Here is a 288,358-nt window from a genome sequence, read left to right on the forward strand (position 1 = left end):
CATAGGGGTAAAATGCAGTTTTTGCCTTTATTTCATAAACCAAAGCAGTAAGAGGAAATCTGATATGGGATAAAAGTGTTTATAAGGTAAAGTTCTATCAGCCCTGAAATTTTCAGATGAATCTAATAATCCATTGTTGGGTTGCTGCCACTAAATTTGTAATTTTAGGGAAATTTGGCAGTTTTTGGTTATTATCTTGAATAGTATTAATGATAAAGATAAACTGTAAACAGCAAATATGTTCAGCAAAGTTGGATCTACAAATGAGTTTATATGACCAAAATTTTCAATTGACCCCTTAAAGAGTTATTGCCCTTTAAGGACAATTTTACACAATTTGTTTATCATGTTTTTTTTACTTTAAAAAATCTTCTTCTCTAAAACTACTGAATCTTCAAGTCAACTGCAGTTTATAATCACCTTTTAAAAACAAACTTCGAAATCTCACACCAAACACCTTTTTTTTTTGAAGTAAGTATGACAAAAAACTGCATTTTCAAACACTTATTATTATACATTAAACCAAAAAAACAAACTACGATGAAATTGGACACTTAAATTTTTAAACGAAAGATAAATGCTAAAATAATCAAGGTGAGCGATTCAGGCTCTTGAGAGCCTCTTGTTATACTTCACATTAAAACATTTTTGTCCTGATATGTATGTAATATTTGCCACTGTACGTTTGATACCAATCCATCCATTTGTCCATCTTTTAGCGACTGAAATATTCACATAAATCTTACAATAATTATATGTATTTAAAGGTTATGAAAACTTGCAAATACAAATTGCTCAAAATGTTTTCAGCCATCTCACAAAGGTTAGACTATGTCAAAAAATATCTACCAAAATAAGTTGTTGTATGGTATCTAAAATCATATTGTAATTGTACATTGTTGTAACTTGCAAATTGTAAGATATCCTATGACAATGAGAATAGTGTCAAGGGTATTCTTAGTAAATGTTAGCTTTTTTTTTTTATATAGATTGAATTCAAAATTGATACTCAGCTATGTCTAAAGGTACAAGAGAACCATTTTCAAAATCAGATACTCGACCATGTTTCAAATACAGTCATATAGTCACTTCAGTCCTGGTATCTATGATGAGTTTGTTTATGTAAACACTGGTTTATTTATGCAGCAGCGTTTTGTAGAATTTGATACATTTGTGCACCACATTTATATGACTCTCTAAATGACAGAATAACCTGTTAGTTTTCATGACAATAAGACATTCATCTCCACTGCAGATTTTCTACTGTTGTATTCTCAGGTTGTATAATTTGTGTTACATTTCTGACATTTGAATAAGTAATGAAATGCATCTTCATTGTTATTGTAAAATGAATGTAAAGAAAAATTATTGTTTATACACATGTATTTATATTTCTCATAGATTTGTATGATAACCACACATTTTATACATAAAAAAAGCAAACATTGATGTGTTTATTTTTCTGTTGCCATTTTAACTGATCACTTTGAAATAATTTACCTTATTTGTGACCATAATCACATTAATACTCTTTTCCTCCTTTGAGTTGCTTACAATTAGTATTGTTTAGAAGCTTGAGGTGATAAGGAGTAAGATCAAACTGATTGTCTCATAGAATAATGTGCTTGAATGAATAGCATACAGGCAAACGTGTAAATAAAGGTGATACTAATGTACTTAGAAAACTGACCTTACAGTTTTGATTTAGGTTTCAAAATGCAGAGATACTACCATAGCAGGAAAAAAGAAGGTGACAGAGACAGGTTTTGGCTTAAAACAGATGACCTTTATAGCAGGTTTGACGGTATTTCCCTGCAGTTTGTTACCTTGTGTTCTTACTAGTCCCCTACTGACGAATAGTAAGTCCGTCAAATTAATTTTCCACACATTTTTTTCTTCGTGTTTGAAGATATTGATTTGATATTTGGTATACTGTTTTATCATGACAAGTTGCAGTCAAGTTTGAATTTTGTTCTGGTCTTATAACTTATGCAGAGTTATGGTCCTTGGACCTTCTGTGATCATCTGTATAATAGATATTCCATAACAATCAAACAACTCTTGACGGTGTCCCTGATATCTATGAAGGGATGATTTCAACTTTGCCACTTAGAACTCTTGGTTTAATTGCTTTCTTACAAGCAGCAACCCTCTATAAAGGAAATCATGATGATAAATGCAAGCTTTGGAATATTGAAGCAACTGGGAGGTATACAATGTATCTTTCAAAGGCATTACAATGCTGGAATGTTGCTCTTAGAAATAAAAGTTCACTGTTGAGGGAACAAACATCTCTTTTGTTGAAAATTTTCTCAACACTTGTCATTTTCGTCGAGCCTGCAACTTTTGTTGCAGAAAGCTCGACATAGGGATAGTGATCCGGCGGCGGCGTTAGCTAACTTCTTAAAAGCTTTATATTTTAGAAGGTGGAAGACCTGGATGCTTCATACTTTGTATATAGATGCCTCATGTTACGAAGTTTCCGTCAGTCACATGTCCAATGTCCTTGACCTCATTTTCATGGTTCAGTGACCACTTGGAAAAAAAGTTCAAATTTTTTGTAATGTTGAATTCTCTCTTATTATAAGTAATAGGATAACTATATTTGATGTGTGTACCTTGCAAGGTCCTCATGTCTGTCAGACAGTTTTCACTTGACCTCGACCTCATTTTATGGATCAGTGAACAAGGTTAAGTTTTGGTGGTCAAGTCCATATCTCAGATACTATAATCAATAGGGCTAGTATATTCAGTGTATGGAAGGACTGTAAGGTGTACATGTCCAACTGGCAGGTGTCATCTGACCTTGACCTCATTTTCATGGTTCAGTGGTTATAGTTAAATTTTTGTGTTTTGGTCTGTTTTTCTCATACTATATGCAATAGGTCTACTATATTTGTTGTACGAAATGATTGTAAGGTGTACATGTCTAGCGGGCAGATGTTATGTGACCTTGACCTCATTTTCATGGTTCAGTGGTCAAAGTTAAGTTTTTGTGTTTTGGTCTTTTTATCTAATACTGTATGCCATAGGTCAACTATATTTGGCATACCTGTCAACTGACCCGTATTCTGCGGGTGTGACCCGAGATTTTCACAATTCTGAGGGATCACCCGGAACACCCGCCGGATCATTGAAATAACCCGGGAATTCCGAAAATGACCCGATTTCACCCGTATTTCTTAGCCTTGAGATTGATTTCATAAGTAATATTCCTTTGAAATACCGGCAAATTCGTAATTCTTCCATGAACAGGAAGTTCATCTAGCTATGTAAACTGTCAAATTAAGTGACCTATTAAGTGCATGGCTTCACTTGACAGCTTTGGTGTCAAACACACTGTTAATTAACACCAATTACCTTTAGCTTTTATAGGTCGTAAATAAATTGCACCATTGGTTTACAAACTGAACTAGAGTTACTTCCCCTTATTTGTCACCATTCAAAATTATTCCTTATATTTACGTTTTATGGGTGAAAAAGATTAAATCATAAAAATATAAAATTCAAATACATATTGAAAAATAACTTTTCATTATCTTTATACCTTTATACAATTTTTTAAAAAAAGTTGAAAATTATTTTTTACATTTATACTTCCTTTAACTGTATTACTATATTTTATCATAGTCTAATTTCCTAGTTAATGAAAAATATTATGTTAAAGGCTACACAGTCAATAGTCTCAAACATTAAAGAATTACATTAAATTCTAGTGTTTGATGATTGTAGTAATTTTTGTCAAAAAGTAAAGCACATAAGACTGAGTTACACAAATTTATAAAAATCTTTAAAAGTGCAATGAAATAATATTTAATAAGATTTAAAATGACTTAACAAAGTGAACATGCATTAATGTTTTGGTATCTTTGATATACATTATAAGAAAATGTACCATAAATACTGAAATTCAGCTCGAAAAAGTTCGTACGCGTTATGACCTGAGATTTGATTCTTCAATGCAGGTCATGACCTGCATTTTCATCGTCACAGTTTGAGAGGTATGAATGCTTCCTTAATAAGTTTTAGATAAGTAATCCCTAATGTAAAACTTTTTATTTTTAAAAATCTTGAATTCATTGAAATCTGCGACATCACTGAAATTAATTAAACATAGAAACAATTTCGAAATGTACAATTAATAGAAAAATAAACAACAGGGTTTAGTTTCACAAAAAACTAACGATTAAGATTGATCGTAAGTCATGAATAATTCAGTATACTTACAATTGATCGTAAGTCATGAATAATTCAGTATACTTACAATTGATCGTAAGTCATGAATAATTCAGTATACTTACAATTGATCTTAGTCGTAAGGTTTTTTGTGAAACCGACTCCAGAATACCACATATTAGAGGGAATTCACAATTGAAAAGGAAAAGGGATCTAGTCTGTAATAAGGTTGTGTATGAGAAATTCTTACTTGAATACTTTTAAATCTTCATAAAGTAACAAATATCATCAGATTATTACAGGAGTGCACACACTGAAATGATTTGCCTGCTTTACTTAACATGATTGAACTTATGTCGAAAATCTGTAATAAGAAGGTTTTACTACAAATATTGAATAAATCTAGCATTACTGATAAAAGTAGATGTAGTGAAGGTCAACCGAACCTGCCAGACAGACATGTACACCTTTGAATCATACTGAACACAGAAAGTTAACCGATCGATTATAGTATCTGAGAAACAGAGCGTAACCACCATGCAATAATTCCACATGAGAAACAAACAAAAGTATGAAAAAATGCCCAACACTAACATTTGTTCAATGAACCATGAAAATGAGATCAAGGTCACTTGAGCCCTTTTAGACTGACGTTTATACATTAAAATCATTCCATTTACCAAATAATGTTATAGTTTTTGCTGAACAGATAAAGCCATAAAACTCACAATTGACAAATGAGACATGTACGATCGTTTCATATTCAAAATATAATTATGACTATAAAGTCTGACAAATAGACCAATTCAGAAAAAACAAATATAACACTGACAAATGAACCCTGAAAATGAGGTCAATATGAATAAGAAGATGAGGTATGAGTTACAATGAGACAACTCTCCATCCAAGTACAATGTATAAAGGTTAACAAGTTATATGAAATCTGCCAGACAAACATTTACATTTTACAATCATTCCATAGTTGCATTGTTGCTTACAGTATCTGAGCTACGGACTTAGCCACAAACATTTTACCCGTCCTGTATCACTGATCCATGAAATAAGGTCGATGTCTGGTCAACCCTATCTGTCAGACATATAGACATTGCAATGAACTAAATATAGGCATCATGTTACCCATAATAAGCCAATATTTTATATGACAAAAAAGTAAGTAAATTCCAAGCAGTCGCTCTATCTGTTATTTATCAAAATACATGCCTTTGATCAGGAGGGTGGTTACCTGACATTATGTCAGGTGGTGACAGGGGTTTGATGGACCACGAAGCTCTACGGTATTTGGGTTTTAACTTCTGTATTCTTGTAATTAACAGACACTTTTTAACAATACTTTAACAGTAAGCTATACTTTTAAATTGTAAAATAATATTTAAGGTAGGTTGTTTTCTATCTGGGTTAAAACACTGAGATTTTAAGGGTCAAAACCAGAACCCCACCCCACTTCATTAGTAGGCAATCATTCTTAACTGAATCGTAAAGATAACCTGCCAATCGGAGGCGGTTATGTATCCAATATGTAAACTGAACAGCCGAACTAACCAAAGAGCTGTCGTAATGGATGTAAACTTGACAGGAATAAGTCGTCCAGTTAGTTATGTTTGGTGTGAAATCTTGACCACATCCATATGACCTGTAAGGTTTGTTTTTATTTATAGAACGTCAGGTTCAATCGAAAATTAAAATTCACATATTTAAATAATTCTATTCGTAATGTGGGATATTAGAGTTGTTGTACAAAACCATGTTTACAAAGAATTTGGTTAAAATGTTGTTTTGCCAATTTCTTAGAAAGTTCGCTCAAACTTTACACCTAAAGGGACATGATATGCAAATTCAAATGCATGTTCACCGATTTGACTCAATTTTCTTAAATACAATTCTTATATTTGATTTATAACATACTAAAACATATATCAAAATTCTTAAAAGTCTAAGATAAACAATTTACTACCAAATACTGCCTACAGTAAAATAAGTATAGATAGTGAAAACGTGCAAATTTTCTAGGTCTGTTTGATTTCAGATTATAGATTAAAAACTATGTTAATAATTTATCTGTATATTAAGAATGATTTTTTTTTTATCGAATCAGTAAACCAAATGATTTACGCTTGTTTTACTATCAAAGTTGACATTCGTATCTTTTGATAGCTGACACGTCAAATGTATGTGTAACCCATCTCTATTCTAAGGGGTTAAATTGCAGGTCACATGATTGTTTCAATCTGGTCAAATAATTCACTTATAAGTAAATAATTCATCAGCGATGCCTTTTTTTTTTCTTATTTTGATAAAACTTAACTTTTAATAATGAATCATTATGATGGAACTTTTTTTATCTCGTAGCAAATGCCCTCTTATAATTGATATTCTACAACACTTACGTTTGTGGAGTTTCTGTCTTGTTATGAAAAGGTTAAACTTTTATAAATCTTAACAGTGTTCGAACCAAGAATTACAATCATTGATACAAATCATAATAAAGTAATCAATATGATATTTATAAATGATTGAAATATTTTTTCGAACCTACCAGTTAAAATCACAAACACGATAGCTGTGAATTCATTTATTTTCGTGGATATTTAATTTCGTGGCTTTGCTAAAGTTTACATACAACCTTAAAGACAAGTTGTTGAACATCAAATTTGTGGTTCACATGAAAACTTGAAATCCACGAACGTTGGTATCCAACGTATAATACTAAATCCAAAGGCGATAAAAAAAAATACAAAACAAAGAGAAATATTACAACCAAATGCAGTCAAATTCAACTATAAAGAATGTAAAACTAGAGATGATTGAAGCATAACAAATTAAATAATAGGAAACAAGAGGGCTGATATTATTCTAAAGAGACGATGAGAGTCAGATAAGAAAAATACAATACTTATTAGTTATTATCTCTTTTAATTCATTAGAAAAAATACTTTAAATATACTAGACTGTAAGATAATGTTGATATTTTAACACTTCAATGATTACTATGATTACAAGTGAACAGATTTTGATATAATCTGTTAATTAGCCATATATTTGTTAATTTTATGTATTTACAATAGTAAATAAAGGATTGTCACAGTTATCACCCTTTATTTCGTCTCATTGAATATTTTTTGTGCATACAAAATTTAAGACATTTTATAGCTAACTGAACATAATAAGGATAAAGAACATGAAAACAGTGATATGCAAATGAAAACAAAAAAAGTTGGCTATTCATACAGGTTTATATTGCAAATTGTAAAATGTAAAAAGACCGGTGAAGTATGAAGTTTTCATTGCAATAAAAGGCATAGGTATTCATTTATAGTGTTGTACTCATACCTAATGAAGGTTAACAGAAGGGACAAGTACCAACCTTTCCCAGACAATGGTAGACAGTGGCGTCCTCCCCTATGGACTGTGGTATCCACAGCCCTGAATGAGTAAAACACCGAATGAGTAAAACACCTGTATTGTCATAGCCATTTTGAATGTCTGTCATATTGATATTTCTCATGTGGATGGGAAACAGTCGTATACAGAGGACTCACTGGGAGAATGGTTATAGGGTTAGATAGGGTTAGGGGGAACGTGGTTAGGGGGGAATGGGTATAGGGTTAGGGGGAATGGGTATAGTATAGGGTTAGGGGGAATGGGTATAGTATAGGGTTCGGGGAAATGGGTATAGGGTTAGGGGGAATGGTTATAGGGTTAGGGGATTAGGGTTAGAGTAAGGGTTAGGGGAAATGGGTATAGGGTTAGGGGGAATGGTTATAGGGTTAGGGGTTAGGGTTAGGGTTAGGGGATTAGGGTTAGAGTAAGGGTTAGGGGGAATGGGTATAGGGTTACGGGTATGACGGTTACGGGTATGACGGTTGCGAGTGTGTGTGAGAGTCATCGAGTGAGAGACAGACTGAGTGCGTGTGAAAGTGTGTCAGAGAGAGACGGAGTGTGTAAGAGAGATGAAGTGAATGAGAGGGAAAGTGAGAGAGAAAATAATTACTTTTGGTAACGTAATTACTTTTGGTAAAAAAAGCAATTCTTCATGTAATCGATTACATTTAAAAGTAATCGTGCCGGGTAAAACATGCAAAGCAGGTAACGTTTATTGTATTGATGCAATCGACCTCGATTATTTTAAAGAAAAGACGATTCCCTCATTTTTCTATTTTTTGCTTTTACGGAGGAAATAATTTACTCTATCATCCACTCCGCTATGTGTTAAATATAATGTATACTTATTGACTGGGTATATAATTTTGTTCTGTCCCTTGTTTGCATTTTTAAATGAATCAAAAATATATTGACTGTGTACATATAATGTATACTTATTGACTGGGTATATAATTTTGTTCTGTCCCTTGTTTGCATTTTTAAATGAATAAAAAATATATCGACTGTGTACAGCTAATTCACCCTATTAAAACGTTTCCTTGAAAGCAAAGAATACTCAAATACTTAAGAAATTAGAAGTTAGAATGATACATTGACATTGAATTCCTTTACAAAATCTAATCACACACTTTTAGTTACCCGCGTTAAACTAATAGCCAAAAAGTATGAATTGAAATTACAGAAAGACCTTTACTGTTTGTTGTCAGAAATCCTGACTCCTTTTTGAAATACATGTTATCCTTCATCCTTCTAAACATCACTTACACTCAAATGCCAAAGAGGAAAATACTCTCTATTGTCACGGTGTGCAATCCATGTCATTCAATGACCTCAACTGGTCGTTTTTCTCATGTCTGTGATGTATGAATTAATTTTGTTGAAGGTAATCTTAGGCCGTGTTCACATTTACCTAAACTCGGTGTTGTGTTAGTGTAACTCACACGTAAACTAAACACAATTACGTTCCCATTGATAAAACCAGTCTATAGTCAATGTAGGCCTTGTGTGGGTTAAGTGTACACAAAACTAGGCATTTAGAACATTTATTTTACCATGTATATTTAAGGAAGAAACGATATTTATAACAATTATTGATAAAGTTCTTTACAGAAATATGTTTCTAAACTTGATATATTAATTTGTAATAAAAAAAACCTTAAGGTAGTAGCTTTATTAACCCCTTATCAAGACTCAAAGTATCATCATTGCCGAACACATAATTCATTTGAAAAGCAGGGGGTCCAGGGGCGGGTTTCCGCGGGTTGGAACCACCTTTTTGGGGGGATAACCAATGCATTTGAATCGGGACGTATAGTTGGAACCCACCTTTTGTCGTGGGTTGGGACACCCCCTTTTATAAACGGCTGGATCCGCCCCTGAAAAGGTCTTCCCGAATCGACTGGACGTACATTGAAATATTTGCCACTGGCCTTTACAAAATCTAATCACACACTTTAAGTTATACCCGCGTTAAACTAATAGCCAAAAAGTATGAATTGAAATTACAGAAAGACCTCTACTGTTTGTTGTCAAAAATCCTGACTCCTTTTTGAAATACATGTTATCCTTCATCCTTCTAAACATCACTTACACTCAAATTACAATAAGGAAAATACTCTCTATTGTCAACCACACGGTGTGCAATCCATGTCATTCAATGACCTCAACTGGTCGTTTTTCTCATGTCTGTGATGTATGAATCAATTTTGTTGAAGGTAATCTTAGGCCGTGTTCACATTTACCCAAACTCGGTGTTGTGTTAGTGTAACTCACACGTAAACTAAACACAATTATGTTCCCATTAATAAAACTCAATGTTTACATGTAGTGTAAATTATGTTTTGTCTACATGCAGTCGATAGTCAATGTAGGCCTTGTGTGGGTTAAGTGTACACAAAACTAGGCATTTAGAACATTAATTTTACCATGTATATTTAAGGAAGAAATGATATTTTAACAATTATTAATAAAGTTCTTTACAGAAATATTTTTCTAAACTTTATATATTAATTTGTAATACAAAAACCTTAAGGTAGCTTTATTAACCCCTTATCAAGACTCAAAGTATCATTATTGCCGAACACATAACTCATTTGAAAAGCAGGGGGGATCCAGGGGGCGGGTCATATAGTTGGAACCCACCTTTTGACGTGGGTTGGGACACCCCCTTTTAAAAACGGCTGGATCCGCCCCTGGAAAGGTCTTCCCGAATCGACTGGACGTTTATTGAAATATTTGCCACTGGTCTTTACTCAAACAACGATTCACTCATAAATGCAATACTAAAAAAGTGTGAGGTAAATTTTATTGTTTGTCTTGTATCTCAGATCCATTCAAATACACTCCATTTTTTCTCGTGTATCTAGCCACCAGTTTATCATGTGGTTCATAGTTCTTGTTATCAAACCCGTATTTAATTTCTTCGATCTGTGTAATAATTCCTGATGAGAAATCTGATGTTCCAAAACAAATATGTTAATGTCTTCTTTAATAATTGCATTACACTCACTCATCTACCAACTAGTGACCGAGATTTGTTAAATGCTGTATATACTCCATGACATGAAGAACAAAGTAAATTATGTTATGGGAGGCATGAACCTTTAGTTAGGAAACAATTCATCTGCTGGATCTACTCGTTTTCTTCATGTTATGATATTGTAATTATTGTATTTATGTTGGCCTGATTTGTGTTGTGTGGCCTGATAGTTGTTTACAGAATAATCTTAGAACTGTGCAGTTTAGAAATCACTAGAACAATTACAGAATGATTGGAATTTTCCAGAATGATCCTAATAAAAGATGCGTTATATAAACTTCTACATTTTACTAGAAACTTCTGTTGTAACTTTCTAGGATGTTCCATTATAGACTGTTCTAGAATCTTCCATGACAACTATATATATACAGACACTAAAGTTAAACTCACTCTTGGATTTGGACTTAGACATCGATAGACATTAATATTCATAGCATTTGGATTGACATTTTTATTCTGCAAACAACATCATACTGGATTGTGACCTTAGAAGTCAACGTAATATTCAGATTGGATTCCGAAAGATTTCCGGATACAGATAAAGATAAAAGATTGGACTCATATTTTGACAGTTAAGTTGACAGTAATATTTGTGTAATACTTCTTGTAAACTTTTGTATAATAAATATTGTTCAATTTTATTATTGATTTGTGTCTTTTGTTAGCTACAATTTAAAGGTAATTTCTGGCCGTAACAGAAATTGGGGGCTCGTCCGGGATTTCTGTTACGGCCAGAAATTACCTTTAAATTGTAGCCAACAAAAGACACAAATCAATAATAAAATTGAACAATATTTATTATACAAAAGTTTACAAGAAGTATTACACAAATATTACTGTCAACTTAACTGTCAAAATATGAGTCCAATCTTTTATCTTTATCTGTATCCGGAAATCTTTCGGAATCCAATCTGAATATTACGTTCACTTCTAAGGTCACAATCCAGTATGATGTTGTTTGCAGAATAAAAATGTCAATCCAAATGCTATGAATATTAATGTCTATCGATGTCTAAGTTCAAATCCAAGAGTGAGTTTAACTTTAGTGTCTGTATATATATAGTTGTCATGGAAGATTCTAGAACAGTCTATAATGGAACATCCTAGAAAGTTACAACAGAAGTTTCTAGTAAAATGTAGAAGTTTATATAACGCATCTTTTATTAGGATCATTCTGGAAAATTCCAATCATTCTGTAATTGTTCCAGTGATTTCTAAACTGCACAGTTCTAAGATTATTCTGTAAACAACTATCAGGCCACACAACACAAATCAGGCCAACATAAATACAATAATTACAATATCATAACATTCAAACAACTTATTTTTTTTCTCTGGTAGATAATAATCATTTTTAGGTATTGGATGACCTCCTGGTAAAAAAAAGGCAATTGTTCTGTGTAACGGTCATCATTCTAAACCCTTTTCTATATACGACTCTGCTTTTTCAATATCACAGTGACAAACACTTTCATTATCAGCTGCTAACAGATAAAGGTCTGAATTTATATCCTCTACATTCTTTATATTTGAAGAGATCTCGACCTTACGTGTTGGGATATGTCTTTTATCTGCAGGATTGAAGGATTCCATGCTCCCGTCGTCCATTTTTATTAAAGATCTCATAAATGTCCAACATTTTGTTCCATCAACAACTGTGAAAATATCTTCAATATTTATATCCGGTTTCTTGTTCAACATTTTGGCCTAGACTAAGTCCCAACACATATCTACAGTTATAAATGCATCTGCTGTTGCATACTCTTTCTGTTCTTTGCCAGCTTCCAAGTTTCCATATTTTATATATTTACTTTCGAACAATATTCTAAATAATCTGAGTTTGGCACTGTTATTCTTATTACGACAGGTGTGTAATCCTCTGACTCTTTTAATGACATTTTTTAAATCTACAAATCCTGTAAATACATTGTGTGCTAGTCCATAATCAAGGTAAATTTTGTGTCATCTTTATACACAGCATCTCTCACTTTTAGTATGCTTATATCTGCAATTGGGTAAAAATCCATTGGATACAAACGAATCAATGCACTGTGTCTACTTTGTATTGTTAGTTGTGACAAAGCAACATGAAACCTCCTACCACTTAAACATTTTCGAGTTTGCATTCTTGTCAAAATTTATAAAACTTTTGTAATATTTAACTGTGACTATAAAACATATTTTGTTTTGTTTTATGATAGTTTAGACATTTCAGTTTCTTTAGGTTTAAAGTAATTACCATGTCAGAACTAACAAGTTATCACTAAACCGACTGTGTTCATTGTAGTTTTAGCTCATAAACTCATAAATATACAAAAGTTTCAGTATTTTACATATTTTCTCATGGGTGCATAATTCTAAGCAAATAATACACAGATACATTACAAATCTCTTCTAGTATGTCATATTGATTAGATCAACACTATTGTCATAAATTGTGTGTAAATGAAACATGGTCATCGTAATAAAACAAAATAGCATCAGTTCTGCAAACTTCATACGTTTCAGATTCATCACCCATCAACTGCTTGTTTATGGAAAATATATTCAAACACATCATTGCCATATATAACAACTCGTTTTTCGTAAGACCTACACTACAGAACACACTGAAATTTGGTATCATTATTTAAGAAAACATGCTATACGTGTGATGCATTTTCACACTCATTGCTCATCAACGTCCTGTTCATCAGATACATAAAGTGCAAGTAGCACTTGTGAGCAAAATCTCATACTATAAATTGTTCTTTCTGACTTGTGATGTTCTGTTCTGTTCCCTTCTTTGCTGTCTTTTTTTTTACTGGTTTAGTTTGATTTTTATTTGTTCTTTTCCAAAGCTCATTATGTTTTTGAAATCATGGACACTTGATGTTTAAAAGTTTAGAAAAAAAGGTTCTTAGAGAATTTATCAGAAACGAAGTAAAGTCCACATAAGCATTCGGCAATCCTCGGTAGAATCCTCTACTCTCGTTAGATGAAGATACTGAATCGACCGAGATGTGACGAATGTCCACATAAGCTGTCAATCTGAATTTTACGACATCCAATATGTTGGTATTTGAAATCAATGAAGAATCTAAATTATCTTTTGTCTGAATGTCGTCGTCTGTTCAATAAACATCACAAAATTTATAGCTTTGCAGTACGTTTTATTTTTGTTTAATGCAAGTGAGGCCGTAAAACGTCTAGATTATATGATTTCCTTCCTGGTAAATATAAGTTACCTCCGGTCATAAATACTTGTTCGATTATGTCAGTACGAATCAGGACAGATAATCATACTCATAACCTTTAGAGACTGGAGTAAAACATATAATTGTGTGTCTAGGACTAAATTAAAAACATGTTTTGCTCATGTCAAGGGCTTGCGTGTTTCTGGTCATGAGCCAATAGGAAAATGTATGCCAAAGACTGCAAATATAAATTTTATTTTCAAATTGAAGAACTACAATCTTTATCTAAGGAATTGCGAACTCAAATGTTAGAAATTGAGCTACTCGGCCTATTTGAGAAATATGTTATTTCCAGTATGACCTGTGACCCATTCAAAGCCTATTTGTCGCTATTGTTGTATTGGAGGATTTTAAAATGCAAACACTTCATAAAAGTTGACAACATACTATGTTGTGCAATTTACACGTTAAGTGTACCGACCGTGCGAGGGCTGTATAGCCAGTCAAGGTCGTTAAAAACTTCCATCCCCATCGTGAAGTTTACATCATATACATTTACAATGTTTGGTTTTAAAGTAAATGAAAAGTCCACTTTGGCACTCAATATGTCTTCAATTATTTCTAACTACCTCGGAAATCTTACCACTCAAAATGTCTCTAAAGATGCTTAAACAACGTCGATAAAAGGAAGATTGTGAACGCATCGTAAATAAAATACAGGTCAACCACGGACTAGGAAACGTATGACAAATATTCAGGTTTATTGATTAAATTACATAACATCAAATTAGAAAAACAAGATGGAGTTTCTTACTTAATGAACTAATCCCCGAACTTAATCGTGCATTAAAGTTCCGGAATCTTTCAGATACAATATTACGATTTGTACGCTTTTCTGGGTTTTTTACTGAATTAAACAGAATTGAGCAAATTAAATGGAATACTTGATAGTTCGAACGTAACGCTTGGTATCATTCTTGAATATGATGTATGTCTTAAATGTATAGATCCGATAGAGTTGTCTAATTACGCTGCCCGAATCTGACAAGTGCACGTTACGTTGTAGTGGTCTTATGAGCCGGTGGGGATATGCACTATAACCCGGAATACAAATCTGGGAAATACATCACGATTTCCATAAATTTTAGGTTAAGCTAATGGATACAATTTCTTGTTATTGACGACAGATGTATGACATTAACGCTAAACTGTTCTTGTCCGTAAATTAGGCTTAAATTTTCATCGACTGCACAATTTTCAATCTCAAGAAATTGCCCCTACGACAAAAGATTGTTCAAATCTGTATTATGTTGCTATAAATCACGACCGCATAAGATTGGTCATTTGTTGGACCATTAGACATTCGGCAGAGAGCAATCAATAAAAATTACAATTCTGTTTTATTGGGTTATATAATTAACGACATCAGGAATTTTGCTCATTTCGTTCCTTTTAAATTAACATTTTATTCATTTACGTTTTATTATATAGACGACATTGATGGAGTTTTATGTTTTCAATGTTCAGCTGCAAATATTAAAAAAGCAGTTAATGAAACAGAAAGTATAAATGATTATTAATCGAAATGTAGAATTTAATGTCACTAATCATGAAATGAAAAATGCCTTAAAGAGTTACTAATACGCGTGTTACTTCATATTAACTCAAAACGCGATGGTTATATTGCGAACAGTTTAGGTTGAAAAATAAATTTTACAATATAAGGATAATACCTGAACAAACACACAGTCATTTGAAACTAAGATATGTTTTGAATCTTCAACTGCCTCAAAAACATCGGAAAACTGAAACTTCCAGCAACTGAATAGCAAGAAGACATGAAATCGTCACAAGGCTTCATAGGAATAATAGAATGAACGCTTTACAAGGCTACATAAGAATACAGAATGAACGCTTTACAAGGCTACACAAGAATAAAGAATGAACGCTTTACAAGGCTACATAAGAATAAAGAATGAACGCTTTACAAGGCTACACAAAAATAACAGAATGAGCGCTTTACAAGGCTTCATAAGAATAATAGAATGAACGCTTTACAAGGCTATATAAGAATAAAAGAATGAACGTTTTACAAGGCTACATAAGAATAAAGAATGAACGCTTTACAAGGCTACACAAGAATAAAAGAATGAACGCTTTACAAGGCTTCATCAGAATAATAGAATGAATGCTTTACAAGGCTACATAAGAATAAAAGAATGAACGATTTACAAGGCTACACAAGAATAACAGAATGAAATTTTTACAGCGTTTCATTAGAATAATAGAATTAACGTTTTACAAGGCTTCATAAGAATAATAAGATGAAACCTTTACAAGGATACATTAGAATAATAGAATGAACGCTTTACAAGGCTACATAAGAATAATAGAATGAACGCTTTACAAGGATACGTAAGAATAAAAGAATGAACGCTTTACAAGGATACATAAGGATAATAGAATAAAATCTTTACAAGGATACATAAGAATAATAAGATGAAACCTTTACAAGGATACGTAAGAATAAAAGAATGAACGCTTTACAAGGATACATAAGGATAATAGAATGAAACCTTTACAAGGATACGTAAGAATAAAAGAATGAACGCTTTACAAGGATACATAAGGATAATAGAATAAAATCTTTACAAGGATACATAAGAATAATAAGATGAAACCTTTACAAGGATACGTAAGAATTAAAGAATGAACGCTTTACAAGGATACATAAGGATAATAGAATGAAACCTTTACAAGGATACGTAAAAATAAAAGAATTAACGCTATACAAGGATACATAAAGATAATAGAATAAAATCTTTACAAGGCTACATAAGAATAATAGAATGAAATCTTTACAAGGCTACATAAGAATAATAAGATAAAATCTTTACAATAATATTATGAAATCTTTACAAGGATACACAAGATTAATAGAATGAAATCTTTGCAAGGTTACATAAGGATAATAGAATGAAATCTTTACAAGGCTACATAAGGATAATAGAATGGTATCTTTACAAGGCTACATAAGGATAATAAGATAAAATATTTTACAATAATATTATGAAATCTTTATAAGGATACACAAGATTAATAGAATGAAACCTTTGCAAGGTTACATAAGGATAATAGAATGAAATCTTTACAAGGCTACATAAGGATAATAGAATGAAATCTTTACAAGGCTACATAAGGATAATAGAATGAAATCTTTACAAGGCTACATAAGGATAATAGAATGAAATCTTTGCAAGGCTACATAAGGATAATAGAATGAAATCTTTACAAGGTTACATAAGGATAATACGATAAAATCTTTACAAGGATACGTAAGAATAATATTATGAAATCTTTATAAGGATACACAAGATTGATAGAATGAAACCTTTGCAAGGATACATAAGGATAATAGAATGAAATCTTTACAAGGCTACATAAGGATAATAGAATGAAATCTTCACAATAATATTATGAAATCTTTACAAGGATACACAAGATTAATAGAATGAAATCTTTACAAGGCTACATAAGGATAATAGAATGAAATCTTTACAAGGCTACATAAGGGTAATATAATGAAGTCTTTACAAGGCTACATAAGGATAATAGAATGAAATCTTTACAAGGCTACATAAGAATAATAAGATATAATCTTTACAATAATATTATGAAATCTTTACAAGGATACACAAGATTAATAGAATGAAATCTTTACAAGGATACATAAGATTAATAGAATGAAATCTTTACAAGGCTACATAAGGATAATAGAATGAAATCTTTACAAGGCTACATAAGGGTAATATAATGAAGTCTTTACAAGGCTACATAAGGATAATAAGATAAAATCTTTACAATAATATTATGAAATCTTTACAAGGATACACAAGATTAATAGAATGAAACCTTTGCAAGGTTACATAAGGATAATAGAATGAAATCTTTACAAGGCTACATAAGGATAATAGAATGAAATCTTTACAAGGCTACATAAGGGTAATATAATGAAGTCTTTACAAGGCTACATAAGGATAATAAGATAAAATCTTTACAATAATATTATGAAATCTTTACAAGGATACACAAGATTAATAGAATGAAACCTTTGCAAGGTTACATAAGGATAATAGAATGAAATCTTTACAAGGCTACATAAGGATAATAGAATGAAATCTTTACAAGGCTACATAAGGGTAATATAATGAAGTCTTTACAAGGCTACATAAGGATAATAAGATAAAATCTTTACAATAATATTATGAAATCTTTACAAGGATACACAAGATTAATAGAATGAAATCTTTACAAGGCTACATAAGGATAATAGAATGAAATCTTTGCAAGGCTACATAAGGATAATAGAATGAAATCTTTACAAGGTTACATAAGGATAATACGATAAAATCTTTACAAGGATACGTAAGAATAATATTATGAAATCTTTAGAAGGATACATAAGATTAATAGAATGAAACCTTTACAAGGATACATGGAGAAAAAACTCAGAAGACAATATTTCAAAAAGCTTTTATTAATAATAAGCAGGATACTATTCCTCTACATGCCGGTGTAGCTTGTTTGTGTACTATTTATCTCACATTACTTAACTCATATATATTAAAACATATTTTTTTTAATTATCAAATATCTTTAAATATTGTTCCTCAGTTTTAAATTTAAGAAAAAGTAAAATCACAAAACTACTAAACTCAGAGGATGGAAAATTTAAAACGAATAGTCCAAAGGCGAAAGATAAAATTAAAATCTCACATGCATCAAACGAATGGACAACAAATGTTATGTTCCTGACTTTGTACATGCGTTTTCTTATGTAGAAAATGATGAAGAAAAACCTGGTTTTAAAGCTAGCAAAATCTCCCACTTTTATAAAACCGTTTATAACTCTATATTATAATTTTCTTACAGTCCAATTTTTACCAATGTTTTAAATTCTATATAATAGTGAGACATGACGTTCCGAAAATAATGTAATCATAGTGTGTATCTCATTTATCTTTCAATTATGTAAATTTTGGCTACAAATTGTGAAAATATATTTATCAACAGTAAAAACTAACACCAATGGCATACAACAACATGAGACTGCAACCTACCAACCGCTGACATGTTTAAATCCGCCTTATCATGTATGTATGTTCCTGTCACAAGTCAGGAGCCTGTAATTCAGTGGTTGTCGTTTGTTGATGTGTTACTTATTAGTTTTTCGTTCATTTTTTGTACATAAATTAAGCCGTTAGTTTTCTTGTTTGAATTGTTTCACATTTGCTATTTCCAGTGCTTTATATCTTTTAACTGTGCATGCTTCTGCAGACAACAAAGATTTCCTGTCAATTCAACAAACAATTGCAGTTATTTAAATGTATCGTTTGTAAATACGATGACATAACATATAATAAATACAATAATTATACTGTAAATAGGAATTATTATTGGCAGACAACGTACAAAATGGCTACCAAATATATATGCAATTAGCCGACTTAACAGGCTCATTAACTAATGTAAATGGATTTTTAAAATATTTGGAACAAAACCCTGGTGTGTCTTCCATTTGTCATACAATGTTTTCAATGGATACTTAATACATGTTAATATATAATCAAACTTGCTTGCAAACAGTGAATGTTTAAACAATATTGAATGAACACATTTTTTTGGCAAATATTGTTCGAGACCCATACGTAAGACGAATTGAAAACTAAATATAAATTTGACAAAACCATTACTTCGGTTTCCGGTCCAGCAAAATTGTATCCGATATTAGACAGGGACAGCAAGTCGCTGATTATATTGTGATCAAATAGCCTTAGCATAAAGATATGATTTAAGTAAACAAAGAAAGTTCTGGAATTGTTTTTTTGATTTAGTTCCATTGTGGCAAAATTCTACAGTACACGAAATTAGGCGATATTTCGGATTTTGATGAAATTTTCAATACGCAGTTAGAAAGAACTACTCTTGAGATAAAATCAAATATCTGTAAGAAAGAACTGTATAAATGTAAGGGTCGTAGTATTCGTGTTTGCTGTCTCAATCACTTAAGTAGGAATGATGTATTAAAATAAATGGAAAAATACAATTTCGTGCTTTTTGACATAATTTCCTCTCGCCGCAACATAGCATGAGTGTGTTGATGCAGAATTTAACAATCCAGAACCTCTCGTTTCATCTTAAATAAAAAAAAATGCTTGTTTCAATAGAATTGGTGACTCGTCGCTTTAAGATTTAAGACTACGAACCTTTTCTTATTTGGATTTCTAGACAACAAATAAGTATGTCTAAACATCTCGAGAGGAATCACAGGCACTTGTCTCAGAAAAACATTTTTTATGTACTTTAATGTTCTATTAAAGTATATAAGAAATTTTTTTCTGAGACAAGTGCCTGTGTTAGGAATGAATGAAAAACGAAAAAAGACTTAAAAGCAGATGATCTTCATAAAAATAGATAGAGTTCAATGAAATTGTCTCAAATAGGCACAAAATGTTGTAGACAATCATCATGGCTACTTGATGAGATACTACCAATGTATAGTACAGTGGAGATCACTTTTAACCCCTCATTAGAACTGTCAGAATAATCTGTCATAGAACTGTTCTAAACTGTCCTAGAACAGTTCTACACAGTTCTACCTAGAACTGTTCTAAGTAGAACTGTCAGGGTTTAACTTAGTTCTAGGGTAGAACTGTCAGGTTTAGTTCTAGGGTAGAACTGTCTAAAACTGTTTTCTTGGGTAGAACTTTCTAAAACTGTTCTAGGGTAAAACTGTCTAAAACTGTTCAGGTAGAACTGTCCAAATCAGTTCTAGCCGTAGAACTGTGAGCAGAACTGGATAGAACTGACTGAATCAATTCCAGCCGTAAAACTGACTGAATCAATTCCAGCCGTAGAACTGACAAAACAGTTCCAATCGTATAACTGTTCTAGTCGTAGAACTGTTCTAGTCATAGAACTGTTCTAGCAGTAAAACGTTTCTAGTCGTAGAACTGTCTAAAACCGTTCTAGGGTAGAACTGTAAGGATCAGTTCTAAGTCAGTTCTAGGTAGAACTAAACAAATCTTTTCTAGGTTAGAACTGTTCTAGCTAGAGCTGTCTAAAAGGTGTCAGAATGACAGTTAGAAACATACTGTGCTAGAACAGTACTGACATATTCTAACAGATTTGATGAAAGGTTAGAAGTGATCTCCACTGTACGTCACATCCTGTTTCATGTTAAAATGGGATACTAATAATCTCGTTGAATTTTACAGTTGCAGGAAATTAACCCTTAAATTTATTTCAGATTTTTTAATGTGAGGAATAATCATAAAGTTTAGTCTTTTTTTTTTATTTAAAAAATATTTTTGGATCATACGGTTTCCTAGTAATTATTGATTGAAAAAAGAAAGTTGAGAGAAATGACCTGGTATACTTCCAGAACTTCCAGAGAAGTTGACCTTCTTATATATGTAATAAAACGGGGGAGGATAAAACTGTGTTTTTTTAAATTGAACCAAATGTTAATTATACACAAATATTTGAAAAGTGTCAATAAATAATAATGAACAGTGTAGAATTACCTCTTTAGAATAGATGTTAAATTTGTACCAAATTTTCTTCATATGTGTTTGGCATTTAATTCCTTTCACCATTCACTATAGTTTCTTTATCTCTAAAAATATCTATAATTCATATGATAAATTCTTAATTTTGTCAAAACCATATTACAATGATGCAGGAAGAATATGCTTTTCACAACGTAATTAGATTCTAAGTAAGCGAAGAGTGCTCAAATACCATGTAAGTGGCGGTTTATTGTTTCATTTTATTTCTGTTCTAAATATACTGTTCCTATGGAACTTCTCGATTACAACTACCTTCATAATTGTACTAGTTTGTTTGGAAATCTGAATTCATCATTCGCCTATTGTTATGGAGTTAAAGTGTGGCTATTTTCAGGCTCCGGCAATGACGTTTTTGATGAATCAATTATAAAACACTTTTAAAGAAACAAATAGGTAAAAAGCTGCAAGAAAATTATATTACTACCACATAATACTGAGCACGTCGCATCCGGTTTCGTGTTTAAATAGGACAATAATAGTATCCTTGCATTTTACAGTTGCAGAAATTTTAATGTGTGTGGAAACTAGTCTTTTTTTATTTGGATTTCCTATAAAAAATATTTGATTTTTAATGATAGGTGATCATGACTTTGAGTTTCAGAACTTCAAGAGAAGTTTGCTTTCTTATATATTCAATGAAACGAGGGAAGAATAAAACTGTATTTCTTTAATCGAAACAAATGTAAATTATACACATTGTTTTAAAATTGCCCAGATAACAGATATCAAAATGTGAAATGGTACTTATTACCCCTTAAGAATATATGTTAAAAAAATGTTTTGTTCTGTAATTCATGACTTATTTTTACAATTTTTGTTTGGCATTTAGTTTCTTTCCCAATTCACTATAGTGTCTTTATCTCTGAAATAAATATCTATAATTCAAATAAAAAATTATGAATTTTGTTAAAAGCATATTACAATGATGCAACAAGAAGATGCTTTACTCAACGTAATTAGATCCTACGTAAAAGATGGACGAAAGATTCCAGAGGGACAGTCAAACTCATAAATCGAAAATAAACTGACAACGCCATGGCTAAAAATGAAAAGGACAAACAGACAAACAATAGTACACATGACACAACATAGAAAACTAAAGAATAAACAACACGAACCCCATCAAAAATTAGGGGTGATCTCGGGTGCTCCGGAAAGGTAAGCAGATCCTGCTCCACATGTGTCACCCGTCGTGTTGTATATGAGATAACAAATCCGGTAAATAGTCTAATTCGGTAGGTCACATTCATGAAAGGGAAGGGGATTGTAGTTACAACGTACGGAACATATCCGATATCATTTAGGAAATGGTTATTCCATAACGGTCAACCAACTCGTGATGCCGTCCGTAAAATTTAAGAAGAGATGATTTTAACTTCACCATTTGGAACTCTTCAGTTAATAGCTTCCTTGTGAGCAACAACTCTCTAAATAAGCGAAGAGTGCTCAAATACCATGTAAGTGGCGGTTTATTGTTTTATTTTATGTCTGTTTTAAATATACTGTTCATTAAGGACTTCTCGATTACAACTACCTTCATTATTAAACTAGTTTGTCTGGAAATCTAAATTCATCATTCGCCTATTGTTATTGAGATATAGTGTTGCTATTTTAGTTTCTGGCAATGAAGTTTTTAATGAGTCAATTATAAAACACTTTTAAAGAAACAAATAGGTAAAAAGCTGCATGAATAAGTGTTTTTAAAACGACATTAGCATTAATTCATTGCTACAAACTGAAAATTGTCATCAATATACTATACTGGCAAGTATTTACAAACATATTATCTTTGACTTCATATATTTTAGGAAGAAAAAGGTAGCATACTCATATTTGCAGGGTATAGAAGTCATGTTCGAATAAACTACTTGGACGAGGACTGGAACATGTCTCGACATAATAAGATATGATGATTAATCAGTGGATTATTCGCAGCTTGAAGATTGGTAAATACGAGTTGTTTTTTTTTTATTTGGATTTCCAGACATCAAATAAGTATGTCTAAACCTCTCATTACAGGGATTCGTAAAAAAGACAAAACCTCAAAACCAGATACTCGTCATAAAAATATAATACTACCAAACTATACTAAGTACGTCACATCCGGTTTCATGTTACAATAGGATAATAAAAGTCCCCTTGTATTTTACAGTTGCAGAAATTTTAAAGTTTAAAGAAACTAGTCTTTTCTTATTTGGAGTTCCTAAATAAATATTTTATTTTAAATGATAGTTGATCATGACTTTGTTTACTTTCAGATCTTCAAGAGAAGTTTGCTTTCTTATTTATACAATGAAACGAGAGAAGAACAAAATTGTATTTCTTTAATCGAAATATTTCTGAATTATACACATTATTTTAAAAGTGCCAATATAACAAAGATCAAAAGTTATAATGGTACTTATTATCCCTTACGAATATATGTTAAAAGAATATTTTGTTCTGTAATTCGTGACAATTTTCACCCCTTTTCTATGGCATTTAATTCCTATCACCATTCACTATCGTGTCTTTCCTGAAAAAATATCAATAATTCAAATGATAAATTCTAAATTTTGTCAAAAGCATATTACGATGATGCAACAAGAAGATGCTTTTCTCAACATAACTTGATTTTAAGTTAGCGAAGAGTGCTCAAATACCATGTATGTGGCGGTTAATTGTTTTGTTTATTTCTGTTCTAAATATATTGTTTATTTGGGACTTCTCGATTACAACTACATTCATAATTAAACTAGTTTGTCTAGAAATCTAAATTCATCATTCGCATATTGTTATAGAGATATAGTGTAGCTATTTCAGGCTCCGGCAATGAAGTTTTATATGAAACAATTATAAATCATTTTTAAAGAATCAAATTGTTTAAAAAAAATGCATGAAAAGTATAACTAAAGTGTTTTTAAAAAAAGGCAATAGAATTAATTCATTGCTACCAATTGAAAATTGTCATCAATATACTATAATTGCAAGTATTTGCAAACATATTATATTTCACTTCATATATTTTAGGAAGAAATGATAGCATATCCATATTTGCAGTGTATAGAAGTTATGTTCGAATAAACTACTTGGACGAGGACTGGAAAATGTCTCGACATAATAAGATATGATGATTAATCAGTGGATTATTCGCAGCTTGAAGATTGGTAAATACGAATCTTTTCTTTTTATTGGGTTTCCAGACATCAAATAAGTATATCTAAACATCTCATTACAGGAATGCGTAAAAAAGACAAAAACTCAAGAGCAGATACCCTTCATAAAAACAAAATACTACCAAACTATACTGAGTACGTCACATCCGGTTTCGTGTTAAAATAGGATAATAAAAATCCCCTTGCATTTTACAGTTGCAGAAATGTTAAAGTGTAAAGAAACTAGTCTTTTTTTCTTATTTGGAGTTACTATAAAAATATTTGATCTAACTGATAGTTTATCATGACTTTGTTTACTTTCAGAACTTCAAGAGAAGTTCGCTCTCTTATATATACGATGAAACGAGAGAAGAATAAAGCTGTATTTTTTTAATCGAGACAAATGTAAATTATAGACATTGTTTTAAAATTCCCAAGATAACAGAGATCAAAAGGTGAAATGGTACTTATTACCCCTTAAGAATATATGTTAAAAGATTGTTTTATTCTGTAATTCATGACAAATGTCAACCATCTTTGTTTGGCTATCAATTCCTATCCCAATTCATTATAGTGTCTCTATCTCTGAAAAATATATCTATAATTCAAATGAAAAATTCTAAATTTTGTCAAAACCATATTACGATGATGCAACAAGAAGATGCTTTTCTCGACATACTAGTAATTAGATTCTAAGTAAGCGAAGAATACTCAAGTACCATGTAAGTGGCGGTTTATTGTTTTATTTTATTTCTGTTCTAAATATATTGCTCATTTTGGGACTTTTCGATTACAACTCCCTTCATTAGTAAACTAGTTTGTCTTGAAATCTAAATTCATTATTCGCCTATTAATTGTTATAGAGATATAGTGTAGCTATTTTAGTCTACCGCAATGAAGTTTTCAATGAATCAATTATAAAACACTTTTAAAAAAACAAATTGGCAAAAAGCTGCATGAAAAGTACAACTAACGTGTTTTGAAAAAAAATATTAGAATCAATTCATTGCTACAAAGTGAAACTTGTCATTGATATACTAGTACTATAATGGCAAGTATTTACAAATATATTATATTTAACTGCATATATTTTAGGAAGAAAGGGATAGCATACTCATAATTTGGAGGATAAAGAAGGTATGTTCTCTTGAACTGTTTGGACGAAGCATGGACAAATGTCTCTAAGGTATAAAATTTGCAATATTTAAATATATAGAACATTAATTGTGTACTCCTTTAATTTTGAAAGAAAGCAAAAGTGTCTTAATTTTTAAAATCAAATTGTCGAGCTTATATGTTAAAATTTCAAAAAGAACGTGTTTCCACAAGGGACCAAATGAAGTATCGAGTAAACTATATATCACCGTACAGCCTATAAGAATGAGTTAAACACATACCACATAGCATTGCTTGATCAGTGATTGTAGACTTGTATAAACAGCCAGAGAAAGCATAATATTGTGCAATGCCAAAATATAATTATCATAATTTGTCTTCTTGTACTATATGTATGTTGGCTTTTTAGTATTATTTGTTTTTAACAGTTATTTAGTTTTTGTGTTACTGTCACTTTTAAAATTATGTCAGCTTAATATAAAAATGTAGAATGATATTGTCCCACTAACCGTTCTGTTAACTGTTTACCTTCTATAACTTGTTATCATCAAAGTAATCATGAGTAATATTATGGTTTCAATAGTATTCACTTGACTTTAATATCGTTTCAAAGGATATTGGTACATATCTTCGACGTTCTTGAATCAGAATAGTTCCCCTATCATTATCATCTGCAGCCCCAGTGACATATTACAATTCAGGCTGATTTATTTTCCAAATTCTCTTTTATAACTGGTGTAGAACTCCTCCTAGCACTTTCGTATTAGAGAACAGATTTTCATGACACAATTGTCGTTATCACATGATTACGGTTTAGCGGAACGCGTCTTTACGTGCATTGGATTTCTTGTAATTTGATTCGTTTTTTAACCATTTTAATTCAAATGTAATCATATAAACTCTCGATGGATAGGTTTCTCTTTGGCTGTTGGTTATTTCATTATATTCACGAAATCGCTTAGGTCTTCCTTCACAAGTTACTTTGTAGCCGATCCATCATCCAAGATGGCCGCCAGCAGGGGACTTAGTTTAACAAAGGACCCTACGGGAAATACATACAAATGTCTTCTTTTAGAGAACCACAGAATGGAATGAAACCAAACATAGAATGAATGTGTCTTATGAGAAACTGACCAAGTGTTGCTACTCTGTAGGTGGTCCTTCATCCAAGATGGCTGCCAGCGGGGGACTTAGTTTAACATAGGACCCTATGGGTAATGCATACAATAGTCTGCTTATAGAGAACCACAGAGTGGAATGAAACTATCGTAAAGTGGTTTTACTAAAACTGCATATGTAATAAGAAAAACGTCTAACCAGTTATCAAAGGTACCAGGATTATAATTTAGTACGCCAGACGCACGTTTCTTCTACATAAGACTCATCAGTGACGCTCATATCAAAATATTTATAAAAACAAACAAGTATGACGTTGACGAGCATTGAGGATCCAAAATTCCAAAAAGTTGTGCCAAATACTAAACTGAATGAATTTGTATTGATGACTGAAGTACAAGATAACGTCATAATTAAACGACGTTGGATATACAATAAAGCCGCGTTACGTAAACGTTCTCTTCTGTGTGTGATTTCCAACAGAAACAAAACATAGCATGAACGTTCTTATGAGGTGCTTATCATCCAAGATCGACGCCAGCGAGGGACTTAGTTTTAAATAGGATCCTATGGGAAATACATACACATGTCTTCTTTTAGAGAACCACAGAATGGAATGCAATATTAAACCAAATTTGGCCTCTATGATTATTTTAGTATCTGTTATGATTTTTATCTTTTTTATATGGTTTCAAAAACCAAAGTAGAGTCAGGTGAGCGACACAGGCTCTTTCAAGAGAGCCTCTAGTTTTAAAAAGTGCCAATATAACAGAGATTTTAAGGTGAAATGGTACCTACTACCCCTTAAGAATATATGTTAAAAGATTGTTTTGTTCTGTAATTCATGACCAATTTTTACCATTTTTCTATGGTATTTAATTCCTTTCACCATTCTTTATCGTGTCTTTATCTCTGAAAAAAATATCTATAATTCAATCAAAAAATTCTTAATTTTGTCAAAAGTATATTACGATGATGCAACAAAGAGATGTTTTTCTCAACATAATTAGATTCTAGGTAAGCGAAGAGTGCTCAAATATCATGTAAGTGGCGGTTTATTATTTTATTTTATTTCTGTTCTAAATATACTGTTCATTTGGGACTTCTCGATTACAACTACCTTCATGATTATCCTAGTTTGTCTGGAAATCTAAATTCATCATTCGACTATTGTTATAGAGAAAAAGTGTAGCTATTTCAGGCTCCGGCAATGAAGCTTTTGGTGAATCAATTATAAAACACTTTTAAAGAAACAAATGTGTAAAAAAACTGCATGAAAAGTATAACTAAAATGCTTAAAAAAAAACCATTAGAAATATTCATTGCTACAAACTGAAAATTGTCAACGATATTCAATAATAGCAAGTTTTTACAATTATATTATATTTCACTTCATATATTCGAAGAAGAAAATGATAGCATACTCATATTTGCAGCGTATAGAAATTGTGTTTGATTAAACTACTTGGACGAGGACTGGAAAATGTCTCGACATAATAAGGTATGATAATTAATCAGTGGATAATTCGTAACTAGAAGATTGGTAAATACGAATCTTTTTTCTTTTTTTTTTTTTTGATTTCCAGATAACAAATAAATTGTCTAAACATCTCATTACAGGGATGCGTAAAAAACTCAAAAACTCAAAAGCAGATACTCTTCATAACAATATAATACTTCCAAACTATACTGAGTACGTCACATCCAGTTTCATCTTAACAGGACAATAATAGGCCCCTTTCATTTTACAGTAGCAGAATTGTTAAAGTATTAAGAAACTAGTCTTTGTTTTATTTGGAGTTCCTATAGAAAATATTTGATTTTTAATGATAGTTGATCACGACTTTGTTTACTTTAAGAACTTCAAGAAAAGTTTACTTTCTTACATAGACAATGAAACGGGGGAAGAAAAAAACTGTATGTCTTAAATCGAACCAAATGTAAATTATACATATTTTTTTTAAAGTGCCAATATAACAAAGATCAACAGTTAAAATGGTACTTATAACCCCTTAAGCATGTATGTTAAAATATTGTTTTGTTCTGTAATTCATGACAAATGTTTGCCATATTTGTTTGGCATTTAATTCCTTTCCCAATTCACTATTGTGTCTTTATCTATAATTCAAATGAAAAATTCTAAATTTTGTCAAAACCATATTACGATGATGCAACAAGAAGATGCTTTTTCTCAACATAATTGATTCTAAGTAAGCGAAGAGTGCTCAAATACCATGTAAGTGGTGGTTTATTGTTTTATTTTATTTCTGTTATCGATATACTTTTCATTTGGGACTTCTCGATTACAACTTTCTTCATTATTGAACTGGTTTGTCTGGAAATCTAAATTCATCATTCGCCTATTGTTATAGAGATAAAGTGTAGCTATTTTCAGGTTCAGGCAATGAAGTTTTCAATGAATCAATTATAAAACAATTTTAAAGAAACAAATTGATAAAAAGCTGCATGAAAAGTATAACTAAAGCGTTTTAAAAAAAACACATATAAGAATTAATTCATTGCTACAAACTGAAAATTGTCATCGGTATTCCTTACTTCTATAATGTCAAGTATATACAGATATATTCTTTATTTTACATCCTATCAGTAGGAAGAAAATGGTAGCATACTCATATTTGCAGGGTATAGAAGTTATGTTCGAATAATGAACTACTTGGACGAGGACTGGAAAATGTCTCGACATAATAAAATAAGATGATTAATCAGTAGATTATTCGTAGCTTGAGGATTGGTAAATACGAGTCTTTTCTTTTAATTTGGATTTCCAGCCATCAAATAAGTATGTTTAAACATATACTCATTACAGGGATGCGTAAAATAGACAAAAAATCACAAGCAGATACTCTTCATCAAAGTATACTACTAAATAATACTGAGTACGTCACATCCGGTTTCGTGTTTAAATAGGTCAGTAATAGCCACTTGCATTTTACAGTTGCAGAAATTTAAAGCGTAAAAAAACTAGTCTTTTTGTTATTTGAAGTTCACATACAATTATTTGATTTTAAATGATAAGTGGTCATGACTTTGAGTCTCAGAACTTCAAGAGAAGAATGCTTTTTTATATGTACAATGAAACGGGGAAGAATAAAACTGTATTTCTTTAATCGAAACAAATGTAATTATACATATTATTTTAAAATTGCCAGGATAACAGAGATCAAAAGGTGAAATGGTACTTAGTACTCCTTAAGAATATATGTTAAAGGATTGTTTTGTTTTGTAATTCATGATAATTTTGTACCATTTTTCTATGGCATTTAATTCCTTTCACCATTCACTATCGTGTCTTTATCTCTGAAAAATATATATACAATTCAATTGAAAATTTCTTAATTTTGTCAAAACCATATTGCAACAAGAATATGCTTTTCTCAACATAATTACATTCTAAGCAAGCGAAGAGTGCGCAAATACCATGTAAGTGGCGGTTTATTGTGTTATTTTATTTCTGTTCTCTATATACTGTTCATTTGGGACTTCTCGATTACAACTACCGTCATGATTAAACTTGTTTGTCTTGAAATCTAAATTCACCATTTGCCTATTGTTATAGAGATAAAGATTAGCTATTTTCAGACAGGCAATGAAGTTTTCAATGAATCAGTTATAAACACTTTTAAAGAAACAAATTGATAAAAAAAAACTGCATGAACAGTATAACTAAAGAGTTTTAAAAATGACATTAGAATCAATTCATTGCTTCAAACTGAAAATTGTCATTGATATACAATAAAGGAGAGTATTAACAAATAAATTGTAATAACTTCACATTTCTTAGGAAAAAAGGGATATCAAACTCATAATTTGTAGGGTAAAGAAGGTATGTTAGCTTATAATTTAGGAAGAAATGGATAGCATACTCATAATTTGCAGGGTAAAGAAGGTATGTTCGCTCGAAAAATTTGGACGAGGGAATGGGCAAATGTCTCGAAATTACAAGATATGATGATAATGCAATATTTAAATATGTACACATGGAAAAAGTATTGCAACACCAAATTGAAATTCAAATTAAAAAAACACTCTTTATTTTTTTGTGATATAATTTGTTAAAATTGAGCTAGTTAAACACTATTTAAATCTCACCTGAGTTTTATCAATAAATATCGACTCGATAAATTCTTATTTGCTCATGCAGCAACTGTGCTCGTAAACAATAAAACAGATGTTTTTATCCTCATTGTTTTCAACACTTTAAATAATCAAGTTTATAAAGTTATGTGATTGACACCCTGTAATTGGTCATCCACAACTCTTAACTGCAGCAAGATGGCAGATTATCATCATAAGAGAAGCAGGTATATCACTGTGACAATTGCACGTATTGTTGGTCATCACCATTCCACTATAAGTCGTTTTGAGATTAAAAATCAGACACAAACGATGTTAAAGACCTTCCGAGATCAAGGAGACCCCTATCATCTGCTAGGGAAAATCAAGCATAATGAAGGTTGGTCAGAAGGAAACCCATTGCAAACAAATCAATCATAAAAAGAAAGTGGTGGCCATACATAAGCCTTTAAACAAGAACTATTCGAGATCGACTCATTGCTACTGGGTATCGTGCGATTAGACCATTTCGGGGGCCTTTGCTTATGATCAGACACACAGTTGCCCGTATCCAATGTAGCGCAGAGCTCGCAAAAGTTAGGAATTAGCATCGTGGAGGAAAATCCATTGTTCCAATGGATTTATGTTTATCTTTCTTGGCTTGATCATACCCCGGATTTGAACCATATCGAGCATATATGGGACACTATTGGGCGTCAAGTGCGCGAATAGTTATCAAAGTTACCAGGATTATAATTTTATATTTACGCCAGACGCGCGTTTCGTCTACATAAGACTCATCAGTGACGCTCATATCAAAATATTTATAAAGCCAAGCAAGTACAAAGTTGAAGAGCATTGAGGATCCATAATTCCAAAAAGTAATCTATGCCTGGGATAAGAAAATCCTCAGTTTTTCGAAAAATTCAAAGTTTTCTAAACAGGAAATTTATAAAAATGACCACATTATTGATATCCATGTCAACACCGAAGTGTTGGCTTCTGGGCTGGTGATACCCTCGGGGACGAAACGTCCACCAGCAGTGGCATCGACCCAGTGGTGTAAATAGTTATCAAAGGTACCAGGATTATAATTTTATATTTACGCCAGATGCGTTTTCGTCAACGAAAGGACACCCAAGTTCAAACACGTCATGAATTAAACAGTGCCCTTCGTCAGGAATGGTTGCTGCTACCTTTACAACAAATTAGTCGACTTATGGCAGGAATCAGAAGCGTTCAAAGACGGTTATCCGTTTAAATGTAGTCTGCGCACACAGTACTAATTCTTTGGCGTATATCGATAAACCATGATGTGAACAATCATCTTAAGATTGATTTTGAAATGTCTGACATTGTAAAGTTCGCTTACAGTAAAAGTTGTAAAATGCATGTTTTGGTACAAAAACACTTCATTTTGTTATCCAAAATTGTGGTTAGATAAAACTTTTTTTTTCATACATTTTTGTTCGTTTTAATGCCACTATGTTTGAATATTATTTTACAAATATTTTATCCTATTCCATCCAAAATAAGAGGATGATTTTTCAAGTTTTAAAAAATCAAGGTTTTGCAATACTTTTTTTCATGTGTATATATAAAATTATTTGTGTACTTCTTTAACTTTGAAAGAAAGCAAACGTGTTTTAATTTTAAAAAGAAATTGTCGAGCTCATCTTTTAAAATTTCAAAAAGAACGTGTTTCCGTATTGATCTGATAGAGTGAGGCAAAGATAGACATTTTTGTCATAAGAAGATGTGGTTTGATTGTCAATGACACACCATTCCACAAGGGACCAACTGAAGCATGGAGTAACCTATATGTCACGTACGGCCTATTAGAATGAGTAAAACACCTACCGCATAGTATTGCTTGATCAGTGATTGTAGACTTGTATAAAAAGTCAGAGAAAAGCATAATCTTGTGCAATGCCAAACTATTCTTATCGAAATTTGCCTTCTTGTACTATATGTATGTTGGCTTTTTGCAAACAGTGTATTAGTATTATTTATTATTTGTTTTTTAACAGTTATTTTATTTTTTTTTTTGTACTAGTGTCAGTTTTAAAATTATGTCAGCTTATATGAAGATATCACAATAACTGTTCTTTTACCTGTTTACCTTCTAGAAATAAAGACCTTGTTATCATCACTATTATCATGAGCATAGTATTATGGTTTCAATATTATTCACTTCACTTTAACATCGTTTCAAAGGCCATTGGTACATATCTTAGACGTTCTTGAAGTCAGAATACTTCCCCTATCATTATCATCTATAGCCCCAGTGACATATTAAAATTCAGGCTGATTGATTTTCCTATTTCTCTTTTATAACTGGTGTAAAACACCTCCTAGCACTTTAGTATTAGAGAACAGATTTTCATGACAAAATTGTCGTTATCACATGATTACGGTTTAGTGGAACGAGTCTGCACGTGCATTGGATTTCTTGTAATTTGATCATTTTAACTAAATGTAATCATATAAATTCCCGATAGATAGGTTTCCCTTTGGCTGTTGGCTATATTATAATTTTCACAAAATCGCTTAGCTCTTCACAATTTTAGGTTCTTAAGGCTTATTGCCTTATCGCCCTTATGATTCAAATATTTGACATTGAACGTTCCTCATGAAGGTAAATCAAGAAAAGCAGCACAGGTATAAAGTGTCATTTCCACTTTTTTTTGGTAAAATGATTTTTGGTTCAGTAGAAGTTGTGTCCCTTTACCTGTAAAATTATATGTCAAATATTGATAAAAAATAAATGTTTTATGATCTTTTATATTATAACTGTTTCAAATAAACTACCGTTTATGTGTGAATGAATGATAAATGGATGTTTTAATCTATTTTTTTAAGTAAAGATGACGAGTCCCTAGCGTTGGATATTTATACAGTGTGGAGGCTGTACCTATGAAATGCTACACTGCTCAAATGTCAAATCTACTTTTGGAATTAAAAATACGTATTGTGGATTAATTAATACAGTAAAGTTATCAAATGAATTACATTTGTCTCATCCATATTTGCAGTAGACTGAATCTATAGAGAAATTGCGTGGCAATTACTTATTTTTTTCAAAAAAAACAAAGGTTCATATCTGATTTTATGAATATTTTGTCAGGATCAATTAACAACCTTTGTCTTCTTTTTCCAAAAAGGTAAAAAAAAAAGAATGAAACGTCCATTGTGTATCTACACACATCTGTCATATGACCGCACGTGAACATAATGACGAATATTCGATAGAATCTTCGAATGTTACATATTTTATGAGTACATTTTTTAAGAAGATTCTCGCAAGATTGTATGATTGGGTTTTTTTTTTTTGTCATTTAAGGGCCTTTTGATGTAAAATCCCGTTTTTACATTTTCGCGACGATTTATATTCGCGTTTATTTTTCAACTCGCGAAAGACGCGAAAATTAGTTGGTTTGCAGTATTACCTTTATTGTTAAGTCTATTATATTCATTTGAAGTGGCAAAGTAGTTGTACAGGCGTCGCATTATTGTGTTATTGTGCTATTGTGACCTGTTGGTATTCTTGCTTTTTTTATTATTTTTTGTCTGCTTTGTCTTTATGCTGGTTTTTTACTTGTTTATTTGTTTAGTGATTAAGATTATAACTCAACGACGGCTGTACCACTTTTTTTACTTTTCACCTATTATGTCTGTTTACTTTGTTCACACATCGTTATCTATATGATAGAATTGTATGCGACTGTCATACAAGTTAGAGGTTTAGCTAACTATAACACCATGATTAACTCATCATTTTCTACAAAAGAAATGCCTGTATTCCATCCGTTTAATATGTTAACGTTTTAGCTTTGGATCTTGCCATTTGAATAGGAACTTTCAGTTTTGAAATTTGCTCGGAGTCTGGTATTTTTATGCCTCATTTATAGGTATTATGTTTTCTGGTTTGTGTGTCCGTTCGTTCGTTCGTCCGTCCGTTCGTTCGTCCGTCCGTCCGTCCGTAGTCCCTCTTCAGGTTAAAGTTTTTGGTCAAGGTAGTTTTTGATGAAGTTTAAGTCCAGTCAACTTGAAATCTGCTTACCCTTCCGGAGCACCTGACATAACCCCTAGTTTTTGATGGGGTTCGTGTTGCTTATTCTTTAGTTTTCTATGTTGTGTCATGTGTACTATTGTTTGTCTGTTTGTCTTTTTGAGTTTGACTGTTCCTTTGGTATCTTTCGTACCTCTTTTAGTACACATGTTCCCTGAGATATGATCTTTCTTATTTTGTTCCCTGAGATATGATCTTTCTTATTTTAATGCCAAATTAGAGATTTTGTCCCATTTTCATGGTCCACTGAAGATATAATGTGATAGTGCGGATGGGGCATCCGTGTACTATGGACACATTCTTGTTTTCCAATTTGTTTTCAAGTTTTCTTTTTTCAGTTAGCTAATTTTGGAAAATTCCGTAATTCCGTAATTTCGAACTCTTTACAAAATAAACTAATCATAGATACCAGGACTAAATTTAATATATACGCCAGACGCGCGTTTCATCTACAAAAGACTCATCAGTGACGCTCGAATCCAAAAAAGTTTTAAAAAAGTCAAATAACTGTATTAATCTACTGAAACGAAAGTTAAGACTTCTATTTTCTAAAATGTAAATGACATATTTTGCGAGTTTATCATTCTAATATAGAAAATTAACAATCAAAACACTCTCATTGGATTGGGAAAATGTTCAAAAGCCAGAAAATAGAAACCCACCTTTTCTTTGATCCTTTAGTTACTTATATATACGCTTATAACAATATCAAATACAAACAATGATTAATTTCCGTGCTATTTTTATTCATGGGAACACCTTTAATATGAAATTATAAACATAACATCGCGTTTATATTACAAAATATGTTTACGATTTTATCAGCTGTTACCATGCTTGCATCAGGTTATTCAGATCAGTTAATCCAATGGTCAATGCGTTTATAGGGTAAAGAATATAAACCCAGCTTGACGAAAAGTTACTGAACATGGTTGATTGATTGATTGGCGGCTGTTTAACGCCCAACGGCAAAACTTCATATGCATGACGATGACATGTTAACGAGATATGACTATAACCCTGCTTTGTGGTAGCTATGAAGACATATCACTCTAAAGTATATGCCTGCAAATCTTCATATTCTCAAAAAACCAAACATATATATCAAAAGAAAACTCTGTGGTATTTCCTGGGTGTAATTATCTAGCGGTGTAAAAGCGGAGAAACAAAGAGTTATACATCATTACTTATATACATCATTTTAGGTGTATAAAATCTGTTTCACAGGCTTTCGAACCCTTTGTTTCCAAATTTAGAGAATGTCGAGCCATAGTGAAAATGATTTAGAATGCCAACCTCTTTGTTTCATTGTTTCGACAACACTGAATTATAACAAAAATCCCAGTAAGACTCATACTGACACCGAGACGACTAATCTTGCTCTGTTCTTCCCATACCCCAGGCAGACACACTGAGATGAACGGTTCTTTACACTTTCTGAAAATTTCATTGGAGTTTTTTTTTTTGTTGTTGTTTTACTTTTTGTTTCTAAAGAAAGAGTAGAAAAAGGACCGACCCAAGCCAAATACAATCGTTTAAAAAATAACAAAAGTATAAACACTCAGATCTTTTTTATGATGATAGCCTCGTTTTGTGGTGTTTGCTCTCTCCGTTTGATGTGTATTAGTGTTGGTGTAATGACTAGCAATCGTATATATATGTAACACTCAGAAACGTGTCCTTCCCCCAAACGTGTCCACATCGACGTCACTGAACTGTAAAAACATGTCTAGTTGTCAATGGGCGCCAAAGCGTGTTATTTGTATAAACGCTCAAACGTGTCCATTTAAGAGATAACTGTATTGTATTTGAAGCTTTAAGGACGTCCATCGGTAGTTTTACTGTCGTAAATTTAGTTTACCTGGCGACGCGTAGCGGAGACAGGTAAACGGGTATTTGCGACAGTAAAACTACCCATGGACGTCCTAAAAGCTTCAAATACAATACAGTTATCTCTATTCAAATGCAAAACAAGTTCATAATTAAATTTCAATCATTATTTCAGTGTAAAATCTTCATTAAAGAAAATTCCGCGAAAATATGTTATCTTCTTTGGTCCCTACACTAGGTGACGTCATAGGTATGCTTCCGGCGTCAAACATAAACACCGGGCGTTTTCTGGCTTCTGTGCCGCTTCAGAATGTAATAAAATTTGATAAAAAGAGGATTTTTTGGTGCAACATGTGAGTTTTAGGGCTTATTATTGTAGAAATTACACATGTCAATACATTCAGCAATTCAAAATGTCGGCTACCTTAGTTACAGGCAAGGAGATAGAGAATTTTACGCTAACTGTCATCCAATCAGAACCATTAATACAAACTAATTGCATTAGAATTTTTAATAAACCCCCAATCGTGTCCAATCCCCCAAACGTGTCCATACCAAGCTTTTTATTTTACTCGAACTATCATTCGTGTTCATATTATAAAAACGTAGGTTATGTGTGTGGTTTTTTTTATTATTATCATTGTATACTCATTTTACGATCTTTTACTATTTCATTAAAAGATCAAAATAAATTACTTAAATTCTTTTTCGATGCGCATTAAAATTGTTTGTAGCATTTCACTCTTTATAATGTGCCATACGTTGTATTTTGGAAGGCAACATTTTTTTTATTTGAAACGGCCTCTATATTACATAACAGACATTGAAGTAGTTTCTTACTGAAGTCATAAACAAATCGGTCTTTACTCGCATTTATTTTTCTTTAGATTAAAATCCAAACTAGTGGTCATCCCAAATAACCGTAAAAATTAATGACCAATTTTAAATTCCTGGTTTGATAACTTAACCTATCTACAGTATATATCGTTAATATGATATCGTTCAAATAACGAATGGAAAATTTGGCACTGGACGTTATTTCTCTTGTTCGTGTGTCTTTAGTGACGCTCGTAACCTAAAATTTATTAAAAATTAGAACTGAAAGCCCACCGTGCAATATTCTGATTAATATAAAAGGCATCATCGGAGTTTATTAGTATAAAATAATTTACATAGTAAACGATTTATTCAACTGTACTAGAATTATTTGTATGTTCGCTTTAAATGAGCATGATATACTTGCAACTGGACAATAAGCAAATTAAGTCAAAAGTTAATGCATATGTACATATTAAATTTTCAGTAATGATAATCATTGAAAACCGTCATTTAACAAATTAATGCTAATAAATTACCACTTCATCAACTGTGTCCCCCATCATAGAACTGCCGTGACCGTTATTGATGTCGCGTTTAGGACATGTATTAGCGCCAGACGTTCTGGCGTTTAAAAGTGGACACGTTTGGGCGAATAACAATAGTATCGGGCACATTTGGGGGTTCTGAAATCGGACACGTTTGGGGAATATTGAATATTATGGACACGTTTGGGGAGAATAGACACGTTTGGGGGAATCGGACACGTTTGGGGGGAAGGACACGTTTGGGAGTGTTACACATATATTCTATATATTCTGTAATAAGTGACACAAGTTTTAACTTATTTACTACAAAAGGCATACATGTATTGAAGTATTGATATAAAACTTAGCATACTGCTAGCTGAGATTTGGTGGCCATACAACATCAAGTTTAAAGTTTACAAATGCTATTATTATTTGGGACCTTTAGCGACAGCATTAAGATTAATTAGGAACTTTTGGGTGGAAATAAAAAAATATGAAATCGTGTTAATTAACACATTAATGCTATCTGTTAGATAGCGATATTGTCTGTTTCACAATGTTACAAATTGATTCTTTAATCAATATGAAAAGTTGGTCTTGAGATGGTTTCCTTGGGGCATTTTTATATGTTCCGGAACAAAGCGGAAATCTTAAATCACGTGACAGTACCCATAAAACACTTCCTATTGAATTATATGGACACGTGCTAAAATTTGATTATCATGCTCAATGACAGATTTTATTCGATCCTATTCAAATAATATCCGCAGCTCAATTGATAATGTTATTAAGCGAAGGAATGAATATTTGGTCTGGTTTTATCATTATGTTTAACGAGTTTCATTTACAGATCCATAACCTATAACGCGTTTACAGCGCTAGGAACAACTGGGATACAATAGCGTGTTCCCCCATAAAAAGTTGGCAATTGCCCATTTTACCTAGCATTCGAACGTATGAACAGTTATGTACATTAAGGCATTTTCATAAAACGTCTGAGCATCAATATTTTACATCCATTACATACCCAGAACATGGTAGATTTAATGATTTGTGAAATGAAAAGACCCCTCAGAAAAAAGTTGAATTTCTAAAGTTAAGGGCATACGATACAGAAAAGATCTATCATTAATTGTTCCTTAAAATTTTGACACAAAGTCAATTTTGATATGAAGTTTGGAAACACTTAAAGAAAATTATTCTTTCTTGACTTACTTTTTGAGGTATTTCAGTTTGAAATTTGCATTGTTCATGAAAACGCAAAATTGTATTTTTCTATACCTTTCCGAAAAAAAAAGCACAAATTTCACACGGAAAAAGATATCTTTTAGTAAGTTTAAAATGGTATTGGTTAAAGCGAATTTGAAATAACCCTCTTTTTTTTAATGGTTGGGATCGTATTCCTCTTTTCTAGCATTATATTCTTATTGCAACATTGTCGTTCAGTTATTCCCGTTTTACATCAAAACTCTGAAGGAACTACTGTCATGTACGAATTTAGTGATGATAGGATAGTACTGACTGTTCTTTTGCCTAAAATGTTATGGTTATTTCTGCATTATCTTAAACACATTGTAGAAATTAAATGATTTGGAATGGGTTTGTGTTGTTCAGTGTTTATGTTTTCTATGTTGGGTTTTGTTTATTATTGTCGGTTTGTCTTTTTTTCTTTTTAAGCCAAGACGTTGTCATTTTATTTACACTTATGAGTTTAAATGTCCCTCGGGTATCTTTCGATAAAGAAAGCTACAGCACAATTCTGCCCAATAGCACACATGTGTTACGCCATAATGCTATAAATCGAAACCGCAAATGAAAGTAGTTTACTTTTTTGAGAAATTGCATGCAGTTATGAATAATGTGTCGATTTTCCTATAACTGTTGGAGGGGTTGGATCAAGTCTGCTAGAAAACTTTATAAACTGTTTTCAATGTCATCATGATTGGAATACTTCTTCTTTGTACATAAACGGCAAGAATATACTATTTCAAGATAAAAGTGTAGATACTCGATCAAGTAGAATAATTGATTTTGAGAAAATATTGATACCCTAGCTATTAAACATGAAGTAGTTGTAAAATCGGGATTGACAAGACAGGTACGAGATAATCCATTTAATATTTATGGTGTTTTGTCTCCTGAGAAAAAATATCTGATTTAATACTGTAGTAAAAGTTCTTGTCAATGCATCTGAGGGAATTATTTGTAATGCTACCAATAAACTAATCATAGATACCAGGACTAAATTTGTGAACGTCCGCCAGACTCGCGTTTCGTCTGCAACAGATTCATCAGTGAAGCTCTTATAAAAAAAATAAAAAGGGCCAATTAAATTTCGAAGTTGAAGAGATTGAGGACTCAGCATTCCGAAATGTTTTGTCAAATACACACCACATGACATATTTCTCCAGTAGAATATCCTTATTATTTCGAAAAATTGACGACCCAAAATTCAAAAAGTTTTAGCCGAATATAGCTTAATGAATCTGTTCTTGGCATGAATTTTATAGATATGACAACATCGATCTTCATTGATATTCAGTGCCAATCTGTCTAAAAATCAGACAATGGTAAACATTTGACAAACAAAAACCCAATGAAGGTGACATTAATGTATGTTCAAATTGAATATTCGTGCACGAATATAACATTCGTTTCCTTTTCCTGTTCTGGTAATTCATGATATAATTTGGTTCAAAGGCAGTAGAAATTAACGATTAAGGGGTGCTAACTCTGAAATTTGCTATTATTCTAATCAAAAGTTGTCAAGAGATTTCTCGAATTATCAGACACGTAAAAAAAAATACCTTCCATTTCTAACTTAGGATAAAGTTAACGTTAAAATAGGATGGTTTGGTTGATGGGTTTTTTCGGCGTAGATTTGATTTTATTCTACATTGCCTCATTCTTACAAAGACTGACACTTCGTAGAGGACTACTGGATTGATGATACCCTCGAATACAGGCATCATACTGCAAGGGGGTGCATATGGCTTTGTTTGTTCTAGTTATACATATCGGAGACTTTTAGGTAGTGAATGTTAATGTTAATGTTTGTCACACTGACAAGAAAAGATACAATACTGATGCATAAACACTCGTCATGAAAAGAAGTTATTCATACGAAAGGATACCTACCAATTTTTGAAGGTGTTAATGCAACACCTAGATGAATTTACAAATCTAATGGAAATTTGGAAATAAAATTGTTGAGATACGTTTAATAGGATTTCATGACTGAACACCAATCAAAGAACCCACAAGTGATGATCCACAGGCAAATTGTGGTAAATGAAATATAAAATTAAAGTTATAAATGTATCAGACAAAAATCATGCACTCCATGCGTGGTCCGCTCTGATTGTCTTAATCTCGGATTACTGGACACTTAACGAAAAGACCATAAAAGATGCGTATCCAATCCCGAGGATTGGTGATAACTTGGATGCTTTTTATGGATCTCAGTGGTTCTTATCACAGGACTTCGATGTCTCTAATTATGAAAAAAATGAAACCAAGTTCCATAGAAACGACTGTCTTTTCAACCCAAAGCGCCGGACGTTATCAGTATAGTCCAATGACATTGGGACTATGTAAAAATGTGGAATTAAAGTTCCTGAAAATAATCGAAGCCTCAGATACCGCACTTCAGTAGCATATACAGTGTTATGTCTTGACAATATATTTAATTTAATATGACATCATTTGATGACAATCTTAAGAACGTTGTGTAGATAACTTTATTATTGTCATCGTATTAATTCAGTAACCTTTGGAAATGAAGTGCAAAAGGTGGTATAGAAATGGCATTGCTTGTTTGTTTTTGAAAGTGTTTGCTGTGTTTTAATAAAACCGTACCTGGAATCTCAACGGCAAGAGTCAGTATATTAGTGAGCGCGAGAGTGTAAATTTAGTGTTTTAAAACCTAGTACAGAAGATCAGATGTTTCAGTATTTACAAATGTGAATGACAGTATATGAATGCATGTGCATATTGTTAAACACGTTTTATGTTATAAAATAATGATAACATTGAAACTTACATAATAGATTTTACATAGTTTCGTTAACAATTATGTCATAGTCACCAGCCAACCTTATAAAATGAATCCGCTACATATACTCTTCGGATTCAAAAAAGTACCTGAATTTAGTTTTATAAGAATGAAACTGAATCTTTAATGAAATGCATTGGAAAGTATTTTAAAATCCCAAAATTTAATATAGTATGAGCTGCCTTAAAGTCCATGATTTAATATTGGAAATGGCAAATTGCGTTCCTTTTTATATATATATATAAGTTCGCAAATGGTGAATTGTGTACCTTTACCGGCAATTTTTTTTTCGTTTATTGGGCCCCACGTGTGAGTAACTGGCATAAGCTATTCGAATTTTTTGGTTTCTGATAAAGTGAATTTAGAAATGTGCATCAAAGTAAGGCTTTGGAAGATTTATAGCTGTAATACCACCTTTGTTTTTCAAAAATTAGCCTTTGGAAAATTTGCGCTTTTCAGAAACTTGCAGAATGTATCTTAGTTTCAAGTTAAGAAATACAAGGCATGAGTAAAGTTTTATCCTGTCCAGTATTAGAAAAACTGTTACATAACATTCCATTGCATATAAGATAAGATATAAAATATTTCATTGCACTACTGATTTCGACGGTAGAAATTGTTTTATGTAAAAACTATGCAAAAATTTAATAGTGCTCACTGCCATATAAATAACAAGGAAAAATAAAAGACAACAAAATTCAATTAGACTTGCTACGTATCTGTAAAGACAAGCAAGGTATAAAAGGAAAATGTTAACCAAAAGCATGCTCCATTTTCATTGAACATTCATCGAGTCTTAATATTTAATATGAAACTTAAAACTTTCGTACATTGAAAGTTTAACTTTTTGCCTATATTTCAAACACATAAAAATAGTATCGCACGCACTGCTTTTTTAAACTTGAAACACATTATAACATTTTAAGATAGTTTAGTGTAATGCCACTCGGATAATTATCTTCAAAAGTATCACAAGAGTGGGTAGCAGTAACTAATAAAAAGTCATATTTACGTGCAACGATGTAACTTACGAGCATAAATTTCATTCCCATAGACATTTGTTATGCACTAAAATGTAGGCCTGGCTATCGAGTTTCTGCTTCTTGTCTAGTAAGTCTGATTATGTAATTAGGCGGATATTCTAACGTATGATAAGATGTCCGAAATGGGAAAATACGACAATGATCAATCATTTAAAAGAACATATATCAATTATAAAAGGTACAGTTGCAATTTGAAACATATGTTGGAACTTTAATTTACTCTTTTTTATTATTAGCATATCTTAATGACAAATGTTTTATTAATATTTAAACGTAAAGAGGTTAAGGTCGTTACTAATAAAATGAATTGTTGTCTCATTTTTTTTTCCTATATCGAAAGAATATTGGTTGTGTCTATTTTAAAGAAAAACAGCTGATTTTAGAAAACATGTTTCATCAATATACGGTACGTTAAAATCCACAGATAATGAGGACAATACTTGTGGAGGTTCAAATGGATATAGGAGGTGTGGAGCCTGATAGATTGTATATGTACTTGCATGTCTATTGTCAATACTGAATGGTGACCTTTACATGTCATTGGGTTTCTAAGTCATTGACAAATACTCCACATACACATTTATAATTCCTTACTCCAATGATAATTATGAAGAAATTAACAGGGGTGGGATCTCAAAATATTCGGCAGTCCAACTCCGACATATATTTGACTTATTTAGTTTTCACGTGTTCTTGGTGAATGTAACCCCAACACATGTCCAGCTGGTTGTTTCCACCAAAAAAGTTATCCTTTCAATCCTATTTTAATTTTGGACATTATTCCTATAATTAAAAGGATGTAGTTGATTGTTTTTCGTCACTTCTGTTGCTGATTTCTACATTGTACCTGTTGAGTACTCACTGTACATACGTAGATTGAGATGAACATGACACCCCTGCAAATGTACAAAGAAACATGTAAATAAAGACGTTTATGTGAAATTCGAATGATATCGAGCTTAAATGAAATGTAAGGATAGATATATATATAAAAGCAACAGTAGTATTACGCCGATCGAAATTCACAAATTGATTGAGAGAAAACAAATCTGGATTAAAACCGAGGAAACACAACTATAAGAGGAAAACAAAGGAACAACAGAAACACTGAAGTACAACAAAAACAAACATCAACATATACAGGAACTATAAGATAACAACTGTAATCTTCCTGACTTGAAACAGGACATTTTAGGAAAACAAATGATGGATTAAACCTGGTTTTCATTGCTAGCCAAACCTCCTGCAATGTTAAAAAATATCGCTAAAATGAAAACATAACTACGTGACAGGATTACAGCACACTGTCGAATGTGCATCACTTAAATGCTGAAACCAATACAAATACAACAAAATGCAACAAAATAAAACAAACATTATCGTTCCTACTGACACCTCAACTCTAATTGAAAGTTCAAATTTCGATTGAATTAGTGAAGGTTGTTACCAATGATCATCAATCAATCAAAATATAAAAAAGTTGATATTTTTGATTTTGATAATACAAAAAGATGAAAACATGTTTTTTATTATTTAAAATTCAGAGAAAGACAACAGACTATCGACACAACTATCTCCAAAGCATAGAAAGAACATATAATAACACAGCAAGGGGATATCAAGGATCCATAAAGGGGGTCGTAATTCCACAAAAGCGTAATAGATATTGCCGAGACAAGCGAGCCGAACAAAAAGTTGGTCAATATTATGCTTAAAAATTATAGAGTGAGAAAAATGAGTTTAATAGGTTTTTTTGCCTAACGTTCTTCTTTGTCCTATTCTGAATCCATCACTGCACACGTAGCATCGGAGAAACTAAATATATATAACGGTAGGCTGATAGTATTACGAATCCAAACGATATATGAATCTTAAAAAAAGTACCTAAGTCATAAAGTCATAATGTAATTAAGTACATGTATCGTATACCTCAACTAATTATTTTATGTATTCGCCCATTGATACCACAAAAGTATCAACCAAGGACCATTTTATTATGTCTCCAGGTTTTTATTTTTTGCAAAGTATTAACTTTTGTGTAAAATAATGGTTTTTGTCATCCAAAATTCAATATATATTGTTCTAATTAACCATTAAAATTCCTCCGTCTATCTGTCGAAAATTTACGACTATACAAATCAGGCCTACATTCTAATACAACATTGGTCAATGGAACAATATTGTGTTTTGAAACAATGAAAAACGAAATCATTATTACAAATGGTTTATCTTCCTACCCATCAGAACTTTAAAGTATATCAGATAACAACGTACTCCTTCTACAGTATTTTATCTTTTTGTTTTGATCTGTCAAATAATTCTAACTTAAACTGCTTTGTTTCTTATCTCTTACCTATGTCATTCAGGTAGGTAGATCGAGTTTCTGCTAATTCAATTACCTGTGTTAGTAATTGATTATAGACAAAGAATACTAACACTAACTACCCTTCCCATTCAATTGAATTTGTGTAGATTTTCGTGAGTGTGTGTTACAAAACAATATTTTTTCAATTACCAACAACCTGTTTGACACGACATTTTCACAGACATGTTTTTTGAATGTATATAAATCAATTAACTTCTTACACCTGACTAACTCAGTCAAAAATATATTTGGTCAGGTGAAACATTGTGGTTTGATGACACACACGAAGAAGTACCAAGAGACCACTTATAATCAGAACTCAGAAATCTACATCTTAAGGTCATATGAGTGGTTTTTGTTTATAAAACGTCCAACAAACGCCCTTATTTGGGTTAACAGATATTTTTACAGGCATTATACCATACAAAATCTTGTAACTGCTATAAGAAATTGGACCTGTGTTTCCTTTCGCTACATAAAACATTCATTTCCACACGAAAGAATAATAATTAAATCATTGATTCAATTACATTTAAACCTTTTCATAGAGAAATCTATTATTTTGACTACCTGGCAATTCAATACAATATGTTTATATAAGGACAAACTAATATTTGAAATTTCATACGAAAGCAATTTTCAGGGTAGAAAGAAAACAATCTGTGGTTATAATATAATACGCCAATTATAACTGGTATCACGTGACATCAGATTGGCAGTTTTGGTGAGATATTTGTCATATACATGTGTCACAAAAGTCAGCGAAAAAATGTTAATCTAGATAAAATTATTTGATTTCTAGATAGGAAGGTACACTCCGTTTTAAAGAACTATGTTTGACCTTAAACGACTTAATTGATTTTAAACAGGTGAAAGAAGATCGACATGCAACTAAAGGAATACCTGATATTTCAAATAAAACGCAATAAGTACTAGAATCACCTATCTAAATCAACTTAGATTACTTTAAACTTGAAGAACATAAAAACGCTTGATAAAGTTAGTAAATATGACTCTTAGTTATTATTTAGCGAAGAATGAAATACGCGAAAGCAAAAAGTACTTAAAACAAGCGACGACATAACATTTGAAAATGGACAAATCGTCCAGAATTTAGATAAATTATGAATTAAGTCTACATAAAGTCTGACAGGGCCAAGTAATCAATCGACGAACACAGTCTTAAGAGTCAAATTTCTAATTTATAAAGGTACGATTTTCTGAACATCAATTTATCTCGATGATTTGATTTCTAAATAGAATCTGTTTAAGTTTGATAAAATTCTATTGTGATAATTTGCAAAACAGTACAATATTTTTAAAACAATATCATTACTATGTAGGAACTTGGTTTGTGAGATGTTATAAGTTTGTCTCGCATTGTGGAATTCATGTATATTCTTAAAGTGAGCACATTGGAAACATATATATGATTTGCAATGGTTTTTAGTGGTGTTAGGGCTGTAATAATTGACAAAATCATATAAGGTATATAATGTGTATCCTTGTTTCTTCTTGATATAATTTCTGCCGTAAAAAAAATACATTTTTAAATACATATATTATGAAAGCTATGAAATTATCAATTTGTAAAATGTACTTAATTGTATCCTACCATTAACAAGACATCCAGCCTGAGTTTTTCGATGAATTAAGGGAAATATAGAAGTCAATAATCTGGTTGTTTTGAACATGCAATTCTTAAAGTTTAGTGTTGTTTCAAGACAAATATGAACCTCATAATAATCGACAGGAGAAAATGCCACCACTCATATCACACACACACACTAACATGTCATGTTCTTATTCACTGCTACTATAGTTAACAGCAGATATGTAGGTCTGTTAACACAATTTGAAATCGGAATATGGGGAAAAAGTGTAACGCAAAATACAAACCACCCACATTTTTGTATTAGATGCACTCTTAAAATAACATTATTTTAATTCATGTCGTATAAGGAAAAGAAACAAACGGGATGATACAAACGAGAACCAATCAATAGAAAGTTCAAGCTATGTAGTGAAGAAGAGATTTTCTTATAATAATAGAATTTATTTGTGCATTTTGTTGTTGAAAAGATAGGACAATAATGTGGGATATGATAACATAACAATCCTATGAAATACAAGGGAAGAATATATACAAGGAACTGAGCTTGCGTTATTGTTCTTCAGCTCACGTAAGAAACCGGTTAAACCTGTTCGAAAAATCCGAGACAAAAATATATGATGAATAATAATGATTTTGAATGGATCCTTATACTTTGAATAGTGCACTTTGTTTTCAATTGAGACTACTTCGCATAGTCAATGGTATGCACAAATTTATCCTGTAGAAAACAATGATTATTTGTTTTACTGTCTATTTTCCTGCAAGAATTGCTATCATGACGCGCTTAGATGATGCAGACAACCTTTGCGCAAAGCTTCGAAAATTAATGGATCGCGTGAAAATACTATGCCGATTAACAACAGCAACACTGACCGTCAGGCTATTAAAACGCATATCGAATGTATTCAACAAAATACCAAATTTAAGATTTCTTTTTCATTAAAGAAAATTCTAACGAAACCTTTAATGAATGTTTTCATTTTAGCTGATAATAAATAAAGGAATTACTGAATTACAATAAAGGGAGATAATTGAATTAATTCCGCAAATATATATGTAGGGCTAATTTCCTGAGTGATTATATATAAGGATGAGATCATACGGTGAAATATGAATTATAATGTATCGCTCTTTAGGAAAATATTATAGTAAAAAAATCTTAGATTTTCTCAATTTACAGTAAATAGACTTGAGTATTGAATCAGAATGAAACATTATCTTGTTTCAGTACATTGCAAGTTGAAATCGTGCAGCTCAGGTCCTCTGAAGTTCCGACTGGGCTTGACCAGACGTATATATTAGATAAAAATACATAGTTAGCATGTTGATACCAAGATGAATAGACGGAAATATGCATTTAATTGAGAAATGATCGATTTAATCACAAATGTATATGTAGGTAATTGAATTATTGCGTCATCAGATCTGAAAATAATCATTCCTTTTCAATTACGCTTTATATAACATGCGGACAGTGTCAATTTCTGTAAAACCATGTGCCCTTTTACGACTCTATGAGAAATGTTATTTCTCTAAAACCATGTGCCCTTTTACGACATTGAGAAATGTTATCAGCTGGTCTGCAGACATGATCCTATTGATATGCTTAAAATACGGAATAAAAGCAGGTTCCATCAATTGTTCTCAATACGTGTAAAACCATTTTTTATTATGATTACTCAAAGAAAAGGGTGTTTAAAACGTTACATCACGACAAATACAACGCTGATAAATGAAGCTTATTATTATTCCACTCTCGTAATTAGTAGTCAATGGTGATGTAAAATGTTCATATCTCCCTTGTATCGCTTTAACAATGTAGATTTCATTAATTCCACAACGTATTGTCTTGTCTAAGATACAAGAATTTAAACATAAAACTAACTAAGATGTGAAGGTAATTGTATTACTTCCCATAAATATGTCTCTGAAACCTAACAAAAAACGACAGAAATGGTCGTTGGTGATTACATCATCGCGGATGTATACAATCTAAAGGTGTAATTAACCACTGGTTGATAATTAAAGAAAGATGACTATGTCGTGTCTTAGCTAAGGCTTTGTATTGTTTGCTTTAAAGTTTAATGGAAAACTGTAGACAAATATTTCAGGAGTCTTGGTGGAATAGTGCAATCTTATAGAACTGTTTAATAAGTTTACATAGCAATTGTAGACATTGTAGGTAAACTATGGTGATGCGGTTAAATTATGAACGGCTAAAAATAATCTTAATTATCTTACCTCCTATACATTTCATGAAATATAATTGGTTAAAAGCGTCCGCGTGGAGACCGTGTATATTTCATATTAGGTTAGTAGGGAGGCGGGGCTTATTTCATACACGGTTAGTAATGGTGTTACGTCCCTAAATATATTCCATATTAGGTAAGAAGGGAGGCTGGGCTTATTTCATACACGGTTAGTAGTGGTGTTACGTCCCTTTATAAAAACACAAAACGGTACTGAGAAATCTTAAAGGTTTCAACAGACGAAGAAATTGATGATTCAGATGGAAATAAACTCATAAAACACATTTAAACCTAACAAGTTGATATTGTTGGCATCTGTTTTTGTAGGATCAATGGAAGTAGTTTCTTAATGCTAACAGTATTGAAGATGTGCTTATTTTGATAGGTCACTAGACTAAATTTCACACGTTAAGATAGTCGGTAAGATAAATTCGACCCCATATATACCGTATTAGGTCACTAGCACACTATACAACTAATAATATCAGCAGTAAGCCTTGGAATATCTTTAAATCCGGCGAACCTTCTTGGGAAGCACTTCTATTTGAGGTAGACGTAACATGCCATAAAAGGGCATTCTAAACAATCGTATGCAAGCAAAAGCCTTTTCTACTTGTACAAATGTTTAAGGGATTACGCATTGATGTCATAGCTAAGGTTGTATTCTTTTACATTTATTTACATCTTTTTGAGGGTTTGCCATAATTTGATCGTAAAATGATTAAGGGGCAGGTCTATCGTTGGTAAACTTATGGTTACATATTAAAGATTACCTTGTGTAGAACATATGTTGTTTTTGGTGCTTTTGCATTCCTATCTTGATAAATTTGTCGTCAGAAATGTTGTAGAAATACTCTAAGTTCAACAATAGATGAATTGCAGTGAGTTTTTACATGACATTTAGGTCTCAGGTGTATGTGTATCAAAGTGAACCTGAAATCAAGGATACCTCAGTGTCATATGGTCAGCTACATAATGGAATTTGGTATTCTTTAGACAACTTTTCTTAAACCAACAAACGAACAAAGAAACAAATAAACCAAACAATTTCCAATGCAAATGTCACGAATTAGTGCTATGTTTTGAAATCCAAATTGAGAGTAGGAATGACATGCCTTCTCTATCATAAATTTTGGCACTGCACACGAGGAAGGGAATGTAAGGTACTGAAGGATGAAATTGGAAACCTACTCTAATCTTGACGACAACTATTCGTTACTTTCTTTCAACTGAAGTAGAAATACTGCTTGTACTTAACCAGTTGAGAATATGATTTCTAAAATTTGATTCAGATGCCCGCGATTTCGTGGGAGTCTTATAAAGATATCATTTGAACAAACATATGTTGATGATCATTTCGTATAAACCATACCAATTAAAATAATGCATCTCCATTTGTGGAAGTGGCACTTTTAAATTATAGATCTATGTGATAACCGAGAGTAAGACTTGTTGATCTTTATTTTAAGATCTGTAAAACATCTTAAAAAGCAAGCAAAATTGGTGTTATTGTGTGAAATTCAATTCTCCATTCTAAAAGACAACCCTAAAAGAATATTGAGATTAATTCGCTGCAGACATCAATCTAACAAATTATACTGGTATTATAGTAGAAAACGGAGACCTAAGGACGGCCTTTCAAGTCTGATTAACACATAATTGCATCGTATATCAACAGCAATACCCATTCGTTTTCGTCAACTGTTGAATACAATTAAATTGAAAACCGGAAAATACAAAACAAAAGGTATCCATGATTGTATAATTCCCTAATAATTACCCCTGGGTCTACATAGGCTCGCTGACAAATTGTAGAAAATGAAGACATATTGGATTAGAATTAAGTTGCGATATATCCTTTTGCTGACAAACTGAACCGTAAGTCTTTGTAAATCTGATCTGGTTCGTATCAAGGAAGTTCTGATGAAGGATGCGATGACAACCAAATAAGGAATAATTCTTCTGATAATTGGAAATCATTAATAATTTAATTTGAAACTGGATTGTAGAAATGTCATACAGAAATTTGTACTTTAACACTATCAAATACTCTTATTTGAAATAAAAGTGTTTTACTTCTCCAAAAAAGATGGTTTAATGAACAGTCGCGTTTTAAAGAAAGAAAAATATGGATTTTAAGATAACTATAGCTTTAACCATGCAGGTTTAGTAATTTGCTTATAGATTGAAAAGAGGGATGATCAATCCCAAGTTGAAATTGTTGTACTCATGATCATGAATGTGGTCAAATCCAATAGTTAATGAAGACTACCGGAATTCAAATGTTGACGAATCTTAAAAGATATAAAATAATTGACAATAATTTTACATCATATCATAGCAATATATAGAAAATGCAGTTGAAGACAATTGTTTCTCTATATTTCAAATAATTCGCACGTTCTGTAAAACTAAAGACCTTTTTAACATTCATAACAGAAATGAAGTTGCTATAGAAGAAACACGACCCATTATCATTATGTTATTATATGCTATAGTATTAATAACGATATAATATTGCCATTGTTTGCATTATTTTCCTGCTTTTGCAATTTTCGTTTTAAAGCACGATTCATTCATTTTACCAATTTGGTAAGAAAGAAATTGTGCAAAATTATTTCATTGTCGTTAAAAGATCGCTTAGCTGATAGCATTCTATAATCCATATTGTAAGCAAAAACATGCGGTGTAAACCGTAACATCATAGTACAATCTTAACAAAGCGTTCCTCAGGCGAAACACTGATAGTGACACACTGCTCTGCGGAAGTTCGTATGTCACCGGACAATCACAAGAGATCACACGAGATGTTATCACATGCCCACTAGAACTTTCATTTCCATCGTCTTAATTGAAGTATTAATAATTTGTTATTGTCAATAAGATGTATGATGTGTTTAGAAGTTTAATATAAAAGGAAGAAAAACAGTTTAAAAATGGGATCGATATGAAGAAAGTTTAGTAATAAAAAATGGATACCAAAATAGTCATGTATTTCCGGTCCGTACGTTGTCGAGTGCATGTACATGTTGTGAGAGGCCTTTTTGCAATACTTGACCAAATAATTCCTCTTGATTGATATTACCGGAATTACCGCTAGAAATACTCTATCTTAACTTAATTTTTGAGATGTGTTCCACGTCTTTGTGAATCAAACCAATATATGAAGTTAAAAAAAACAGTATTAGCGAATTACAAATAGAAAGACAAATAAAGAAAAAAATCGTTGGCTCTATATATCTGGCTGTAGAAGAGGCAAAATGGTCATGCAGATGTAGTTTTCTCTTCACTTTGAATATAGTATACCTTTCCCCGGGTGTTTATGGTGGGGTAAAATTTGTGATGTAGAATATTGCAACGACAACGGATCTTGAATGCAATTGAATTTAGGTGCGCATTTACGACTGAAACAGTCACTTATTTTTAAATTCTTGCAAACGTTTTATCAATCTTTAAACGGAAGACTAAACTTTCTAGTAGAAATTATCTAAATGCGATCATATATCTCCCTGCTGCAAATTTTTCCAAGAAAACATTTAGTTTTCTGATATTGCTTCACGTTGAGTTTAAATGTGTCTATATGTAAGTCCAGGACAAACAATGGCAGTGGATCACATTAAATATTATAGAATTCTCTGTGTGACATGTTATATTTAATGGTCAAACAACATGAACAATAATTAGCAAAACGAATTAAAAAATATAATATCACGGAGTCATCTTGCAACTCGTATTCTCAATGTTTGATTTCCATAACCTGATAGAACATTCCTTGTACATTCAGCCCAACAAAGGTTTCTTGCAAATGTAATATAAATTGGATATTCGTAATAATCGGAGTTCCAATGATCAAAATGTCATTTTGTCTTTGAACATTACGAGAGATCTGACGATATTAAAGAGATTTGTAATGTGAAAACCTTGTAATTTTTAAATTATTTGGATATCGTTTAATTGTTAAATGAATTGAAAATTTATGAAATTACTGCATTCATGTGTGTATGCACATAGTTGCATATTGGTATTTTGCTTTGAAGATTTGCTCCCTGTGGCTTTTTGTGTTTGCTCGTTACAATTGTGTGATGAAATTGAATTATGTCAGCTACAGAATCACTTTTAATATCAGTCTATTATACATTTGTAAAATAAATTACTTTACTAACACTCTTAAAACAAATTATGATTAAAATATTATTAGGAATATGGTATATTTTTTAGTGATTTTTTTAAAAACTTTATTCGTTTCTTGATACATGTATTATTCTTTTTGGCGACTTTTTGTTCAAGGTTATTGTTGTTTTTTTCTGAAATTGTTTAACATCTCACAGTGGTATACTACTGTCATCTAAAGTTATCATCGAGTCAACCCTTATTTTATCGATTTTGTTTTTACGTTGTGTCATAGATCAAATTTATTCGTTCAGTGTATGTTAACTTGTATTAATATGTCCTTTGATTGAGTTAAGCCATTTCAATTGATATTTTATAGTGTGTCGTTATATGATGTGATGTTACACTATTGTTTTAGATAAGGGTGAAGGTTGGTACATATTAAAAGGTTTAAACCCGCTGCATTTGTTTACACTTGTCCTAAGTCAGGAATCTGATGTTCAGTAGTTGTCGTTTGTTGATGTGGTTCATAAGTTTCTCGTTTTTATTTTATAGTTAAGACCATTAGTAATTCCGTAAAAATGGTTTTACACTAGTTATTTTTGGGGCCCTTTGTAGGTTGCTGTTCGATGTGAGCCAAGGCTCCGTGTTGAAGACCGTACTTTGACCTATAATGTTGTTGTTTTTACAAATTGTGATTTTGATGGAGAGTTGTCTCATTGACACTCATACAACATCTTCTTAGATCTACATGGTGTATGTTACAATCTAGTAAAAACCGAACCTCGTACTATACTCCGTCATTTTGATGTCGCACGGTTTTAAATTTTAACCATATTGACAATTTTGAATTCTTATTAATCTTACAGCTGAAATTCTTCAAATCATCAAATTAAGCGTTTCCTCTTATCTTCTGATTATCGAGAGAAAAAAACAGGAAAAAAGTCGAAACATTTAGATAGATTAAATCGTTTTATTGCGAGATTGGTTTCCTCGTTATCATAATGCGTGATGTAAACTTTTTACAGAATACAGCTTCCTCTAAAACCTGATATTATGAATATGTGCAATATCTATCCATATGTGTCGTATCATTTCTTTATGATAGGTGGACCTGACGTTAATCAGCACGTGAACGTGTAAGATAACCCGGATGTGCAACATGCTCAGTAATCATCTTGTTAATCGAGGCAAGATAACGTGCTTCCACACAAAAGTGTGATAACGATGATACAATATATACAGTGACGCCAATTTAAGTCAGTTAGGGTCAAATCACCAGCGAGAGTAAACGTTTTGCCGTTGCATGTCTGCGGTTGAATTTTGAACAACTTTAAAAGGCGGCAATGCAAATAAAAAATATAAGTTGCACAACTAGTATATAATTCGGATCAGATCAGTATTCATTAATTAAATCCTAACTTATATATTATAATTTGCATCCGCGTTCGATAATATCTTATGTAAAAAATAAAGCGATATATTAAAGTAAATCGAATACACCAAAGACAATTTAGAAATAGTCAAAGAATATTGCATAAAAACAGACGAAAAGACAAACAATGCTGAAAACAATATAAAAAAACTTTCCAAAACATCGCATGTAAAGTCATGTGTTGCGGAGGGGATAAACTGCTGTTCCAGCTAAAGGCAACAGAAGTGTTTTTCTTAAAAATTAAAGTGTTTTTTTTCAGTTAGTCTTTTACACAATTGAAGTATCAGTGGTCATATTTGCAGCCACCGTATTGCATCCATCAATCCAAGTCTAATTAGTCCGAATTATAATACAAAAAAAAAAAAAAAACCCAATAATTGGCTATGTAAAACCCATGTTCGGTCATCAAACGAATGACGTTATAGATTCACAAAGGTGCTGGGCTAAAAAAGCAACATAACGACAAGAAAAAGATATCTATAGTCTTCGATGACAAGCCAGGTTTATATCTATGTAGTGCTCTTAATCGGACGTTTCTAGCATAAACAAAAACATTTTGTTTTAGAAGCTATAAAACAGACCTACTATCAAAATGAACAAAATAAAAGGAAAGCCCGACAACAACTGCGAACAAATCTTGGAATTATTTAACAATTTGACTGCTTGCCACTGGCTTCAGTGGAATGACAACATGTTTTAAAGAAAAACGCACAACTTAAGAGATGCATTCATGGGTACATAATGTTTGTACTATTTATCAGAAGAATTAGAAAAAAACAATTTACACATGCAAATGTGTCAACATTCTCACGAAATGACGAGATCTCAATTAAGACGAGATGACAAACATGGCGGACAACGATGTTTCTCTAATTGGATATGCAGAAGCATCATAAGATGACTTGTGTATTGGGTAATACAAGGTGACAGGTATATCACTTTGCAGAATGCAGTAATTCATTTCATGATCGACGCATTGGATTATGTTAGACGTGAAAACATTCCTTGCCAGCAAAAAAGTATTTCATTATCGAACTGATGATAAGGGCTGTCCTTCAAACTATTTGAAAAATGATAACATGGATCAAATTTCCTCTACAAGCAGCTAATAACATGACAGGCAATGCAAAGTAAGGGATTCGAAGTCATGCATGACTGATTTGATGGAAATAAACATGTTTTTGTTTAGCAAACGAAATGATGGAATAAAATATACAATACGATGCTAAAATATAATCGTTGTTTAAAAGAGCACTAGGTACGAGATAGATAAAAAAAATTTAAGTATGATTTTGTTTTGTTCAATCATTAATGAAAGTGAAAGAGTGAAATGCTAATTCGTGTTTAGCCACTAGTATGTGTTTTTCCTTCAAATAAGGCTAAGAGACTTTGATAATGAATTATTCACTTGCAAGTGAAAAATTCGACCTCATGCAGTGAATCTGTCTTTATGTGATCTTTAATTTAACCCCTTAGCTAGATATAGATAACGCATGCATTTTGCGTGTTCGGTTATTTAGGGGAAATAATGTCAACATTGAAAGTGACACAATCTGATTCAATCCACTTAAATCATTCGTATACAGGTAAAAATCAATGATTAAGATATATTCTAAATCTATAATATGAAACTAAACAGACAGACCATGAAAATTAAATTGCACAAGTCCACTTTCTATTTATATCTATATTTATGTTTATATCGCTTATGTGACCATCGGAGGTCAACTCGATAGTTAATAAGATGGCGTCAAGAATAAAGTACACACAAAACGAAGATAAATGTTATCAAGCTCTTGCCCCGTATATTGTTTATTTTAGAATTTTATAATTTGGATAAATGTTTTACATGGTTATGAATCAAATATGAGAATTTAAGTCAAACCGGTGAACAAGAATTTGACATCTTGTCCCCTTTCAAAACGTTTAGTAGATCTTCTTCTTTTTCTCTTAGAGTCTGTTACCTTGGTTTCCCAGATAGGCAAAAGTATGTATATTAGTAACAACAAAAATATGTATTAGTAACAAAAATGCCAACAAATTTGCCAAACAACGAAGCACCGCAACGTACCTTAATGAAACAAGATTAACAAGAAATCATAAAGAATTTTAAACAACAACGCACCACTTACTTAATTGAGATATAATAGGTCAATACCAAAAGGTATTTGTGTTTCAACAAAATGAGTTACTACATGTACACCCTAAGCTGACTATGAAATGTTGTCTGCTCAGTCTTTGGTTGGGTTGTTGTCTCTTTGACACATTCTCCATTTCCATTCTCAATTTTATAATGCTCTAATATACATTCCCGTGATTTTGTATCTATTTGGCAAAAACGTTATACGTGGTGTTACCATAATTTATATAACCATAATATATAATTTTCTTAATCAGGATTGACCTATCGAATAAAGCAAATAAAAGTCACTTGCAAAGTTATTTAAGTGATATTTATTCAATTGACAAGAGTCACAAGACCCTCGAAAGGTACTGTAGCAAGAACGTGATAAAAATACATGTGTTTACATGATAGAATATTGTTCATCATTGTGCCAATTGCTGTAGGATGATTTGAGAATAAAAAGGCATTATGGGAAAGACCTTTCACTAGAAAAAAGACAATGATAAACGAAGGAAATCGTTGAAACCAAACATAAATGTTGAAAGGGTCGTATAACGTGTTAGTCTGATGAACGTTTTAATTGCTTATTTCCATATGGAACTAAATTGACGACAGCGCGTGCCATGTCATAATCACGTGGTTACGGCGGGTTGTCATGATGTAATGGATATATGCATCGGACTGATGATTTTATGCCTTTCCAAATCCCGTTTCACTCATCGGAACAAAAAATTTACGGTTATTTAAATGATCCTGCAATTTCATATCAGTGAGTCAACACGTTTTGGAATATTAGAACCAATCAAGACACTGTTTTCATTAGCTAGATGGTGGAAAGTATCATGATTTAATGCCAAAACTGTCGTACATATTTAACACAAATTTCCATCAATATGAACCCCATGCCTTCTATATCCATAAATTCTACATCCAATGCATTAGGTTTTGATAGTGAAAAATACTCATATTTTCTCACTACAATAATCAAAGTTTGTATTTCTGAATTGAGTTAATCAAGAAAAAAAGCTTTCTCAATTTGTACCAAACGACATGCAATATATCTCTTTAGATACATTATTAAAGCTTCTAACAAAAACCAATGAAAGATGCTCAGATAAGTAGGGATTTCTGTTATTAGTAATATTGTCTGACTTATCACAAAGATGGAAGAAGACCACTGTAAACAGTAAATAATTAAATAAATATGATTCTATCGGGTCTGAACGGGGTGTCTATACAGTTCTATTATTCCCTATTCCTTTTTTTATATACTATATCCTTTTGAACTCGATCTGTTCTTCATATTTCAGCACCTGTTAATCTCATTTTTTTTTTTATTATAAGGTTCAATTTTCTCTATATTCTTTATTATTTGGCTCATTATTCTCCCAGTTGTTAACCCAATCATAACTTCATAAGTATGGAAGAGATATAAATAAAAGAAAATGCTTATCAAATAGAATCAACAAGAATTAAAAAGTTCTTAATCTTTTGTATTCAATCTTTTAGAGATTGGCTCCATTTAAAGTTACTGCAATCATTTTTGGCAAAAGTAAAATGTCTTTAATGAAAAGCAGAACAGCAATCATCATATACTTGTTCAGTAACATTTTTCAACAGGCTTATAATTATCATTATGAATATGCAGATAGGCTTTGGTAAAGAATATAAGTAAGTCGTGTAAATAAGACCAACATATTATGTGTATGCTGGTCATGAATAAAAGCAACAGTAGAATACCGGTGTTCAAAAGTCATAAATAGATTGAGAGAAAAATAATCCGGGTTACAAACAAAAAACAAGAGAAACGCATCAACTATAAGATGAAAACAAGTAAACAGGAACACTGAAGCGCAACAAAATCAAACGCAAACATTCATAGAAACAAACTATCTGATAACAACTGCCATTTTGCTGACCTGGTACTTAACATTTTGAACCTGGTTTAATGGCTAGCCAAACCTCCCGCTTATAAGACAGATCTGTTGAGTTGTTTATTTATAATATACGCTATTGTTCTGACTTTTTGTTGATGACCTGTGGTAAAAATAATGCATTACAAATTAACGCCTTTAATGAATTACCTTCAGCGGGAATTCTTTCTCCTAAAATATTTGAAATCCAAAAATATGCAAATACATAGAAACGTTCGGAGCAAATTGAGCCTTCAAAGAATAGTATTTTGGGTGTTATATCAAAGTATGTGGATTTTTTTTTCTGAGACAAGTGCCTGTTTATTTTAGATTAAAGCATTCTCGATGAGGGTAGTTCAAGATAATCTATTATAGACATTTGTCTTATGGTATTTATGTCGTTTCTTTCTATCCCATCTATTATTTATATACATTCTGCCTGACATGCATTTACAAAATAGTAGCAGACGTGTAAAATAATATTATTCGATTATCACAACATTATATCCTTAGGCAGCAACCATTTGATTTTCTGGGGGGGGGGGGGGGGGGCTATGGTTTTTTTTTCTGGACAAATTTTTTTTTTCGCCTGCGGCGAAAAACAATCTATTTTTTTCGCGACAAGTCGAAAGCAATTTTTTTATTTCAATTTTAGCATTACATATAGTGGCAGCTAAGGGTGAAACAAACAATTTTTTTTCTCAGAATCAAAAACAAATTATTTTTTTTTTCCAAAAACTGGAAACAAACTTTTTTTCCAAAAAAAACCATAGCCCCCCACCCCCCCCAGAATATCAAATGGTTGCTGCCTTATACGAACCTGTATATCTTCCGATATTTGTCATTTCCCACCTATAGGTCACATGGTTTCACGAAGCAGACGACAAACGTCAAGGAAACACGTTTTTTTTGACAGACCGTTCTTGTCGCCTGTCAAGCTAAAGCAGACGTCCACCCAAAAACAATGCAAAACAAATTGAATTCTCAGTCAATTCTATTGATTTGGTTTAGACTATGACAGGTTGAATGAGGTTAATCCTATATTGAAATTATACTGTCATTTATACCATCTTGTACTTTTTTTTATTTAATTTGCCTTGGTGTTATATATTTTACATTCATCAAATTTACTGTTATACATCTACAGTCGTAAGAAAAATAATCTCAAATTACCATGCAAGAATGCAGAAGATAGAATACCTATCATTTTTGACACAGGGCAAGAACATGCAAAGCTTTATTTTCCTTTAAATAATATTTCTTACACAAAAACTAGCATTTAATATGTAACCATGCATGATAATTTTTGTTGTTTTAATATGCTGCAACAAAGTACATGGGTGGTCATGTACAAAATGCAGTTGGCACTGACTTTCGGTGTAAAAAAGAGAAAACTGATATTGACAGGGCAGGTGTTGGGTAGTAATCGAATCCTCCTTATTTCTCTGGCATTCCTGACATTCGTATTGTTGGATTTGATGTATTGTTGCGATATTTATCATCGTTCGTTGTGCTGAAATCATTTTTGACTGGCATTACACTTTATGAGGAAAAACAAAAGATCATGCCGATATCCTAACTGCCGTTTGCTTGAAAAGTCAAGAAGTGCAAAGGAGGAATAAAACCAGGTTCATCAGATCAGTTTTAAGCACAACCCGATTACTTACAAAAGATTAACAAAAGACACAAAGTATACTCGTGTTCACTGGACTCCTTTCAAAAACCCACTATGAATAATGTATAAATATATCCAAAAAAAATATATGAATATAAAAAAGAAGATGTGGTACGATTGCCAATGAGACAACTCTCCACAAGAGACAAAAATGACACAGAAATTAACAACTGTAGGTCACCGTACGGCCTTCAACAATGAGCAAAGCCCCTTAAAACACTGTTTAATCCACCATTTTCTACATATGAAAATGCCTGCATGTACCAAGTCATATGACAGTTGTTATCCATTCGTTTAATGTGTTTGAGCTTTTGATTTTGCCATTTGATTAGGGACTTTCCGTTTTGAATTTTCCTTGGAGTTTGGTATTTGTATTTATTTTACTTTTTTTTCCTAGACTAACATATGGAATATGCATGCTTGACCTATAGGGTTGTCTCGTGCCATTCCAAGAATAAAAAAGAAATTATTCCCTAATTGTATTTCAGCACTTATTATGTAAATAATGGAAGCGTCTAATTGAATCTATTGGTAAAATCTAATTTAAAAAGAAAAGATCCGAGGCAATAATATTACACCGAGATAAGATTTAATCCACAATAAACCACTTGGAAGAATGAATGTCCTTTTGTCTCAAAATAAGGATTAGCCATTGGAACAAATAAGTAAGACATAAAAAAACAAATTCTTGTTATTGACATTTTGAAAATGATGAGTTTTCCCCTTTTCTGATCTGCTTAGACGAAAATTTGCCAGTGCGTTTCACGGTTGTGTCTGATTATTGACCAGGACTGATAAACCTTCTTCTTCCTATATGTTACTGCCTTTTAAATATATATCCTGTTCGATCAGTTTATGGAAAATCGCAGCAATATGTCACACGAGACTTTAGTGGCACAAATGGTTTGATCCAGACTGATAACAGACTGTCTTCACAATGTAATAAGGATTTCAAATCTGGCCCATCATTACTTGTAATGTGTTTGTTTTAAATTTAATTTGTAATTTTGACAAAAAATATGATTCATCTGTCTCTTTGACGCTGTACCTAAATAAAAAATCAGCGTTTATTTCACTATATGTTTTTTTTATGTAGACTGCATGCGTTCTGATGTCCATGCAGTTTACTTTAAGTAAAAGACATATATACATTGAGAGCGTAAGAAACGAAGACAATGATATAGTGTATGTGGTCAACGCTTTATATCCATTGTGCAAATTTTCAACTGCATTCACATTCGATCGTTACCCATAGGACTAACATGTAAAAGTCACAAAATTGCTAAGTTTTGGTATGCGCTTCCGCGGTTTTAAGTTTCGTGCTGCAGTGTAAATATTTTTAAGCAATTACTTGTATAGATGTGTAAATAACTTTAAAATAAAGGGATATCATTTATATGCTAGCAATGTTTGATTATTGGATAAAATCACTCCGGTTTCCGTAAAGCAGCTTTCATGTGTCCTGAAATTAGCCTGCTTTTCATGGTTAATGTTTGTTTGTACTAAATGATAAAAGTATGAAATCACAAGCGTTTCATAAAATAATAACAAATGATTAATACCTGAATACATGTTTCATATATACCTATTAACTCGTTGTATGGTATCAAATGGTACCAATTCATCTAGAAACTAGTTGAATAAGCCTGAGGAAATTTAGGAAATTTTGTTAATTTAAAAATAATATTGTTACAAAATAATATATGGTTGTTTGAAGATCAATTATGATTTCATCTAATATGTTCTCCGCCTGATTGTCCGGAGCTGACGATGAATTTCACCCAGGGGTTCACAGATATATATGTATAGGTATATTGTCAAAATGATACTTCCATGTTGAGTTAGAGAGAAAGAGAGAAATTGGAATTATGTCATTGATTTTTTTCCATTGATCATCAAAATCCCCTTTGTTTTCTTATGAGGAATATATAAATGCCCTGTTACGTCTATGTTTAAGAATTATGACGTTATATATAGTCGATTTCCTTGTATGTAGCATGTTATAGTATAAGTTATGCAACAAGTTGACACAAAAGACCTTCTTTTGTCATTTCTTATACTCTTAAAAACAAATGCTGCTTATTGGTATATTTCGGGCCTTTTATATAGCTGACTATGCGGTATGGGCTTTGCTAATTGTTGACGGCCGTACAGTGACCTATATAATTGTTGATTTCTGGGTCATTTGGTCTCTTGTAGAGATTTATCTCAATGGCAATCATACCACATCTTCTTTTTTATATGTTAAGACACCAATTGTGGGTCTTTCAGAACAGGACAGTCAGTCATGTAGATAGATTCAGTACTCAGTTTTAAAGCATTATAAAGCGATTAGAAAACATGTCTAAGGCTATCACAATATATCAGTTCACTGTATTAAGATATATATGAGGATCCTTTGTCGTGAGAAAATGAGCCATTATTTCATTGTATGCATGGTTCATTTAGAGTTTATATAAATAGTGGGTTCAGGATGATAAAGTTTTGTCAATAAATATGTTTTATTTTCTTTGGGTTTAAGATTACCTACATAGGAGTCTGATGTTTTTATTTTATTCTTTACGGCATAAAGGTTTTTGCAATACACCATATCGCTAATCCTGGCTGACCCGGCCGCTTGAACTTTTGACGCACACAACAATCACTTTTCCATTGTGGCGTCAGATATTTTGCTTTATAACGTCAAAATTTAACGGGAACCTGTGTGATTACCAGTAATGGCGGACAAATAGCGATAAGGTGTATTGTATTATCATACTGTGGATTCATTTATTTTCGTGGGTACATGATCGTGGATATCTAATTTCGTATTTTATCGAATTCTTCATACAAGCCAATAAAAAATTTGTCATTCGTTGAACATGATTCTAATTTTGCGGTTCAAATGTAGCCACGAAATCCACGAAAATTGGTTTCAAACGAATAATAATTAATCAACAGTACTATATCACAAGAGAATCGAATATTACATCACGTGTGTAGATACTTTTTATGACACAAACACAATGAAAAGACAAATCATCTCTGTTATTTTACCATTGCCTGTTTAAATAATTAAAAACATTATCCATCAAATCAGTAACAGCATCAAACCGTCAAAAAGGCATGAATTAACGACTTAATCCGGACATTAATCATACTTTCTCGGACCAATAATCAGTACTTTTCATCGGCTACTTTCGCCACTTTCTTTCTCCCATAAAGAACTTCTTCCGTGATATGTATTTTCCAATAAAACCTGAAGTAAAATGGGCATGATTAATTAGCCCAAATGTTACTAATCATGTGTTTGGCTGCAGAGCATGCAGACACACCATGTCAAATCCGACATTTATATTGGTATGCCGTTCCGCCTGTCCATTTAATTAATGTAAATGATGTGGTCAGAAGATTTGGCTCTTTTATTTCTATCAGATTCCAAGATATAACGGCAGAAGTCAGAGTCATTCACGTTTGTAATTTATTATCAGCATTGAAGTGATTATACGTGTTAACGGTCAGAGTACCTTGTACTTCTGTTATGTTTCTTACACTTTATAGATAGTAATGGTCAGAGTTCTACATGTTGGTCATCAATCACCAGGAAAAAGTTTAAAGTTGCTTATTTATTGCCATACTTTCTTAAAATAGATATTGTGTAACTTGAAATATGTCAGCATATAAGTAAGTGTACTTTGCCACCAAAATAGTCATCATAAGCTTTAAATTAAATGTCAATTACTTTCCATTTTAGGTACTTGGTCAATATACAGCTGAATCAGAGAATGTACAATGATACATGGGCCAAATTGAAATCATTACAGAGCAATGGAATTTTCTTAAATGATGTTATTGGTCTAATAAATTTATTTTTGATATATCATTTAGCATTGTTATTATGAAACCTGTGTGAAATTGGATAATTTCAAGGAAATTAAAAACTATCCATAAAAATCACATTTTCCCAACTATATATATCTTTCTTTTTACGAAAAGGATACGTATCTGTTACCTAGATTCGACCATTTTTTTAATGAAGCAAAATATGTTGTACGATTGATGAAAATAAAGCTTTACAAATTTTTTGGACACGAAGAACTCACCAACCTAAACATTTGAAAGCGTTGGGAGTTTAATAACCAAAAGGGACCTAGAAAATCTAAGGTCAAAAAATGTAAGGTCAACTTAACTTGAGAGAGTTAGACATTTTGTTTCTTGATAATTTCATAATTTAGCAACTAAAAGTATATAAGGAAAAAGGAAACTAATTTTAAATCCAATTATCAATTTACAATTGTATCATTTTCAAATTTAATTTAGATTTGCATGTAAAAGTGCATTTAACCGTATTAAAACATCACAAAAGCCACATTTAGTTCTAGCCGAAATGTCAACCAAGAATTGGTACCAAATGTAACTTATACAGAAGGTTTTTCATGCAACAAGTTTCTGTTACATATTTCTGGCAGGAATATGATTCATAAGATTAATCGAATACATGCAACAATCTTTTTTATATTCATTAGAAATCGAGCACTTGCAAAAACATTTCTTGTTTTCATAAGAAAGCTCGCTTAATCAAATATTGGGCTTTTTAATCTGCAAGATAAAAGAAAAATAACCTTTTATTAAATGATATACTATCTTTCATGACATTCCATTTACGGAGATTGCACTTGTAGGATAAAACTAATAACCAAACAGTTTAAAAAATGACCAAAAATGACAGGTCCGTCATTAAGAAAAGCATTTGTCCAGACATATTCTACATTACGCCATCGACTTTGGAACAGTATTAAAGATTTGTGATCGTGCTGGCTTTATACACTGAAAATCTAAATTAGTCAATTTGACTAATTTAATTAGTCATTTTGACTGTCCTCTAGATGACAATGCACTTTAATCATTTTGACTATGCTCTTAGTCGTTTGACTAGATGGTTAGTCACATTTGACTGAGTAGGGTGGTCATTATGACTATGTTAGGAAGTCAAAATGACTATATGTCATACTCGTTATGACGAATTGGATTGTTCAATTGACTATGCACATTTGTCAGTTTGACAATTGAATGCAGTCCATATGACTGATTGAAATAGTCGGAAGTGACCATGTTGGTTAGTCAACATGATTACTGTGAATAGTCACGACTGTTAGACTGTTATTTTTATTTGTGTTGTGTTTTTTGTTCTACCTTTTAATTTGTGTGCGTTTCATTCCGTTTCGTTTTGTTATGGTTCATTTCTTCTGTTATTCTACTTTTTGTTGTTTCTCTTCCATAGGATTGACAAATACATCTGGAATATAATATCATTAAAAATACCACAGAAGCAATACTAACAATGACAATAGTATAGGACCACAAAGTGCTCAATGTTGTAACTATTACTCATGCAGTGACATATATTAAAGTCTAAAAATCAAATAAAGAAAATAAATTTATTATAAACTCATTGTTAATTTGAAGTGTTTATTTCAGATATTTTGTCGGTATCAACTCTGCATGTGTCAGTGGGGTATTCTCTATGGTAAAAAATCTCTCAGCTGTGCTCATACAAATAGCAATGTCTTCATTTGCTGAAAAATATAATTATATCATTTTAGAAGCTAAAATATAACAATAACCAAGTATATCAGTCATGTTAAAAGTTTAAAGAAAAAACTAATTTTAAAATCTTTGATCTAGTGATTTAATCACTCATCTTATACCATAAATTTGTAATGTAAGCACCGGGATCTTGACAGCCACCCATCCTATATCACAACATTGTAACATTGTAATGTACGCACCAGGATCTTGACAGCCACCTATCTTATACCAGAACATTTTAATGTAAGCACCAGAATCTTGACAGCCACCCATCTTATACCACAACATTGTAATGTAAGCACCGGGATCTTGCCAGCCACCCATCTTATACCACAACATTGTAATGTAAGCACCGGGATCTTGCCAGCCACCCATCATATACCACAACATTGTGATATAAGCACCGGGATCTTGACAGCCACCCATCTTATAACACAACATTGTAATATAAGCACCAGGATCTTGACAGCCACCCATCTTATAACACACCATTGTAATGTAAGCACCAGGATCTTGACAGCCACCCATCCTATATCACAGCATTGTAGTGTAAGCACCAGGATCTTGACAGCCACCCTGAGTTTTTAATTCATTGTCGTGAATATCGATTACAGTGTTTATTTTTAACAGTTTTTGCTCAGGTGAAAAAAGATATCGCTATATACTCTTTTCAATCGACAATACGTTGTATGTGTATCAAAATTGATATCCCGTATACATATCCCCCCTTTTTTATTGTCGTTACGTCAACATGTACCGATATAACTTTCATTTAAACACTTCTTTTTCTTAAATTCAATTTTTGTAAGTTAGAATTAAAACAAATATACATCATACTTACTTTAAACAATTGGTTTATTTGACAAAATAACAGTTTCCATGCCTTCTGGTTTGTTTACATCTTCACAATCTATGGAACAAAGGGAACGCGAAAGAGTGCGCGTGAAAACCGATACTCTACACCACGTGGTGCTGTGACCACTAACATAGTCAACTGACCATGCAGGTAGTCATAATGACTTGATGGGTAGTCATATATGCTTTTGACTACCTTTCGGCTGATATTTGACTAACTGAATAGTCATCGTGACTAATTTAGATTTTCAGTGTAATGTTTCCTCACAGAAGTTAAATCAGGCTGTCAAATAAAGACATGAAATATTTGTGACAAGACCAAAGACCAAATCGGTATGATATGGATTCTGGAGAGAGATCGCGCTTGATCATTGTTTTATTGGACGAAATTCTCTCAGTTTAATTTTCTCCGAACCATTTACCATTATAAATCATTTTTATATAATTTCATATCGAGGAAATGGCCATCGCAGACCATTTTACCCATCACTTTTACAAATTATTGTCTGGTAAATGGATCTGCGTTATTGCAAAAACTTTGACTTATGTCGTTATGGAGTTGACTTTTTACGACTACCAGAAAATTGCAAAACTCGTAAACTGTCATGCGATATTTCTAACAAGTGAAATTAACTTACAAATGTATATTTATCATTGGGTTGGTCGTTATTCTGATTTCCATCCGTGCTTTCAAGAAAAACGGAATAATTCATGACATGATTTGTCCCTAATGTTTCTTTAGCATGCTCAGAAAAAAACAGAAAAAGTTTTAAATATCTTTCGGAGTAAAGTGCATAAGATATAAGACGACCAGTGAAATATACAGCGGACGAACCAAACGAGAAGAAGAACCAGCAACACATTTCGAGTATAATGAGGGATATATTTTCCGGTGAAAGCTTTCAAACAAAAATTATATATATATATATATATATATATATATATATTAAAGTTATGAACAAAATGTCAGAGTAGAGCTTTATTTAACGTCGGTTTATTTGAAACAATAAAGTATAGATATTGTGCATACGGTCTTCAATAATAAATCAAAGGGAATCTTTCCGAGTCTAAAATGAATTGTTATCTGATTCAACACCATCAAAACAACAGAAAGATCTTGAGTTAAAAATGTTCTCCAAATTTATAAAAATGGACAAAAACGCATAAATATCATGAACAGTAATCATGCATGCCTTGACGACATTTCTAAAGACGGACAGACGATGCACATCACTGAAAGAATATATTGCAAATCGCAAAACGAACAATAGAAAATCCAAGAAAGCATAAGTATAACAGAATAACAGAGAACAAGCTATATATATATACGGCAAAGTACTCCTAGTCTGTTAAAACTAATTCATACATTGTTGTGGTATCAGTTGTTGTATTTCTAAAAAGATTTTATACAGCAAATCACATAAAAAGTATCAGAGAAACACAACCCATTTCTTGTGCTGGTCGTACAAATACCATTTAAAAAATACACATAAAATTCATGTGGCCATCTCCAACTATTGCATAGTCGAGGTAATGAAATGGTAACACAAAAAACTACGCAGCAAAAATTGGAACTCTTTAACAGAAAACTCTAGGCAATCTTAAGTGGGTGGCGCCTTTTACGTTTACTGTAAGTCTTTGAAATCAAAACACTCAATGTTATAGACATATTAATTGAAGTGATGTCTTCATAGTTCCTTAGGTCTGTGTAATGTCGTTCTGATATCGCAATAATGTCATTTTTTAGCATAGGATCAATACATAGTAGATATACTAGAGTAAATTGATGATCATGGTTTAATGACAGGCTTTTTAGATAGACTAGACCTTGTCAATTATAAAATGAAATCGAAATCAATAGATAATGAACAGTTAACATGAAATCTATTAAGGTTTAAATTAAAATTCTATCCAAATGCACGCTTAGAAAGATTTCAAGCCCCTTAAGTCAGAAACTACTTTAGAGTTGAAAACCGTGATGGTAACGTGATTGACTGCTCTGTCACCAGTAACAAGAGTTCATGCAATTAAAATGATTTAGGTCAGGTTTCTTGTTGTTGCTTTTTTTTTTAAGTCGGTAGAAAATCTGTCTGTATACAGACAGTAGTTAAAAAACATGCAATGATTTTTCAAATAGTTAAAACGACACAGTTTCTTCTTGTAGAATAACCTTAACGACTCCCGAAGTTTTAAAAGCTTCAACAAGAAGTCATACATGTATACATATATCATTTGAATATGTGCAATGCAATGAGCAAATTAAAAAAAATAAAATTAAACAATGACTGAGGCTTTTAATGTTTGTTTCTTTTGACTTAGCTATACATATATAGTCTTTTCGGATTTGATGTCTTTGTAAATGGTAATTTGTAAACCATATTGTCATAGCATAATTTGAAATAACTTTTGTTTAAATGATATATAAGATGCTATAACTGAACTTTTGTCTTTTTCTCGTTTAACCGCTAAATAAATTTTCAAATTTAGTTGTGTTTTTTTGAGGTTTTCTCTTTGGCTGTGTGCTCCCACTTCTTTATAAGGATTAAGACCGGATTCGTTAAGCCTGTATATCGATAGATTCGAAAAGATTCCACCTTATAGCTTTATACTGCCAATCAATCACACGTTAAATAGATTGTCCCGGAAAATCTTGTATCAATAAGGTATTCCGATAAAATATCAAAAATGATATCATTTTACAATTAATCATAAAATAGTTTGTTTATATTAGATGAACAAAGTCTCGATCAAGGGAATGTGATATCGCTTTTAATCCTGATCAAAGATGAAATCGTATTCAATTATCGGAATTTTCTTTTAAAGAAACTATTTTCAAACTGTTTAATGGCAACCATTTGACCAGACGGCACATTTGTTTTCGCTGAAAACTGTTGACTTTCCGGTAACTGTCCATTATTTGTTGTTAAATTACACTTTTCGTATGTCTGACTTGACAGAAAACGAGACAACGTCGAATAAAAACCCAGATAAATATTTTCAATAAATCGTGTCAAAATACCAACTTTTGTATTGAATTTCGCCTGATTGATTTTATAGCATGTCTAGTTGTACTTTATAGTAGAAGTGTTAATGTGGTTGAAATAACAGTTAAATAATAAAACACAAACACCATATACTTGTTTTTAAAATGGATTTAATCTACAACCTTTAGAACTATGCCTCGTTCTATACGATTCAATAGTTTCTATTCAACAGCTGTATATATAGGTTATAAAGGATACACAATATAAAAATAAGAAGATGTGGTATATGGTGGCCAATGAGATAACTCTCCACAAGTTCATTTTAGCCGTTATTCGTATATATGTCTGTATGTACGTATACTTTTATTACCATATTGACCAAGAAAATCAACCTAAAATGTTGGAGTATTTCTGAGTGTTCCTTTATCTCAAAAGGCACACGTCAAAGAGAAACTGACAATGCCATGACAGAAAAATATAAAACAATTCTATTGAGAAAACTAACAGCTTGATTCATAACAAAACAATTTACGAAAACAAATATAACATATAACAGGCATCAACCAACAACAAGTCAACTAATAAACTATAGACTCTCGACTTGGGCCAGGCACATAAAGAATGTGGCGGGGTTGAACATGTTTGTGAGCTCTCAACACTCCCTGAATCTTGGACGGTGATGTTACAAGCACAACATAAAAGACACTGACATAAGCCTTCATAGAATCTCAAAATTTCGTTTGTCTGATTAGTCGTATGCATTCAAAGACGTCAACAGAACCGAACGGATATCATCGTATTTGTTTTCCATTGCTTTTCTCTTCGCTTAGTCAGACGATGGTCATGCCAATATTTTCTTCCTTATAAATCAAAGACTGGTAATGACAACGGTTATTTCATTTCCAGTATTTATTCAAATTATATTTTTTTTGTGAACTATACTTTGTTATCGTTTAAACTGGACGTGCACGAAACACAATGGTGCAGATTAAGTAACATGAAATTAGTTAGCAAAGTATTTAAAAAGATTTGAAAAGAATTAACTCTCCTGTCTGAGTAGCCATGTCCGGTTGTTTTTACACATGTTATTCTTTTTCGAAGGGATTTGTTACAGACAGAGTTTTTATCCAAAGCATCATTGATCATTAATCACTCTTAGCCAGCTGTTCAAAGACTTTTGTCAATAAAGATCGACTTTGTCTTCAGCAGCTTGTCTGAAATTTAATTCCCCGTAGTTATTTAAGGAAAACATCGGGATTTCTTTTGGTATTTGGAGAAAGTCTCAAATAAAAGTTTACTAATCCCATTTATACACCAATCAGGAAAGTATTAAGTACTATCCATCATGTAATCGCACTCTCCTTAGTAAAAACAGTAAAGCTTTACTGATGACAGAGATTACATCGAGTTGTCTGATCTTGAATGTGATAACACGCCGTAAAGTGGCGCTTCATCAGATAATACCGTCAAATCGGCAATAAACGTTACCTAAGGAATGTAAATGCACCAAAGGTACATGGAACAATTTGTTAAACAGACATATTTTGAATTTGTCACCACATCTGTCTTAATTTGAAGCTATATGTATATATGTGACATGCGTTTTAATTGTTGCAATCTTCTCGGCAATCTGTTAAAAGGCGAAGATCTAGACTACAACATAGGTTATGCTTGTAAGAGAAACAAAAAAAAGTTAATGTATTTACTGGTTGTTATGTTTTTGTTTGCTGTTTCTTTTTGCGTATTTCCTATATCGTACTTTATTTATATTAACCCAGATTCAAAACATAAAAAAACCAACCGTTTCTATTTTAGCTATGTTTGATTGTTAATATGACATACCAGAGCGTTACAATGGTGTAGACAGCATGAAAATTGATAATTCTGATGTGTTTAGCACATGCAGGTTACGCAATATTTCGCTTCAGAAATACGAGCTTTTTGCAATCCAGCTTTTCTTTCACGCAGATTTAAACTTGGTTTCTTTTAATTTACATCTGTTCACATCTCATGACAATTCTAAAAAAAAAATATGCGATGTCATTTTTGGTTACCATTTTTGTACCTTGGTATTCTCCCGTGTATTAACACGTATTTTGGTTTTTGAATTTTCACTATATGAGCTTTCCTGAATGAAACACAGAGCACTCGGATCGAAGCTTGATATCCACCGGCACAGAATGGCATGATAACTGGAAGTGTTCACATAAAAAAGTGATATCAAATTAAAAATGAAACATGAGGCATGAGGCAACATGTAAGGAAACAATAAGATAAAAACCTTTAAAAATGGTGTTAAACTTTGCATACTACTGGTATAGCACTAAACGTGCTCGTTGGTACGGAAGTGTACGTTGGTAACTACATCGAATATAGGCCGAAGGTCGAATGAAATAAACTATGGTCAAAACATCAGACCATGGAAGTATTCTATAGTATTCCCAAGGAATTGTATATTTATTTTCTTTGAAGTCGGTCGCGTTTTCATTCCTTTTAAATATACAATTCCTTGAGTATTCCATGATAATATTTATTGATAAATGATGAGTAAAAAGATTTTACTATTATCTTTACTGCATGTTAACCTGTATTACTACAATGGTGCAAAAGAAATGTTTTGTTTTGGCGAAACTGCAAATTATCGCATGCATTGTAGAAAATGTAATTAGAAACTTCATGTCACATTACGCAATACTTATATAGATATATATACATATAGGGAAAGATATGATCTATGCTTCTGACAAATAATGGATGCCCCATCAAATTCTCTCTTTGTTATCGTTTATCTCCAAATTGTTATAATTCCCTCTGGAGTCACGTTGCAAAGAAATTACTTTCAATTAAAGAACAATGAAATTTTGATGAGAAATAATTATGTGTCCCTTTCATGTATGTTAACACACTTTTCAATCTCTATAAATGCAAACGTCTTTTAAATGTGTTACTGAATTCTTGCTTGTGATTAAGATAGTTTATATATTCGTTTATTTTTCTATTCGATACTTATATATAATTCCATTTTATATTTCCGAACATATGGATACGCTCGAATCAAAATAGTCACTGAAGGGAGACACAATCATCCGGTTTCTTTCTACATTTTTAATTATTTGTACAAAATCTGTGGTCTGCATTAAAATGCCACACATTGTTTTGCTTGAAAGAATATCAGAAGTTTGACTAAACGGTTATTACTCTCCAACTCATACTAATATAGTCAGTGATTCTACTCTCCAACACATACTAATATAGTCAGTGATTCTACTCTCCAACACATACAAATATAGTCAGTGATTCTATTCTCCAACACATACTAATATAGTCAGTGATTCTACTTTCCAACACATACTAATATAGTCAGTGATTCTATTCTCCAACACATACTAATATAGTCAGTGATTCTACTCTCCAACACATACTAATATAGTCAGTGATTCTATTCTCCAACACATACTAATATAGTCAGTGATTCTACTCTCCAACACATACTAATATAGTCGGTGATTCTACTCTCCAACACATACTAATATAGTCAATGATTCTACTCTCCAACACATACTAATATAATCAGTGATTCTACTCTCCAACACATACTAATATAGTCAGTGATTCTATTCTCCAACACATACTAATATAGTCAGTGATTCTATTCTCCAACACATACTAATATAGTCAGTGATTCTATTCTCCAACACATACTAATATAGTCAGTGATTCTACTCTCCAACACATACTAATAAAGTCAGTGACTCTACTCTCCAACACATACTAATATAGTCAGTGATTCTACTCTCCAACACATACTAATATAGTCAGTGATTCTATTCTCCAACACATACTAATATAGTCAGTGATTCTACTTTCCAACACATACTAATAAAGTCAGTGATTCTACTCTCCAACACATACTAATATAGTCAGTGATTCTACTCTCCAACACATACTAATATAGTCAGTGATTCTATTCTCCAACACATACTAATATAGTCAGTGATTCTACTCTCCAACACATACTAATAAAGTCAGTGATTCTACTCTCCAACACATACTAATATAGTCAGTGATTCTACTCTCCAACACATACTAATATAGTCAGTGATTCTACTCTCCAACACATACTAATATAGTCAGTGATTCTACTCTCCAACACATACTAATATAGTCAGTGATTCTATTCTCCAACACATACTAATATAGTCAGTGATTCTACTCTCCAACACATACTAATATAGTCAGTGACTCTACTCTCCAACACATACTAATATAGTCAGTGACTCTACTCTCCAACTCATACTAATATAGTCAGTGATTCTACTCTCCAACACATACTAATATAGTCAGTGATTCTACTCTCCAACACATACTAATATAGTCAGTGATCTACTCTCCAACACATACTAATATAGTCAGTGATTCTATTCTCCAACACATACTAATATAGTCGGTGATTCTACTCTCCAACACATACTAATATAGTCAGTGATTCTACTTTCCAACACATACTAATATAGTCAGTGATTCTACTCTCCAACACATACTAATATAGTCAGTGATTCTACTTTCCAACACATACAAATATAGTCAGTGATTCTACTCTCCAACACATACTTATATAGTCAGTGATTCTACTCTCCAACACATACTAATATAGTCAGTGATTCTACTCTCCAACACATACTAATATAGTCAGTGATTCTACTTTCCAACACATACTAATATAGTCAGTGATTCTACTCTCCAACACATACTAATATAGTCAGTGATTCTACTTTCCAACACATACAAATATAGTCAGTGATTCTACTCTCCAACACATACTAATATAGTCAGTGATTCTACTCTCCAACACATACTAATATAGTCAGTGATTCTATTCTCCAACACATACTAATATAGTCAGTGATTCTACTCTCCAACACATACTAATATAGTCAGTGATTTTACTCTCCAAAACATACTAATATAGTCAGTGATTCTGTATTGACATTGGCTGGTTACATATACATCATACTTCCATTCGGATACTTGGGGTCCTGATGCATGGGGTCATTCGTGACGTTTCTGTCGATTCTTTCATTTGCTTATGTCATTTTTCTCTATTCTTTAACTTGTTGCAAATTCAGACCCGTTCTCAATTCTTTATATTTTATGGACTCCCTTTATTCTCTATGTTTTATTCAGTTACCTCTTTTATTTTAATATTTTATGTTGCCCATTTTTACGAAGTATTGGGCAAAAGCATGTATTTCTATTCGATAAAGATCATCTTGACCATCATACAAGTAACAACCCTCAGTTGCCAGATCTGTGTAGCCTTTTAGAATCGCTTAGGTTAAAACTAAAGAAATGTTCAGTTTTGAAAGTTAACATTCAATTGCTAATTATAAAGCTCCTAATGTTTTTTGGGGGGTATCACTATGTGTCATTCTTTAACTAGCTTCAAATTTGACATCTTTACATTTCGGGAGCTGCAGCTCTTGATAATTTTGAATGTCAAATATAAATCCAGAATTAGCGTTTTTAATTCCTAGGATTTAGTATGTTCGATATTGATAATCAACAGACGAGTCTTTCGCCGTCTAAAAATGGAAAAAACATATTTTTGTTCGCCATTATTTCATCATGTTTATAGTCAATGTTAAGAATACTATGTCAGATAAAATTTTATTTGAAACTACCAGATTGTCTAGAATTGTATAAAATTATGATTAATTTGTAACAATTTTTAATGTTTATTTCTTTAAGATTTGTATTTAGAAATGATCGATGCGTCTGGAATATTTACAAAAAAATATATAACATGAATGAATGATGAGCTCCCAAAACAGCAGGAACAGAGTCTAAATTACTTTAATTTGCATACAACTTAAGTGTCATGCTAACATTCAGAATATATTAAAGTTTATTAAAAGGGAAATCAAGAGAAACGTAGATGTTGACAAAGGAAAGATGAGGATGAAGAAATATGCGCGCGCGCCAATACTATAAAATGGTCGTTATAATCCGCGACCAGACAGGTCATAAGGGTGATCAGTTTTGGTGTCTGATTTTTTGTTTTGACAAGGTTTTAAGATGTTTCTTTCAAAGATGACCAGTTATCAACAGATGCCCACTGATCGATTTTAAATGACCATTGGTCATTCATCAATGACATGTTGAAAAATTGTTAAATTGTCCGTGAAATCCCACACCAGGTGATATAGAAATCTGTAACAGGCGACTGCTAATAAGCTAAAAATACGTTTAAATGAAGGGAGTTTGTAGAATCAATTAACATACTCGTAAAATGACCACAAACAGATGAATAGTAGGTTTTTTTTGCGATAATTGGGTTAGGTGTTAGCAATGGCATTAAGCACCCAGTTATGTTAAGTCATCGCGGTTTATATTTTTCGTTAATGTCAAAGCCAGGGATTTAATTTTAAAAACAATATTACATAAATCCTGAAATTCATAGTTTTAAATACATTAAAACGAAACTAAAACAAATGTGTAGTGTATGTTCACAAAATTTGATTTTCTATATATATCATACAATGTCAAAATCTAAATTTAAGCATTTTCTTTTGCGAAGTATTCTTATTTTAACCGATTATCGTTTCAGTATGGTTTGATGTTTGCTAATTAACATTTGACTGAATTTTCTTAAACTAAAGGTCAAGTATCACCGATCTTACTCTCTTCTGACCAATGGTCATCGGTTCGGCCAATGGTCAGTTTACACTTCATTACTCAGTGACCCTGCATAAGTCCAAGTTGTAATTCATCGTGGATTATAACAAGGAATTGTAATAATAGAAAAGCGTCATAAACCCTAAGTGGGTATTAATGTTTTGTTCGCAGATTTAAAGAACCGTAAAACAAACATTCTATTCTTCGATGTGAAAATTAAAGATTTAAATACCGTATGTCTGTCTGTCTTGTCTATCTGGCTGTTTTAAAAACACCAAGATATTTGCACTTTTACACTTATTGCTTTTCGATTAAAATAGTGTTTTGTATGCATGGGTTAAAATGTTTATCTATGGATTAAAATGGCGTTTTGCATACCCACGGGTTCGTTCTGTATGAGTATTAATCTGTTTGTCTAGGTGATGCACTATTGCTGCACTTGAAAAGAATCCGCGTCAATATAATAAAAATGAGGTATCATTTATCTTAGCATTCCCAAGAGTAATTTGTTCGTTCATTACTATGTATATATGCACAACTATTGTCTAGCAAGTTTATCATGTTATGTAAACAGGTTTCTAACTTATTATGTAATATCCAGTAACCCTTTCAGAGGATATAAAGAAAGTAGAAATCGGTTTTAAAATGATAAATTGACCGTTGGTTTTCCTGTTTGAATGGGTTTACACTAGTAATGTTTGGGGCACTTTACAGCTTGATGTTCAGTGTGAGTCAAGGCTCCGTGTTGTAGACCGTACCTTGACCTATAATGGTTAACTTTACACATCGTGACTTGGATGAAGAGTTGTCTCCTTGACACTAACGTCACATCTTCTTATAACCATATACATAAAAGAGACGACAACTATAACAAAAATGAAAACAACGAAAGATCTATATAGGTAACCTAAATACTAAATTACTATAGAGATCACTGCAATCTAAGACTATAGGACAATAGGCATGAACACTCTTAAACAGCACAAAACAAGACGCGTCAATAGTATTTAAACAATGTATTGTCACTTTTTAGAGATTTACTCCTGTAAAGGCTGTATGAGTAGTCTAGAGATCTGGGCACAGTACATGTGTTGCTGTCTCGATGTCCCATATGATGAGTTCGAAACCCGGCGAGGGAAGTATAAACATTTGCTTCCTCAAATTTGCATATTTAACATTAGAGAGAAATTATGTATACATAAAGAGTGTTTATGTGTATGTATTATCCACAAGCTTACATGGGTCGTATCTGAATTTACGAGCTCTTGCGAAAACATCACTCCTGTTATATAATAAGTTTTTTTAAATGTTCAGCCTAACTTCCAAAGCAAATCTTCGTATCTATTAAACTCGGAATTCAGTACAGGTTTTGAGTAAGTTTTAGTAAAAAAAAAATCTAACTTTATATTTTACCAGTGATACATAGATTATGTTCACACGATTCGATAGCGACACGGTTATAGCGAACGCATTTGGATAAATAACCATCGCAAAATGGGACTATATATACAGGATCGTCTTTGTCCAAGAAAAATAAGGAAACGTAACAATGGGGAATTAAAAATGTTTCCTTTTGCCGTAAATTGTACATCAGAACCTGCATGGAACCGCAGTTGCATGTATACATATGCATGCATGTTGATGCACCATGAACTTGTAATGCTATATGTACCCATATAAGGTTGATATAAGCACCCATGCGTCCATGCTAGATACTATGAACAATAATAGCGTCAAACCAAGATATGATCAGATATGGCTAATGCAAAAAGATAGATTTCCATAATTTAGGAGGTGGCCTGGCAGCAATTTTGTACTTATGTATTCTATGGTATGTTTTGGTCAAGTACAGGCAGAATGACATCTTGATGTAAATATATTTTTTTTTATATTAGAGTATAAATAATTCAATTGTTGAAAAGTGTTTATAATATTAATACATGTTTGGGTCAAGTATAGGCAGAATGACATCTTGATATGAATATTTTTTTTATATATGTATTAGAGTATAAATAATTCAATTGTTGAGAAGTGCTTGTAATCTTACATGTTTGGGTCATAGGCAAGTGACAAATAGCATCTAAAGGCGTCTTAATTTTGTGTCCAATAATGGAACCCTTTGTTCAATATACTATATGAAATCTATATTAATCCATACTTTAAAAGTAAAGTCTGGACAATAGAAACTATAGAAAGTGTTTCCATGGATTTCTGAGACATTTGCAGAAGAATGTCCTCCTTAACTATAAAATACTTAATAAAATACCACATTAGATGTTTTTATCAATATTGGTGTTATAGAAAATATTGAATGCAGCAATTTAAATGTCCACGGCCATTGCCAATATCCGCTTCACCAATAAAAAGGTAATCTTGTTTAACGCCCGGATGACCTTTCTGTAAACCTTGCTACACGCCAAATAGAAGAAAAGATGCAGAAGGCGGCTTCATGAATATCTATTGGAACAGATCAACACTTTACTAAGTTTGTTTAAATATTCTGGTATTCTCGACAGTTCAATAAAACCAAAATTAGGAACAATACTTACAATCGGTCTGAAAATTATAAAGCAACTTATTCGACTAATATTTAAGGACAGTGACACTACATGTGTTAAACGTATAAGAAAATTACTCCTGTTCGATCAACTACCCATCACTGTATATGCCGTGGAGCAGTATCTGCTTACCATTACGGAGCACTTGAGATCACCCACCACTCCGTTTCGGTATAGGGTTCGTGTTGTTCCGTCTTTGGTCTTATATGTAGAGTTTTGTAGATTGTTGTTTGTCTTTTCGTCGCTTTCGGGTTTTTTTTTGGTCATAGTTGTGTTTCCGTCTTTTGTCATCTATATAGAGTTTTGAAGATTGTTTTTTTTTTTGTCTTTTTGTCGACTTTTTTATTTGTTATAGTTTTGTTTCCGTTCTTTGTCTCCTATGTATTTTTTTGAAGATTGTTTTTTTGGCTTTCCGTCGCTTTCGTTTTTTTGTTGTCATAGTTTTGTTTCCGTCTTTTGTCTTCTGTGTAGCGTTTGGAAGATTGTTTTTTGTCTATCGTCGCTTTCGTTTTTTTGTTGTCATAGTTTTGTTTCCGTCTTTTGTATTCTATGTAGAGTTTTGAAGATTGGTTTTTTTTTGTCTATCGTCGCTTTCGTTTTTTGTTGTTGTCATAGTTTTGTTTCCGTCTTTCATCTTCTATGTAATGTTTTGTAGATTGTTGTTTGTTGTTTGTCTTTTCGTCGCTTTCGTTGTCTTTTTTTTATTTTTATACGCCCGTCAAAATTATGACGGGACGTATTATGGTATACAAATGTCCTGTGTCCGTCCGTCTGTCTGTCCGTCTATCCGTCTGCCGTCTGTCTGTCCTTATACGCCCGTCAAAATTTTGACGGGACGTATTATGGTATACAAATGTCCTGTGTCCGTCCGTCCGTCTGTCCGTCTGTCCATATGTCCGTTTGTCCGTCTGTCCGTCAGTCTGTCCGGCGTAAACATGTCGCACCGTAACTTGAAAACGACTTATCCAAATTTCATGAAGCTTAATATAGTTGTTTTTTATAATGGTCAAATGATCTGTATCCTTTTTGGTGAAAATAAGATTTAAACTTTTTGAGTTACGGCACTTTGTAACTAAAACAGGGGTATGTTTTTTTTCACATGTCGCACCGTATCTCAAAAACAATTCTTGATTATTGCTTAAAACTTTACACACTTCTTAGTTATATTAATCTTTATATCTGTATACTTGTTGGTGATGATTCAAAATTTATTTTTGAGTTATTGAGTATTTTGTAAAAAAGGGGGAGGGGGTTTTTACATGTCGTGCTGTATCTCAAAAACAATTTATGATTATTGCTTAAAACTTTACACACTTCTTTGTTATATTAATATAAAGATCTGTATACTTTTTGGTTTAATTCAAAACTTTATTTTAGTGATATTTAGTTTTTTGTAAAAAAAAAAAACAGGGTTGGAGGGGGGGGAGGGGTTCACATGTCCCGCCGTGTCTCAAAAACAATAAATGGTTATTGCCTAAAACTTTCTCAGAAACTATTGATGATTATTGCATAAAACTTCCACACAAGACGTAGGGCGTATCATGCGCTCATGGCGCAGCTGTTTATTTTGCCATGGTATCTTTGGGTCCCGCACTGAAAAGATTTATGAGAGATAATATTTTATACACATGTAATCACAGTACATACAATGCATATTTATAGAATATAAAATGATTATTCTTTTCAGTAATAAAATAAAAGCAGATTTTGGCAGTGTAAAAGTAAAATTTGTTCACCATTAAATCAAAATAGAAATTTATTGTCATACGACATGCATATATACTTAAAAATATTGACCAAAAAAAAAATCAGAATGGACAGAGACATACAATACAACTTAATAATATATATGTCTATGACATGACTGAACAAATCAGCTAGTATATCCGTATGTTACTGGCATAAGAGCCGGGGGCAAGGGGGCAATTTACCCCTCACTTTTGGGACAATAATATAAATGAAAAGTACAAGCTCCAGCTCCGGTACCGGGGAGTTAATACTCTTAGTATTAGAACCTGATTTATATACTCTGACATGGTTAGATTGATAGACGTCTTTATCATATATAAAAAGACCAACAATCAAATCTAATACTGTCAACTAACTAATTTTCGCGAGTAGAAAAATAACTCGAATATTAAAAGTCGCGAAAATGTCCTTATCTGCTTTTGAAAGTTGCCGTGAGGTTGGCAAAAGAGAACTAAACGCGAGAATAGGTTGGTTTATAGTAACTTCTGGGTCCCCTAGAAATGCCAATTCTGCGCAGGTGTGGTAAAAATATAAAAATTGGCGCAATGGTATATGATGGTAACTACAAATATACGGAGATGATGGTATAAAATGGCCTTGACTATTTTTACGGCTCACAACAAATAGCCGAAATACCTATCCAAAATGATTGTCAACGCGATTTTATAACATCATCTTCGTATGTTACCTTCTTATATTTGTACCATTGCACTTGTTTCTGGTAAAAAAAATATCAACATACAACATTTGGGACTATTATACCAATATAATAGTACAATTTAGTATTATATAGCTTTGATATAGGGGGATTAAGAGACAGTTCAGCGACTTCTTATTGATTTGGATGAAAATAAAAATTAACACCACAAAATGTTGTTCTGTTTTATTTTATTAATGCGGTGTTCTCTGTTCGCGTTAACAAAAAAGGGAGCTTTCAAAGAGGTCCGCGTTTACATTCTATAATTGTATGCAACGGTGCCGCATGTCAACGTTTGAAATGATATTTAACTCATTAAACTTGATTTTTTTAATAAGTTGGTAGTCTCGAATATACATAATTATAATATACCTTTATAGGTGCGACATTAGTAAAATGTGAAGAAACAAAATAAACTAATAGAACTGCGGGAAAATATATTGAAAATGTTAAAATGTAAGTATATGATTTTAACGTTTTAATAAATAAACTATGGAAATTCAAATAAACCTTTGTAAAATAAATAAGCTTGTAAACTTTTATTGTTCACGTATGAATAAGTCAAAATAGGAAAAATATAATTCGCCAATACATTTTTCGTGGGCGGAGTTAAATCAAATACGCTGTTGATCTGAAGCAATCAATTCATTATTCGGAAGGAAATGCTATACTGCATTGCTACAGTTCAAAATCACAAATTTTGAAGTTTTGTGGATTAATCAACGTAAATTGCACTAATCAATTAACATATTGTGTCAAGATTAAAGGATTATAAGAATACAGCGGAACCCGTTTGATCCCAGTGGAAGTGTTTTTACAGATTATTCGAATACGCGTACACAAATCAAATATATAAGTTAATGTTCTATTACATGTGTAACAAAAGTGGTACTTTCCTTTATTATTTTGTGAAAATAAAAAACTAAACTTATTTTCACCTGTCCGATAACGGGAAAGTTTTTACCTTAGAACTACTTGCGCATGCGTTAATGCTATTTTTGCAGACAGAAAAGTGAAACACTGGCCAAAACATGGCGAAGCCATGTCGCTTCGTAGGATTTATATTTCGAGGCCTTGTGTATTATTTGTGGTTTATATCATCTTATATTTCTTGTGAAAAAGGTAAGTGTATTGCTGGACATAAACAGCTATTTTGTAAACGCGGCACACATTATAAACAGACGATAACAGTACACACATATTCAGTGACAGTGTGTCAATAATTCTAACTTACACAAACAAAATTTAATATTTATCCACTATTTTCTTGTTTCTAATAACTTATTTTCTTATTTTTGTGTATGATATTGGCTTGTTGTTGTCTCCATTGATTTTTGAAGCTTTTGTTTTGCTTGAGAAACAGTTGACATCATTGATTTTGTATTTCAGAAACTTGGTAAAGAATGTGTATTTACTCAGTATTTTTTAAATCACCCATGCGAACAAAATCAGCAGTCTCTCATGATTTATTATGACATCAGATATATCAATTTATATTTCTCCATTTCATGTATTTTTTAAATCTGTATAATGTATTCTTTTTGTTCTTTTGTGAATATCAAAGTAATTTTTGGATAAATTAAAAACTTCAAAAGAAGAGACACCCTTTACAAATTTCATTTTAATTAAAATTTTATCTTATAATGATTTTTGGGGTTGGAAATGTATACTTTTTGATTTTTTTGTTGCTGTGTGTTTACTGAAATTAAAAATTGTCAGAAAAAAATATTTCCCCTGGCAGACAGTTTTGTATTGTAAAATAAATTAGAAATTTATCAGAACTAATCAGTGCTTCAAGGGATAAATTCAAATAAAATTACCAATTATATCAGATTTATGGCTTAAAGGATGATTCACAATTGTGTCAAATTCTTTTTCATCATACAATAATCTGATGATATTTCATTGTTATCTGTTTTGGCTATTTTGTCCAAGTATGTAATAGGCAAGAAAAAAACAATTATAAAATAAACATGTTTAATCTAATTCAAATAAACAAATAGATATGTAAATTGCAGATTGGTTAATGATTTTGATAATGATTAACAAAAAAAAATATTCTTGACTGTCAGAAGTGTTGATATAGTTTTAGAGGACAAATAATACTGAAAATAATTTTCAAAACATATAGAAGTGGGTCCTGGATGAAAAAAAAAAGAAAAATAGTATTGCCTTCATATAGCATATTTAGCCTTAGTTATTTATTTGCAAAATAGGGTGAAATACGTTTTTTTGTTTTTAAACTCCAACTAAAATGAAGACAAAAAAGCGAACATCATGAACAAATTTCCTTGGAAAATGTAAATTATTGCGTTTGGATAAGGTCTGTGTATGTATCATTTACATTTGAACAAGACCATTTCAATTTAAAGATGTAATTACATCGTTTCGCACTGTGTGCAATCTCAAGAGTACAATGCATTTTAATTACCACAATTATTTCTTCCAGTGGACCAAACAATTATGGTCGCAAACAAGTTCGTTTTTTCAGCCACATTATTTCGCTTAGATTGATCAATACAATGAGGTTCAGGCCTGTACCAAATCACCAAGACGTAAATTAATATGACCACTTTGATATTTAGTTTAAAGAAGATGACTTTATTGTTGCTATTACTGTGATCAATGAAATGAAATGTAAACTAAATAATTTTATAAAACAGGATTTTAACTTTTTGAACCAATCTGTCATGTTGACTTACAAAAAAAACTGAAGCTTGATTTCAATCATCATGTCTGCTTTTAAAGTAAAATGAAACTAAAACTGTACTGACATCTAAATGTATTACATGTATCATAGCCAGAAAATATGAAAGTTGATATGAGTAGAAAGAAAAACTTGCATGCAAGTCTGTATTCTTAAAGTTGTGTCTTATTTTCTATTTTAAGTTTAAGATCATGACTTTAAGATGGCAAGTTTTTGGTTTGTAGTGCCTTAGCTGATATTTTTTGTTTATCAAAATAAATTTTCTGTCAGTTGAGTTTTCATGTTTTCAACCAATATTTCTATTCTTATTTGATCGTATTTTGACAGGTATTTTATTTCACTTTTGTCCATAAACCGATACAAATTTTGTGTGTATTTGCCAACATTTGGCCATACTCAGGGTTTAAGCTAGGATTTTGAGGGCTTTAGTCACTTTTGCGTGCCATGAAAATCAACCTTTTTTTTGTGTAACAGCAAGGAACCAAGGATGTATGTTACTAGCTTCATCTTTGACTTTGTCAGATTTTAAAGGACTTTTAGGCATGACTGGCAGTCAGTATTGTATGATTTGACTGTATTGGTCCTTATTATGAAAGATTCTGACATGGGATGTGGAAACTTAGTTCACAATTTCTATTCAGTTTGTTCCAGAGGACATTCCTGAACAACACAAGTTGGATTCAATTTTTTTAAACAAGGAATCACAGTAGGAATTAACTTGCAATGATTTTATCACTGCATAATCATTATCCTTATAGAACGTCTACATAGATGTCTGGAAATCATTTCTATTAGGTTGGGACTGTATAAAATCCTTTTTGGAACGAGTATAACGACTGAAAGGAGGTTGTAAACAAATCAAGAATGGATAACGTTTGCTACTTTCGGTTTTAAAATGAAACGAAAACGGGAAGTGACACGTGGATATTAAATTCAAAACGAGTCCGGATTCATCAGGAAATTATCATTTTTCGGTTTTAATTCCTTTAGTTAGAGATATATATTTGTCTCTCTCGTTTAATTGCTTCTAAATGATTTCGTATTTTACGTTTTTTTATCAGGGTCTATAAATAGTTAAAGGACTACTTTCACGCATGCGTAGCACAAAGTACAGGAAGCACCTGTTTAACTCGTGAAGACAATTTGAACGTTTTGAATAAAGTTTTATATAATATTTTTAAATGGAAATGACTATGTCGAAAGTTTTTGATGGCAATTTATATCAATCATGTCAATTGTGACGAAAATGCGTTCAAATGACGAATCTACGACAAACGAACTTCAAATTGTGATCTTTTGAGAAATAATGAAATTCAAATGCGAACTGTCCGGGAGTATAAACAAATTGTTTCGATCAAATGACGTAACTATACTCCTGGTTGTTGAAATGCCAACTGACTGATTTTCCTGGGGAAATAATTATAATGGTCAATTATGATTTATTAATAATTAACGGATTAGTGACCCATCGGATGGCGAAAGGCAGATTAGTTGTAATCACAACTTGTAACACCTGTTGAAAATGTTAATTACCTGGGGGTCATAAACTTGTCAAAAACATAAAGACAGGTAGATTTATAGAATTTTAATGAGAAAATATTTTTACACTTTCTAAATTTAAGTGACGAAATTGATTTGAAAAACTTTCGTCAATGCGAAAACCCTTTCGTAAATTACGAAAGTGACGAGCGCTAGCAAAATCACTGGCCATACTGTAGCTTCTTGCTGTAGTTTCTTGTTAAACGTTTTTTTTAAAACAGTTGGATAACTTTATTGAATTTTTGTTTTCATAAATTAAATATTCAAATTATGTAGAAAGCTGCAAGATGAAGTTAACCTGACAGTAAATTCTTTTTTTACTGTATCACTTTTGTCTATTCTCACACTTCTTTCCTTTAACGATTTATATGCACATATTGGCCTGATATACTTGATTTAATGACACTTTACTACATCATAGGATAAAGTAGATGGATGGTCAACAGTTGGCTCAACTTCTTTGTCCTTCAGACTGGAGGTTTGACCTTTGTCAAAAGAGGTCACCATGTTGTAGTGGACCACAAAGACATTAACAGATAATTTTCTCTATGGGACTGGTCATTGTAAAAATTCAATTGTGGTCAGTTTTGTGACGAATTATTCTATTTTTCTGTCAACACAACTGATACTTTAGTTAGGTTGGGGTTCAGACTAATTATTTTCTCATTTTTGTGGTCTGTGTATCTCGGTTTTTAAAAGATTTGAAGATAAGGCAAAGGAAGAGGATTTTCCCAGCTTCCTGAACCTACTAAAACTTTACTGCTTACCCTAGTCCATACCATAAGTATTTCAGTCCAAGTAAGGATCAAGTCAACGAGCATTTCAAAATATTAAAAACATTTTTTTTTTTGTATAAATCCTCTTGAATTTTTTGTAAACAAATCACCCTAGTTATACATATGTGTAAAAGAAAGTGAAAAAAAATTCTTAAACAATTTATTGTTGGTTAAAATCAAAGTAAAATCCTGAAGATTAATATCTTTTTCTTTGTTATACATACAAAATGTTTCCAGTATCATTGATTAAATTTTTGCCAACAAAAATGTTTCCTTGTGGGATGAAAATTGACCAGACTTTCATTTTGACTACATACAATCATTTGATATAAATTTACAGGATCAAATACACAGCTTAATCTTAAATCTCCTTCTACCCAAATTCAATACACTTTTCAATCCTATCTTTTTATCTCGTTCTTTCAGTAAAACTTTTCTTAAGAAGGCTTGATAGCAGATAAAGATTTATAAGGCCCAAGGACAATTATATTTTAATCTTTTTCATAGCTATATTTTACCTGTAGCGGTCAAGTAATCTGAGTGGCCATTAGGCTGGACATTTGGACATTGTTGTCAGTTTAATTGAATGGTTGGACATTGAAAGGCTGCTATTGAAATTCAAGCCGATAATTTAAATTTCAAAGCCTTTGCTATTGAACTGTTTCACTTGTTGACTTGGTAAACATGCATTAAGGGTGCGTGGCTGTGTTCAATTTTGATCTCGAATGGGCTTGATCCAGTAAATTGCAGTCTTTTCATATATGGCAATCATAAAGAAGCAAAGAAAACTTAAAATATTAAACTTTTTTTTTATCATTTTATGAATTTTTAAAGATTTTAAAAGTACATGTACATGTATTTGTCAAATTTCTATTATAGTGTTTACACTAAATTACAATTTAAACGGAAAAAAATAAGAATATTTTTACGATAAGTAGAAAATATTACAACACATGTATCTTATATAAGAAATGGTTTGCCATTTACAAGTCTTGGGTTTGAATTTGAAAACTCATCATGGTACAAAAACATGTATCATCCTGCTATGAAATTTTATTTAGAACTTTCACCATGGAAAAACACTTTGTAAGGAAGAAATTAATGAGCTTAAAACAGTAAGAATAAATTGATAAGCAGTTAAACATCTTGAAAATAAATTAGATAATAGGTAGTAAAATAAAAATGCTTTGAAGATTTAAGTTGTCTAAATAATAAAACATGTATCTTGCAAATAACCATCATAAAATAACTTGGTAATAGTCCCAGGATCATACAACTACAAGTGTAATAGTCCCCCGTTACTAGTTAGCTATTGTAAAACTATAAGAGCATCTGTTTCGGGTTCTTGATTCCCTGATATTTTTAAGGTCTTTCCTCTCCGCGAGGAAAGACCTTATTGTTTTTCTCCTGTTTTTTTTTTTTTTTTTTTTTTTTTTTTTTTTTTTTCATCCAGCATTTGTTTGACATGGCCTCCCCTCGTTTCTATTGGAGTTATCAAGACCAAATATGGACCATCGGTAGACCTCATCATGAAGTATTACCAGATGAGGCTGTGTAGGATTTCATCATCCCCTTTAGAAGTTATCTCCCTTTTATTGTTTTTTTTCGACATGGCCCCCCCTCGTTGTTTTTTAAGATATCATGACCTTATTTGGACAATAGTTAGATCTCATCATGATGTGTTACCATATGAGGCTGCTAAGGATTTCATCATTCCCTATGAGAGTTATGTCCCCTTGAAGCAATTTCTTTCTTTTACATTTTTCTCAAAAAGTATTCAAGATAGAATCGATTTGAAAACGGCAACATGTACAGGACCAGATGGCAATGTTAATTAACATATACAATCATTTTGTTGTTAACCCTTATAAGGAGTTATTTCCCTTGAAAAAATATAAACAATTTTTGAAAAATTGTATCTCGAGAACCGGAAGTCGTAAAGACTTGGGACCTACACCAATAATCTTAAGTTCATGTGACCTTTAATTTGCATCCAAGGTCAAAGGTCACCGAGTGCAAAAAAAAATTACTCTGCAATTTCAAGCTTTCATATTAAGAAAACGATAAGAGTTTGCTGCATACTTACAGCGTATAAAATGTTCCTCTCGACGAGCTCTACATTTTATACACTGACCTCAAAAGAGTCCGACTGTCTGTTCAAAAGTTACGACGGGATGATTCTTAAAAGTATAGTATTGTGTGTATATCTTTTTAAAGGTAACAAATATCAACCTACTATAAACTGCAAAGATGATCAGTAGTTCAAGACCTTCAATTTGAGGTCAATGTCAGGTCATGATGAAATTTCACCTTGACCTTCACATTTTACTATGACCTTGACCTTGTAATATTTGAAAGGTCAAGTGGTCCTGAGTTGAATGGTGATAGTCCCATGTCTCTACGACTTCCTGTTCTCAAGTTTTGTATTGCATCATATATTTGATGATTAATTGTGACCTTGGTAAACTTTGAAATTGTCCCAATTCTTTTTCTATAATGTTGTCCTTCAACTGTAGATCATTTATCATTTAACAGATTTGAGATATCTATTGTCGTTTTAGAGATAATGCAGTTTGAAGTTTTTCGAGCGGAGGCATGTATTTCTGAATCATCAAGAGCTTACCACTTAAAATGTTTAAGAAATTGAAGAGGTTGACATAGTTATATGTTTGACCAAATACCAAAAACATTCCATGGAAAAAAACACCAAAAAATCAATTTGAAATTTTCAAGTTTTGCATTGACTTTGTAAGTTTCATAACTTCTATTTATATAATTGATATTGCATCATTATTTGCACTTTGTCAAATGGGGTCATCTGATATATCAAATTGAAGGTCTTAATAAACTCTACTTAAAAATGAAAATTTTAAACCCCCTTTTCATCCCAGGGGGACGGGTGGGGTCATTTAGTGCAAACATTTAAATTTCTCAGATGGTAAGGTTGTCGCATATCAAATGAAAGAACATAAAGCGTACATTTCAAATTTCAAATTGACGTCTCCCAAAAATGGGTTGGATGGGGTCATTGAGTGCAAAAAATAAATGTTCTTTTAAGGTAGGGTTGTTGTATATCAAATGAAAGGTCATGATGTGTACATTTGAAATATATAATTTCTCGACCTCCAAAAAATTTGTTGGATAGGGTTATTAAGTGCAAAAATCAAACTTTCAAGAACATGGTGTTGTCGCATATCAAACGAAAGCTCATCTACTCTGTTCCATATATCATAATTCCGATATCAAAAATGTAGACGGATGAGGTCATTAAGTGTAAAAAGCGAAAAGTTTCAGAAGGTATCAAACGAAAGGTCGTACAAAGTACAATACGAAAACATCACTTTTACAGGAAAGACCTTTCAATTGTTTTACAAACAATTGAGATACTAGTTAAATCTAGTAATTGTTGATGCATGTACATGTTTATATTTGGGTAATAATGATGAGGTTTATAGGCCAGATCCAATTAAATTTGATAATTTCACAATTTGGTAGAGCTCTCTCCAATTTTTGTTTTTTGATGAATTTTCTATTTTTCTTTACATGTAGTTATATCGATCATGTGTTATTTCAATATGCTTAATTTTTTTGGCCGGACCAAAATATTATTTGCCTGGTAAATATGAAAATCATGTATATAAATTATAAAAAAATGTCTGTTTATATAATCATTTGTACAGACAATTGTCAATACTTATCAATATTTTAGTTTCATTAAAAACACATAAATACTTCAACAATATAATATTGAGAATTGAATTGAAACTTCTTGCATATGAGTTCTGACATAATTAATTTAAATTTAGACTGTTTTGTATTTTCCAAAAATTAAGGGGGGGGGGGTCTAAATTCCTGTTTCCTGTGAAGTATTATAGAGATTAGTGTTGTAGATTACAGTTGTCAACCATACTTTGATAACAGCCATAAAATTATACCAATGGACCATTATATGTAGTGGTCAAGTATTTACACTATTAGAGTTTATTGTCCAATAATAATGGGATTAGAATTGATAAGACTAACTTGATTATTAGTTTATAACTATAAAATGTGATGTGAATTTAGATGGTAATGATCTCATAAATGTCTAGGGCTACCTGTCATATCAAAATTGACCACTGTCCATTAGAATTCAGTCCACACTTCATATAATTGGGAAGCTAGGCAAATATTTGTTACAGATAATTATATAATATCTCATTTACTCCCTATTTCAAAATATTTGGGTGTTAGTCAACATTTAAAGGTCATTATACAATTATTTACATTCTTAAAATATTCAGTTTTAATTGAGTTTTATTAAAGTAGACAAGAATAAATGTGAAGTGCAGCATTGCAAACCTGAAAAAATTGCACCTTAAAACAAAGACGTCATCATAAATATATTGTTTCATGGTACAAAGAAAATAAAAAAAAGTTCGGAACAAATTTAATGTTAATTTTGATTGATTAAAATTAGTAATGAAGAATTGCATAAAAACTTCAAACGAACAGAAATAAATACAACAAAGCTCAATCCGTCAAACAGTAGGAAGTGACATATGGCCAGGGAATTGTGTCGGCCCATTACAGGTATCGATGATGTTAGAATCGGCCTGCGGCACAGGTACGTTTTCACCTTTGTCTGCCCAGGTGAAGATTTCAGGTGTAAATGAGGTGTGAAGACATTGATCTATCGTGTGGAAGATACATTATTGTGTACCTGTTTGTTGCTGACCACAATTGTTTGGTCGTCCCTAGGATAACTTTACGATTTGTCAGATCAATTAAATTCCTCGGACATTAGAGGTGATCTGGACATTTTTGAGCGAGGGAATTATGATCCATGGTGATAGTGGTTGTTTGTTTTCATTTTATTCTATGTTTGATTGGTTGACGAAGGAGTGATTTTTTTCTTCCGTCTTTAATTACTAATGATAAAAAGACTAATTGTTTTTATTTTAATGTGACACAGTACAAGAATGTTTACATATCTTTAAAAGTACATTTATGTGTGATTACTTTGTGACACCTATATGCGTCAGACTGAACTTCATATTTGACAAAATGATCTTTTTCTGCTGTGACTCAAAACTGATCTTTGCCTTTTTCAACCAAAATTTCAGTTTGTACTTGAAAGCATTAAAACAATAAATCTAAAAATATTATTTTTGTCTCCTATATGATTGAATGTGTCAACACTTCTCACCCTGGTGTTGACACACATGTTATAGTCATTAATTTGATTGTTGACACCTGACTATACCCAGGACACCTCAACATTCCAAGTATTAATTGATATGGAGGTTTATCTTTCATTAAGGGTGGTAATTAATTTATGTATGTAAGTTATTGACCCTCATCAGTTTAATGGCTATGACCCATGTCAGATTCTTGATAATGATTTTGTTTGTTTTTGTATGTTCTCTAGAGTTTATTTTCAACGGTATTACGCAATATTAATATGTTAAAGGTTTCAGCTAATGTTATGCCTATAGTCTTACATAATGCCACATAACTAGCATGCATCCTTCAAAGACACCTCAATTTGTTTCTGGTTATTCCTGTTATAGGGAATATTGTTAATTAAAATAGCAATTTTACTTGAAAAGAGAAATTCAATATCGACAGTTTATTAACCTAGAAGTTGTAACACTATCCAATATAATAATTACAAGAGAATGATTATCTAATTTTATGCGTTTGATCTAGCTTGTAGGTTCCCTTAATATTGGGTTTAAAACAACAATAACCTTATTCGCCTTTCTTTGATATGGGCGGTAATTAATTTGGTAAACTATATATATTTAATTCAGTTCATCTACTATGCATAAAGTTGATCCCTCTTGAATATAGATTTATGGAGTAATTTTTTTTGAACCGCAGATCAAAGAATTTGTAGAATTTCGCATTGATCGTCTCCACACTTTTTTGAGAGCATTACTCAATAGCGTCACGCTTCAATGACTTCCTGTTTGAAGTTGCACAATTTGGAAAGTTGATCAATTAATTCGGAACCTCTCAAGCATATTAACTATTTTAATACAGCTACAAACTGCAACTAATATAATTTTCCAGTCCAGAGAAGTGCGTAGGGGAGTCGATCATGGCTGATTGACATGTTCTATATTTGTACTTTGTAAAGTTGCCTCCAGCGAAGTGTTTACAGTGCTTTGCATTCCTAGTTTGTAATTATGTGGATGGACTTAGAATTACCAAAGACAAGTTTGAATTAGGTTGTACATCATCATCCAAGGTCATACAAGGTTATAGTCCTTGGACGACTGTATCAATGGTTACTTGTCCATTTCCCTTCATCTGGCTACTTTATTTCTCATTCTTCCAAATATAAAGTTTATAAGTCTAAATGCAAAGGATTTGTTTATTTATATATCTCGACTTCAAAGGATAAATATTCTAGTAAAACAAAATGTTTTATATTTCAAAATGGCGACTTGACAACCGAGTGTTGTCAGCTTCTTTTATCTTCACATTCTAGCATGCAATAGTATTTAGCTTAAGTGCTTACATGGCAAACCATCACTTGATAACAGTGCACTTTTATACTGTTTCAGGATGAAAATTATAATTGGAGATCAATTACCGCTTTGTAGTTCCCTTAGTGGAAATCCTTGACAAGGATTCTAATATTTTGAATGACATTTCAGTGACATTGGAAGAGGATTTTCATATTGACTAACTGTTAAAAACCTATTCATTATGTCTTTGAGTGTTTTGAAGTCCTGCAGAGCATTGCAGTGTTGTAATCTTTAAATTTGCAGGTTTTAGGTTGATGTGGTTGTAGTTGAAATAAATGTTATAGACACGAAATGAATTAGTGTACCTATTGGGGCGCTGAAAACTTGTTTTAGGTATTTTATATAAGGTACAGTGTTTCAACATTTGAATGATCATGTAATAGTTGGTAAAAAGTGCAACCTTTGTATTTGTCCCCTTATATATAATGCTGTATCAAACAAAATTCTTTAAAAGATGTAAGTTTTTGTATCTTCAATTTTTGATATCACTGAGTTCTTTTATTTCTGCTAAAATATATATGAACTAGTTTGAAACACTGAAAGCTAAATCTTATATAGGAACATTTTCTGATTCTTTCAGTTAATATAGCATTAAACATGTACCTCCTTGGCTCAAATCTATCTTGCGATACCTTTTGAACATTAGCATACTTATCTAGAGATTACCACCAACCGCATAAGAGGGTTTTTAGCTCTTATTTCATCATGTCTCTTTAGTTAGTGTTACATGAAGCTCTGGGATCTTGTTATTTTATCAAGTTGAACTTTTAACGATAAAGCCAATTTGCTTTAATTCGAAATTTATCTTTCGTATTTTACATGTGGTGCAAAATGATCCCACATTTGAGATGATAGCATCTTAAAACAATTAGAACACTTGTAGCATGGGAGTTATATCACTCTACTAATAGTATTGTTTATTGTCAAGTTATGAAAATTAATGAGATTTTATAGCCATTTTACTGCAGTAAAAGCATTTAAATCTGTATCTGATGCACTTAGTTATCTGTGATGAGAATTTATTTAGATACATGATGCTCATGATGTTAATGCTTCTTTGTGGGCATACATGTATTTTCTGAGATTTATGTTTATTTTCCTCATCCTGAAAGCAAGACATTAATCCTTGCATTCTTGATGGAAAATTCCTTTTTATAGATAATCCAAAGTACATGCATTTAATGCTGGGATTTTCTGGCTGATTGACATTTAAAACTTCTGGGTTTTCCTGTAATGTGATATTATGTCATACTGTGCCTAGACTTCTGTATTACCATTTTAATGGCATACTGTAAAACATGGTATGGTATGATGGTATGGTATGTGTTATGGTATGATGGTATGGTACGAATACCATCATACCATGGTATGGTATGATGGTATGGTACAAATTCCTATACCATGGTACGAATTCCTATACCATGGTACAAATTATTATACCATGGTATAACTTGATAGAATGAAGCATGGTATGGTTTTTTGAAGTAGGAAATTTTGAAAAATTAATTTAGGCAATATGAACTATGATTTTGTTTTAATTTGTTGACATTATATATATGTTTTATTTATTAAAATAATATTTTATGAAATAGATGTAGACAAACCAGATAGACTATCACTTACATGTATAAAGCTGTGAACAGAAAACAAGAGAAAACTCAATTTAAACATCTCAGATAACAAGATAAGATAGATATAATTTCCTGTTCTGACACATTATAAATGGCTGTCAATTATTCTTTGAAATTTTGGGAAGTACTGCATATCTTTTGATGATAATCTAGATAATGTAGTTAAAGTTTTATTGCATAACCTTCTATTAATGGTCAACTTTGCCATAGGTTCTAATTTCTCAATGATATTAATGAACGATGTAGTATCCTTTATATATGTAGACTGATTTTGAACTATAAGTATAAGAAAATGATCAACATAATGACCTATAACATGCCAAGAAATCCTCGCTAAAAATTCCGGTCGACCCCCTACGGCAGTCATTAGTAGCTAAAGATTTGATTTCATTGAAGAAATTAATTTATGACCTTCATGTACGTGTCGCTTAGAACACAGCCATATACCAAATGGTCAATATTAATCATCCATGTAATTTGCTCTATGGGGTGTTTGCAGAATTTCAACGGAGGCAATTTCTTGGCATGGGAGAAAGGAAGAAAGACCAATCACAATTTGTCCTATATTTGTTTTTCTCTTTTTTAATTACATAAAAAAATAACCCTTTCAAATATAGAGTTCATAAGATACAAATATTCCCTGTGGACCCCCCCCCCCCCCCCTTTTATTTGTGCTCTCTATTTTCAACCCTCGAATTAAGCTTTCGAATCTAATTAAAATTAAAACCTTGCTTTCTAACCAATCTATTCATGTACCGGACCGGCAACTTTCTTTATTTAATACGAAAAGCCTTTATTTAATACGAAAATCTACAGTGCCGTTATACAGATGCATGTTGTTTGCTTGGAGTCTCCACCCGAAAGGAAAGAAATAGTCTAACTCCAAGATATTATATTCCTGCATCACGTGATTTGTACCATGTGGAGCTTACATTTGAATAAATACCGAATATGGAAAGTGAAACTACAATTCAAAACATAAAGTCGGAAGGCACAAATAAGAAAAAGAAATTTTTTTTTTTGGCAAAAGGTGCAGGTAAATTCTCTCCGTGTTCAAAATATACATGAAATATTTGCCACTGCCCCTTTTCTGTTCTATGAATTCTAACCCTGAGTTTTCTATCTGTTACTCCATGCCAAGAAATCCTCGCTAAAAATTCCGGTCGACCCCCTACGGCAGTCATTAGTAGCTAAAGATTTGATTTCATTGAAGAAATTAATTTATGACCTTCATGTACGTGTCGCTTAGAACACAGCCATATACCAAATGGTCAATATTAATCATCCATGTAATTTGCTCTATGGGGTGTTTGCAGAATTTCAACGGAGGCAATTTCTTGGCATGGAGGGGGGGGGGGGGGGGCGGGGCAATACCTTTTTGTGTTAACCTGTTTTTGCTTTTGTGTTTTTAACTGTTATTTGAGACAAAATTAAACTGTTAACTGTTTTCAACTCACTGGCTGTCATCTGTTCTGTTAAAATTTGAAATGTTGTTTACTGTTTATATGAAAATGGGATTCCTGTAATTTGTTACTAGACACTTAAAGTGTTTTTGGACATAATTTGTCCCTGAGAACTGATCTTACATGTACCTGTAGTTTACAAGAATTTTAAGATTCACGCTAATCACATTAAATTTGCTATCCATTTCTTTCTTTACGGTGCTTGCTCAAAGGAGTGACATAAACAGCATATATGTAACTGCCTTTGAGTATAGTAAATCCTTCATAAAATTTAGAATGGAAATGAGGAATGTGTCAAAGAAACAACAACCCGACCAGAGAGTAGAAAACAGTCCAAGGTAAACAAAAAAAGTCGCTTACACAGTGAAAAAATCTTGCACCAGGAGGCAAGCTGAAGCTGGCTCCTAAGGGAGCAATAATTTAACTTCAAAAAGGGGGTGGGGTTAGAAGTTATATGGACGTTTTCTGAACAAAAATGTGTACTAGTTCATATAAAATAAACGTGACAATACACTCCAAAACATATAAATGAACCAAAATTTTTAAAAAACAAGACTAGAGAACAGGTTCCAGACTTGTTACAGGTGCAACAAATGTGGCAGTGTTAAGCATGTTTTGTGAGATCTCAACCCTCGCCCTATACCTCTAACCAATGTAGTTCATTACTGTCTCCTATCTATAGTTTATCCCAAAGTTAACAGGAGTGGCCACTCCTCAACCAGCTAAATCCCTGTTTTATTTAAAAGTCATCCAAACCCACCCAAGCATATACATATATATGCTCATTAGCATTGATAATGTTTTTTGAAATGATCATAGATTTTAAAATTGAACCAATGAATATTTTGTTTACATTGTTTTTCAACCAAAATTCTTGTTCCTGTTTCTCATTGAAAAAAAAAGTTTGTTTTGGAAAAGGTCAAAAAAGAAAGAAAGAAAACAGATATTTAATAAAATCCTGTTTAAGAATAGGTTTATTAACTTTTCAAAATTTCCTCTTTTGAAAAACCATACCATGCTTCATACCATAGCATAATAATTTGTACCATGGTATAGTAATTTGTACCATACCATCATACCATACCATGGTACCATTCATGTATACCATGGTATGATGGTATTCGTACCATACCGTCATACCATACCACATACCATACCATCGTACCATACCATGTTTTACAGTATGCCCATTTTAATGAAGTATATCACACTAGTGGAATAGAAAATAATTTTGTTTTTTTTGCTTGTTTTCAATAAGAGATCTATTAAAACAGTACGAGATTTAGTCGGGCTGTGGGATGTTTTCTCATGTCAATACGAAGGTTTACTAATGTATTTTGTGGTATATTAAAAAAAGAAGTGAAATGAGGTAAAAAACTCCAGGATTTCTACATTTCCTGATGTACATGCTCTCTGAGGTTCTTATAAAAATGTGTGCTCACATAATCATATTGGACCTAAATGATTGATATTCACACCAATATGCAGTTTTATGCACCAATATGCACAGGGCCATAATGCAGTGCATTGCACTAATTTTTGCTGTAAGATTCTGTCAATAGTTATGTGTTTTCTTCAAAGATTAAGGAGCCCCCCTGTAAGTTTAAGAAGGATTTTAAGAGCATTAGAATCTGTTGCCTTCGTAAATATGAAATCTCCCTTTGCTCTACAATTAAAACCCAATCCTTTCAATCAGCCCCCATCCGTTCTGACAGGGGTTTCATTATCTTTCATGTTGACCGGTACATTCCTATTTGTAGATGGTACTTTTCAATGTATTCAATGAACATCTCATATAAAAATTCCTGAATTCAGGCGGTACTTATCAGTAGCATAGGAGGGTAAAAGTACCGGGTACCGCCTCCTAATGAATGGGCCTGCTTTCACTCAGTCCCAATCCTTTAAAAATGTCCAGGGAAAACACAACAGTTTATTTTTGTCCAATAACAATCCAGTGTCCAATGTTGTCAATATGCCAGGTTATTTAACCAGCTGTTTGTTAATAAATTGTGTATTCTGTACAGGTAGGAAGTACTATGTCATGAGAAGTGGTGTCATATCTCTCCCCGGGCTACACATGATGGATGGTCAATCATTAATTATAAAAAAATAATGATGGTGTTGTTCCTCTAAATCTGTATTTTGGTTTATATTTTGGAAGATGAATAATTTGATATTGTAGCTGAGACATAGCTTTTTTAGGTACATTCTATTTCTGTTTAAATTGAGAAGATTTTTCTTGTGTATGTACAACTAACCCCGGCTGTACAGTTAACCCAAACAGCATGTAAATACATGTGCAATCTAGTAGGAATTAAGTAAAGCCATGGCAAATTGAGCTGAACCTATATCTAACACTGGTCTTCTAAGAGCCCAACTACCTTCAATGAATATTCTTCTTGTAGGTCGTTGCAGCCTATTTTTAAACTAAAACTGTCTCTGTCTTCTGTATGTCCTGTTGCTTTGAAAAGTGCTTGTTTTTTGCCCATTATCTTTCAGAGCGAATTGTTTTGTCAAATGTACTTTTATGGTATTGTGAAAGCAATGATATGATTATTGTTTTTCTTGTTGTATTAATAATCTTTCACTAATCCATCACCCACATTACATTTTAATGAAAATTCTCCCTGCCCAACGGGTCATGCAACATTTAATTAAATAGATATCAATAATCAAACATTGACTTAATCAGTCTGTATACTGATAACACTAGAAGCAACGCTGATCACCTGTGGTCGTTAGACATACCTGCGACAATACCCCTGTGCCCAGGTATCTACCCTCGCCAAATACTTCTATTATAAACCAAACAAACATGTTCGTCATTGGTACTGGTTCAAGTCGAAAAGAGAGAATTTATCTTACTTGGGGAACATTTGTTTTTGACAAGGGTCGTAAGGTGGAGATAATCCCTTCCGTTTATTTACAAACTGCTTAAGAAAAAATTGAAAGGATTGTTTCATTGAATTTTAGTAATGGCTAAAATTTAGAATTTTAAAGACGTGTTCCGCCTTCTTCGACAGGGCTTCAATACTTTTGTTGACTTAATATTTTTCTGAGTTCAGAATTTCAATGAAATTTTAATATTGAAATAAAGTAAACTTTAACAAACATATTATTTTGCCCGCGTGTTCAATTGTTATTCCATTTTTGAGGTAAAATGGAGACAGATTTTCTCGCTTTTCATTTTATTGATATGGATTTTTTATCGTAATGGGAAATGTTTTTTCTTGTCTAGAAGATCGCTTACTGACCCGTTTTCTCATTGAATTTCAATTGCATGTTTATATTCACCTTTAGTGAGAAATCTTTGAAATCAATAGTCTTTTGCCAATATACAGAAATTGAAGTAGGAATTATCAATAAAAATATTGTATATTTTAGTCAAGATGAAATGAAAATACTTAAATTGAATGTGTTGAAGTCATACAATATTATAAATAAGTCATCTTCTGAGTGAGAGTAGTGCAGTTTATCAAAAAAATATTTTAGAAATTTGTCATTCCAAACAATATCATTATGAAACTGCCTTAAAGTAACATGGAGAAATATTATCTTTGTATGTCTGGATTTCTTGTCTCTTAATATTGAAACTAAAGAAGTACTCTAGTACAGTGGCCTCTGAGTACCTGATTTGTTTTTGGTCAAGATATCTGACATTGTTCTGAAGTAAAATTTTGAACTTTCAAGTCTGATTTCATGGTTTACCTCCTGTCATGGTAGATTCAGTTTGTAGCGTGTGTCAGGAAGTCAAAGGCTTAACTATTGATTTTTGTCATGTCTCTTTTTTCCCATTTATAACCAGTGACAATTTCAACCAAATAATTAAATTCTAGAATTTAACAAATTACTTAGGCTTGATGTTTGGATAGGTTTCTCATCAGTCATTTCAAGAATTCAAATTGAAGGCATTATTTTGTACTTGCAAATTGAATTGATTTTCTTTCAAAAATATTTTTGCTCTATAAAGTTGTAAACTTAATACATTATCAAGTGTACTTATAAATATAGCTCTGGAACTCACAAATTCTGATTTCATGTTTTATTGGCATTTTTGAGCTCATTATTCAAGATTTCAAGTTGAAGTCAAAAATTTTATTGACTATTTTTAACGAAATACTGGCCTTTCATTGCAAGCATGTTTGAGCAAAAAGTCAGTTTGATAAATCATTTCTATTTAAGGATGGGGAATAAGTAAAAGATTGTTTTTGGTTTAATATATATCCGAGAAAAACAGGATTAATCAGCTATTTTTGTTTTCAATGTTGATCAATTTGAAAAAGTAGAAAAAAATGAAGGAAATTTGCTTTTGGCTTTTTGATCACAAACTAATTAGATAGATTGATATGATAAATCTTCTTGTTTACAAAATAATTTAGTGTTTTCCCTCGGAGAATAATGGTGAACTCCACTCGGCAAGTGAAAAGTAAGTCACAATAGGACATCATTTACTGTTTGTCGTATTCCAAGATTGAATACTCTGTCCATAATATAATGAAGGGTTTCAAGCATTGGTACATAAATAATAGATTACTACGATCGGAAATATAATCAAGTATGGATTAGCGTTCATTAATCACATGACTCTGATTTAGTTGGGCAGGAACATAGTATTATAACAGGAGATTGAGTTGTCAAACCCAGCACTCTGGTGATGGTCATCCTTAAAAGCTTTTCCACCAAGATCGTATTTTAGAACAAAATAATTGTCTGGATAAAGAATTTACTGTGTTAAAAGAGATGTTGGACATTGTACTGGACACTATTGATGGCAGATAAATCTTGTCTCCTATCGATTTCTCTCATTTTGATGTGAGAAAAAGACGGGAAATATTTTTTTTTTGCAATTTACATCTTTGACCAGGAAATAAGTTAATCAGAATGAATTAAGTAAGAAGTGGAAGCATTTATATTATTTTTTAAAAGACATTTGTTATGTGAAAGCAACACTTATAAAATAACCATTAACCTTATTAAGCTTGGACCAGCTTATGTACTAGAGCGTCCGAGACATTAACCTCATAATTTAGCTTGGGCCAGTACTGGAGTAAGTCCTTGACATTAACCTCATAATTTAGCTTGGACCTGAGTACTGGACTGAGTCTTTGACATTAACCTTGTAATTTAACTTAGACAAGTACTGGACCGAGTCCTTGATATTAACCTTGTAATTTAGCTTAGACAAGTACTGGACCGAGTCCTTGACATTAACTTTGTAATTTAGCTTAGACAAGTACTGGACTGAGTCCTTGACATTAACCTTGTAATTTAGCTTAGACAAGTACTGGACCGAGTCCTTGACATTAACCTTGTAATTTAGCTTAGACAAGTACTGGACTGAGTCCTTGACATTAACCTGACAAATCAGCCTATCCTGACATATCATTTACAAATCCACATCTGTCTTAAATTATATTGTTATGTCCTAATGTATTCTACACAAATTGCTCTGAAACAAGACAACAGCATTCAATGTTCTGTATAAAATCCAACAAAACATCATTAAAACAGTCTGTTAAATGATGCTTTCTATGTAAATAGTGCACAGAAAATCATTTTCAAATAATTATTGTTTGCCAATTCTCTTCAAATTACAAGCATCATTGAACAAGAATACTTTGATGATAGTACTCCTACAGTAGCTGTTGATCACATTATTGGGACATGAACATTTAGAAAGACAATATGAAGTTATACAACCATACAATAAACTATATTGGAAATACAATTACGTTTTTTTATCTTCTGGATTTTTTAATAGTCTTGGGAGTGATGATGTGACATGAGCGTTTATTTGTTTATTTTGTACCAGCAAAATACCTTAACTTAGGTTTTATAAATGGATCTTGTTTATAGAGGGAGAGAAACATTTTATCAATGATTTGATGTTCTATTTATAGAAATAGCAGCCATTTTGGTTGTGACATCAGTGTTGTAATGGTGGTTCATCTTGTTTTCTTTTTAATACAGAAAATAACTTTACACAGAATTTGAAATACCTTCAAAGTTCTTATTTATAAAAAAAATCCTTGTAAAAGATCTAGGAGTAGGCTATCATGAGAGACTCTGTTCAATTTTGTGACTCAGTTTTCCAAAATAGATAACACATACATCCACATGTCACCTGTAATATTTCATTTCAACGCTATTGATTTCTTAAAAATTCAAAAATTATTTAATTCATTCACTTAATTCAAGAAATCAGCAGGCTCTAGAAAAATTGATCTGTTCAAAATTTGTGTAGAACCCCAGGAAATTCCTTATGATCCAAAACAAAATTTTAAATGTCTTGGATTGTCAGACAGAAAATTTAGTGAAACGCTTCACTCAAGCTTAAATTAAATTCAACCATGCATAATAATTTGAGAAAAAAAAGACTTATTAGATTTCTATTTGAAAATTTTGTGACATTTAATACCTTAGATGAATGATCATGTAGACTTTTTATCAAGGTCAGATTTTCATGGTTAAACCATTTGTATTTTGACATGAAACTAGATTTAAGAATTCATAAAAAAAGATGATTTTCAGAATAAGAAAATGTGATATGGATTGGTAGTAATTTTATTTCACAATTCTAAGAATTTTTTAAGCCATTAGCAATAATCCTAGAATATAATTTGTGCATTTGTATGTTTCTCAGATTAGAAGACATCAAAAATCAGATGATAAATAACTGTAGAACATCTTTAAGTCTTCCTCAATTTATCGAGGACAATATTGTACTTCTATATATAGCGAAGACACTTTTCAAAGATATTTCTTTTCAATGGGCTTTTCTGATTCAACCTTTTTGTACTTTTTTGACCATGAACATGTATTTAACTGAACTTAAGATGGTTTCCAAATTCTCATGTAGAAATACGTGAGCAGATTGCTTAATAAAATCGTGATTTTTATAGAAATATTACCCTTTGCTATTTTCATCATGTAAAGGTTGTATCTTAATGGATTGGAGTTAAAGTAAACATACAATATTACATAATGCTGGGTGATTACAGATGATATTTTATAACAAGGTATAAAAATCTCTTCATTCTCTCCTTCACAACTGATCATTAAGTAATATTTAACACCTTTTTGTGACATTCTTTTATTACATCAGTATTTTTTATATACCTCAAAATAGTGCTAAGTATACTTGATTTGATCATTTTATGGGGGTATAGTGTGAAGCAGAGGCCATTTATATGTTAGTGACAGAACAAATTGACAAGATTGAAATTTACGATCTAACGATGATGGCAAAATACAAGTATTTTATTGTTTAAGGGAGGTATTTTATTGTAGAAACATATAGAAAATTTATGATGCTCTTCTGAGAGTGGGATAAGTAATACATTCATTTTATAATCATTATTTGAAGAGTTTTTAGTGGGAAAACTTCAGAACTGATTGTTTTCTCTCCCACAGTGATTTGCAGAAGTAATGATATTGTATGAATGAAAAGTGTTTTATTTTTGCAGAAGTTTAGATTTTTCTATTTTTAGGGATAAATTTGTTTGTAAGATTATGATTTTTTGTGTTTGAGTTGTCCCCATTTCTAATCAATTTAAAGAATATATAAATAAAAGGAATTGCGAAATCAGCAACAAAAATAATAAAAGTTATAGATACTTATGGCTGTATAAATGTATAAATGTTACTTACTTTGATTTTGGTGTTGAAACTAAAAAATAAGGTAACGGGGAAAAAAAGGCAGTATATTTGATATGCATTAGAATGTTAGAAGCTAGAAAACCAAATAAAACCATCAAACCTTTGTTCATTTACTAAATCATAATCATCATAATGTCCAGATCAACCATACTAATCAAGTTGAGATGAATTTACTAAGAAACTGGTACCTAGTTTCTCTGGTTACCTTACATTGGTCCCGAATTTCCATTTCAGTTACCATTCCGTGGATTAATCCTGTGAAAGGTAACATTCTTTGGGGTGGCAAGAATTCCAGCTGCTTACATTATAGTTTAGCTATATTTGAATTATGAATTACTATTGAAATTTAATCACAGATGCAAATGTTGAAACCTGCAAAAGTAGAAATCGAATTGATTTAATCCACAATTTGAACTTTAAGTAAAATACAGAATTTTATCAAAAAAAAAAGAAAAAAAGAAGAAATGAAAAAAAAAAAAAAATAAGTCATGAGAAAAGAGTGACTGACAGTTTTCTTCCAGGCAACACACATAACCTACAAAATCTGATGAATTTCTATGGTAATTTAAAACATGCTGCATTTTATTTTTGCCATATATTGCATACATTGTTCCTGAAAAGTCTGCATCCATTGACAGCTTAAATTATACGATACTACTAGTCTGCATCCTTGGGAAGCTTGTTTTATATGATTTACTGCTTTTTCAATAGAATCAAGAAGGGTTTATATTTCTTATTATATTCATACTCTATACCATTATACGATGTTGATTAATATTAAACAAATTTCAAATTATTTTATGGGGATCTGTGAATATCCAATAATTTGTGACAATTGTTCATCAATGTTGGTAACTTTGTCTGACATTTGTATTATCTCTCTCTGGTGTATTTCTCTTATAAAGTTACTTATCTGGTCAAACAAGGGATAAATTGAACTGTCAAATCCACGGAAATATCATTCCAGTATAAACATGATCATTTCCGATAAAATTAAAGTGATAATTTCCTGCCTGGGAAGAAATTGAACATTGTCTCGGAAAACCCCAAATAAATTGGATTTAATTCCACTAGCAAATTTGTTGTATATAGTGTTGCCCGGCAGAAGTGTTTGCTATTAGCTGTAATAGTGACAAACTTCACTTAGCAAATATTACAAAAGTGCTTTATTGGTAAATCTTAGCTGAACATTTTTCCAACAATTAGATTTTTTTCCATCTACAAGTAATGACTACCGCTGGGACTTGACATCAAAGACAGGTTGTCGTGGAAATTGTTTGTATTCCATCTTTTTCTCCGCAATTTCTTGGAAACAATTTCATTATTAAATGGTGTAGACCTTTTAACGTAAATATTTGTGATTGACCTCTTGGATTCTTGGATTCATACTTGCCATTTTGTAATGGAATTAAAAAATATAAAATGACATCACCCTTTTATAGTATTTTTTGTCACGTAGAATATTAGCTGATTTTCTTTTGATATTTTTCTATCTAATGATTTAAGAACTTTCCACACATTTCAAGTACATAAAATAGATGCTTAACACTAGAACATTAGGTACACTAAACTATGGTTTTATTTGATATTATTGTATGATAAGAAATCGTCCTTAATTGAACTAAGTCAAATGAAAATAAACTGTTTGCTGATGAATTCCTCTCCTTTTTTGGCATTTAATTACCAGTCAATATTACCATCTTAATTTTGTTTCCCAAAAAGCAGGGGTTATGTTCAAAGGACCAGTTACATTTTCATACATGATACATGGATCTGAAATATTAGAGTATTATCTGAATATCAGCATTTGCTAAAACATCAGCCACTGTTTCAAAAAAAGATTCAAGACATTGACCTATAGATGTCACCTATGTCATTGAAAACAAAAAAGATTACTTAACCCAGACAAGATATTTCTTTATAAAAGGTTTGCTTTTAGACAGGACATGTAAAATATTACAAAATACAACAAAACACCCATGTCAGTGACCCTACAATTAATTGGGAGTTTTATGAGCCAGAAAGGAAGTAGGATATTTTTTATTGTATGATAATGTGAAGCCTCAAGTCTATATTGTGTTGATAATTAGGTGATAAAAAATCTACATCAGTAGTCTTAATTTCAAGATAAAATGTTATCAGATAAAATCTTGAAATTTTACTCTGAGAAAATCTGCTATTGTCTGCACCTAACTTTGAAAATTAACAATGTAAAATTAAACATGGTTATAACCTGCATATATTTGTAATTTATACAATTGATTGATCGGTTTTTACCAAAGATCCATAAGGCAAATATTTCATACATATTCAAGATGAGAATAAATTAAGTTATAAGGTTTTGCAATGAAAGTCAACACTGTATAAAAGGTTTGAAGTTTGGTCTACCACTAGAAAAGGTGGTTAATTGGATATGGCCTTGTATAACCTGTGATCAGTACACCCTGTAAAGATTATTGTGGCTTCTGTTTCATCAGGCTTTTCACTTTCCAAATGTGGATAAAAACATATATGAAAATAAAAGCGTATAGATACTAATTAACACATATGAGCAAAGTCCACATTCATATGCCTAAAAACAAACAAAATGATGGAAAATATGTCATTAAAATATAGAATAAGTATTTAGAAGATATGATATTAATTGTTTATTTGTATGTTTCAGTGGTATTGTTGGATTCTACAAAAACTTCTAGATTAGGATGGACTACACAGAGAAATGGACCAACAGATCAGTCAAATTATGGGGTATGCTTTTATTCATTGAGGTCACAAAGCGAGAGAACGAAGTGATGAATTTGATGTGAACAGGTCTCATTGGCATGTTGTAATCTTCTTTAATAGCAGGCATGAGCTCATGGATTTCCTTTCCTAGATATCAATTTGGTTTATGGTATACAACACAGTTACATGGTTTCAGTGTCCAATTTATTTTTACGTTGTTCTTGGAAAATTTAGAAAATTTGTGAAAAGATGGACAAAAACAGTAGGAACCCAACTTAATGTTTCAAGTTTAGTCTACTAGACTCTTATATAAAAGTTGTTATATCTGTCTATCAAATTATGGTTCCTAGCTTTTTGTTGTTTTGGATATCAGTGCTCATTGGTTAGCAACCTTGTGTCTTTTGCTGTTAGATTTCACTCCCACTGCAATTACACTTGATGAGTAAACCTGACAAGAACAGTAAGGACCATTAGGTTTAATCTCTAGTTGTCTTGTCACATATATTACATAACAACGAGGACAATACAAAACAATATTTCTATATTTTTCTCAGATGATGACTAATATTTCCCACAGGAGTTTTTGTCAACACGAGTTTATCTGTTGAAAAGTATGGATTTGTTCCATTGACAGGTTTTGTCACATGCCTGACACAACATTGCTGTTAGACTGATCTCTGACAGACTGCAGTCCTGTTAACTACTATTTTGAGATAAAGATGATGAAAATTTTAATCAAATAGAAAAATAATTTCTGAAAGAAACACACTTTACTACTGAAAACTATGGTTTGGGAATAAAAAATATGGAAACCTAATTAAGACAGCGATCTTTGTTGACAGGGTCATGTGTCCTTTCCAAGCTTGATTAGACAGAAAAATGTTTTCTCTCCCTCAGGGAGTACATAGACTTCATTATTATGGTAACTAAGGAAGTCAGTGCTTCCATAGTAACAAGAAACTTCCAAGTGAATGTTCTAATTCTTAAGCAGAAGGTTACTAAAAGATAGATTCTGATCTTTTTTCTAAAATTTCTGTCTTCAAAGTTATATTTTTTCCTAATTATTTACTTGGTTAACAATGGATATTTTCTCATGTTAATTTTGTAAGAAAAAAATGCCATTAATATAAATAAAAGTTTGTATGACAACAGCACTGAAAATAAGTGCTCCAGGTTGTACCAAAATTTTACAAAACAAAGAATGTTAAATAAAAACTTGCTGAACCAACCACTAAGTTTTGTGTTTGTTAAGTTCCCTCAAAAAATAATTTTATTTTCAGAAAGCAAAACGTATTGCTGGTATGATTTTCATAACAATCTTAAATCTACTAAAATATATATAGAAATTATAAAAAGAAGCATTCTTGATCATGAGTAACATAAAAAAAAAACATATCCCTTGATTTCAGTCAAGATCTCTCTGCATGTCATTTTGTCACAAACTTATCTTGAGGGGTTTCCAGTGCATATATGAAATTAAATAAAATCTATGCAATAATTTTAATTTTTTGAAACATTAAAGATTTTACGATATCTCCTGGGAAAAATGAAGCTTGAAGATATTGACAGATTAAGAGAACTGAAGTATGCTGTGTAAAATATTAACATTGGAATGCAATGCACTTTAATTCACTTGATATAAATTCAAGTTTCAAATTAAAAGATGTCTCGATCACAATTTGTTGCAGCTAAAATGCATTTCAAAGAGAATTTGACATAAATTGATAAACATGAAGCTTCAATAAGACATGCAAATATTTCCTCCTTCAAATTGAAGAGCTCTTAACTGGTAGACATTTTCTGATTTTGTTACTCGTATAAAATAAATGTGCTCTAAGTGGTTAGGTCAAATGAGAATTTATTTCCCATAAGTGAAACAGTCGAAAAGTCTTCAGAAAAGCTTTTGCATATATAATTTAAAAAATGAACCAGAAAAATAGACAGATAGATTTTATATGCGAAAGTGAGAAAAAAAAAATATGAAATTGGTTGTTAAGAATGGATAATAAAATATCCAATGAGCGTCACAGATGAATAAATTTAAAGAATTTTAACTTTTTCACCAGTTGCCAGAAGTAATATGTTAACTTAAGCAGCAGTATATCTGGTCTCTGAAGAAGCACATCATTAATGACATTATAAAATGTACATATTAATTTTTTTTAAGTCTCATATTAAAAGTCAGTTAAAAAAAACCTAATATATATTAAAATACAAAATGTAGCAAAAAAATAGTTGTACAATAATTTTTCAGTAAAACATTCTTAAATGTATAGAATATCTGCATCTAAACTGGCATCTGACAGTTTGATTTAATGCTATCTTCCTTGAACCTTAAAAAATAATTTACAATTCATACAAGTGGCCATTGAAATCACCACATAAAAGTAATAAATGTAACTGAAGGTTTTTTCCTCATAACAATGACATACTACTGGTGCAGTATTGTAAATAGGTATTCAGGGTTCTTTATAGGACAATTTGCACCTTTAAATTGCTTTATTGGAAGAATTCATTAAAATTTGGGTTGTAAAGTGACGATAACACTGTAGGAAAGAGATGCATATACACAGGATCTTGATAGATTATATTTTCAAATTTAAAAATCCAATCAGAAGCTTAGTAGGGGATGTTTTCATAAATGTAAATATATATATAATTGTCTAGAATTTAATGCTTGTATATGTGATTATGTTAGTTCTGTGTTTTCTTGTTCTGAATTAAAAGTCTCGGTGGTGAAATCTGCAGAGTTAATTCAAAAAGTTATAAATTGACATTTGATGCTTTTTCAAATCTCACAGTAGGTAGTAGTCGTCAGAGAAGTAGTTAAACATTATGTATCTCAAATTGTTTCTGTAACTTTTTATAAATCTTAAATTATAGTTAAATATCCAACTGAACATGTATATGATGTTCATTTGTGATTTTAAAGCACAATAAACTGCAGGGCATAAATTAAATGTATTTATATATATTTGACAGAGTAGTATATTCCTTAGGAGAAGGTACACGTAGATGGTTAAATATTCAGGAATTTTGCCCTCAACTGTCCTATCAACTATAGATCTATAACAGTTCTTTAAAAACTTTGCTCAAAATACCCTCCATGCATTGTATTTTAAAATTGAGGGACAACACTGCAACTTAGTTAAACATACCATGATATTTTCAAATTTCTATTGCCTATCTCTTTGTTTAGTTGAGAAGTTTACTGTATTTAGCATTATATGGTGCAGTCTAAGAGACTTGATTTGGTCATTTAAGTTTTTGGGACTTTATACTTCCAATTTGCTTTTGAGTTATATTGTCTATGAAATAACACCAGCTAGAGTATTGTGAATATGGTAAAAATGCACACACCAGCTGTGATTTTCTGATTTGAAATAATGTTTTTGCATTAAATTGAATGATTTTTACCTACTTATCCAATTACATAATTGGTCCGTTGGGATAAAACTCTTGCTAATTGTGTAATTCCTTTGTTTCCAAGACAATTAAAATCGTTGTTGAGCTAAGAGCTTCTTTATTCGGTTGTTTTCATAACCTTTTTGGGAAAATTGTCAAACAAAACCCTTATCATCCATATATGGAAAATTTGGCAGGACACGCAAGTAAATTAAACATTATCTACGTTTGTATCTGTACATTTGACAAGAAAATTATTCTCTTGTATTCAGTAACATATTTGCATTGCTAGATTTGCAGATCAACTGTGGCTGATATTGTTTGGGACTTTATTGTGCATTTCAATTGGAAATATATTTATTGTCATTTAATAGTGGTTTTCAATTTCTTATCTGTACCACTAGTCAAAGTGAGATACAGTGTTTTCAATTTAGAATATTAATTGGTACAGATGGCGATTAAACAGCTGCCTACAAATACATCACATATACATGTATATAAATAATATGATAACATACGTTTTCATGGCAAACTTTCATTGATATTCATTTAGAGCACAAAAAAAACCAAAGGGTGCAATAAAAGTACAATGGGATTGTTTTAGAAGGAGTAAGGAAAGGGACACTGAGAGACTACAATATCATTTAATCGGACACACAAAAAGTATAAATATCTACAAAGTAGTGGGTGCACAACAATTCAAACAAGTAGTAATATACTGGCTCATGGTGTAGTTCACTGAATTGTCAGTAAAATTATGAGGACATCAATATAGAATCAAAGATGAAATTAAGTTGAGAATCAGTGATGAAATTAAGTTGATGGTTTTGACTGTTCTGTTCTTATCTCTTTTAGTTTCTGCTCTTTTAAGTATTTTATTGTTGGTCTTCACTCAGTAGCTGAGTTTACCTGATAAGGGCTTTTTTAAAAATGCATGATCATAACAAAAGTTTTGGGAAAGATTCCATGGTTATTCTTAACTGCTAAAATATGAGATTAACATGTACAGTGTTATTGAATCATGGGTGTATTAATTTATCCAAAATCTTTCTCTCCAGTGAATCCGCCATCTTAATTCTTCGTCAAACTAATAATAATGCATTATGATTGCATGGGGCCCTGGTGTCGAACACTGTAAAGTACATCATATACACTTCTAATAAATCTTCAGAAATTGAAATTACACAGAGCAAACAGTTATGTCATAATGAAAAGAACAAATTGTTCATCTGTAGAAAAGATTTGAAGAAAAAAAAAACTTGACATAATTTCAGTGTGTACATATTGATGCACATTGCGTTGCAGTAATTGTCAGTTCAATGTTATGCCTATCTCTCAGTTCCATTGAAGAGCCTTCTCGGTAATCAAACATATTCTGCATTATAACTGTGATTTTTAACAGCTAACAAATGTTTGAACAAGAAATTGTGCTAAAAGCAATTGACTGGTTTTTATATTCATTTTAGTTATATTTGATAAAAAAGTTATTTTATTGATTCAGTATTGTAAGATTATAATTTATAAGAAAATTGTCCAAGCATTTAAAATTACCATGAGATTCAGTAAACAGAGGATTTTTCCAGGTTGTGTATATATATATATATATATATATATATATATATATATATATATATATATATATATATATATATATATATCTATTATAATTCTAATATTTTTATGCCCCACCTACGATAGTAGAGGGGCATTATGTTTTCTGGTCTGTGCGTCCGTTCGTTGGTTCGTCCGTCTGTGCGTCTGTTCGCTTCAGGTTAAAGTTTTTGGTCAAGGTAGTTTTTGATGAAGTTGAAGTCCAATCAACTTCAAACTTAGTACACATGTTCCCCATGATATGATCTTTCTGATTTTAATGCCAAATTATAGTTTTGACCCCAATTTCATGGTCCACTGAACATAGAAAATGATAGTGCTAAATTCAGGTTAAAGTTTTTGGTCAAGGTAGTTTTTGATGAAGTTAAAGTTACATCAACTTGAAACTTAGTACACATGTTCCATATGATATGATATTTCTAATTTTTATTCCAAATTAAAGTTTTTACCCAATTTCACGGTCCACTGAACATAGAAAATGATAGTGCGAGTGGGGCATCCGTGTACTATGGACACATTCTTGTTTTATATTTGCATTGTAAAGTTTTATGAATCAACTAACATATTTTCTGTGAGGATCAGAAATCTTTCCATTAAACCAGTCAGTGTTAAGGGTTTTTTACAAAGTTACCTAGTCTTGAAAGACATGGCAACAGTTTTTGTCAGTAAAATAGTCTTAAAAAAATATCCATGTGACATTTGTGTTTTAATTCTTCACAAAAATGTTTTGAATACCTTCAAGTGAACAGCTTCATATATTTTCTAAATATTTGGATAAAAAATAAGTCTAGGAGAAAATTTAAGTCCTTCATAAAAAGGCTAGTCACTTCAGGTTTATTTTCATCATTCAGCACACTGTTTATTTTGTTTTGTTGCACAATTTTCCCAGCATTCATTGTGCTCATCTATCTCCCTAATGTCTTCGTGCAGACACTTAATCTTATTTTATTTTTGTCAGTACCGCTAATTACATCATAATGACATAAACTTATGTTGTGGAATCACCTCTATTTGTAAGGATAATTACGACCTCGTTAATCACATTTGTCATATAACATCAGTTTGTCATACTTAAAGTAATTATTACCCAATATTTCATTTTAATTGTTGATTAAAAACCAAGTCACCTGTTTAGGTAGAACTAATGCAAATTGAGTTTGAATAAACTTTTTTGTCAATTAATTGTGGAAATTCGATTGGAATGGAAATTTTCTGCAAATGCTTAGTCTAGCGATAACCAAATATGAGAATTATCAGGCCCTTACTGTCACAGGGAAATTTGTGAAAACAAAAATAAAATATTTTTAAATTGAAATCAAATGTTCTTATGTTAAAAAAGTAAAGTTTGTTCTGTCTCCTTTTACAAATGGTTACTTGTAATGTTGACTAAGATGAACTTATGGCTTCTGTTTATATTGACAGTTTGTTTTTATTTTATGAACTATAATGACCATAATGGGCGAGATTGCATGTTATGGCTGAACATTTGTCCATAGAATATGCCTTGAGTGATATAATAATCAATTTATAAGCTTTTATATTCAGCTTTGATGTCCATTTTTTCCATAGATATTGATAGAAACTTCTGACCATATGTCTAATGACCACCACAAGGTTCCTAACCATTGTAGGAAATTACAGAGTTATGGCCCCTGGAGGAACTTATGACCATAGAGAATGAGGTCATCGTGTGTATTGGAGACACAATTTGATTTTACATCCTGGTTTGTTCTGTAATATGATTTAGATGACATGGAGGAAGTGTCTTTTCACACTGGTAGAAGATATCATTACCGCTAGTTAAAGTAGTAATTATGTGTCCTCAGAAAGATAATCGGTAACCTCAGGGGAAATATGGATTATTGAACAGCCAATTCACAGGGACATGATGACACATACAAAAATCATTAGGAGAAATAAGCTTAGGAAATACTTTACATTAAAAAGTATGAATTTAAGATATACAACAAAGTGGCAAATTTTTGGCCTATTTCAAATTTTAAATAAAATCCTGAAAAATTTCAAACAACATAATTTCAATTTTAAACACAGATAGATCATAACATTAGACAAGACAAAACTGAAAATGAAACTTCTTTCACAGGTTTGACCTTGAAAATTGTGAAATTTAATCTCTTTAGGTTCATATTTCTAAAAATAAACCACTTGGCAGAAAGGGAGTCCATGATTTCTTGTCTAAGGTCTGACTTCTGTAAAAAAATAAAACCCTGTGTACCGGTAACTATTGTTAGTCAGTCAGTATCGTGTAATCAGTTGAAAATTAGTGTTCTTCCCCCCTGTCCCTGGGGTTTTAACAAAAAATAGAAAATTGTCAATCACATTACACTTTTTTGTAACATAACTCTTTTTAATTTGTCATCTAAAGCTTCTGCAGACACATGCATCTTCTCCAGAGACTTCAATACTAAATTCTACATTTTTCATGTGTACAAAAAAATTGGTGGTTTTTAACATTCATATTTGATTCTCTTTAATTGATCTGAACTTGACAATTCATCATAGAATGTCTTTATTTGAGTTATGTCCCTTGGGAACCATTATCCTGACTTTGACAAATGACTTCTTCAGCAGGGGACCAGCATAGATGATGATAAATGCAGATTTTGTATAATATATAGATAACATAAATCATAGTTCTTGGTTTAAAAATGACAAATGTAGGAGAAGGGATGTGAGAACCTGAAAGTTGCGATAAATTAGCTTGTTAATTTTAGGTTAAAATGTTGATTTCTAGGCTTTAAAACAGTAGGTGGGTCCTTATAACTTAATTTGTTCTGAATGGAAGACAGATGAAAATTCAAATGTAGTTCACTAGTGTTTGTTAATTTTGATGTTGAAGTATTTGCTGTGACATTGTAAAAAGTTCAGGTTAAGATTCCTCTGACTTAATAGTGGATTAGGGGAATGTTTTAACACATTATCCAATTCATCCTGTTCAAGTCTGTATTGGATCCAGAAATTGTTATAAGGGGCCTAAAGTGGGCCCACTGACTGCTGAAGAGAGGCCCACAGTGATTCGTAAATCAACCAAATATTTCCCATTAAAAAAGGGGGACCCTTGGAAAACCCTCTAAATTCGTCTCTGCAAATGGCCTCCAATTTTCATAACAGGGTACTGGAGATTGGAGAAGGGAAATTGATTGAACAGAAAATTAGGATTTGGAAAAGAATGAGACATCAGTCACTGAGTGAATGAGAGATCACCTCAGACATTCCATAAAACAAACCCCCTACTGATGTATCAGCTATCAGCATCACATGTTATCAGAACAGCCATCATACATAACCTAAAAGATATTGACACAAATTGACTCCAAATAATGAGTTAAGTGGTTGTAATTATATGTTTAAAACATGGTAGGTGTTTTGTTTGTCTGGAGTTGACATTTATTGTCCTACATATAGTTATCTAACCTGAGTGCACACACTGATATTATAAGTGACTGTCTGTTCTAGTGTAGACTTTATGATATAAAATACTTTTCTATCTTTAATGATAATTTTGGCTGTCTGTGTTGCCAATGATAAATTGTACTAATTGCAGTTTACACAGAATAGGTGGTCGGTGATAGATTTGTTGAGGAATTTTTGTTTATCTAAATGTATTATCATCCTTAGATAATACTATTCACATTCATTTAAGCTAAATGTTGAACAAAGATAATTCATTTGCACAAGTTTAACTGCTTGATTGCATTTTTTTTAATTTGATGCTTAAAATATTGGTTAATTATGCAGTTTTCAAAGTAAAATGCTGTAGCTTTTATTTCATTAATTTTGAAATATTTTATGTATGAAATCATTTTGTGATCGCTGCTGGGGTTATGATCCAATGTACATGTCACTAAGGGAATTAAAACCTATTTTTTACGATTTGTTTGCCTGGAACAAAATGAACATTGTGGGAATTATTTTTTGCAATTTTTCTAACATCAGAAAGTTTGACTTATTTGTCACAATTTATTTCCCCATGGTATATTTAAACTTGTAAAAGTCACATTAATAATTTGTGCATTTTTAAAATATTGGTGACTATCAGATCTATAATGGAAGACATGTACTTTAAATTTAAGCATTGTTTAAAATATGGAAGGATTATTTGTTAGATAGGGGGAGAGATAATAAATCGAGAACTCCAAGTTCACATTACTGAGCTTCAATACAAATATTTGTCATGTCAATCATACCGATAATATATCTTAAAATTGAACAAATTATGTCTGATGTCCAGTGTGGTTGATGATTAATTTGTGAATAAGTAGGCGTCAGGACACCTTACAGGGTCATGACAGTTCACGGGTATAGTGACGGTGGAAGTTCCGTTATCACCCATGTTTGTTTATTTTTTGACGATTTTAGGTTCATATCTGTCCGAAAAAAATTTATATGCATTCAACAAACATATCTGCTGTGATGACGAATGATTACCGCAGCGTGTGTCATCATTTTCAACAAATTCCGATACCCGATTATTTGACTTGTACTATTTTGTTTGTGAGGACGGAACTTGTGGTATAAAGCTTGCTTAAAAGTACGATAAGATAGTCTGTTTGTTCATTTGAAGTTTGCATTAGTGTTAGATTTATGAACTTAGCTGTTGGTATTAAGATATATCAAAAGAAGATTGAACTACATGTACATGTAATAACAAGGACATTTATCTTGACTCTGCACAGGAGTTGTGTAACTCCGATGGAATTTTATACACTGTTGAAAGATTTAAATTCTGACTCCATTAAGATTTTTGTGTATAATAAAAAGATGTTTTGTATTAATGATTGATTGATCTACCAACTGAACAACTTGATATGATGAAAATTATAAAAGTTAAATTCCTTTTGCTTCACAAACTTATCTGAATTAGAACTAATTTAGGAGATTTGGTACTTGTCTATGATATATTACGCTCCTGGTGGGACTTTTTTCACCACATTACAATAAAAGTTTGTTAGTTAAAGAGGGATCAACTTAGAAATGTCCTAGAAGTTTTGTTGACAAAAACCAGAGAAGTCAATGTTTTAGAGTGGAGCTGATTGCACTACTTTACTATTCTATTTTTGTGCAAATAAGGTTCCTTTCTTATCTATTTTGGAAAAGAAGACTTGAAATTGTAAAGCAGAAGAAAAACTGCTTGAGGATTTTAAACCTATCTTTAATTATGTACTTCTACAAAATTATTTGCTGGATTTTCTTGCTGTGTTGGTGTGTTCAGCTGTTTTCTGCTGTACTGGTTGTTGTCTCTTTAACACATTCCCCATTTCCATTCTCAATTGTATGGTTTAAAAACATCAGGCATCTTCACACTGTTGGTTAACAAATTTCCCAGAAAATAAAACATTTTTATATCTTTGTAAAATAGCACTCACCCGTCCTGTTGGTATATGAAATAAATGTATGTTAAATGCTCATGAATGGTAAACAAACTCTCCTTATTTTTATTAACAGAACTTTACATTTTATGTATTCTGTCAAGAAAAATAATGAGGATTACATGAATTAATGGAAAAGTTCAGGTATATATAGGACAAGTTCGCTTCACATAAAAAATGGACATAAATTGTGAGGATATTACATTAAAACAATTACCATCAACTTCCTGCGTCTTCTTGAAGCATAAAGTATGGCTTAAACAGTAAACAACCCTCTAAATTAATTTAAAACAGAATTTTGTCCTCAAGTTTAAGTTAATGGAAATTTATTAAAAAAAAGTTACAGAAATTTTGTCTTAAAGTTCAAATTAATGGAAGTTTTAGAAAAAAAAGTTAATAGTACAGTATTAATGGAGACTGGGAAATCAGTGTGAATCTAACTCATTTAAATTGACATTAAAACAACAATTTGAAGCCATGACATTAAGGGAGGGGTACTAATTATCAATATAATAACCAATTGTTTAGAAGATTATGTTGAAACATTTACAGCTTTTTTGTTACATAATTTCGCCTCCAATATTAATTACTTTGTCAGATTAACTATTAAACATTCCACCATATAAAGACCTCCCCAAGTTAAATCTAATGAATCAGGCTGAGTTTTAATTTTCTAGATTATTGTGTTGGAAGAGACAGAAAATCATCTGTCTTGTTCAGTCAGAACCAAATTAAAAACTTTTTATCAGTGTTAAGAAGCTTTTCTTTCTGTATTTGGTAATTTTGATTGTATTTTTCAATAAGATTCTTCAAGGGTTACAAATATGGCAGCTGTCTGGTTTCTCCTTAGGCTATTTATTGTACTTTCCAGGGTCTTTGCTGTTCAGTTTTCTACAATAGGAATAAAAGGAGATGTAATAATAAACATTATAAAACAATGAGACAGCAACCCAACCCAATAAAATACCAAAAGTCAATGTAGATATCAACATACGTCTTCAGTATTAGTGCAGCCGCATGTTAAAGCCATTCTCTGAATCAGTAAACTTTAAAAAGTTAGGCCATCACCACAAAAGTCAATGTAGATATCAACATACGTCTTCAGTATTAGTGGTGCCGCATGTTTACGCCATTCTCTGAATCAGCTAACTTTAAAAAGTTAGGCCATCATGCAAAAGTCTATGTAGATATCAACATACGGCTTCAGTATTAGTGCAGCCGCATGTTTACGCCATTCTCTGAATCAGTAAACTTTAAAAAGTTAGGCCATTATGCAAAAGTCTATGTAGATATCAACATACGGCTTCAGTATTAGTGCAGCCGCATGTTTACGCCATTCTCTGAATCAGCTAACTTTAAAAAGTTAGGCCATCATGCAAAAGTCTATGTAGATATCAACATACGGCTTCAGTATTAGTGGTGCCGCATGTTTACGCCATTCTCTAAATCAGCTAACTTTAAAAAGTTAGGCCATCATGCAAAAGTCTATGTAGATATCAACATACGGCTTCAGTATTAGTGCAGCCGCATGTTTACGCCATTCTCTGAATCAGTAAACTTTAAAAAGTTAGGCCATCATGCAAAAGTCTATGTAGATATCAACATACGGCTTCAGTATTAGTGCAGCCGCATGTTTACACCATTCTCTGAATCAGCTAACTTTAAAAAGTTAGGCCATCATGCAAAAGTCTATGTAGATATCATCATACGGCTTCAGTATTAGTGGTGCCGCATGTTTACGCCATTCTCTGAATCAGCTAACTTTAAAAAGTTAGGCCATCATGCAAAAGTCTATGTAGATATCAACATACGGCTTCAGTATTAGTGCAGCCGCATGTTTACGCCATTCTCTGAATCAGCTAACTTTAAAAAGTTAGGCCATCATGCAAAAGTCAATATAGATATCAACATACGGCTTCAGTATTAGTGGTGCCGCATATTTACAATATGCCATTCTCTGAATCAGCTAACTTCAAAAAGTTAGGCCATCATGCAAAAGTCTATGTAGATATCAACATACGGCTTCAGTGTTAGTGCAGCCGCATGTTTACGCCATTCTCTGAATCAGCTAACTTTAAAAAGTTAGGCCATCATGCAAAAGTCAATATAGATATCAACATACGGCTTCAGTATTAGTGGTGCCGCATATTTACAATATGCCATTTTCTGAATCAGCTAACTTCAAAAAGTTAGGCCATCATGCAAAAGTCTATGTAGATATCAACATACGGCTTCAGTATTAGTGCAGCCGCATGTTTACGCCATTCTCTGAATCAGCTAACTTTAAAAAGTTAGGCCATCATGCAAAAGTCAATATAGATATCAACATACGGCTTCAGTATTAGTGGTGCCGCATATTTACAATATGCCATTCTCTGAATCAGCTAACTTCAAAAAGTTAGGCCATCATGCAAAAGTCTATGTAGATATCAACATACGGCTTCAGTATTAGTGCAGCCGCATGTTTACGCCATTCTCTGAATCAGCTAACTTTAAAAAGTTAGGCCATCATGCAAAAGTCAATATAGATATCAACATACGGCTTCAGTATTAGTGGTGCCGCATATTTACAATATGCCATTCTCTGAATCAGCTAACTTCAAAAAGTTAGGCCATCACCACAAAGGGAGAAAAACAGAAGACTAAAAGACAAATTTCCTTTGTTTGACCTTACTCTTATTAATAAGGGCCAAATCAAAATACAATAGAACAATTACTTAAATAAGGTAGAATCTTTCATTGCACTTTAAATAAAATATGTTTATTAAAGTCAGAAAAGTGAATTCCAAAGTGTATTTCCACAGACATTGATGACCCAGATTATGACCTCAAATAGATAATTATCAAAAGCACAGGCAGAAAGTGATATATATCCCTTATAACATATCTTGTCAGATGAAAGTTCTGTGGCTTATAAAACCTATCAGATAAACTTTTATTATAAACTCTTATCACTAATTGATTTGCACAATTTGAAATATTTTCTTTTAAAACGGAAATATGATAAACAGATTTGAAACAGAAGCTTTTTCTATGATGCATGATAAATCGGTCTAGTCTGACATGTCTATTGTTAAAATGACCTTGTGCAACTTGATTCCTGAGAGTCTTGCAGTTGTTGTATCATTAAATTGGAAAGTGCATATTATTTGCATCTCAAATGGCAAAATATTTATACTAATGAGATTTTGTTGTAAACATGATTCTACATAAAAGTAGATTACTGTGACTCCATAGTTCTCTTTCAAAATGTATACATAGTTGAAATTCCATATAAAAACCCAATTGATTATATTCTCTATAAGAATGTCATCATTTTCTAGTTTGCAATCATGATCATGACCCAAATGGCATGGTTCAGTGATAATTTGAGGGTATTTTTCTGGCTTTTTGTATTTATGGAATTAGCTTAATATCTGGTATAAAATATAACTTTGAAGGAAATTGTGTTCATTTTTGGGTACTTTAGTTAGTCTTAGATACAACTTTCATGCAGATTATTTCTAGAGTTTTATTTAATGGATTGGTATAAAATTGAGATGGGGGAAGGTGCTTGGAATAATAATTTTAAATTTCTAAATATTTTTATGCATATGTACAATTAAAGGTGGATATATAATTCTAATGTTATTGTTTAGATTTGATTTTGATATATTAAATAAAAATTTATCTTTTATGATTTATCTAAAAATTGCAGCTCTGAATCGGCCATTTTAATTCCGTAATAATGCTATCAAAGCACAGCTGAATGAATTCCAACAAGACAAGCAGCAAAATTGAGTTGAGTCATTTTAATGAATTAATCCTCAGAAAGAATTGATTCGTTTGATCCCAGAGACCCAGAAATAGGGGAAACAAGAAGGTTTAATCAAGCGACAAATTAAGTGAAATTCATTTGTGAGGTGTTGACAACCACTCTATAATTTCAGGTTACATTTTACAGTGAGGTTAGGTCTTTGCTCTTAACAATATGTTTTCCTCAGTGAATATTAGCATTGGCAAATAAAATACATTGAGAGAATTATGAACCGGTTTAAGAAGATGAAAGCTAAGTGAAAGATTGGAAAATGGTTAATTTTGTTTACTTTGGCATACATGCTGACATGGTGATTATTAAAAAGTTTTCCATGGCAGTATTGTTAGATTAAATAGGTTGTCAAAGTTCACTGGCACATTTATATGTTATATCCATCAGGTAAATGATGATTTAATTCCTTAGGGCTCAAAATATTCAATATTTGAAGATTTATCTTCAGTTCAAGGCTTTCTAACAAATTACTTATCAAATTTCTTTGAATATCAATCAAATGAAAGTGTTCAAATTAGAGATCAATAATTTCAACTTCTAGTGTCTTCTATTTTAATATAAGCAGTGTTGTGAGATGGAGTAGATACTGTTAGTATAGTTTTTCAAAAAATAACAAATGCAACTTAATGCAGATGTTAAAAATGAAATGTCTATATATATTTATTTTACTTTATTGCAAAGTAAAATGTCAGGGTTAAAATGCAAACATAATATTCACAAGATACATACAATAAGCTTCTTGACCACTTCTTGAAACTTCAATTGCATTAACCTCCATTGAAAATTAGGAACCTCTGATTGAATCCTTGAGTATGGGAGTACTTGCACAATGTCAGTATGATCAAAAAGCAACATATGTCCTATTAGCTATAGATATCGCATGTGCCACCGATATCACCCAGTGGATCAGTAATATTTTTTTTTCATTTATAGTTGACATATCATTCAAAACCCAAGGGTAATATTAATAATGTTGGTCTGGTTGTCCAATTTGTTACTGTAATAGGTTTTAGATGTTTCGTTTGATTTTCTGAGCTATTTTATTCTCTAGGGCTATTACACAATGTCATATACTTTCTGTTTTTAATGAGACAGCCTATAAAAAGTAAGCACACAAAAACAGTTTTATGTGATTTAGCATTATTTGTCTGTGTGCTGGTCAAATTTCTACTGTATTTGGAAGATAATTGTATGAAAATGATTTGTATTTCTTTAAGGCAATATTAGTGGAGAAAAGCATGCTTAAAGATGTATTCTTAAGGGACCAGACTTATTTTTTGTTCTTGATATTTTGATATATTTTCCTGCAGCAAAGTGACCTAAAAAAACCCACTATGATGAAGATATTGTAATGGTATTTTGCAGCTTTTATGCTTTCCACATTTTTTGGTAAATTCATAGTGCTACACTTTAACTCCAAGACACAACTGTCTAATTAAATATTTCTAAAAATGGTGTAAGCTGTATCTTTCATCACTAAGTTTTAATATTAAAAGTATCGCCCTAATACATCGGAAATCATTCTTTTATTTACACCAATCCTCCTAGCAATTCTATAGCAAACAGTTTCAAAACAATGGTATCGGATAGACACACATTTACGGCCACTATACAAACATTTCTTTACAGTAGGGAATTTTATTGACCAAGAATGGTAATATTTTCTTTTCATTCAGACCCATGTAATTACCGTAGCATTAAAATCTATATACACATTTACTTATCCTTGTATCAATATTATACCAGTTATATTGGAAAATGAAAGTAAAAACCCATTATTTACCTTTTGGCGAAGGTATAGATTTTGACACTGGTTTTGGATATAACTGGTCAATTGAATATGCCTTGCAGGAGATTGTTGAATAAAGACATGAAAAGAACTTATTTAAATCCCTTATCAAAACTTTTCAGATTTACATTTCAAGCTTTTACATTTATCCAACCCTTTTTGCTTTGTAACATTGAAATATGGTTATAAGTTCAAACCATGTTTTGTAAAGGTTAGAATAGCGGGTAATAATTTGGAGCTGTAGATAAAGGAAGAGATATTTTACCCCCAAAATGCTACAGAGGTTTCATGTAAACCCTTTTGGCAGTCATAAATTTGAAGAAAAAAATATGTTCAGTTCATACATATTTAAAAAAATGTATATAAGAAATAAAACTATAATAACCATTGAATAAAATACAAGTGTTGCCTAAAAAAACATAATCCGCTTAAAATGCTATAGAATTGATATTTTTTTCTATAGTACATGAAAAGCTGAAAGAAACACCACAAGTTTTATGATTGACATTATACCAGTGCATTGACAAATGTTTTAAAGCTTAAATGAGTATATATCTTTTAGGATTTGACCTTGTACTTGTTTGCTCAGTAGTCAGATCTAATATCTCTGTCTTTTAAGCCTCAATCTCTCCTTGTTTATAAAGACAAGGGATTATCCTGCTTTGTTTGTATAGACAGGTAATATTTGTCTGTTTCTTTGGTTTGCTATACTGTGACATCTTATAAATGCTTTAAAGCATGCGATCATTATCATTGAAATGTTTGCAGATTAAAGGGACATAACCCTACTTATGTGTTTTTTGTTGTATGGAAAACCTAGGAAAGTGATATACTCAAATATTGTAACAGTATAAATATTAAAAAGTATTCATTGTTTGAAAGCCATTATGGTGACCTTTAGTAGTTTTAAAACGTCAACATTATTGGGTCACTGGTGGAGCCTCATTGACAATTATCAGATATCATCTTATTTTTAGATGTACAAATGTTCCAGTAGAAGTTCATACAAAAATAAACAACAATGGCAGAACTGTTTCTCCATCTTTTTCTTTTAAATCTTCTGTGACCAAAAAAACATGTTCAGTATTGAAAACATTAAGCTACACAGTTGTGAAATATCATATTTTATAACACAATTATAAAGAACAATTGCAAACAGAACGGTTACTTATAATGAAGAGTAGCTAGAAATGTGACATTGACAAACGTTTTAGGATCAACTGAGTATACTATATTGAGAAATAATATATAATATTCTTAATATATTGAAATGTGTTCATCATTTTTATAGCAAGAGAAGGTGGGTGTTTCTTTGCTTTGAAGATAAGAACTGTTGGATAAACAGTTTTATAACAATTTCTATTCTAGCTAGTTTCATATTAAACTGTGTCCCTGTTGTATTGTGCAATGGAATTTCAAAAGCACCACAAATTGGAAACATGCAACCTGCAGTCTGAAGTCTTATCAAAAAGAATAGATAATTCAATTTGATTGTTTTGTTAGACCTTTCAATCTTATTTAAATGAATAATTTTATTTCACTGCTCTCTTAAATAAGAAATAAATTTCTTGATTTAATTTCAATAAAAAGTTGATTGATTCCAATAGCTGCAGTTCTGTATATTGAATAAGATTAAAATATCACAGAAAACACAGGAGCTGCCAACTTTGATGTGCACTGATGAGTTTTATTTAGCTTATTTCATTAGTATATATCGGTATATGAAAAAAGGGATGAAAAATTTATTATTCTCAGAGGAGAGAAGTACCTTCAGCAGGTATTGAAATTAATTTGATTAGATAATATTGATAAAACTATATAAATTGCTAGTTTTATGGTACTGTTGGCATGCAATGTTTTCATCCAATAGAATTACTAACATGCTATTCAAATGTCAGTATTTTTTATTGTCCATAATTGAAGACTAAAAATTGAATTATGGTTTGATAGCTTAATTAGGAAGCTATGTCTGAAAACATATTTTTTCACTGAAGGTTACTTGAAAAGTACCTAAAGAATATTTCCTGTAAGACAAGAGAACAGTCAGACACAGAAAACTTAGAAAATCAGAAATTCCTACAGCTTAGGGAACAGTTAGACACTGAATACTTAGAAAATTAAAAAGTTGTCGTGTGTTGGTCATCTAATTTTCTTACTGGTTTGTTGAAAGGTGCGTTTGACTCAGATCTTTATTGAATAGGACAATGCCAGTTCTGCTGAAGTTAAATGACTGATCTCAAAGCACTCCACCTTCTTTTACTTGTTATAAACTAGCCACAAAGATGTAGCCAATTTTTCTACTGCTGAAAATGATTTTGTTTACACTTATCTATCTTTAATGTGATCTATGGCAGTGTGACTTTCTATATTATTGTTCTATCTCAGTATCTGATTTGGATGAGTGATACTTATAGTACCTGGACTCTGTGTATTATCTACTTAATGGTCTGATGGTACTGCCTGTATCATCAGCAGCCATGGGCAGTTTATATGTCCATCTCACTGTGAAATCTACAGCTGATTAGCCAGTGGTCAATGTTTGTCCACTAGGAGATTCAATCTGTAATGTCAACATTCTGTCTGATAGGTATCTGATTTACACCTGAGAGACTGAGCAGGTGCCCTATAGTTATGTTTGTCAGGTAAAGTTGTTTGATGTTTACCTATAGGACTTTGCTCTGGTTTATTTTTCTATTGTTGGAATTATAAGCTGCTGGTTCCCTTATTCAAAGTAATAATTCATTTAGAAAGTGCAGATGGCAATGTGTATTTTGTAAATTGACAAAAATGTGTTTATTTGTAGAAAGTATTATAGTATTTGTTCATTGCTAATTTTCTCCTGTGGTGTTTGGTTGTTCATCTCAGACAAAAGTTGAATACATGATTGTAATTCATAGCTGATGAAACCTACTTAGAAAATTTTAAAAAGTTTTGCTCATTAATGAAATTAATAAGATTTGCATATGTTTCCACTTCATTACGAAATCGAACAAGAGTACATTGTCTGAACATTGTTTCTTTAAGTATACAGAAATCCAAAGTATCAATTGATTTGAATGTACTAATTGGCTATATATGTAAATGAGGGAAAGCTTATTTATTTCGCTTATAAATAAGCTTAACTTTATAAATCTGATGGCTGTGTATTAATTTCCAAGATTTGTTGCTCCAATTGAAATTAAGATATCTTTTTTTAATGATCCACCATAGTTTCATGTGCTTTGAGATATTAATGTTTTCTCAGAGACATGTGGTAGAGACCATTCCACCTTGTTTATATCATTCATTGGTTACCATTGTACATAAGAAAAGAAAATCAATGGGAGTACAGCAACCCAAACCAAAAAACTAACCAAAAAAACACACACAAAAAAACACACACAAAAAAACAACATAATGTTATAAAAAAAAATCTATATTGTATACAAAATATTACGCATACTATTTTCCAGTTTATTTTAAAAAGTTAACTAATGAATGAAACTTTAAAAATGTACCTAATATTTGAAAAACTGGATCCTTAGGGGACTTGATATTAATAAAGTGTAATGACAGAATCATGTATTTAACTTCCAATCTTTATTTTTTAGTGGCGAGAGGGAAGTTACACCAAAGACGGATCACCCATACGAGTGTATGCCTCGTGTTCAGTTAGCAGTAATGGTGTAGACAACTGGTTACGGACACCATTTATAGATAGAGACAAGGCTAATAGTATTAGTGTTGAGATAGAATTCTCTATGAGAAAATGTTCTAGACATTCAGACCCAAGCTCTTTAACAGCTTGTAAAGAGACCTTTCATCTGTACTATTATGAAGCAGATTCAGACATTGCCAATGAACTAATGCCATCATGGGATGCAACGACTTACACAAAAGTAGATGTGATAGCCGCCGATTATTTGTACGAGGGCAAACAAGGGGAAGAAATCAAACTTAATTTTGACAAACAAGAAATAGCCTTAAATAAAGGACTAGGAGGGGTTTATTTAGCTTTTCAAGACACTGGTGCATGTGTTTCTTTAATTTCTATTAAAGTTTATTACATCAAGTGTCCAAACATAACTATGAACTATGCCTTTTTTTTGGAGACACCTACAGGAAGTAGTCCACAGGCGCTTGAAGAAAGAGAAGGTGTTTGCATTGCAAACTCACAGATGGAAAGTAAAGCCACTTTACTGTGCCGTAGCTCAGGACAATGGTATTATAACAGTGGTAATTGTCAGTGCATAGCGGGATATGAAGGCAACAATGGAACAGAATGTCTAGGTATGTATTGTTGTGTTGTCAGATTGCTGTCTACTAGACTTTAGCTTTGAATCCTTCTACCTAAAACAGTGGAAATGTTTCTAGTTGTCAACCTAAAATATATAGACAAATAAACATATTTCCCATAGAGGACCAATGATAGACAAAATCAAAACAATTATGCAAAAAAAAAGTTCTTCAGAAAAGAGCGAGGTAACTTGAAAAAAAAAACTTTTTTGATCATTGACAATACAAAAACGTAAATAAATAAAGTTATTTACAGAAAACAGGTGTTAAGAGATAAGTTAAATTAAAACATGATGGTGCAATAAAAATATTTGAATATACATTTTTTTTAACTTTCCTATAAGCAAATGGTTATTAAATTTTAATCTAATCATATTGAGGTCATTTGATGTTAATAGATATAGTCATTATTTGGCAATAATGCAGTAATATGAGATTTTAGATTTCCTTAACTATCAAATTATCAAAAAGATGATTGCATGGCATTTTTACTGCACCATAAAGATATCCCCCTTTGACAGCCCTGTAAAATACCATGGTTGCATATAAAAAGTATGAGAATTTTATACATTGTTGGGTTTGATATTTTGTTCCCAATGTCAATATTTATAAGATATTTAAACTAAATGTACCTCAATGTGGATTAAAGTTTTTTGTTTCACAGATATATATTGAAGTTTAACACTCAAGTTTTCATATCTACAAATTTGTTTGCTATCTCCAGTCAAGTTTGTGGACTTTGACGAAGTCTTGGTTGTTCAGGCTCAATGTGAGAAAAAGATTTTTAATTAACAAATATTGCAATAGAAAAAAAAGCCCAAATAGTTACAGCTCTCTTTACACGATGTAGATCTGAAGTTAACACATATATTCTGTTTGGATTCAGTGGATTTTAGATTCTAGTTTAAATTTTTTTCATTGAAAAAAATAAGAATAAATATACTTTAGAGTAACTTATCTGTCTGGTTAAGAAAACTGATAGGCATAAAAATTTCAAAAATTAGCTCACAGCAGAATTGTTTCTTAAATAGCAGCCATTGGGTCTTCCCAAAACCAACAGTTTAGAGGGCCAGAAATATGAAACCTAAATAGACAGACTGAGAGGCAGATTTAGAGGGATTTTCAGGGCCCCCCCTTTTGTTGGAAAAAATTGGTTGATTATATTGGGAATCACTGAAGCATGACTGGAACCCCTCTTAGGCAGTCAGTGGGTTCCCCTTATGAAAATTTCTGGATCTGCCACTGATAGAAACCTCAAACCTTCTAAATGTCATCTTAGAATTTAAGTTTCATCACTGAGTTACGTAATTTTCATGAACCTGAAATGTACAGACATATATTTCTCTTTGATTTTCCTAAACCTGGTTAAACTATCACAAATACTATTATAAGAAATTTTATTACAGCCGACAAAACAATAAATTCTAATTCTGCCTCAGCTTTATAGAATACACCAGAATTCCATTACATAGATTGCTTTGCCTGCTAGTCGTTAAAACATCCTATCCTTCAGTTCTGTGTTCCATCATATTCAGGAATGTAAATACAACTCTATTTCCGATAATAAATCATATTTTTCTGGCCATGAGGGTGACCATAACTGGATCAGCTCCATGTCAGAGTTGGAACATAATCAAATTTCTTGCCAAATGTAGTCGTAAAATCAGAGAGCAGGATCGTAAAAAATAAGTGTTCTTATAGAAAAAAGAAAGATTCTATTGGTGAAAATACTAAAAATCAGATAAGAAGGAATTACAAATTAAGGGGGAGCTTTTATTAATGAGAAAATAATCAAACTTTCGCTCTCACTTATCTATCACTGGAAATAATGGATCTGGAAAATCATTGATTTTTTTAAAGCTAAATTATATTTTATTACATGCCATCATTTCCAAGACTCCATAATTAATCCTAAAGTTAAAAACAGACATGAATAATTGATGACTAGATGTTTAGATAATGATTACTGTATATAAAAAATGTAAACAAAATGGATAAGTCTGCTCATGTAAGGAAACTAAAACGATTTAAAATTGCAACATGCTAAAAAAAGTGTTACCGTGACCATATTAGTTGTAACAAAATTGATGTCTTAAACATTCATTACAACTGCAATAGATAGGTGCCATATTGAATTATAACATACAGTATAGTGTTAGTTAAAAGAACTTCAATGGTGGCCATATTGAATTGCAACTTTTTTTGGTTATTACACAGTTTTCATTATTGTTGCCTTATTGGATTGTAACACAACTTTTATTCTGTAAATTTATGAGCAAATTCTGAATAGTTGCTATATTTAATTTAAACTGATTTTATATCATCATAAATATAGTTAAAGAAAAAGACTTTTGATTTTCACACCATAGTGGAGAAGAGATTATTAAAGATTGAAAAGTATAAATAAAGACATAGTGACTTACAGCTTGGCATATCCTTTATGTATTGTAGAGGCATTGTTAAGTGACCTGTGTTTGAATACTTTCAAGTTTTGTCATGCTAGGCCTTTTTATGGCTGACTACTAGATGGATTTTGCTCATTGTTGAAAACCTCAAGTTGCTTCAATCTGCTTCGTCTGGTCTCTGTTGGATAATTATCTCATTGGCAGCCATAATTCATTTCCATATTATGTATTATCTAGATGTCTATTTTGTTTTTGTAATCTTGGGTTATTGTCTCGCAGTACTATTTGTGTATTTGTAATTTTGCCACAGGGATTTAAAGACTTATGAAGCTATACACTGTAGGAATGCTTACTCCTGTTCTGCTGCATTAGAACCATTTCCCATTATCAAATGTGTGATTCTCATTATTGAAAAACTACAAAGACAATTTGTCAAAGAAAAGATAAGGATGTAAATATTTATCTAGAAAATAAAATTATACCAACATCTGCAAAAATAGTTTTGGCTTCCCATACTGCTATGATGTTGTTTTCTTGTTTTTTAGGATGATTTTCTAAAAGCATTTAAAAGACTGTTGTAGTTCCATGCTTGGGTGCTAATGTCCTTTTAACTATTGATGGGAATGTTGTTAGAGATCATTACGTAATCCCCATGATTAAACTCTTAGTAATTTACAAAATACGCCATTAAGATGGAAGTCGTAAATTTCTTAGGGAACAAGGCTGCTAGGTATAGGCTTTGGGTGATTGTGAAATTTATTTCTGAATTTTGTCAAAGGCTCCAAAGATCTGAATTGATATAACAGATAAATGGTAATACCCCCCCCCCCCCCCCCCCAAAAAAAAAAAATTAATATTTGTTTTTTATACTTAATTAAAAAATAAAAATACAGCCAAGTTTTTTGTCAAATTATGGTTCTCTGACTACAAATTCTGAAGAGTGTCCACCCTACAATCAAATCTTGGATCACTCCAAAAAACAGAAAAGAGAGGACTTTAAATGGATAATGAATATATTAAACAGATGTTAAACTGTCACCAGTTATTAATCCAATCAATTGATACACTAGTATGATTTCTCAATATTAACATATTTAATGTCGAAAAAATGAATACATATAAAAATTGAATCGTAATTAATCAAGGGTTTTATATCTGAAAATAAGGTATGTTAGTACAAGTTTGATGTAACTCGGTTCAACATTCATGCTTCATCAGAGATCTTATTCTTTTACAAAAAACATAAATTTGTAATAAAAACAGAAAAATCATAATTAATATAAAATCTTTTGCAATATTTTGTCAGCTTGTTCCTTGTAAGATGCCATAAATAACATGTTGAAACAATAACTATCTACTAAAAGTACTTTGAAATAAACACTTTATTTGCTCTCCAATGTTTTGGTTCTTTTAATACAAAAAAGTTTATGTGAATGACATGTGTGGTTTACTTCTGCCCAAAGGAATTGGAGATTTTACAGTGGATTTTTGGATGCCAATTAATTACCGTCTCTGTTAACAGAACTCTACTTATGGATAGGTTTCCATTGATGAAGTAATTTGAGTATAAGTGATACCCTTTTACCACCATGTTGGAGGGCAATGTGTACAAATTCTTTCATAAGTCAACCAAGGTTAATTTATGCTGACTGCTAAACTCCAGAAAATTATTTTCTGAGCAAGGTCAACATTAAAAATATCTTTGTTTTCCCTCCCCGACTGAAGTTATCAGGGTATGGGTAGGTAGGTAGGCAAATTATTTTATTTTATTTCTTGATATAATTTTTCTATATTGAAGTTTTACAAAATTCAACAGGTAAGATAAGTCAAGAAAAGTGGGGTATTCCCTTTATTCATTGTAAACCCCAGTCTTCTGGTGTTAAAAACAGCATACAGGGACCTCCTTTTTTCTATTCATTTTATGGTATGAAATCTACAAAAACACACATTCTTCATGTGATAACAATGTTTAATGAAAGCAAGTGTTTCATTAGTTAAAAATCAAGCTTATTTCAAGTCTAACTTGATGCATAACTCAGAACAAAACAATTCCTGTGTTCACCAATTCATACCTTGATCATCAATTATGAGATGACAAAAAGATATGTTAATGACTTGGGAATTAAAATTCAATGAATACAAATTCTCAGTAGAAGTGAACATAATTCAGTTATGTTCAGTTACACCTGGATCATGCAGCTTGGTTAATTAATTCCTAAATAAAAGATTTGTATGTTTTTTTTCGAGTTCTAGAAAAAACAAGGCTTCACTTATTCATGTTTTGTTGTTCCTAGACCTAGAATACTAATGAGTATTTACAAATTCAACTGATGCAGTTATAACGTAAAACGTGCCCTTTTGTAAATTACATGCCATAAATTGAAAAAAAACCACATTTAACTGGATTTGTTTACACCAGAAATCAGGGATGTTCCCTGAAAGCAGGGAATTCACGTATCCAACATTTTCTGACTTGTGCCAAACCTGTTCGAAGTCGAAGACAAAAGTAAATTGATTTCAAAGTACGATTCAGACCATTTTTACTAAAGATTTTATTCTTTAAACAGGAACAGAGGTAAAAGACAAAGCAAATCAAGGTGCACTCAGTGGTTGAAAGATGCTTCAGATTTTTATTTTCAAATATCACATTTGCTCGCAACACAAATCGTGTGGACAGGCATTATGTTTGTTTTCCTTGATTCCGAATCATATAGACGCTTTAATGCAAGAATGCCTTGATTTAAAACGCTTGTTGACTACAGCATCGGAAAGGTATGACAAAAAACCAATGCACGTTTACATTGGCAATCCTCGGTAGAATCCGCTAATCTCCTTCTATCCGTTAGATGAGGGTACGGAATCGGCCGAGTTGAGACGAATGTGCACGTTTACTACAGCATCGGATAGATATCACCAAAAACCAACATAGCAAAAAAAAAAATTGGACAAGAATGGCCAATAAAATTTTTCGAGTCGAGGCGATTTTACCGGGTCGGTAGTGGGAGGGGAAACAAACAATATTTTATTTTTGGCCCAATATCTATTTTTTAAATCACCGAATAATTTATGGGTGCAATCTTAAGTAACTGGTCCACTGTCCTTTGTCAAACTTGCTCATACCACATTTGGAAATTGGTTAGCACTAAATTTTTCAGATATGCCCCTGGACCCTCTAAATAAAATTAAAAATCCTATTTTCATAAATTATAACTTAGTAATTAGAATAAAATGTAGGGACTGGTATGATTCTCTTAAGTTTATAAGATAGCCTATGGTTTGAATTCCTGTAAATGTGACAGGTTTGGTTTTCAATATGACAGTTAACAGCACTGATACATTTGCATGTATGCAATTTCAACACAATCTTTCTTTACCATGTTGTCATTCCTTTCTCAATTTACAACAAACTCAATTTGTACATATCAAATTAAAGAACTTCATTTGCAAAATGAATAACCAACATTCAATTTATTATTTTGTTGTGTTTTTATACTGCAGTCTTTTTCTCAATCCCTTGAATCAATTGCAGTTGATGGATTTCTCAAGCTGCATTTTCCTACAGATTCTTGTAAATGATAAATCACACGATGGAAAAAGATAATTATATTTTCCGATTTAGATGTAATATACAGTTAGTTAACTGGAAAATTTAACAGATTTTGATCTCGCTCCAAAGAAATTCCATTTGATTTATGTTACAGAACTTTGGTGGTGTATTACCAATAGAATTAAAAGAGGCAATCGTAATGCCAAGCGTACGACATAAATAAATCCTATTTACTTTCTGCCAATATTTTGTAGAATTTTATGCTATTTTTGAAGGCAATTGATGTGAATTTTGCTGATTTTGAAACCAACATAGAAGATACATGTGACATTTAAATTAGCGTTTTCCCATATCGTCATAAGAGGATAGAATCAAGAGCCGATAAAAAATGCTTTATGATAGATTTTTTCTGATACCATTTGATAGAGGAGGAATTAAATTGATCATTTCTGATGAAGTGTACTAAAGTTATATTTTTCAACAACCAAATTTGGACAACATTATTTGCCATCAGATATGAGGAATTGTACGAGAAAAGGTCACAACCTTAGTCTTATCTAACAAATTGAAAGTGTGAAAGGAAAGATTTTTTAAGAGCCTACATGCTATCTTTTAATAAAAATGCAAATGTATAGACACTCCAGCTTGTAAAAGAGGATTGAAATATGCATCTTTTATGTCATAAAAAAGATTAACTTATTATATTTACTGATGGAATAATCATGTCTATGAATAAAATGAAGATTTCTCCTGAAAAATAATGAGTATATTTGGCCTGAAGACCTTCATCTTCATCTGTTCGAGAAAGTTTTGAAAATGAAGCTAATACTATACTCTATGAACTGAGTAAACAATGTCTTGGGGTCTTGTTTTGTCCAAATATTACCCTGAAAAGTACAAAATTTAAAATATTTGAGGACTGCTTTACTTTAATTTTTCAAGTGTTAATTTTATGAAGGTTTTTTTCTCGGATATTATCACATGTTGTAGAATTGATTGATTTTTTTAGTCATTATCTGAAAGTCCAGCCTTTCTTTAGTTCGGGAAAAAAAGTTCAAATTTATTGTCTTGAAATCAATGTACTGTTAAGAGAATTCCATTTAAGAAAGTGAATCCATCAATATTTTTTGCTTGGGTTGATCCATTGCAGCAGACAACTCTAAATAAATGAAACAAATGGAGGAAAATTTGACCTTTGCTTCATTACGGATGTAAATCGAATAAACAATTGAATTTCCAAATGATAAAACCATAGATCAACCTACAATCAATTGGTTTAAAATCGATTAGAATTTATGCTGTAGAATTAAACATAATGTGGCATTCTCTTGCTTTAAAGAAACATCGCTTTTCTTGTCATTTTAAACAATTAAACTTCATGTCTTGATTTTTTCTTCTTAAGAAATTAGATTTTACTTTGAAAAAACAAACAATGATCTGCAGTTAGGAGGAAAAAAAAACGTTAATTTAATTTCGCCCGACAAACACTGTAAGGAAATGCAGCATGTTAAATTGACATCTATTTTTCTGTCAATTTGCACGCTTTTAAATCTGAAGATACAAGTTTTTATGTAAGATGGGGATTTCCCTGTGCCGATTCGTTTGATCATGTAATCTGTAATGTCAAAATGTTAAGTGTTTTCAAGTAGCTTGCAGTTGTTAGAAAAGTTTGATATATAAAACACTGAAATCTTCAATAACAAAGAAAATGTTCATTTTGTCAACGGCCTTATATTGTAAGCTAAAAGTTTTCTCTAGGCATAGCTTTATACAAATGAATGATGTTTTAAATTGACTGTAGTTTAGATAGTAGTTACTTTTTAAAGGAATTAAGTTGTTGCAGATCTTTAAAATACTTGTATAGAAGTAAGGAGACTATTGTCACGGTATGATTGCCAATGAGACAACAATGAATTACCAAGGGCTTCACTGCCTGGCCCCCTAGCAGGCAACAATCATGACAACTTCAATACCCATAAAATAGTAAGCCATAAAAGGGCCTTAAGAATGACAAAATGCTATAAGAAATCAAAAGAGAATACTACCAGCATTTTTCATGTTAAAAACAACAGCAATAAAAGTATTCCTCAAATTTTATCAAATATTTATAAAAACAATTTTGGCTTGAAAAGCAGGGAGATATTATAAGACAGATATACAACTGCACTCAATAGCATTAAAATGTTTTTTTCCAATCTAGAATAATCAATTAAAACTTTAGCATCCGCTTATCTTTTAATAAATCATGATTGAATTTTGATCGTAAATAAAACCAAACCAAAGAGGAAGCAAGATGTATCTTTTTATGGATTTGTTTTGAAGACTAAAAAGTAATAAAAAAGGCTGATAAAACTGTTTTTAATAGAAACTTGGTTGATATATTCTGTAACAAGTACAGATCTATCCCATATATTGCATGTTTTATGGAAAAATTGTTGCCATTTCTTGCATGCCTCGTTTCAAACATCACATTACTATTTGAAAACTGACGTTTTATTAACTTTAGAAAAGTCTTGAAATTTCCTGATAATTTGAAAAAGGATGTTTAATTTACGAAAACGAAGTCTTAAAATCAGACTTAGTATACAGATCTAACTATATAATTCTCCAATGTCTCATGAAAATTTCCTACTTGTTCCTTAGATATATCACCTGGTCCCTTGATCGTGGACCATAAAACGGAGAGACGGGAGAGATGGCGGACAGCGAACATGCAATATGCATTAATGAATTAAAGATTCAAACAGAATACTTAATTTTGAGATGATAGAAAACTAACTCAAACTTAATTGTCACTACAACAATTTTGCATCATAAGGCCTTTGATTTTTATCCCAGTTAAAAGGGTTGGATCAATTTGAAAGTGAACATCAAACAGAATATAAGGATACAATACACTGGTGTTCTACAAATAATGAGATTAAACCACCCCCTTCATGTTCTATATTGACGCAATATACTCATAGAAAAGTCAAGGAAAATGTAATAATAATGAAATCGTACTGCATGAATAATGCCAAAATCAAGTATGTGTACTCTATTACCTTATCATTTCTCTTTTATCGTTCTGAATCTATCTTGTCAGGCGAAAAATTCAAATGTAAATTTGCATAAATTGTTCCTATTTTATGATACATTCTGCAGATGAATTAACATTGTCAACATTTTTAAATAATTCAAAGTAAACTTCTGAAAGAGGATAAAGTCAGGTGAGCGAAACAGATGTTAATGAGGTGATGATTATGACTTAACTTCAAAGATCGGCTAAAAACGAGGGAAGAAAAATCAGTTTATTGTAATAATATTGCTTTATTATCCCACTGATCTTTATCTACCTCACTGGTTTGTATTGATGTGAAAAAGTTATGTCAATTTTCTGGCTAAAAAAAGAGGGAAGATATGTACATTCTGAAAAAATCCTGATCATTAAAGTTTCATTAAGGACCAAGAAAGTTATAGGTGAAAGATCTGAAGATTTATCTGTAAGAACAGTACCTGAGTGTCTTAAAATTACTGAGATATGATAAGTTATAGTTCTACTGGGTTATCACTATGATTTGTAAGAGGAAATTCCACAGAAAAAACAACTTCATCAATGATGGATTTAGAAAACAGCCTCAAAGTAATTTTGAAAGTCTGATAAGAATTACTAAAAAGGAAACCTTGGGTTTTTGATGATTGATAATGACTGAATCCCAGTTTGTTCATGTTTGGGTCCACTCTGGACCTTATAATATGATATTGTCTTATCTCAATTGATAATGCCTGAAGCCCAGTGTCATCCATGGTGCCAAGAGACCAAATTGAATGTCTGTCTTCAACTATGATAACTGAAGCCCAGTTTGTTGATAATGGACCACACCTGACCTAAAAAATTGTCCTGCCAGTTATTAGACCTTACCCTGGCATAAAAATAATCAGAATTTGCCTGCCTAGTAAGTAGTCAACCCTATAGTGATATTGCTCACCCTAAGAAGTGTGAGAGTTAGATATTGGTTACCAATTTAATTACATGTCTTGATCATTAGTGGTCATGCTATAAAACGTTGGCTGTTTTTAATGTATTAATTTAGTACACTTTACTAATGCTCTTCCATTAAGTTTGGCCGTAAAATATATAATTTAGTTATAAACGATAAGTCATTTGTCCCTAGTTCTTCATTCATTCCTTACTGATGACTAAATATTGATGTTAAATTCATAAATTTCCTATTAACATTTACCTTTTATATTTATTTATTTCAAATGATTTCCTAACCTTTTATAGAAAGTTAATGATGGAGCAAAATTTCCCATTACGAGTGCATAGATGTAAATCAAATATGTATGGCATTATATATTGCTGCATCTGCAGGCATTAATTTCATATTTTTTGTCCAATTAAAAGCTGATCTACAATTAGTTACGGCAGTGTGACAATTTTTGTGTGCTTTTTTAAGCCATAATATGTAATTTGTGGTAGCTGTTTACAAATGAGTGGTCAGATTTAAGATTACATTACTTTATTACGGGGATGAGTAATTGTAAGTTTCATTAGAATTGTGATACACATTGTACACTGTTATTATTTATTAAAGAAAATGATGTCTAAATAGTATGTAAAATGTATAAGTGTCAGCATGAAGACATCCATAATGTCACATACTTTTGAGAAAGGAGAACATGCCGAGAATGCCTTTAATTTATGATTCTCAAGTATGATTAACAAGTAAAACGTTCTTTTTGTCAGTAGACAAGGGCAGGTTATTTTTGTTCAGATCATGTTGAGCCTCAGTGCCCCTCCGAGTAATGGTTTCAGAGTTGGACAAAATATGAGATTTAAATACCTGTTTCTCTGAATATCTTGTGTGAGATGCATTATGGTTAAACTAGTCCTCCTTATATCTTCTGTGAAATTCTGGTTAATTGGGGGTATTTTGTTTCACTTTGGAAAGCCATACTTTAGCAAGCTGTTTACAGGGTCGGGTCAACATTGCTGAGGGCTGTTACAAAATTTGCCAAAAAATTGTTCAGTGTATTCCTCCAAACACAAACTAAAGATACAGTAAAGATAAAGGCTATTTACTGCTATTTGGTCGGGTTGTTGTCTCTTTGACTTAATCCCAATTTCCATTTTCAATTTTTTTTTTAATCACTGAAAAACGAAGTGCAAATAAACATGGCTGCACCTGGGATGCATTGACTTTAGCGGCTATCTTAGTGCATAAAATTGTGTCTAGTCACATGCAAAGTACGAAACCTGTCATTTGCAGATCTTTATATTTGAATAAGTACACAGGTTAATCTAGTATGACTTTTCATCAATATGCATAGATAAACTTGAAAGGAAAATTAGAAATTATTGAAATATAAACTGCCAATAATGCATACAAGGTACACAACACATATACCTTATTCTCTCTGTTGTGATATCGTCTTTTCCTTTAAAAAAAAAATCACGGGAAGATTAAATTTTGTGGACATTATAAATCATGATGTTTCCAAGACAGACAAGATATTCTTTCCTTTTCACTTGTTTGTCAAGGGATATAATGTATTTTGAAATGAATCAGTGTGAGAAATAGTAGGATTATGTTAAGCCATGGTCTGAACAAGAAGATGTATTATTTGACAATCAAATATAAATGACTGTCAGGCTGAAGTAGAGATATTTGCTTTTCAAATTCAAAACATGATATGTGACAAAAATGATTTTGAAAAGATAAAATGTTACTTAGTTATGCTATCATCAGGGGGATACTATTGCCAGTTGTTTTACAGCTTTAATTTTCAATGAATTTCATGCTCCTCCATCTAACTTTGTATTGAAAATGCATGAAGTGTTTGTAACCATACATTAAGCAACCAACAATCAATCATGTTCATCTACATTTGAACAATACTAACATTTATTGTCTCAAATATGAGAAAAAAAGGTTCAGCAAATTCTGTAAATTTTGTCAATAGTCAAAAGAAACCCAGAACATTCAAATCAAAAGTCTTTATCTCAAATGTTCTGATTTTGAATATAGTAAAAGTTGAAGTTGAAAAAAATATTCTGTTTTATGCACATCATATAAAACTGTTGCCTTTTTGTGCTTTTCAGCATGTAAAGTTGGTTACTACAAGTCGTCAGCTGGGAACCAGAAATGTTATCGTTGTCCAGATCATAGTTACACCAATGTGCCACAGTCAGTACAGTGTACATGTGACTCAGGATATTACCGAAGTCTAACTGACAAGAAAGACATGCAATGCACTCGTACGTACATTTAGTATTATAAAAGCTGAACCAATAGGGTTCTAAATTTTTTGAAGATATGACATTATCTTGGACTGTTTTTTTTTGCCTAAGTTTTTGAAGTTAAACAACTGCTGTACCCTACAACAATTTATTGTAAAAAATGAAATTAGTTGATAGATAGGTGATCATAAATCAGTGCAATTATAAGTCAACCATGTAATAAAATAGTTCTATTTCAAAAGTATTCCACAAGGGTAGTTCTTTTTAATTGTCCTTCATTCTACTTGCTGAAAAAGGCAACTTCAATGGGATTCTGTAATAATGGCTGTTCTTTAGCCTGAAATGTCCAAAAATAGAACAATTGAAATTAAAACTGATAAAAATCTGGATTAGAAATATCTGACAAATGTATTTTAAATATCAACAATAAAAAGAAAAGCATGTTTTAAGGTGTTCATTTAAAAATTTTGACACTTGACAGAGACACAAACTTGTTCAAAATATAAATTCATTCACATCAAAGACCTGTAAGAGATCTTAATCATGAAAACGTAATAACGTAATATTTATTAAATTCTCCGATTGTTTTCATACTTTTTATCAATATATATATTTTGACAAGGCCTTCAACAGGTAAAAATGTATAATCAACTAATAAATGCCAGGTATTTTCTCACTTCACAATGAAAATTTAAAATCTGAAATACAGGCCATTTATAGGTTTGTTCACATCTTTTAACCAGGTAACCTTCATTGTCTAATTTGAATATCAGCCTGATATAATGACATCCAGACAGGTAATTTTGATGGCCGATCATTGATAAGGTTGTGATGTATCCATTGACCACCTGTAGTAAGTTACAAACAGGAGACCAGGTCAAAAGGAACCAGAGCAACCTCCATTATGATAAAAGGAATACATCCATTAGAGCCAATCGATATAATTGCTACTTTCAATTTTCTGACAATCAGAGCTTTTTTTATGATATCCCATTTCAATTGCAAGGTATAATCGTAAATATTCAGTGTTTAATTGTATGAATAAGGTGAAAGGTGGTTTGGTCCTCGCGTTCGTTTATATTTACTTTTATGTATTGTTGTTAGATTTAAAGAAAAAGTCTTTCTTTAGACATGATTAAAAATAACTCTTTATGATGAATCATGTATAATTAAGTTGTTAAAAGAAATTTGCTTTTGTAAAATTTATGGCTTTTTTGTTCGCATTTTCAAGTACAGCGAATTAGAATTGAAAAAACGGCTTCTTGCTTGACTTGGAAATGTCGCTATGATTCTGGAGGGTGATTAAATACTATTAAATTTTCAATTCATATATTATATCTTGACAAAAATCAATAATTTTGTGTTTTACAAAGATTTCTGTGACAGAGATTTCTATGGTGTAAATTGTGAAATAGGTTTGTTTGTTTGAAATATGTTGACGTCTGAAAACTTAATTGTTGTATGTCATCACAGCTCAACAAAATTTTTGTTGTAAAAATTGGATAATTTTTTTTCTAATTTTATAAATTAAAATTATTAAATTGGAAGAATCTATTATAAAGCAATAAAGATTGTGAATTAAAACTTTAAATGCAGTTAAATTGTTTAATTTGTCAGGTGTCTAAAAAATATCCCAAATTGTCTCATGTGAAAGCTACTTATAAGTTCTACCAGATTTTATTGATATATAATTTAAAAATAATTAATGTTGATGTATTGCCATTGAAAAATTTTGAAAAAAAGTCACACATTGAAAAATAAAGAGCACATGCAGGTACATGGAACCAAGAAACACACAAGCTGTACACTCTGTAAAACTATAATGCAAAACAGCTTTCATAGATATAGAAAGATGTGGTATGAGTGCCAATGAGACAACTCTTTATCCAAGTCCATGTTTAGTTATAGATTGATTTGTTGATTGGTGTTAAGCACCACTTTCAGCAAAATTGGCTTTAATATGGTGGTCAGTCTTTATTGATGTGGATAGTTGGTGTACACAGAGAGAATCAGCAGTCTTATTCAGGAAGAACTCAAAATCCTATTCTCTTAAGATAAGGAGTCAACTCATTAGGGGATTGAACTATTTGTGTAATGTATAAGAGCATTTTTCCCTATCCCTCATCTGATATTTATTCAAATATGAGTTAACAATGCGTATAAATGAAATTTTACTTTGTATTTATAGAGCCTCCTTCAGCTCCAACAAACTTGAGAGTGACTGAAAAGACAAACAATCGGTTGACTCTGGTTTGGAATAGGCCTGTTTACGATGGTGATAGAGCTGATTTGTTTTACAAAGTTATCTGTTACAACTGTGATCACAATGTTATCTATGTTCCAAGCCATGAACTAAATTCAACTAGGTTTGTAGAAATTATTTATATGGTGTATTTCAGTTTTGTTAAAAATTGCCAAATAAATTCAAGCTAGATTTAGCAAAAGAAAAATCATGCTCATCTCTATTATAAGTGTTATGACTGACTAATGAGTAAAAATTACATAAAAAGCTGATTGTAAGTCACCAAGAATGCTGCATATTTTTTCAGTGATTTACTTAAAAATAAATACAACACTACTGAAGTTTCTACAAAGTGTAACCAACAAAAAAAGTCGAGGCTAACCAATTTATTACATATATATTTTGATTGGGAAGCTCTAAAAAAAAAAACAACCATCCAGAATATATGATTCTTAAAAAATTCCAGCTTACTAATTTCTATATCAAAAGTACCTCTCTGTACAATAATTTCTTAAACAGCGTTAAGAGTTTATCATGGAAAACCTTTCGTTGAAGTGGATTTACAATATTAGGTCTTCACTTTGTAAATTAACTAATTGAAGGCAAAACACAGTTAATATTGTCATTGAATTGTGGGTTATGATTCAGACTTTTTTCACAAGTCTGAGTTCGTCCAAAGAATCCAAGCCATCACATGACAGGATATAAATCATTGCTTGTTATATGCTGAAAAGAAAATCAATTTTACGACGGAAAGGTGACAGAATTTAATGAAAATTTGAATAAAATAAAAAAGTTAGGACATTGATAATTTTTACAAATTGATTTTTTTATCTCACCGAAAAAGTGAGTTCTTCATTTTGAATGAAAGATGTAACCCGTTTGTTTGAAATATAAATGAACAGAATACACAAATTTTAGATTGAAAACTTTCTGAATTAAGGCAATGGTAGTTTACAAATGTTCTCATAAATCAATTATAAAGGTACAAATCATGGTAACAAAAAAAAAATTGCGGGAATTTCAAAAAAAGGATGAAAAATTGTTGTGTTGAGAGAATAAGCTTTTCTTGTTCTACATGCATCAGCCTCTGTGCAAATCAAGCTGAGTGTAAGCCTATATCTTTATCATTATGTTAATGAATGGTTTCACTCTCACTCTGTACATGTACTTTATGAACAACGGTCAATTTTGTAAGCCATATTTCTAAATAGATAGGTTATTTCCTGCAATATTGTAAGGTTAGCAGTAAATGGGTTTTATTATTCTTAGTCATTCATGTTCAGTAAATTTATAGCTGAAGAAAACATGAATGATAACACTGTTTATGGATTTATAATATGGAATGATTATTAAATTAAATATCTTAAGGGCTTTTGTTTTCCTGGTTTGATATGACATGTTATATGATTTCATAGTAATATTTTTTCCTAACTTACACTCTCAATTCTCAGCCTATTTTGAAAAGGAGATAGAATTGAGCAATAAAAAGATAAACTTCTATTTAGGAACACATGATTAGCTTCTTTTTATTTTACAGTTTAACACTACAAGGTTTGAGATCCAGCACAGAGTACAATATAACTGTTTTATTTTACAGTGTAACACTACAAGGTTTGAGATCCAGCACAGAGTACAATATAACTGTCTTTGCACACAATGGAGTTACAATCACAAGTAAACAAAAACCACAAAGTGATTCAATTAAAGCCAGGACTGACTACAGTCTAGCAGTTATAGACAATCTAAAAATAGTACAGAAACTTTCTACTGGAACTGTTGTTATAACATGGGAGCTGGCCCAACATGTCAAGGAGGAAGTAGAATTGTATGAGGTCAAATGGTACCCATCGGGATTCCCCAATCTGGTGTTATCTAATGAGACCACATTCACCAATTACACATTTCATAACTTGGATCTTACAAAAGTCTACAATGTGCAGGTTTGTTTACTTGTCAATTTTACGGGTGAAAATATTTTTACAGTGAAAACTGTCTAGACAGAACCAGACTATAGTGGAAACTTGTCTGACTTCCTTTGGCTTCAAAGTCCCCTACCAGCAATGTATTTTAAACCTGTTTAAACCTTAAAAATTTTCCGTCAGGGTTGGATTTTTAGGCAGGGTTTACAGTTCAAAGTAATTTATACTATTTTTCACATTTTTTCACATTTTATGCGTAGCTTGAGTCATAAAATTTATTTAATTGCAAAGCATAAATTTCTGACTTTTGACCAAAATGAATTTGAAGAAATTGAGAAAACCAAATTAAAATGAAAAATTAAATTACTCAGAGTGGTAATGTGGAAACTTAAGCAACATCAAAAGTTGATAAATTCAACTTTCTATTAGGTTTTAGATAAAAGTGGAAAAAAAAGGATAAAGTCAAGTTTCGATTAGGTTTTCCAGTTGTATGAGACATTCAGTGCTACTTCTTATGAAAATGTAGTCATTGTATTTCTTCCCCCAGTGGAACCACTAATTGCTAAAAAATTGTCACTTGCACTTAGGAAAGACGACTCCGTGTCATGATTGGTGATCATGACACATCTTAGGAGGAATGTTTTCTAATAGACTGGACACGCTTTTTAATCAAATTAACTTGTTCCATTTTTTGCAGTATTACATGTTGTCTCAGATCCATCGATCAAGTAAATTTATATCTAATGGAATACTGATTTTTTTCCCATGTCACCTGATCGGGGAGTGTAACGGAACTTTATTTTGTGGACGAAATTTAAGTCTCATATCAATTGGTTGTTGCTTTGTGACTCACTTTCATTCGAGTTCTATGAATCTGATATCAAATCATCAAGTCTTTTTGCATGTCTCTCAGGAAAAATTAAATCCCAAGAAATTTAGATTTTGCATTATCGGTTAAAGATGAAAGAATTTGGTTCATGTGCATTATGCTGTTATAAAGATATTTGAAATGATTATTTTTATGGTTTTTTTGTGAGATAATCTGAACTCATGATTTGTCAAAGAATAATTTCAGAAAAGGATCTGACTTTTATTACTATAAAATTTTAATAATTTAAAATTCATCTGATAATATTATCAACTTCATGATTAATATGTCTTCAATAAGGTCTAAAAATAGATTTTCAAAGTAATGAAATAACAGTTTTAGAATCAGATTCTATTCCTATAGCATTAACAAAAACAAAAAAAATCCAACACAGACAGTCAACCTTTGAATATGCCATAGATAGATATCCTCTTGTTTTATTTTTACATCTAAAACCTAATGATTAAATAGTCAGTATAGTTTTAACTGATTCCTGATTGATTTACGATTTGGTTGTTGTTTTTTATCCTGATAGAGGACATTATTCCTTGACAAGATCATTCTTAGGATGTTCTTGGTTGTTGTAATGATACTTGGCATGCAAACCACTTATTGATCAAGATGGAAAGCCGTTTCCAAGAAATTAGACATACTATTTTGCTCTAAGCGTCTTATTAGAGCTCTTGTACAAGTTCCACATGTCAAAGTCGTTGACTTGTATTTTTTTCTCTATTTTTTGTCTAACAAGCAGCTGATGAAATGGGGCGTTGTGACAGCGGCTTTATAAAAAACTAAGTCAAATCACAGGATAGCAATTTCGAGCACAAAATATAATTTTCTATCTAATAAACTCTGTATTGATTTTCTTCCGTAAATTGTTTCAGCAACGATTATAAGTAAAAGCGATATGGTGAACAGTTTGAACTATAAAATAACAATAAAAGCCAAGTGAATGTGGCAAGCAGAGTCCTTTTTGTTCTTAGAATGTTTCCAATCAATAACTTGACACTTTCATGTGAATCAAATATTTGCTCGATTTGGTAATAAAATAGAGAATTTCGAATCAAGTTTTGCAAATACAGTTGACAAAAAATAGTAGATGGGTTTTACACTGCAATAATAGACGTCCTGAAACACAAATATAACCAACTCAATTCTAGTGAGATTTGGTTAAAGCAATTTGTCTCTTCCTTTGATCTTTTGAGAACTGCATTAAAAATTAAAAGATTTTAACGATTGTTGAATAGCTAAATACACATCTTGTATTAAATTTACATTTGTTGATGAGTGTATGGTTAATTGGTTTGTTATAAACCTATGGATCAGTTCATACTTAAGTAAACTAGGTTCTATTTTATTGTTCGGTAAAAATGTATTCAGGATACTCTGAGAAGAAATTAGTATTTCAATTTTATGGCTCAAACATTTCATTGTTTGTCTTTAAAAAGTGGTCACATATGTTTTGTGAGAAACAACCCATGAAATTAATCTAGCTATACATTACTAAAATGCTAATGACAAAAAGAAAGGACTTCATAGGTACAGTCATGGAACAGGGGTTGGGGTGCTATAACAGAAAAGTGTAATAAAGTGTTCTGTTGCTAGTTGTTCTAGTTGAGAAGACATTTATAAATGTTAAAAAAACACCTTCACCTGCAGTATTACAGTGTGTTAGTCTTGCAAACAAGGGCAGATCATCATTTTAGATCAGTTTATTTTCAATTTAAATGGAAGTCAAGAGAGTTTATTTTTTGCCCTACTTTTCCTTAATTTTGACTGATAGATCGTTGTTTGTTTTGTGACCAGTGGTAAATATTTTGATCTTTTTTAGGAAGAGTTTAAAAGAAGTTCTCAACAACATTTAAATTTTTTCTACTGGAAAATGATGTTATTTAAAATTTCAAACACACAAATGTACTATGTATTTATTTGATCAAGTTAATACTCAAACGAATTCTAAGTGCCGATAAATAAATAATTTCTTATTTTTTCAAAAGTACTGTTTTACATAGTATGGTTAGATTTCTACCTTAGAGATTGACAGAATTTTGTTTGTTGAAAATACTGAAAAAAGAGATTGAAATAGCTCCATAGTATGACCACCCATGTTTTAGGATGATCTTTAAATTTTTAAAAATTATCTCTTTGCATAATATGCAAAAGAAAATTAATATTAATGACTTGTTTAAAATATAAGCTGTAGTCAGTTTTCACAGATTTATTTGAATTAATTACAATTTGATCATGTTTTAATGTTGGATTATAATTATTCAGCTACTTTTATCAAATGAAAAAAGCAGTTAACAGCAAAGCATAAGAATTAAACATAGCTTGTGACATAATGTACTATCGAAATAACCATTGTGTAAAAGCTTTATGTTTAAGGTGAAGCATTGTAAGCCCTCGTAACAAATCTTAATTCATGGTGTCGGATTTAAATGAACTTTATACATGTGATCAGTCTGGCAGAGAAAGGCGCAGCGGGGACTTAAGTTTCACATCTTTCTATAAAATCTATTCTACCCAAACCGATTACGATAATTGTTATAGCATTATGTAAAGTTTTTTGCCTTTTAAAGTGAAATATTTTTATTTTATGATTATATACACTTGGCTGGTCACAAAGAGAGAGAGCAAAGATAGCTACATTATATCGTGTCAAGTTTTATAAATATTTCGTTGTTTGTCAGCAATTTAGATTTATAACCTGTGCTTATTAAATATTTTAAAAGGCTGTATAAAGTTAGTATGTAATTATAAGAATATCCACAAAGTGCAGACATTTTACTCTCATGAAAGATTGCAATTGTCGCAGGTAACCAAGATTGTTTGATGCACGAATTCAAAACGCATAAAAATAGCAATTTTTTAGTGCACAGCAAAATTTCATGATTGTGAAAAAGGTTTTATTTTTTGGCGGAGAAAGAAGTCTGATGAGTTGAAATCAATACAGTTATGAAATAAAGATAAATATAGCCCTCTAATTGAGACAATAATGTCCCTAGTGTGCAAGAATAAAAAAATCAACAATTTCAAATTCATAAAATATTTACAATCTGATACTGCTGACAATTTAGAAATATATTTTCTATGTAAAAATTGTCAAACGTGGGAGATATGCACTCTATTGTGACATTGCTTAGAAACTAATGTCATATAGCGAGAAATCTTTGCGACTAAAAAAGAGAAGCCATTTTCTTCCTTTTGTCACTTAATTAGATACACAATTGTGTAAAATCCAATGATCTCTCCCTCATAGAAGTGTATTAGCATGCATAAGCTGGTTCTGCTGTAATTAGATTATCTGTTGCTTTAACATGAAGATGACCATATCCTAATTATATCACTTCAGTAGTGATAGGTGTCCGTCCAGAGAATACGTATTCCTCAGGGATGATCGAAACATTTTATCCATGTCTTGTTGTAACTTCTAAAGTGTAATTAAGCATTTCTGCTATATCATGCCAAGTAGAAATATAGAGATTTTAAAGATAGGAATAGCGAGTTTATAATGAAAGCAGATTTTTTGTCTTTTGGGAAATTCAACTTTTGATGCCTAATTTGATAGTCCGGGGTACCAGAAATAGTAGTGTTAAATTGTCCTAATCTGCAATCAAGTAGGGATTATCTCACAACAAAATCTCTCATTGACTTTGTAGTATAATTCAGTATTGATGGAAAAAGGGAATAATCTAAATAGAGCAATTTTGTTTTATAAAACATAAGTGATGTAATTATCAGATACCTTCTAAAATCTTTAACCTTGTACCACTGTTTCTCCCTTGACAAACTGTATAATCAAACATCATAAAAAGTTGAGTAAAAAGTAATGATAATTTGCAAACATTTCAGTGTATTGTTTCTTGTTTACATATATAATTGAATTGCAGCAATTCAAGTCTAGATACTGTGTTAGAAATAGACTTTATATTTTACAGTGTCTCTAAAGGGATAGGTAGTGAGTTACAGGATTGACATGAGGCTTTTAGCACCATTAAAAAGTACTTTTCTGCAAGTAATTGGTTTCCATTTCCATAGAAATTTAAACATTATAGTTAATTTTCAAAAGGCTGCATTAATGTTACAACTTTGAATTTTAAAAAGACATGAATAAAATTCATTCTTTCTGTTCATAATCAAAAGAAAATTAACCATGATAGAAGAAGTATCATTGAAACTTTATCCAAAGATAAATATTCAAAGTGACAGTCATTATTTGGAAATTAAATCATCATATTTGATCATCCTGAATATCCCTGAAATATTTGCCACAGGACTTTAAGAAAGCAATATTCAATCATAATAAATGCTATATGTAAAATTAGATCATTTGTATCGTTGAATCCCTCTTGTGTACTTATACTGCTAGAAAAATTCTTTGATAAATTGCTTTTCCTGTTTCAAAGCCACATGGATTTAACCTTCGCTGTAACAAAATCAACATTAATAAATGTGAACAACGTAAGAAACCTAAATTTGTATGATCTTAACTTCCTCTAGAGAAAAAGAAAGCCATTGATCCCTTATATATATACATTTTGTATAATAGTAAGACGTAGAGACGGCAAGATTTAATCAAAACCAATCTGTTTTAGATTATATGACCTGTTTGTCCGACATTAACTAAAACTATCGGACAATCTATCTCAACCAGTTTTGTCTTAAATTGAATTTCCTTCTATTGACCAAGTATATTACAGAGACAATTGGAAAGCTTGGCTTCAGCAGTATAATAGTCTGAACACCATGTTATCTAAGAATAACTTGGATACTATTGATAGATACCTCAGGCGACTTGGTAATTGAAAATTAAAAAAGCAATAATTCGCTTGCTGATAAATTTGTAGAATTATCGGAATGGTGTACAAAAGCTTGATTGTAATCCAGAATTACTTACTGGAAACTATGTACAGGGATTATTGAATAAAAACCGATGGTAAAATTGCCTTGTAAAATCTTATTAGTTATATAGATTTTATGATACAATGGGTTTTTTCATTTCATAAGTTGTTATTCGTCGAGGCAAAACTGTATGGCATCGTAATAAAATGGATTTGCAAATTGAATTAGAGAATTTCACTTTGTTGCTGTTTGTCTCTCATTTCCAAGGGAAATTGTCTTAGATTGACAACTTTAAAGTTGAACGAGAGAAACAACATCAAACAAAGTGAATCTAATCTACGATGATTAGGAGTAGCAAGGAAATCAGTAGGATTAGAAAAAATGAATTACTTAAAAATAGCAATGCTTTTATTGAATTATTTTTCGAACAGAATTAAAGAATCAATGATAAATGTCTTAGGTTAGAATGCTGGATTATTGACAACACGATCCGTGCTGTCAGGGCAATAATTGTGACATGGAGGAAATTTGTGTAACATTGCTTATCTACATAAAAAGTAAAAAAAACTAAGCTGCCATTCAAATACATAGGTGCATTTATATAATTACCAGAATAAGAACATGTTTGAATTCTTAAATAATACTGCATCCATAGACAGTTACTCTGCTTTTTGGGTAAGCCCATTCCTTTCATTGAATCATACTGATTTTGTATTCTATAGAAGGTTTGATGAACATTTTCAGGGTTGATTTGTTGTTGATTGCTTAATGTTCAGTGGCAAATATTTCATGTGTACCTTAGTTGAAGGTCTTTCTAAAAAAAAAGTATGAATTTTCTAAATCACAAGATTCCTTCATTTAAACTGAAGCGCTTGTTCAGTAAATCATCACAAGCAGTTTTGAAGTGCACAAGCAATGAGACAATAAGACAACAAACCAACATCTATTGGTCAATTGTGAGGTCAATATTCAACTACTTTCTTTAATTTGTTTCTTGCTGTTTGGAAGGGATGTAATGCTAACCAGTCAGAAAATTGTCTGTAGGCCTTCATTTGATGATATTACAACACATTGTGATGTATTGAACACTAACTATAGTTGTATATAAATGTCTGAGTTTTATGAAATAGTTAGTATGTATGGTAGGAACCATGTCAAGAGACAGTCTGAACACAAGGAGAATAGCTAAGTTATTATTTTATTATTATTCTCTATTGGTTAGACTGCACTAAAGGTTAATTCAATAGAGGACAAAACAGAAGTTTTTGATTTGATTATGGATGACTGAATATCTGTTCCTGCTCAGATTGTTAAACCTTAACTGACTATGATGACATTGTCTGGTTTGAAGGTTTTTATATAGTACACAAGAGATCACCAACACTAGTACAGTTTCTTTGATATTTGGATGGAAAGATTAGAAATTCAGTGGGAAGTAGCATCACAGTTATCTGTTTTAGAGTCAATGAATTTCTGTAATAAACTTGGTTTTCTTTTATACAGTCATTAAGGAATAATATATCTACTATCTAAGTTGAATTTGTCATTCTGAATGATTCATGAACATGTATGAAATGGCCTCTCAATACATAAGTCGTAATACAATACAAATGTTTTGATTGTCTGTTTAGCTTTGATTATTTAGCATTTTTAAGATGATCAAAAAGCTACGTCTTCTATTGAAGACTGTCTTGTGTCCTATAGATGTTTTGAGTATTCATGTTGTTAGGATGCTGTCTATGGGTAATCGACATTTATCCCACAGATATCTTTGTATTTATATTTTTCAATACTTGACATATGAATCATTGCTTTATTATACATGACTCTGCCTTTAATTCCAGATTCGAGGGAAGACTACCAATAAAGGTTGGGGAGACTATAGTGATCCATTACAGATCAAAGATGGAGACAACCAATTAGGTAGGTTGAGGATTATTTAAATTTGAATCAATAACAAGCCTGCATAAAGGGTAGATTGGCAAGGACCCCTTGAATACCAAACATCGTTGAAATTGTACTGTAACATTTTACAATATTTTATAACTCTGTCCTCTTTGTTTGTCAGCTTCTAAGACTACTGTGTTGATATGTCATTACTGTATTTATAAATTATGTTTTGGTTAGTGAAAATAGTAGAGATAGACCTAATACTTTGAAATAGGGATGGTGTGCTTCTAGTTGATATACAAAGTCCACATCCACTTTATATACTGTGGAAAACATTTCTCAAAGAAAAACCCTTTTATTAACTTTCTTCTTCTTGAAGGTTATAAGGGAAACAACTGGCTGAGATATGTTGTGTTTGTTTATACTAATCAACGCAACAGGTTGTTGAAGTCTTGTTCTTGCGCCAGTGTACAGAGTTTAAGTAATGCTAGATATAAGACACTTAAAGTACATCTCACCGTCTTCAAAAAGACATCAGTCTTATTATGTAAAGTACGTTTCGGATTTGATTTACGAAGGAAAGACCCTGGAGAATTAAGATTGGAATGATAGACATTTGATGACAATACATACTTGCTGTAAAACATGCACATTACAATGAGAGTTTGTGATATCGGCATATTTCATTCATGTAAATCACAAGTACATAAGTGCACCATACATTTCCTTAATTAAGTGTTAGTATGATAACAAGGTCTATTAATTATATAAAAGATTTTATACTTGTATTTTGTTTTGTTTTTGGCATCACATGTAAATAGGTTAGTATGGAAACTTTAAAAACATATGTTTTTGGGAAATCACAATTCCTTACCAAATTCTTGGTTTGATTTGTTAAAATCATCAGAATTTCTGGTGTTTCCCTTTTCTTTTTCAATTTACCGCAAGAAATTACATGTAAATGACTTAAAGCTACAAGAATCTCCAAGGAACCAAATCACTCATAGCAGGAAAAACAAAAGTATTGAAATACATTGTGCCTTTTGAAGAATCCTCTTCAGGAACCCTTTTCTAAATGGGTGTGCAAAATTGCAAACTTTACAATTAGTACCCAGGGAAATCTTGATACACTTATTTCAGAAAATTTGAAGTGAAGTTGGTACAAATACATAAATTTTTTATACCAGTGAAATTAAATAGTGAAGTTATCTAAATCCACAATGTCATATTTGTCATTTCTGATTTCACTTTCATCTTTCATGCTTGACTCTGTCTTCAACAATAATATAATGAAAAGAAATTTAAAAAGGCCTTATATTAGATTTATTAGATTGAAATCCATTACAGGATTTATTCATATTGCAACTTTCATTGAATTTCACATGGCATATCTTATCATTATCTTGAAAGGTTTAAACTTTGCAAGGGTAGAATATCAAAAAAAGTTCAAAGAAAGAAATATATGTATGAATGAAGGAAAGTTAATGTGTCTGTGTACGTTGTTAATATATTGATAAATAAAATTGAATAAGAATTTATTTCTGTTTTGAAATCAAGCACTATTTAGTGATACAAGACTACCTATCCTTGTCCTGTATCCCCCTCCATTATAATGAAAACACTGGAAAATATATATAAAAAGTGTTTCATAAATGAGTTGATGCCATAATAATTTATCATTATTTATCAATTATAACTGAGTCATTATTATATATGGGATGCATTTATTGGTATAATTAAAGAAATCCAAAGCCTAAATGATCCAACTTATCATCAAACAATGAAGCCTGTTTTGGTTTCTAATAATTTCATGTAGACAAACAAGTCTCTTACGTTGAAACATTCAGAAATGTGATATAAAAACCCCAAATAAAACAGTACAAAAGCAAATTTAAGTGAAGTCAAACTCAGATCATGCCATTTTAGAATTTTACATTTTAACAAACATTAAAAACAAAGTAAAACACTAAATGCTTCAGCACTGAATGAAACTTGTGTTATTTGTTGATAATTGTTTATAATTATATTTTTTTCTCTATTTCAGAAAAAGTAGAATTAGAACAGCCCATGCCTTCAGTTGGTATTATAGTAGGATCTATCATAGCAGTGTTCCTCTGTATGTCTATAGCAGCCATTATGATCATCATTTTACTCAAAAGGTACAAATAATTTATAATCTTTGTATGTAGTCAGATATATGTTTTCATCTTTTTGGATTTGTAAATAATTTTTGTTCTCGTCTGTTGTAAGTAGACCCCATTTTCATTCAGATGAAGTATTTAATATATTTACAAATTACATTTTATGGATGGACAAAATTGTAGGCAAATTTCTTGACACTATTTATTTAGACTGGTTGAATAAAAAATACCACAAAATTGTCACGCTGGAGGTTACAAAAGGACACTTATCAACACCCTGGGCAGTGGACATTTCTAATTTAATATATAAAATAATATTTATATATAAGTAGATATATTTATGCTTGACCATGAACTTAACAACAGAAGGATATATACTTAGTGTCAGATGGTTTACCTTATGCTCAAGGTACTGAAAACCTTAAATTAAAAAATAACAAGACTTTGTTTACCGTGTCTGTACAGTGTAAATCTGATATTTAAATGATTTGTATTTTAATTTAAATTTTTCTTGAAGAGAAAAAAATAATATTTTAAAATATAAACCAAGAAAGATAACTCATATGGATTAAAATTAATTTTCTGATTGACATGTGAAATAAAAATTTATATTCATTATTTCAGAAATCGTCCACAATGCAGTGAGACAAAGGGAGGCGACTGTGATACTCTACATTATGGACACGGTGAGGGTAGGCACTTATAGCACTGATGATAATTCATTAAGTTTATCATTTTGTCATACTCATCATATGAAACATACAGTAAAAGACATGAAAAAGTGAAACTTTTTCGTTGACAACTCAAGTCATCAATTAACTGAATTATAAGTCAGAATTTATTGACTGTTCAAAGAAGAGCGTGGTTGGTTCATATAAGAATTTTTTTTCACAAAAAGCAAAACCATTAGAAATTTTGAAATTGTCATGTAAAAGGAAGTTTCACTTTTCAATACTATTAAGTTGATACCTTTGCTGTATTACAGTAAAATAACCTGTAATATTGCATATAATACATATATTATGAGAAATTAACTCAAATACACATATCATCAATCCATTATTTATTGTATGTTTTATTCTTTGCTCATACCTTAAATTATATTTTAATTTTTTTTAATTTTTAATTTTTTTTTTATATATAAACTTTATGGTTATTAAATCATGTTAATTTCTCATGATGTCACCTAATTAACAAACAACACATAAACAAATTAACATTTTACATATCGACTATAAAGCATGTTATGGGAAGGGATTTTTATGAATGATGCATTTTTCTTTGGTAATTTTTATGTGGAAAGTTTGGTTTACAAATAGTCATAAAAAAAATATAGGAAATGATCCATCACAAAAAATGACTAGATGTTTTATGTTCATCCATTTATTATTGTCATTACTGATGATGATTTCTAGAGCATGAAATTGATAAAAAGAATATTCATTTCATATTCCCCATTTTTCATTCTCAATTTTTATCATTTCATATCTATTAGTATTGTGGTAACAATATATTGATTTATAAGCATACAATTCATTCTGTGCTGAAATTTTATTTTTTGCTTATGTTTGGCTTATATGGCTGCTTGTTACTTTAGAACTTTATGCTTACGTAAACCATATATATATATATTTTGCATTTTGTAACATTAGGACCTGCTAATTGTTCCCTATTCCTCTCTCCTTTCATTTCATTGCAATTTGCCTTGAATGCCAGAATGCTGTTTAAAAATGAGAATTTTAGGTTGAGTTTGAAGCATGTTTATGGTGTATGGGTGGTTGTAAGAAATAGTTCTTGTTTCTGGGGTTTCTCTGATTTCAATGCTCAAATAGTAATAAATTGCTGTACATTATATAATTTGGGCTAATCTCTTGAGAACATAAATATCCAAAACATTTCAATCAAACAAGGAAAATTTAGACCACTTCTCAAAAGTGAAGATGAAGGTTTTATGTTAGTGCTTTTAAGGTTGCAGAAAATCATACAATATTAATCTGAAATTATTTGATCGCAGAAATTCATGCATTAATTATCTCATATTAATAGGTTGCAGAAATTCCTGTACTAATTATCTGAAATTAATTTTTAACTGTATAAAAAAATGCCAAGACTAAATACCATTGGTACATGTATGAAAGGCATTAATTCATGATCAAATGTTTGCTTGCGATCACTGTTAACACAAGTAACACGACTGCTGGTTCTGTTTTGTAGTTGTTCACTGCCCCCCACTGGAGCCCCACATGAACGGTGGTTGTAAGTAATTCTGTATGGTAGATCATAGGCTACTAATGTCACATGTTAATCAATGATATATCACACTACTAATAATCTATATTTAGACAATCTGTTGTCTGTAATGTTAGTGTATGTAGAAGTCCAGTTTTCTCTAGTTCTCTGTTGTGAATCTCCCTTTTCTGTCTCCATGTATTGATATAGGCCTATTGTCTAGTGTTCTTTAAAGAGAAAAGAAGTAATGTTCCCAGAATTGCACAGATTTGATTGAAATCTGAATAAAATATAAATCCAGTGTCCAGGCTTCTCTTGCAAGTATCTGACAACTTTCCGGTTTTGCTTTCCATTTTAAAGACCTTTTTGTCTTAATATTTGTGAAGCAATATTTCATGCAAGAACTCTCAATGGTTATAAAACAAATATAAGAGCAATCAGTAGAATAGAGCATTGTCAGATCTTTGTAACCTAAGTGTGGAGACACCAAGGATTTGTATTTTATTAGATTAGTATTAGGCATTATATAGTCTTACAAATAGCTGTCTTGTTTGCACAAAATTTGTTTGACAAATACATATGCAAGGTTTGAGTGACAATAAGTGCTTTGCTGTATTTATATATGCTCAAATTTGTCAAAGTTCTTATAGCAAAACAATATGCATGTGTACATGTACTGTTTTGGCAAGTTGACCACTATTTTCAAAGGTTGTAAGCTGTTGAAATTTTCAGGCGTTAAACTTGGTAAATTTAAGATGAATTTATGTTTCTTAAGCTGCTGCTTTAAGCAAATTTAATTTCAACAGCTTGCATTTTTTCAAAACCACAAAAATTTTTAAATTTATGACCTTTTTATAAATTTGTTCACAAATGAATGGTTTTAGCATTTTAATAAAATTTATATTGATAAAGTTTGATGGCACCATGGAAATCAGAAAGTTTAATGGCATGGTCATAAATTAATCTTAGAAGCTTCAAGCACAAAATTATAAGGACTTTGAACAATTTGAGCTGATGTAGTGCTGTAGACTTTGCTTTACAAATCAGTTTCAGTTGGATACATTATTCTGTTCATTTGTATAACGTTTATAGAGGGAAACTGAACACGCCCATTAAAGATAAAGGAACCAAAATTTGAACTTAAAATTTGCTACTGTACATCAAGTTTCTTGACTCAACAAAAATTGCAGATTTTCTTTGCTTTAGAAGATACATGAAAGTGAAAGTCTTTTGGCCTTTTTACAGATATAAGTGATTTGCTGTTAAATGAAATTATAATTAGGAATAGACGTATTTACACTTGTATGCAAATTTGTCTGCCATTACGTAGAATCACACAGGTTCCTGTAAACTTTGACATAACAATTCAAGAAATTTGACGTCACAATAAAAAAGTGATTGTTGCTTGACGTCAAAAGATTATTCGGAGGCGATCTAAGGTCATTTAGAGACAAAATTCAGCTTAATACCAAAAGTGTAAATACGTTTATTGGCTTCAGAAGCACATGTTGTGGTAAAAATAGTAAAGAAGTATTTTCCCAAAACCCTTCCCACGATAAAAAGATTTAAAAATACAAATAAAGCAGTAAAATAGGCCAAGTGATAAATCATACTTACTATAAACCTCTTACGATCATGATGTTACATAGCATTATGTTGTACAGTCGGATTTAGTAAAATCTTTCTCTGATGGTGACTTCGATCTTATATTGGTTGTCAGATATATTTTCTTTAGGTGAAAATTGGTATTGACTATTTTAGAGTTTGTCCCCTTAAATTACATATCTGACCTTTCCATCTCTTATAAATTAATTCAAGTTAAGGCTGATGGTTGAGAAAGAAATCATGATATTATTTTTGTTTGGTTGCTTGTCTCTTGTGTGATAGATTATAGATATAACCATACACTGGTCAGGTCAAATAAGAAATAAGTTAAAGACATTGAACAAGTAGTTATTGCCATGTCCCTTGATTTTCTTAAATGAATTTATTTAATAGAGGATGTAATTGTTTCTTAAGTAGACACCAAAAGTTTCTGTGTACTGTAAACAAACTGACTTCCGTAGCAATTTTATTTTGTGACTTTCATTAGTAGAAAAATAACTTAAATAGGTAAAATTTTAACTTTATAATATTCATGTCTAAAAATTAAAATTAATTTATATTAAAACATGATTAATGCTTTATTTAAAGACTTTAGTTATTAAAAATATTTTTTCATTAGTTTATTTTCAACCCATGCAATAGCATCATCAGTCTTATTTTAATGTGTTTGAGATCAGAAGGATTTTTAAAAAATTAAAATCTATTAGGAAAATGTTAGTCCTGGGGAATACCAATTTGACAATTCTCTTTTCTACCACTAAATTAGTTTGTATCCCTCTGTTTTATTGTAGGTCAGATTACTAGTTAATGACGATTCATTTCGAAAATATGGTAAAATCACGATTAAGAATTCTATACATGGCCTGAGGAATCAAAATTTAACGACATAAAAATGATTTTATTTGCAATGGAATGACTTTTTATAGCTATCAAATCCCATTTTCCCCAGGTTTAAAGTTTAATATGGAGGATGAATTGTATTAATCTTTCTTTCACTTCATTACGCCATTTATTTTGCATGTAATATATTTTCACTGTTGAGCTATTTACATTTCTCCTTCTCTTTGAAGTCACAGTAATCAAAAACATTGAAAACAAAAGACAAAACTTGACGAGTATTGATTTGGATTGAAAAATCTTGATATTAAGTCAAATACCAATGCTAAAACACAATGTGAAAAAAAAAAAGCATTATGGTAATAGAAAAAGTGGAATTATTTAGAAATAACCAAGCAAAGCTATAAAATAACCATTAATCACACGACTGCTGCTTGACTTATAATATGGCTTTGTAGTTAAAATAATCATGGTTGAATAAGGAATTTTGTAATAAAAAATTCATTTGATGGTAAAACTGAACACTTTCTGTTAGTTACGGAGCCTTGATGTGCAGCGTTCAAGAAAAACTTTCATGTTAAGAGTAAAAAGGGTTCAAACTGAGATGGAAAATGCATCATTCATATATGTAGCATTCGTTGTATAATCTATTAGGTTTTTTTTATGAATAAGGGTTAAAACAAGATTCACATGAAGCATTGGAAATATAACATTGTTTTAGTGAAATAAAAGAACACAATACCAGCTCAAACTGGTACCCTTTGTGTTGGCAAAGTTGCTGCATTATTGTAAACTAGTGTCATGGACAGTGGTCATTGTACTGTATACATGGTTTTGGCATTTTGAGAGCATCTCAATTTGTGTACCAGTTCGATTTAGTAGGGAAAAAAAAGAGTAAATTCTTTGTAAAAGTGATTAACGAAAATAGTCTTCATACCTATTTTCCAATATCAACTTTTATTTCTTACTGCTACTAGTATTAAAAAAAATGTATATAAGAAATATAGCAATTTTAGCCATTGCTTCATGTAGTCTGTTTTTCTGGAAATAAAATGTATGTGAATGTCTTTAATATTTCATTGACTGATAAATGTATTAATTTTTGCAATATTTCATTTTAAGAAGAAATTCAAATTTAAGGTCAAATATGGAGTTTATTGTAAATATTAATATTTTGTACTGAATACAAAATTAAAAGTATATCATTGCCTCAATGATCTTATTTTAACTGTTAGTCAGCTAAGTCACAAAATCACCTGTTTTGAAGTAGAAAAAAAAAAAACAGTTGAAAAGTGAAAGTTGCGTAATAAAAGATGGAAATGCAAAAACTAATACCTTTTCAGTATGATTTTACTGATTGACAATTTTATTATTTAACCTTCAAAATGAAATAATGACCCCAAAATAATAACATACTATTTATACTTTTCAGTGACGATGCCATTATTCACACCCCCAGGATCAGTAAAGACCTATGTTGACCCCCATACATACGAGGATCCCAACCAAGCAGTGAGAGAGTTCACTAAGGAGATAGATAGTTCTCATATAGTTATAGAGTCCGTCATTGGAGGAGGTATGTACATATTTAACTCCCCTTTTGCTGTTTTCTTTCAATGTTTTCACTGAGGTATTTTCAGAACAAGGCTTTAACTATTAAAAATGTCCAGATTTTTACCTGTTCTGATGTTTTATGCCCTGCTTATGATGGAAGCACAGCAAATTATGTTTTCACAACTGTATTTTTCTCCATTCTGTATCAGATTTAAGTATTGGTATAAAGTAGTTTATCATGAAGTGAACTTATGTTCATTATAATGTAAATGTTGAAAATCTTAGCCAAATTAAGGTTTGACCCAGATATCACTGTTCACTGAACCTTAAAAACTGATTGTACTAGGAAGACATAGTTTGCTATGGACATGTATTCTTGTTTTGAGTTGTTCAAATGTTCCTAATGAGATTAAGAAAAAGTAATGTTTATAATATAAAATTGAAAATTGAAAATGCCAACTGAATAAAAATCTGCAACATTAAATAATTTGTGGTTAGAACGCAACATAAAATTGAGAATGATGGAAATGGGGAATGTGTCAAAGATGCACCAACCTGATCAAAGAGTATGTAAAGGAAAAATTAAGAATTCCTCGTAGAATGGAAATGTCTGTTGCCATCAAAACATTAAATAGTTGAAGGCCACCAATGATTTTAAATATGTGATATTTTAACATTGAAATACTTATAAAAACTTTCCTCTATATCATTTCAGGAGAATTTGGAGATGTATGTAAAGGAAAATTAAGAATTCCCCGTAGAATGGAAATGTCCGTTGCCATCAAAACATTGAAACAAGGAGCCACTGATAAAGACAGAATGGAGTTCCTTACAGAGGCAAGCATCATGGGGCAGTTTGACGACCCTAATGTCATCTACTTAGAAGGAGTAGTCACAAAGAGTAAGCATTTAATAGTACTTAGGGCCTCGTGGGAGGAATTACATTGCTAGTTAATCTCATTAGTGGCTAGCATTTAAAGTTAAGCAACCAACTATCAATCAATTCATTTAATTATATTACATAATTTGAAATTGCACAATCAACCCGGATTCGCCATTTCAGAATCTAATGCATTCTGGGTAATATTTACAAAAACTACACCAAAAAGTTGTGATTAGTTTGAACATCCAAGACAATAGAATGTAAAGTTATTTTCACTTTGGTGTACAATATAAAATTACCCATAGTGCTTTAGATTTTGAAAAGGTAGATTGGGTTGATGGCAATTAATTTATAGAATAAAATATATTTAAATCTATCCTTTATCTTCAAATTTTCATATACATTTTTCAGAATTCATTACATTTTAATTGTTGTAAATTTATTTGGTCTATGAAATGTGAACATCATACTCATTCTGAATTTTAGATTTTGTTTTTGCAGACCATCCAATAATGATTGTAACAGAATATATGTTAAATGGATCTTTGGATACATTTTTACGAGTAAGTAAATGTACTTACTGTGGATTCATTTATTTTCGTGGATACCAATTTTCGTGGATTGAAGAAAACTTGCATATTCATGGATATTTAAATTCATGGTTTTGGCACAGTTTGCATTCATTCCTTTAGAAAATGCGTTATTCATTAAACATCTAAATTCGTGGTTCTCCTGTACCCACCAAATCCACGAAAATTGGTATCCAACGAACATGAATGAATCCACAGTATGATTAATGTTTTGGATTGAGAGTAGATATTCATTGTACTGTACATTCACAAACCTTTTACATGCATTTACTGATGATTTATTTATCTATTTTTCTGGATTGAAGATAAATTGCAATTTGGAGGATATTTGATTTCAGTGGTTTTGCCAATCACTTCATACAAAGTCTACAGACATTACAAGGTCAAATTATTGCATCAAAGAATGGGTCCATGAATCCCAAATCGTTCGGGTCAATTTAAATTTTTAGTTTAATTATTACAATTGTGTTCCTCAATTTAAGTCCCTTATGCTGATATATTAGGCATGTCCAAATTGTTACATTTTACATTAACTCAAGAGTGATTGATTGAATTTGGAAAAATAAAAACATTCTTCTTTTAACAGTTCACACTTTGTTTTGGTTTAAGAGACAATTTTGAAAAATCCTGAATTATCATTAGTAACCAAAGCTCATTCAAAAAACATAGGCCAGTTCTGAAGAAGGTGTTGTTAAAACATTCAAGCACATTAAGCAATGCATCTTGTCAAGAGTGCATGAAAAATTATAGGCAATAAATATTTTTGTTTGAAGATATTGAAGGTATTAAAATCAAAATTAGAAATTGATTTCACTGACCTTGCATAAAATGTGGAGGATTATCATTTCTCTGCGACATCTTGACATTCAAGATTGGAGTAATTAAGCTCTAAATTAGACCCTTTCCCCCTTATCCCTTATACATCTTACGCTCAATTATTTAATGTTCTCAAAAACTCATTTTTCTTGATGACTAAGAACATTTATTTTGCCTGATTTTTAATTAATTATTAACCTTTGTTAGAGGCAACCTATAATTTGTCAGATTTGGCAGTTTTATGTTTCTGTGAACACAAATTAATAAATAAAAATATGAATAAAAGTAGAGTTGATCATAATGAATGTTTTTCCATTCTTGATTAAATTTAATTATTAATATTGATTAGCGATGTGTAGAAAATAGACCAACATTGCTTTTGGGGCTGATTTCATAGATAAGTCTTTTATTTGAAGTCTTTTATTTGTAGTATAGAATGTTACTCTTTTGTATAGCCTTGATCAGCTGATTTCGTTTCTGTCATTATAATTTTGATTTGGAATAAATGGTCTAGCCAATTTCTGTTAATGGAAAGTACAAGTTAGCAAAAATTTAAACCAACAAACTGTCCAAGTGTAGAAAAACTGATATATTCTTACTACTGTATTATTTAAAATATTGTGCAATGAAGTACAATTTCAATATCTAGAAAAAGATGTACTTTTACAGTGATAGAAAGAAACATTGTGCAATCTGGAGACAAAAAGAAAATATAATTGATGATAAAAAATTCTATTTATTGAAACTAAATGTGGCGTAATTGTCCCGACAAACGTTTGGTGACAAGATCATGGTAAAATGTGATTAATTTTAAATGATGAATTGAAATCCTACAGATTTAAATTTTTTATTGTGTCGTCTCATCCATAGGGGAACAATTGTCATGGAGGAAGAAATTACCATTAAATAAATGGACAAATCAAATTCTAAATGAGTTTTCTTAAACTTTATATTATTTTGCCAGGCGTCCCCATTAAAAAGAAGCCTATTCTTGGTGATTATGGGGGATAAAATGCTCCATTTTGATTAGTGTTGAGTAGAATGATTTGGACGTAATACATTAGTTATCATATGAAGCTGCTATTACACAACTCTTCATTAATCGTAATGTTCATACATGGATAAGACGAACATGTGATTTATGATAAAGGAAGAATGATGTAATTGATCACTAATCCATCTTCCTATTATATCTTCTTTACATAAGGCCAGGTAATCTGAAAGGATGGTTTTTGTTTAGACCTGAGATACATAAACATTATCAGGAGGTATTGGTTAGAATTAGGTCTTCTTCATGTGACATTGTCCAAGAATTGTGTCATATATTAAAAACGAGATGTGATATTATTGCCAATGAGACAACTCGTCACAAGAGACCAAATGACACAGAAGTCAACAACTGTAGGTCACTGTACAACCTTCAACAATGAGCAACGTACATATGAATGTCACATCATGTGACTTTGTATAACAATTGTGTACAATTGTGTTACATTGTCTTATTATGAATAGGTCATATCAAGTACTATTGCCCAGCTTATAATTCAAATTAACATATTATAAGGTTGATGCATTATATATCTTAGAATCGTGTTCTTATCATGTGAAATTGTTTTAAGATTGTGTTAAGATTGTAGAAAACTGGAATTGTTTCATATGGATAGCACATAATTTCGATTTTTTTTGTGTTACTTGTAGTTCAAATTTCAGATATTGCTTTTCTTTTTTTTAGAATAATGATGGTAAATTTACAGTAATACAGTTAGTTGGAATGATGAGAGGGATAGCATCTGGAATGAGCTATTTGTCAGAAATGGGATATGTACATAGGGTAAGTCTTCTTCACAGAAATAGGATATAGTCTCTGTGACTTTAAGATGAAGAGCAGAAATAAAAATGCTGTTCCATTGCTTTTTATGCCCCACCTACGATAGTAGAGGGGCATTATGTTTTCTGGTCTGTGGGTTGGTCCGTTCGTTCGACTGTCCATTTGTTAGTCTGTTTGTCCATCCGTTTGTTCGTCTGTTCGTCCGTCCCTTCATCCCACTTCAGGTTAAAGTTTTTGGTCGAGGTTGTATTTGATGAAGTTGAAGTCTAATCCACTTGAAACTTAGTACACTTGTTCCCTATGATATGATCTTTCTAATGTTTTTTTCCCAATTTCACGGTCCACTGAACACAGAAAATGATAGTACAAGTGGGACATCCATGTACTTGAGACACATTCTTGTTGTTAGTGTTTTTGCTGTGTATCTACTGGTTATGTGTCATGGATGGATACCTAGAATCCTTTGTTTTACTATTTTACAAGTGTATGTCAAGATGGAAAAGGATAGGGAACATTAACACCTTTATGGTATAGTTGAAAAATTAATAAAATCACCATTATAGTAAAGCCATACTGTTTTTAAAAGATCTATACAAATTAGTTACTGGTTTGTTGACTAAAATATGTACAATCTCTTTAAATAGTGGTAAAATTTTAGTGATCAGACTATTGGTATATAATACATCAGATTATAAATGAGCTATTTTTGCCTTGGGTGTAATAAAGAAAAAAACAGTGTTACCATGACTTATGAAACTATGATATTTCTATTACAGGATTTAGCAGCAAGAAATATTTTGATTAATGAGAATTTGGTGTGTAAAGTAGCAGATTTTGGTCTTTCAAGGGAGATAGATTTAGACACTACAGATGGTGCTTATACCACTAAAGTAAGTATATTAGAGGGCCTGGGTGGTCAGGGGGAGGTGACTGGATGGTCAGGGGGAGGGATTTGTCTTCATTTCAGAACAATGTACCCTTAATTTCTTGCAAATTTTGTCGCTTTCATATTATTGTTATATCACAGTTTTCCTTTTTTCATGTTCAAGAATTTAAAAACCAAAAACATAGTTATTTGTAAGATGAAATAATACTTGACAAACCTGAGTAATATGATCAATAAAGCCCCATCTGCAAAGAAGGGAAATTGAAATGTTGACTCTAGAAATTATTTTGCTAAGATATGCTGCCAATATATCGAAAGACTATGTAGTTAACTAGATAAAGACAAAAAATGGGGCTCATGGGAAAAAAGAAGAAAAAAAAAAGAAAAGGGGGCTAATATCAAAAATACAATCTAAACCTTTATTTTTAGGGAGGTAAAATTCCAGTGCGATGGACAGCCCCTGAGGCTATAGCTTTCAGAAAGTTTACTTCAGCTTCTGATGTGTGGAGTTATGGAGTTGTCATGTGGGAGATTATATCATATGGAGAGAGACCTTACTGGAACTGGTCTAACCAATATGTTATACAAGCTGTAGAGAGAGGATTTAGGCTTCCACCACCAATGGTATGTCATATATACAGGAATATTTAATACTTGTACTAAGTGGGTTTAGATTTACTCCTTTAAAATCCAAAATTACACACAACACTTTCTATTACAAAGAAGATCCCCCATTTTCAATAGAATGTTCTGCACTATGCACAACACTATTTATACAAAATGCATTTTATGGAAAGTGTTATGCACTGCTCAAAACATTATACAATGTAATACAGAACATGGAGTTTTGTTATTAAAAATTTCAAGCACAAGAAATTCTGCAAATTCAATAATTAAAAATAATTGCAAGTTGAAATAATAGCCTGTTAATTATAAATTATTAAAGTCAAGATTCGGATGGAAGCTTTACTATAGAAGTCATAGTGTCACAAATAAACCCCCTTAGATACATTCTAGCTGAAGACTGAATTTAATTTAAATACATGTATAGCTATTCTAATTAAAAAAAATGTTAAAATAATGCACACATTGACACCTGGAGATTCTTAGATAAAAGTTATTTAAAATTTGAAAGAAAAAAAATAATGTTTGTGCTGCTAAATGACTAAATGTGGCATCTCATAAACATTCACTTTTTTATTTATCTTTAATTGACATAATTGGTTTCAAGTGCATAGATTATTACAAATGTTTTAAAATCTGTTTTTGATACAAGCCAAATAGATTGCAGAAGGTTTTTTTTATAACAACTTACCTTTATCCCAACTGATATAAGGGAGATAATCCATTTTGAAATTTTCCTTTCAGGATTGTCCAGAGGCTATTCACCAACTTATGTTAGACTGTTGGCAGAAAGAGCGAGGAAACCGACCAAAGATGCAACAAGTGGTTAGGTCACATGATAAATTCATTAGAGCACCAGAGCTATTAAAGAAAATAGCAAAACCAAGGTATGTTAGCATTTGAAATAAAATTAAACCAATTTAAATTTGAATTAATAAGTTTCCAACTTGTGTGATAAGAAATAAGATATTTTAAATTACATTGGAGGATACACAAAAGTAATGTTTATCATTTACAATACAAAAACTCTGTGGAATTTCATAAATTTAAATCTATAAATAAATGAAAATGAAGTATTAGACAACTCTTCATCGATTTGTAAAAGTAAGCCATCATTAGTCAAAGTACGACCTTCAACACAGAGGCTTGGTTCACACAGAACAGCTAGCTATAAAGGGCCCCAAAAATGACTAGTGCAAAACCATTCAAACAGGAAAACTAATGGTCAAATCTATATAAAACAAGATAATCACTTCTGAACCACATCAACAAACGACAACCACTGAACAACAGGTTACTGACATAAAACACGTGCAAAAAAATTCAGCAAGTTTAACTGTTCAAACAGGTGCCAATCTTCACCCTAGCCTGAAATAATGGTGATACATTACAACATTGAAAGACACTATAAAATATCAATTAAAATTGCTCAACTCAATCAAAAGACATTTTCATTTTAGAATTTCACCGTTTAATATGTATGTATATATTATTTTTATTGCAGAGCTGACTTACTAATGGACTTAAACCCAGTGAATGAAGTTTCACGATTCAATAATGTGGAAGGATGGCTAATCTCTATCAAAATGGACAGATATATACAAAATTTCCTAAATGCTGGATATCGGACAATGGAACAAGTGTCAACCATAACTTCAAGAGACTTAGAAACATTAGGTGTGACTTTAATAGGACATCAAAAGAAAATAATGAATTCTATTCAGACATTACGTGCACAGTTGTACGGACCTCACTTTCAAGTTTCCGAGGGATTCCTAGTATAGCAGTGAACGAATGTTGTAGTCAAAAATGTTTTCTTTCTAAATGTGATATGTTATAAATGTATGATCATCCATTGTATGTGCTAACTGGTCCTGCATTGTAAATGTTGAATGCCTCTTAGAGAGGCGTAGAGTATAACCATCAAATGAAATGCTGTTTCAAATTGATGGAAACTATGGATTCAAGAAATGGACTTGACACAAATTTTGTCTTAAATCAACAAAATGGAAGATGAAAAGTGGAAATTGTCCTTTAAAGAAATAAGGAAATGTGGTCAAACTGTTTTCCTTTGTCAATGATTTTTTGGCTGATATGACCATATTGAATTAGTGTCATTTTGACATTCGCTAGTCCATTGAACAATAGGAACTTGAAACTTTGTGAAGTAATATTGTTTCCATAGTAATTGTAGCACATCACTTATGTATAAATAATGAATCGTGTAACGAATCATGTGATATAAAACTCATATTTCAGCCAGTCAAACTGGATACATGTGTGACTGTTCGTCAGTATTTTACAGACATTTCCCTTTTGTAGTGAGGGGAAATATGTTCAAATAGAGCACCAAGGTCACAATATATATGTATAGGTCCTGAAAATGTACATAAGAAGAATATTTATTTGTGATATTTGCTTTTAAATATTTTTATTTTAAATCTTTCTTTATTGGTGGAAAATGGCTTTTATGTATTTTTTATCTCTCACGTTTTATATAGTTTCCTCTTTTCTTAATGGAAAGCTTGCAGAGCATGCAAGTCTATTGTATTTTTAATTGCTTTATATGTTAATACTGAGACATTGTAGTCAAGATATCAGGTTTTTTTAAACAAAAAGTTAAAAAATGATGAAAAAAACTTTTAGAATTACCTCCCCTTCAGCAGTAGTTTCATTCACTGAAATTTTAAACGTTGGCAATGGTTTTTAAATGGCATTAAATGCTGATATTGATATAAAAAAAACTTAAAGATGGAATACATATCAGTTTAAAATATTTTACAATATTGTAGTAATTTAACTGCTTGTAGATATTTTAATATTTTTTTGTAATGTGTCTACAAATTTAGGTGCTATTTTTGTGGCAGTTTTCTGCATTCTTTAATTTTAAAGGTTGTTTTCACTTTAGTAGATTTATATTATTTTAAGTATCATCAATCATCTTGACATATTAATACTGAGATATTATAGGTTGTATTCTCTATTCTACCCATTTAAGATTGAATTTTTTCCTCTAGGTAAAGCTATGTATGTTGCATTGATGTGAACTGTTTATTACACAAAACTCTATGTTCATTTACTCAAAATATATTTGAGATCATGATGCTTAACTTCCAATCAGGACAATTAAGAAAAATTCAAATAGTCATCTTATTAAGTGTAAAGAATAAAAAAACAGTAATGAAATTTATCATTTTGATGAGTTATCTCCCTTATCGCAACTTTGTAAAATCAGATAATTGAAAAATTCTTAGCCAATAAAAAAATCTCTTTAAAAAATTTGTTGATTTTATATTTTAAAAATTAAAGTATATTTGTTTTGCATACAGAATAATAGTCTAGTTAAAAATATTTTGTTACAAGGATATACTTTGTTGACCATCGCAAATAATAGATATTTTCATTATATTTAGTTTGTCTTTATCATAAGTTCATAGAGTAAAATTGGTTAATTCTTCAGCAGATGAAAATTGGATGATTTGAATATTGCCTTTAATTTGACACATACTATGCAAGCTTCAACCTTTGCTTTATAATGCATAATTTTGAGTAACTTTTAGTACCATCTATTTAATTTTAATATCAAACTTATAGAGTTGTCTTAAAAACTGCAGTCTAAGAAGAACTTTGTAAGATGAATACATTTTTCTTAACATGCTTCTGTACTTATTTTGGTTTAAAAAATAAAAACTTTTGTCATAATAAATTTTATTAGATTAATATTTTTTTTGCAAATGTTTTCCCTTTCCATTATAATTTAATTTTCTCTATTTAACATTTTTGTATTCGTTAATGAGTACAAATGCTACTAGCATGAAAAACATTTTTTTTTATTTCATAAATCATTCCCATTTTGTAAATATTGTAAAAAGTGTACATTGTATATAATAGTGCTGTATATATATAAAAATATATATCAGAAATACGCAAATCACAAATTAAAATTTTGATACCAATTATATTGCTGAGAACTTCATTAAAACAACATTTTTTTTTACTTGTATCAAGTCATTTTCGTCTATTGACATTTTTATTTTATCATGAAAGAAGGAAATTTTTATATGTATGTACTGATTTTCATAAAGGTTGTTTTATTTGATTTTACTTTACAGAATTTTATTTTTCCATGTAAATACTCAAATGAGTATTTTCCTTTTGTGAATACTAAAATGATTATTTCCGTTTTGAATAATTAAGTATTTTGAAAGTTTCTGATCCTTGTCTAGTTATCAGACATACATTTATTTAAAATGAAAAAAAAAAAAAAAAAAACGTAAGAATTGAATCACACAATTTGAGCAAGAGAGACTTGTTTAAAATGAAAATAGCAATGGAGCTTTATTTTGTTACAGTGAATACCTCTTGGTATTTGATGTTGCTATCTTAATTTAAACTTATACATTGATTTCTAAGGTGAAATGAAAGTTAACCAGGAAAAACATTTCGAAAACATCTATTTTTAGGCTGTTAAAAAAAGATCTGTCAAATGTCAGACTTGTTTCACTTATACTGAAACCAATGCAAATATTTAATATGGTAAAATGATTTGTCTTGATAAATTTACTGTTTAATGGTACTTGAAGTGAAAAAAAAGGGTTGGAATGAGTTAAGTGGATATAAATAAATATGGTGAGAGTGTTCCTTCGAAATCCAGGGTAAAACTTTGCTCATTAGATTTGTTTCATTTTTGTGAAGGTGAATTCACACATTCCAGATGAATATATGGTTAAAGCCTTAAAATTCACAGTAATTGAAATACATAATTTCTTAAGTTTGATGATAAAGTTGTTTTAAAAATGTTTTAAATAAAGAAACTACATGATTTTGGTCTGTCACTTCATAACAGTGCTGATTGTGAAATGAGTGCTTATGACTGCAGACAAATGGAAAATATTTTTAAAATGGCATAGGTGTTTGTAATTTTAAATTTCTATAAAGACTTTATTGTTTAAATGGCTGTCAAGAAAGACATTTATATTTTTGATTAAAAAACAATTAAATTTTGTGAAAAGGTCAACTTCAAAAAAATATTGAATTTTTATTAGCTTAAATTCTTCTTGAATAATTCTAAAAGAAATGGCATTTATGTTCTCAACATGAAAAAAGAAATAACTGCTCAGTGCTGGAAATGCAAGTCTATAAAATTCTTGCACACTTATTTCATTTTGTATTGAAAAATTTTGAGTAATTATTTAGAAAAAACATGACAACTTCATGTTTTAAACTAGTGTTATGTCAAAGGTTTAAAAATCAATAACATTTTCACAAACTTTAAGTATGTAACATACTATATCATTTAATTCACATTACATTTGAGGAAACAAGGTTGTGTTTATTTTGTTTATGCAGTTGTAGTGAAGAAGTATTAGCAATATAAAACTACACATGTTCTCGTACTGTTGATCAATTTTAATAAAATATGTCAAAATATATCAAATGTATTATTATGGAACACCATGTTTTCCTTAAATACACAGTAGTGTAAGTTAGTTTTCTTTGGCATTGTGCCCGCTATCATTTTACAAATGGTATGGAAGACTTTCTTCAATAGGCATACAGGTGCCTTACTAGAATACACTCAGTTCTAACATAAAGCGTTCAATAGACATGCAGGTGCCTCACTAGAATACACTCAGTTCTAACTAAAGCCTTCAATAGACATGCATGTGCCTAACTAGAATACACTCAGTTAACATAAAGCCTTCAATAGACATGCAGGTGCCTAACTAGAATACAATCAGTTCTAACTAAAGCCTTCAATAGACATGCAGGTGCCTAACTAGAATACACTCAGTTCTAACATAAAGCCTTTAATAGACATGCAGGTGCCTAACTAGAATACACTCAGTTCTAACATAAAGCCTTCAATAGACATGCAGGTGCCTAACTAGAATACACTCAGTTCTAACTAAAGCCTTCAATAGACATGCAGGTGCCTAACTAGAATACACTCAGTTTTAACATAAAGCCTTCAATAGACATGCAGGTGCCTAACTAGAATACACTCAGTTCTAACTAAAGCCTTCAATAGACATGCAGGTGCCTAACTATAATACACTCAGTTCTAACATAAAGCCTTCAATAGACATGCAGATGTCTAACTAGAATACACTCAGTTCTAACATAAAGCCTTCAATAGACATGCAGGTGCCTAACTAGAATACACTCAGTTCTAACTAAAGCCTTCAATAGACATGCAGGTGCCTAACTAGAATACACTCATTTCTAACATAAAGCCTTCAATAGACATGCAGGTGCTTAACTAGAATACACTCAGTTCTAACATAAAGCCTTCAATAGACATGCAGGTGCCTAACTAGAATACACTCAGTTCTAACATAAAGCCTTCAATAGACATGCAGATGCCTAACTAGAATACACTCAGTTCTAACATAAAGCCTTCAATAGACATGCAGGTGCCTAACTATCATACACTCAGTTCTAACTAAAGCCTTCAATAGACATGCAGGTGCCTAACTAGAATACACTCAGTTCTAACATAAAGCCTTCAATTGACATGCAGGTGCCTAACTAGAATACACTCAGTTCTAACATAAAGCCTTCAATAGACATGCAGGTGCCTAACTAGAATACACTCAGTTCTAACTAAAGCCTTCAATAGACATGCAGGTGCCTAACTAGAATACACTCAGTTCTAACATAAAGCCTTCAATTGACATGCAGGTGCCTAACTAGAATACACTCAGTTCTAACATAAAGCCTTCAATAGACATGCAGGTGCCTAACTAGAATACACTCAGTTCTAACATAAAGCCTTCAATTGACATGCATGTGCCTAACTAGAATACACTCAGTTCTAACTCATACTTCATCTAAAGGGCAACACAAAGCCTTCAATAGACATGCAGATGCCTAACTAGAATACACTCAGTTCTAACATAAAGCCTTCAATAGACATGCAGGTGCCTAACTAGAATACACTCATTTCTAGCATAAAGCCTTCAATAGACATGCAGGTGCCTAACTAGAATACACTCAGTTCTAACATAAAGCCTTCAATTGACATGCAGGTGCCTAACTAGAATACACTCAGTTCTAACATAAAGCCTTCAATTGACATGCAGGTGCCTAACTAGAATACACTCAGTTCTAACATAAAGCCTTCAATTGACATGCAGGTGCCTAACTAGAATACACTCAGTTCTAACATAAAGCCTTCAATAGACATGCAGGTGCCTAACTAGAATACACTCAGTTCTAACTAAAGCCTTCAATAGACATGCAGGTGCCTAACTAGAATACACTCAGTTCTAACATAAAGCCTTCAATAGACATGCAGGTGCCTAACTAGAATACACTCAGTTCTAACATAAAGCCTTCAATAGACATGCAGGTGCCTAACTAGAATACACTCAGTTCTAACTCATACTGTGTGTTTAACTATGTCAATAAATGAACAGAACGGTGACCTATAGTTGTTACTTTCTGTGTCATTTTGGTCTCTTATGGAGAGTTGTCTCATTAGCAATCATACCACATCTTCTTTTTCATATATACAAAGTATCACAGATCAGACATAAATGAATAACAATTAACATATGACAAAAAAATAACCGCTGATGAGGTTTCTGACTTTGTGATAAGCACATGAATATATGGTGGAGAATTTAGTTTTTGGGAATGATGAAACTATTTTTCCATTTCTTTTTTAGAAACTAATTCACGAAAAAAAGAGGATGTAGCTATAGCCAAATTATCCACCAAATCATTCCACTGAAACATAGTGCTCAATAGTGTGAGTTCTTATTAGCAAATGCATTTGAAAAATTTGGTTTTATGTGAAGAGCACTACAATCAAGTATTTATGTCTTGTTTTTGGTGATTTGTTGACTTGTCTGGTCTTTTTTTTATACCCCACGCAACTTCGTTGCGGTGGGTATAATGTTTTTGAACCGTCCGTCTGTCAGTCTGTCAGTCGTCAGTCCGTCAGTCCTGTTTCTTGTCATCGCAACTCCTCTCAAACCACACAACAGAATTTCACGAAACCTTTTTGAATAATAAGGACATGCATGTCGACAAGAAATTACGATTCAATTTTTATACGACCCGTATATTGGTATGACGTTGGCGTCGTCGTCGTCGTCCGAAGACACATTGGTTTTCGCACTATTACTTTAGTTTAAGTAAATAGAAATCTATGAAATTTAAACACAAGGTTTATGACCACAAAAGGAAGGTTGGGATTGATTTTGGGAGTTTTGGTCCCAACAGTTTAGGAATTAGGGGCCCAAAGGGTTCAAAATTTAACTTTGTTTGATTTCATCAAAAATTGAACAATTGGGGTTCTTTGATATGCCGAATTTAACTGTGTATGTAGATTCTTAATTTTTGGTCCCGTTTTCAAATTGGTCTTCATTAAGGTTCAAAGGGTCCAAAATTAAACTTAGTTTGATTTTTACAAAAATTGAATTCCTTGGGTTCTTTGATATGCTGAATCTAAACATGTACTTAGATTTTTGATTATGGGCCCAGTTTTCAAGTTGGTCCAAATCGGGGTCCAAAATTAAACTTTGTTTGATTTCAACAAAAATTGAATCCTTGGGGTTCTTTGATATGCTGAATCTAAACATGTATTGAGATTTTTGCTTATGGGGCCAGTTTTCAAGTTGGTCCAAATCGTGGTCCAAAATTAAACTTTGTTTGATACCAACAAAAATTGAATCCTTGGGGTTCTTTGATATGCTGAATCTAAACATGTATTTAGATTTTTGATTATAGGCCCAGTTTTTAAGTTGGTCCAAATCGGGGTCCAAAATTAAACTTTGTTTGATTTCAACAAAAATTGAATATATGGGGTGCTTTTATATATGCTGAATTTAACCATGTATTTAGATTTTTGATATTTGGGTCGGTTTTCAATTGGGTCCATATTGAGGTCTAAAGGGTCCAAAATTGAACTTTATTTGATTTCATTCAAAATTGAATTCTTGGGGTTCTTTGATATGCTGAATCTAACCATGTATTTAGATTTTGGATATTGGACCATAATAGGTAAATGTCCAATTTAAAATTTTTAAGTTTTTAAGTTTAACTTCTTAGACCACATTCATTCTGTGTCAGAAACCTATGTTGTGTCAACTATTTAATCACAATCCAAATTCAGAGCTGTATCAAGCTTGAATGTTGTGTCCATACTTGCCCCAACTGTCCAGGGTTCGAACTCTGCAGTCGTATAAAGCTGTGCCCTGCGGAGCATCTGGTTTTTCTAGGAGTTGCGCCCCTTTGAACTTATTTGCTTTAATGTACTACTGCAACAGTTTGCCATCGCAACTCCTCTGAAACCACACAACAGAATTTAATGAAACTTTGTAGATAATAAGGACATACTATGTAGATGTGCATATCGACAGGAAATTACGATTCAATATATTTTCTTATACAATTTTTTTTTCTTACACTTATTTCATTTCTCTAGTGACAATGTGGGGACGTGGGGTATGTGAGCGCGCTCACTAAGGTTCTTTAATTGTTTATAGTACTGATGCAATACCATTAAGATTGACAACTGCTATATGACTTATAAACTTAATTGGAATGTACCTCACTCCTAAATGTCAATCATGTTGACCAAAAATATGATATCTAAATCGTGCATAAACAAGCAGACAATTCATTACACAACTCAAAACACAACTAACTACACAATTGTTGGCCTCAAAATAATGTTGGATTGATCAATTGGTTGATTGGTGTTAAATGCCAGTTTAGGCATTATTTGCTATTTTCTTGTGATCATTCTTGATTGATGGAGAAAGCCTCCCGCTATTGATCATATGTAAATTACTAACCCAGTATACTTGTATATTATTTGTTGGATACCAATTTTCGTGGGTTTCGCGGGTACAGGTAAACCACGAATTAAAATGTTCAACAAAATACAAAATTCTATAAAGTTGTATCCAGATATTGGGAGAACTGACGAAATCACATATCCACGAAAATTTGTACCCACGAAAATAAATGAATCCACAGTCATGATATCGTATTTGGGATCGAGCACAAGCAGTTATGTATCAAATAATACGGAAATATGTTTTAAGTAGAAATGTGGATAATATGTCAATGAGACATCAACATTACAACAAAAGAACCAAAAGTACACCGGACACAGCTAAAAGTTGAATAACAACATAGATGTACGTTTACATGGATTGTGATCGCGTATAAACGGAATGTAGTAAAATATCAACAATACATACTGTTCTTTTATTGCTGAGATAGACTTACTGATGGACTTAAATCATTAGCTGAGCTGACCTAATAAATTATTAGCAGATCAGATAGGAGGAAACATATTTGTGTTGCCTTAATTGTTCCCCTGTATGCTTCCATAAATGATATTCTGTCCAAAAAAAAAGTCACACCCGGCAGTATGAATAGAAAAGAAACCGTACTTAGTAGACTCATTTTGCAATGTGCAGTACTGTACCTTTATATTGAGTATTTGATGCAAATTGATTGGAGGGTTAACACATATTATGTGAAATTATTTAAATGCAAAGTGAAAAGCTTTCCTTAAAGTTCTTTACATATATATGCATCCAAGATTTAACTTAGATTTTCATTATTATCAACATAGCGGTCTAGGGGTTCAAAAACAATATACATCATACAAGAAGCATCTGTTATTTGTGATTGGTGTATGTTAAAGTCATAATAAACGAGTGAACTGACCTGTAAAAAATAATGTTATTCCAATTCTTGAACCAATGCATACAAACATCATAAACTTAGTCTTCTGTGCACGATTTTATCATTTTTTTTCGCATAAATTTCGTATAATCGTCAATTTTTTTTCAATCGGTCAGTGTTGTGAAAATATGACAGGTAATTAAACTTCGAGTTTTGAAGCTGTCACCTGTTTGTCAACAATCAAAAAAAAAGCATGGATATTAAGCACGTGTTTAACATGTACAATCAGACAATAGTTTATTTTAAAGACATCCATGCGTATTGCGATCACCGGATTTTTACGAGACGGGTCATACTGAGGTCACTTTGCATACGGAAAATATGTCGGGGAATTGCTTCCTGGAAGGGAGCAATTAAAATAAAGTAAACTTCTTCTAAATATGAACAAATCAAATAATTTTCTTCAGAAAAAAGTATATGTACATAAGTTTTATAATGAAAACTATCCATGAGTTATAAAAAAACATATGCATTATTTTCAGTTAACCTGAGGTTTCTTATGACTTTAATACACAGAGTGAAACGTTTTTATTCGCATAACAAATGTTTAGTTCTCTATTTCACAAGGGAAGCCATCATGAATTTTAAAGCAGCATCAGAATAACACGTTTTTGAGTTAGGTGGGCTAAGTTTTTAAATTCCATCTTTAAAAAAAATCATTTATTAATTTAAAATAACCAAGTATCGTTATACCGAGTTAAGACTGACAAAGTCTCAATAACACCAAAGATCAAACCTCGCTGATCATTAGACCAGAGATGAGTGTATGAATCAATGGCTGTCCCAGATCTCTGCCAATGATATGTCTGAAGACTATACTAGTATTGCCATGCGTCACATTTTCTACTTGACACGTGTCGCTTGACGTTGTGTGTGCCGAACTGAATCTGTTCATACTGTTCTTAATTCTATTTCGATTGGAGAAGTTTCCCCATTGTGGTTTAAATATTATTGTTGCTTCTATTCTATACCAGACATTTCGCTTGAGTGTATACTGTCTTTCAAACGGGACATTGTGTGTATCAAGGTCTTGGGCTATGGTAAAGTTTTCTACATTGGATAGATCGTCTCCTCCATGCTGATTCATTAAGTTATCTCCGTAATCCTGATAGCCTCTTGGTCTATAATGCAAATAATCTATATCGATGTCCTCTTGTTTTATTGACCTCTTTAGTCTCAAACTGACCTTTGTCTGAATTGTTCTCGATGGCGGAACGTAGACAATAACGCCATGGAGATTGATATCTGATGTTTTACAATATATATCCGCTGCTGCAAAAAGATTTTCAGAATTGTCCATACATCGCTGGATCATTTCTACAGAGCCATCGGCATGGCTGATATTTCGGAGAAGGCGCATGGTTTGTTTTCGCTTTTCGGAAGGAAACAAGCCTTCAGATTTAGTATGAATAGACTGGAACACTGATAGTATTTCATCTTTTGTAAGAATATTTTTGACCGTGATATTCCTAGCAAAGTATTCTACATCCATAAGTGGAAATCTTATGGCAAAAATTACGTCTCCCAAAACTGATCTAATATTTTCATCATTTTCCGCAATATTCTGTTTTCGACACTGATTTGCAGCCCAATTTATACTACTTTCATATACAAGCTCTTCTTTACATGACAGTCTTTCGTATCGTATTACCTCTGAAAAACACTCTTTGCCAAGGTTTTGGAACTGACTCGATCCTAAACATCTAATTGTATCTCTTGAAATGTATTGCAGACATTCTAATTTAAGATCATCGAGAGAGAAGTCAATGGCTGTTTGTAGCACATTCCACACACGGTTTAAATCTATCAGGGAATGAAGGAACCTGACACACGCATTTTTCATGCTTTGAATTAGATATTTATCTGCACAATAAAGAAGTCCATAAACATTTTCTTCATTCAGCGAAAACGTGTCCGCATAAATAAGCCTGCAATTTAAATTTACAACAACAAAATGCTGAGCTCCATTTTTGTATAAACATTCGATATTAATATTATTTCATTAGAACAATGACTTTTTAATGAATAATGTTAAAAGGTTCTTAGACTACCTTAAGATTAATAGTGAAGGTTTCTGCTGAACTACTTTCTCTATAAAAAATAACTCCAAACATTTTGATTCAAGATCATTTAAAATCTACTGAAATTTTGTCACTGAGCGTTTCTTATTGTACCGATATATTTTATGTGTGTTTTAATGCGTGAGTTGTGCGGCTGCTGTCACATTGGCATACGTTCATACATCAATTATATTTGATGGATTATTCAACTCTATTCCAAGCCTACTTTTACGACAACTGTACCTCAACATTTGTTTAAATATGTCTGCTTCAATATCTGGAACAGCTACTTCTGTTTGTTCTGCCAAAGGACCAGCAAACATGGCAAAAAATACAGGACTAGCACTTGCAATAATGTTTTTGTGGGCATTAACCTCTGTATGGTCGGAACCTACGATAAATTTGACATCAGCCAACACCTCATTCGTAAGCATGTACACCAGGCGTTCCGGAAGTGCCTTTCCTGTCTGCCAGTCTGTCTCCGGAGGGTCATCTATATCGTCCATCAGAATATCTTAAAAAGATAAAAAAAAAAAAATATATCAAAACTATCAAGGTCAAACCTTTTCTGAAGGTTTCAGGCGGATATTGACGATAACAATTTACATGTATGGTATTGGTTACATAAACTCAACGAGAAGATACCGGCGAAATCGTGGTATAATTGAGCAAGTGTTGAAACAAAGAGATTTTAAATTTCAAGGGCAGTACATCGACGGAGCATACAAGAAAGCGTATAAAACACGGATCAATAACGGTCTCCGAATTTGGTTGTATTCTCCAAACAATGGCGTTTTCTGTGGAAAAAAAAAGATTGTTTCAAAGACAATTTTAGGAAGTTCAAAACTATAGTGGCCGGTTATCACTGGTTAAGTCCATTTCGCGTTTTCGCCCTTCATATTTCATAGGACGAAAACTCAAAATCGCGAAAAGTCGAAATCGCAAAATTGCGAAAACGCGAAATAAGAAAGAAAAAATATATCGCGTTTCGCGTTTTCAGGTGCACGATTTCTCGTTTTCGCGTTTCACATTTTCAGCTTCACGATTTCTCGTTTTCGCGTTTCACATTTTCAGCTTCACGATTTCTCGTTTTCGCGTTTCACATTTTCAGCTTCACGATTTCTCGTTTTCGCGTTTCACATTTTCAGTTTCACGATTTCTCGTTTTCGCGTTTTAGCCCTATAGAATATGAGTTGTGAATTCATAGAGGGTTAGTAAAATTTAATGAGGATGAGGCCGGGTACATAGGGGGTCAGTAGTTAACCGTATAACGAATTTATCACACGCTTAACTTTTTCTGCTGCGTTTTGTTGAAAAATAAACAATGAAACACAACAAGATTAATGGATGACGTCACCATTAACGTATCATGAACCCCCTATGAAATTTACTAACCCCCTACGGTCTCATAGGGGGTCACCACGTGATAATTTACCTGCGATGCGATAAATATAGAATAAAGGACTTTTTGTTTTTGATACTGACTTTATCACAGTAAAATATCAGGTGAGCCCGATAGTTAGAAGGCTTATTGAAGAATATCTACATTGTTCTGAATGTGATGTTGGTTGCCTTGGTATAAAAGAAATGGAAAAACATGCTAAGAAAGTGCATGGAGGTAAAGTTTCATTCTACTACGAGTTTGATTGGGTTTTATTGTTAACTGGTGATGGACACTACGAGATGAACCTAGTTAAAAGTTTTATGGAACTAAATTGGGAGGTTTTCATGAAAAACTTTGCCCAAAAGATGGGATGGATAAGTGAAGCTGCACAGAAATCGGCTAAGAAATGTTCTGACAATCACAAAGCATGGCAAATGATCCTGACATTTCACATTGGCACAATGTGTGAACTTGTTATACCATATGTAGCATATGAAAAGGGAAGAAATGAAAACCCATCGGCAGAAGGATATTTAACTTATGTGAAGAAACAAGGATATAATTCCAATTATATGTACCTTTTTGAAATGGTTTGCAAGTATACTCAGGGAATAGTAAATTTTCGAATGGCTACAAGGCGGAACAATTGGACCCTCCTACAATCTGCAAAATGGATGACTAAGGAACTGTTCCATGGTCGGAGTCATCCCAAGTACCAAGACATTGAGATATACGACCAATTTGTTCAGCATATTATGCCTGAAAAGGTTAAACAGTTTGTTAGGTTAAATGCTACTATGTCAAAAACAGGACACCCTAGCAAAGGTCAGGGATACGACTTTATTTTAGAGGAAGAAAACAAATCTTTAAAGATATGGTTGAAGAGGGGAACTCCGACAGACAAAATGTGGTTCAGCACATGTAGAAATCACCAGTACTTGAAGCAAATAAGGGATCATGTGTTCTCACAAATTAAATCTCAAAGTATCACAGATGGTAGAAATATAAATCTTGATGAAGAAATATTCGAATGGAGGTTACAGCTAAGGAAAACAGGTTTCCTTTACAAATATGTTGCCTTGACATCCATATCTGGAGATATCCTGTGTCCAGATCTTTCAAAATTCACCTCAGATGCAAGCAGAAAACGGTCATACCGAATTTTAGACATGCTTCTTCAACAGGAACCGCCATCTGATCCAACACTAAATTTCCCTGTATATGTTACTTATGCAGAGCAGGCAGAATACCTATCATTTCATAACTTGTGCATTAGAGACATTGATGTAAAGATCAAGGAAGGTTTGGAACGTATCCAAGATGAGGAAGCTAAAAAAACAATGGAGGAGTTTTTTCAAACAACAATAAAAAAGAAGAGGTGTTTGAAGGAGGACCATTTACATGTGCTACAAACAGTCAATGAAATAATAGAAAATCAAACCGAAATGACTATCCAACAACCTGACTGTAATGATAATGATAATGACGATCTAGATGAGGGATTTTCTGTTTAATTAAGTGGTAAGTGAAAATTAACTATTTATAAGTCTTTTTTTTAATTATTTCAGATTTCGGAAAAGAAAATACTCCTCAATCAATGCCAGTACCAGAAGATCATTTGTATCCCCTCATTTTCGATCATCTTGACATTACAGACATTACAGACATTACAGATATCACAGATATTGCTGGAGTCCATGGTGATTTATTACACCCCCGCTTATTTAATCAGTTCATAAAATTATAATATAAAGATATTTGTTTGAGTAATCAATGGTAATAGTTACTAGAAAAAATACATTGACGTTTTTCTGAACAATTTTATTATCAATAGAAATTTATTGAAAAATGCACAGATCTGGGAAAACGCAACAAATGCAGCGATATGCTCAAGAGAACAAACTAAGTTGAAAATGGCAATCATAAAAATATAAAGCAGAGACAAATTGGTCACAATGCACATTCACCACATGCATCTTAAATTTTCCTTGAAAAATCATAAGGTTTTTATTGCTTTTAAGCGGGATATTAAAGTATCACTATTTCCATCTTCGCTAGCCAAGGGTTCAAATTCCACCTACTCCTCTTGTAGGAGTGGACAGATTAGAACCCTTGGCTAGTGAAGATGCACAAGTGCAGGATATTCTGATCTCATTTCATTGCTAACTATATTTTTGTTTGGGGATTTGAGGTTGCAGATTCGGAGGAAAAATGTTTTGACCCAATCATCACAAGAAATTTGAAATATTTTGCAATCAACTTGGAAGTTATAAATCAGTCCTATCTAATTATAATTCTATTTCAGTTTCATCAGAATTGGTACTTAGTTCCAGCAGTGCACATATAGAAGCTTCAACATCTTCAATAGGTAATATATTTAAAGTCAAAATTTTCTAAAACTGTGAGTCTGTCAAAAAAAGAATGATTAATATAGATTTTCTTGTTTGTATTCTTTTTGAGACAGAAATTATCTATGAGGGACAATCTTCCACAATATTCATGCAATGATCCTTTTATTGTATGGGAATATATTGCACGCTATAAATTTAACATTGACGTCTATACAAAAAAACAACATATCAACAGTGATAGCCAAATTATTTGATTACAAGAAAAAAATTACTTTTAGCATGTTACACTTTCATAACGAAAATGCTCAACTCTGATTTTAGTTCTGCATTTTTTAATTTTGAAAAAATACTGTGAAAGTGTTATTATTTTATTTGACAGGTAGCATCATCACACCACCACCATCCTCATCACATTCATCATATGCTGATCATGATTATGATCCATCTCTAGAACTGTCCCCTGTACTTCCAAAATTGGGTAAGAAGAACTGTTTTAAGCATCATATCAATGTGCAATACAAGCAGACTTTGTGCTCAAGGAAAAACATACATTCGAACTCCTATAAAAACCAGGAGTGAACCCAGGTGCTTCGGAAGGGTAAGCAGTTCCTGCTCTGTCAACAGCACCCGTCGTGAGGTCTAACAAAGTCAATCCGATATGTGTCACAATCAGGATAGGAACAAGACATGTTTATGACAATGGAAGCATGTATAATGTCATTTGTGTCACTGTTACATTGTAACGGTCAATTAATTCGTGATGACGACCGTAAAACTTCCGCAATGAAGAAGCCAGCCATTCCCTGACAAAACCCTGACTGAGCAGTTTTTGTGATAACAGCAACCCTCTCTCTAGAAAGTCATGATAAGTAATACATGCTCTAGAGTGATGGATAAGCTGAGAAATGTAAACACCATATGCTGGTAAAGCTGGTATGTTGCCACTAAGGAAAGGGAAATTGACAATGGGAAAGTTGAAGTCATCACACTTATTGTATAACTTAGTTATGAGATATCCCTCGTGGTCAGTTTCGAGAAATAAATCCAAATATGAAGTTGACTTTGGTGTGTCTGTTGTGTCCTTAATTTCAAGTTCAATAGGATACTAGTAGACAGATGAGATGTTAAAAGTCTTGAAATCTGTTGTTATTCAAGGACAAACGTCATCTATGTAACGGAAAATGAAATTAAAGGATAGGGCTAGTTTCTACTTATCTACAAGTTCACATAATTGATGCAATTAATTGTTAAGAAAAGATGATATAATATCATTAACCCATGTTAAGATCTGGATTTATTTATTTTTTTTACAAATACAGGTTTTTGATATTTTTTACAACTAAAGGTTCAAGACAGCCTGAATCACTCATCTTTTTTGTAAAATGTTCTGAAATAAAGTTATTGGAATGAAATAATATGTTTGATTTTCACTATTTTTTCAGGATCTTCAACAATGATAGGTGATCCTATAGTAGAACCACTAGCAGAGATTCATGTAGATGAAAATGAAAAAGCTGGCATGTCAAAAGGTAAGCACTAAATTAATTCCTAGTTCTTCGGATTCACTAGCTACCTAAATTTGAAGATTGTGAAAAAAAACCCATTATTTTGGCCTTTTACATTTTCTTTGAGGTTTTTCCCTTCATTTCACAACAATTTACACTTTGAAAAATAAAATTGATCACAGGTGGTCATGTTTAAAATACATGATATACCCACCAACTTAAGTTAGCTTGGTACTAAAATGAAATAATCCCTAAATATTAAACAGGTCCTGTCCAAATACATTTTAGCGACATAAGCAAAATCTAGCAAAAATTGTGATCCAGTACTTTCACAGTATGATGTTTATTATTCTAATACTATTTGTTTGTAACAATGGATGTGATTGGCTATCCTTTTACTAAAAATTCACGATTGTCTTGCCGTAACTAAGCTGCAGCCTTTCACACAGCCACCATTTTGAAATGATAAAATCCAAATGCAATATTTCTGCCACTTTGGCAAAACAAATGAATTTCATACTTTGAATAATACCTTTTGTGAGATTTCATGAACATTTGAAGCTACGTGTCGCTAGGTAAACTCAATTTGCGACAGCAAAGCTTAAAATACAATACAATTATCTTCCCAGTTTGCATAATTATCTCCCATTTGCAAGAGTTGTCTTTCTAATTTTAATGCCAAATTAGAGTTTTGACCCCAATTTCACGGTCCACTGAACATAGAAAATGATAGTGCGAGTGGGGTATCCGTGTACTATGGACACATTCTTGTTTTACTTTCTTTTAATGGTCCAATAAAAATCTACAGTAGATACATATCAAAGGAATTTAAACATTTTTATACACAATTTTTCAGAAGTGTTATATAATATGATAAAGATGCATTTCACAGAAATAACCAAGATAGAGACATTTAAGGTAAATTATGACAAAGGGGGATAGCTAAAACATATTTGGACCGAACCTGTTAAATATGTCTTTCTATTTTTCAGATACCAAAAGAGATGGAAGAACTGGGCGGTTTGCCGTTAAATCTGGGACGCCAGAACAGATGAAAAGAAGGAGACAGATGGCTGACAGAAAAAAATTTATTAGAAATGTGGACTCCCTAATGGAGAAGGTTACAAAGTTTGGGGAGGATCATGATGAGTCAGAATATTTCTTTGTTGTGAAGCACAAAAATGAGGTGCATTATACTGGCTCTACAAATTTACTTGATAATTTTAAATCAAATAATGTTATAATGCCATTTAATGATACAATGTTCCATGCTAATCAGGAATCTATAATTCAAAGGCTAAATAAAGCCAAAATACTGAAAACTGCAGTGCAGCCATCCCCAACAAAAGGTCCTGATCAGATGGGATTTCTGCCTGGACAAAATGTCAGACAATCCCAGCTGATCAACCTACAGCTGCTGGATATTCAGTCACCTCCTGAGGAAGATCATGTCAGCGTAGAGTCAATGAAGAAGAGAATATTTACCAGAAAGAAAAGACAATTACAAAAACCCAAACCAGTAGAAGTGGAAGGAAGTAATAGAGGGAGAGGTAGGGGAAGAGGGAGAGGGAGAGGTAGAGGGCGAGGTAGAGAGGTTGACTAAATATCCAGCAGCTGTAGTATATCAGTTATCTATGCTTAAAGCCGTGGGTATTGATATTGTACCACCCTGAAGCACTTTTGTGCAGCCTGAGGCGTAGCCGAAGGTTGTACAGTTGTGCTGAAGGGTGGTACAATCTCAATTCCCATGGCTATAAGGGTAATTAACAGATTTATCCCCGGCTTGGCTTCAATACGGAAAGTACATGCATCATAAATGAAATGTAAGCGACGCAATTCCAACGTCTTTTTCATTACGCGTTGAAATAAATATGATAGTTATGCAGAAAATACAACCATTTACAGGTCGAGGATGTACCTTTGGTACAATCCTCAGAGTACCATAGTTTTACGTCATTTTACATTAGATTTTGGCTGTACATTGATGTCTTCTGTTTTAGCGCGAATATGTAACTTCGACAACGTCATAGTTCCCCCATAGCTAAGTTCCGTAGCTCTTAAGGTCCTTTTTTTTGTGGACCATATAGCTACGGATCTGACCCGTTTAAAAACTTGCGATTTTGCGACCCAGGCTTGAGTCGCACTTTGTGTACTGATAACAAATTCACTTATATTTCTGGAGTTCCAAGAGAATTTATTTTATTACCGGAACTGATTAATCTACATCCTTCCATATTTATCCTAAATGGTAAAACAAAAGACTGAACAGAAAGGTATTTATTCTGGCTAATTTATTCTGAATAATGCAAAATAGCAAGTTTTTAATCAGGTCAGATCCGTAGATCTATGGTCCACAAAAAACGACATTAAGAGCTACAGTACCGCAGTTAAGTTCCCCCAACACATATCAAAGAATTTCATTCATGCATATTTCAGTTCAGAATGGCCTGAATTTAAACATCTTCTGTAAATTTGTGTGAAATAACTTTAACATGGTATAATGTTGAAATAAATATTATGGAAAAGCAACAACAGGGAGTATTGTAACACGAGGTTCAGAAGCCTGGATAATCTTAATAATGTGAAAAAATTACTTGTTTTACGCAAAATATTGTGTAGTCTTTACATTGACAACGTACATGACGTAAATAAGACCTCCCCACAAAGCTGCTTACCAACATCCAGGGGCCATGGGTTTTGAACCAACGTGTCGACAGCCAATCAACAGCTGACATTTATTCCAAGCCGGGGATAATACCTTTTACACCCCCCTTACAAGAGTAAATGAGAGTTTGATTACTAAAGTAAAACTAAGCATAAAAATGTTATTGCAATAGTGTCTTCCAGCTTCAAAGTCTATTATATGGATTGCTGCTAGAGTTAAGATACCACAGCACATGTCCTAGACCTCTGCTACTGTGGTATCTCAACACTATCAATCCAGATTAAGGTCAAGGATCAGTAAATAAACTAGTCCATAGATTTTTTTAAAATTTAGAACTCAATTAGATATTGAAAATATACATCAGAAAATGTAAAAAAAAGTATATGTCACCGACTTCGTTTTCAAGAAAAATCCATTTTTAAAATGGTCCGAGAGGGTACTAAATTACATTGAATATATAGGGGAAATCTATATTTTTCTTCTACAATTTTCGGTTTCCGGTATAAATCACGTGAACCGCTCCATAGAATTTTTTTTAAAACTAATATTTTCTTCCTCTTTCTCTTACGAATTAGATGATATTAAAAAAAAATATGGTCACCGACTTCGTTTTCCCTGTAGAAGCGACGCAAACTTAACATTTTGGCAAAAAATCCCATCAAAATTCGTGACGTCGTAATTTTTATTACATAACGTCAAGTTATCATGCTAATAATTTCCAACGTTCTTCGTGTTGATTATGCACCGTGATTATGTGTTTCGTATTGATAGATTCTTTTTATCATAAGAGTCTGATAATTATCATTAATTTTTATTTAGTATTACTAATATTCTTTATTCTTTATATTTTAGCACCCCATTATACTCTTTTCCTTTTTTTCTTTTTTGCATTTTATTCTGCAATTTTTGCCCATTATTCTGCATTCCGTAAACCCCAAGCAGACCCTCTTTTATGGAACATTTTAAAAAGAAATTATACGTTGTAAAAAATATGATACATGTATGTTCATTATCAATATTCATATCTAAAACAATTACTAATTCAGACAAAAATACATTGTACATGAAAGCAAAAATTGTAAAAACTTAAAAATAGAAATCATCAGGGTTACTGTCTACAAGTTGACACAATAAAAGATGTAATTGAAGCTATATTTTTTATGCCCCCCTCAACTACCCTGTACGTCTGTCCGTCCGTCATTCCGTCTGGCCGCCCGTCCTTCCGTCCGTCCGTCCCCCTTTATAGTTATTCCGCAAAACATCTACAGTTTGAATCCTAGAACGTTTTCACTTTGCTGTCTGTTTGCATGTGGTCGGGGTTTTGATCTTTATTGATATTTGCTCTAATGAGAGATAGTTGAACTTTGTCACTTTTGGGTAACCAATTCACGAATCTCTTAGACTATCTTGTAAGTCATCTGTTTACACTTTTTCTCCGTTCCGATATATGATTTGGCCACTTTTGAAAAAAAAACGGTTTCTTTAGCAGCGGAACATGTAATAGCTTGTGTTTTGGTACTATATCACGACAGAACGTGTTCTGTCCATATACTGCTGCTTAACATCGCATATATAAACAAACATTATATCAATGATTCTACAAATTCTTGAAAGAGTGTCGTGTGGTTATTTATACATCTGCAAGTTAACAAGTAAAACACGCAGACAAACTGACATCTTTGTTAATATCTGTTTTGTTCTGTATAAAATTTATTGTATACAAGTCTACAAAAACGTTTTAAAAAGTTTACTAAATGGTTATTGTTCCATAAGTGTACATATGTATGATCGAAGTATATATAGTATAGAATCAGTACATGATACACAACATGCGACAAATAAGGGGGGGGGGGGGTAGTAATAACTGGAAACTAAATTAAACTTAGGCTTTGATGGATGTAAACTTCAATAAAACTGGAAGTTACATAAGGGGAACAGGAAAATAAGAATATATTGCATCACTTACAACAACCTTTAAATTGACCAGTGATCTTTTATTCATTACTGACCAGGAACACCGAGATAATCCAACGATTTTTTAAGAGTCCATATTAAGTGTGGACCTAAATGTTCTTTATCTTTAAATATAACGCTCATTCTGTAAAATCTTCAATTAACGATTTTGTAAAATCTTCAATTATCGATTTTGTAAAATCTTCAATTAACGATTTTGTTAAATTTTTCTATCATTACATGATTTCTTAATCCTGTACATGGTCTACACTATTGTATTAAATAATTATTTTATTTTCCGTTGTTATTCTTTATAATTTTGCAAACTTTTATGTTCAATTTTGACATTCGTCAGTATCCGTTATTCTGCAACTCCCTTTGAGATCTAATTATATGTGACAATAAATTAATGTGCTTCTCTCTCTGAATTGCGCTCTCTCAAGACATTGCACGGTCTTTGTAGTACAGTGTATTTTCCAGAAAATACATCGTGTAAAAACATTTCCAAGGAAACCAAACATACGGAGGTTGAGATATGACAAAAAAAAAAAACCAAGAAAAAAACAATCGCACACAGGCTGAGACAAGACTGGAAATATTGTGTTTTGTTATTTAGTCCATCTACACAAATAAGGGGGGACCTTTAACGGGACTCCGGGATAGGGTGTTTTTAAGCACGGGATTTCGGGATTGATCCTTTCTGGATCCGGCTATTGTTTTTTCGAATTTCGGGATGGCGGGATTTAAATTTCTATAAATTCGGGACCTTGGGATTTCATGTTTTAAAGTCAGGGATTTCGGGATCAGGACCCCTGCCACCTCAACCCTTACAAATGCATATCACATGATGTCTTTTCCTTTTTAATTTTCTTTTGGCCTTGTGTTGTTGTCTGGTTGCTGTCTTATTGAAGTACTGACTACTTACGGGATTTACATTTTACTTTAGGTACTGAAAGTCTGTGACACTGTGCATATTTTTCAGTACAGTAGGTTTATAGTAGTAGTATGATATAGAGATGATCGATATAATCTCGTTCTCAACCTTCAAGTTCTATGAGTGAAATAGAATTGAGAACAGTTCTATTTTATATTTGAGATGCTACTTTCAGCTAGGGTACATTTTTTTTTATTCGGTTAATTTTTATATATAACAATTTCCTTTGAGGAGACAACCATACGAATCAATACTATTAGGATACTAAGCCATGTATAAATCTTCCAACCATATACTATTTATACATGTATCTATTTAAAGATTTGTGCTCTATTTTTAACATCGAAATTGCGGCCGTGAAAGAAAACACCATTACAAAAAAACAACAACATTAGAATACAAAAGGTAGCGATGGATTAATGATCGTAAAACATCATTTTTGTTTATTTTTAATTTGTTATAGTCTAAAAACTGTGTATGAATATTAAACTGTTGTTCCAACCGTGAACAAGGTTAATTAATTTAAGTGTATTATAGTTTAGTGCCAACTATGACTGACTGACAGCAGCGGCGAATTTCAGGGGCGGATGCAGGAATTTTCGAAAGGGGGGGTGCTAACCCAGGTAACCCAGGGCAAAGGGGGGTGCAAAACATATGTCCCGATATAAATGCATTGATCGGCAAAAATAAAGGGGGTGCGCACCCCCGGACCCCCCCCCCCCCCTGGATCCGCCACTGAATTTATGACCAGTATTAGTTTATGTGGTTCATTTCCTTTTCTCTAATTTGAAAATATTTTTACTTGTTCCGACTGGTGTCAGTGATAATTTTCAAAATATGGGATATATAGTCTTACCGTACAATACCAAGTTTTAACTTTAGTATTAATGTCCCAAACTTGCACCCCCTTCTGCTTATTTTCGGCTAGACGATGTCTTAATTTTCCCAGTGAATATAGGGTTTTTGTAAGGACAGTTTTGACATACTACATATATAGAATACTTCCGAGACCACACTGTTTTTTCTCATCCCAATTATGTAGAAACAGTAGTGAGCAACAGTTTTCACACTTGTTTCAACTGGTCAGCAGATATATACAAACTCTACCACCCTACGTCCCTGACGCCATTCAAACACCTGATTTTCATTTTGAAGATCGTCTTCGTGACTGTTTTCATATTCATTTTCAATTTTTAATTTTAGAAAAACAAGTTCATTCTCCTAGAAGTAACATACTTTCCGTCAAATTTACCGTTGACGTTGTCCCATCGAAAAGTCGCCGGGTGCAATTTTAACATTGCAAAATCTGGTCAAAGGGACGTAATTCGTACAAAACGTCGCAATATTTCGCGGAATCCGCTAGACGGCGTTCATTTACTGTTACTTGACCTTAAGATAAAGATTTGTTTCCTTAGTATTTTTCTCCAATTATTTATATCAAAGATATATATTTATTATAAACTTCTACTTGTTATTTTTCTGTGATATTATGTACCAAATGAATACTCTTGTTGCAAATTAATATTGTTTCTTTTAAGTCTAGTCAACTGGTCAACTACTTGTTGTATTGATAGATATATATAGAAATTTGCATTTTTATCATGTTGTGATTTTAAAACCTGTGTCGTCAAAGACCAAAGCAGGACTAGAATTTGCTCGCTGCTCTCCATGTGGTTACCATCTCGGATGTTTTATTTAGTACAACATGAGCTTTGTCATCAATTGACTGTTTATATGTATGCATATTATTTATAAACATTGAAATACAAATATGCAGAATGTTTTGTAAATCCATACCATTTTTATGTGAAAATCTTTGAGTGTGTCTATATTTGCCATAAACATTTCATGGTTCAAATTACCGTCCCTCTGTCCATCCGTCCACATTTAAACTTTTGCCATATTTTTCTTCGCTCCAACTGATCTGATCAATTTTAAATTTGGTATACAGCTTTATATATATGTACCATAAAGTGTATTAAAGTGATTTTTGTCGCCCTCAGATATCAACTTCATGTTTCGTGGAACTTTGAATTATCCAGTATATATAACGATAGACAAAAGTGGGGCATGATTGGGGGTATGCTTAGCACGACTTGCATACAACTAATGTTGTTTTGGTGTTTTTTTAATTATTTGTTATCTTTTATTGTTATCTTTTATTGTTAGCTATTTTTACCAATTTTTGGCCTTTTCTTTTGGTTAAATTATGAAATCTTATTGAGGTCTTATAAAATAAACTCCTGAAGCTTGATATATTTGTTGTAGCATAACACACATTCTTTATAAGACCAATGCTCAGATTTATTCCTGAAGATGAAATGAAGATTTCATGGCTATTTTATCTTTATAATGTTTTCCATTTATGGTAGGATCCTCAACTGATATTATACAGTATAAATTAGTTTGCTCAGCCAATGAAATTTGATGTTACATATCAAATTAAGTTATAGCAGTTATGTTTTATTTGTTACATGTGTTTCCTTTAATTTGTGATCTTTTTCTATGTTAACTGTTCATTTATTCCATTGTTGGGAGTTCAAGAAAATAAAACTTTAAACAAATGTCAGATTTCAACTTTTTTATTGGAAGTAATAAAGTTTATGCAGAAAGCCTTGCATCAAGATCCTGGAATGGAATGCAGTTTTCTAGAACTCTCATGGCTTCTCTGAAGTGTGATTTATTTATCAAAATGAAATAATCACAACTAAGTTCAGCTCCTCCACCAGGTATATCAAATATCCTGTTTGTCCTGTGGAATCTTTGGTGTGAGGGGGGATTGCGACTCGGAGCAGCCATGCCAGTATACCTGCAAATCACTTTTTTGGCCATTTGCGTCTGGAGTAGCTGTTTAAATGCCTTGCATACATTAGCTGGTACTCTCCCTACTGGCCTTCCTAAGAATGAAAAAAGAAAACACATTTTATCATTCTTTAATTAGAACATAGAGGTGAAGTGTAAGGTGATGTCGTGTAAAAAATCTGAATTAAAAAATAAATAATACAAATAGGTGGAACACATACCAGAACATAAAAATTGGGTAAATTTATAATAAGTAACATTTCGAGGTCACTGCCTGATTTTCAACAGGTGGAACCCACACCAAGTAGCAGGTTACTGACAATCTGAACAGGGGCAATACCGTTGGTGGGGTAAAACATGTCTAATTGGATCCAAATCATTCCCATATCTGTATGATTAAAAATGAAATAGGATAGAAATTAACCACAAACCATATTTTGTGTAATCTGTAACCAATCGCAACTCAAAACATGTTCAACCACTATTATTAAAACTCATATCGTGCATACTGAGGATGTGTATATAATGGAGATTTGACTATATTAGTTTTTACATGTTCAACTTAGTAATTTAAAAAATAATCAAAAATAAAATGCCCTGGTAATCAAGAAACCCCTGACATGCAGCCCTCAGAAATGGGTGATCCCTAATCGCGATAGGGGTTTTCTCGAATTCCCTGGCTTTAAAACGCTCCATCCCTCTGTCCTTCAATAGTGATGACAGTATTAAACAAGATCAAATTGATTTGCATTGTGTTGACATACCTGCCAGCTGCCTCAAATGTCGTTGATTGCTTCCCTCTGGCAGCTGGTTAAGAACATGTTCCGGTAAATCCACTAAGTCTGGAATCTTTACCAAGACAGCATTCTCATCATACCGGTTGTTGTTTTCTATTTCTATATTTAAGTCTATGTATTGGTGGTCGTATATGGAAAGCATGGTATCCTTTGATGCTCCATGAAATCTTAACCAAATGTTCATCGTCAGCAGCTTGCATATTTAATGAATGGTAAACTTTGGTTAAACTCGTATAAAAAGAACTGTGCTTATTTAGCAGCTAAATCAACAACTATGTGCATGACCATAAATAAAAGAAGATGGTTTCACCGTCTTCAAAGGTACCTTTTTTACCAGAGACTGGTTTATCCGTCTTATGAGTTTATAAATGATAAAAGACCGTTTTTCCGTCTAAAGCATGTTTGTTTTGGATAAGATGGAAAAACTGTCTAGTGAATTTGACAAAATATTAAGGACAGTTTTTCCGTCTTGTTTATTTCAATTCAATATAAGATGGAAAATCCGTCTTTAAAACTGAGGATGGACATTCCATCTTATGTAAATTAGACGGATAGCCGTCTTGGAACTGACTGGTTACCTTTAATTTCAAAAGCGAATTTAGGGGTAGGCGATGCGGGTCACAATCACCCCTTATAAAGGCTACATTTCTGGTCAAAGCATATGTTTTTATATTCGGTGAAAAGCTCATTAGAGCTTATGTTTGTATTGTTTGTCAATATGCCGAATCCAAATAAAGTTTTACTTACTTACTTAAAGCAGACCTTTATACATGTAGTTTGGTGCCCCCGGTTATCTCCCTTTTTAGAATTTATCCTAGATCCGCATATGAATAAGTTCACTTTTTTGTTCTTTGTTCTTATATGAATATCTGTCAGTAAATTGACAATGAAACCACATCTTTTAAAATTGTATATGATGGTCCCACAAAAATGTCGAAAATGCGTAAATTTCATTTTTTTTTCTAGCTTCTCTCATGTGATAGCGGTACCTTTTTGGTCACTATTTATGTGTTGCGTTTAAATATGAATTGTAACACTTTATAGTGACTGAACAGGTAAAACAAATACTTCTCAGGAAACAGAAAAAGAAAACTACTTGGAACAGCCACCAGGCTATGTATTGGTATGAATAAAAACTCGGAATGGAACATCATGGACGATATGTTAGTTGTACTTCATATATAGATAACGCATACACCTTATCGCTAATCCCGGTTGACCCGGCCGCTTGAACTATTGACGTCAACAACAATCACTTTTCCATTGTGGCGTCAGATATTTTGTTTTATGACGTCAAAATTTTACGGGAACCTGTGTGATTTCCATCAATGGCGGACAAATAGCGATAAGGTGTATTCTTTTTAAAGTCTATATATATCTGCTTTTTCATGCATTTTCTGTTCACATTTTCACAATCATCGTTCAAAAAGGCTAAACTAACCTTGTGAAAGTTTTAAACAATGTCATTTCCTGAAAATTGGTTTAATCCAAATAAGCTACTCTCTTTAAGGATGCACTTAGGTGAGGTCAGGTGAACATTTATAAATTAAGAAGTTAAAATTGATACCATAAGCTGGTAGAGCATCAATTAAGGATAAAAATAAGCAAAACATATTTATATGTCATGGACCTCCTTTTCGAGATATTTGATATTTAAAATATGGCGGGAAAAGGCTGACTCGGACTTTTACTTTATATTTGCATTGGTATTATAAGGTCTCAAAACAAAAGAACGAAACTTAAGAATCTTCTAAAATTTTGGTTGTTGATCTTTCATGAGCTATTAAGTCTTATATGAAAAAATAAATGGGTGTTATGGGCCAAAATATTTTACATTGTATTGTATGGAAAAACACCAAGGAGTCCGAACATTTGACACAAATTCCAAAACCTCACCTAAGTACATCCTTCAATAAAGATATTATTATTATTATTATTATTATTGTCAAGTGTTTCATTCGCCAAAAATCTCGTGCGTTTCTGCGAAAAAAATCACGCGCAATTTTGTGAATGAAAGGGGAAAGTAGATCCTTACGCGTAGCATTCGCGCATGTCATTTGCGTACTAGCCCAATAATTTTCATATCACGGCCAGTCCACTGATACTGACATTATCAGCGAGTACACATCAAAGGAAAAATGTACAAATTACCGATAAATGGCATTAATAGGCCACCATACAAAACACTACATTTATAAGTTATATCACAAGTTTTTCCGACTTTGTATAGTTTCATATAGGAGATGCGGCTCAATGAAATTAGTCTCTTCCTTTAGTAGTATAGATGTATTATCACAGAAAAAAAAGTAGATATGGTGGCATTAAATGTTATGGTATTAATGAATGGGTGTTTTTATAATGGCCCTGTTATATGTCCAAGGTCTGTAATAATGGTCGAGGAAGTCTGTAATGGCCCGAGGCAACGCCGAGGGCTATTACAGACATCCGAGGCCATTATTACTGACCGAGGACATATAACAGGGCCATTATAAAAACACCCATTTCTTAATACATTTATTAACCAACTGAACAAAAGTGTATGTGTTGCTGCTAACTTGATGTACTGTCTTACTCTTTTAACGATAGTTTAGTTTGAACAAAATAATTTGTACTTCACCATTATAAAGCTTTAAATATACCAAATATCCAAGATATTAAGTTGAAAGAGATATGTGTTAAAAAACAGGATGAACAGTGATCACTTTATATGGTTCTTTAATGTTGGTTGCTGGTTACTAAATTAAATAAAATACTCTTTACAACTTAGACAAACAGGGCCATTACAGTAAAACAGGGCCATTACAGAAAAAACAGGGCCAATACAGAAAAACAGGGCCATTACAGAAAAAAACAGAGCCATTACAGAAAAACAAGGCCATTACAGAAAATATGTAATTTTTAATAAACAGTCACTTTTGGCAATAATGCACTTAGTTGGTTAATAAAGACAAATAATATCTCAAGCACTATGAATTATATAACTGATTGACAATCAATTGTTAGATAGAAGGGTCAAATCGTTTGTGTAATTCTCGGCTTTGATGATAATGGACAATATTAAGTGACCTTCAGAAATAAATTGCACGAATGTCGGCTCTCTTTTGTAATCAATCTTCTTCTTCTTCTTCCCGGTTACGAGTCGAACTCTATAAAAGTGTAATTGACTCGGGCGCATCTCAAACTGACAGGAGGCCACTCCTCTCTGGCCAAAAGTAAAAGTCCAGGAAAATCTGGATGGAAAATCTCGAATATTGTCGCTGCTATTTCGGAGTTTAGTATGTAAATTTGAAGCTTTAGTTATCTAAAATCCAGAGCGTCGTAATTAAACTTTCTTGTAAAAACTAGATATGATGTGTGCACAGAATTTTAATGAGTTAGCCGTATGTTTGTCCTATGTCAGAAACCGGTAATTCAATGTTTGTCGTTGGTTTCCGTCTGCATCGTTTGCCCGGTTTTTGTTAAATATTTAAGCACAAACCATCTCTTTTGATCGTTTCACATTTTGTCATTTCGGGGTCTTTTAAAGCATACTATATATAGGTATGAAATTTGACCATTGTTAAAGGTCGCACAGTGATCTACACAATTGTTCACATCCTAGTCTTCCGGTTCCTCAGGAAATGAAAAATAAAGACTATAAAATTTAGAATGGTTAATGGGGAATTTGTCAAAGCGACAACAACCCGACCATAGAGTATGCCTCGGTGGCTCATGTGGATAGCTGTCGCATTAATACGAAGCATGAAAGACTCTTATTTGTATTTTTGTTTCCTAGGAAAATAAGATACGTGATTGTGATACGTTATGTTAATTTAAGTATCGGTAGGCCTAAATATAAAGTTGAAGAGAAATGAATATGAAAATTCATCACGCGGTAAAACATATTCACACGAAACCCGAATAACAAATTCCCGGAAGTTCATATTCTCACTTGTAGTTACTGAGAAATTATTCGACAGAAATTTTATCAGACACACAAACAGCAGTAAAACACTAAAAACAATCAAAAAAGTTTTAAGTTGACAAACGTTGTAGGGTAGCCTGTAACTTGATATAAAAACTTACCACGAAAAATAGAAGCCATTCTTCCTAGTTTTGAGTTGCTGCTTACTTGGACGTTACGTCGTAACTGTGGATTTCATGTTGGTAGGATGTTGCCAAACGTAACATATCATGACGTTGCAACAATGCTGAGGGCAAACATGCATCTGGCCTTGCGGTCATAAAACTTTCGAGTCAGCTTTTTTTGTACTTGTACTCGAAAATAAACCAATCAAAATGCTGAATTTCATGTTTCGAGCATGACGTTTGTGCTCCAAGCACTGAGCAAAGTTTTATGACTTCAACCCCTGGCCTTACAAAATTCCATAACCTAGCATATGGGCCTCTTATTTTTTTTCTTTCTATTTCTAAATTTGAATAATCCCCTTTAATTCATATGTCTTTTTTTTTTAGAAAAATGTGTACAACTATATCTATAAGATGGGTGGCATTTTATATTTTGAGTAGCGATTTTTTGAAATTCATATACAGTAGATAAAATAACCATACATCGTCTCGAAATATGAACTTTATTTGTACAAGGATTAGAAACCGATAGAAAGAGTCCAAAGGTGTTTTGAAATTTCCTTGCCCTTTGGTCTTTGGTGTACTTTTGATCTTTTTTTTTATATATATAATTGATCTCATCGTCAATTCCCAACATTTCCTTAACTTTATCACTGATTTTTATGTGTGATTATTGAGTATGCACACAACACTTATAGAAGTAAATATATTTTGTCTTCTTATATACACGAAGTGATCTAAACTTGCTTTATTATTACTGAGTTTTAAAATATTTTAAGGGTTGACTGATATCAGGAACATACTAAATGATACTATTCACAGCTGGAATATATAAATACTAGTAAAGTTCTTTTGACATCTATCTTTTTTCATTAGAACTCTTGCTAAAATAAGTAAAATTGAGGCCACAGCAATGTAATTTCTTGTTCTATGCTGTTCCATGCTGTTCGTTGATGTGTGTACTTGTTAGTTTTTGTGTTATATGTTGGTTGTCAGTTCTTCGTCTTTTTGGTGTTCTCATTATTTGTTCTTTGTCTTTTTGGCACTTTGTATATCAATAAGATGTGTTATGAATGCCAATTAGAAATTCTCCATCCAAGTCACAAAGTATTTAAAGCTAACAATTATAGGCCAAAGTATTAACACGGAGACAGGAAAACAAATGGCTTTACTCAACAAATCGACTTAAGGTTAAGTTACAGTAAATAGGCTATGTCACCGATTTTAGTAAAATTTTGCATACAACTTTCTTTGGCTCGATGAACTACAACTGAAAATCGAACATTTGTATGGAAAACACATAAAATCGGCGAATAACCGTCTAAAATTTGTCGTAAAATTATCAAACTTCTGATTTCTACTCCATTGCTTAAAGAACTATATGTTGTTGCTACATAAATTTCCGTTTTAATGAAATAAAAAAAAAAAAAAAAAGATTCACACGACTTCGTTTTTACGGTAAACATAATTTAAAGTTGTGTTCTTTGAAAAAAATGCAAAAAAAACGTCGAAATAATTGTAACGTATTGTGGCGTTGCAGGCCGTGAAAAGTTGATTTTATGTGCTAAATCTATACAAATGTTCACCCATTTTGAAAGAGTTCAATCAGATATATTTCAAATGATAAATGAGATAAATGCATTATTTTCCCGATTTTCGGTTGTATTTCAACGAGTCAAAGCTATATGCAAAATTTTACTGATATCTGCAACATAGCCCATTTACCTGAACTAACGCATGTACACCATAAAACCAAACAAGAAGACTTATAATTAAGACACAAATTATCGATCTGAGAGTATACGCAGTTACTTGATAAAGTACTCGCGCTAGCTTGCTAAAAACCAACAACAACTTATAAAAAGAACTTTCAAATTGACTGAAAGGTCGCTCGAAGCCATCAGCAACTAAAGAAAAAAATACAAGATTCACAAAATCACCATGAAATGTCATCTAACAAAAACATTTAAATTACAATGAAAAACAGTATATTTAAGTTATGGTAACATCTATATCCTGTGACAGAAACAATATCATTTTTATCATTATCCTTATCATAAAATTACAATTTCTTATTTGATTTTTTGATATTGAAAAAAAGTAAATTTTAATCAATTGAATCAAAACTATCGACGATATGATTTATTTGAATATGAAAACTCATCACAAAAACCAGCCTTATAATTTGGAACATCAAACGCACGTTTCGTCTACACAAAACTCATCTGTGACACCCGAATGAAAACAGTTTAAATTTAAAATTTATTCTATAATTTTCATTAATTATTACTGTAATTATTCTACTAAATGTGGGGTCGTTATTGGCAACACAATTTTTTATTGAATGACGATTACAACTTCAAAAGTTGTTAAAAAAAACCTGTGTGTCCGATGACCATTTTTTTTTTTAACCATGATAACAAATGCTTCTACAATATGATATATGATAAATTCGTTCATGTACATAATTTTGAATTACAGGTACAGACTACTTGTATGCATGTTTTCATTCTCTAATTGAAATGCAAGAAAAATATTAAGACATCTAACAAACTCGTAAGTTGTAAGAATATATCCCCGTTTTATAAGTATATACTAGTTCAGAATCAAGCAAATAATTATGCGACTGCTGGTGGAGGTTCAGCACTTATGTGTTAACATGGATTGTCTTTGATCTGGTCACATTTGTAAATTAAATAACTGTTTTGAAAATTTGAATTGGTCGAAATGCTAATAAATCTTACGAACAAAATCATAAGCTTTGTATTATTGCTGAGGTTTTTTTTTTTATATCATTTTCAGGTTTCCCTATATCGATAATGACACATTACTCCCAGAAATATCTTTTTAAAACATTGCAAATTGAGGAACACTTTAACATGCATATGGGTCATTATCAAAAAAAGTTCAAATTTCGACGAGGTAATATTTTGAAAAATGATGTCATTGTTTAAAACTTTTAAATGTGTCCCGCTATTCTATAGTATGGTAGCAACGATATTCGGAAATATGCAATGGGAAAAATGAAGAGTTTCTTCAATTTGAACAGTTTTAGGTTATCCTTTGAAAGAATCGTGTCAATGGTGTTACCAATTTAAAGGTACTAAATATTATTGTTTAACATCAAACAACTGTTCCAATTTGTTGTTTAGGTTTAAATTACGACTTATTGACATTATTCATATAGCTGTGCATTCTATTTAAACATAAATTTCAGAATACATTGTCGTAAAAAAGTTAGCCGTCCTAATTATGGCCGTTGTAAATACTAAAAAATACACTTAAACTGAATATATGTGAATTGTATAAGATTAAATGATAATAATATACCTAATCCTTCGTACACGACCTAAAAACACTTTCATTTATGAATAAATATAAAAAAAAATGTCGCATTTTTATATAGTAACACCACTGACCCTTCAGTAACTCCAATGACACAAAAGTATCACCAATGACATCACATTTCAAATTTTACCTTTATCAAGTACTGAACACAAAGTCAAGATCACCGAGCAAAAGAAAAAGATGAAAAAATAATTCTTAGGCTAAAAAATCTCAAATTATATAACATAACATCCATTGCTAAAAATGTCAATAGTGTTACTAAATAGTGTCATTGGTGTTACCAGCATACATCAGTTTGTGAAAACTGTGTATATGTAATACATGCTATTGTTAAAACATTGTTAAATAATTATTGTTTTTCATAAATCATATGATGTTTAGCTTGTTAAACATGAAAGAAACACAAAACAATGCTGATTGTCATGATATATTCAGTGGTGTTACTAAATTATTTTATCAAAATGGTCTCATCATTGACAGTAACACCAATGATTTAAGGGGTATTTTAAGATTCAGTTACGAAATAAGTGCTCCATTCCCCTATTCTATATGTTTTTACTGGTGCGTGTTTCTATAATCAATATGTTTCATTATTTAAAGTTAAGGAAATGTTTTCAAAAAATGATTTTTATAAAAATAAAAAGTACACCATGGACACTATTTCCAATTACGATATAACCATTACTTACTTTTACGATTTTTTCACTAAATCTTCAACATAATTGTTTGTTTTCTTTTGCATAACATGCTTACAGGTAACATTGTTAAGGGAGAAACTGTTGTAAATGCCCAAATCTTGCGAAAGATAACTCTTATCCTATTTGTCCTTTGGTAACACCATTGACTTTAAAAATGTTACATTTTCTTTTGGTGAATTCATTAAAATTGTATGTATCAAAATGCAATAAAAAGTGATAAATCATAATAACAAATGATATGAATAATAGTCCTATTTCAAGTCTGAAAGGATTTATAGTAAAAAATAACAGTTAATTCTGGCTATCTTCAAGGGTTTAAGAAAACATTAAGGATGTTTTTATAACATTTCATACTGTTAACAGTATATTGTGTATCACAAAACATTCATATCTAACATATGCAAGTGTTATTTTGATATATTTTCATGTCTGTGACTTCAAAAGACCCAATAACATAGTTTTGAATGTTTTTTTGATAATGACCCATATATGGGTTACATAAGTGTCTTCTTGAGAACAAATAATGTGACTCCAATAACTGCCAATACTGCCCCAACAATCTGTATCCAATTGTCCTTTAGGAACTTTGTTGATGACATTGTTTGTGTTGGTAGTTGTATGAACTTCTTATATGGATGCTTTTTTCGATAAGTGTTTAGAATTATTTCTTCCTCTTGTTTAGTATCGATTCCAAATATTTCGAGCAATTTTGTGTGTGCTCGTTTAATAAGTTATGAGAAAGCTTGCATATTCTTTCCTTCGTACAGCTACCGTCAAACCATTCTTTGCATGTGTGTAAGGACAATGAAAATCACCAAGCGGATAGCCCTTGTAATTATAATAACAACAAGGACCAGTTATTAAGTTGTTTGGCATTGAAGCAAGTTTCTCTGCCTATACAAATCTAAAAGGGCATTTTGGTTTCCATCGGTAATGAATCCCAGATCTGTAAGTATTTGTCGTGACTGTTCCGTAACTAAATCGTGGTTCTTGCCGCAACTTCCATCACATGATTCGTCACTTACAATATACTTGACGCAGACATGTGGATATCGACACCTTGCAATCGAGTGCTCCTCGTCGCAATTGTAATAATGACATGGTGTTGCAACAACAGTAATGTTCTTTCTATTTGAAACCAGGTGGTCTGCAGTAAAATATATATCATTCATAGATATTCAACATACAATGTACATTAAGATACCCGAATATGTATAATTTTTTAGATTGCCGATAGGTCCCTGGTTCAAGACGAAATTTTCAAAGTTGAAAAGTTATTTGACAAAAATACCGCACTCCGAGGAAATTTCCAAACAGAAAATCCCTTATCGAATGGAAAATTCAAAATTTCAAACATTTCAAACGGACATATGCCTGACTTCAGTCAGGCATTTTCTCGTGTAGAAAAATGGTGGATTAAACTTGGGTTTATAGCTAGCTAAACCTCTCATTTGTATGCACGTCGCACAAAATAACATTATATTGACAACAATGTTTGAACAAAACAAATAGACATGGCTAATTAAAACGTTTGAACCAGCTGCTTTTGTTTATATCTGTCCTAAGTCAGGAAAGTGATGTTCATTCAATTTGGTTGCCGTTTGTTGAAGTGTTTCTCGTTTCTCGTTGTTTATATAGATTAGTCCGTTGTTTTTCCACTAGTAGTTTATTTTATATCTTGCTATTCGGTTAGCCAAGGCTCCGTGTTGAAACCACTTTGACCTACTACTATAATGGTTTACATTTACAAATTGACTTGGATGGAGAGTTGTCTCGTTAGCACTCATACCACATCTTCTTAGATCTTCTTATATAGTAGATAATCATGTAAAAAATATAGGGATATATCAGTAATCATTGTGTTATAAATTAATCAAAATCAATAAAAAAAAGAAGGAACATATCAAGAAAGGAGACCAAAAAAAAAGGTATATGGATAATGCATTTAAGCAAAAACAAAATACAAGAATACAAAACATTACTATAGCATTATAACACAAAGACATAAAAAAAAACAAAGCACAAAGCCACGTCAAAAAGATAAATGGTCAATTCAAGCTTTCAATTATAAATTATAAGTGTGTTTAATTTATTAAAACCAAGAACTAGTAAAAAATTGTACTCAGATATGGTAATCTAGTAAAGGATTTAAATTTTGAAACTAGAGTGAAACAACTTCGACCGAATCATGCTCGCAAGATTTTGAAAATAATAATGGTTTACTGTAATAGTTTACTTTTATAAATTGTGACTTAAATGGAGAGTTTTTTTTCCAAAAAAGATTAGACAGTAAAGAAAAATTTCCAAAGACAAATAAAAGAATATTATAAAACGTTTTTAAGATGACAAACAACACCAGTACCTACAAACTATACTTCAAGATCATCGTGTATTTTTGTTTACATTTGTTTATTTTTTAATGTAATAACAAAATTATGTTTCATCTGTTTGGTCATTTATTGCTTTCGATAGTCGACCAATCCATTTCTCTAGAGAACTATCTGCAGACAGGTACGTGTAGATTTTCATCGAATCGGGAACGTCACACTCATCTAACTTTAGGATGATTGGCTTGTATCCCCCTTCTTCTATATTTAAAATCTCTGTAACGTTTAGCTCAATCTGACACCAATTACTAGCTTTTGAATTTTCTGATAGCAAGAACACAACTTTAACCGATCGCTTTATATTTTGAACAATATTATTCATTATTGTATTTCCAGGTATGAAGTCTCTTTCGTGAAGACAGCATCTAAAACCCTTGCTCCTTAGCATTTTGTCTATATTTCGAGCAGGCAGACAATCTGGTTCAATCGTCTTGTAAGAAATAAAAATATGGAATTCTTTATCTATTGGTAAAGGAATGGGATCAATTTTGATGAAATCAATTGTATCTTCCAGTGTTAGAAAGTTGTTTTTTTCATCTACTTCAGTCATTTTAAGAAACTAACTGGAAAAGAAAACAGCTTTGCATTTAATCTATAATGACTTTTCGATATTTATGACTTCAGAGAGTTACAACTTTAACATCATTTAGTCTAACGTGTATTACTTACCGAATTATCGTATAGTTATGTACTCTTACAAGGTACATTAATGCTTACTATTTTAATCCCACCGATACATTATAAGAACCCAATAAGAATTAAATTTCTACTATTTGCACAGCGACAAATGAACCAAAATTGGGATGTTTCAGTAATCTATTGATTTACATAAGAGTCAAAAATAATGATGAAACATTGTAAAATTTTGTAGATTTTATTTACTTATAAACATATCTTTATCGTTTCATTATGAATGACCTTACACTGTGTATGATAAACAAATTATATGTTACAAATATCAGCAAATATTCTTGGTCCTCAATGCTTTTCAACTTCGTACTCTATTTTTGTATTTTAAACATGTTTTGATTCGAGCGTAACTGATGAGTCTTTTGTAGACGAAACGCGCGTCTGGCGTTAACATAAAATTTGAACCTGGTATCTATGATGAGTTTATTAGATGCAATACAGCAATATAGCCAGTAACGTACTATTGTCATCAATCGGCTACTGCTTTTTCATCAATCTGAATTTGTACTTTATGTCCTCTCTTTAATGTATCGATATCCTAAGTATTTTCAATATTCCTGTCAATATATTAAATTGTTATGATTTCTAAATCTTTGAGAAAACTATTCAGAACTATCTTGGTAATTTATTTATGAGCTGGCCAATCCACCTTTAAGTGGACGCTATCATTTTTTTAATCAGATATGGGAAAACGCTAGACGAACGTTTTTTGATCTGAGCGTCACTGATGAGTCTTATGTAGACGAAACGCGCGTCTGGACTACAAAATTATAATCCTGATACCTTTGATAACCAATAAAATAGCTTAAAAGATGTCGATCTACACGGGAACCATAGTCTTAACCAACAGCATACCAAGAGCTGTTCACTGTATCTAAAAACCTATGCAGATTTATGTTTTGTTTTCTAATAGTGTGACAATGCTGACGGAAATTAAATATCGTAATGAAAGATGATCAAACAGAGGCAGAATACCGTTATCACAACTTCAAATTCGGCTGTTTCAGCTGGAGCAATCAATTTAGAGGACCCCATACATCAAATTGCTCAAGGCATTTATGACTGATAGTTTAGATGAAATAAACATAGCAGGACGACATCTTGCAATAGACATGCATATCTCTCGTTATGGATCAGAATTGAAATAGTTATTAAATCCTTCGCCAAGTCACGACATTTTCGACAATTCTCAAAAGAAATCTGCACTGAAAAGGGTTGTTGACACTGTTGAAGATAGTTTCTAGATAAGTAATGTATAGGACATTGACAAAACATTAAAAAAATTGCAGCATCGTAATATGAAGAACTAACAGTCACCACAAATCATTCTATTTTGAAGATTCAAACTTCTTATGATATGGGAAAATAGTAACTTCTGATTTCATGCAGACAATCAAATATTGGAAAGATTGTTTATTGTCACATTGCACCAAAATTATAAAAGAAAACAGAAAACTGTAGATGGAGTACATATTTTCTTATAGCAGTTGTTATGTATTGATTATGATACTCAAAAGCACACAATGATCTACAAGGATCAAAGATTAAAGTTCAGTGCACATTATACAGAGTCTATTTAAATCACATTTCAAGTTTCATTATTACAATTTGACACTCGAGAACAATATGGGTAGCTATATGTATTTTCAATACATTTGTAATAGCTTTTCAATTTATGTGTTTTTGGTACGAAATAAAGAAATATTAAAATATGATACACCTGAAATGTATTCACAAAATATAAAAATGGGAAACAACCATATGAAACATACAGTTCTGAAAAAGTTTTAAAACTATTGCAACGTAAAACATTATTACAAACCTGGTTGCTAGAATGCTTTCCCAGGGTAAAGATGAAAATCTATATTACTTCTTTTTTATTCTTTAGTTAACGAATTTCATAACATATTTAAAATAAATATTTACAACGATAGCCGTTTAGTCTTAAATTCTATCTAAAACATTTCAAAGTTTAATTCATTGAATTGGATAAAGTAAAGATCTAATAACAGATATAAAGAAACAGTTATCATTGTTATGAATAAAAAACAACACTGAAATTATAAAAAAACGACCCTAGCACAATAAATGTATCTTGAGTGATTTTCGGAGCCAAAACATTTTAATATCCAGCTGATGAAACAAAAATGGACACTAAGTAAAGCTAGACAAGATACTGACAAGAAATCTGATCTATAAGTTCGCTACTCAGTTTCAAAATAACAAGCTTTTCATGACACTTGTATAATATTATCTTGATAGGGGAATAATAAAGGAACCAAAAGAGCAAAACAAATATATAATTGTCAATTTGCTTGTTTTCGAGATACTGGCCATTGACGATTGTGCGGGAAATTTTTCTCTCTTGATTTTTTATAAGCTTTGTAACAAAGATTTTATAAGACTGATACAGATGGCTTATAATTTTACAGGTAAAAGATTTAAAAAAAGAAAAATGGTGGTCAGTGGACAATTTTATTTTAGGCATTCAAATGGATAAAACCAGAGGATTCAAGAAACATGACAAGCGAACATCCTTAAAGTGAAGATTTTACAACATTTACAACAATTATGATAAATAATAAAAATTCGTGTAATTGAATGAATAAATAATCATACAATTAGTATATAACGTTTATCGGGGTTCCAGTTTTCATCTTAAAATTCACTATATCTATTATGATAAAAAGCTAACATCAAGTTACAATAGATCATAGAAAAAGATGAAATGTTAAAGGATAACTTCTCGAAGAATACTAATTTACAATTATATCTTTTTAACAACAAATGCAGTAACTCCTACAACAGTTAAAACTCCTCCAAAAAGTGGCAGCCAGTTGTCTTTTAGGAACGTTGTTTTTGATATTGTTTGGGTTGGTAATTGTATGAACTTTTTATGTGGATACTTTGCACGGTAAGCATTAAGAATAATGTCTGCTTCTTGATACGTATCGATTTCAAATATTTCTAGCAACTTTTTTGTGTGGTCGTTTAGTATATTATGCGAAAATTTGCATTTTGTATTTCCGCATTTGCCCTCGAACCAATCCTTACATATATGTGTGAACGGGCAATGAAAGTCACCTAACAAGCACCCTTTTTTATTATAGTAACAGCAAGGACCAGTTACTATGTTGTTTGGCATCGCAGCAAGTTTCTCCTTGCATTTCTGTCTATACATCTGCAGAAGGGCATCAAGGTTTCCATCAGTAATAAACCCAAGATCAACAAGTATCTCACGTGACTGATCGGTAACTAAATTGTGGTTCTTGCCGCAACTTCCGTCACATGATTCATCACTTACAATATATTTCACGCAGACATGTGGATATCTACACTTTTCTATCGAGTGCTCCTTGTTGCGATTGTAATCAATGCATGGAACTGCAACAAACTTTATGTTCCGTCTATTTGTAATCAGGTGGTCTGAAGAAGAAAAAATGAGACACATTAATATAGTAAAATGTCTAAATATGTTTATTTATTAACTAATCGACGAATGTATTAATGGATATGACAGAACTATTTCTTTAAAGGATATCAAACGATTTTGAAGACATTTGAAACTTCGTAAACAAAAGATAAATAATCATGCATTTTTGTTGTAGCATCATGATAATATATATATATATATATATATATTAATGCATAGAAATGTCAATTTGGCAATAAAATTAGAAATTAAGGAAAAACCAAGACAATAGTAGATTCAAATGAGGCTCATAAAACATTAAACAATAAAAAAAAAAAAGACAATGGGGGAAAAAATCTGGCAAGTAAAAAAAAGTAAACAAAACCCTACACAAAAACACGAATATAATAAAAAGACTGAGCGTTCGGTAGGTGGTAAATTATGGCAACAGTAGTTTACCGCTGTTCAACAGTCATTAATCGATTGAGAAAAAAACAAACCCAGGTTACTAACTAAAATCGAAGGAAAGACATCAACTATAATAGCAAAACAACGGAATAACAGAATCAATCAAGTGCAACAAAAACAAACGCCAATGCTACATACATAAAACGAACTATTTGACAACAACTGCCATATTTTCGCATCCCTAGATATGTAAATGTGGTATTATATTAACCAAATAACAAATATATAGTTGCTTTTTGTTCAAATATATTCTTTTAATCATTTTTACAAGAAAGAATGTGTCTTGTAACTTTTGTTTACATTTGTCATTGCGTTTGGTCTTTGTTTATTTTGTTTGAAATATGTCATTCAAGATTTAAAATTGGTTACCTGTTTGGTCATTAATTGCTTTTGACAGTCGACCAATCCATTTTTCCGGAGGACTAGCTGCCGGCAGGTACGTATATCTTTTCATCGTATCGGGAAGGTCACACTCATCAAGCTTTACAATGATTGGTTTGTATCCTCTTTCCTGGATGTGTATAGTTTCTGTAACATTTAACTCAAACTGGCACCATTCACTAGCTCTGGATTTTTCTGATAGCAAAAACACAACTTTAACCGATCGTTCAATATTTTGAACGATATTATGTACAATCAAATCTCCAGGAAGGAAGTCCCTCTCATGGAGGCAGCATTTGAAACCTTGTTTTAGTAGCATTCTGTCTATCTTCAGTGCAATTGAACGATCAGGTTCAACAGTCTTATACGATATGAAAATATGAAATTCTTTATCTATTGGTAAAGTAATTGGATGTATTGAGAAGAAATCAATTATTTCCTCTGGTGTATCAAAGTTGTCGCTATAGCCCACATTATCTTCTTCTGCAGTCATTTTGAATATCACCTGGAAAAGATTATTATTCATTTTCTAATTTCATGATGAATGAATGTAGTGTCGATGCATTACATATCTGCCAAGCTCTTAATACTTTTGTAAGGCCTAATAAAAAAAACTTGTGTATCCGCTAATTCTATCTACCCCAATTTTGGGTACCGATCCTTAAGATTGTTTTGACATTTTGAAAGTAGGGTATTTAATGTCACTGTTGGTTTTTTTTAAACAAACTGTTGCTTTACCATCTACCTTATTTTTTCAGCATGTTTGTGGAAACATAAGTATTTTCTTTTATTATACAAGATGCAAAATTACTCAAACTCCCTGTTCTGTTTCTATTTAATCTGTGATGTCTATAAACTCATCATAGATACCAGGATTGTAATTTTGTATTTCCGCCAGACGTGTTTACAAAAGGATCATTAGTGACGTTCGAATAAAAAAAGTTAAAAAGGCCAAATAAAGTACTTTGTAGTTTAAAGTTGAAGTGCTCTGATGACCAAAATTCCTAAATGTTTTGCCAAATACAGCTAGCTAAAGTAATCATAAAACTTATTCTCATGCATTTGACCTTAGGAAATGCATATGGTTACTCGAATAAAAGAATAATCAAAATACTAATAAACTGTTCGTTTGCCGTGCGATATTAAAAGTTTGTATGATATTCAAATGATTTTCATAGAATTTATTAAACAAATAAAGGCAGTATTAAAAGAAGTAGAAAAAATGAACAATAATCAATTACGATCACTCATTTACCTGAACTAACTTCTATAACTTTTTCTAAGCGCATATATATGGTTTATCATTGTAATCATAAAAGGTCATGTAAATTTCCAAAAAAGCCACGTCAATTTCCATAAAGTCCAACGTACGTCATCATCGAAAGGATTCCATATAAACTTTTACAAATCTGGTATTAGTATACAAATAAAAGACTGGATAATTGCCAATGAGACAACTCTCCACCTCAGCTCTCCACCAGAGACCAAATGACGCAGAAGTTAAGTTTTTAATACTTCAACTTTTATCCCTTGTTTAATCAAGCAATTTTGTAAGAACAAAATAAAGTTATTATCACAACCTTACCTCTGGGCGTTTATCTAAATATATCTATTTATAGATACGTTGATTATAACAATTTTGCACTAATATTGATTTGGTTAATCAACTTCTGGTTGTCAAGAATCCTCCCAATATCTTGTTTCAGAATATGTATCATTCTGACCGACAAAGCCTTGTAATTTATATGCATAGATGTAATTACATCTATAGTATATGTAACAAGAATGTAGCATGAAAAGTAAATACTCATCAAGAATGTATTGTTGAAATGTGTACAATTTATCACATGACACAAACAACATATGTGTTCTGCTTGGTGTTGCGATTATTGGTCGTTGCTTTAATTTTAGAGATAATTGTTTGGCCTTATGGAGTGTAAATTACAAAAGTATAAGCAGTACATACCTTATAATATCAACAGTCGTCGGACAGAATTAAAATTACCGTTATCTATAACGATAAATAAAATATATACCAGTTAATGATTTATATATTTATTTATAGATATTCCACCACTATGTAATGGTGTATACTTTCGGAAAATGAAACCGAAAATGAAACTATATGTTCTTTTCGATAAATCCACAACGACTTTGAACTAACGTCTTAATCATTTTATGCAAATCTCTGTTTGTGCATAGACTCTCTGTAGCTGATTGCCAATCAGCATTATTTGAATTGAAAAAGTAGAGTTCAGCTTTCCAGACTCTGCTAATGCAGTTAGAAAAAATATACTTCAATTACTAAGATTGATACACATTTTTCCTTTATTACGAAAATAAAAGTACAACAATGAAGAAGGGAATTTTCAGTTATTACCATTGGTTAACATTCGACATATTTTGTGGTTCTTCTTAGTTCCTTAAGGTTTTTGGTGCTCTCAAATTTTTTATAGTTAACTTACGACTGTTCAACATAAGTTTATTGATAAAGAATAATCAGAAAATGTTTTATGCACAATGAAAGTGTTTCATTTGCTTTTTTAAGAGGCAATATTGACAATACCATTGACGATGCCGTTAGTTTCATTTTAATCTATAAAAACATTGTTTATGTAGTGTTACGGCCAGAAATCGCCTTTAAATTGTAGCCAACAAAAGACACAAATCAATAGTAAAATTTAACAATATTTAATATACAAAAGTTTACAAAAGGTATTACACAAATATTACTGTTAACTTAACTGTCAAAATATGAGTCCAATCTGTTATCTTTATCTGTATCCGGAAATCTTTCGGAATCCAATTTGAATATTACGTTCACTACTAATGTCACAATCCAGTATGATGTTGTTTGTAGAATAAAAGTGTCAATCCAAATGCTGTGAATACTAATGTCTATCAATGTCTATGTCCAAGTTTAATTATGAGAGTTTAACTTTAGTGTCTGTATATATAGTGTTGTCATGGAAAATTCTAGAACACTCTATAATGGAACATTGTGGAAAATCCTGGAAAGTTACAACGGAAGTTTCTGGAATAACGTAGAAGTTTAAATTACGCATCTTTTATAAGGATCATTCTAGAAAGTTCCAATCATTCTGTGATTGTTCCAGTGATTCCTAAACTGCACAATTATAAGATTATTTGGTAAACAACTATCAGGCCATACAACACAAATTAGGCCAACATAAATAAACATAATAATTACAATATCATAACACCTCCCCCCTTAAAAGAAGTTTTAGTGTAACAAAAACTCATCATGAATAATATGAACAAAAATACATTATATATACAAAGTGATTTAATAAGCTCTAGATAAAGCATCAGCTATTACATTATCTTTACCCTTAATATGTTTTACAATTACATCATATTCCTGTAACAATAAACTCCACCTAGTCAACCTCTGATTCTTGTTTCTCATTTTATGCATGAAGGTGAGAGGATTATGATCAGTATAAACAAGAATAGGATATACAGTGGGATTCAAATATACATCAAAATGTTGAAGTGCTGACAGCATTGCAAAACACTCTTTTTCAATAGTTGAATAATTTTTCTGATGTTTATCTAATTTCTTAGAAAAATATGATATAGGTTTTTCAACATTATCATCTGTTTCTTGATATAAAACAGCTCCTATTCCTACATCGCTTGCATCAACGGCAAGTTTAAATTGTTTTTCAAAGTCTGGAGTAATCAGAACTGGACTATTAATTAAAAGTAATTTGCTATTTTCAAAAGCTTTTTGACAATTTCCGCTCCAGATAAATTTAGAATCTTTCCGTAAAAGATGAGTCAATGGTTGAACAACAGTAGCAAAATTTGAACAGAATTTCCTGTAAAATCCTATCATGCCTAAATATCTCATAAGTTGTTTTCTATTTGTAGGAGGTGGAAATTTGGACATAGCTTCCACTTTAGCCATAATAGGTTTTACTTGACCTTGGCCAACTGTATGCCCTAAATAATCAACAGTGGCCTGACAAAATTCACTTTTACCAAGATTAACAGTCAAATTTGATTTTGACAATCTATCAAAAGTATCATATAAATGTGTTAAATGCTGTTCCCAGCTATTACTACATACAATAAGATCATCAATATAAGCATAACAACAGTCTAAATCTTTTATAACATTATTGATCATTCTTTCAAATGTAGCTGGAGCACTTTTCATGCCAAATGGCATTACAGTATATTGAAATAAGCCATCTGGTGTAACAAAAGCTGATATTTCACGAGCTCTTTGTGTCAATGGAACTTGCCAATAACCTTTCAATAAATCAAATTTGCTCACAAATTTTGCTTGACCAATATTGTCAATACAATCGTCTATCCTTGGAATCGGATAGGAATCAGATTTTGAGACTGAATTTACTTTTCTGAAATCAGTCACGAAACGAAAAGTTTTATCTGGTTTTGGCACAAGGAGACAAGGAGAGCTCCATTCACTGTTACTCGGCTCAATAATATCATTGTCAAGCATATATTTAATTTCTTTTCTCATAACTTCAAGTTTGAGTGGATTGAGCCGATAAGGATGTTGCTTAATTGGAGAAGCATCTCCTACATCAACATCATGACAAACAGCAGTGGTTTTGTTTGGCACATCTGGAAAAAGATTTTTAAAAGAAAATACCAAAGTTTTTATTTCTTCTCTACGATCAAAAGACAGATGTGCAAGTTTTGAATCTAAATTTGACAAAATTTCTGAATTTTTCAATCTAACTGTCTCTTCCATAGTTTTACAACTAAAAGTTGGTTCAATTACATCTGGTTTGTCATGATTGTTCTCAAATTTAACCATGCCTAAAGTGGCAACTGGTTTACTATCACATAGTACATTAGTACGCTCAAAATATGGTTTTAACATATTAATCTGACACACTCTATTTTGTTTGCGCCGACCTGGAGTTTTTACAATATAATTCAAATCATTAATTTTACTCTCTATTGTATAAGGACCACAATATTTAGCCTGTAAAGGATGTCCAGGGACAGGCAGAAATACAAGTACCTTATCACCAGGCTCAAAAACTCTGTCCCTGGCAGCTTTATCATACCATATTTTCATCTTGTTCTGTACATTTTTTAAGTTTTTCTGAGCAATTTGACAAGCAGTATACAATTTTTCTTTAAATCTAGATACATAGTCTAAAAGATTCAAGTCAGTATGTTCAGTAAGCCACTTTTCCTTAATCAATTTTAACGGTCCCCTTACAGTATGACCAAATACCAACTCAAAGGGACTAAATCCAAGGGATTCTTGAACAGCCTCTCGAACCGCAAAAAGTAGAAAGTGAACTCCATCATCCCAGTCTCGGTCAAATTGAAGACAAAAAGTTCTAATCATGTTCTTCAATGTTTGATGAAAACGTTCTAAGGCACCTTGAGATTCTGGATGATAAGCACTTGATCTGTACTGAGCAATCCCTAACTGGTATACGACTTGCTGAAATAAACCTGACATGAAATTTGATCCCTGGTCGGACTGTATAGACTTAGGAAGTCCTACTAATGTGAAAAATTTGATCAAAGCTTTGACGATAGTAGGTGTCTTGATATTTCTGAGCGGAATAGCTTCAGGAAAGCGGGTAGATGTACACATGATTGTCAATAAATATGCATTTCCAGTCTTGGTCTTTGGTAAAGGTCCAACACAGTCAATTAGAACTCTGCTGAAAGGTTCGTCAAAGGCTGGAATAGGCAGAAGTGGTGCTGGTGGTATTTTCTGGTTAGGCTTACCAACAACCTGGCATATATGGCATGATTTGCAGTATTCTGCGACATCATTTCGAAGTCTGGGCCAGTAGAAATGCTGCAAGATCTTAAGGCAAGTCTTCCTTATACTTAAGTGTCCAGCAAAGGGGGTGTCATGGGCAAGACCAATAACTTCTTGTCTATAAACTTTAGGCACCACCACTTGGTATAGCACTCTCCATTCCTCCTCTGGGGTAGCATCAGGAGGCATCCACTTCCTCATTAAAATGCCGTCCTGATGGTAAAAGCATTCGGCCACTTTGTCTGCTTCCTCCTGTGGTTGAGCCTGCTGGTTAAGCTGAAGAACCTCAGGGTCTTTATGTTGTTCTTCGAGTAAATTATTTCGGTCTAATGAATGGCTGTTTACATCTGGCCATGGCATAATAACATTTTTGTTAACACTAGGTGGTTTTATAATAGCCTTTTCTGAGTTACCAGGATCTTCAATATCAGCTATAAAAGTGTCAGAAAGGTCCATGTAATCAAACTTGTCTTCTTGCAAATTCTCATTTTGTTGTTTTCTAGCCATCGCCCTAGTAACAACACAAGCTGGATACAATTCAGCATCATCTTCAGGTGATTTAACATCCACCACCGGTTCACTGGTAACAATTGGTTCAGCAACCACTTTGTTCCTAGCTAGATCATTTCCTAGCAATAAGGTAACACCCTCTACAGGGAGATTAGGACGAACACCTACAATAACTGGTCCAGTTATCAAATCTGACTTCAGAAAAATACGATGGAGAGGAACATCTATACAACCTAACTCTACACCTTGTAACAAAACGGAGGCACCAACAGAAGTCTTCTCGGACAAAGGCAACACACCTTCTAACAATAAAGACTGAGAAGCTCCAGTGTCCCGTAAAATCTTAATAGGCTGAAGAGTGGTATCATCAACAATAGAAATAAACCCATCAGACATAAAGGGTTTATATTCCTCCATGTAATCACAAAAACTGGACTTAAAAGCCTGACGCGCAGGGCATTCCAATGTACTGGTAATATAAGGTGTCGTACAAGCACTGGTCTTCGGCTTATTATCGCGTTCATTCTTCTTCTGGAGTCTAAAACAATCAGCCATCAGGTGACCAATCTTCTTACAATAAGCACAAGTCAGTGACTTCTTCTCAAAAGTATCAAATTTTGGACTAGACATATTATAACTGGACTGACTCTTATTCTGTGGAACAGGCTTACTATCAGTACGCTCAGTGCTTTGATTTTTGTAATTTCCACTGGAAGTATTAACATTTTGACTCTTGAAACTTCTTTTATGTGAAAGAGTATAATTATCTGAAATTACAGCCGCATCATGTATTGACTCAACAGTTTTGTCGTCTAAATGTGTTTTTAATTCTGAATGAACACATTGTTTAAACTCTTCTAATAACATCAATTGTCTTAGTTGATCAAAATTGTTTTTTGTTTTCTTTGAAGTAAGCCATTTATCAAATAGATCTTCTTTTTCCCGAGCAAATTCCACATAGGTTTGCGAATCAAACTTTTTATAAGATCTAAATTTCTGTCTATATGCTTCTGGTACTAGCTCATAGGCTTTCAAAATTTCCTGTTTCACAGTGTCATAATCAGAACTTTTTTCTGATGGAAGTGCGGAGTATATTTCAGCTGCCTTACCCTCAAAAACACTTTGCAGCATCGTAGTCCAATACGGCATTGGCCATTTCAAATTATTAGCAATTTTCTCAAACTGTGGAAAATATTTATCAACTGTTTTTTCACAAAATTTCGGAACCAAACGTATATTCTTTGCTGCATCAAAATAATCTGATTTCGACTGGACTTTAGTGTTGCTTTCTTCTTTGACCATTTCAATTTTCAGTTTTTCCATCTCTAGCCTTTCTCTCATTTCAAGTTCTTTTAATTTTAATTCATCTTCTTTTATTTTCTCCCTCTCCTTCATTTCCAGTTTTTTTAATTTAAATTCATCTTCTTTTTCTTTTCTCTCTATTTCCAACCTTTCCTTCATTTCCAGTTCTGCTTGTTTTAATTTAAATTCATCTTCTTTTCTTTTCTCCATCTCCTTCATTTCCAATTCTTTTAGTTTGAGTTCATGTTCTAATTCAAGCTGTTTTAATTTAAAGGCGTCAATATTTTCGACCTTAAGTTCAAGAGCCTCTTCACCTAAAATTTCTGCGTCAACTAATTTGTCTATAACCAAATTTTTTATAATTTGTTTTCTCATAGATACTTTAAAAACTAATTTCAGTTCTTTAGCAAGCAACACTAATTCCTCTTTCTTTAAATTATCAAAACTCTCCAGGTCTGGCGTTTTCAAAAATTTACCAGCATCAAATGCCATTTTGTAGAATTTTGTTGGCTAGTTATAATAAAAATATTGAATAAATTTTGAAAAAGATATTTTCGTTATCCCGGACGAGCCCCCAATTTCTGTTACGGCCAGAAATCGCCTTTAAATTGTAGCCAACAAAAGACACAAATCAATAGTAAAATTTAACAATATTTAATATACAAAAGTTTACAAAAGGTATTACACAAATATTACTGTTAACTTAACTGTCAAAATATGAGTCCAATCTGTTATCTTTATCTGTATCCGGAAATCTTTCGGAATCCAATTTGAATATTACGTTCACTACTAATGTCACAATCCAGTATGATGTTGTTTGTAGAATAAAAGTGTCAATCCAAATGCTGTGAATACTAATGTCTATCAATGTCTATGTCCAAGTTTAATTATGAGAGTTTAACTTTAGTGTCTGTATATATAGTGTTGTCATGGAAAATTCTAGAACACTCTATAATGGAACATTGTGGAAAATCCTGGAAAGTTACAACGGAAGTTTCTGGAATAACGTAGAAGTTTAAATTACGCATCTTTTATAAGGATCATTCTAGAAAGTTCCAATCATTCTGTGATTGTTCCAGTGATTCCTAAACTGCACAATTATAAGATTATTTGGTAAACAACTATCAGGCCATACAACACAAATTAGGCCAACATAAATAAACATAATAATTACAATATCATAACAGTAGTTATCCTGTATTATCAACACTGTTTGCAAAAGATATAAATTATCTACACAGAAATGGGAAATTCAACATAAAATCAGACTGCAAGTTTCCTCTTTTAAAAATACTATTTCAATATTATCAGCCATTTAAGCAATCTTATTCAGAGTTATTGTGAAACTACTCTATGCATGAGTACATACAATGTACTTCTCTTTCATCTTGCAATAATATAAAACATTTAACTTTTCTGCCCTTTACACAAGTGAAACAAAAGGCAAAAGTAAATGCAAATACTATGTTAATGGAGGGATGATCTGACTTTGTAAAATTTGAATTTTTATTAGATTTTTGGTGTTTTAACGCCACTTTTAATCACCGCAATTAGGCTATTTCATTGTGGCCAATTTTTATGGGTGCGGGAAGCCGGAGTGCCCGGTGAAAACCACAGACCTTTGATAGAAAAACTGACAATCCTAGTCAATTAACATTGGAGTCGAGTTCACTCTTTCGAGCGGGGTTCGAACTCACAATGTCATACACAAATTTTATCAGAGATAACACTATAAAAAGAAAACAACATGTTGTACCAAGTCAGGAAAATGGCCATTGTTATATTATAGTTCATTTCTGCGTGTGTTACATTTTGGATATACTGGATTGGTCCTAGACCCGATTTATTTTAACATGTATCCCCATAAGAGAAATCAAATTGAAACTATTCTACATATTACAAAGGAGAAAACATATTGGCTAGGGATACCTGATGAGGATGAGCCTAGGTCTACATGACCATAACCGAAACACCTGATTTTAGTACACACACAATAATCATACTACAAACATGCAATTGTGAATTTGTAGAAAAATATGGAAATAAATGCAGAAGAATGTATTCCATAATCGGAAATATTTATGATACACTGAGTTTACCAGCTCTTAATTACTCTAAATGTATGCACATAGAAAATTTAATTAAAACCGAAGGATTATGATAAGATATACTGAATTGGTCCTGGACCCGCTTTATTTTAATACATTTTGATCTTGTGTTTCTGTTGTGTCGTAGTTCTCTTAAAATTGATACATTTCCCTCAGTTTTAGTTTGTAACCCGGATTTGTTTTTTTCTCTATCGATTTATGAATTTCGAACAGCGGTATACTACTGCTGCCTTTAGTTATAAATTGCATGCGTTCGAAGCGTTTTTTTTTCTGTATTTACCTTCATCGGACACGCCCAAGCCGAAAATAAACATCTAACATTTTCAATTTGTTTATCATCAATAGTCAATATTTATACTTGAGAAATGAGAAAATGACTCTATATGACGTACAGGTTGGTTGTTGTTTGTTTAGCGTCCAATAGCAAATATATCATGTATATTCGGGACAAGATCAGTTTGATTACCTGTTATTTAATTCAAATGACTATTTCTTCAAGGCAAACGGACACGTTAAACGAGTTTGGAATGAATTAAAATACATACAAAATGGCAGAAGTTTGTGAATCTTAATTCTTATATATACATGTACACATTTTCTTACCTAAACTACATTCTTTATAAAACATCTATTAAAACAAACATGATAACTTTTATTCATGCTACAAAATTAGACAGGAAAAATAACCGAAAACATTTATTAGCACTGCCTCATATTTCTACTGAATCAAACATGCCAATAGTCCTGCCGAAATACAACACAGATTGTTTTCATTAAAGACGTGTTCATCTTATTAAACACATATATTGTCAATTGGAGTATCGAACATACTTATAGTTCCGTGTATTGTATCTCAATATATTTGATGTATGTTCTATCCCTAACATTTTATAAATTGTTGTATTAGTACCAATGTTTTGTCTGATTCAAAAATTTTTGAATCGAATAATCTCTTCATTACGTACCGGCATTGTTCTTGGAAACATATTTGTTCATAGAAGCACGATAGGGATTTGTCACACTCTTTAAAAACAATTTTGTAGAGGAAAAACAATCTAACTTTTTTTAACGAAGACAGCAGTGATAAATGCAGAAAGAAGAACACATGCAAACAGAAACAGACAGTTTTCCTTCAAAATCCTTTTTGTGAATAAAGATGCTGAAATCGGAATAAACGTTTTGTGAGTATACTTTGCACGATATGTGTTTAAAACTACATCTGCATCTTGTGAAGTATCAATTTCAAAGATTTCAAGCAAACGTTTTGTGTGATCATTTTTTCAAAATATCCTGAGAAAGAGCACATTTCCGCTTCAAACATTTACCAAGAAACCAGTCTTTACATATGTGAGTAAATGGACAGTGAAAATCACCAAGCAAACATCCCTTGTAATTATGATAACAGCAGGGACCCGTCACTCCATTTTTTGCCATATCAGCCAGCTTTTCTTTACATTTTTGCCTATAGGTTTCCAGAATGCAATCATAATTGCCTTCGGTGATAAAACCAAGGTCAACGAGGATTTCCCTTGACTGATTGGTTACCAAGTTATGATTTTTGTCACAACTCCCATCACATATGTCATCATTGATTATGTACTTTGCACAGATGTGTGGATATCGACATGTTGAAAGTTTGTGTTCTTTATCACGATTGTAATCGATACATGGAACTGCAACGAACTTAATGTTCCTTCTGCTGCTTACAAGGTGATCTGAAATATATAGATATATTTTTTAATAAAAACATATGATGAGTACAATTTAGATATCGAACAAACTGTAATTCATGAATGGAATTAATCTGACAAAAAGTAATACAGCAAGTTTCTGCATCAAAATTATCATTTTTATATTTTTACACATTGCTAGGGTATTATTATTTTATGGTAACAGTTGTCTGATTTTTTTAAATGAACATGTATGCTAAATTGTAAATTCTCTCCAGTATGGAAAAAGTAGTTCAATTAGATCCAAAGTATTCCTTAAAAGAAAAAAGTCTGTGAAAAACTTTGGAAATTGAGCAATATCGGAACATATTAAAACTATTGTCACTGTTTTGATGATTATGAGTTTGATACTCGTGAATATATGACAGAATATATACATATAATCACATTTTGAACAGTTTACAAAATCAAAGATATTACTTAACAAACGTAATAATTTTGTGGGTATTGTATGATCAAAAATTCTTATTTGGTAAAAAACGAAAACAATACCAAACAAAAAGCATAAAAGAAAACTTTACAAAATCGACAAATTTAAAAACCTTATTTATCAGTTTCATCATTAATTGCTTTTGCCAGTCGACCAATCCATTCTTCCGTAGGTTTATCTGCTGAAAGGTATGTATATTTTGTCAACGTATCGGACAAAAAGCATTGATCAAGCTTCAATATGATTGGCTTATAACCTTTGGTTTCAATATGAAATGTTTCTGCAACATCAAGTTGATATTTCCACATTTCACATGCAGAAGAGTTTTCTGACAACAAGAATACAACCTTTATAGAACGTTTGATAGTTCGAGCAATAGTCCTAAGGAAAGAACGTCCGGCTAGTAAATCTCCCTCGTGGATACAACATTTGTACCCTTTACCTTCTAACAATTCGACTATCTGTAATGCAACTCCACTGTCTGGATCACCAGCCTTATACGCTATAAAAGTGTGATAGTCTTTATCAATAGGTAATGTAATTGGTTTAATAGAGCTGTAATCAATTGTCTCATCAGGCTTGACATCACCTAGGTCTGTCATTTCAAAAGCGAGGCACAATCTGAAATATGCAATGTTTCTAAGTTGCAGAATGAATTTGTTCAAAAAGAGTTTTATTATAACTTTGTAGCTCTTAATTTATTTGAAACATATAGTTTATTCAACCTGGAAAACAAAAAGCGTAGTTTTTGTTCAAAAATTATTCAGACTTAGTTAGAAACCTAGAAAGGTGTTCTTATCTGATATAGATATCAAAAGGACATCGACAAGAACAGACATGTTTAAAAGTGGCTATGGCAATAAGCCAAATGTTTTGTTCATTCCAAGTGTTTAATGAAGAAAGTACGTGATGAATTATACTGAAAATGATAGTAATTTGATTTACCACATGTAACCGTATACTAGTCACGCAGAGTGGAGAGTCATTCAAAATTATATGTGCTCCAATGCATAACCTGTAACCTTAAAAATCCTTCTTTAAATTTCGTAGCATTGTTGCAAATCGTATTGTTTGCAAGACAAGCAATTCTTATCAATACATGTTCAAGTAAATAGCATAGTAACGGCATACAGTTATATTTAGTTATCAAAGGTACTAGGATAATAATTTAATACGCCAGACGCGCGTGTCGTCTACATAAGACTCATCAGTGACGCTCAGATCAAAATAGTTGTAGAGTCAAACAAGTTCATAGTTCAAAGTTTTGCCAAATACGACTAAGATAATCTATTCCTGGGATAAGAAAATCTTTCGAGTTTTTCGAAAAGATATGACAACATTCCATTCTCACTTAAAAGACATCTCAAATTTGTGTATCTCTACTTTTCAATTACTTATTTAAAACAACTTAAAAGCAGCATTATCGATAAAGATTCCAGAAATTAAATTAACGCTCATAAACACTACCTACCTTCATAACATAGTAGGTTCATTCCTACTCCTTCTTTACAAACCATAAATTGTCATGTAACATCTCAGTGTACATATTTAGATATAGTAAACATGTATTGTGCACTAACTGCAGCTGGTCTATAAAATATCAATAGAAGGCACAACTGCTATGTGTATTGATCTAGAATGTCTATCAATAGACATTAGAAGTTGTACAATATGCATAGCTATTCTTAGTTAACAGTCAGTAATGAAATCCAAACAAAACGAAAGTAAAAAATAACACCATACGTACCCTGGAATATGAGGGGTTTTCATTAAGTCCATTAGACACATAGGCTGTCAAGAAATACATATACATGACAATCTACGTCCTAAACATAAATGTATTAGGTATCGTGGTATATATATATAATGTACAATTTAAATACAATATGAATAATTTCTGTATTATATACGGTATTTATATAAACAGTTATTTTATTTTTAAATTAATGACAAAGAAAGAAATATCATATGACTCCATATGGAATATTTATCCATTACAAATTTAAAAATTGTATACAAATACAAATCCTAGCAATTAATAAAGATGGAAAGGAATATAACTAAGACGAATATTTCTGGTCATATCTTGCATACTAGACGAATGTTTAACTAAGGCGTGTAAAAATGATAAGCAAAGGCAACCTAGAATAACCATGGCCTTAATCCGACTTATATTGTTAAAGAATTGTCAGATATAACTACTTTTATCAGAAACGCTGGTTACCAGAAAACTGTTTTATTCTATTTCATTTTGTTGACATTGGCATCATTTTTATGTTACTTCATCAATCATAGATTTACGGTTTTTTAAAAGAGCTTTCAAAAACATCTTTCTTAATACTGTATATAAACAAGTATTTATTTTACCGGAAAGCTAATCGTGATGATTGTTGGTAATTATCTCACCTTTAGAACTTCATAAAAATATTCTGACACACTATCAATTCATTTGACTAAATTAAACTGTACAACTGGTGAAGTATGCCAGTACCAAGCTACCCAAATCAAGTCAAAAGTGTTAGAAGTTGGACTAATGTCTAACTTGTTCTACTTATAGTTATCAAAGGTACCAGAATTATAATTTAGTACGCCAGACGCGCGTTTCGTCTACCCATGATATTGGTCACTGTATTCCAATCAATGAAGAACAATGTCCAGTGTTTTACCGATGAGGGTTAGACAATTGAAAATATGTAGAACTGTTGGTTCCAAAGAGAAGATTTTTTTCAAAACATCTAAAGTAGTTTCTATAAAACAGTTAAGTTTTCCAATATTTATATTCCTTTGATGACGTGCAAAATAGAAAACATTGTTACATCGAATGATTATATAATGTTATTTTTTCAGTTGTTAAAGGACCGTGAAAGTCCATACATTTATCATTGAAAAAAGTAAAATAACAATAATACCGAACTCCGAGGAAAATTCAAAACGGAAAGTCCCTTATCAAATGGCAAAATCAATCGATAAAAAAATAATTTATAAATGTTACCAAATGGTTTTAAGCGAAATATGACAAGTTGTTATAGATATTGGTAAGGACTTTTGGTCTGTTGACTGATAAACTCATCATAGATATCTAGCTTAAAAACATCAGATTTTATTTCGTCTATATAAAACTCATCATTGACGATTTATTAAACAAAAGACGCAAAGCCAAATCAAATACGAAGTTGAAAATCGTTGTTAATCCAGAACCTCGAAAGCTTTTGTCACATACAGCTAGGTTAATCTTGTTCTAGTCTAAAAGTACAAACTCATAAAAACTGATTATGGCCATATCAATGATGATAACATATTTATTATTAATATGCATGAAGGGTAATGCATGCATAGAAGGAGCTGCTTCGATGAACCAGTCTCTCTCCTTTTGAAATTCACTCAGTGTGTGTTACCTTGATTTGTGTCTTCTTTTTATCGATTAACGAGATTTGAACATCGGTAAATAATTACTACATAGGACGTTTCGTTCCCGAGAGTATCACCAGCCCAGTAGTCGGCACTTCGGTGTTGACATCAATATCAATTATATGGTCATTTTTATGAATTTCCTGTGTACAACACGTTGATTTTTTTTTTAAAACAAAGGATTTTTTTTTATCCTAGGCATAGATAACCTTAGCCGTATTTGGCACAACTTTTCGGAATTTTGGGTCCTCATTGCTCTTCAACTTTGTACTTGTTTGGTTTTATAAATATTTTGATCTGAACGTCACAAATGAGACTTATTTAGACGTAACGCTCGTCTGGCGTATTAAATTATAATCCTGGTACCTTTGATAACTACTGGTATTACAATTTCTTAGAAGTGAAAAAAGTTTATCAAAGATTATTTCAAATCTTTAGCCTAGCAACAGTTTCCCGTTGTTGCTCTGCGACCTGCATGATCAATATGCTGTGATAGGTAATAGTACTTCTATAATAGAATCATAAGCATAAGTTACTATCTTGAATGTCTAGTTAAAGGACTTGGACTCAACAGTACATTTGGTAAACCATACCTTTTAAAGACACATTTCTTAATAGTGACAGGTTTTAGAATATCTCTAGTTTTGGTATATATTCATACAATGAAAGATCTCTCGTTTAAAGGCATAATAAATCCAAACACTGAGGTTGTTCTATCCAAGGCGTAGGTGGACTTGAAATTATTTGTCACAAAAATTCGGAATTTTTGTCTTTTTAATGATGTTCAAAATGAACTCATCATAGATACCAGGACTAAAATTTTACACTTACGCCAGACGTGCGTTTCGTCTACAAAAGACTCACCAGTGACGCTCGAATAAAAAAATTTCAATTTGGTTTATGAGAAAAACTTGCTACTGTTTTGATTCCATCGCCAATGATAAGTCTACGAAGACGAAACTGGGGTATGGCATACCAATTTAGTTCATTGCATACCTCGGAGTTCGGTATTTTTGTCATTTTCTTTTTTATATATATAATACCTACATATTTGGTGAGTATTTACATGTACATCTACACAGCGATCGATATTTAAGACAAGATGTTTCACTTACCCGTTTCAAATAGTATAACCAATATCTTTACTGCTGTAAAATAAAACTAAAAAACTTTCAAAGACTACTACGCGTCTGGCATATATATAAAGTTTTAGTCCTGGTATATATGAGGAGTTTATTTTCAATTGTTTGAAGGATGGTGCATGTACAGTAGAAATAAATCATTGGCTTGAGTTTATTCGAAGTATTCTGTTTTCATCTTTTTTTCTTTTCAATTGTAACTTGGACATAATTTCCATATGTCATTACCTTTATCTTCATTTCGGTAAAATAAGCCCATTGGAGTAAAACATTAGTCAATTCTATTGTTTCTTATAACCGCTGTTGACATTTGATGTGCGCATTGCAGGAGTCAAGCGGCCTGTAGAAGGTAAAATCACAAAATTACTGAACTCCGAGGAAATTCAAAACGGAAATTACCTAATCAAATGGCAAAATCAAATGATAAAACACATCAAACGAATAAACAACTGTCATATTCCTGACATGGTACAGACATTTTCAAATGAAGAAAATGGTGGATTGGACCTGGTTTTATAGCGCTTAACCTGCCAGTTGTACGACAGTCGCATCAGATTCCTAGATTTGCCTGTCTAAGGTTGACGTTATTTCATGCGAATAATTTATTATCCCTATGTTTTCTATGCATGCCTGCAAATTTCAATTGAAACCTATTAAAGGTATAGAAATACATTGAATGAAAATAACATATAACTTTGAAAGGCTTAAATATGTTTCCTTATTTTGAAATTTCAGGGGTTCCAAAGATGGCTTTTATTGTATATCATCTCTTGTATTTTTAATATTCTAATATTTCATTTTAATTAACATGAAAATCTTTATTCACACTAATAAGTTAAATTAACAAAACAAACAAAACAACAACAAAAAAAACAACAACAACAAAAAAGCCAGTCACAACAGATTTGATTTCTGCTTCATACTTTCAAAAAATCAAACCACCAAAAGTTTACACAAGTAATAGAAGTTCGAAAGACCTGCTCATCTTCCGCTCCAAATAAAGTTTCAATTGGAATATCATTTAAATGCGTATTTAGTTTCAAATAAGAATTTCTAAATAATAATCATCAGTATACAAATTCGTGAAAATCTGTTAAAAATGTTGAATCATTTTAAACTAAATAGAAAGTCCATATGTCTTTACAAAAAAGACAATTATAAAAACAATAACTACAACATACAACAAGTTTTCTTTCAGAAATGTTCTTGTGGATACTGACTCTTTCATCGTAATAAATTTTTTATGTGGATACTTAGCACGATATTTGTTTAAAATGGCCGTCTTGTCATTTGTAGTATCAATGTCAAATATTTTAAGCAAACGTTTTGTGTGAGCATTCAAAATGTCATGCGACAGAGTACAGTTCAGCTTTACACATGTACCAATAAACCAATCTTTACATATGTGAGTAAATGGACAGTGAAAATCACCAAGCAAACATCCCTTGTAATTATAATAACAGCAGGGACCCGTCACTCCATTTTTTGCCATATCAGCCAGCTTTTCTTTACATTTTTGCCTATAGGTTTCCAATAGCGAATCATAATTGCCGTCAGTAATGAATCCAACGTCAACCAGGATTTCTCTGGACTGATCGGTTACCAAGTTATGATTTTTGCCACAACTTCCGGTACATTCTGCATCATTGATTATGTACTTTGCACAGATGTGTGGATATCGACATGTTGAAAGTTTGTGTTCTTTATCACGATTGTAATTCATACATGGAACTGGAACGAACTTAATATTCCTCCTGTTAGTAATGAGGTGATCTGAAATATAATGATGATTTTACATTGTCATTCTAAATATTTTTTAAATGAAAACATTGATAGGTTATTAACTTCCTTTCGTTTTGTAGTAGAAAAAAATCAAAAGATGACAAAGGGAAAGCAATTATCAAATATTCAAATCATGTCTGGTGGTTTTTTTTGTGTTTTTTTCTATTACATTTTTCTATTTAGTAATAAATGCTTCTCAAGGATGTTCGCTACTCTCTTTAAAATAACAAGCTTTTTAAAGACTGTTATAATTGATAGTGTATAAATAAAGTAACTGACAAAGCAGAAAAATGAAGGGTCGGTCCAACTGCTTGTTTTCGTGACATAAACCATTAAATATCTGGTGGTAATAATTTTCTCTAGACTTTTCATGCATTTAACATTGACACCCTTTTTCTTTGAAAAATTAATATGAAAAAACAAGGATTTTATGGAATTTTCAAACATGGTTTTCAAATGAAATGCTACTAAATTATAAAACGAAATAAGAGGAGCGAACATCATAAGTATTTAATGAAATTGTCTAAATTTTCGTCAATATTTCCCATTAATTTGATAAACTTTTCAACAAACTTAAAGCATTGTGTGCATTTCTTAAAGATTACAACAAATAAAAACAAAATGACAAAACAAAAAAAAGACAAAAACAAAACAAAAGATACAATATATTTACCCGTTTCATCATTAATTGCCAGTGCTAGTCTGCCAATCCATTCTTCTGTAGGACTGTCTGCTGAAAGGTATGTATATCTTTTTATCGCATCTGGCAACTTGCATTGATCAAGCTTTAATATGATTGGCTTATATCCTTTGTTCTGAATATGAAATGTCTCCGTCATAGTCAGCTCGTATTGGCACCATTCACTTGCCGAAGAGTTTTCTGATAACAAGAATACTACTTTTATAGAACGTTCAATATTTTTATCAATATTGTCTACTATGGCATTTCCAGGTAGGAAATCTCTTTCATGGAGGCAACATTGGTATCCCTTTCCTCGTAACAATCTGTCTATCTGTATCGCGATTCGACGGTCTCGATTTTCAGTCTTGTATGATAGAAAAATATGATATTTTTTATCATGTGGTAAAGTATTTGGTTTAATGGAGTTGAAATCTATTACTTCATCGGGCCTGTCAACGCTATGTTGGTCCATTTCACATGAGATTCACAGCTTGATAGCCAATCTGAAAAATAAATATCCTTTGATTGTTTTCAATAACCATTTTACTTACCAACAAAGGCAGGTGATACTTAATTATTATTCTTCAAATCAACAAAAAATTAAAAATTAGGGATTCCATAACTAGTCTAAAATAAATTTCACATGTGTACTTATTTCAAAATGGTGGTCAAACATATATCCGTCTATTCTTAAAAAAAAGCGAAGTCCAAGGAAAATTCAAAACGGTAAGATCTTAAAAAAAGGCAAAATCAAAAGCTCAAAAAAGACATCTGACGAAAGGAAAACAACTGTCAAATTCCTGACTTGGTACAGGCATTTCTTCATGTAGGAAATGGTGTTTTTTAGCTAGCTTAACCTCTCACTTGTATGACAGTCGCATATAATTCCGTTATATTGACAGCATAAAAGTGAGAAAAACAGATATCATTGGTAAAAATGTCAAAAATAGAGGAACAACAGTCAACATTGTGTTATATTCTTAATCAATGTAAAAACAAACAAACATCTATCAATTAGAGACCAAATAACAAGGATGTTAACAATAAGATAACTGTTTTTATTTACACATTAGATTACATTTGGTTTAATAGATCTACTGATTCATACGTTTCAATATATTCATATACCTTTTATTGCGTTAAAAATACCGAAAATCAACATCATCACCGAGATCGATAAAACAATGTCAGTAACTGAAATATATTACTATACAGGTCGAATACACATAACCTACCTTCTTTATAGAATGGTAAAATGCCTACTCTTGTTACAACCTGCTTGTTTGCGACTTTAAATAATTGTAGTAAAGATATATGTACAGTTGAAATATATTGTATTGTGTATGAAATTATCTGTAAATTTAAACATGGAAAACATTGAATAGGAATGCATTTCTATAAATAGTATTGAGGATTTACGTAAACAACGTAACATATTTGAACATGTCACTAATTAAATTTATTTGAAAGGTAATGCATAGATGACATAGATACAATGAAAATAGAATTAGACGATATATAAGTATATCTGCTTGCATATTCCACTGTTTATTTCTCGCTTTATGCTTGACAATATACTAAATATAGTAATAAAAAAACTATTGATGAAATTCGAATATAATAACTATATAGTTATCGTAGTGAACTGCATGATGATGTTAACAATACCTGTTATAATATGTAAGCCTTCTGTTTTGCGATGTTCGTAGACAAGCAACTGCATGAACAGTAGAATAGCGAAAGTTAACGGTTTTCTCCTTTACTTACTACTTGTAACGCATGCGTTCATTAACTATACAGTTTAGATATCGTATAACGATCTATATGGTTTTTATATATATTTAAAAACACGTAATTTACTCCACTTTGCATTCTTACCTATATATATAATTGAAGTCATATGATAGTTAAAAATATTTCAAGTTTTCCTTTGTTTTTATTAATTCTTGCATGCTAGAATCATTATAACAACAACTAAAGTAAGAACCGAAACAACAAATAATTAAGAAGGTGCGGACGATTGTAGATCATATCCAGGCATAAATAGTCTTACTTATAATGAGAGCTTCTGACTTAAACATGATATTTCGCGTGAAAGAATTCAAAAGCGCTTACTTAAATCAATCAGTTCAGAATGCATACAACAAAAGGATCGTCGACATCTCTCGTCAAAGATGATATAAAAATAGACCTGATTTGATAAATATTAGAATGGATTTCGTCAGAAGTAAAGATAATAATACTTTGACTAAAACACAACAGAAAAATATAAAATATGAAACCAAGACTTTATAAATGTCATGCGTCTGAAGCGTTTTCTTTTGGATATATCTTCATTAGGAGCGCTCAATCCAAATATGTATTAGCCACGAAAGATTAAGAAACCAGACAGTTTATCAAAAATAGAGATAGATTAGAGACTTATTTAAGGTGATCTAATTGCATTTAAGATTTATATGGATGATGCAAAACTTTACGTATAATAGAATATCACCTTGATAACAATGATGATGAAATAGATCATAAACTATAATCAAGTGATGTCACTGCCAAATCTGCAAGATAAACCTGATTCGCGTCTGACGTACAAAATATAAGGCTGGCATGCTTGATGAGATTTTTTTACAATCTCTGGGTAGAATTCATTGCTCCTGCTCAGACTTTGTAAAACGTCATCAGTGTCTGAACAGAAATTTGATGAACCAGGGGTATTTCAAAGAACGTCTTGGTGTCCCTTTTTCAAAAATTTCAGTGGAAGGTATCAAGGCTTTGTTGGTTAATATTCAACAAGAAACTTCTCGAATAATACACGATAATCCCGAAGCATAGATAATTCTGGGTACTGACGTTGTAGGTCATCTTAATAACGTGTTAGACATATTGGTTCCCAATGCTCGTCATCTCGTATTTTATATAACCCATCGACTTTTTCGATGCGAGCATCAATGATTAGTGTTTTGTCAAGAAATCAGACCCATGCATGCTTAACACGATATCCCATCATTTCATATTTGATCTTCTTAAAATTCTTCCATGATCGAATTATGAATTAAACAAATTTTCGAAGAAATATCAAAATATTAAAAAGGTGTACGACCGTAATTCCGTTTCAAGCAAACATTGACTTACTCAAGATGAGAGTTTAGGCCAACACAGAGGAATATGAATCATCAGACTTCTTCGTATATTGAATTCGGAATGTATACGGCAAAAGAACATCTCTCGTCAATGGTGTTGTAAAATTAAGTTATGATTTTATAGATATATGAATGGATTTGTCGAAAGTAACGACAAAAAAACAACTTTCGATTTAGACATCACAGAAAAAGTACAAATCGTCAAAAAGAAGAGTCATTCTAGTGAGACGAAATCAAGGTTCCAATTCCTGAGCTTACAACGACGACGGACGCCAAGTGATGAGAAAAGCTCACGTGGTCCTTTGGGTCAGGTAAGCTAAAAATGTAAGATTTGGATAGATAACCAAACAGGACGTTGGACCACATGCATGTGTACCATTGGAAGAAAGTATAGAAAAAACTAATCTTTGGAAACAAACAGGCAAATTAACATAGGAAGCGAAGAAACTGTTCAGGATATCTGAGCTACTCGAGATCAAAAGCGTCATTTAGAATCACTTTATTTGGAATCGGGATGGGAAAAGTTAAAAATCAGAAGGAACAAATATTTTTTTTTTTTAACAAGAATATGAATACAGATGTTCCAGAACACTTATCATATTTGAAACCTCCTACCTTCACTAAAACAAACAATAAAAATCTACGAAAAGGTTGAAATATATACCAAAAGTCCAAACTCGAAGCAGAGTTTCCCTTTTAATTTCCATCTAATATTAAACTGTGGAATTATCTAGATACAAGTATTAGAAATGAACGCTCTTTAAATAGTTTTAAATTTTGAATTAGTCAGAAATATTATTAAAACATTCCCCATCAACACCTTTATATCGCACATGTGTTTAGCATGGATTTGTATCTTAAAAATATTAAACCCAAAGCAATGTGTCAGTGTTGATAGTATTTGGTAATAAACATAATTTCTTGAAAGAAATTCAGTCAACTACTGAACGTAGAAAATAAAATAAAACCTATTGATCTAAAACTCTGATACATGCTAATAGCGTGTACAATCTACGACTTTCCTGTTTGAATTGTTTTACATAAGTCATGTTGGGATCTTTAAAGCTTGCTGTTCGGTGTATGCCAAGGCTCTATACTGAAGGCCTTGCTTTAACCTATAAATGTTTCATTTATACATTGTGCCTTGAATAGAGAGTTGGCTCATTGGCACTCATACCATATCTTATTGTTTATAAGTATATTGATTGCGAATAAATGGTATGTTCTAATTAATTCTATTGGCACTATTTCTTGTACATGTAAATATAAACATATATTGTTTCAATATAATATAAATACTGTGTCTGAAACTTATTCAAACTGTTAGACCTGCAAATTTGTGATAGCAAATTGGTGTTTTTTTTCTTTGACGGGATTTGAATTCATGTTATTACAACTCTGATTACAAATCAAGTTACAGGAATGAATGGTGAATATTTAAACATACCATGCAGTAAAAATCCATACATACATTGGATTATAAATATGTAACTTTAATGTTTGGATCAGTCCTTTTTCTTTGCTTTATGATTCAACCTGAAAGATTATTCACAGTGTAAGACCTTTAATGTCCAGAAAACAAATATTCACTGAGAGATATGTATACTCTATGGATACCTGTGTTTTGGTATTGCACACGGTCTATTTCTCTGACTGGTATTGACGTCTTTACACTAAATCCATTAGATTTTGGATGTGTACCTGTTGATACATAATTTGTTTTTTGTTGTTGTTAGCTTTAAACTAGCAGTCAGTAACTGTGGGTACTCTCAGATCTGTACTAAAAGCTTCTTTTTTTTTTTATTGTTGTTAGGATGTATAATTACCCTCCTACATCCAGTCTGTGTTTTTGTTACTTATTTTTCTGCTTTGTACCAATCTAATAAATTAAGCTCGTTTCAACTGATTTATAGTGTGTTCGTATGTTGTACTGTTACACCATTATCCAAGGTGAAGGGTTTGTGCTCCATCTAACCTGTTTAACCCCTCTTCATACTGTCTGTGCTTGTCCCAAGTCAGGAACCTATAATTCAGTGGTTGACATTTGTTACTGTATATTATATTTGTATCTTGTTCATTGTTTCTTATTTAAGTCAGGCTGTTAGTATTCTTGTTTGAATTGTTTCACATTTATTATTGCAGGGCCATTTAGAGCAGACTATTCTGAATTGGTTTTGCTTATGTTTGAAGGTTGTAAAATGATTTAAAGTTGTGTAATTTAGTCTCTAGTGGAGAGTTGTATCATGGTCAATTCTACAACATCATCTTATAATAAATATTCAAATTTCTCCATTTTATAAATGCTGCCTTCATCAAGTTAAGTCTTCTGTATGCACTTTGATTGGCTAATAAGACCTAACAACAACCTACAAAATTCAAGGTCAATCACACTACCACGAGACTAATGTTGATTGCCTAATAACATCGAACAACAACCTACAAAACTCAAGGTCAATCACACTACCAAGCGACTACTGTTGATTGGCTAATAGCATCAAACATTGACCAACAAACCTCAAGGTCAATCACACTACCAAGAGACTACTGGTGATTGGCTTATAACATCTAACAATAACCTACAAAACTCAAGGTCAATCACACTACCAAGAGACTACTGGTGATTGGCTTATAACATCTAACAATAACCTACAAACCTCAAGGTCAATCACACTACCAAGAGACTACTGGTGATTGGCTTATAACATCTAACAATAACCTACAAAACTCAAGGTCAATCACACTACCAAGAGACTACTGGTGATTGGCTTATAACATCTAACAATAACCTACAAAACTCAAGGTCAATCACACTACCAAGAGACTACTGGTGATTGGCTTATAACATCTAACAATAACCTACAAAACTCAAGGTCAATCACACTACCAAGAGACTACTGGTGATTGGCTATTAACATCAAACAAAGACCTACAAAACTCAATGTCAATCACACTACCAAGAGACAACTGTTGATTGGCTATTAACATCAAACAAAGACCTACAAAACTCAATGTCAATCACACTACCAAGAGACAACTGTTGATTGGCTATTAACATCAAACAAAGACCTACAAAACTCAATGTCAATCACACTACCAAGAGACTACTGTTGATTGGCTATTAACATCAAACAAAGACCTACAAAACTGAAGGTCAATCACACTACCAATAGTCAACTGGTGAAAATAAACTCATCATAGATACCAGGACTAAAATTTTACATGAGTGCTTTGTCTTCAAAAGACTCATCAGTGACGCTCAAATCCAAAAATGTTTAAAAGGCCAAATAAAGTACGAAGTTGACGAGCATTGAGGACCAAAAATTCCTAAATATACAATAAATATATAATGGAAGACTAGAACAGTATTTGAAATTTTAATATTTTCTACAAAACATATTTTAAACTGTATACATTTTATACTTTCAATCTACGATTACATGTAGCTTTAATCTACACTATACATATATGAAACTTAATATAAATAACATTTGTACCTGAACTGAACATTCTAGACAATTTTTTCCATGTGGTTTTTAATCAGTTTTAAAAAAAAGGTGAGCTAAACATATGCCCAAAATCTAAACTCAGGAGAATCAGTAGAAATTTTGCAATTACAATTATTAAATGGATGTGCTGTTTTTGTTGAAAAAAATGTTGTTTTAAAACTTGCACCCAAAAAATATTTAACAGAAAAAATATATCAATGTTCATTAGGACTTTTAAAATTTCTTACTATAACCATATGAAATCTTTTTAGGATTTGAGGTATTAAAGTTTTATTTGAAGTTTGGAATATCAGGTATTTCTTTTTTGGGAAGATATGTATGGTATACTTTTAATTTTAAATGAAATGGAAAATCTTCATTATCTTCAGAGGATATCTGATTCAAGAAATGAAATGGATGTTGGATTTCTTTCTTCCTTAAACATCAGACAAAAATTGAAGCTTTCACGTTTAAATCTTTATATGAATTAAATTCAACACATCATTTAAAGTATCTACCATCTGGTACAAAAAAGTCACAAATAATTATAAATCTCTCTAAAAGTTGGTTGCTATCACTTTTTCTTCACACTGAAGTAACTATTATTGTCCCAGACTCTGTTGTGACGGTATAAATCAAAAGCTCTAAAATGACTAGCTGTAGATAAAGATTCTGATGGAGTTGATAGACCAGGAAGTGAAAACTCTCCTTGTTCTTTTTGTAACTCTGTGGTGAAGAATTCCATCAAATCTGGTTCATTGGAATGTTTAACTGTCTGTAAAAAAAAAATATTTGATGAATAGAACAAATGTAAAGACCATATAAATTCATCTCAACTGTTAGGTTGTAACCACCAGTGTGGCATTTGCTTACCTTTTCAGAGCACCTGAAACCACCCCAAGTTATTGGTAGTGTTCATGATTCTCAAACTTTAGTTTTTCATGTTGTGTTTTGTGTTCTGTTGTTTGTCTTGTGGTTGTTTCCTTTTTTCCATGATTTTGTCAGTTTGTTTTAGACTTCCTAGTTTGAGTGTCCACTTGGTATCTGTTGCTCTCTTTCAGTTTCAGATAGTTACTAATTTAATAACTAGATATATGCAATGCAACTTTTATGCCATATTTGTATTTGGTGCATGGTACATTTTATGTCTTGCTCTATGCAATAAAATAAAATTGGTTATGTTTTTTCAATTGTACGGGCTGCATTTGAATATTTATATTGTTTACTTTTTTTTTCATACATGTATGTGTGTATTGAAATTTGATACAGTATGAGATATGTAAAGGAATTTTGTTGAAGACTGTATGTTGACTGCTGAATGACTTTTGCATTCCTCTAAAATATACACCAAATCTCCTTTTATTCATATTTATCTCAAATCAACTATGTTATTCCCATTACAACATACCTGAGATTTGGGTCTGCTTGTTTTACTTGATACTTTGCTAGATTTAGTCTGCTCCACTTGATTACATAAGTCCTCCACAGGAATCTCCAGGCTTACCAATCCACTAAACATGCTGTCTTTTGTGTTCAGTTTTGATGTAGCCTGTTAAATATAAAGAAATTACTGGTATTTCATCAAATGATAAAAACAACAGATTTATTAGTATAATATTCCTTACTTTAACTTAATGTTGTCTTCAACCACTCTTTAGCATGTACCCAATTAAATTATGTAGATAATTTAACACAAATTACATTGTACATGTTGTATGTAACAATTACTTAAACTTTTGTGTATTTTCCCCATGGATCAATCCTTCTGTAAAAAGATAGCACATGTACAATGTATTCAATGATTTATAAATACATGTATATAAGCTTTTCCATAAAAAATTGAAAAAGGCAAAACAGGCAAAATGTATAAAAGCACTGATTATTTATCAATTTTTGAAAATTGTAAATCAAATTTGAGATGTATTTTTTCTGGTTTTATTGGGTTTCACGGCTGCTGCATGGTTTTGTATACCATACATTTCTTTACATGTAAGTTCAATTTTTAAGAAAACCTTCTTTTTGATATTGTATGACAAAATAAACATGAAAATCTGAATTAAGTAAACATTTGTTAGTCTTGTATTATTTTAATTTTAGTTTCTTGTGTACAATTTGGAAATTAGTATGGCGTTCATTATCACTGGACTAGTATATATTTGTTTAGGGGCCAGCTGAAGGACGCCTCCGGGTGCGGGAATTTCTCGCTACATTGAAGACCTGTTGGTGACCCTCTGCTGTTGTTTTTTATTTGGGCGGGTTGTTGTCTCTTTGACACATTCCCCATTTCCATTCTCAATTTTATTAAATTACTCCATCAGTGGTTACCATTGCTGTCATAATCATATTCATAAGTTGAAGATTATATATATCTTATTAATATTCAAGAAATATTGTGTCTTTTATCCATGTTCCAAAACATAATTTCATATCACCAAGGGCTTAGGCATCATGCAAAATCTTAAAAATTGATTCTATTAACATAATTATTAAAGCCTTTTCAAATCTTACCCATTTCGTTGACATATTTTTACTTTAAGTTGCAAAATTGAACCTATTTCTATAACTTATTATTACCTTTTCTGTTATTTCTGTTTTCTTAGTATCTGACAGTTGTAATTTCTTCTCTAAAGCTTTTGCTACATCAATTTCACTGTCTTTTATCTGCTGTAGTTCTGTTCGCATCCTTAAAGTACTGTTGTACTCAGGCCTTTTAAACACATGTTCATATTCTGAGTTGTCTGGCATACCATCCGAAAATGGATAATTATAGTCTGATAAAGGAGGCTGTCCAGCCGTCTCTCTTTTTACTTTAACTTTGCGTTTTGGGGCAGAATCTCCTTGACCTTTTATATGTACCTGCTCTTTTTCAGAGTTGGAAGAAGAATCTGGTTTCTTAATGTCTTTATGTTTTGATCTGGTTTCCTGAGTTTTATGATTTTGTATATGGCAGACAGGTCTGGTATCAGTTTGTTCATTGTATATAACTTCAGGTAACACTGAGGTTTGTTCATGTTTACTGATAGTATCTGTCTGATCCTGATTTGTTGATTTTTTGTCAAAATGATCAGCTAATTTCATTTCCTTTGATTGGTCACTGCCATGCAGAGGAACATAAACAGTTTTATTATTCACCTTATTTACTGTATATTGAGTTGGCTTATTTTTAGATTTGTTTTCACTTTTAGACGAGGAATCAATGAGATCCTTAGCATTATCATCACTATACGATGCTGGTTTGTATGGCTTTCCTGGTCGACATCTTGAAAACAGAAACAAAGACTCCTCATCCCCACCCTCACTTGATCCTCTAGAGTCATCCAATTCAAATCTTACCCTGTGTTGACCCTTGAACTTTCCATCTTCACAAACCCCATTTCTTAAATTACTTTTATGTTCTTTATCATTGGGTTCTAAGGCTTTTTCTGGGGTCAAGGTTAAGTCCAAATCAGGGTCAATTAAAGTGTTCCTGTTTATTTTGGTTGGCACAGGGGCATTAAACTGTCTTCCTTGTAGATTGTTAAATTTCCCTGCTGATGATTTTTCAGGAGTTATACAAAGATCTGGATCTGGTCCAACCAAATTGGCAGCTGTTTTCCATGATGGGGCAGGAACTCTGTATAGGGGTAAGGAATCTTCTGAGCTCTCCGATGTATCCCATCCTGGTGGAGGGAAACGACAGTGTGCCTTGTCACTAAGATTTAATAGTTCATACTGTGAAACAGCCCCATGACCTTTCTCAGGGGCCCTTGTTGTAGGAAATCTGTGTGGGAGAGGTTCTGTTGCTTGACAGATGAAATGTGTTGCCATTTTACAACAAAATCTTCATTTTATCCTGTAAAAAAATAAAAGAGAAAAATTAAACATCTTTCTTTTTCTTTACAAAAAATAAAAAGAGTATAGAAAAAGGAAGTATCATTAAATATTTCATTCCAGTCTTATCTATACTAAATCAGTGCTAAAAAGTTATTAATGGAGTACTAGTGTGTCCCTTGGACACAAATAATGTCCATGATTAAAATGTGTACATATAAAGGAACATAAACTAATATCAGATAATGTAAACTAATTTTGAGACGTATGGACGATTAGATATGGTAGATCATCATGATCATAGTATAATGTAAGAGTAAAATTTCACTTTTGGAGAGTGTAAAATAAAATTTAGCACCGAACTCATGTTAAATATCAGTTTGGTATGGTCAAGATGTATGGTTAAGTTAGCATACTTTTAAGAGAGTTACTCTCCGTAGCTAGTTATTATGTTATCATATGTATATGCAAATTGCAGTCTGTATTTAAATTGTTTATTAGTTTGATTTGTTCTCTTGATTTATTGTGACCATAGATGTACATGTGTTTGGAAAATAAAACATTAATTTGAAAAGTAGTTTTACTATTTATGCCAGAGTAAAGCATAAAACTGGGTAAAATTTGACAGACCTGAAATTTCAATATGTTAACAAGCTTTCAGAGTATGAATGGTGATTAAAGTGTAAACAGCACAGGTTAAAAGTCAGGTACATGTATGAACAAAAGTTTTCCTGGATAGACTTAATATGTAAGTGATAAGGCAATTTGAGGTGGTCAAATCAGAAAATCGCTGGGGGCGTCTTTTTACCACAGAATACCACAGTATACTCAGAATATACCACAGAACTACACAAATTACAATAAAACTACTGAAATATACCACAGAAGTTACAGGACATCAAAATTACTTTATGAAATGCATATCTGATAATACCGAATCATAATTTCTTTAACTCAGGTTACACTAATCACATGACCAGCCTGCGCCAAAAAAAATTTCATCTACTAGTCCAGACACAAAATTTCCAAATTTGTCCCAATATGACCATACAAATTTTGAAAATATTCACTAGTCTGAATCAATTTTTACTAGTCTTGGGCATCGGACTAGTGACTAACGGTGCAGACTGTATGACGATTGGCAGGATAAGATAAACATTATCATAACATTTTTGTTATTTGGCATATTTTTTTACATTTGAAATCTAAAATAAACATTTAAAAAAAATGTTTTTCAATAGCAAAAAAAATTATTGCACGGTTTATTGAATATATTTAACTGATCAATTAAAAGTGTTATTATCTATTTTGTTTTACAATATATTTTAGTGATATTAAGAAATCTGCGAGATTATTAAATATGATGTTTTAATCTTGGATCTTATTTATTATAAAAATTGTATTTTTAGAATTATTCATGTTATTTGACAATACTTATGATAATCATGATAATTAGAACAGGAAGACTACATTATCATTCTATTTTTTAATTGCCACCTGATTGAATAAGATAATTCAAATAAATGTATTTGGTGTCTCAGGTGTGAAAATATAAATGACATGTTTATTGGCTTGATTGGTGATTACAGAGAGTGTCAAAATTGGTTAATCTAATTAAATTATGGTACTTTAATTGTGCAGGTGAACTTGCTAAGGTCAACATTAATTTTGGACTAAAAAATATAGAAACTACAGAATAGAATAGAATAGAATATTTTTATTTCCCAAATTACAGGGCCCATAAAGGGCATAAAATCAGATACAATTGATTACCACATGTATATATATGTAAATGTCACATGTATGTATACCAGTTTTTTTTCACTATAAAGTTCCAGTTCAACATTTCTAAATGCATACAAAATTTGGTAAAAATCCGAAATATTGTCAAATAATTGAAGAAGATACACATATATACAACCTAATGTTCAGTGATCATGTGATAAGACACTTGAAACAGTCATCAAACTTGAACTTTTTGACAATTAAAATACACACTTATTATATGTTATTAGTGAACTCAAATATTTAATACTGTCCGTTAACAACTTCAGAATTTTTTTTGAAAGTATTTGAATATTAATTTTACTTATCTTAACATAAAATTAATAAAAAAGGGGCAAAAAAACCTGACAAACTAAATAAATTATGGTCCCAATTACAAATATAGATTAGCCATTCAGTAGGGGGCTTTGTGATATAGTGAGTTTTGTTTCTAAAAAATATAATTTATTTGAATAATATATGTCAAATTACAAAAAGAATAGTCAATACATTAACTGGATAATAATGCCTGAAGTATTAAAATTTTGAAGTTCTGTGGTACATTTTGAGTGTTCTGTGGTAAAATGACGCGCTCGAAAATCGCTCCATACTCAGAATCAAGAAAGGGTTTTATAATTAGTAAACAAAAAGTTATCTTATTAATCAATGAAAGCATTATTCAAACAAATGAATGATAGTTTTGGGATATAACATCACTTGAATCAGTGAATCAAATTTTGTAACCAGTTTCCAGGGGGTCTCATTGGGGGATTCCGATCCCGGATCCCGCTTACTGTTTTGTCAGATTCCTGTATCTCGCTTACACTATGTACGTAAGCAATTCTCATTTTTTTGTCATTTCCCGGGTCCCGCTAGACCTCATTTCCCGTTTTCCCAACACAATAATTTGACTTTCAAGTGTCACGCTTACAAAAAATCAGCAATCCCGCGTCACGCTTAGACCCCAATGAGACCCACTTTCCATTTTTTTTAAGTTATAAATCAGTGTACTACTACATGTATGCAATATATAAAGTAGTTGACCTTGTGTTCAAATCAATTTTTCTTAATCTGTTTAAAAATATTTTATATAATAATGACATTTAGAATTAAAAATTATATAAACAATACATTTATACAAGTGCAGTAAGTATACAACGTCAACTGTACAACAAGTCTGTGCCTGCAACAGAGTCAGAGATCCACAGCAAAATTCGCCTACGTCAAAAATACCTAGTCGACTTAAGAACGCTTTAAACTAATATCAAACTTGGTCCCCTTTTTTTATAACACTACAGTCGATTCTTACATTCAACATATTAAACAGGAAAGATATTTGAATTTTGTTAACCGATGAGCAACAGTCGCCATCTGTAAACAAAGCAAGGTAATAATTTCTTAAAGGATTGTAAATTCTCAGATACAAATTTAGATAATGCAAAATACCAAATAAATATATATATACGATAAGAACGCTATGAACTTTAAAACTGAATTTGCTTTCTGGTCTGTAATTTCCCCAAAAATAATCATGCTTTCGAATCTTGTATTGATACTTATGCTATTTAATTAAAAACATTAACACTGTCTTACCTTATAAAAAACTTTTATTTGGTACGTTGTTGTCTTTATAATGTTTTGTGGTATTTTGTTGTATTTTTTATGATTTTCAGGAGAATCGTCTGATAACTTTCACCAAAAGTTCAAGGTTACAGGAAACGACAAGTGCGCTTGAACGGAATTACATAAACTACATGTAGATCTGCAAAACAGAAATGGCTAGTTCGACAGTGGTCAAGATAGCTCCAGTAAAAAGAGCCTTATTGCAATTAATTCAGGTATTATTCATGACTTTTGATATTGACTCGTTCATTTGGACTAACAGAAATAGCTCCCAAAAGGAGAGGACAGGCAGAAAAAAAAGTAGAAAACTGTTCATTGACATTGACATAATTTGTAGGTTTCATAACATTAATTTACTATTAATGTCAAATCGAAGAATATACAAATTATGTATTTGTAATATGTCATCATATATAATTTTTTATTAAGGTTCAACCTGAAGAGCTAATCATGAACTGTTTTAAAATATAAATTCTTGTTTATGTAATTTTGGCATTTTCATGATATCACTGTTTATGCGGTCTCACTAATTAGCGACAACAAGAATTTTAGCGACAACAAGCGTCAACAAGCGACAAGAAGCGACAACAAAAATTATTTTAGCGACAACAAGCGACAAGAAACTATTTAGCGACAAGAAAACATTTTTTTTTTTAATTAAAATTAATTATTGCAGTAAATATTAAAAGAATATGCAAAAGAAAATAATTTTAGACAAGAAAGTTAAAATTGATAGAAAAGAATGAAACATTATTTACATAATATTTTATCATCTATTATGAATAACAGCCAGTATTACTATTATGAGATTACTTTTCCTTGTGTTTTAGAACATATTATTTATCTTATAATTTGTTTTTTAAAACTCTTTTCGTGCAATATATATTAAGCTCGCAAAATGAATTATTTGTGCATCATTGTCCTGAAAATATTGACACAAATTGTGAAATACAAAGAACTGAAATCAAACAAGAGGAAAAGAAAATTGAAATGTGAATGTTTTCATCTTTTTATTTGTTTATTGCCTCATTAAACGATATTTATCATGTTTATGCATATTGATTGAAGATGAACGGAAATTAATGACAATCTTGAGTTTTCAACAGGTGTTCACTATTTACAATGATTGTATATTCTGGCACGTGTAATTGTATAGTCTGACGCGTGTACAAAGTTGAAGGTGTTAATTGGATGTTATTGTAGCAATAATACAGGGGATACGCAAACAGTTATTCTTACTATAAGGGATTACGTGTACAATGCTCGAAAAACAGAGTCGAGAATTCCATTGCAATGGAAAAACAATAATTGTGAATCAATCAATCACATCTTGAAACTAAATCAAGATTGGAAGCCTGAGAAACTTCCAGAGTTAATTAATAAAATTTACAAAGAAATAAAGCATCGAATTGACATAACATTATCTTATACATATTCTTCATATTTAAAAATAAAAAAAGAAGCTCAATCTCTTTCTTCTTCACAAATGTTAAATTTCTTCATCTACCAATATACTTCTTCTTCTTCTCTCCGTATAAGCTTCCTTTATAAGGAACACCAAGGATTATCTCCAAGTAAAAGTACTATTTACACATTTACACATACTAATATAAACTTCACAATAACTTTCTTCCTCACAAATGTTTCATTTCTTCGTCTATCTATATAATAAAACATTTTAATTAGACATATCTGCTCGTATATTTAAAAAAAAAACATTAAATACAAATTTCTTTATATCTAATAAAAAAAAATGTTTTCTTGTCGCTAAATAGTCTTCTTGTCGCTTGTTGTCGCTAAAATAATTCTTGTTGTCGCTTGTTGTCGCTTGTTGACGCTTGTTGTCGCTTCTTGACGCTTGTTGTCGCTAATTAGTGAGACCCCTGTTTATGTAATGCAAACAAGTTTAATGATTCTTAATTTAGTCTTTAGTTTAATTTAGTTTTCATTGTGTTATTATTGGGTACCCAGAGTACCTGAAAGAAAGAGATAACATTAACCTTGCGATCACAAATTATACTTGTATCACAGACACAGTTATATTGTTACCATTACTGATCAGTATATAATTTATTGGTATCAGAGTTTTATTTTGTCTTCCAGTTATCAGCAAGTCCAGTATAATTTTGTCTTCCAGTTATCAGCAGTACATACATTTACATGCATGTTATATTCATTTGTAATTTTTTTATCGTATAATCATATGATATTGTGTTAAGAATATTACAGATGTAAGATGATATGACTTATTGACACATGTTGGAAATAGATGTACAGTTTTTTCTTGTGAAAAACTTGCATAAGGTCATGTTTTTCTCTGACTTTTAATGACATCTTTACACTAAATCCATTACATGGAGATCTTGTACTGATTGATAATTTAGTCACAGATGCCCAGAGATGCAAACAGTTTTTTTTTTCCTGTCAGACAATGGGGCCTACAGGGTACCAAGTTTTGCCAGACCCATCAAATTTCTGCCAGACCCATATTTTCACTCAAAAATCAAATGAAATTATGCTATTGAACAAACGTTAATTTTGATTTTGTTGATATTATTTTATCGGCCATGACATATTTCCTGAACTTATCAACTATGCTTAATAGACCTCCTTCCTAGAGAGCGAATTTCTAAAACAAAAAACATGACGGAAATACGGAGAATTGTTCGGGGCGAGATGGACAAGGTACGAAAGACTATTACTGGGTGGAAATACTGGTTCCCGGAGTTAGAAAATGCGGGGGAACAGGACATTTACTTTTATTAAAGATGATCGCAATTTTATAAACAAAATACTCTGCCGGGGCCGACGGGGATTTCAGTTTTGGCGGACTTAAATATTGCCGGCCATCAGGTCCTGCACAGCTACGAGTTTTGCCGTACCTGCATAAATTCTGCCCCTTAGGTCCGACGGGTCCGACGAATAGTTGCATCTCTGGATGCCTGTTTTATTTATTAGTTGTTATTGTCTATGAACAAGCTGTCTGAAATTTGGAGTATTCTCAGATCTGTACTTATTGTTATTTTGTTGTTGGGATGTACAAGTACAGTCTGCACGGTAAGCCACTAGTCCGATGCCCCAGACTAGTAAAATTTCATTCGGACTAGTAAGTTTTTGCAAAATTTTGGTTGGACCAATAAGAAAAATGTCAGGATATTGCTCTTCGGACTAGTAGTTGAAAAAGTTTTTGGTGCAGACTGCAAGTACATGAACATGTACCCCCCAAGAGAAAATAAATCTGGAATTCCACTGGAATCCCGGCTGGAATTTTGATGGGATTCCAAGTGGGATCCCACCTTATTCCACCGGGATAAAATTTCGGGAATCCCGCCAAAAGTCCGGGAATTCTGATGTAAATCCCGGTTGAAATATACTGGGATCCCACTGGGATATTGTGGGAATTCAATTGGGATCCCACTGGGATAAAATTTCGGGATTCCCACTAAATAAGCGGGATCCCGATGTAAATGTACTGGGATAAAATTTCGGGATTCCCGTAAAAGAAGCGGGATCCCGATGTAAATCCCAGTGGAAATATACTGGGATTCCCGGAAAAAAAAGCGGGATCCCAAAAATAAATACCAGCAGGATATACATGCACCAATTCAAATTGCACTGCCACTGGGATTTCTGGGTTATTTATGCAAAAGGATACATGTCATGTTTTCCTTTCTGTTAATTAAATTGCTGTCTCTGTACTTCCAACTAGAATTGCTGAGTAAATTATGGTAACTGGAATATCTGCATGCAATCTGTTTCGTTGGCAGCTCCATTTAAAAAGATCAGTATATCCCCTAAAAGTATCAAAAAAATCCACAAAGAATCATTTGTTCAATACGTTTTGAAGCAACAAATTCAATAGAAATATTATTGCATGTTAATGTTTATAGAATACAGTAGATTGGAAGCTAGTCCAAATAATTATGAAGTCTTTGAAGGTTATTTTAATTTTTTTGCAAATTAATTACCTTCCCCCTTTTTTATCCCCTGACGATAAATAACTAGCGACTTATTATTTTCACCAAATAAACATACACACAACTGAATTAAATTTTGACATACCTACTTTTTATGCCTGTTATGTGACAAGTTAACAAGTTTATTCATTGTATATGTTAAAAATAAATATATTTTCAGTTTATGCTTTCAGACTTTCTGATGTTGATTTGCTAAGATAAAAACCATACAAATCATAGTTCCTCAATAAATTATTTTCATAATCATTATATGCACATATACACATGTTAAATTAAATTATTAATGCACTTATCTGAAAACATCATCTTCGTCCTGTCCATAATTCAGCGTAAACAAATTTTGATGACGTTTTTACCAGTACACAAACGTCGACGTGACAATCTCGCCCCAAATTATATCGGCCAAGTTGATCTGTCTCCGTAACGGTATTATAAATAAATTAAGGGTATCGCATAAAAGAATTAATTACTGGCCAGTTTTGACTAAATATAAGAAAAGAATACTTTAGTAATCGGCACCTGGTGCATGCGGATAAGATAGTGGCCGCATTATTTAGGACAGTATTTTCTTGGGTCGAACTGGTACAATTGAAAACAAAGCACGTGGTCATCATTTTTTTTTAAACATTTTACATAAGTTGAGAAACCAACATTTTACGACGTCAGTCATTATCTTATCATTGATGCCGGACGACAACTAATAGAAACGCACTTATGAGAACTTGAGGAACATCAGAAACGCCCAAGCTTGTCTGGCAAAACACCCGTTGACATTTCCTCGGACGCCCTCCAGTATCATTTTTATCGCGAAAATCTCGGCATTTTTCTGACTTATAAATATCTGTCAAACTGAATATTAAGTGACACTTAAATGTGATTGGCTTCACCTGACAGCTTTGGTGTCATGCACATTGTTAATTAACACCAATAACCTATACTTGATGTTATTAGAGACATATGTATACACAAACAAAACACTTGCATATTTTCAACAGCATAAATTAATTATGGTTCAGACAATTTCCCGTTTTAACTAGACTGGGATCCCAGCATCAGATAGTTTTCCCGATTGGGATCCCGGCTTTAAACAGTTCCGATTGGGATCCCAGTGTCCGATATTTATCCCGTTTCATCTAGACTGGAATCCCGGCTTCAGACAGTTATCCCGAATGGGATCCCAGTTTCAGATATTTATCCCGAATGGGATCCCGCCTCCGGATGCTTATCCTGGCTTATCCCGACAATTTCACCGGGATTGCATTGGGATCCCGATCGATCCCGTTTTCGTTTTCTCTTGGGCCTCCCATGTTCTCTCTGTTCCGATTAGGGGATAGATGTTTAGGGGCCTGCTAACATGTTAAACCTGAAAATTATGTATGTGTCTGTCCCAAGTCAGGAGCCTATCATTCAGTGGTTGTCATTTGTTGCTGTGTTGCATATTTGTTTTTTGTTCATTATTTTGTACTTAAATTGGGCAATACATTTTTTTGTTTGAATTGTTTTACATTTGTCATTATTCAGCCTTATATAGCTGATTATCAGGGACCGTGCTGGGCTTTGTGTTGCAAATTGTGATTATTTTATTTCATCTGGCAACAAATTAAGGTTGCTGACATACATGACATAGATAAACTATACATTGTATATGATGAATATTTCTTTTGTCTTACAGACAAGATGTGCACAGACAGCAGCAGCCACAGAGGTTGCCCCAAGAATGAAGAAATTCTCAATCTACAGATTTGTAAGTTCGAACAGCCATATGCACAACTATTACTTTAAATATCTCTAAATTACTTATCTACATAACGTAACGGTACCCAAATGCACCTATTTAGCAAAAATAGCAGCGGAAATCTTACAAGATCTCCTAGAGACTAAACAATTTGTGTTTTTATGATTTGATACTGTGCATGTCTTTCAAAATATGTAAAAATATTTAGATATACACAAAAAAATTCACAGTATTTATCAACAGATGAAGTGTTTACTGAAAAAGCAAAATGTACCGAAACGTCGCCATGATGTCATCAAAACGTCATCTTTTTAAGATTAGCAAATACAATATGTTACAAGTATCCATTTCTTAAAAAAAAGAAGAGTAAGCAACGACAAATATCCAATTGTTCAAAATATTTGAAAAAAATAAACAAAAGCTTTGTTATTCGTCTTTTGACAATGCGAATTTAAGCATGGATGCAATTTGGGTACTCCTCATTGCAGAATCATTGATGGTTTAGAGGTTAGTTCAGACCAATTTTTCTATGATTCCATATGAATGGTGTACCTATATAATAAAGAAGGATACGGCTACAAAATAAACACAAAATGGAAATTTTTGTCGATCATAAAAAAACGTAGTTGAAAAAACTGTCAAAATAGGTGCAATTTGGGTACCGTCACGTTATACACTGTATATACCTGAAGAACAGAAGAGTCAGATTTAATTTTTCATGAAAGTGTGAAATTGGAAAATGATGTGTGCTGCACTATAAGAATAAGCAATTTTAATACATGTATATATATATGTAAAGATTCTTTAGAGTATGGAAGGCATGTTTAAATATTATGTGTATTGCAACATATTCATGATCATCCTAATTTATTCCAATAAATTTTTGAACGTCATCTCTTAAGAAGTTTGGTCTCTTTGTTAAAATTATATATATAATGATACTAATTTTTATCAATTATTATATTTATTTCATGATATATTTGGAATGAAAAGGCTAAGGTTAAAGATAAGAAAAAATTTAGCCAATGTGCATGATGTGAAATGCCTCAAAATAAATTATAATGTTGCTGTTGCATAAAAAATATCCAGATCATCATGAATTAAGTGTCAGAATAAAATTTGTGAAAATATAAAACATTTGTTTACTTTTACAGAACCCAGAAAAGCAAGGAGACAAACCCAAAGTACAGACATATGAACTGGATCTAAATAAGTAAGTTATGAAGGGTTATGATGTCCATTGTTTACTGGATATCCATTTGACCTTCAGGGGTGTGGAAATATTTGTTGTGAGCACTTGTCCCTGGGCAAGTAAAACTGTAAATTTTACTTGTCCGGAAAAAAAGTTACTTGCCCTGATGGTCCAAATTAATGTTGTAGTATTTAAAGTATTGTTAGCTAATATATGATTCTTAGCACGGTTTTGCATCCCAAACAAATCAGTGAAATCAATTGGTTTATATGTGTAAAAATTTAGGAATGTTGGAAATGGGTTTATTACATCAATGGGACAGAAACTCTAAAGCAAATCAACTGAATGAAATGACATGTAAAGGACAAGTTTGCAGCATTGTTTTTTAATAAAAATTGTAGCCAGTAGGTACACTAAATATACTAAATTTAGAGGATAGTGAGTGAAGAAATGGAAACTGAATAATAGATTAACTAATTATTTCTATCAACTAACACACTTGTTTTTTTCTTGGTACAAATGTAGTTGAACACTTCTATTTACCACTTAGACAACACATAAGGTTGACTTTGATCTATAAAAAAGACAAAAACAAAACTTATTATCTGAATTTCTTTCCAAGGGGTAATCTGATATTCTCGATTCTGTATTTTTTCATATACACCTTGACCATCTCCGTTTGCGTTTCATGCTTTCGACTAGACTCGTCATTCTTTTTGTCTTGCTTGCCCGATGTTTTATTTTAAAAATATTCATCAATCTGAATCTCGATTCAAAATCTTAAGAAATGACACTTCCGGTGAATAGTAGAAAAAACATAATCGACGATCCCGGGTCAATGGACAAAGCCAATGCAATATTACGCGACTCGGGTTTGCATACTTATTTTTACTCATTTGGTAATCGATCTATTTCCGGAGTTATGTAATATTTATCGTCATGAACATTGATGTTTATACTTAAAAATATGTTTTTACTCGCTGATTATTGGTTTCTTTTACATAAATTAAACATCTTTATACGTTTTGAAATTAATCCTATATTTTTGCTGAATTTGAACTTTGTCTTGTATATTATTTAACTTGTCCATGGGCAACCAAGACAAAAATAATTACTTGTCCGGGTGTTAAAATGTACGAGTCGGGCGAGTCGGGCATAGCATTTCCACACCCCTGACCTTAGTTTTAAACACTTACTCACATGATTAACAAGATGTCATGATTATGTTTTTTTGTTTTATTAATAAATGTTTACATTTAGATCAAAAGCAAGGTAATTTCTTTCGAAAAAAATACCAAATTTACTGCTTTATTTATATTATATGTACATGTACGTAGATCTTTGTAAATAGACTCTCATAACAGCTATGTTGTGGTAATATTGTGATAGTTTTAATAGTATTGATAAACAATTATGAATTTTAGATGTGGTCCTATGGTTTTGGATGCATTGATCAAGATAAAGGATGAAATGGATCCAACTTTGACCTTCAGAAGGTCATGTAGAGAAGGTATTTGTGGATCATGTTCCATGAACATTGGTGGTGAAAACACACTAGCATGTCTACGGTAAGTGTAAGGTTCAAAGTTCAAAATTCTTTTTTCAATTAAGGGCCTGAAAGGAACATTATGACAATAATCATGATAATACACAGTACATTCATATTCATAACACATAATTATATACATTGAGATTAAATTCAAATTCAAATTAAGTGAATGAGATTACTTCATACGAAAAATATCAAGCATAATTTGATAAGAACATAGAACTCTTCATGTTGTGGCCTCATGTCATGAATAAGAATTAGTTTTTACTGTGCATCAGATTTGCTTGACATAGGTTTTTTTTTTCCCATACAAAAGTTTAGTCTTTTTTAACTTAAAAAAAATCAATTGTTTTAATGATAATTCACAACTACAAATTATACTTGGTATAATGGTATATGGAACAAGTATTCATATCCCATATAAATATTAAAAAAAAAAATGCTTTGCATTTGTTAAGCTGTTTAATATTGAAAGGAACTGTGTGAAGACTCAGTATTATCATAGCTTTATTCTTCTTTCCAGAAAAATAGATCCTAACACCAGTAAAGCAATGAAGATTTATCCCTTGCCACATATGTATGTCATTAAAGATCTGGTTCCGGTAAGTAATGCCTTAGTGACACAATGTGACATTTGAACACTTTTAGTGCTTCCATTGTGTGTTTTAATGATAACATTGTAATAGGTACCAGATTAGTAAACCCCTTTCTTCAAAGGAATGGAATATAGATCTAATACATTGTATACTGGTTTTTATCTGTTCTTCTGTCAATCCATTGAATGATACTTTTGTAACTTTGTCTGAGAACTACAAATAGATGGAAAATATAATTCTATATGATTTTCTGGTATTTAATTCTTGCATTCATACTCTTGTAAGCTTAAGGTAAATGAATTAAATGATTGGACATGTAAATAATTTTGCTATGATTTACAGGATATGAGTAACTTTTATGCCCAATACAGAGCTATTGAACCCTACCTCAAAAAGAAAGATGGATCAGAGAAAGATATTGGTAAAACACAGTATCTGCAGTCAGTGAAAGATAGAGCTAAATTGGTAAGAAATTGACTTATTTTTTTTTTGGAAAGATTAGAACTTGTTCTAAATCTTTACTAAGGCACCGGCCTCCCTAACAACATGACAGGTTAGCTACTGTATTCACACTGAAATATAGTTCTCTATGGTTCTCATGTATGTGCACATAATACACATATAAACTGATAAAATGGGTATATTATTGTTTAAAAATACTTTAAAAATTGATCAAAAGGCACTCTACAACTTTTAATATTCATGTAATGTCATATAACCTCTGTTTCAACTTACAAAATGCCCCAAAACAAAATTTTTTGATTATTTTTCTTGACACTTTAAAGTTTTTAGCTGTTGGTCTAGATTTTATGTCTTACAAGGATAGTTGGTAACATTTACTAGAAGAATTTTTGATTTACAATTTTTTGTTTTTTTTTAAACATGTTCAAAACAGGCAAAATTATTTGGATAAGATATAAACTGCAGTTTAAATAAAATTGTGCAAATTAAGAGACCCATATTATTTAATTTGAGCTCATACAAGAAAAGCATGTTTCCTTCTAAAGACCTGCTGTTAATGCAATTTTCAGCAGTAGGTCTTTATTAATGTTCATTTCCCCCCACCATACCTTAATATGAAATTATTCAAACTACTCTTCTAATCTTTCCATGAGTGATTTCCATCACTTTGATTATATAAGCCTGTATTTATTTCTGAATGATTTCTTAAAATTAAAAATTATTTGGCAAGAAAAAACTTTTATTTATTTGGAAATGTTTTGATGATATTCAATTAGGAATGTGATTTCTGTTACTAATTACAGCTGTTGATTATCATAGTGCTGAATGTTCCAGAATTACTCTTAAAACATTTAGAATTTAATGTGAAAGTTTATCAGAAAGTATTTGTTAAAACATGGAAAGCATGAATCTACATAGTTAAGTCATGTTCATTTTTAATTTGCATTCGTGAACACATATTTTTGTATTTGAAAAGTTTATCCTCAGAGGCATTTGCACCAATGTTTGATCAATTTATGTATTTCAGGATGGTTTATATGAGTGTATATTATGTGCATGCTGTAGTACATCTTGTCCTAGCTACTGGTGGAATTCTGATAAATATCTTGGCCCAGCTGTTCTCATGCAGGCATACAGGTACATGTAATACTGTAGAAACAGGATCTTTTGTGTAATTTTCTTCCATCCAGACTTCATGCAGAATAATTTGGAGGTTCCTGTTTAAGAAAGAAGTGCTCTTCATGAATTCATTTTGGATTAATTATTTTAATAACATCCATCCACAAGATAAACCAATTAAGATTTAAATCAAATTATTAGATTTTACAGGAGATAGATTGAAAAATGGCACTTTATGTTGCTTCTGTGCAATAATTTTTGAACCGTTCAAACAAGGCTCTTTAAATCTAAATATGCTGCCACTGATGATAAAATGGTTGTGTATTTGATACTGGATATTATCATTTTTTGCTTATCAGGAGTTATTGCCCTTGACATATTGAAAAAATAAGGATTGACTTTGGCAAGTCATACTTGTATTCATAATGAAAAATGATGCATGTTTTATTATACACTAGAATTGAAATTATATTCTAGTAATTTTCAGAAGGGAAAGAACAATTGTATAAACTCCACCCTATGAGATGATCCATACTATACACCTCAAACAAAATAAAACTAGAATACATGTAGAGGCCTAAAACAATAAACAGGTATTTACCTTCAATTTGAATTTTCAGATGACACATCTCCATATTTTCCTATAATATCTTTTGCTTATCTCCCTTTACAGATGGATGATTGATTCCCGAGACGATTTTACAAATGAAAGGTTGGCCATGATGGAAGACAAGTTCTCTGTGTACAGATGCCATACCATTATGAACTGTACTAAGACTTGTCCTAAGGTAAAGTACATGCAATTAGCACAGTGGGTGAAAAGGGGAGGGGTGTTATTGGTCTGTGTACAGATGCCATAGCATAATGAAATGTACAAAGACTTGTACAAAGATAAAGTACCTTCACTGACAAAAAATAAAGTAGAAAATAATTCCTTAAAAAGTATGAAAGAGACATTTTGATAGTCTAACCCTTAAAATTGTTACAGCTAATAAAGATCTAAACCTCTTGCACTAATGTTCATCTCTCTTAAGCGATATCTTGCCTGACCACCTCTTTTATCCCCTTCATTTGATGTGTTTGACCTAATGATTTTGCCATTTGATTGGGGAATTTTCATTTTAAATTCTTTCAAGTTAAGTATTTTTTGTGATTTTACTCATCTTGTCAGACTGTAGTAATAACCTCAATTCAAAGGTCACCTCTCTTGTAATGTCAGTTTTCTTTAGTTCCATGGCTGACCTTAATGAAATTGTTTACTGCAATGTATTGGTGCAATATGTGTCTTATATATGTTTCATAAGTACATGCACGTTAGTGAACATAGGTTTCAGAAAAATATTTCTGAAATATTGAACTCATCACATTTATTTAAAGGGCTATCAGAAAATGAAAATTAAAGAAAGACAAATAGACGACGTTAAAACCATATTTATTACGTATAGAGAGGTCAATTGTATGTGTAATATAATGATCAATAGCAATAGTTCTGTATTAGCCTGCTGTACTGCTATTGATAGTAGTCATATTTGTACAGGCTTCATCAAATCTAAACCAAAAATATTCTAACTTTAAGTATAAGTCATATAATATCTATTTTATTTATAATTATTTTCTTTTAGTAAAACAATGTATTTTGTTTGTATGTTCATCAATTTAAATGTTTTGATTTCAGGGATTAAATCCAGGTCTGGCTATTGGAGAGATCAAGAAGATGTTAGCTCTGTATCAGAGTGAAGCAAAGACAGCCAAAGCTTAATTAGGACATGGCCAAAGATTAATCCAACTTATGATGGATTTAGTCAGATCTTGTGATAGAGTGACATCATTTTTAAAAAGTTTTCCATCTGCTTTTATAATATTATAGTTGTTATCCTATCTTCTTGTTTTTTGTGTTTAGGACTTTACTATTGGCCTTTTATCATTTCGTTTAAAGGTTATTCTGTTAATAGATAGAGAGAAAGAGAAGAAAAATTAACATAAGGAATAATAATAGTAAAAAAAAGTTATTGTTAGAACTATATGTATTGTTGTGTGTAAATATCTAATGTCAGACACAATTTAACACAATCAGAATTCTTGTCTGAAAATAAAATGTTTGTATTCAATTTATGAATGTCTTCTTGAAAAGTGAATTTTTATATTTTTATTTTGAATTCTTTCAATCAATGCTGAATGATAGCACATAGAAATCTAATGGTATTTTCTATTTAATTTCTACTGCTATACTAGAGTAATAAATAGAACATTTATAATATGTAATCAAAGCTTTGCTTTAATATTATAAAAACAGCTTTACAAAAAGAAAATATGAAAACTTTCCATGTATAAAGAAAAATATCTATTTGCATTTATATAACTCAGTTAAACACTCTAATTCAATACTTGCACATCATGTTAAAATTGTTGAAAGAGGAATTTAGTTAAATAAACAGTTAGAATTAAATAAGCTTTTCTAATCGATATTTACGTTTTAATATTAAATGAAAACCATGTATCATGGTTGCAGATAATGCTAAAATATAAAATGATTCTGAGTAATAAAATGAAATCCTTTTATTCTGGCAATAATTTTTTTTAAAAATCAGTAAGTTATATGGTTTTAAAAAGATTTTATGTAGCATCTGGTTTTGTGAAAACCAAACATTGTATTCTGTTAAATAAGTAATATATGCCTTTAAAGCTTATTTTTGTTTGTTTTTTATGCCCATTGGGAAATTTGGACATTTGACATGTGGTTTTAGTCATTTATAAAAAAAATCTGTGTTTTTTTGTTCACCTAAAAAAAGAAGTTTTTTTTGCCGGTATCATACATGAAACAACTCATGAAAACATCAGATAAAGCTTGTATGAATGAAGGCTGGATAAAATCTGAGAATTTCCCAGGACTGTTGTCAGTTTGATCAAGGTCAGGGGTGAATGTATCATAGATTTAGGACATACAACATGGAAGAGTTGATCAAATGATGAGTTTGCAGGTAGACTATAGAAATATTGTCTTAAAATCTCAAGTGTGAACCTAAATATATTGCTATTTCATATACAAATGACACAGACAATCTTATTTTTACAGAAATATCAGTAAGATAAAAGCAATGACAAAAATTATTCTTGAAATAAAATAAAGTATGTTCATAGTTTCGAGCTTTAAACTAGAGAGAGAATGATACATAATGGAATTCAATATGGCTTTATGCCTTAGAAATACCTGAAAAAAAATGACTCTTTCAGTTTGTTTACTTTTCTGGTATTAATGTCTCATGGATTTTGGTCTTTTTATATCCATTGCTTCTAAAGAATAAAGGGTATACTGGTTTTCTCTGTTTTTCCATTTATCAGTTAATAACACATTGTTGTCAATATGTACAGATTCAAGATTCTTGATATTTGGTACTGAGCTTTATATTTGTAAGGGCTATTCCTCGAGAAAATGTATGAGAGAGTTGGACACCACATGATGTTTATTCTGTGTGTTACAGCTGATTTCATTGAGTGTGTAGCTAAAGAAAATATCTTTGATTAGCTTGCTTGCTAGCTGAACCTTAAAGTCATTATTAGGTAATTTATACTACCCTCCTTTTGAAGTAGCCTAGTCCTACAGACATATTGATTGGTTATTAGTCCGACTAGTCTATTCTTAAAGGATATTACCTTTAGCTTGTCGGCTGTAAAGAGTTTGGAAGCAATTGAATTATGTTGCAAATTAAAATATTAAATCATAGTTGAAGGTTCAAGGTCAGCTGTTACCTAACTTTACCTGAAAGTTCATTCAGGAATTTATTTTAAATTAATTATCCTTGGATTTGACACATCAACAAACATGATTACTGTTGCTAAAAATAGAAAAATTTCAAAACTGAAGAAAGGTAAAAATTATCAGCGGGTCTATCTGCTGTGGAAGTTTCTGAAAAATCTGATAATCTACTTTGGAGTTATTGCCCCTGAAATGTCAACTTCTATTTTACAGAATTTCAATAGCTCATAGCTCGGAAAGGGCAGATAAACAATGCCACAGATTGGGCAATAACGAGCATGACTGTGTTGTTGCACAATTGGATGTATGGGCAAATTAACAATGGCCACTCTCCAACATTATAAACCACCATATAATTCAAGATTAAAATTCCCCCTTTTTGCTGATCTTTTTCGTTGATAACTGCTTTTCTTACTTTAGTTTTTGCTGTTTGAAGTTTCTGCTTTACCTTAGCTACTATTATATTTGCCTAACATGAAGCAATGGTATAAATCATTACTGAATGGCATTATTCTATAAGTAGCTCACATAAGATTTGTTCATTGTGACTAATTATTAGGACTTGTTTTGTTAATCGTGTTTGCTATATATTTAAACGGTGTCTCTATATCTATTATGGTATTCAAGGTAATAAGCAAAATTGAAAAACAAAATGTCACTTATTAAAGGGAAGTTAATCCTTAAAGGAGTGGACTGACCATGTCAGCTTTGTTGATTTAAACGTAAGTATTGACACTCGCTGGTCAAGTTTGCTTTATGGCTCGTCTGAATTTTTAGGAAAATGGACGGAAGGAGGGACACATCTTTTCAAACTTTCTTAGCCTCTTTTAGATTGTCGTATAACATTATTAACGTTTTAACTTTGGCATCAATAAATCCTGTTTTTCAGTATACGGTGTTGTATATCTGTATGTTGAATCCGTATTTTCGGAACTGTATTGTGGATATGGATAGTAAATTACACATTGCCGGAAAACAAATAAATAGTGATGTCAATGTTAAAAACGTTGATAATGTAATAAAGATAAACAGGAAAAACGAAAACATATTAAAAACAAGAATGTGTCCCAAGTACACGGATGCCCCATACGCAATATCATTTTCTATGTTCAGTGGACTTTAGAAAAAGGTTAAACTCTAATTTTGGATTAAAATTAGAAAGATCAAATCATAAGGAACATGTATACTAAGTTTCAAGTTGACTGGACTTCAACTTCATCAAAAACTTTAACCTGAAGCGGAACGGACGGACGGACGGACGAACGAACAGACGCACAGACCAGAAAACATAATGCCCATAAATGGGGCATAACAAAAATGTGCCCATAGTACACGGATGCCCCATTCACACTATCATTTCTATGTTCAGTGGACCGTGAAAATGGGTTAAAAACTCTTATTTGGTATTAAAATTAGAAAGATCATATTATAGGGAACATGTGTACTAAGTTTCAAGTTGATTGGACTTCAACTTTATCAATCAAAGTGATGGAAATCACTCATGGAAAGATTGGAAGAGTAATTTCATAGTGAGGTATGGTAGGGACAAAAAAACAATAAAGCACTATTGCTGAAAATTCTTCTAGTGAATGTTTATACCAACTATCCTTGTAAGACATAAGATCTAGACCAACAGCTAATAACTTTAAAGTGTCAACAAAAATAATCTAAAAATGTTGTTTTGGGTCATTTTGTAAGTTGAAACATAGGTTATGTAACATTGAAGATTAGAAGTTGTAAAGTGCCTTTTGATCAATTTATAAAGTATTTTTCAGCACAGGGCATTGAAAATGTACTTTTTAAAACTGTTTCAAGCCAATTACTGATAAAAAAAAATTAGTGAACTAGCCTAAATTGTAGATTAATTGCAGATAATTATTGGAAATTTATGAAGTAAATTATAGGCCTTACTGGAATACCTTTTATACATTCATATTTAAAGTTCTTTTTTTAAGATCTTGTTAATCCTTAATTAATAATTTATCTTTCAGACATTATTTACAGAATTACTTAATGTAATGTAGATCAAAAGTAATAGGCAATAAATAAATCTATCATCCTTATATATCAAACATTTGTGTATTTGTAAATGCTCTTTTGTTCCGACGCTGGAAAGTTCCGGGCGGAAAGAACTAACTAGCCGAAAAGTTCCGGAGGAACTTATTAACTAGTTCGTTTGTTCTTCCTCTGGTTTAAAAGTTCCACCGGAACAAAGTGACTAGTTGGAAAGTTCCAACGGAACATATCAACTAGTTAGAAAGTTCCTTTTCGTCAAATTAGTCAAAACCGGAACTAACAAACTAGCCTAAAAGTTCCAACGGAACTTATCAACCAGTCACACAAAGTTCCACATGGAGAGGTCAAATATTCATTGATATTTGTGTAATAAGATGTATATTGAAAGGTCTGTATAATTATGTAAGACTGAGGTTGATAAGTAATGTGGTCAATTTGACTGACAGTTTAGGAGGTGGGGCATTGTAAATAAAGACCTTGTCCCTGATTGTTTGATGATAATGACAGTTGTCAATCATCTAATATTGTATCAATACTCAATTACATAATCAAAATGTTTTTAAAAAAGCCTGCTCATCAACACACATACAAGACAAACATTCTTGAATGAACTGCTCCAAAAATATACCCATTTCTTCACAGTTTATATGTATATTATGTGCACATATATGAGAACTAATAGGGAACTATATTTCAGGGTGAATACATTTAGTAATAGTAGCTAACCTGTCGTGTTGTTATAGAGGCCAATGCCTAAGGAAAGAGTTAGAACAAGTTCCAATCTTTCCAAAAACTACCTCAACAAAAAACTTTAACCTGAAGCGGGACAGACGGAACCAAATGAACGAACGAACAGACAAACGGATGCACAGACCAGAAACATAATGCCCATAAATAGGACATACAAAAAATCTGCAAACCGAGTCCCTGAGGAGAATGTGTGCACGAATTACGCCAACTGACAGAAAAAAGATTGGGAAGATTAATAAGAAAATATCCAAATATATAGAATAGAAATAAACGATTCAAAGTCATGGCGGACATTTATGCTACTGGTATATAACGTGTACTAACAGTAAATAAATTATACAAGTGTTTATTCATAGCTTATATAAAGTTGACGTCCAAACTTAATAACATGTGTGAAAAGTGGTTACGGTTTAATTGGTTTTCTTAAGTGTTTATTAAGATTAACAATATTAGTTTTAACTTTTTAAAAGGATTTTTATAGCTGACTATAAGATTTTGTTCATTGCTAAATGTAGAACGTCTCATTTGTGATCATACCACAATTTACTTTTATTATAATCTCCTTACAAAAAAAAACTCGGATTCAGAAAGAAACCCATACAAGCCGACCGGTTCCTCCCTTTACTGAGTATACATTGATATTTTAACGGGTTGTTTGTTACGCTATTCCAATGCATAAACCAAATGCGCAAAGGGATATATTGGCGAATTTAACAATACAAAAAACCATTCGCTTCAATACTGTTGATTTGTACAAACTATTCGCCAAAATTACAAACAAACAGATGGTAAACAAATATGTCCGAAAAGTGAAGTGGAAAATTCTCGTATCAGGTCCAAAACTGTTGAAGTTGTATGTTTCTTAACCATGCAATTCTAAGTATGTGAAAACTATCATGGATGTAAGATATTAGTTTATAATATGAAGCCATCAAAACAATATAAATTTTAGACAAGGCAATATAATTATTCAAATAAATATAAGATTTGTGAAGTTTTTAATTTTTAAATGGTACATTGTTTATATATGTATTAATTTTATACAATATAAATTGTAGACAAGGCAATATAGTTATTTTCAAATATATATAAGATTTGCAAAGTTTTTTAATTTCTAAATGGTATATTGTGTATATCGTCGCTGGGCGTCCAAAAAGTCGTATATATGACTTTTTTGGCTAAAAATACTTTATGACACCAATGGTCTGGGCGGGAGGAAATCTTTGGTATTTCAAAATAGCATACAGTTAGACCAATCAAAACGTTTGAAATAAGACATATTGCAAAATTGCCAATGTCAGTTGTTTGTAAAATTTGCTTCCAAAATGTTGTATGAAAACTTGAAAATCGTTGTATAATTGCTTTTGGGATAAAATAATTGTACATTTCTTTGAAAATAATTTTAAGTTCTTGGATAATCCAGAAATGTCAAAGTTTTTATTTCACTCCTATTTTCAAAAATGTTCAAGTTCATATACGACATTTGGAAGCATGCATTTTGTCAAAATTTTCAAAGCCTGTTTGTGAGATATCTTTTTCTTGAAAAATTTGTAATTTACAACATTTTGGAAGCCCAGCGACGATATGTATTATACACGTAGTCTCAGTAGTTTAATCATATATGTAATGTTAGGAAACCTTAGAAAATGACAAAAGCTTTCTGTATATTTCACATCCCAAAATGAATTTCGTGAATAATAAATCAGATATATGTCTGATTATATATAACAAAATAGAAAAAAAGTTATTTCAGCAATTTTTGGTGAATTGTCTTAATAATGGGAACAGATGTATCATAGTGAAAAAACAATGAATCTAGTACATTATATTATAATTTTATAATTGGTTGTATGCAACTGCGACATGTTCATGAACCATTAATTATTAAATCTCGAATTATATTTCGTTGTCGAGGATTGAATAAGAAATAGATATTTTCGTTGAATTTGAATTCACAATAGGGATTTCTTGACAGCAGACTAGAACCAATGGTGCTGTAGCAAATAGAACCAATTCGGGTTTCCTGCTTACAGATATCTGGACAAATTTAATTGGATCGTCCTTCGTTGATTAACTGCTTTGCAAAAAAAAAACACATCTAAAAGAAGATGTGGTGTGTGTGCCAATGAGACAACTCTCCATCCAAATCACATGGTGTAAAAAGTAAACAATTAAAGGTCAAAGTACGGTCTTCAACACATCGAAAAGCAAGAAGTAAAGAGACCCAAAAAGGCCATCTTCTATTTTTTTAAATTCAGATACATTGTAATGCGTTGTCAGAGCTGAATCTCAAACTGACAAATTCCTTATACTATGAATACCTCCCCCTTTTTTACTACACAAAAACAACACAAATGTATAATACAAGGAACATACAGAGTAAAGAGTACGATAATGTCAGGAAAAATCTATCCAGGAGATGAGAATATTCTTTACCTGAAATATCGATTTTTATATCTATTTTGTCGTCTTTCTGAAATTCTATCACAGTATCTTTAACTTTTCCCGTACACCTTGAAACTCTTATCAGACATGCAGCACATCTGCCCGGCTTGAATGATTCTTTGTGGTAGTAACGCATTGATATGATTACAAATATAACTATCGCACCACTGATCGCTATAATGAGTATCATGACAAGTAGGAGAGTGCACAAGGGATCGGATGATGTTGGAAGCGATGACAAAGCAATTGTCAAAAATATAGCATACGATAATAGGATAGTCACTGCATAAGATATACGCTCCCCCGAGTCTGGAGGCAACACAAACACTAATGGATTGAGAATACAGAACGACAAGGTCGGTACAACTAGCATTACAGCATAGTAAAGTGGACGTCGTGTTAAAGTTACTTCAACATTAAACTTTAGGGAGTATATAGAAATCGCCTCCACATACGAACGACTGTTTACTATCCAATCAGAGTTTGTTGAGAAGTAATCTAGTATTACATAGTCGAAAAGCGGAGATAATGTGATATCCGCAGATGTTGTTCCCCATGGTTGAAATTCCAGAGTACAGACTTGTGTGTCAAACGGAAATTTTGTAAAATCTGTAGAGCATTTTGCCTTCAACACGCCACCTGGAAACCATGCCACCCTTCCAGAACTATAAACAGATAGAACGTTGTTTGTGTCGTAACCGATAGGTTTCATTTCATTTGGAGTATTCACGAGAAAAATATAAGGATGCCATATTTTTGAGTTGTCTAAAACAAGATCAGTAACACCGCCATAACTTGCTGGGTTCCATTGTAAAGAGACATCATCCCAACTCATAGAAAGTCCGCCAGTCAAAGATAAAGTTTCGTCGACACCATTAAAACCATTTACAGTAAACAGACAAAATCCGAGTTTGACGTCGACAGGAGTTGATGAGTTTGCCTTCGGAAGAAGATGTTTTTCGTATCCATTCATGATATCATTGAGGACATTTTTCGAATCTTGCAAAGTTTTCGCTTGCGATACTGTATACAAATTACCAAATATGTAGAAAAGAAATAAACGATTCAAAGTCATGGCGGACATTTATGCTACTGGTATATATAACGTATACTAAAAGTAAATAAATCATACACGTGTTTATTCATAGCTTATATATAAAGTTGACGTCCAAACTTAATAACACGTGTTAAAAGTGGACACAGTTTTAATTGCCTTTTAAAGTGCTTATTAAGATTAATATTTAACTTTTTAAAATGATTGTAAAGCTGACTATATGATTTATTGTGTCTGTTTAGTTTATGCATCAATGTAAATATAACGGAATTTGATGAGACTGTCATCAAAGTGAGAGGGTTAACGCTATAAAACCAGGTTTAATCCACCATTTTCTACATTTGAAAATGCCTGTACCAAGTCAGGAATATGACAGTTCTTGTCCATTCGTTTTTGATGCGTTTTGCTATTTGATTTTGCCATGTTATTATGGACTTTCCGAATTGATTTTCTTCTACGTTCAGTATTTTTGTGATTTTCAGTACTTTTTGTTCATTGCTAAATGTAAAACGTCGCATTTGAGATCATACCACAATTTACTTTAAAAGTGATCTATTGAATTTAAAAAAAAAACTGTTGGCCCTGATAAGTCCAAATGGACTACACCTTCTTTTTTATATTGGTAATCAGATTTAAAAAAAAATACTTTTCAAATCCCTTTTTCGTATTTCCTGACTATTTGTAATACATTTAATATTAACAACCGTGCAAGGGCTGTATAGCCAGTCAAGGTCGTTAAAAACTTCCATCATCATCATTAACGGTTTTTTTTTCACATTAGCAACATATTTTTCTTTTTTCGAGCAATATGCAGTTTACTATTCACATCCATATACTGAAAAAAAAATCAACAAAAACTCTGTTAACCGAGTTCCTGTGGATCAGCCGTGATATTGACAAAAACTTTGACATTGCATCGCCACAGACCAGTCTCCCTTTAAGACATTCTTGGATGACGCTTCTAATTCATTAACGCATCTTAGTTTCGGACATTGAATTTAAAAGTCTTTCGCAAATTACCACTTAACACAAACTTTTCCTAAACTGACCATTTAAAACAAATATTTGCAATTTTAAAAGTATTGTACCACTTTGTTTGCAAACTACTAGTCAATGTGACCCATGTTATTTTACCATACTGCCTTCGATCTTCACATGAAGTGAGACTATACCAATCCTTTATACCAGAGACATATATACATGTATATATGTCTCTGTTTATACTGAACCCTAGCTCTAGAATATTAAAAAATTACCACTTCATATGCATTTAACAGGTGAACATCATGAATACATGTGCAAAAGTAGCTATGAACACAAAGAGAAACTTTATCTAAGATCCATGTGCAGGAGATCTAAAACTGATGCACCCTGCGATTACATACGCCTTATAATATGAAAAACAGACATAGCAAAGAAAACTTCACCTTTGACCTATGAACCATGAAAATGATTTTAAGGTCAGATGGACCCTTCCAGATGGACATGTATATCATATAATCATTCCATATACAAATGTATATAGTTAACCTGTTACTGTATAGGAGGAACAAACTAAACCACGAAAATAATTACCTTTAAACCTTGAAAATCAGGTCATGGTCAGATGACACCTGCCAGTTGGGCATGTTCACCTTACTTTCATTCCATACACCAAATATAGTAGACCTATAGCATACAATACAAAAGAATTAAACCAAAACACAAAAACTTAAATATAATCACCGAAACCATGAAAATGATGTCAGGGTCAGATGACCCCTGCCAGTTGGACATGTACACATTACAATCCTTCTATACACCAAATATACTAGACCTATTGCTTATAGTATCTGAGATATGGACCACCAAAACATAACCTTATTTACTGATCCATAAAAGGAGGTCAAGGTCAAGTGAAAACTGTCTGACGGGCATAAGGACCTTGCAGGTACGCACATACCAAATATAGTTATCCTTATACTCATAATAAGAGAAACATTAACCTTACAAAAAAATCTTAATCGTTTTTTCAAGTTGTTACTGAACTGAAAATGAGGTAAAGGGCAATGTTTATGTGACAAACGGAAACTTCGCAACTATATACAAAGTATGAAGCATCTAGGTCGTCCACCTTCTAAAATATAAAGCTTTTTAGAAGTAAGCTAACGCCGCTGCCGCCTCGATTACTATCCTCTGTCGAGTTTTCTGCGACAAAAGTTGTAGGCTCGACACAAAGATTTGTGATCAGTATCTTTAAGGTGTAGATAATGAAGTTGAATAAAGTTATTCTAGATCATAAATTAATTAACAAATGCTTAACATCCAGCAATAAACATGCATGCTGAAGATAATGAGTGACACATGTGTCATCAAACTATATCGTGCTTTGCTAGATGACGAGGTCAGTTGTAAGCTAGGGAGCTACCATTTGATTGGATGGAAGGGGTACAAGGATAAAAAAAAATTTATTTAAGGATTACACCACTGAGGAGCCAAAAAAAAATAAAACTTTTTCTTAATCTGATTTTGGGGCTTATAAGACTGTAAAAAAATAATTGGTGAAGAAAAAATCATATGGTGGTGCACTTCTTTTTTTGCTATGTCCCTTTGGAAATAGTTAATTTTCATGATTTTCCCATTTTTCATCAATTTTTATAAAACTTGTCACGGTCCTTATCTATCCCAAATTCATGTATTTGGTTTTGATGTTATATATGTTATTCTCATAGGATTTTGTCTAATGCTTAGTCCGTTTCTGTGTGTGCTACATTTTAATGTTGTGTCGTTGTTTTCCTCTTATATCTAATGCGTTTCCCTCAGTTTTAGTTTGTTACCCTGATTTTGTTTTTTGTCCATGGATTTATGAGTTTTGAACAGCGGTATACTACTGTTGTCTTTATTTACCTATTTTTTGGCTATTATCGTGAAAAAAATAACAGTTCTACAATTAATCTTTTTTTCAGACTTTCAATAAAGATGAAGTGGACAAATTAACTTAAAAAACTATAGGTATGTGTTAATATAAGAAAGTTTTCCAACCACTTGGTCGATGCCTCTGCTGGTGGACGTTTCGTCCCCGAGGGTATCAACAGCCCAGTAGTCAGCACTTCGGTATTGACATGAATATCAATGATGTTGTCATTTTTTATAAATTTCCTGTTTACAAAACTTTGAATTTTTCGAAAGACTAAGGATTTTCTTATCCTAGGCATAGATAGCCTTAGCCGTATTTGGCACAACGTTTTGCAATTTTGGATCCTCAATGCTCTTCAACCTTGTATTTGTTTGGTTTATAACTATTTTGATATGAGCGTCACTGATGAGTCTTATGTAGACGAAACGCACGTCTGGCGTACTAAATTATAATCCTGGTACCTTTGATAACTATTTACACCACTGGGTCGATGCCTCTGCTGGTGGACGTTTCGTCCCCGAGGGTATCAACAGCCCAGTAGTCAGCACATCGGTGTTGACATGAATATCAATTATGTGGTCATTTTTTTTATAAATTTCCTGTTAACAAAACTTTGAATTTTTCGAAAAGCTAAGGATTTTCTTATCCCAGGTATAGATTACCTTAGCCGTATTTGGCACAACTTTTTGGAATTTTGGATCCTCAATGCTCTTCAACTTTGTATTTGTTTGGTTTATAACTATTTTGATATTAGCGTCACTGTAGACGAAACGCGCTTCTGGCGTACTAAATTACAATCCTTTGACTATTTTATCATATTTTAATGCTTTTTGGTGTAAAATTTACCATGCTGTCAATTTTGTAAATTTGTGATTTTTTTTAGATTTAAGAACAAAATGCATATTATTTCCAACTTGTTTGTTATAAATGATTGAAACAAGAATGTGTCCAAAGTACACGGATGCCCCACTTGCACTATCCTTTTCCATGTTCCATGAACTGTAAAAATTGGGTAATAATCTAATTTGGCATTAAAATTAGAAAGATTATATTATAGGGAACATATGTAATAAGTTTCAAGTTGATTGGACTTCAATTTCATTAAAAACTACCTTGACCAAAAACTTTAACCTGAAACTCCCACTTTCATTTTCTATGTATAGTGAACCGTGAAATTGGGGTCAAAAGTCTAATTTGGCATTAAATTTAGAAAGATCATAGCATAAGCAACAAGTGTACTAAGTTTCAAGTTGATTGGAATTTAGCTTCATCAAAAACTTCCTTGACCAAAAACTTTAACCTGAAACTCCCCCTTTCATTTTCTATGTTCAGTGGACCGTGAAATTGGGGTCAAAAGTCTAATTTGACTTTAAAATTAGAAAGATCATATCATAAGCAACAAGTGTACTAAGTTTCAAATTGATTGGAATTCAGCTTCATCAAAAACTTCCTTGACCAAAAACTTTAACCTGAAACTCCCCCTTTCATTTTCTATGTTCAGTGGACCGTGAAATTGGGGTCAAAAGTCTAATTTGACTTTAAAATTAGAAAGATCATATCATAAGCAACAAGTGTACTGTTTCAAGTTGATTGGACAGCTTCATCAAAAACTACCTTGACAAAAAACTTTAACCTGAACGGACGGACGGACGGACGAACGGAGGCACAGACCAGAAAACAAAATGCCCCTCTACTATCGTAGGTGGGGCATAAAAATACATATCTAAGAAATTTTGAAAAGACAAAAATGATATGGGATGAACATGCTTCTGGTAAAATCATTTTTGTACACCTCAATCATTTTCTCAAAATTTTGGCTAAAAAGACTGCATGTGACTTGATTGGTTGTAAAATTTGAAAACTGGATTACTCAAAAACTGTTAATTGCAAATACACAATTTTTACAAATAGTTATGTTGATTATAATATTTTTAAAATTCATTGATATTTTCCAATTGTATCACATGTTTTGGAAATAATTCCAGCACGAGATTTCAACGAGACTGAAACGTCAGAAGAATACATCCTTAAGTTGTAATCTCTGTCCTGCCCTTTATTTCAGTTTATCATGACTTTTTTTTACATAAATTGTCATTCCGGCTTTTTTTTGTCAAGTGTCTCAACTTGACTTTTTTTTACTTAAAACTTCTGTTCAGCCTACTTTTTTCAAATTTCACCCCCACCCCCTAAACATCAAATTCAAATGGTAGCTCCCTTTAAATGAATATTATCATTGCAGTGTAACAGAAGTCTGACTCCAAACCAACCATTCTTTGCTCTCAATTTCTGACAGAGAAGAAGTCAATGCTTATAAAGACGTGGATTTGACCAAATCAAGAATCAGACTACTGATCTTCAAGATTCATGGTGATCATCTCTAAAACACTACACCACAAAGTGTTATATATAACTAGCAGTAAACAAAAATGGATATTCTGTAAACCTTAATACAAGGCAAAAATTCATGGGTGAAATACAAATCCTATCGACATTGTGTTAATTTATGCAAATGAGAGATAGTAATCAGGCCTCTATTTGATCTACATTCCTATTTCATCATGAAAAGCAGAGTATAGTTTCATCAGCATTTAACCTTTGACAGAGTCATTGAATTAGTACATAATAGGTGTGCTATATTCATACTAACTTATCTGTAGTTATAAAACTTTTTGATGAGGATGCAGAATGAACAACATGACTGAATGGCAATAGAGTAAAATAATAAAAGTTTTTTTTTCAAAAAAATTATTTTATTATTTGGATTTCCAATAACAGAACACTGTATACATACATCTTGGTTACAGCACAAGTTCTACAGAAAACTGATTTAAGATGAAAAGAATACCATTTGGAGTAGCTCAAATATGAATATGAACAATAGTGTATGAGTTGCCCTTATCACTGAAAAGTGAGATAGATACCTAGCAGACAGTGATATAAGTGAAAATGTACATGAGACAATGTTCCATTTAATGAAAATTTATAAATTATTACTTGATCATTTAGGCCAAAACATATAATACATGTTTTTCCACTAACATGCTGTATAAAAATAGGGTAAAAAGGTAGGCAATATCATTTTATTTTACAAACATTCTTTAGCTGGTTACTACTAGGGAATTAGTTATATGTTAACAGTGCTCATTCAAAAATTGCATAAAAAGTTTTAGGGTAGGCACTAAAAATTGGGGTAGGTAGGCTTAGTGGAAACACATGTATTATTTTTTTTGGCCTTTTGAAATAAATGTAACAGTATAGATTTTGCAATAATAAAAACTTGGAATTTATCATTTTAACATTGATTTTCCCTGACACAGGATATTTGCAATAGTATTAATAAAATCTTTCATTTTTAACAGTAATCAATAATTCTCAATAATTAATGCATACATTAATTTCTGAATTTACAGGATATAAAGTAAAACTTTACAAAGACATGTACTATAAATTTGGAAATTAATAAGCATGCAGCTAATCTTGAAATCACATTAACTAATATTGCAATTTGGTTGGTCATGTCGCCATTGAAATGCTTGCATTTATGATTTGACAGTAATTAAAGTGATGATTGCCTAAAGGATTTCACATAAACTTACATGGGCGTATGACATTTGCACCAATTTTTAAAATTGTCATTCTTTCATTTGCCCCGATTTCATTTTTTCACTTGCTCTGATTTTATATAATGCTCCTAATTGCATTTGCAGCTTAACACAGGTGAGTAAATACTTGTACATGTACTATACCTTGAAAGTATATTGGTAAAATTTGCTAATAAACGTTGTTCACTTATGTTTAAGTTAAGAAAATCCAGGCCGTTACGTATGTTAAAATGCAAACTCTAGAAATGCCCGCATCAGTACGTAAGCCAGAGATAGAAAATATGGACCCTGTTATGATTGACAATACTATAAATATAGAAGATAATACAAAATGTGCTGAGATGTGTAAAAAACTCAAGAGTTCAGCAAGAAGAGTTTAGAGAGACAGAGCTATTAAGTAGAGAAAATTGTCTAGAATAAGCAGTTACTTTAAATCCAATGTAAACTTCAACTTCTGCTTTTCAGAATTCATATAAAAATGGATACTTTGACCACCCTTTTTTTAGAAGTAAATACAAATAAGGGGGCACCATTATGTACTAATGATATTGTAATATCATGGGAATAAGATCAATCACATCAAATGAGTGTGTATTTACCCAAGAAAAAGGTGGTCCCTAACCAAATCCTGTGAAAATTCCTTAAAACGGGATTAAAAAAATATTTGATGCAATGAACAGATTACATATTATTTTAAAAAAAAAAGAAAGAAGAAATTGAACAAGTATTCAAGGATGAATATTTTTAAATGCCTAACCTGCATTACTCAATTTGACTAAATAATTAGGTGAACCTTTTTGAAAAAAAATGTATTATGTTACGATTATTAGATCTTTCCAAGCTATCAGTGAAACTTGATTGTTACAAAAATAATTGTACCCAATATAAAGGTTTCTTTTATACCATAATATCTTATCTATTTGACATTTTTACCAATACTGATGAATGATGGACTATGAATAAACATGTAAATGAGGTCCCACAGATGTTGGTCCTTAATGAAGTATAAATAGACCCTAAACTAGTGGTCCTTGCATTCCACATTCTAGGTAAAATTACCCTTTAAAAGTAAAATAATATAAAACTATGTCATGCCGTAGAGACAATCAGAAGAGTTACCAATCTCATGGTCCATTAAGGGTAAGACAGAAATATAAGTACCCTTAAATGCAAGTGTAACATAAAAATCAAATAAAACATTACTTAATTAAGTACTAACAAATCTGTAGAAACAAAGAACAGTACATCTGTGAGGGTCTGGGTGAAAATGTCTTCATCTATGTATTCTTTTATTTTCAGGGCATGTTTCTCTTTTTCCGATTTTTTGCACATAATAATCATCATAATTCATTATTCTTTATTATTTATATTCCAGCATTACATTATTGTCTATTCATTATATTCTAATACCCCATTATTGTCTATTTATAAAATGTTTGGCCCATTCAACTCTTCAATGCTTTTAGTGGCCAATTAATCTCCATTTTATTAACCTCATTCAGATCCTCATTTATAACATACATTTTCATAAATATTATCACATTAAAGGTTATTTAAAGCTAATTTCTCCAAATTTAAATTCTTATATAGTTTTGCAAAAAATAAAAAAATAAAAGGCCTGTATACGTGTATCATATACATCTATTAGCATTTCCTAAATACAGATGTAGCATAATATGCGGGTTGAAATATACAATAAAGCAGCAAAATGAAAAGTTAAATATTTAATGCCACTCCTGTTGATGAGCAAACATTCCAAAAATACTTTTTAGATAAAACACAGATGTTTTGTGGAAACAAATAATATGAATGTATAAAAGTCTTTTAATGTTTGGTAACTTAGAACTACAAAATCCATACCAAACAATATAAATATTACTAACCATTTTTTACTTTACAACCTCAACTTGATCCACAACTTTCGTATATATAAAAAATGTAAACTAATTACAATATTATTCTAAAAAAATACCAAATGTCTTTTCCATTTTAAGGTTAATATGCATAAACAAGTATAAATAAAGATATAAAAAAAATTAATAAGTTATAAAGTTCCTAGAAAACTGACATTTCACTACATGGCCTATATATATGCATGGTTATTCATCAGAAGCAGTTGGGACTGAAAGGTTTCTAAATTATCTAAGACATGCATATCATTTTCAAACTGGTGTAAATTAATTTGTGTTCTTTTACATCTATACATGTATAATTTTTCTTAAAATGTAATTTTATTACAACTACACCATATTTAAAGATATTTAATTTAATCCCAATGACCATAATAAAAAAGAAAGTGACTGTCAAAGTAAAAAAATAATGAAAAAAAATTTCAATAAATGCTTAATACATGATGTAAACAGCACATGGCACATGAGACAGTATATAATATATATTATTAGAAAAAAGATTCCAAAATCCTTAAAAATAATATGAAATCACAATTATGAAAACTGCAAGTAACTTAATTTAAATTGGAAAAAAATATATATATTTAGTACAACCAATGGCATTGTATCACAATATAAAACAATAACTTGAAAAGAAATTCAAAGTAAAAATTATCAACAACCAAATTATATAAAAATTAACAACATTTGGCTATACCGTCTAATATGTTACCAAATTACAACCAATACATAAACATTAATTCCCTTTCTTTGCTACAGTTAAAGTACTGCATGTAAGTCATGTATAAGCAAAATGTAAAATTACCTCTGCTGTTATAGAATTAAAATATCACAAATTAAGTTCTACTTAAATTATCTCCCTTATTAAAGCTGCTTATAAAAAAAGTAAAAGTAATGTTATCATAACAATTTTTACATTTAAAAATATAATTTGAGCCATTTTAAAATGTTTCGTCATGCAATTTCATATTATTTGCTATAACATGTATAAGCAATTAAATGAATTAAATATAATTGTTGTTTTCCAAAAGATTAAAATTTCTCAAATATGCATGACTCTTATCTAATTTTCCTGACCTTGTGAGGGCTTCATAGCCAGTCAAGGTTGTTAAAAAACCCCATCACCATAATTTGAATATAGCAAATATAAAATCTATTTTTCCCAATCTAATTTTGGAATATCTGTGTTACCATTTCCATGGTAAATATTAATATGACCTTCACATTTAAAATAGAGGTCAAACACAGACTCATAACCTTTATCTCTCCACCAAATACAAAGCTGTCGGTTCCATGTGCAAGGCAAAATATAAAATAAATTTTCATGTTCTAATGATAACAAAGTAAAAAAATCTTGATCTCCTAAATGACCTTGGAATGAATATTTTTTTGTTAAATCGTTTACAACCTTTGGATTAATTAAGGAATTATATAACTCAGATTTTCTCATTTTGTCTAAGTTTAGAAGTAGCACACCACTGTTAAACCCTGTAATTCCATTTGGTGGTGGATCACCGACTCTTGTACCTGGATTAGCGCCACGATATACTGAAAGCACATGTCTATAAACAGGTTGATTCTCCCTGGCTATACCCATGACATTTGTGTCGGAAAAGTTATCAAATAGATCAAAAAGCTCCTTGACATCGTTATTGAATTTTAAATCGGCATCCATCATTATGACCCTGTGTAATGTTTCTGGCATGACCCTGTGTATTGCGATAGAGAGGAAGAATAAGGAATGACTGTAATATGCTCCAGGTTTATAACTAAAGTGCTGCTGCATCTCCTTTATAACTTCATGTAGTTTCTTTGCTAAATCATCAGTATCTAGCTTTACCAACTGAAATTACAAAAAAAAAAAATTTAGACTTTATTTTTACTAACTGTTGACTCATTATTGTCCATTGAATACCAAATTTTCGTGGCCTTATGTGAACCACATCCAACTAATTTCAAATTTTCTATAGGTTTGTATGTAGACCTATTTACAACCACGAAATTAAATGCCTATGAGAACAACAATTTTTCACTTGATTCACGAAAATTGGTACCCATAAAAATAAATGAATAGACAGTATCATGCATATGGGTTATGGAAGACCTTGATTGCCCATAACATAATTTTTACATTATACTTGCAGCTTTACAAAATTCTAAGAAGAATGAAACCACACAATACTCAATGAACTTGAGTACCTACCATGTCTCCCATGGGATAAATTTTGGAACTGCCCTATATTGATAGTGTACCAAAGTCTGACCAATATCTGCAGGCATATTGCTAGCAAGTACTTACAAGTACAATTTTCTTGAACATTTCAAAGGTTGTAAATTTGTAATTCAGGGTAAAGTTATATTCAACCATAAAACTCAAATTTTATGAATAAATTATCATTTTACAAATGAGCCAAAATTAAGATCAATGTCAACAGGAATAACCAGATGCTCCACAGGATGTAGCTTTATACGAACCCTGAACCCTGAACGGTTTGGGCAATGGTAATCAAAGTGCTTGTAATCACCGAATGGTAAAGACTGCTTTAATTTATCAGTTGGTAATAAAAGTGAATATTGCATTGTATATTGTATAGCATTGATTTAAGTTGATTCAACTACTATTCTGGACAAAGAAAGATAACTTCAACTTCTAAAGATTTCATAAAGTATTGGTTTTAGATGATTCATCAACCATTCTGGACAAAGAAAGATAACTCCAATTTATTGTCTAGAAACTACAAAAATGCCTGTTTTTGGCCCCTTTTTGGCCCTTTATTCCTAAACTGTTTGCCACCATAACCCTTAAAACATATCCCAACCTTCTAATTATGCTATTAAACATTGTGGTACAATTTCAGAACACTTTAAATACTGATACACAACTAATTGTCCTGACACTAGATAAATGCTTGTTTTGGGCCCTTTTGGGCCCCTTATTCCTAAACCTTAGGGACCATAACCCCCAAAACCAATACCAAGCTTCCTTTTGTGGTTATGAACATTGTGTTAAAATTTTATCGATTTCTATTAACTAATATGAAAGTTATTATCCAGAAACCATCTGTCTTCGGACTACGACGACGACCCTGCCAACAACGTGATACCAATATAGGACCGCAAACTATTTTGCAGTTGTATAAAAAGTGCTGAGCAATGTTTGATTTCAGAAGGACTAGATGTCATTATAGGATAAAATTTATATTTGTGAATAAAATAGTTACATATATATATATATTTCATTTTTTAATACAAGTTTGAACCAAATATCTGCGCAATCTGCAAAAAAGGAAGAAAATTATAACTATAGTAACATGTTTTATGTATTCAGAGCAATTAAAATCACTGATTGAAAGATAGGAGGATTTGTATCCATAACTTCAAACTTTTACAGTCCTTCATTGAGACATGGATATGATATAGCACTATTGGATATATTTACATTTATGCCATTCTTCAGAAAGATAAGAAATTATTTCATGAGATAAAATGACCTAAATGTGTCTATGTCAGAGGTTCACTAAATTCATAGAACAATTTCTTTTTCTTTAATTAACTGACTTCTTCTTATTGCAACTTCCCTAAATCTGCTTAAAATAAATCTGCTTAAAATATATATCCTAACCTCCTAATAATGACTGGCATGTATTGTTTTAATTTGAAGTTGACATGGTTGAAGTGCATATCTTTAACTGTAATATTGGCTTATATTATAAGACTAATAAAAGACTTATACATTTACGAACCACAGATTAATAACAGGTTTATGATTTATTACTTACCAAGGTCAAGAGTGGATTACAACTTACATATATTTAAACCTTCAGAATAACATATCAAATCAAAAAGTATTAAATGATATCAAGGCATTGACATGCACAAAAATCTGTTGAAAGAAAAACAGCCAAAGAGGTTAATTGTTGTTCAAGGTTAATGTAAAGAAAAGCAAATTGTTTGACTGCTGTTGAATTCTTCTATAAAATATAGCCTCTATCTGCTATAGTTTTCATAAAAAAAAATCCAAAATAAAGGAAAAGGTTTGATCAAGGGCAATAACTTTTATGAGGAGGCTTCAGTTTACTTTGGGGCATGTTCATGTTCATTTTCCCTTGATCGTTTTTAATGTTTACAGTTTCTATGAATCTATTGGTTTTTTTTACAAAAAATTGTAAAAAGTTCAAGGGCAATTACTCCTTTAAAAAAGTCTTCTGAAGATTTTATGCTTTATAGAGCTGTGTTCATTTACAAAATGTATTTGTAGTTCTTTTTCTGCTGATCATATTTGCCATTTCAGCTTCACTATAACTATTTGCAAAACATTTGTAACAAGAATGTGTCCATAGTACATAGATGCCCCCTCCACCTGCACTATCATTTTCTTTGTTCAATGGACTGTGAATGTGGTCAAATCTCTAATTTGTCATTAAATTTAGAAAGTTCATATCATAGGGAACATATGTACTAAGACTTCAACTTTATCAAAAACTACCTTGACCGAAACTTTAACCAAAAACATTAACCTGAAGCATGACTGACGGACGAAAGGATGAACAGATGGATGATGAACAAACTGAAAAAACCTAATGCCAATAAATGAATAAATGGGGCCTATTATATAGGGCATAACAATCATCATTTTAAGGACAATACTTCTCTAATGGTGTTGTTGTACAGTTTTGGTCAAATATAAGATCTTAATTGATGAACAAAGTGAGAGATTTTATCTACTTGTCAAAGACAGATTTTTCAATGAAAGATTTCTAATTTGAAAAAATATTGCACCAATATCTGGAATTATTCAATACAAGAACTATCAGGGGCATGACTTCCAAAGTTTAAAAAAAGGGGGCATAATCATAGGGACAAGGGATTACAAAAATATATTGCAATATATATACTTTTTTTGGTATGTTCCAAAAAAGTTTTAGCCCTTAGGGTCTCATTCTAATATAATTTTAAATTCATTTTGTATTTTTCATTCCTACAATGTATTTTCAGTGACATTATACCGATGTTAATTAACAGGTTGTTTGACACTCAAGATGTCAATTGAAACCAGTGAGTTTCCCACTGAATTTCCTTGTAATAATCACCTTGATTAATGACACGGGTCAGGGTCAATTAGGGAATGACATCAATTGTATAACACTGAAAAGATCACTGAAAAGATTTTTGGATCTAATTTTCGAAAAAGCAGAAAGTTTAAATTCTAAACAGGAGGCACAGAAGAGAGATAAAAAAATCTGGAGATTTTAACTCCTGCCAGAAGATTCACATGTATGGGACTTGTCTACAGGTAACATTTATGTTGATAAGCCACAATGGGTATTGATCAGGCTGTTCCATCCACAAATTAATCCCGTCCCAAGTTGATCTGGCCCCAAGTTGACCCAAGTCAATACTTGATGTAATAAAATACCAAATAGTATAAAAGGGGGAAACAAATTCTCAATTTTGGTTATTTTTTTAACCTAAAAATATGAATGTTTGTGTGCAACAGCATGGGATCAGCTTGCATTTTTGTGTACTGGTATCATCGTAATAATTGGTCATAAAATTTGATGGACCCGAAAGGTTTGATTTATATTATTTGACAATTTGGGGACCTACCAAATTTTAACGTGTTTGATATTTCATACTTTTGGAAGTGAAGTACCTTTGAAAATCAGGGAATCAAACAATTTTTAAATCAAAGGTCATCTTTGCACACCTCAAAAGGAATCATACCTTACTTTATAATTTTTTTGGGGTATTTCTGGAAATTTTTTTTGCACAAATAAGCCATAAAAGGTATAAGACTTGTATTGTATCTATGAAAACATTTCTTTCCATCAATGAAGATTTCATGCCAAAAAAGGGTCTCAATGTTCAGCTGAAAAAAGACTTTCAGCTAAAATTTTTTTAAAAAAGACGTTATACGTCTACAGGTATTAAAGATTAATAAAATCCATCAACTACCCCAATATTGAACGTACACCTTATAGCCAGAGACCAATCCAGAAATGATGTTCATAAGTGGGTGCACGCTGGGGATCGTAGCAATAATCCGACACCCCGAAATTTCGACAGTCCAGTACTCTGACAGTCCGATAATCCGACAGTTCGTTAATCCGACAGTCCGATGGTCCGACACGAAGACGTGCTGCTGCAAAGGATGAATGTCTTCTTATAAGCTTATTAGCATACTGCTGAAACACAAGCAGTGTTAAAAATTTAAAAAGTGGAATGCATCGTAATGCCATTATGGGATATAAATTAAATCCCATCTTGTTTGAACAATTAATATAAGATTCCTTATATCATCATCTCGATGTTGATAACGAGAATGTCTGTTGACATACATTTTGTACATGCGCAAGCGCATGCATGTAACCAAGGATTTGTATATATTTGAATATACAATTCCATGATGTAACCAGGAACATATATATTGTTAGATATACTGTTTCAAGGTCCAAGATGTAATGTATAATGTGGTTGAATGAGATATGTCCCATGTATTAGATGTATGCTTTTGCTTTTATATCTGAGGGGTGTGGGCCCAGAAGATATGAAACGACTACATCGGATTGAATAACATAGAAGTACACATGTATCAATATTTTTTTTTTTATCTTTTCTCTTGTTTTCTAAATTTAGCAATTAGTTTTGATAAAATAGGAATAGCGTCATTATCCATGTTATCTCAAATTTCAGTCAAGATGCAGTAACATTTTCAGAGGGTCTCACTAATTAGCGACAAGAAGCGTCAAGAAGCTACAAGAAGCGTTAAGAAGCGACAAGAAGAATAATTTTAGCGACGAGAAGCGTCAAGAAGCTTTTTAGCGACAAGAAAACTTTTCTTTTTTTTTATTAAAGTCTTATTTAGTCTTTTTTAATATACGGGCAATGAATTGATGATTTTTATTATTATATTGATAGATGAAGAAATTAAACATTTGTGAGGAAGGGATTGTGTAGTTTTTAATATTATATGAATAGATGAAGAAATTAAACATTTGTAAGAGCAAAGAAATGCACACGCTATAAAATAAAAATAAAAAAAAAGATTTACACCTTTCCTTTGAAGGATTTATTGAAACAAAAACATGAAATATCATTTCCTTTCAAACTGTACAATTCATTTTTCCTGATAGGACCAACGTTAGCTGTGGCTTCTCCGTAAGGTAATACACAATGTAGAACATCAAATGAGATTAACGAGGCGCGTGTCCCTTGTTTTATTGCTACAATAACATCCAATTAACACCTTCAACTTTGTACACGCATCAGACTAAACAATTACATGCGCCAGAATATACAATCACTGTAAATAGTGAACACCTGTTGAAAACTCAAGATTGTCATTGATTTCCTTTAATCTTCAATCAATATGCATAAATATGATAAATATCGTTAAATGAGGCAATACACTATATAAAATGATGAAAAAAAATCTCATTTTAACTATGTTTTCCTCCTGTTTGATTTCAGTTCTTTTGTATTTCACAATTTGTGCATGTATTTTCTGAACAATGATGCACACACATAATGCATTTTGCAAGTTTATTATATATTGCACAAAGATAGTTTTAAAAACAAATTATAAGATAAATATATTATTGTTCTAAAACACAAGTAAAAGTAATATCATAATACGACAGGGTTAACGTAATACTTGCTGTTATACGTAATATAATATCATGTAAATAAATGTAGCAACTGAATTAGATCTATGTTTCATTTTTTCCCCTATCAATATTAACTTTCTTGTCATTAAAACTGTTTTCTATTGCATATTCTTTTAATATTTATTTGGAATAAGTAATTTTAATAAAAAAAAATATGATTTCTTGTCGCTTCTTGGCGCTAATATTATTCTTCTTGTCGCTTCTTGACGCTTCTTGTCGCTAAAATTCTTCTTGTTGCTAATTAGTGAGACTGCTTTCAGAAGGGTTTCATAGTTCATGATTTAGAATGAAATCTTAACTTAAATTGCATCTATTTATACTACCTTATCATTGCTCTAGCTTGTATGGCAATATAAACCGCTGTACTATCTAGTCTTCTTTTGGTTTACTGATTGCCAAAACCTGAACTCTTTGCTGATAAAGGATAACACTTCTATGTAAATTATTATACAGATTGGACTGTCGGATTATAGGTCTGACCCCGCACGCTGAGGTCAACCATGCCTCAGTAATTCCCTATATAAATTTTGTTCCCATCTTTGACATCAAAAGTTCTAGTCCGAGATTACTCTGACCTCCAACAGCTGTTTTGCCAGACAAGCTGGGGCTGTGGGACGTCAGAGTAATCTCAGACTACAAAAGTTCAAGAGCCTGAAAAGGAGCAGATTCTTGGGTCAAGCAATGCAGATTTTCAAATAGCAATTTAGTCTATTGTGTTGTTCGATTGTATGCATAAATAAAATAAATATGCTTATTGATTATAATATATTACAAATGTACCTTGTATTGTTTATTGTATTTACTGACAGCTTGTTTTAAGATTGCATCTGCAATGACCTGACTAGCTTGGTCACCAATTATGTAAATGTTGACAGGCGTAGTTGTCCATTTAAACATTGATAAAACAGTTGTTTGGAACTTCTGTTGTAGATTTGTGTTGTCTTTGGCATTTGTAAATGTAATTACAACGTTAATTTCATGTACTGGTTCATTTTTCTTGGCCGTAGCAGTGCCCTGCGGTTCGTTTTCCAAAATAACTTTCACATTGCCCACTCCTTTCCCTAAAGGCACAGGGTCTGCTTGTGGTATTTTTGAGTCAATGTGATTGAAAAAGGATGTTGTTAAAAGAATTTGGTAGCAAATAATAATTATAACACATGTAATAAGGAAAGCAAGTATCTTCAGCACACCAGATGATTTCATATTCGGTATTCAGCTGCATCGTTTGCATAGTTATCGTCAAAAATATGTATACAAATCCGGGAAGGTCTTAAAAAAAGAAAATGTAAAATTGACATATATTTTAAGTAATTTCTAAGTAACGGTTGTTCAAAAAATAAAAAAATAAAACTAATTATGAAAGCTTGTGAATTGTTCCACAGTTTTGAATTGAACTATTTTGATTTTGAAATGTGCTTTTATCAGAATGTCATCTGGAAGCCGGTCACATTACCGGTTACGTTTTTTCCAAAAAAAATTCGAAAACTACATAACCCTGTCAAAATTTTTGATACTTTCCCAGAAAATTTACGTGAGTTAATATGGTTTGAAATAAATGTGCTTTACATGATTGAACATAGAAATGGAAAAAACGTAGTCGGAATTAATCTTTTACAGAAATAGAGAAGTTTAATATTCACAGCCTCTTGAATTTCTACCCATAAATAATTTTATAAAATCGTTTATAGGCCTGGTAAAATATTTTTTGTGTTTTTTACTATTGCAGTTAAAATTATTTACTTATCAATGGATATGTCTTTTATATATTTTTTTAAAGGGGCACTAGCTGTCAAATTTATGTTCACAGATTCGACTCCTTATATTTGATTAATAACAATGTAAAACATTTATCCAAATTATAAAAAGTTTAAAATAAACAATTTAGAGGGCTTGTTCTCGATATATGTATCTTTGTTTCGTGTGCATTTTAGTCAAGACACCATCTAATTTAAGACTATCGAGTTGACATCCGAAGACCTCCGATGGTCATATAAGCTATGTAAACATACATATAGATATAAATAGATTGAGAACTCGTGTAACTTTGATTGATTTTTATAAGTCTGTGTAATTTGATATTATTGATTAAAAATATATGCTACTCATCGTTTTTACCTGTATAAGAATGATTTTTTTGTGTGGATCGAATTAGTCAATCAAATGATTTACGGCTTTGTTTCACTTCAATGTTGACATTCTTTTCCCTTAAATAACTTAATTGAAGTTCACATGAAGACGAATTTAATAAGGTCGAATTATTCATTTGCAAGTAAATAACTCATTATCAATGTTTCGGTGCTTATTTTAACAAAGTTAGTGGTTACTGCAAGCGAACTATTATTTCACTTTTTCTCTTTCATTAATGAGTGAACAAAAAATATCATATTTTAGATTTTTTATATATCTAGTAGCTTGTGCCACTTTAAATGTTTGAACTTTTTAGATTAATTTGATAAATGTTTCCCTCATAACCTATTATGTCCTCTGTTGTGTCTATTTTTTTTCAGTTTCAATGCAGATAACAATTAATTCGGATACTGTGAGTTTCTGGTGTTGTTTTTTTTAAAAGTTCCCCCCCCCTGAAATATTTTTTTAGGAAACTGTGACAAATATCCGTTTTTAAGTCAAGGCATTCAAAGTGTTCTCTCGTACCTCCTTAAAACCCTGACAGGTAATTTTAATAAGCGTTTGCAACTGCAAAAGGCCACAATCTATGCTATCCTATGTTATTTGACTGTTTCATGGACTTGGATGTATTTTCAGCATAAGGAAAAGGTTATCTATATTCAATTAAAAAATATAAGTTATATAATTTAGATGATATGAATTAAGTCTGGTTTGAATACACTTTATACAGGGAATTATTTAAGTCCTTACCTTAGGTAAAACTTTATTTGTAATTTATATTTTAAGTTGTCATTGTAATTGACTAGTAGGGGATGTTCAACCATTTTAACGACTTTTCCCAACTAAGAGGGTCATTGGAAGATTGGTTTCATTCCTTCAAACCACATTCTCTATATAAAAACAGTAAATTTGCACAAACAGATGTTTTCATCACCCTAAATCTAAGATTTACCAAAATCGTTGGCACTGTAATAGTTTAAAGGGACATTAGCTCTCTGATTCATCTTCACCGATTGTAGGCTCAAATTTTCATATTTGAAATACAACATTCTAAAACATATGTCTAAATTACGAAACTGCCTCGATAATAAAATCAACATTCTTTTTTTTTGGGAGGGGGGAGGGGGGAGGGGTCTAGACAACAATTAATTTTAAAACTAAAGAGTTTAACGTCCAAATGCAATAGGATTTTTCTATGTTTAATAGTGTAGATTAAACACGGCTGGTAATCTGCACACGCAGAACATTTGGTTCTGCAATGATAACCGTGAGAGGATTTTTCAGTTGTGCTTGAGTGGAGTAATTGTCACCGCTTCAAAAGGTATGTACATTTCTTAATCGCAAATTTCTTATTCAACTGATCAAAATATTGAAAATAGGAGGATGCTATGCTGTGGTGAATACTTTAACGAAGAGATAAATGTATTATTTACTGGTGTGCGTGGAGTTGAACTCCTACAAAATCAGTTACCCCACGAGAAATTGCCTAAAAAAGTGACATTTTAATTTTGAAATGGTTCTTTTAATAGACCTACAAGTTCAAATTCACTTTTTTTTTTTTCGGTCAATGGGTATGGCGACGTGTACGCTGTCCGGTGTTGATAGACGTCTTAATAAATCTTAAAACCCTATATTTTCATTATTTCATGGCATCATGAATGCGTGAGGGAACGTGAAATCATATCTGTATATCCAAGCTATGAGTCGTTGAAAGTTGCCTAAATTTGGTTTAATTGTTCATGAAAAAACACACTTGTGTGTGATAAAAAATATTATGAAATATAATTTTGAAATAAATTGAGGGAAGATAGGTTTTATAATATGTTACACGTCGAATAAAAAGAAAAATAGTGTCAACGTTTTTGTTTCTCGCTACAAATAAATTTTTGAAGTTAAAAGTTTCCCTATCATCTCAGTATGTATTGTTTACGAAAAGAGTTATCTCCCCTTGAATTGCTTATTTGACAAAAATTTGATTGTTAAAACACAAGTTTTTCAAAAGTCAATTAAACCACGTATTAACCGAAACAAAAGACAGTTAATCTTTTTTTCCATATTCCGACAGAAATGTATGTAATGGCTATTATTTACCAAAACAAATTGTACATCAAACATTTTTTTATCATGGATTATGCACGTAAACATATGGTAAAAGCACGCGACATTTTGCGCGGTGAATATATTTTTTCCGCAAGTGAATATGCTTATTTATTCAAAATCCCATTCATATAGAAAAACCAACTAAAATTTTATTGATATGGAACAATTTGATTTATACAAAAATTCACCAGGTTTTCTATATTATGAATAAACAGTATAACCAATAAATTGCAAATAAGTCTCCAAACTTGACCGATTATTTGCTGAAATCCGCAAATTTGTAGACATATTTGGAACTTATTGGTTAGATTGCTTGTTCATGTAACAAAAACTTGGTGATTTATGACATTTATTGATATTTCAAAATTCTATCACACAATTTTATGCACACAAATGTGTTTTTTCATGAACAATTTAACCAAATTTAGCCAACTTTGAACTTTCAACGACTCATAGCTCGGACATTAAGATATGATTTCACGTCCCCTCACGATGTCCTCAATCAGAACCGATCCCTTCATGCATGAAATAATGAAAATATGAGGTTTTTAGATTTATTAAGACGTCTATCAACACCGGACAGCGTACACGCCGCCCAAAACGACATTCATACCCATTGACCGAAAAAAAAAAGTAAATTTGAACTTGTAGGTGAGGTCTAGTCTGTTACTAGATAAAATTCAGTAAGGAAATGGGGAATGTGTCAAAGCGACAACAACCCGACTATAGAGCAGACAACAGCCGAAGGCCACCAATGGGTCTTCAATGTAGCGAGAATTCCCGCACCCGTAGGTGTCCTTCAGCTGGCCCCTAAAAAATATCTATAATACTAAAATTACGAGGTCCAATTTGTCAGCCGTCATCACGTAAAAACGACGAATCAAAGAATTCAACTTTATATACAACTAATATAGTACAAAGGTGTAGATTAAAAATTACACCACTCAAGGCCCTTTCGTTTTCCACGTAATTAACATCGCCAATAATTAGGAAGTTCCGGGTCGAGTCCGATACCGATACCAATAGTATAATCACCTGTTACCTATTACCTTATCTGTACGTTCCGCATCTAGCTGACAGGCGCACCACCAAACGGTGTATTCAGGATTAATATGCTATATATAAACGGGTCATAATCACAGGGTTGACACTACTTAATTGTCAAATTGTTACCTATTGTAGTATTTTAATCCGTAAAACTTTCTAAGATAACAATACGAATACTAAAAATCTGGACTAAAAATAAGTTTCAATTTGTTAGCGGGCATGACGTTAAACAGAGAATCAAAGAATTCAACTTAATTTATTTATAACTAATATAGGACAATGCTGTTGATTAAAAAATACTCCCTTCCAGGACCTTTTGTTTTCCAAATATTTAATATTACCAATAATTGATAAGTTCCAGTTCAACGGGTTCAAATAGAAAGATTTGAAAGCAGAGAAAATTGTGTATCTTATAATCGGCATGACTTTATCAGATGACAGTACTAATACTAAGATCACGGTGGGTATGGTTGTCCTGCGAGAGAACGTTCTGTGCTGGTGATTCGGTCCTGACGGGTGCTGGTGATCAATGAAAAAATGTAAACAAAGACGAAAATGATGATTTTTGACGTTTTCACTCATAAAAAATGGAAGAAAACAGTTGAGATTTTTCAATTTTGTTTCTTATGGGTTCATATGTAAACCATTAAAAACTTGACCCTCTAAACTGTTTCAGTAAGCGTAACACAAAAATGCTCATTTGCAGAAAATCTAGAACTGAAAAAATAAAACAAAAATGCTCATAGAGTCCGCTTTCTATACCGCAATCCACAAGACAAAACTATTTTGTGAAAAAACATTGCAATTTATTAACATTTAGCATTTTCTCAATTTAGTCATGTCCTGATACTGTGCTGGTGGGTCCTGTCATTGTGCTGGTGGGTCCTGATACGGTGCTGGTGATTTTGGATAAGAAGTTGGTCATATTTGAAACAAATGTTACAAAATCAATAAAATTGGGCAGATAATTGTTGTCAATAGGATCTATGACTCCTATTTTAGCTCTTGTGCATCAATTTGGCTGTTTAATATGTGTTTTCAAATGATCGTAACTTATATTACATAATTACATAAAAGGGCAACACCTTTCGTCCAAAATAAGAATAGTTTTATTAAGATATTAAATGCTCCTTACATTGATGCTTCAACAATGATCAAAGCCCATGCCGCATAGACATGTTTGTTAGCGCTCCGCATACCCCTCCCCACTTCCACCCAACCAACCCTCCTCATTTTCTCCTTCATTGTTACAGTGGTGTATCAACAAAACAATTTATCACATAAAATAATAACACAAAGACACACATTATTGAACAACGAATGCTCGCAGTTACTGAAAGCTATTTCAAAGCCGCATTTTCAACTAATAGATAAACCATGTTCTCATATACAAAAATTCCAATCGTGTCGATTAAAAAAGTCTCAAAACTTAAGTTCACATTTTAATGTTTGATGAAGCAGAACTTTAAAAGTGTGCAGTGAATCTTGTGCTCACAACAGTTATTGTCATAATTATGTTTACATAAGACTCATAAAGGAATTAAGTAGGTACCAAGAAATATTTTACAGTTCAATTTAATGATCATGAATGGAAGGAAATGGTACGGAAGTTTACATAGGACAAAAAGAAATTGATAGTATTTTTTGGCGAAAGACTTAAACGCTTCTTTGCATTATATAGTACAGCTCTTCTATAAAAGCATGCAAAAAAAAACTTTGATTGACTTGCTTGCTATGTTTGCTTGGATGTTTTCAAACAATAGGTAGGCGGAGTTTCAATACATACTGGGATTTGATTGGACAAATACAAACTGACAGGAATTGAAGTTAATGTTTATTGTCCAAACAAATTCTAGTATATAGTAAACAGACTACTTACCTGTCGTTAACAAACATCTAAACAATCATAGCAAGCAATTTGATCAATGGTTTGCTTTATAGAAGAGCTGTAAATTCTTAAAAAAAATTCTTGTTGTCCTAGATGGTTAAATCCTCAACAAAATCTCAATAACTTTGTTGGAACGAATAAAGGTTTTAAATCAAATTTTCGTGGACTTTTTAGCTTCCACACTGACGAGACATGTTAGTTGTTCGTATGCTGTTGCACCTGACGCACGGAACTTTCACATTTCCATCTTCTTTTCTGAAATATTTTTCCCAGCTCATACTTGACAGGATTGTTATCCTAGTAAAAGGTGTAACCAATGAATTGAACACAAGTTCTTTAAGGATAATGTACCCTTGTGTTGATCCCATGCTAAACATAACAACAATCTCTGTACAAAGGTTATCTCGTCTTCATTCTCTGACATATTCTAGTCTACCCTTTCATAAAATAGTGAATTGTTTTTAGTGGCCTATCGAACTTTCGAAAAGAAAAAAAATACCTGATAACCGTTCAGACAAAAACATTATGTTGAATAAATCTTACAGATACAGCAAGTGATTCTTAATAGCTATATTAAAGATACATTTTTCTTTTAAAATACAACTTTTAAATCTTATGAGAAACTATTCCAAGCTTAAAACTTTCATTGTAACCTCGCTTTAACTTATCCCCCCCCCCAAAAAAAAAAACCCAAACAAACAAACCCGCAATACTATTGTCATTCTTATAGTCAGCACTAAATTGTTCACACACAAATGTGTTTTAAGCTGCTAAAGACATATGTTTCAAACGCTCAGAAATTCCTTTGTTCTATATTTTTGCTCTCCATTTTTATGCAAAACCTTTTACATTTTTATTTTATGGGTTATTGTTGAAGGTCGTACGATGACGTATGGTTGTTAACACATACTTCCTTTGGTTTCTTATGGAAATTTGTCCATTGACAACAAACATACCACATCATCTACTTTATTTAAGTATTGTATAAATTAGAACGTATTTTGGTGATCTTGCAAAATGATCGTAATCCCGAAAATCGTAAACATATTTTCTTATCTTAAAAGGCGGCAAGAAGGGTTCCATTAACAGGTCAATAAATAAGATTACAGTTAATTTAAAAAAAAAAATAAAAAAATAGGGGTATTTTTTTCTCTCATAATAACAGTAAACAGATTCACAACAATGTCAATTTCAAGAAAGCAGACAACAGTTAATTAGTCAATAACAGTACAGCATCAATGATCTTGAATATATGCCACTTTTAACTAAAATATAAAGGCACAGAACCAGGACATAGGAGCACAGAACCAGGACCGTTTTTCTTATCACCAGCACAGCGTCAGGACAATTCCGTTTAACGAACTTGCACGACTTTTGCAATATATTATTGTTGTAATATACTTTGCATGGTACTTATGACACATCAGAGAAAAATTAAGCAACAAAACAGTCGTTTTATTGCCGTTCTGATACAATGTAAACAAACCCACCAGCACAGAATCAGGACCCACCAGCACCTGACAGGACCAAATCACCAGCACAGAACGTTCTCTCGCAGGACAACCATACCCACCGTGAAGATAAGGCTTGCGCATAGGTATATACTTTAATTCAGTCACGGACCCGCGATATCACGGGTGTGTTCTAGTGTATACTAGTACAGTGATAATGGACGTCATACTAAACTCCGAATTATACACAAGAAACTAAAATTAAAATTAATACAAGACTAACAAAGGCCAGAGGTTCCTGACTTTGGACAGGCGCAAAATTGCGGCGGGGTTAAACATGTTTATTATGAGATCTCAACCCTCCCCCTATACCTCTAGCCAATGTAGAAAAAGTAAACGCATAACAATATGCACATTAAAATTCAGTTCAAGTGAAGTCCGAGTCCGATGTCAAAAGATGTAACAAAAGAAAATAAATAAAATGACAATAATACATAAATAACAACAGACTACTTGCAGTTAACTGACATGCCAGCTCCAGACCTCAATTAAACTGATTGAAAGATTATGTCTTCATCATATGAATATCAGGCACAATCCCTCCCTTTAGGAGTTTAGTATCATACTATCATAAAATATATGAGAAGAACCTAACCCGTGTCATGCCAACAACTGTTTTTAAAAAATAAATGTGTTTAGTTCCGATGCAAAGACCCTATAAGTGAATCAATATTAAAGCCAAAATATGCAATCTTTAATGACCTGACAACAGTATCGTAACTATATCCCTTCTTAATAAGTCTGTTTAAAGGTTTTGTAAGCTTTTGAGGTGAATACTGACATTTTTGTGCTTTGTAAAGAATATTACCATAAAAAATTGGATGTGAAATACCTGAACGTATAAGATGTCTGCATGTTGAGTTATATTTACGAATTATTTCCTTATACCGGTGATAAAATTTAGTAAATGTTTTGACCAGTTTGTGATATCGAAAACCCTGGTGTAATAACTTAATTATATGATTAGTCGAATTTAGAAGATACAAGTTCTACAACAAAATTCACTGTGTTTGTTTTAACTGTTTTCAGGCCCTTACCCATACTCATAAGTCCGTAAGGTGTGCTTTTGGTTAAGTCCAACCATAACAGGCAAACGACAGTCCATACAATCCAGCATCCGACAAACCCGATAACAGTCAGAATCCCAATCCTGATAACTTGTCCAACTCTGATATTAGTGGTAAATTACCATCCTTGTTTTTAGATAAACATGATAAAGTGCTTCAAAGTTGACTGATATGCATAGAAGTTTGTTTGATTAGAGGTTGTAAAATGTCCGATGGCTAATACTTCAGACATGTTAAGGACGACACAATACAATAGCTGTCTCTGAAATGTTACCCTCTTTAATAAAGTATTAATTATTATTATTTTTAAAGACACATGCATCCATAAAACAATTACTATTAAAAACATTCCGTCAGTTGGTAAATTGATTGATATAATAACATATATTTTGAATGATGTAAACGTGTGGGTTGTGTGCGGATTTGCGGACAAACCTTCCAAGCTGAACATTCGAAAAGACAAAGTTCAACATTGTGTCATTCGTAAAATTTATGCAATAACAACATAATGAGAATATATATATATTCATCTTACCTCCAACAGATTTATTGAGATATGATTGGTCAAAGGACTACATGTGGTGGTGACTATGTATATTTGATATAGCCCAAACAGAAAAATAAATGAACACATTGCTTTCAAATCGCATTCAAATCTCTTTCAAATCGTGATTCTGCGATTTGTTAGTACCATTTGCTTGCGATTCATTAAACAAATCATAAACAAATCAGAATTTTCCAAATCCCCTAAAACTGATTTCTTTGCGATTTCTTTCTATTGTATGATTTGTAAGCAATTTGTTTCTGTTTTTGTGTGATTTCTTTAAGATTTGTTTACTCAGAATATCTTATGAAATGATTTGAAAGAGATTTGTTAACTTTGTAAGCTAGAATGGTGTGATTTCGTTATGATTTGTTAACTTAGAATATCATATGAAATGATTTGAAAATGATTTGTTAACTTTGCTAGCTAGAATGGTGTGATTCATTGATGATTTGCTATAATGAATAAAATGTTAATGCATTTCAATTTTCTTTGTTTATCTATCTCTCTAACTTCCGGTTGAGGTCAAATTCAAATTTCAAATACTGTTCTATATTAACTGAACAAAGAAGGTTGCAAGATGAGGAGTTTTATTCAGTTTATGAAAGATGACGGTGGTAAGGAATCTCTATATTTATAATTTCACATATTCAACTAATACTATTCAAACGTTAACCTTTAAAATTTAGAAGCTGTGCATTTCAGTATCTCATTATCATCATGATGATTTTGTACTGTAAGGTCTGTAAGGATTAATTTTCAAAATAAAAATGTTTAAAAGATGTGTAAACAGATCGAAACATTCATTTAAAGACTGGCTTACAGAGACAGCAGACATAATACACTGGCAGGTTTAATGTTTTAATTGTGCATGATGTTTACTGACCAGGTCCAGGGCAAAATGGGGTAAGCTATATTACAATATAGCAGAATTGGACCAAGACTAAGAGCCATCATCTATTCGACACCATTCTGCTAAGTACACGTGGTTGCCCATGTTTTTTTTCAAATTTCGTTATAGTCAAA

General features: G+C 31.8%; 8 protein-coding genes, 1 long non-coding RNA gene and 1 pseudogene across 18 annotated transcripts; 3 read left to right on the top strand and 7 right to left on the bottom strand.

The window, feature by feature from the left end:
* Positions 1–82,432: 82,432 nt before the first annotated feature.
* On the top strand, positions 82,433–170,444 carry LOC143056322 (ephrin type-A receptor 4-like). Of its 6 annotated transcripts, none has more exons than XM_076229411.1 (19): positions 82,433–82,902; positions 104,308–104,337; positions 106,739–106,821; positions 126,391–127,069; positions 139,113–139,268; positions 141,439–141,616; positions 143,093–143,435; positions 150,969–151,047; positions 153,059–153,173; positions 153,780–153,847; positions 155,370–155,411; positions 159,259–159,402; positions 160,096–160,281; positions 160,765–160,826; positions 163,402–163,500; positions 164,274–164,387; positions 164,813–165,007; positions 165,752–165,894; positions 166,512–170,444. In XM_076229411.1, the coding sequence occupies exons 1-19, from the start codon at positions 82,812–82,814 to the stop codon at positions 166,789–166,791; spliced, it is 3,087 nt and encodes a 1,028-aa protein (XP_076085526.1). In that variant the 5' UTR covers positions 82,433–82,811; the 3' UTR covers positions 166,792–170,444. The 6 variants fall into 6 exon arrangements, with proteins under 6 accessions (XP_076085526.1, XP_076085529.1, XP_076085524.1 ...); XM_076229409.1 differs by having other exon boundaries at positions 82,434–82,902; positions 160,750–160,826; XM_076229410.1 differs by having other exon boundaries at positions 82,434–82,902; positions 153,780–153,841; positions 160,750–160,826.
* Positions 170,445–176,365: 5,921 nt separating this feature from the next.
* Positions 176,366–196,346, bottom strand: LOC143056088 (BTB/POZ domain-containing protein 6-B-like). Its single transcript, XM_076229173.1, has 3 exons — positions 196,237–196,346; positions 178,024–178,294; positions 176,366–177,648 (listed from the first exon to the last, which is right to left on the bottom strand). The coding sequence occupies exons 1-3, from the start codon at positions 196,253–196,255 to the stop codon at positions 176,451–176,453; spliced, it is 1,488 nt and encodes a 495-aa protein (XP_076085288.1). The 5' UTR covers positions 196,256–196,346; the 3' UTR covers positions 176,366–176,450.
* Positions 180,696–191,136, top strand: LOC143055962 (uncharacterized). The gene is made up of 6 exons (XM_076229024.1): positions 180,696–180,864; positions 181,470–181,532; positions 181,895–181,993; positions 182,958–183,044; positions 184,013–185,970; positions 189,968–191,136. Exons 1-5 carry the CDS (start codon positions 180,762–180,764, stop codon positions 184,621–184,623), a joined length of 963 nt encoding a protein of 320 aa, XP_076085139.1. The 5' UTR covers positions 180,696–180,761; the 3' UTR covers positions 184,624–185,970; positions 189,968–191,136.
* On the bottom strand, positions 191,139–192,737 carry LOC143057351 (uncharacterized; annotated as a pseudogene).
* An 8,414-nt stretch (positions 196,347–204,760) lies between the features above and the next one.
* LOC143057598 (uncharacterized) lies at positions 204,761–210,221 on the bottom strand. 3 transcript variants are annotated; one of them, XR_012972749.1, is made up of 3 exons: positions 209,590–210,221; positions 207,612–208,128; positions 204,761–206,788 (listed from the first exon to the last, which is right to left on the bottom strand). It is a non-coding gene; the product is annotated as an uncharacterized LOC143057598 (long non-coding RNA). The 3 variants fall into 3 exon arrangements; XR_012972751.1 differs by lacking the exon at positions 209,590–210,221 and adding an exon at positions 209,209–209,345; XR_012972750.1 differs by lacking the exon at positions 209,590–210,221 and adding an exon at positions 208,879–209,131.
* Positions 210,222–224,807: 14,586 nt separating this feature from the next.
* LOC143057599 (uncharacterized) lies at positions 224,808–228,290 on the bottom strand. Of its 2 annotated transcripts, none has more exons than XM_076230928.1 (3): positions 228,174–228,290; positions 226,497–227,008; positions 224,808–225,814 (listed from the first exon to the last, which is right to left on the bottom strand). In XM_076230928.1, exons 2-3 carry the CDS (start codon positions 226,975–226,977, stop codon positions 225,159–225,161), a joined length of 1,137 nt encoding a protein of 378 aa, XP_076087043.1. In that variant the 5' UTR covers positions 226,978–227,008; positions 228,174–228,290; the 3' UTR covers positions 224,808–225,158. The 2 variants fall into 2 exon arrangements, with proteins under 2 accessions (XP_076087043.1, XP_076087044.1); XM_076230929.1 differs by lacking the exon at positions 228,174–228,290 and adding an exon at positions 227,741–227,831.
* A 4,712-nt stretch (positions 228,291–233,002) lies between these two features.
* On the bottom strand, positions 233,003–240,104 carry LOC143057614 (uncharacterized). 2 transcript variants are annotated; one of them, XM_076230946.1, is made up of 4 exons: positions 240,011–240,104; positions 235,702–236,959; positions 234,536–234,676; positions 233,003–233,902 (listed from the first exon to the last, which is right to left on the bottom strand). In XM_076230946.1, the coding sequence occupies exons 2-4, from the start codon at positions 236,932–236,934 to the stop codon at positions 233,702–233,704; spliced, it is 1,575 nt and encodes a 524-aa protein (XP_076087061.1). In that variant the 5' UTR covers positions 236,935–236,959; positions 240,011–240,104; the 3' UTR covers positions 233,003–233,701. The 2 variants fall into 2 exon arrangements, with proteins under 2 accessions (XP_076087061.1, XP_076087062.1); XM_076230947.1 differs by lacking the exon at positions 240,011–240,104 and adding an exon at positions 239,833–239,851.
* A 290-nt stretch (positions 240,105–240,394) lies between these two features.
* LOC143057321 (succinate dehydrogenase [ubiquinone] iron-sulfur subunit, mitochondrial-like) lies at positions 240,395–253,641 on the top strand. Its single transcript, XM_076230617.1, has 9 exons — positions 240,395–240,539; positions 245,974–246,045; positions 247,191–247,249; positions 248,653–248,796; positions 249,301–249,379; positions 249,716–249,838; positions 250,863–250,972; positions 251,628–251,742; positions 252,630–253,641. Exons 1-9 carry the CDS (start codon positions 240,477–240,479, stop codon positions 252,711–252,713), a joined length of 849 nt encoding a protein of 282 aa, XP_076086732.1. The 5' UTR covers positions 240,395–240,476; the 3' UTR covers positions 252,714–253,641.
* Positions 253,642–258,864: 5,223 nt separating this feature from the next.
* Positions 258,865–261,015, bottom strand: LOC143056030 (acetylcholine receptor subunit alpha-1-B-like). The gene has a single exon (XM_076229109.1). It carries the CDS (start codon positions 261,001–261,003, stop codon positions 259,810–259,812), a length of 1,194 nt encoding a protein of 397 aa, XP_076085224.1. The 5' UTR covers positions 261,004–261,015; the 3' UTR covers positions 258,865–259,809.
* An 8,867-nt stretch (positions 261,016–269,882) lies between these two features.
* Positions 269,883–278,278, bottom strand: LOC143056382 (xyloside xylosyltransferase 1-like). The gene is made up of 2 exons (XM_076229474.1): positions 277,829–278,278; positions 269,883–271,224 (listed from the first exon to the last, which is right to left on the bottom strand). The coding sequence occupies exons 1-2, from the start codon at positions 278,249–278,251 to the stop codon at positions 270,535–270,537; spliced, it is 1,113 nt and encodes a 370-aa protein (XP_076085589.1). The 5' UTR covers positions 278,252–278,278; the 3' UTR covers positions 269,883–270,534.
* Positions 278,279–288,358: the final 10,080 nt, after the last annotated feature.

This window comes from Mytilus galloprovincialis, chromosome 13 (assembly GCF_965363235.1).
Source record: "Mytilus galloprovincialis chromosome 13, xbMytGall1.hap1.1, whole genome shotgun sequence".
Classification (NCBI taxonomy): domain Eukaryota; kingdom Metazoa; phylum Mollusca; class Bivalvia; order Mytilida; family Mytilidae; genus Mytilus; species Mytilus galloprovincialis.

Excerpts from the sequence above, each read along its gene's own strand:
- LOC143056322 (XM_076229409.1), top strand. The coding sequence starts at position 82,812 with ATGGCGAAGCCATGTCGCTTCGTAGGATTTATATTTCGAGGCCTTGTG. Across the intron at positions 127,070-139,112 it reads CAATGGAACAGAATGTCTAG|CATGTAAAGTTGGTTACTAC; the intron begins GTATGTATTGTT and ends TGTGCTTTTCAG. Across the intron at positions 163,501-164,273 it reads AAATGGGATATGTACATAGG|GATTTAGCAGCAAGAAATAT; the intron begins GTAAGTCTTCTT and ends TTTCTATTACAG.
- LOC143055962 (XM_076229024.1), top strand. The coding sequence starts at position 180,762 with ATGCCAGTACCAGAAGATCATTTGTATCCCCTCATTTTCGATCATCTT. Across the intron at positions 180,865-181,469 it reads AGATATTGCTGGAGTCCATG|TTTCATCAGAATTGGTACTT; the intron begins GTGATTTATTAC and ends ATTCTATTTCAG. Across the intron at positions 181,533-181,894 it reads AGCTTCAACATCTTCAATAG|GTAGCATCATCACACCACCA; the intron begins GTAATATATTTA and ends TTTATTTGACAG.
- LOC143056088 (XM_076229173.1), bottom strand. Across the intron at positions 177,649-178,023 it reads ATATTTAAACAAATGTTGAG|GCTTATTTATGCGGACACGT; the intron begins GTACAGTTGTCG and ends TTTAAATTGCAG.
- LOC143057599 (XM_076230928.1), bottom strand. The coding sequence starts at position 226,977 with ATGGACCAACATAGCGTTGACAGGCCCGATGAAGTAATAGATTTCAAC. Across the intron at positions 225,815-226,496 it reads GGCAATTAATGATGAAACGG|ATCACCTCATTACTAACAGG; the intron begins GTAAATATATTG and ends ATTATATTTCAG.
- LOC143057614 (XM_076230946.1), bottom strand. The coding sequence starts at position 236,934 with ATGGCAACACATTTCATCTGTCAAGCAACAGAACCTCTCCCACACAGA. Across the intron at positions 234,677-235,701 it reads AAACAGAAATAACAGAAAAG|GCTACATCAAAACTGAACAC; the intron begins GTAATAATAAGT and ends TATATTTAACAG. Across the intron at positions 233,903-234,535 it reads CAAGCAGACCCAAATCTCAG|ACAGTTAAACATTCCAATGA; the intron begins GTATGTTGTAAT and ends TTTTTTTTACAG.
- LOC143057321 (XM_076230617.1), top strand. The coding sequence starts at position 240,477 with ATGGCTAGTTCGACAGTGGTCAAGATAGCTCCAGTAAAAAGAGCCTTA. Across the intron at positions 249,380-249,715 it reads TCATTAAAGATCTGGTTCCG|GATATGAGTAACTTTTATGC; the intron begins GTAAGTAATGCC and ends TATGATTTACAG. Across the intron at positions 251,743-252,629 it reads GTACTAAGACTTGTCCTAAG|GGATTAAATCCAGGTCTGGC; the intron begins GTAAAGTACATG and ends TTTTGATTTCAG.
- LOC143056030 (XM_076229109.1), bottom strand. The coding sequence starts at position 261,003 with ATGTCCGCCATGACTTTGAATCGTTTATTTCTTTTCTACATATTTGGT.
- LOC143056382 (XM_076229474.1), bottom strand. The coding sequence starts at position 278,251 with ATGAAATCATCTGGTGTGCTGAAGATACTTGCTTTCCTTATTACATGT. Across the intron at positions 271,225-277,828 it reads AATACAATAAACAATACAAG|TTGGTAAAGCTAGATACTGA; the intron begins GTACATTTGTAA and ends TTGTAATTTCAG.